This window comes from Vicugna pacos, unplaced genomic scaffold, assembly GCF_048564905.1.
Source record: "Vicugna pacos unplaced genomic scaffold, VicPac4 scaffold_127, whole genome shotgun sequence".
Taxonomy (NCBI): domain Eukaryota; kingdom Metazoa; phylum Chordata; class Mammalia; order Artiodactyla; family Camelidae; genus Vicugna; species Vicugna pacos.
The window spans coordinates 382171-670528 of NW_027328807.1; the positions used below are offsets into that span (position 1 = coordinate 382171).

The 288358-nt window shown below is 44.2% G+C and overlaps 1 protein-coding gene, 5 long non-coding RNA genes and 1 pseudogene across 6 annotated transcripts; 1 reads left to right on the forward strand and 6 right to left on the reverse strand.

The window, feature by feature from the left end:
- Positions 1-67302: 67302 nt before the first annotated feature.
- LOC140695046 (trafficking protein particle complex subunit 9-like) lies at positions 67303-181448 on the reverse strand (annotated as a pseudogene).
- A 3310-nt stretch (positions 181449-184758) lies between these two features.
- LOC140695056 (uncharacterized) lies at positions 184759-196078 on the reverse strand. The gene is made up of 3 exons (XR_012070743.1): positions 195832-196078; positions 194068-194215; positions 184759-184938 (listed from the first exon to the last, which is right to left on the reverse strand). It is a non-coding gene; the product is annotated as an uncharacterized lncRNA (long non-coding RNA).
- Positions 196079-217703: 21625 nt separating this feature from the next.
- On the reverse strand, positions 217704-243759 carry LOC140695047 (uncharacterized). Its single transcript, XM_072957993.1, has 8 exons — positions 243463-243759; positions 242708-242988; positions 242103-242181; positions 221116-221142; positions 219248-219306; positions 218898-219015; positions 218238-218361; positions 217704-217977 (listed from the first exon to the last, which is right to left on the reverse strand). The coding sequence occupies exons 1-6, from the start codon at positions 243653-243655 to the stop codon at positions 219010-219012; spliced, it is 645 nt and encodes a 214-aa protein (XP_072814094.1). The 5' UTR covers positions 243656-243759; the 3' UTR covers positions 217704-217977; positions 218238-218361; positions 218898-219009.
- Positions 243760-253763: 10004 nt separating this feature from the next.
- Positions 253764-257506, reverse strand: LOC140695051 (uncharacterized). The gene is made up of 3 exons (XR_012070738.1): positions 257312-257506; positions 255434-255543; positions 253764-254038 (listed from the first exon to the last, which is right to left on the reverse strand). It is a non-coding gene; the product is annotated as an uncharacterized lncRNA (long non-coding RNA).
- A 276-nt stretch (positions 257507-257782) lies between these two features.
- On the reverse strand, positions 257783-261850 carry LOC140695055 (uncharacterized). Its single transcript, XR_012070742.1, has 4 exons — positions 261740-261850; positions 258700-258828; positions 258224-258356; positions 257783-257836 (listed from the first exon to the last, which is right to left on the reverse strand). It is a non-coding gene; the product is annotated as an uncharacterized lncRNA (long non-coding RNA).
- A 449-nt stretch (positions 261851-262299) lies between these two features.
- LOC140695052 (uncharacterized) lies at positions 262300-269196 on the reverse strand. The gene is made up of 7 exons (XR_012070739.1): positions 268946-269196; positions 268521-268641; positions 268057-268255; positions 266348-266464; positions 265743-265929; positions 265555-265636; positions 262300-262320 (listed from the first exon to the last, which is right to left on the reverse strand). It is a non-coding gene; the product is annotated as an uncharacterized lncRNA (long non-coding RNA).
- Positions 269197-272558: 3362 nt separating this feature from the next.
- On the forward strand, positions 272559-276153 carry LOC140695045 (uncharacterized). Its single transcript, XR_012070736.1, has 3 exons — positions 272559-272809; positions 272957-273164; positions 275931-276153. It is a non-coding gene; the product is annotated as an uncharacterized lncRNA (long non-coding RNA).
- The last annotated feature ends 12205 nt before the right edge of the window (positions 276154-288358 follow it).

The following is a 288358-nucleotide window of genomic DNA, read 5'->3' on the forward strand; positions in this document are numbered from 1 at the left end:
GTCCTTCACTTAGCTTGAAGGGAACACAAAGTTTCTTTTCAGTTGCCAACTCCAATCCATACATATATATGGGGAGGTACAAGCTCCAACACGGTTTGACAGTGAAAACGGTAGGCACTTCAAACCGGCACTAGGAAACAGACTGAGAATCCAGAGTATGGGTCTCTCCTGCAAACCGTTCCCTTTGTGCTGGATGAACGAACGTCTCTCCACATGCTCAGTTCTGACAGATAAGTGTGTGTGAAAGCCGTCCTTCACATAGCTTGAAGGGAACACAAAATTTCTTTTCAGTTGCCAACTCCACTCCATACATATATATGGGGAGGTACAAGCTCCAACTCGGTTTTACAGTGAAAACGGCAGGCACTTCAAACCGGCACTAGGAAACCGACTGAGAAACCAGAGTAAGGGTTTCTCCTGCAACCCGTTCCCTTTGTGCTGGATGAACGAACGTCTCTCCACATGCTCAGTTCTGAGAGATAACTGTGTGTGAAAGCCGTCCTTCACCTAGCTTGAAGGGAACACAAAGTTTCTTTTCAGTTGCCAACTCCACTCCATACAAATATATGGGGAGGTACAAGCTCCAACTCGGTTTTACAGTGAAAACGGCAGGCACTTCAAACCGGCACTAGGAAACAGACTGAGAAACCAGAGTAAGGGTTTCTAATGCACCCCGTTCCCTTTGTGCTGGATGAACGATCGTCTCTCCACATGCTCAGTTCTGAGAGATAAGTGTGTGTGAAAGCCGTCCTTCACCTAGCTTGAAGGGAACACAAAGTTTCTTTTCAGTTGCCAACTCCACTCCATACATATATATGGGGAGGTACAAGCTCCAACTCGGTTTTACAGTGAAAACGGCAGGCACTTCAAACCGGCACTAGGAAACAGACTGAGAAACCAGAGTAAGGGTTTCTCCTGCAACCCGTTCCCTTTGTGCTGGATGAACGAACGTCTCTCCACATGCTCAGTTCTGAGAGATAAGTGTGTGTGAAAGCCGTCCTTCACCTAGCTTGAAGGGAACACAAAGTTTCTTTTCAGTTGCCAACTCCACTCCATACATATATATGGGGAGGTACAAACTCCAACTCGGTTTTACAGTGAAAACGGCAGGCACTTCAAACCGGCACTAGGAAACCGACTGAGAAACCAGAGTAAGGGTTTCTCCTGCAACCCGTTCCCTTTGTGCTGGATGAACGAACGTCTCTCCACATGCTCAGTTCTGAGAGATAAGTGTGTGTGAAAGCCGTCCTTCACCTAGCTTGAAGGGAACACAAAGTTTCTTTTCAGTTGCCAACTCCACTCCATACATATATATGGGGAGGTACAAGCTCCAACTCGGTTTTACAGTGAAAACGGCAGGCACTTCAAACCGGCACTAGGAAACAGACTGAGAAACCAGAGTAAGGGTTTCTCCTGCAACCCCTTCCCTTTGTGCTGGATGAACGAACGTCTCTCCACATGCTCAGTTCTGAGAGATAAGTGTGTGTGAAAGCCGTCCTTCACCTAGCTTGAAGGGAACACAAAGTTTCTTTTCAGTTGCCAACTCCACTCCATACATATATATGGGGAGGTACAAGCTCCAACTCGGTTTTACAGTGAAAACGGCAGGCACTTCAAACCGGCACTAGGAAACAGACTGAGAAACCAGAGTAAGGGTTTCTCCTGCAACCCCTTCCCTTTGTGCTGGATGAACGAACGTCTCTCCACATGCTCAGTTCTGAGAGATAAGTGAGTGTGAAAGCCGTCCTTCACCTATCTTGAAGGGAACACAAAGTTTCTTTTCAGTTGCCAACTCCACTCCATACATATATATGGGGAGGTACAAGCTCCAACTCGGTTTTACAGTGAAAACGGCAGGCACTTCAAACCGGCACTAGGAAACAGACTGAGAAACCAGAGTAAGGGTTTCTCCTGCAACACGTTCCCTTTGTGCTGGATGAACGAACGTCTCTCCACATGCTCAGTTCTGAGAGATAAGTGTGTGTGAAAGCCGTCCTTCACCTAGCTTGAAGGGAACACAAAGTTTCTTTTCAGTTGCCAACTCCACTCCATACATATATATGGGGAGGTACAAGCTCCAACTCGGTTTTACAGTGAAAACGGCAGGCACTTCAAAACGGCACAAGGAAACAGACTGAGAATCCAGAGTAAGGGTTTCTCCTGCAACCCGTTCCCTTTGTGCTGGATGAACGAACGTCTCTCCACATGCTCAGTTCTGAGAGATACGTGTGTGTGAAAGCCGTCCTTCACCTAGCTTGAAGGGAACACAAAGTTTCTTTTCAGTTGCCAACTCCACTCCATACATATATATGGGGAGGTACAAGCTCCAACTCGGTTTTACAGTGAAAACGGCAGGTACTTCAAACCGGCACTAGGAAACAGACTGAGAAACCAGAGTAAGGGTTTCTCCTGCAACCAATTCCCTTTGTGCTGGATGAAAGAACGTCTCTCCACATACTCAGTTCTGAGAGATAAGTGTGTGTGAAAGCCGTCCTTCACCTAGCTTGAAGGGAACACAAAGTTTCTTTTCAGTTGCAAACTCCACTCCATACATATATAAGGGGATGTGCAAACTCCAACTCGGTTTTACAGTGAAAACGGCAGGCAGTTCAAACCGGCACTAGGAAACCGACTGAGAATCCAGAGTAAGGGTTTCTCCTGCAACCCCTTCCCTTTGTGCTGGATGAACGAACGTCTCTCCACATGCTCAGTTCTGAGAGATAAGTGTGTGTGAAAGCCGTCCTTCACCTAGCTTGAAGGGAACACAAAGTTTCTTTTCAGTTGCCAACTCCACTCCATACATATATATGGGGAGGTACAAGCTCCAACTCGGTTTTACAGTGAAAACGGCAGGCACTTCAAACCGGCACTAGGAAACAGACTGAGAAACCAGAGTAAGGGTTTCTCCTGCAACCCCTTCCCTTTGTGCTGGATGAACGAACGTCTCTCCACATGCTCATTTCTGAGAGATAAGTGAGTGTGAAAGCCGTCCTTCACCTAGGTTGAAGGGAACACAAAGTTTCTTTTCAGTTGCCAACTCCACTCCATACATATATATGGGGAGGTACAAGCTCCAACTCGGTTTTACAGTGAAAACGGCAGGCACTTCAAACCGGCACTAGGAAACAGACTGAGAAACCAGAGTAAGGGTTTCTCCTGCAACCCGTTCCCTTTGTGCTGGATGAACGAACGTCTCTCCACATGCTCAGTTCTGAGAGATAAGTGTGTGTGAAAGCCGTCCTTCACCTAGCTTGAAGGGAACACAAAGTTTCTTTTCAGTTGCCAACTCCACTCCATACATATATATGGGGAGGTACAAGCTCCAACTCGGTTTTACAGTGAAAACGGCAGGCACTTCAAACCGGCACAAGGAAACAGACTGAGAATCCAGAGTAAGGGTTTCTCCTGCAAACCGTTCCCTTTGTGCTGGATGAACGAACGTCTCTCCACATGCTCAGTTCTGAGAGATAAGTGTGTGTGAAAGCCGTCCTTCACCTAGCTTGAAGGGAACACAAAGTTTCTTTTCAGTTGCCAACTCCACTCCATACATATATATGGGGAGGTACAAGCTCCAACTCGGTTTTACAGTGAAAACGGCAGGCACTTCAAACCGGCACTAGGAAACAGACTGAGAAACCAGAGTAAGGGTTTCTCCTGCAACCACTTCCCTTTGTGCTGGATGAAAGAACGTCTCTCCACATACTCAGTTCTGAGAGATAAGTGTGTGTGAAAGCCGTCCTTCACCTAGCTTGAAGGGAACACAAAGTTTCTTTTCAGTTGCAAACTCCACTCCATATATATATATGGGGATGTGCAAACTCCAACTCGGTTTTACAGTGAAAACGGCAGGCACTTCAAACCGGCACTAGGAAACCGACTGAGAATCCAGAGTAAGGGTTTCTCCTGCAACCCGTTCCCTTTGTGCTGGATAAACGAACGTCTCTCCACATGCTCAGTTCTGAGAGATAAGTGTGTGTGAAAGCCGTCCTTCACTTAGCTTGAAGGGAACACAAAGTTTCTTTTCAGTTGCCAACTCCAATCCATACATATATATGGGGAGGTACAAGCTCCAACACGGTTTGACAGTGAAAAAGGCAGGCACTTCAAACCGGCACTAGGAAACAGACTGAGAAACCAGAGTAAGGGTTTCTCCTGCAACCCGTTCCCTTTGTGCTGGATGAACGAACGTCTCTCCACATGCTGAGTTCTGAGAGATAAGTGTGTGTGAAAGCCGTCCTTCACCTAGCTTGAAGGGAACACAAAGTTTCTTTTCAGTTGCCAACTCCACTCCATACATATATATGGGGAGGTACAAGCTCCAACTCGGTTTTACAGTGAAAACGGCAGGCACTTCAAACCGGCACTAGGAAACAGACTGAGAAACCAGAGTAAGGGTTTCTCCTGCAACCCGTTCCCTTTGTGCTGGATGAACGAACGTCTCTCCACATGCTCAGTTCTGAGAGATAAGTGTGTGTGAAAGCCGTCCTTCACCTAGCTTGAAGGGAACACAAAGTTTCTTTTCAGTTGCCAACTCCACTCCATACATATATATGGGGAGGTACAAGCTCCAACTCGGTTTTACAGTGAAAACGGCAGGCACTTCAAACCGGCACTAGGAAACAGACTGAGAAACCAGAGTAAGGGTTTCTCCTGCAACCCGTTCCCTTTGTGCTGGATGAACGAACGTCTCTCCACATGCTCAGTTCTGAGAGATATGTGTGTGTGAAAGCCGTCCTTCACTTAGCTTGAAGGGAACACAAAGTTTCTTTTCAGTTGCCAACTCCAATCCATACATATATATGGGGAGGTACAAGCTCCAACACGGTTTGACAGTGAAAACGGCAGGCACTTCAAACCGGCACTAGGAAACAGACTGAGGAACCAGAGTAAGGGTTTCTCCTGCAAACCGTTCCCTTTGTGCTGGATGAACGAACGTCTCTCCACATGCTCAGTTCTGACAGATAAGTGTGTGTGAAAGCCGTCCTTCACATAGCTTGAAGGGAACACAAAATTTCTTTTCAGTTGCCAACTCCACTCCATACATATATATGGGGAGGTACAAGCTCCAACTCGGTTTTACAGTGAAAACGGCAGGCACTTCAAACCGGCACTAGGAAACAGACTGAGAAACCAGAGTAAGGGTTTCTCCTGCAACCCGTTCCCTTTGTGCTGGATGTACGAACGTCTCTCCACATGCTCAGTTCTGAGAGATAAGTGTGTGTGAAAGCCGTCCTTCACCTAGCTTGAAGGGAACACAAAGTTTCTTTTCAGTTGCCAACACCACTCCATACATATATATGGGGAGGTACAAGCTCCAACTCGGTTTTACAGTGAAAACGGCAGGCACTTCAAACCGGCACTAGGAAACCGACTGAGAAACCAGAGTAAGGGTTTCTCCTGCAACCCGTTCCCTTTGTGCTGGATGAACGAACGTCTCTCCACATGCTCAGTTCTGAGAGATAAGTGTGTGTGAAAGCCGTCCTTCACCTAGCTTGAAGGGAACACAAAGTTTCTTTTCAGTTGCTAACTCCACTCCACACATATATATGGGGAGGTACAAGCTCCAACTCGGTTTTACAGTGAAAACGGTAGGCACTTCAAACCGGCACTAGGAAAAAGACTGAGAAACCAGAGTAAGGGTTTCTCCTGCAACCCGTTCCCTTTGTGCTAGATGAACGAACGTCTCTCCACATGCTCAGTTCTGAGAGATAATGTGTGTGAAAGCCGTCCTTCACCTAGCTTGAAGGGAACACAAAGTTTCTTTTCAGTTGCCAACTCCACTCCATACATATATATGGGGAGGTACAAGCTCCAACTCGGTTTTACAGAGAAAACGGCAGGCACTTCAAACCGGCACTAGGAAACCGACTGAGAAACCAGAGTAAGGGTTTCCCTGCAACCCCTTCCCTTTGTGCTGGATGTACGAACGTCTCTCCACATGCTCACTTCTGAGAGATAAGTGTGTGTGAAAGCCGTCCTTCACCTAGCTTGAAGGGAACACAAAGTTTCTTTTCAGTTGCCAACTCCACTCCATACAAATATATGGGGAGGTACAAGCTTCAACTCGGTTTTACAGTGAAAACGGCAGGCACTTCAAACCGGCACTAGGAAACCGACTGAGAAACCAGAGTAAGGGTTTCTCCTGCAACCCGTTCCCTTTGTGCTGGATGAAAGAACGTCTCTCCACATGCTCAGTTCTGAGAGATAAGTGTGTGTGAAAGCCGTCCTTCACCTAGCTTGAAGGGAACACAAAGTTTCTTTTCAGTTGCCAACTCCACTCCATACATATATATGGGGAGGTACAAGCTCCAACTCGGTTTTACAGTGAAAACGGCAGGCACTTCAAACCGGCACTAGGAAACAGACTGAGAAACCAAAGTAAGGGTTTCTCCTGCAACCCGTTCCCTTTGTGCTGGATGAACGAACGTCTCTCCACATGCTCAGTTCTGAGAGATATGTGTGTGTGAAAGCCGTCCTTCACCTAGCTTGAAGGGAACACAAAGTTTCTTTTCAGTTGCCAACTCCACTCCATACATATATATGGGGAGGGACAAGCTCCAACTCGGTTTTACAGTGAAAACGGCAAGCACGTCAAACCGGCACTAGGAAACAGACTGAGAAACCAGAGTAAGGGTTTCTCCTGCAACCCGTTCCTTTTGGGCTGGATGAACGAACGTCTCTCCACATGCTCAGTTCTGAGAGATAAGTGTGTGTGAAAGCCGTCCTTCACCTAGCTTGAAGGGAACACAAAGTTTCTTTTCAGTTGCCAAATCCACTCCATACATATATATGGGGAGGTACAAGCTCCAACTCGGTTTTACAGTGAAAACGGCAGGCACTTCAAACCGGCACTAGGAAACAGACTGAGAAACCAGAGTAAGGGTTTCTCCTGCAACCCGTTCCCTTTGTGCTGGATGAACGAACGTCTCTCCACATGCTCAGTTCTGAGAGATAAGTGTGTGTGAAAGCCGTCCTTCACCTAGCTTGAAGGGAACACAAAGTTTCTTTTCAGTTGCCAACTCCACTCCATACATATATATGGGGAGGTACAAGCTCCAACTCGGTTTTACAGTGAAAACGGCAGGCACTTCAAACCGGCACTAGGAAACAGACTGAGAAACCAGAGTAAGGGTTTCTCCTGCAACCCGTTCCCTTTGTGCTGGATGAACGAACGTCTCTCCACATGCTCAGTTCTGAGAGACAAGTGTGTGTGAAAGCCGTCCTTCACCTAGCTTGAAGGGAACACAAAGTTTCTTTTCAGTTGCCAACTCCACTCCTTACATATATATGGGGAGGTACAAGCTCCAACTCGGTTTTACAGTGAAAACGGCAGGCACTTCAAACCGGCACTAGGAAACAGACTGAGAAACCAGAGTAAGGGTTTCTCCTGCAACCCGTTCCCTTTGTGCTGGATGAACGAACGTCTCTCCACATGCTCAATTCTGAGAGATAAGTGTGTGTGAAAGCCGTCCTTCAACTAGCTTGAAGGGAACACATAGTTCCTTTTCAGTTGCCAACTCCACTCCATACATATATAGGGGAGGTACAAGCTCCAACTCGGTTTTACAGTGAAAACGGCAGGCACTTCAAACCGGCACTAGGAAACAGACTGAGAAACCAGAGTAAGGGTTTCTCCTGCAACCCCTTCCCTTTGTGCTGGATGAACGAACGTCTCTCCACATGCTCAGTTCTGAGAGATAAGTGTGTGTGAAAGCCGTCCTTCACCTAGCTTGAAGGGAACACAAAGTTTCTTTTCAGTTGCCAACTCCATTCCATACATATATATGGGGAGGTACAAGCTCCAACTCGGTTTTACAGTGAAAACGGCAGGCACTTCAAACCGGCACTAGGAAACAGACTGAGAAACCAGAGTAAGGGTTTCTCCTGCAACCCGTTCCCTTTGTGCTGGATGAACGAACGTCTCTCCACATGCTCAGTTCTGAGAGATAAGTGTGTGTGAAAGCCGTCCTTCACCTAGCTTGAAGGGAACACAAAGTATCTTTTCAGTTGCCAACTCCACTCCATAAATATATATGGGGAGGTACAAGCTCCAACTCGGTTTTAAGGTGAAAACGGCAGGCACTTCAACCCGGCACTAGGAAACAGACTGAAAAACCAGAGTAAGGGTATCTCCTGCAACCCGTTCCCTTTGTGCTGGATGAACGAACGTCTCTCCACATGCTCAATTCTGAGAGATAAGTGTGTGTGAAAGCCGTCCTTCACCTAGCTTGAAGGGAACACAAAGTTCCTTTTCAGTTGCCAACTCCACTCCATACATATATATGGGGAGGTACAAGCTCCAACTCGGTTTTACAGTGAAAACGGCAGGCACTTCATACCGGCACTAGGAAACAGACTGAGAAACCAGCGTAAGGGTTTCTCCTGCAACCCGTTCCCTTTGTGCTGGATGAACGAACGTCTCTCCACAGGCTCAGTTCTAAGAGATAAGTGTGTGTGAAAGCCGTCCTTCACCTAGCTTGAAGGGAACACAAAGTTTCTTTTCAGTTGCCAACTCCATTCCATACATATATATGGGGAGGTACAAGCTCCAACTCGGTTTTACAGTGAAAACGGCAGGCACTTCAAACCGGCACTAGGAAACAGACTGAGAAACCAGAGTAAGGGTTTCTCCTGCAACCCGTTCCATTTGTGTTGGATGAAAGAACGTCTCTCCACATGCTCAGTTCTGAGAGATAAGTGTGTGTGAAAGCCGTCCTTCACCTAGCTTGAAGGGAACACAAAGTTTCTTTTAAGTTGCAAACTCCACTCCATACATATATATGGGGATGTGCAAACTCCAACTCGGTTTTACAGTGAAAACGGCAGGCACTTCAAACCGGCACTAGGAATCCGACTGAGAAACCAGAGTAAGGGTTTCTCCTGCAACCCGTTCCATTTGTGCTGGATGAACGAACGTCTCTCCACATGCTCAGTTCTGAGAGATAAGTGTGTGTGAAAGCCGTTCTTCACTTAGCTTGAAGGGAACACAAAGTTTCTTTTCAGTTGCCAACTCCAATCCATACATATATATGGGGAGGTACAAGCTCCAACACGGTTTGACAGTGAAAACGGCAGGCACATCAAACCGGCACTAGGAAACAGACTGAGAAACCAGAGTAAGGGTTTCTCCTGCAAACCGTTCCCTTTGTGCTGGATGAACGAACGTCTCTCCACATGCTCAGTTCTGAGAGATAAGTGTGTGTGAAAGCCGTCCTTCACCTAGCTTGTAGGGAACACAAAGTTTCTTTTCAGTTGCCAACTCCACTCCATACATATATATGGGGAGGTACAAGCTCCAACTCGGTTTTACAGTGAAAACGGCAGGCACTTCAAACCGGCACTAGGAAACCGACTGAGAAATCAGAGTAATGGTTTCTCCTGCAACCCGTTCCCTTTGTGCTGGATGAACGAACGTCTCTCCACATGCTCAGTTCTGAGAGATAAGTGTGTGTGAAAGCCGTCCTTCACCTAGCTTGAAAGGAACACAAAGTTTCTTTTCATTTGCCAACTCCACTCCATACATATATATGAGGAGGTACAAGCTCCAACTCGGTTTTACAGTGAAAACGGCAGGCACTTCATACCGGCACTAGGAAACCGACTGAGAACCCAGAGTAAGGGTTTCTCCTGCAACCCGTTCCCTTTGTGCTGGATGAACGAAAGTCTCTACACATGCTCAGTTCTGGGAGATAAGTGTGTGTGAAAGCCGTCCTTCACCTAGCTTGAAGGGAACACAAATTTTCTTTTCAGTTGCCAACTCCACTCCATACATATATATGGGGAGGTACAAGCTCCAACTCGGTTTTACAGTGAAAACGGCAGGCACTTCAAACCGGCACTAGGAAACAGACTGAGAAACCAGAGTAAGGGTTTCTCCTGCAACCCGTTCCCTTTGTGCTGGATGAACGAACGTCTCTCCACATCTTCAGTTCTGAGAGATAAGTGTGTGTGAAAGCCGTCCTTCACCTAGCTTGAAGGGAACACAAAGTTTCTTTTCAGTTGCCAACTCCACTCCATACATATATATGGGGAGGTACAAGCTCCAACACGGTTTTACAGTGAAAACGGCAGGCACTTCAAACCGGCACTAGGAAACAGACTGAGAAACCAGAGTAAGGGTTTCTCCTGCAACCCCTTTCCTTTGTGCTGGATGAACGAACGTCTCTCCACATGCTCAGTTCTGAGAGATAAGTGTGTGTGAAAGCCGTCCTTCACCTAGCTTGAAGGGAACACAAAGTTTCTTTTCAGTTGCCAACTCCACTCCATACATATATATGGGGAGGTACAAGCTCCAACTCGGTTTTACAGTGAAAACGGCAGGCACTTCAAACCGGCACTAGGAAACAGACTGAGAAACCAGAGTAAGGGTTTCTCCTGCAACCCGTTCCCTTTGTGCTGGATGAACGAACGTCTCTCCACATGCTCAGTTCTGAGAGATAAGTGTGTGTGAAAGCTGTCCTTCACCTAGCTTGAAGGGAACACAAATTTTCTTTTCAGTTGCCAACTCCACTCCATAAATATATATGGGGAGGTACAAGCTCCAACTCGGTTTTACAGGGAAAACGGCAGGCAGTTCAAACCGGCACTAGGAAACCGACTGAGAAACCAGAGTAAGGGTTTGTCCTGCAACCCCTTCCCTTTGTGCTGGATGTACGAACGTCTCTCCACATGCTCAGTTCTGAGAGATAAGTGTGTGTGAAAGCCGTCCTTCACCTAGCTTGAAGGGAACACAAAGTTTCTTTTCAGTTGCCAACTCCACTCCATACATATATATGGGGAGGTACAAGCTCCAACTCGGTTTTACAGTGAAAACGGCAGGCACTTCAAACCGGCACTAGGAAACAGACTGAGAAACCAGAGTAAGGGTTTCTCCTGCAACCCGTTCCCTTTGTGCTGGATGAACGAACGTCTCTCCACATGCTCAGTTCTGAGAGATAAGTGTGTGTGAAAGCCGCCCTTCACCTAGCTTGAAGGGAACACAAAGTTTCTTTTCAGTTGCCAACTCCACTCCATACATATATATGGGGAGGTACAAGCTCCAACTCGGTTTTACAGTGAAAACGGCAGGCACTTCAAACCGGCACTAGGAAACAGACTGAGAAACCAGAGTAAAGGTTTCTCCTGCAAACCGTTCCCTTTGTGCTGGATGAACGAACGTCTCTCCACATGCTCAGTTCTGAGAGATAAGTGTGTGTGAAAGCCGTCCTTCACCTAGCTTGAAGGGAACACAAAGTTTCTTTTCAGTTGCCAACTCCACTCCATACATATATATGGGGAGGTACAAGCTCCAACTCGGTTTTACAGTGAAAACGGCAGGCACTTCATACCGGCACTAGGAAACAGACTGAGAAACCAGAGTAAGGGTTTCTCCTGCAACCCGTTCCCTTTGTGCTGGATGAACGAACGTCTCTCCACAGGCTCAGTTCTGAGAGATAAGTGTGTGTGAAACCGTCTTTCACCTAGCTTGAAGGGAACACAAAGTTTCTTTTCAGTTGCCAACTCCATTCCATACATATATATGGGGAGGTACAAGCTCCAACTCGGTTTTACAGTGAAAACGGCAGGCACTTCAAACCGGCACTAGGAAACCGACTGAGAAACCAGAGTAAGGGTTTCTCCTGCAACCCGTTCCATTTGTGCTGGATGAAAGAACGTCTCTCCACATGCTCAGTTCTGAGAGATAAGTGTGTGTGAAAGCCGTCCTTCACCTAGCTTGATGGGAACACAGAGTTTCTTTTAAGTTGCAAACTCCACTCCATACATATATATGGGGATGTGCAACTCCAACTCGGTTTTACAGTGAAAACGGCAGGCACTTCAAACCGGCACTAGGAAACCGACTGAGAAACCAGAGTAAGGGTTTCTCCTGCAACCCGTTCCCTTTGTGCTGGATGAACGAACGTCTCTCCACATGCTCAGTTCTGAGAGATAAGTGTGTGTGAAAGCCGTCCTTCACTTAGCTTGAAGGGAACACAAAGTTTCTTTTCATTTGCCAACTCCACTCCATACATATATATGAGGAGGTACAAGCTCCAACTCGGTTTTACAGTGAAAACGGCAGGCACTTCATACCGGCACTAGGAAACCGACTGAGAACCCAGAGTAAGGGTTTCTCCTGCAAACCGTTCCCTTTGTGCTGGATGAACGAACGTCTCTCCACATGCTCAGTTCTGGGAGATAAGTGTGTGTGAAAGCCGTCCTTCACCTAGCTTGAAGGGAACACAAAGTTTCTTTTCAGTTGCCAACTCCACTCCATACATATATATGGGGAGGTACAAGCTCCAACTCGGTTTTACAGTGAAAACGGCAGGCACTTCAAACCGGCACTAGGAAACAGACTGAGAAACCAGAGTAAGGGTTTCTCCTGCAACCCGTTCCCTTTGTGCTGGATGAACGAACGTCTCTCCACATCTTCAGTTCTGAGAGATAATTGTGTGTGAAAGCCGTCCTTCACCTAGCTTGAAGGGAACACAAAGTTTCTTTTCAGTTGCCAAATCCACTCCATACATATATATGGGGAGGTACAAGCTCCAACACGGTTTTACAGTGAAAACGGCAGGCACTTCAAACCGGCACTAGGAAACAGACTGAGAAACCAGAGTAAGGGTTTCTCCTGCAACCCCTTTCCTTTGTGCTGGATGAACGAACGTCTCTCCACATGCTCAGTTCTGAGAGATAAGTGTGTGTGAAAGCCGTCCTTCACCTAGCTTGAAGGGAACACAAAGTTTCTTTTCAGTTGCCAACTCCACTCCATAAATATATATGGGGAGGTACAAGCTCCAACTCGGTTTTACAGTGAAAACGGCAGGCACTTCAAACCGGCACTAGGAAACAGACTGAGAAACCAGAGTAAGGGTTTCCCCTGCAACCCGTTCCCTTTGTGCTGGATGAACGAACGTCTCTCCACATGCTCAGTTCTGAGAGATAAGTGTGTGTGAAAGCCGTCCTTCACCTAGCTTGAAGGGAACACAAATTTTCTTTTCAGTTGCCAACTCCACTCCATAAATATATATGGGGAGGTACAAGCTCCAACTCGGTTTTACAGGGAAAACGGCAGGCACTTCAAACCGGCACTAGGAAACCGACTGAGAAACCAGAGTAAGGGTTTCTCCTGCAACCCCTTCCATTTGTGCTGGATGTACGAACGTCTCTCCACATGCTCAGTTCTGAGAGATAATTGTGTGTGAAAGCCGTCCTTCACCTAGCTTGAAGGGAACACAAAGTTTCTTTTCAGTTGCCAACTCCACTCCATACAAATATATGGGGAGGTACAAGCTCCAACTCGGTTTTACAGTGAAAACGGCAGGCACTTCAAACCGGCACTAGGAAACAGACTGAGAAACCAGAGTAAGGGTTTCTCCTGCAACCCGTTCCCTTTGTGCTGGATGAACGAACGTCTCTCCACATGCTCAGTTCTGAGAGATAAGTGTGTGTGAAAGCCGTCCTTCACCTAGCTTGAAGGGAACACAAAGTTTCTTTTCAGTTGCCAACTCCACTCCATACATATATATGGGGAGGTACAAGCTCCAACTCGGTTTTACAGTGAAAACGGCAGGCACTTCAAACCGGCACTAGGAAACAGACTGAGAAACCAGAGTAAGGGTTTCTCCTGCAACCCGTTCCATTTGTGCTGGATGAAAGAACGTCTCTCCACATGCTCAGTTCTGAGAGATAAGTGTGTGTGAAAGCCGTCCTTCACCTAGCTTGAAGGGAACACAAAGTTTCTTTTCAGTTGCCAACTCCACTCCATACATATATATGGGGAGGTACAAGCTCCAAATCGGTTTTACAGGGAAAACGGCAGGCACTTCAAACCGGCACTAGGAAACCGAATGAGAATCCAGAGTAAGGGTTTATCCTGCAACCCGTTCCCTTTGTGCTGGATGAACGATCGTCTCTCCACATGCTCAGTTCTGAGAGATAAGTGTGTGTGAAAACCGTCCTTCACTTAGCTTGAAGGGAACACAAAGTTTCTTTTCAGTTGCCAACTCCAATCCATACATATATATGGGGAGGTACAAGCTCCAACACGGTTTGACAGTGAAAACCGCAGGCACTTCAAACCGGCACTAGGAAACAGACTGAGAAACCAGAGTAAGGGTTTCTCCTGCAAACCGTTCCCTTTGTGCTGGATGAACGAACGTCTCTCCACATCTTCAGTTCTGAGAGATAAGTGTGTGTGAAAGCCGTCCTTCACCTAGCTTGAAGGGAACACAAAGTTTCTTTTCAGTTGCCAACTCCACTCCATACATATATATGGGGAGGTACAAGCTCCAACACGGTTTTACAGTGAAAACGGCATGCACTTCAAACCGGCACTAGGAAACAGACTGAGAAACCAGAGTAAGGGTTTCTCCTGCAACCCCGTTCCCTTTGTGCTGGATGAACGAACGTCTCTCCACATGCTCAGTTCTGAGAGATAAGTGTGTGTGAAAGCCGTCCTTCACCTAGCTTGAAGGGAACACAAAGTTTCTTTTCAGTTGCCAACTCCACTCCATACATATATATGGGGAGGTACAAGCTCCAACTCGGTTTTACAGTGAAAACGGCAGGCACTTCAAACCGGCACTAGGAAACAGACTGAGAAACCAGAGTAAGGGTTGCTCCTGCAACCCGTTCCCTTTGTGCTGGATGAACGAACGTCTCTCCACATGCTCAGTTCTGAGAGATAAGTGTGTGTGAAAGCCGTCCTTCACCTAGCTTGAAGGGAACACAAATTTTCTTTTCAGTTGCCAACTACACTCCATACATATATATGGGGAGGTACAAGCTCCATCTCGGTTTGACAGTGAAAACGGCAGGCACTTCAAACCGGCACTAGGAAACCGACTGAGAAACCAGAGTAAGGGTTTCTCCTGCAACCCCTTCCCTTTGTGCTGGATGTACGAACGTCTCTCCACATGCTCAGCTCTGAGAGATAAGTGTGTGTGAAAGCCGTCCTTCACCTAGCTTGAAGGGAACACAAAGTTTCTTTTCAGTTGCCAACTCCACTCCATACAAATATATGGGGAGGTACAAGCTCCAACTCGGTTTTACAGTGAAAACGGCAGGCACTTCAAACCGGCACTAGGAAACAGACTGAGAAACCAGAGTAAGGGTTTCTCCTGCAACCCGTTCCCTTTGTGCTGGATGAACGAACGTCTCTCCACATGTTCAGTTCTGAGAGATAAGTGTGTGTGAAAGCCGTCCTTCACCTAGCTTGAAGGGAACACAAAGTTTCTTTTCAGTTGCCAACTCCACTCCATACATATATATGGGGAGGTACAAGCTCCAACTCGGTTTTACAGTGAAAACGGCAGGCACTTCAAACCGGCACTAGGAAACAGACTGAGAAACCAGAGTAAGGGATTCTCCTGCAACCCGTTCCCTTTGTGCTGGATGAACGAACGTCTCTCCACATGCTCAGTTCTGAGAGATAAGTGTGTGTGAAAGCCGTCCTTCACCTAGCTTGAAGGGAACACAAAGTTTCTTTTCAGTTGCCAACTCCACTCCATACATATATATGGGGAGGTACAAGCTCCAACTCGGTTTTACAGGGAAAACGGCAGGCACTTCAAACCGGCACTAGGAAACAGACTGAGAAACCAGAGTAAGGGTTTCTCCTGCAACCCGTTCCCTTTGTGCTGGATGAACGAACGTCTCTCCACATGCTCAGTTCTGAGAGATAAGTGTGTGTGAAAGCCGTCCTTCACCTAGCTTGAAGGGAACACAAAGTTTCTTTTCAGTTGCCAACTCCACTCCATACATATATATGGGGAGGTACAAGCTCCAACTCGGTTTTACAGTGAAAACGGCAGGCACTTCAAACCGGCACTAGGAAACAGACTGAGAAACCAGAGTAAGGGTTTCTCCTGCAACCCGTTCCCTTTGTGCTGGATGAACGAACGTCTCTCCACATGCCCAGTTCTGAGAGATAAGTGTGTGTGAAAGCCGTCCTTCACCTAGCTTGAAGGGAACACAAAGTTTCTTTTCAGTTGCCAACTCCACTCCATACATATATATGGGGAGGTACAAGCTCCAACTCGGTTTTACAGTGAAAACGGCAGGCACTTCAAACCGGCACTAGGAAACAGACTGAGAAACCAGAGTAAGGGTTTCTCCTGCAACCCGTTCCCTTTGTGCTGGATGAACGAACGTCTCTCCACATGCTCAGTTCTGAGAGATAAGTGTGTGTGAAAGCCGTCCTTCACCTAGCTTGAAGGGAACACAAAGTTTCTTTCCAGTTGCCAACTCCACTCCATACATATATATGGGGAGGTACAAGCTCCAACTCGGTTTTACAGTGAAAACGGCAGGCACTTCAAACCGGCACTAGGAAACAGACTGAGAAACCAGAGTAAGGGTTTCTCCTGCAACCCCTTCCCTTTGTGCTGGATGTACGAACGTCTCTCCACATGCTCAGTTCTGAGAGATAAGTGTGTGTGAAAGCCGTCCTTCACCTAGCTTGAAGGGAACACAAAGTTTCTTTTCAGTTGCCAACTCCACTCCATACAAATATATGGGGAGGTACAAGCTCCAACTCGGTTTTACAGTGAAAACGGCAGGCACTTCAAACCGGCACTAGGAAACCGACTGAGAAACCAGAGTAAGGGTTTCTCCTGCAACCCGTTACCTTTGTGCTGGATGAACGAACGTCTCTCCACATGCTCAGTTCTGAGAGATAAGTGTGTGTGAAAGCCGTCCTTCACCTAGCTTGAAGGGAACACAAAGTTTCTTTTCAGTTGCCAACTCCACTCCATACATATATTTGGGGAGGTAAAAGCTCCAACTCGGTTTTACAGTGAAAACGGCAGGCACTTCAAACCGGCACTAGGAAACAGACTGAGAAACCAGAGTAAGGGTTTCTCCTGCAACCCGTTCCGTTTGTGCTGGATGAACGAACGTCTCTCCACATGCTCAGTTCTGAGAGATAAGTGTGTGTCAAAGCCGTCCTTCACCTAGCTTGAAGGGAACACAAAGTTTCTTTTCAGTTGCCAACTCCACTCCATACATATATATGGGGAGGTACAAGCTCCAACTCGGTTTTACAGTGAAAACGGCAGGCACTTCAAACCGGCACTAGGAAACAGACTGAGAAACCAGAGTAAGGGTTTCTCCTGCAACCCGTTCCCTTTGTGCTGGATGAACGAACGTCTCTCCACATGCTCAGTTCTGAGAGATAAGTGTGTGTGAAAGCCGTCCTTCACCTAGATTGAAGGGAACACAAAGTTTCTTTTCAGTTGCCAACTCCACTCCATACATATATATGGGGAGGTACAAGCTCCAACTCGGTTTGACAGTGAAAACGGCAGGCACTTCAAACCGGCACTAGGAAACAGACTGAGAAACCAGAGTAAGGGTTTCTCCTGCAACCCGTTCCCTTTGTGCCGGATGAACGAACGTCTCTCCACATGCTCAGTTCTGAGAGATAAGTGTGTGTGAAAGCCGTCCTTCACCCAGCTTGAAGGGAACACAAAGTTTCTTTTCAGTTGCCAACTCCACTCCATACATATATATGGGGAGGTACAAGCTCCAACTCGGTTTTACAGTGAAAACGGCAGGCACTTCAAACCGGCACTAGGAAACAGACTGAGAAACCAGAGTAAGGGTTTCTCCTGCAACCCGTTCCCTTTGTGCTGGATGAACGAACGTCTCTCCACATGCTCAGTTCTGAGAGATAAGTGTGTGTGAAAGCCGTCCTTCACCTAGCTTGAAGGGAACACAAAGTTTCTTTTCAGTTGCCAACTCCACTCCATACATATATATGGGGAGGTACAAGCTCCAACTCGGTTTTACAGTGAAAACGGCAGGCACTTCAAACCGGCACTAGGAAACAGACTGAGAAACCAGAGTAAGGGTTTCTCCTGCAACCCGTTCCCTTTGTGCTGGATGAACGAACGTCTCTCCACATGCTCAATTCTGAGAGATAAGTGTGTGTGAAAGCCGTCCTTCACCTAGCTTGAAGGGAACACAAAGTTTCTTTTCAGTTGCCAACCCCACTCCATACATATATATGGGGAGGTACAAGCTCCAACTCGGTTTTACAGTGAAAAAGGCAGGCACTTCAAACCGGCACTAGGAAACCAAATGAGAAACCAGAGTAAGGGTTTCTCCTGCAACCCGTTCCCTTTGTGCTGGATGAACGAACGTCTCTCCACATGCTCAGTTCTGAGAGATAAGTGTGTGTGAAAGCCGTCCTTCACCTAGCTTGAAGGGAACACAAAGTTTCTTTTCAGTTGCCAACTCCACTCCATACATATATATGGGGAGGTACAAGCTCCAACTCGGTTTTACAGTGAAAACGGCAGGCACTTCAAACCGGCACTAGGAAACCGACAGAGAAACCAGAGTAAGGGTTTCTCCTGCAACCCCGTTCCCTTTGTGCTGGATGAACGAACGTCTCTCCACATGCTCAGTTCTGAGAGATAAGGGTGTGTGAAAGCCGTCCTTCACCTAGCTTGAATGGAACACAAATTTTCTTTACAGTTGCCAACTCCACTCCATACATATATATGGGGAGGTACAAGCTCCAACTTGGTTTTACAGTGAAAACGGCAGGCACTTCAAACCGGCACTAGGAACCCGACTGAGAAACCAGAGTAAGGGTTTCTCCTGCAACCCGTTCCCTTTGTGCTGGATGAACGAACGTCTCTCCACATGCTCAGTTCTGAGAGATAAGTGTGTGTGAAAGCCGTCCTTCACCTAGCTTGAAGGGAACACAAAGTTTCTTTTCAGTTGCCAACTCCACTCCATACATATATAAGGGGAGGTACAAGCTCCAACTCGGTTTTTCAGTGAAAACGGCAGGCACTTCAAACCGGCACTAGGAAACAGACTGAGAAACCAGAGTAAGGGTTTCTCCTGCAACCCGTTCCCTTTGTGCTGGATGAACGAACGTCTCTCCACATGCTCAGTTCTGAGAGATAAGTGTGTGTGAAAGCCGTCCTTCACCTAGCTTGAAGGGAACACAAAGTTTCTTTTCAGTTGCCAACTCCACTCCATACATATATATGGGGAGGTACAAGCTCCTACTCGATTTTACAGTGAAAACGGCAGGTACTTCAAACCGGCACTAGGAAACAGACTGAGAAACCAGAGTAAGGGTTTCTCCTGCAACCCGTTCCCTTTGTGCTGGATGAAAGAAAGTCTCTCCACATGCTCAGTTCTGAGAGATAAGTGTGTGTGAAAGCCGTCCTTCACCTAGCTTGAAGGGAACACAAAGTTTCTTTTCAGTTGCCAACTCCACTCCATACATACATATGGGGAGGTACAAGCTCCAACTCGGTTTTACAGTGAAAACGGCAGGCACTTCAAACCGGCACTAGGAAACAGACTGAGAAACCAGAGTAAGGGTTTCTCCTGCAACCCCTTCCCTTTGTGCTGGATGAACGAACGTCTCTCCACATGCTCAGTTCTGAGAGATAAGTGTGTGTGAAAGCCGTCCTTCACCTAGCTTGAAGGGAACACAAAGTTTCTTTTCAGTTGCCAACTCCACTCCATACATATATATGGGGAGGTACAAGCTCCAAATCGGTTTTATAGTGAAAACGGCAGGCATTTCAAACGGGCACTAGGAAACCAACTGAGAATCCAGAGTAAGGGTTTCACCTGCAACCCGTTCCCTTTGTGCTGGATGAACGAACGTCTCTCCACATGCTCAGTTCTGAGAGATAAGTGTGTGTGAAAGCCGTCCTTCACCTAGCTTGAAGAGAACACAAAGTTTCTTTTAGGTTGCCAACCCCACTCCATACATATATATGGGGAGGTACAAGCTCCAACTCGGTTTTACAGTGAAAACGGCAGGCACTTCAAACCGGCACTAGGAAACAGACTGAGAAACCAGAGTAAGGGTTTCTCCTACAACCCGTTCCCTTTGTGCTGGATGAACGAACGTCTCTCCACATGCTCAGTTCTGAGAGATAAGTGTGTGTGAAAGCCGTCCTTCACCTAGCTTGAAGGGAACACAAAGTTTATTTTCAGTTGCCAACTCCACTCCATACATATATATGGGGAGGTACAAGCTCCAACTCGGTTTTACAGTGAAAACGGCAGGCACTTCAAACCGGCACTAGGAAACAGACTGAGAAACCAGAGTAAGGGTTTCCCCTGCAACCCGTTCCCTTTGTGCTGGATGAACGAACGTCTCTCCACATGCTCAGTTCTGAGAGATAAGTGTGTGTGAAAGCCGTCCTTCACCTAGCTTGAAGGGAACACAAAGTTTCTTTTCAGTTGCCAACTCCACTCCATACATATATATGGGGAGGTACAAGCTCCAACTCGGTTTGACAGTGAAAACGGCAGGCACTTCAAACCGGCACTAGGAAACAGACTGAGAAACCAGAGTAAGGGTTTCTCCTGCAACCCCTTCCCTTTGTGCTGGATGAACGAACGTCTCTCCACATGCTCAGTTCTGAGAGATAAGTGTGTGTGAAAGCCGTCCTTCACCTAGCTTGAAGGGAACACAAAGTTTCTTTTCAGTTGCCAACTCCACTCCATACAAATATATGGGGAGGTACAAGCTCCAACTCGGTTTTACAGTGAAAAAGGCAGGCACTTCAAACCGGCACTAGGAAACCGACTGAGAAACCAGAGTAAGGGTTTCTCCTGCAACCCGTTCCCTTTGTGCTGGATGAACGAACGTCTCTCCACATGCTCAGTTCTGAGAGATAAGTGTGTGTGAAAGCCGTCCTTCACCTAGCTTGAAGGGAACACAAAGTTTCTTTTCAGTTGCCAACTCCACTCCATACATATATATGGGAAGGTACAAGCTCCAACTCGGTTTTACAGTGAAAAAGGCAGGCACTTCAAACCGGCACTAGGAAACAGACTGAGAAACCAGAGTAAGGTTTTCTCCTGCAACCCCTTCCCTCTGTGCTGGATGAACGAACATCTCTCCACATGCTCAGTTCTGAGAGATAAGTGTGTGTGAAAGCCGTCCTTCACCTAGCTTGAAGGGAACACAAAGTTTCTTTTCAGTTGCCAACTCCACTCCATACAAATATATGGGGAGGTACAAGCTCCAACTCGGTTTTACAGTGAAAACGGCAGGCACTTCAAACCGGCACTAGGAAACAGACTGAGAAACCAGAGTAAGGGTTTCTCCTGCAACCCGTTCCCTTTGTGCTGGATGAACGAACGTCTCTCCACATGCTCAGTTCTGAGAGATAAGTGTGTGTGAAAGCCGTCCTTCACCTAGCTTGAAGGGAACACAAAGTTTCTTTTCAGTTGCCAACTCCACTCCATACATATATATGGGGAGGTACAATCTCCAACTCGGTTTTACAGTGAAAACGGCAGGCACTTCAAACCGGCACTAGGAAACAGACTGAGAAACCAGAGTAAGGGTTTCTCCTGCAACCCGATCCCTTTGTGCTGGATGAACGAACGTCTCTCCACATGCTCAGTTCTGAGAGATAAGTGTGTGTGAAAGCCGTCCTTCACCTAGCTTGAAGGGAACACAAAGTTTCTTTTCAGTTGCCAACTCCACTCCATACATATATATGGGGAGGTACAAGCTCCAACTCGGTTTTACAGTGAAAACGGCAGGCACTTCAAACCGGCACTAGGAAACAGACTGAGAAACCAGAGTAAGGGTTTCTCCTGCAACCCGTTCCCTTTGTGCTGGATGAACGAACGTCTCTCCACATGCTCAGTTCTGAGAGATAAGTGTGTGTGAAAGCCGTCCTTCACCTAGCTTGAAGGGAACACAAAGTTTCTTTTCAGTTGCCAACTCCACTCCATACATATATATGGGGAGGTACAAGCTCCAACTCGGTTTTACAGTGAAAACGGCACGCACTTCAAACCGGCCCTAGGAAACAGACTGAGAAACCAGAGTAAGGGTTTCTCCTGCAACCCGTTCCCTTTGTGCTGGATGAACGAACGTCTCTCCACATGCTCAGTTCTGAGAGATAAGTGTGTGTGAAAGCCGTCCTTCACCTAGCTTGAAGGGAACACAAAGTTTCTTTTCAGTTGCCAACTCCACTCCATACATATATATGGGGAGGTACAAGCTCCAACTCGGTTTTACAGTGAAAACGGCAGGCACTTCAAACCGGCCCTAGGAAACAGACTGAGAAACCAGAGTAAGGGTTTCTCCTGCAACCCGTTCCCTTTGTGCTGGATGAACGAACGTCTCTCCACATGCTCAGTTCTGAGAGATAAGTGTGTGTGAAAGCCGTCCTTCACCTAGCTTGAAGGGAACACAAAGTTTCTTTTCAGTTGCCAACTCCACTCCATACATATATATGGGGAGGTACAAGCTCCAACTCGGTTTTACAGTGAAAACGGCAGGCACTTCAAACCGGCACTAGGAAACAGACTGAGAAACCAGAGTAAGGGTTTCTCCTGCAACCCGTTCCCTTTGTGCTGGATGAACGAACGTCTCTCCACATGCTCAGTTCTGAGAGATAAGTGTGTGTGAAAGCCGTCCTTCACCTAGCTTGAAGGGAACACAAAGTTTCTTTTCAGTTGCCAACTCCACTCCATACATATATATGGGGAGGTACAAGCTCCAACTCGGTTTTACAGTGAAAACGGCAGGCACTTTAAACCGGCACTAGGAAACAGACTGAGAAACCAGAGTAAGGGTTTCTCCTACAACCCGTTCCCTTTGTGCTGGATGAACGAACGTCTCTCCACATGCTCAGTTCTGAGAGATAAGTGTGTGTGAAAGCCGTCCTTCACGTAGCTTGAAGGGAACACAAAGTTTCTTTTCAGTTGCCAACTCCACTCCATACATATATATGGGGAGGTACAAGCTCCAACTCGGTTTTACAGTGAAAACGGCAGGCACTTCAAACCGGCACTAGGAAACAGACTGAGAAACCAGAGTAAGGGTTTCTCCTGCAACCCCGTTCCCTTTGTGCTGGATGAACGAACGTCTCTCCACATGCTCAGTTCTGAGAGATAAGTGTGTGTGAAAGCCGTCCTTCACCTAGCTTGAAGGGAACACAAAGTTTCTTTTCAGTTGCCAACTCCACTCCATACATATATATGGGGAGGTACAAGCTCCAACTCGGTTTTACAGTGAAAACGGCAGGCACATCAAACCGGCACTAGGAAACAGACTGAGAAACCAGAGTAAGGGTTTCTCCTGCAACCCGTTCCCTTTGTGCTGGATGAACGAACGTCTCTCCACATGCTCAGTTCTGAGAGATAAGTGTGTGTGAAAGCCGTCCTTCACCTAGCTTGAAGGGAACACAAAGTTTCTTTTCAGTTGCCAACTCCACTCCATACATATATATGGGGAGGTACAAGCTCCAACTCGGTTTTACAGTGAAAACGGCAGGCACTTCAAACCGGCACTAGGAAACCGAATGAGAATTCAGAGTAAGGGTTTCTCCTGCAACCCGTTCCCTTTGTGCTGGATGAACGAACGTCTCTCCACATGCTCAGTTCTGAGAGATAAGTGTGTGTGAAAGCCGTCCTTCACCTAGCTTGAAGGGAACACAAAGTATCTTTTCAGTTGCCATCACCACTCCATACATATATATGGGGAGGTACAAGCGCCAACTCGGTTTTACAGTGAAAACGGCAGGCACTTCAAACCGGCACTAGGAAACAGACTGAGAAACCAGAGTAAGGGTTTCTCCTGCAACCCGTTCCCTTTGTGCTGGATGAACGAACGTCTCTCTATACATGCTCAGTTCTGAGAGATAAGTGTGTGTGAAAGCCGTCCTTCACCTAGCTTGAAGGGAACACAAAGTTTCTTTTCAGTTGCCAACTCCACTCCATACATATATATGGGGAGGTACAAGCTCCAACTCGGTTTTACAGTGAAATCGGCAGGGACTTCAAACCGGCACTAGGAAACAGACTGAGAAACCAGAGTAAGGGTTTCTCCTGCAACCCGTTCCCTTTGTGCTGGATGAACGAACGTCTCTCCACATGCTCAGTTCTGAGAGATAAGTGTGTGTTAAAGCCGTCCTTCACCTAGCTTGAAGGGAACACAAAGTTTCTTTTCAGTTGCCAACTCCACTCCATACATATATATGGGCAGGTACAAGCTCCAACTCGGTTTTACAGTGAAAACGGCAGGCACTTCAAACCGGCACTAGGAAACAGACTGAGAAACCAGAGTAAGGGTTTCTCCTGCAACCCCTTCCCTTTGTGCTGGATGAACGAACGTCTCTCCACATGCTCAGTTCTGAGAGATAAGTGTGTGTGAAAGCCGTCCTTCACCTAGCTTGAAGGGAACACAAAGTTTCTTTTCAGTTGCCAACTCCACTCCATACATATATATGGGGAGGTTCAAGCTCCAACTCGGTTTTACAGTGAAAACGGCAGGCACTTCAAACCGGCACTAGGAAACAGACTGAGAAACCAGAGTAAGGGTTTCTCCTGCATCCCGTTCCCTTTGTGCTGGATGAACGAACGTCTCTCCACATGCTCAGTTCTGAGAGATAAGTGTGTGTGAAAGCCGTCCTTCACCTAGCTTGAAGGGAACACAAAGTTTCTTTTCAGTTGCCAACTCCACTCCATACATATATATGGGGAGGTACAAGCTCCAACTTGGTTTTACACTGAAAACGGCAGGCACTTTAAACCGGCACTAGGAAACAGACTGAGAAACCAGAGTAAGGGTTTCTCCTACAACCCGTTCCCTTTGTGCTGGATGAACGAACGTCTCTCCACATGCTCAGTTCTGAGAGATAAGTGTGTGTGAAAGCCGTCCTTCACGTAGCTTGAAGGGAACACAAAGTTTCTTTTCAGTTGCCAACTCCACTCCATACATATATATGGGGAGGTACAAGCTCCAACTCGGTTTTACAGTGAAAACGGCAGGCACTTCAAACCGGCACTAGGAAACAGACTGAGAAACCAGAGTAAGGGTTTCTCCTGCAACCCCGTTCCCTTTGTGCTGGATGAACGAACGTCTCTCCACATGCTCAGTTCTGAGAGATAAGTGTGTGTGAAAGCCGTCCTTCACCTAGCTTGAAGGGAACACAAAGTTTCTTTTCAGTTGCCAACTCCACTCCATACATATATATGTGGAGGTACAAGCTCCAACTCGGTTTTACAGTGAAAACGGCAGGCACATCAAATCGGCACTAGGAAACAGACTGAGAAACCAGAGTAAGGGTTTCACCTGCAACCCGTTCCCTTTGTGCTTGATGAACGAACGTCTCTCCACATGCTCAGTTCTGAGAGATAAGTGTGTGTGAAAGCCGTCCTTCACCTAGCTTGAAGGGAACACAAAGTTTCTTTTCAGTTGCCAACTCCACTGAATACATATATATGGGGAGGTACAAGCTCCAACTCGGTTTTACAGTGAAAACGGCAGGCACTTCAAACCGGCACTAGGAAAAAGACTGAGAAACCAGAGTAAGGGTTTCTCCTGCAACCCCTTCCCTTTGTGCTGGATGAACGAACGTCTCTCCACATGCTCAGTTCTGAGAGATAAGTGTGTGTGAAAGCCGTCCTTCACCTAGCTTGAAGGGAACACAAAGTTTCTTTTCAGTTGCCAACTCCACTCCATACATATATATGGGGAGGTACAAGCTCCAACTCGGTTTTACAGTGAAAACGGCAGGCACTTCAAACGGGCACTAGGAAACCAACTGAGAATCCAGAGTAAGGGTTTCTCCTGCAACCCGTTCCCTTTGTGCTGGATGAACGAACGTCTCTCCACATGCTCAGTTCTGAGAGATATTTGTGTGTGAAAGCCGTCCTTCACCTAGCTTGAAGGGAACACAAAGTTTCTTTTCAGTTGCCAACTCCGCTCCATACATATAAATGGGGAGGTACAAGCTCCAACTCGGTTTTACAGTGAAAACGGCAGGCACTTCAAACCGGCACTATGAAACAGACTGAGAAACCAGAGTAAGGGTTTCTCCTGCAACCCCGTTCCCTTTGTGCTGGATGAACGAACGTCTCTCCACATGCTCAGTTCTGAGAGATAAGTGTGTGTGAAAACCGTCCTTCACCTAGCTTGAAGAGAACACAAAGTTTCTTTTCAGTTGCCAACTCCACTCCATACATATATATGGGGAGGTACAAGCTCCAACTCTGTTTTACAGTGAAAACGGCAGGCACTTCAAACCGGCACTAGGAAACAGACTGAGAAACCAGAGTAAGGGTTTCTCCTGCAACCCGTTCCCTTTGTGCTGGATGAACGAACGTCTCTCCACATGCTCAGTTCTGAGAGATAAGTGTGTGTGAAAGCCGTCCTTCACCTAGCTTGAAGGGAACACAAAGTTTATTTTCAGTTGCCAACTCCACTCCATACATATATATGGGGAGGTACAAGCTCTAACTCGGTTTTACAGTGAAAACGGCAGGCACTTCAAACCGGCACTAGGAAACAGACTGAGAAACCAGAGTAAGGGTTTCCCCTGCAACCCGTTCCCTTTGTGCTGGATGAACGAACGTCTCTCCACATGCTCAGTTCTGAGAGATAAGTGTGTGTGAAAGCCGTCCTTCACCTAGCTTGAAGGGAACACAAAGTTTCTTTTCAGTTGCCAACTCCACTGAATACATATATATGGGGAAGTACAAGCTCCAACTCGGTTTTACAGTGAAAACGGCAGGCACTTCAAACCGGCACTAGGAAACAGACTGAGAAACCAGAGTAAGGGTTTCTCATGCAACCCCTTCCCTTTGTGCTGGATGAACGAACGTCTCTCCACATGCTCAGTTCTGAGAGATAAGTGTGTGTGAAAGCCGTCCTTCACCTAGCTTGAAGGGAACACAAAGTTTCTTTTCAGTTGCCAACTCCACTCCATACATATATATGGGAAGGTACAAGCTCCAACTCGGTTTTACAGTGAAAAAGGCAGGCACTTCAAACCGGCACTAGGAAACAGACTGAGAAACCAGAGTAAGGTTTTCTCCTGCAACCCCTTCCCTTTGTGCTGGATGAAAGAACGTCTCTCCACATGCTCAGTTCTGAGAGATAAGTGTGTGTGAAAGCCGTCCTTCACCTAGCTTGAAGGGAACACAAAGTTTCTTTTCAGTTGCCAACTCCACTCCATACAAATATATGGGGAGGTACAAGCTCCAACTCGGTTTTACAGTGAAAACGGCAGGCACTTCAAACCGGCACTAGGAAACAGACTGAGAAACCAGAGTAAGGGTTTCTCCTGCAACCCGTTCCCTTTGTGCTGGATGAACGAACGTCTCTCCACATGCTCAGTTCTGAGAGATAAGTGTGTGTGAAAGCCGTCCTTCACCTAGCTTGAAGGGAACACAAAGTTTATTTTCAGTTGCCAACTCCACTCCATACATATATATGGGGAGGTACAATCTCCAACTCGGTTTTACAGTGAAAACGGCAGGCACTTCAAACCGGCACTAGGAAACAGACTGAGAAACCAGAGTAAGGGTTTCTCCTGCAACCCGTTCCCTTTGTGCTGGATGAACGAACGTCTCTCCACATGCTCAGTTCTGAGAGATAAGTGTGTGTGAAAGCCGTCCTTCACCTAGCTTGAAGGGAACACAAAGTTTCTTTTCAGTTGCCAACTCCACTCCATACATATATATGTGGAGGTACAAGCTCCAACTCGGTTTTACAGTGAAAACGGCAGGCACTTCAAACCGGCACTAGGAAACAGACTGAGAAACCAGAGTAAGGGTTTCTCCTGCAACCCGTTCCCTTTGTGCTGGATGAACGAACGTCTCTCCACATGCTCAGTTCTGAGAGATAAGTGTGTGTGAAAGCCGTCCTTCACCTAGCTTGAAGGGAACACAAAGTTTCTTTTCAGTTGCCAACTCCACTCCATACATATATATGGGGAGGTACAAGCTCCAACTCGGTTTTACAGTGAAAACGGCAGGCACTTCAAACCGGCCCTAGGAAACAGACTGAGAAACCAGAGTAAGGGTTTCTCCTGCAACCCGTTCCCTTTGTGCTGGATGAACGAACGTCTCTCCACATGCTCAGTTCTGAGAGATAAGTGTGTGTGAAAGCCGTCCTTCACCTAGCTTGAAGGGAACACAAAGTTTCTTTTCAGTTGCCAACTCCACTCCATACATATATATGGGGAGGTACAAGCTCCAACTCGGTTTTACAGTGAAAACGGCAGGCACTTCAAACCGGCCCTAGGAAACAGACTGAGAAACCAGAGTAAGGGTTTCTCCTGCAACCCGTTCCCTTTGTGCTGGATGAACGAACGTCTCTCCACATGCTCAGTTCTGAGAGATAAGTGTGTGTGAAAGCCGTCCTTCACCTAGCTTGAAGGGAACACAAAGTTTCTTTTCAGTTGCCAACTCCACTCCATACATATATATGGGGAGGTACAAGCTCCAACTCGGTTTTACAGTGAAAACGGCAGGCACTTCAAACCGGCACTAGGAAACAGACTGAGAAACCAGAGTAAGGGTTTCTCCTGCAACCCGTTCCCTTTGTGCTGGATGAACGAACGTCTCTCCACATGCTCAGTTCTGAGAGATAAGTGTGTGTGAAAGCCGTCCTTCACCTAGCTTGAAGGGAACACAAAGTTTCTTTTCAGTTGCCAACTCCACTCCATACATATATATGGGGAGGTACAAGCTCCAACTCGGTTTTACAGTGAAAACGGCAGGCACTTCAAACCGGCACTAGGAAACAGACTGAGAAACCAGAGTAAGGGTTTCTCCTGCAACCCCGTTCCTTTTGTGCTGGATGAACGAACGTCTCTCCACATGCTCAGTTCTGAGAGATAAGTGTGTGTGAAAGCCGTCCTTCACCTAGCTTGAAGGGAACACCAAGTTTCTTTTAAGTTGCCAAATCCACTCCATACATATATATGGGGAGGTACAAGCTCCAACTCGGTTTTACAGTGAAAACGGCAGGCACATCAAACCGGCACTAGGAAACAGACTGAGAAACCAGAGTAAGGGTTTCTCCTGCAACCCGTTCCCTTTGTGCTTGATGAACGAACGTCTCTCCACATGCTCAGTTCTGAGAGATAAGTGTGTGTGAAAGCCGTCCTTCACCTAGCTTGAAGGGAACACAAAGTTTCTTTTCAGTTGCCAACTCCACTCCATACATATAAATGGGGAGGTACAAGCTCCAACTCGGTTTTACAGTGAAAACGGCAGGCACTTCAAACCGGCACTAGGAAACCGACTGAGAATTCAGAGTAAGGGTTTCTCCTGCAACCCGTTCCCTTTGTGCTGGATGAACGAACGTCTCTCCACATGCTCAGTTCTGAGAGATAAGTGTGTGTGAAAGCCGTCCTTCACCTAGCTTGAAGGGAACACAAAGTTTCTTTTCAGTTGCCATCTCCACTCCATACATATATATGGGGAGGTACAAGCGCCAACTCGGTTTTACAGTGAAAACGGCAGGCACTTCAAACCGGCACTAGGAAACAGACTGAGAAACCAGAGTAAGGGTTTCTCCTGCAACCCGTTCCCTTTGTGCTGGATGAACGAACGTCTCTCCACATGCTCAGTTCTGAGAGATAAGTGTGTGTGAAAGCCGTCCTTCACCTAGCTTGAAGGGAACACAAAGTTTCTTTTCAGTTGCCAACTCCACTCCATACATATATATGGGGAGGTACAAGCTCCAACTCGGTTTTACAGTGAAATCGGCAGGCACTTCAAACCGGCACTAGGAAACAGACTGAGAAACCAGAGTAAGGGTTTCTCCTGCAACCCGTTCCCTTTGTGCTTGATGAACGAACGTCTCTCCACATGCTCAGTTCTGAGAGATAAGTGTGTGTGAAAGCCGTCCTTCACCTAGCTTGAAGGGAACACAAAGTTTCTTTCCAGTTGCCAACTCCACTCCATACATATATATGGGGAGGTACAAGCTCCAACTCGGTTTTACAGTGAAAACGGCAGGCACTTCAAACCGGCAATAGGAAACCGACTGAGAATTCAGAGTAAGGGTTTCTCCTGCAACCCGTTCCCTTTGTGCTGGATGAACGAACGTCTCTCCACATGCTCAGTTCTGAGGGATAAGTGTGTGTGAAAGCCGTCCTTCACCTAGCTTGAAGGGAACACAAAGTTTCTTTTCAGTTGCCATCTCCACTCCATACATATATATGGGGAGGTACAAGCGCCAACTCGGTTTTACAGTGAAAACGGCAGGCACTTCAAACCGGCACTAGGAAACAGACTGAGAAACCAGAGTAAGGGTTTCTCCTGCAACCCGTTCCCTTTGTGCTGGATGAACGAACGTCTCTCCACATGCTCAGTTCTGAGAGATAAGTGTGTGTGAAAGCCGTCCTTCACCTAGCTTGAAGGGAACACAAAGTTTCTTTTCAGTTGCCAACTCCAATCCATACATATATATGGGGAGGTACAAGCTCCAACTCGGTTTTACAGTGAAATCGGCAGGCACTTCAAACCGGCACTAGGAAACAGACTGAGAAACCAGAGTAAGGGTTTCTCCTGCAACCCGTTCCCTTTGTGCTGGATGAACGAACGTCTCTCTATACATGCTCAGTTCTGAGAGATAAGTGTGTGTGAAAGCCGTCCTTCACCTAGCTTGAAGGGAACACAAAGTTTCTTTTCAGTTGCCAACTCCACTCCATACATATATATGGGCAGGTACAAGCTCCAACTCGGTTTTACAGTGAAAACGGCAGGCACTTCAAACCGGCACTAGGAAACAGACTGAGAAACCAGAGTAAGGGTTTCTCCTGCAACCCGTTCCCTTTGTGCTGGATGAACGAACGTCTCTCCACATGCTCAGTTCTGAGAGATAAGTGTGTGTGAAAGCCGTCCTTCACCTAGCTTGAAGGGAACACAAAGTTTCTTTTCAGTTGCCAACTCCACTCCATACATATATATGGGGAGGTACAAGCTCCAACTCGGTTTTACAGTGAAAACGGCAGGCACTTCAAACCGGCACTAGGAAACAGACTGAGAAACCAGAGTAAGGGTTTCTCCTGCAACCCGTTCCCTTTGTGCTGGATGAACGAACGTCTCTCCACATGCTCAGTTCTGAGAGATAAGTGTGTGTGAAAGCCGTCCTTCACCTAGCTTGAAGGGAACACAAAGTTTCTTTTCAGTTGCCAACTCCACTCCATACATATATATGGGGAGGTACAAGCTCCAACTCGGTTTTGCAGTGAAAACGGCAGGCACTTCAAACCGGCACTAAGAAACCGACTGAGAATCCAGAGTAAGGGTTTCTCCTGCAACACGTTCCCTTTGTGCTGGATGAACGAACGTCTCTCCACATGCTCAGTTCTGAGAGATAAGTGTGTGTGAAAGCCGTCCTTCACCTAGCTTGAAGGGAACACAAAGTTTCTTTTCAGTTGCCAACTCCACTCCATACATATATATGGGGAGGTACAAGCTCCAACTTGGTTTTACAGTGAAAACGGGAGGCACTTTAAACCGGCACTAGGAAACAGACTGAGAAACCAGAGTAAGGGTTTCTCCTACAACCCGTTCCCTTTGTGCTGGATGAACGAACGTCTCTCCACATGCTCAGTTCTGAGAGATAAGTGTGTGTGAAAGCCGTCCTTCACGTAGCTTGAAGGGAACACAAAGTTTCTTTTCAGTTGCCAACTCCACTCCATACATATATATGGGGAGGTACAAGCTCCAACTCGGTTTTACAGTGAAAACGGCAGGCACTTCAAACCGGCACTAGGAAACAGACTGAGAAACCAGAGTAAGAGTTTCTCCTGCAACCCCGTTCCCTTTGTGCTGGATGAACGAACGTCTCTCCACATGCTCAGTTCTGAGAGATAAGTGTGTGTGAAAGCCGTCCTTCACCTAGCTTGAAGGGAACACAAAGTTTCTTTTCAGTTGCCAACTCCACTCCATACATATATATGTGGAGGTACAAGCTCCAACTCGGTTTTACAGTGAAAACGGCAGGCACATCAAACCGGCACTAGGAAACAGACTGAGAAACCAGAGTAAGGGTTTCACCTGCAACCCGTTCCCTTTGTGCTTGATGAACGAACGTCTCTCCACATGCTCAGTTCTGAGAGATAAGTGTGTGTGAAAGCCGTCCTTCACCTAGCTTGAAGGGAACACAAAGTTTCTTTTCAGTTGCCAACTCCACTCCATACATATATATGGGCAGGTACAAGCTCCAACTCGGTTTTACAGTGAAAACGGCAGGCACTTCAAACCGGCACTAGGAAACCGACTGAGAATTCAGAGTAAGGGTTTCTCCTGCAACCCGTTCCCTTTGTGCTGGATGAACGAACGTCTCTCCACATGCTCAGTTCTGAGAGATAAGTGTGTGTGAAAGCCGTCCTTCACCTAGCTTGAAGGGAACACAAAGTTTCTTTTCAGTTGCCATCTCCACTCCATACATATATATGGGGAGGTACAAGCGCCAACTCGGTTTTACAGTGAAAACGGCAGGCACTTCAAACCGGCACTAGGAAACAGACTGAGAAACCAGAGTAAGGGTTTCTCCTGCAACCCCTTCCCTTTGTGCTGGATGAACGAACGTCTCTCCACATGCTCAGTTCTGAGAGATAAGTGTGTGTGAAAGCCGTCCTTCACCTAGCTTGAAGGGAACACAAAGTTTCTTTTCAGTTGCCAACTCCACTCCATACATATATATGGGGAGGTACAAGCTCCAACTCGGTTTTACAGTGAAATCGGCAGGCACTTCAAACCGGCACTAGGAAACCGACTGAGAATCCAGAGTAAGGGTTTCTCCTGCAACCCGTTCCCTTTGTGCTGGATGAACGAACGTCTCTCCACATGCTCAGTTCTGAGAGATAAGTGTGTGTTAAAGCCGTCCTTCACCTAGCTTGAAGGGAACACAAAGTTTCTTTTCAGTTGCCAACTCCACTCCATACATATATATGGGCAGGTACAAGCTCCAACTCGGCTTTACAGTGAAAACGGCAGGCACTTCAAACCGGCACTAGGAAACAGACTGAGAAACCAGAGTAAGGGTTTCTCCTGCAACCCGTTCCCTTTGTGCTGGATGAACGAACGTCTCTCCACATGCTCAGTTCTGAGAGATAAGTGTGTGTGAAAGCCGTCCTTCACCTAGCTTGAAGGGAACACAAATTTTCTTTTCAGTTGCCAACTCCACTCCATACATATATATGGGGAGGTACAAGCTCCAACTCGGTTTTACAGTGAAAACGGCAGGCACTTCAAACCGGCACTAGGAAACAGACTGAGAAACCAGAGTAAGGGTTTCTCCTGCAACCCGTTCCCTTTGTGCTGGATGAACGAACGTCTCTCCACATGCTCAGTTCTGAGAGATAAGTGTGTGTGAAAGCCGTCCTTCACCTAGCTTGAAGGGAACACAAAGTTTCTTTTCAGTTGCCAACTCCACTCCATACATATATATGGGGAGGTACAAGCTCCAACTCGGTTTTACAGTGAAAACGGCAGGCACTTCAAACCGGCACTAGGAAACAGACTGAGAAACCAGAGTAAGGGTTTCTCCTGCAACCCGTTCCCTTTGTGCTGGATGAACGAACGTCTCTCCACATGCTCAGTTCTGAGAGATAAGTGTGTGTGAAAGCCGTTCTTCACCTAGCTTGAAGGGAACACAAAGTTTCTTTTCAGTTGCCAAATCCACTCCATATATATATATGGGGAGGTACAAGCTCCAACTCGGTTTTACAGTGAAAACGGCAGGCACTTCAAACCGGCACTAGGAAACAGACTGAGAAACCAGAGTAAGGGTTTCTCCTGCAACCCGTTCCCTTTGTGCTGGATGAACGAACGTCTCTCCACATGCTCAGTTCTGAGAGATAAGTGTGTGTGAAAGCCGTCCTTCACCTAGCTTGAAGGGAACACAAAGTTTCTTTTCAGTTGCCAACTCCACTCCATACATATATATGGGGAGGTACAAGCTCCAACTCGGTTTTACAGTGAAAACGGCAGGCACTTCAAACCGGCACTAGGAAACAGACTGAGAAACCAGAGTAAGGGTTTCTCCTGCAACCCGTTCCCTTTGTGCTGGATGAACGAACGTCTCTCCACATGCTCAGTTCTGAGAGATATGTGTGTGTGAAAGCCGTCCTTCACCTAGCTTGAAGGGAACACAAAGTTTCTTTTCAGTTGCCAACTCCACTCCATACATATATATGGGGAGGTACAAGCTCCAACTCGGTTTTACAGTGAAAACGGCAGGCACTTCAAACCGGCACTAGGAAACAGACTGAGAAACCAGAGTAAGGGTTTCTCCTGCAAACCGTTCCCTTTGTGCTGGATGAACGAACGTCTCTCCACATGCTCAGTTCTGAGAGATAAGTGTGTGTGAAAGCCGTCCTTCACCTAGCTTGAAGGGAACACAAAGTTTCTTTTCAGTTGCCAACTCCACTCCATTCATATATATGGGGAGGTACAAGCTCCAACTCGGTTTTACAGTGAAAACGGCAGGCACTTCAAACCGGCACTAGGAAACAGACTGAGAAACCACAGTAAGGGTTTCTCCTGCAACCCGTTCCCTTTGTGCTGGATGAACGAACGTCTCTCCACATGCTCAGTTCTGAGAGATAAGTGTGTGTGAAAGCCGTCCTTCACCTAGCTTGAAGGGAACACAAAGTTTCTTTTCAGTTGCCAACTCCACTCCATACATATATATGGGGAGGTACAAGCTCCAACTCGGTTTTACAGTGAAAACGGCAGGCACTTCAAACCGGCACTAGGAAACAGACTGAGAAACCAGAGTAAGGGTTTCTCCTGCAACCCGTTCCGTTTGTGCTGGATGAACGAACGTCTCTCCACATGCTCAGTTCTGAGAGATAAGTGTGTGTGAAAGCCGTCCTTCACCTAGCTTGAAGGGAACACAAAGTTTCTTTTCAGTTGCCAACTCCACTCCATACATATATATGGGGAGGTACAAGCTCCAACTCGGTTTTACAGTGAAAACGGCAGGCACTTCAAACCGGCACTAGGAAACAGACTGAGAAACCAGAGTAAGGGTTTCTCCTGCAACCCGTTCCCTTTGTGCTGGATGAACGAACGTCTCTCCACATGCTCAGTTCTGAGAGATAAGTGTGTGTGAAAGCCGTCCTTCACGTAGCTTGAAGGGAACACAAAGTTTCTTTTCAGTTGCCAACTCCACTCCATACATATATATGGGGAGGTACAAGCTCCAACTCGGTTTTACAGTGAAAACGGCAGGCACTTCAAACCGGCCCTAGGAAACAGACTGAGAAACCAGAGTAAGGGTTTCTCCTGCAACCCGTTCCCTTTGTGCTGGATGAACGAACGTCTCTCCACATGCTGAGTTCTGAGAGATAAGTGTGTGTGAAAGCCGTCCTTCACCTAGCTTGAAGGGAACACAAAGTTTCTTTTCAGTTGCCAACTCCACTCCATACATATATATGGGGAGGTACAAGCTCCAACTCGGTTTTACAGTGAAAACGGCAGGCACTTCAAACCAGCACTAGGAAACCGACTGAGAATCCAGAGTAAGGGTTTCTTCTGCAACCCGTTCCCTTTGTGCTGGATGAACGAACGTCTCTCCACATGCTCAGTTCTGAGAGATAAGTGTGTGTGAAAGCCGTCCTTCACCTAGCTTGAAGGGAACACAAAGTTTCTTTTCAGTTGCCAACTCCACTCCATACATATATATGGGGAGGTACAAGCTCCAACTCGGTTTTACAGTGAAAACGGCAGGCACTTCAAACCGGCACTAGGAAACAGACTGAGAAACCAGAGTAAGGGTTTCTCCTGCAACCCGTTCCCTTTGTGCTGGATGAACGAACGTCTCTCCACATGCTCAGTTCTGAGAGATAAGTGTGTGTGAAAGCCGTCCTTCACCTAGCTTGAAGGGAACACAAAGTTTCTTTTCAGTTGCCAACTCCACTCCATACATATATATGGGGAGGTACAAGCTCCAACTCGGTTTTACAGTGAAAACGGCAGGCACTTCAAACCGGCACTAGGAAACAGACTGAGAAACCAGAGTAAGGGTTTCTCCTGCATCCCGTTCCCTTTGTGCTGGATGAACGAACGTCTCTCCACATGCTGAGTTCTGAGAGATAAGTGTGTGTGAAAGCCGTCCTTCACCTAGCTTGAAGGGAACACAAAGTTTCTTTTCAGTTGCCAACTCCACTCCATACATATATATGGGGAGGTACAAGCTCCAACTCGGTTTTACAGTGAAAACGGCAGGCACTTCAAACCGGCACTAGGAAACCGACTGAGAATCCAGAGTAAGGGTTTCTCCTGCAACCCGTTCCCTTTGTGCTGGATGAACGAACGTCTCTCCACATGCTCAGTTCTGAGAGATAAGTGTGTGTGAAAGCCGTCCTTCACCTAGCTTGAAGGGAACACAAAGTTTCTTTTCAGTTGCCAACTCCACTCCATACATATATATGGGGAGGTACAAGCTCCAACTCGGTTTTACAGTGAAAACGGCAGGCACTTCAAACCGGCACTAGGAAACAGACTGAGAAACCAGAGTAAGGGTTTCTCCTGCAACCCGTTCCCTTTGTGCTGGATGAACGAACGTCTCTCCACATGCTCAGTTCTGAGAGATAAGTGTGTGTGAAAGCCGTCCTTCACCTAGCTTGAAGGGAACACAAAGTTTCTTTTCAGTTGCCAACTCCACTCCATACATATATATGGGGAGGTACAAGCTCCAACTCGGTTTTACAGTGAAAACGGCAGGCACTTCAAACCGGCACTAGGAAACAGACTGAGAAACCAGAGTAAGGGTTTCTCCTGCAACCCCGTTCCCTTTGTGCTGGATGAACGAACGTCTCTCCACATGCTCAGTTCTGAGAGATAAGTGTGTGTGAAAGCCGTCCTTCACCTAGCTTGAAGGGAACACAAAGTTTCTTTTCAGTTGCCAACTCCAATCCATACATATATATGGGGAGGTACAAGCTCCAACTCGGTTTTACAGTGAAAACGGCAGGCACTTCAAACCGGCACTAGGAAACAGACTGAGAAACCAGAGTAAGGGTTTCTCCTGCAACCCGTTCCCTTTGTGCTGGATGAACGAACGTCTCTCCACATGCTCAGTTCTGAGAGATAAGTGTGTGTGAAAGCCGTCCTTCACCTAGCTTGAAGGGAACACAAAGTTTCTTTTCAGTTGCCAACTCCACTCCATACATATATATGGGGAGGTACAAGCTCCAACTCGGTTTTACAGTGAAAACGGCAGGCACTTCAAACCGGCACTAGGAAACCGACTGAGAATCCAGAGTAAAGGTTTCTCCTGCAACCCGTTCCCTTTGTGCTGGATGAACGAACGTCTCTCCACATGCTCAGTTCTGAGAGATAAGTGTGTGTGAAAGCCGTCCTTCACCTAGCTTGAAGGGAACACAAAGTTTCTTTTCAGTTGCCAACTCCACTCCATACATATATATGGGGAGGTACAAGCTCCAACTCGGTTTTACAGTGAAAACGGCAGGCACTTCAAACCGGCACTAGGAAACAGACTGAGAAACCAGAGTAAGGGTTTCTCCTGCAAACCGTTCCCTTTGTGCTGGATGAACGAACGTCTCTCCACATGCTCAGTTCTGAGAGATAAGTGTGTGTGAAAGCCGTCCTTCACCTAGCTTGAAGGGAACACAAAGTTTCTTTTCAGTTGCCAACTCCACTCCATACATATATATGGGGAGGTACAAGCTCCAACTCGGTTTTACAGTGAAAACGGCAGGCACTTCAAACCGGCACTAGGAAACCGACTGAGAATCCAGAGTAAGGGTTTCTCCTGCAACCCGTTCCCTTTGTGCTGGATGAACGAACGTCTCTCCACATGCTCAGTTCTGAGAGATAAGTGTGTGTGAAAGCCGTCCTTCACCTAGCTTGAAGGGAACACAAAGTTTCTTTTCAGTTGCCAACTCCACTCCATACATATATATGGGGAGGTACAAGCTCCAACTCGGTTTTACAGTGAAAACGGCAGGCACTTCAAACCGGCACTAGGAAACAGACTGAGAAACCAGAGTAAGGGTTTCTCCTGCAACCCGTTCTCTTTGTGCTGGATGAACGAACGTCTCTCCACATGCTCAGTTCTGAGAGATAAGTGTGTGTGAAAGCCGTCCTTCACCTAGCTTGAAGGGAACACAAAGTTTCTTTTCAGTTGCCAACTCCACTCCATACATATATATGGGGAGGTACAAGCTCCAACTCGGTTTTACAGTGAAAACGGCAGGCACTTCAAACCGGCACTAGGAAACAGACTGAGAAACCAGAGTAAGGGTTTCTCCTGCAACCCGTTCCCTTTGTGCTGGATGAACGAACGTCTCTCCACATGCTCAGTTCTGAGAGATAAGTGTGTGTGAAAGCCGTCCTTCACCTAGCTTGAAGGGAACACAAAGTTTCTTTTCAGTTGCCAACTCCACTCCATACATATATATGGGGAGGTACAAGCTCCAACTCGGTTTTACAGTGAAAACGGCAGGCACTTCAAACCGGCACTAGGAAACCGACTGAGAATCCAGAGTAAGGGTTTTTCCTGCATCCCGTTCCCTTTGTGCTGGATGAACGAACGTCTCTCCACATGCTCAGTTCTGAGAGATAAGTGTGTGTGAAAGCCGTCCTTCACCTAGCTTGAAGGGAACACAAAGTTTCTTTTCAGTTGCCAACTCCACTCCATACATATATATGGGGAGGTACAAGCTCCAACTCGGTTTTACAGTGAAAACGGCAGGCACTTCAAACCGGCACTAGGAAACAGACTGAGAAACCAGAGTAAGGGTTTCTCCTGCAACCCGTTCCCTTTGTGCTGGATGAACGAACGTCTCTCCACATGCTCAGTTCTGAGAGATAAGTGTGTGTGAAAGCCGTCCTTCACCTAGCTTGAAGGGAACACAAAGTTTCTTTTCAGTTGCCAACTCCACTCCATACATATATATGGGGAGGTACAAGCTCCAACTCGGTTTTACAGTGAAAACGGCAGGCACTTCAAACCGGCACTAGGAAACAGACTGAGAATCCAGAGTAAGGGTTTCTCCTGCAACCCGTTCCCTTTGTGCTGGATGAACGAACGTCTCTCCACATGCTCAGTTCTGAGAGATAAGTGTGTGTGAAAGCCGTCCTTCACCTAGCTTGAAGGGAACACAAAGTTTCTTTTCAGTTGCCAACTCCACTCCATACATATATATGGGGAGGTACAAGCTCCAACTCGGTTTTACAGTGAAAACGGCAGGCACTTCAAACCGGCACTAGGAAACAGACTGAGAAACCAGAGTAAGGGTTTCTCCTGCAACCCGTTCCCTTTGTGCTGGATGAACGAACGTCTCTCCACATGCTCAGTTCTGAGAGATAAGTGTGTGTGAAAGCCGTCCTTCACCTAGCTTGAAGGGAACACAAAGTTTCTTTTCAGTTGCCAACTCCACTCCATACATATATATGGGGAGGTACAAGCTCCAACTCGGTTTTACAGTGAAAACGGCAGGCACTTCAAACCGGCACTAGGAAACAGACTGAGAAACCAGAGTAAGGGTTTCTCCTGCAACCCGTTCCCTTTGTGCTGGATGAACGAACGTCTCTCCACATGCTCAGTTCTGAGAGATAAGTGTGTGTGAAAGCCGTCCTTCACCTAGCTTGAAGGGAACACAAAGTTTCTTTTCAGTTGCCAACTCCACTCCATACATATATATGGGGAGGTACAAGCTCCAACTCGGTTTTACAGTGAAAACGGCAGGCACTTCAAACCGGCACTAGGAAACCGACTGAGAATCCAGAGTAAAGGTTTCTCCTGCAACCCGTTCCCTTTGTGCTGGATGAACGAACGTCTCTCCACATGCTCAGTTCTGAGAGATAAGTGTGTGTGAAAGCCGTCCTTCACCTAGCTTGAAGGGAACACAAAGTTTCTTTTCAGTTGCCAACTCCACTCCATACATATATATGGGGAGGTACAAGCTCCAACTCGGTTTTACAGTGAAAACGGCAGGCACTTCAAACCGGCACTAGGAAACAGACTGAGAAACCAGAGTAAGGGTTTCTCCTGCAAACCGTTCCCTTTGTGCTGGATGAACGAACGTCTCTCCACATGCTCAGTTCTGAGAGATAAGTGTGTGTGAAAGCCGTCCTTCACCTAGCTTGAAGGGAACACAAAGTTTCTTTTCAGTTGCCAACTCCACTCCATACATATATATGGGGAGGTACAAGCTCCAACTCGGTTTTACAGTGAAAACGGCAGGCACTTCAAACCGGCACTAGGAAACCGACTGAGAATCCAGAGTAAGGGTTTCTCCTGCAACCCGTTCCCTTTGTGCTGGATGAACGAACGTCTCTCCACATGCTCAGTTCTGAGAGATAAGTGTGTGTGAAAGCCGTCCTTCACCTAGCTTGAAGGGAACACAAAGTTTCTTTTCAGTTGCCAACTCCACTCCATACATATATATGGGGAGGTACAAGCTCCAACTCGGTTTTACAGTGAAAACGGCAGGCACTTCAAACCGGCACTAGGAAACAGACTGAGAAACCAGAGTAAGGGTTTCTCCTGCAACCCGTTCTCTTTGTGCTGGATGAACGAACGTCTCTCCACATGCTCAGTTCTGAGAGATAAGTGTGTGTGAAAGCCGTCCTTCACCTAGCTTGAAGGGAACACAAAGTTTCTTTTCAGTTGCCAACTCCACTCCATACATATATATGGGGAGGTACAAGCTCCAACTCGGTTTTACAGTGAAAACGGCAGGCACTTCAAACCGGCACTAGGAAACAGACTGAGAAACCAGAGTAAGGGTTTCTCCTGCAACCCGTTCCCTTTGTGCTGGATGAACGAACGTCTCTCCACATGCTCAGTTCTGAGAGATAAGTGTGTGTGAAAGCCGTCCTTCACCTAGCTTGAAGGGAACACAAAGTTTCTTTTCAGTTGCCAACTCCACTCCATACATATATATGGGGAGGTACAAGCTCCAACTCGGTTTTACAGTGAAAACGGCAGGCACTTCAACCCGGCACTAGGAAACCGACTGAGAATCCAGAGTAAGGGTTTTTCCTGCATCCCGTTCCCTTTGTGCTGGATGAACGAACGTCTCTCCACATGCTCAGTTCTGAGAGATAAGTGTGTGTGAAAGCCGTCCTTCACCTAGCTTGAAGGGAACACAAAGTTTCTTTTCAGTTGCCAACTCCACTCCATACATATATATGGGGAGGTACAAGCTCCAACTCGGTTTTACAGTGAAAACGGCAGGCACTTCAAACCGGCACTAGGAAACAGACTGAGAAACCAGAGTAAGGGTTTCTCCTGCAACCCGTTCCCTTTGTGCTGGATGAACGAACGTCTCTCCACATGCTCAGTTCTGAGAGATAAGTGTGTGTGAAAGCCGTCCTTCACCTAGCTTGAAGGGAACACAAAGTTTCTTTTCAGTTGCCAACTCCACTCCATACATATATATGGGGAGGTACAAGCTCCAACTCGGTTTTACAGTGAAAACGGCAGGCACTTCAAACCGGCACTAGGAAACAGACTGAGAATCCAGAGAAAGGGTTTCTCCTGCAACCCGTTCCCTTTGTGCTGGATGAACGAACGTCTCTCCACATGCTCAGTTCTGAGAGATAAGTGTGTGTGAAAGCCGTCCTTCACCTAGCTTGAAGGGAACACAAAGTTTCTTTTCAGTTGCCAACTCCACTCCATACATATATATGGGGAGGTACAAGCTCCAACTCGGTTTTACAATGAAAACGGCAGGCACTTCAAACCGGCACTAGGAAACAGACTGAGAAACCAGAGTAAGGGTTTCTCCTGCAACCCGTTCCCTTTGTGCTGGATGAACGAACGTCTCTCCACATGCTCAGTTCTGAGAGATAAGTGTGTGTGAAAGCCGTCCTTCACCTAGCTTGAAGGGAACACAAAGTTTCTTTTCAGTTGCCAACTCCACTCCATACATATATATGGGGAGGTACAAGCTCCAACTCGGTTTTACAGTGAAAACGGCAGGCACTTCAAACCGGCACTAGGAAACAGACTGAGAAACCAGAGTAAGGGTTTCTCCTGCAACCCGTTCCCTTTGTGCTGGATGAACGAACGTCTCTCCACATGCTCAGTTCTGAGAGATAAGTGTGTGTGAAAGCCGTCCTTCACCTAGCTTGAAGGGAACACAAAGTTTCTTTTCAGTTGCCAACTCCACTCCATACATATATATGGGGAGGTACAAGCTCCAACTCGGTTTTACAGTGAAAACGGCAGGCACTTCAAACCGGCACTAGGAAACCGACTGAGAATCCAGAGTAAAGGTTTCTCCTGCAACCCGTTCCCTTTGTGCTGGATGAACGAACGTCTCTCCACATGCTCAGTTCTGAGAGATAAGTGTGTGTGAAAGCCGTCCTTCACCTAGCTTGAAGGGAACACAAAGTTTCTTTTCAGTTGCCAACTCCACTCCATACATATATATGGGGAGGTACAAGCTCCAACTCGGTTTTACAGTGAAAACGGCAGGCACTTCAAACCGGCACTAGGAAACAGACTGAGAAACCAGAGTAAGGGTTTCTCCTGCAACCCGTTCCCTTTGTGCTGGATGAACGAACGTCTCTCCACATGCTCAGTTCTGAGAGATAAGTGTGTGTGAAAGCCGTCCTTCACCTAGCTTGAAGGGAACACAAAGTTTCTTTTCAGTTGCCAACTCCACTCCATACATATATATGGGGAGGTACAAGCTCCAACTCGGTTTTACAGTGAAAACGGCAGGCACTTCAAACCGGCACTAGGAAACCGACTGAGAATCCAGAGTAAGGGTTTCTCCTGCAACCCGTTCCCTTTGTGCTGGATGAACGAACGTCTCTCCACATGCTCAGTTCTGAGAGATAAGTGTGTGTGAAAGCCGTCCTTCACCTAGCTTGAAGGGAACACAAAGTTTCTTTTCAGTTGCCAACTCCACTCCATACATATATATGGGGAGGTACAAGCTCCAACTCGGTTTTACAGTGAAAACGGCAGGCACTTCAAACCGGCACTAGGAAACCGACTGAGAAACCAGAGTAAGGGTTTCTCCTGCAAACCGTTCCCTTTGTGCTGGATGAACGAACGTCTCTCCACATGCTCAGTTCTGAGAGATAAGTGTGTGTGAAAGCCGTCCTTCACCTAGCTTGAAGGGAACACAAAGTTTCTTTTCAGTTGCCAACTCCACTCCATACATATATATGGGGAGGTACAAGCTCCAACTCGGTTTTACAGTGAAAACGGCAGGCACTTCAAACCGGCACTAGGAAACAGACTGAGAAACCAGAGTAAGGGTTTCTCCTGCAACCCGTTCCCTTTGTGCTGGATGAACGAACGTCTCTCCACATGCTCAGTTCTGAGAGATAAGTGTGTGTGAAAGCCGTCCTTCACCTAGCTTGAAGGGAACACAAAGTTTCTTTTCAGTTGCCAACTCCACTCCATACATATATATGGGGAGGTACAAGCTCCAACTCGGTTTTACAGTGAAAACGGCAGGCACTTCAAACCGGCACTAGGAAACCGACTGAGAATCCAGAGTAAGGGTTTCTTCTGCAACCCGTTCCCTTTGTGCTGGATGAAAGAACGTCTCTCCACATGCTCAGTTCTGAGAGATAAGTGTGTGTGAAAGCCGTCCTTCACCTAGCTTGAAGGGAACACAAAGTTTCTTTTCAGTTGCCAACTCCACTCCATACATATATATGGGGAGGTACAAGCTCCAACTCGGTTTTACAGTGAAAACGGCAGGCACTTCAAACCGGCACTAGGAAACAGACTGAGAAACCAGAGTAAGGGTTTCTCCTGCAACCCGTTCCCTTTGTGCTGGATGAACGAACGTCTCTCCACATGCTCAGTTCTGAGAGATAAGTGTGTGTGAAAGCCGTCCTTCACCTAGCTTGAAGGGAACACAAAGTTTCTTTTCAGTTGCCAACTCCACTCCATACATATATATGGGGAGGTACAAGCTCCAACTCGGTTTTACAGTGAAAACGGCAGGCACTTCAAACCGGCACTAGGAAACAGACTGAGAAACCAGAGTAAGGGTTTCTCCTGCAACCCGTTCCCTTTGTGCTGGATGAACGAACGTCTCTCCACATGCTCAGTTCTGAGAGATAAGTGTGTGTGAAAGCCGTCCTTCACCTAGCTTGAAGGGAACACAAAGTTTCTTTTCAGTTGCCAACTCCACTCCATACATATATATGGGGAGGTACAAGCTCCAACTCGGTTTTACAGTGAAAACGGCAGGCACTTCAAACCGGCACTAGGAAACCGACTGAGAATCCAGAGTAAGGGTTTCTCCTGCAACCCGTTCCCTTTGTGCTGGATGAACGAACGTCTCTCCACATGCTCAGTTCTGAGAGATAAGTGTGTGTGAAAGCCGTCCTTCACCTAGCTTGAAGGGAACACAAAGTTTCTTTTCAGTTGCCAACTCCACTCCATACATATATATGGGGAGGTACAAGCTCCAACTCGGTTTTACAGTGAAAACGGCAGGCACTTCAAACCGGCACTAGGAAACAGACTGAGAAACCAGAGTAAGGGTTTCTCCTGCAACCCGTTCCCTTTGTGCTGGATGAACGAACGTCTCTCCACATGCTCAGTTCTGAGAGATAAGTGTGTGTGAAAGCCGTCCTTCACCTAGCTTGAAGGGAACACAAAGTTTCTTTTCAGTTGCCAACTCCACTCCATACATATATATGGGGAGGTACAAGCTCCAACTCGGTTTTACAGTGAAAAAGTCAGGCACTTCAAACCGGCACTAGGAAACCGACTGAGAATCCAGAGTAAGGGTTTCTCCTGCAACCCGTTCCCTTTGTGCTGGATGAACGAACGTCTCTCCACATGCTCAGTTCTGAGAGATAAGTGTGTGTGAAAGCCGTCCTTCACCTAGCTTGAAGGGAACCCAAAGTTTCTTTTCAGTTGCCAACTCCACTCCATACATATATATGGGGAGGTACAAGCTCCAACTCGGTTTTACAGTGAAAACGGCAGGCACTTCAAACCGGCACTAGGAAACAGACTGAGAAACCAGAGTAAGGGTTTCTCCTGCAACCCGTTCCCTTTGTGCTGGATGAACGAACGTCTCTCCACATGCTCAGTTCTGAGAGATAAGTGTGTGTGAAAGCCGTCCTTCACCTAGCTTGAAGGGAACACAAAGTTTCTTTTCAGTTGCCAACTCCACTCCATACATATATATGGGGAGGTACAAGCTCCAACTCGGTTTTACAGTGAAAACGGCAGGCACTTCAAACCGGCACTAGGAAACAGACTGAGAAACCAGAGTAAGGGTTTCTCCTGCAACCCGTTCCCTTTGTGCTGGATGAACGAACGTCTCTCCACATGCTCAGTTCTGAGAGATAAGTGTGTGTGAAAGCCGTCCTTCACCTAGCTTGAAGGGAACACAAAGTTTCTTTTCAGTTGCCAACTCCACTCCATACATATATATGGGGAGGTACAAGCTCCAACTCGGTTTTACAGTGAAAACGGCAGGCACTTCAAACCGGCACTAGGAAACAGACTGAGAAACCAGAGTAAGGGTTTCTCCTGCAACCCGTTCCCTTTGTGCTGGATGAACGAACGTCTCTCCACATGCTCAGTTCTGAGAGATAAGTGTGTGTGAAAGCCGTCCTTCACCTAGCTTGAAGGGAACACAAAGTTTCTTTTCAGTTGCCAACTCCACTCCATACATATATATGGGGAGGTACAAGCTCCAACTCGGTTTTACAGTGAAAACGGCAGGCACTTCAAACCGGCACTAGGAAACAGACTGAGAAACCAGAGTAAGGGTTTCTCCTGCAACCCGTTCCCTTTGTGCTGGATGAACGAACGTCTCTCCACATGCTCAGTTCTGAGAGATAAGTGTGTGTGAAAGCCGTCCTTCACCTAGCTTGAAGGGAACACAAAGTTTCTTTTCAGTTGCCAACTCCACTCCATACATATATATGGGGAGGTACAAGCTCCAACTCGGTTTTACAGTGAAAACGGCAGGCACTTCAAACCGGCACTAGGAAACAGACTGAGAAACCAGAGTAAGGGTTTCTCCTGCAACCCGTTCCCTTTGTGCTGGATGAACGAACGTCTCTCCACATGCTCAGTTCTGAGAGATAAGTGTGTGTGAAAGCCGTCCTTCACCTAGCTTGAAGGGAACACAAAGTTTCTTTTCAGTTGCCAACTCCACTCCATACATATATATGGGGAGGTACAAGCTCCAACTCGGTTTTACAGTGAAAACGGCAGGCACTTCAAACCGGCACTAGGAAACAGACTGAGAAACCAGAGTAAGGGTTTCTCCTGCAACCCGTTCCCTTTGTGCTGGATGAACGAACGTCTCTCCACATGCTCAGTTCTGAGAGATAAGTGTGTGTGAAAGCCGTCCTTCACCTAGCTTGAAGGGAACACAAAGTTTCTTTTCAGTTGCCAACTCCACTCCATACATATATATGGGGAGGTACAAGCTCCAACTCGGTTTTACAGTGAAAACGGCAGGCACTTCAAACCGGCACTAGGAAACAGACTGAGAAACCAGAGTAAGGGTTTCTCCTGCAACCCGTTCCCTTTGTGCTGGATGAACGAACGTCTCTCCACATGCTCAGTTCTGAGAGATAAGTGTGTGTGAAAGCCGTCCTTCACCTAGCTTGAAGGGAACACAAAGTTTCTTTTCAGTTGCCAACTCCACTCCATACATATATATGGGGAGGTACAAGCTCCAACTCGGTTTTACAGTGAAAACGGCAGGCACTTCAAACCGGCACTAGGAAACAGACTGAGAAACCAGAGTAAGGGTTTCTCCTGCAACCCGTTCCCTTTGTGCTGGATGAACGAACGTCTCTCCACATGCTCAGTTCTGAGAGATAAGTGTGTGTGAAAGCCGTCCTTCACCTAGCTTGAAGGGAACACAAAGTTTCTTTTCAGTTGCCAACTCCACTCCATACATATATATGGGGAGGTACAAGCTCCAACTCGGTTTTACAGTGAAAACGGCAGGCACTTCAAACCGGCACTAGGAAACAGACTGAGAAACCAGAGTAAGGGTTTCTCCTGCAACCCGTTCCCTTTGTGCTGGATGAACGAACGTCTCTCCACATGCTCAGTTCTGAGAGATAAGTGTGTGTGAAAGCCGTCCTTCACCTAGCTTGAAGGGAACACAAAGTTTCTTTTCAGTTGCCAACTCCACTCCATACATATATATGGGGAGGTACAAGCTCCAACTCGGTTTTACAGTGAAAACGGCAGGCACTTCAAACCGGCACTAGGAAACAGACTGAGAAACCAGAGTAAGGGTTTCTCCTGCAACCCGTTCCCTTTGTGCTGGATGAACGAACGTCTCTCCACATGCTCAGTTCTGAGAGATAAGTGTGTGTGAAAGCCGTCCTTCACCTAGCTTGAAGGGAACACAAAGTTTCTTTTCAGTTGCCAACTCCACTCCATACATATATATGGGGAGGTACAAGCTCCAACTCGGTTTTACAGTGAAAACGGCAGGCACTTCAAACCGGCACTAGGAAACCGACTGAGAATCCAGAGTAAGGGTTTCTCCTGCAACCCGTTCCCTTTGTGCTGGATGAACGAACGTCTCTCCACATGCTCAGTTCTGAGAGATAAGTGTGTGTGAAAGCCGTCCTTCACCTAGCTTGAAGGGAACACAAAGTTTCTTTTCAGTTGCCAACTCCACTCCATACATATATATGGGGAGGTACAAGCTCCAACTCGGTTTTACAGTGAAAACGGCAGGCATTTCAAACCGGCACTAGGAAACAGACTGAGAAACCAGAGTAAGGGTTTCTCCTGCAACCCGTTCCCTTTGTGCTGGATGAACGAACGTCTCTCCACATGCTCAGTTCTGAGAGATAAGTGTGTGTGAAAGCCGTCCTTCACCTAGCTTGAAGGGAACACAAAGTTTCTTTTCAGTTGCCAACTCCACTCCATACATATATATGGGGAGGTACAAGCTCCAACTCGGTTTTACAGTGAAAACGGCAGGCACTTCAAACCGGCACTAGGAAACAGACTGAGAAACCAGAGTAAGGGTTTCTCCTGCAACCCGTTCCCTTTGTGCTGGATGAACGAACGTCTCTCCACATGCTCAGTTCTGAGAGATAAGTGTGTGTGAAAGCCGTCCTTCACCTAGCTTGAAGGGAACACAAAGTTTCTTTTCAGTTGCCAACTCCACTCCATACATATATATGGGGAGGTACAAGCTCCAACTCGGTTTTACAGTGAAAACGGCAGGCACTTCAAACCGGCACTAGGAAACCGACTGAGAATCCAGAGTAAGGGTTTCTCCTGCAACCCGTTCCCTTTGTGCTGGATGAACGAACGTCTCTCCACATGCTCAGTTCTGAGAGATAAGTGTGTGTGAAAGCCGTCCTTCACCTAGCTTGAAGGGAACACAAAGTTTCTTTTCAGTTGCCAACTCCACTCCATACATATATATGGGGAGGTACAAGCTCCAACTCGGTTTTACAGTGAAAACGGCAGGCACTTCAAACCGGCACTAGGAAACAGACTGAGAAACCAGAGTAAGGGTTTCTCCTGCAACCCGTTCCCTTTGTGCTGGATGAACGAACGTCTCTCCACATGCTCAGTTCTGAGAGATAAGTGTGTGTGAAAGCCGTCCTTCACCTAGCTTGAAGGGAACACAAAGTTTCTTTTCAGTTGCCAACTCCACTCCATACATATATATGGGGAGGTACAAGCTCCAACTCGGTTTTACAGTGAAAACGGCAGGCACTTCAAACCGGCACTAGGAAACAGACTGAGAAACCAGAGTAAGGGTTTCTCCTGCAACCCGTTCCCTTTGTGCTGGATGAACGAACGTCTCTCCACATGCTCAGTTCTGAGAGATAAGTGTGTGTGAAAGCCGTCCTTCACCTAGCTTGAAGGGAACACAAAGTTTCTTTTCAGTTGCCAACTCCACTCCATACATATATATGGGGAGGTACAAGCTCCAACTCGGTTTTACAGTGAAAACGGCAGGCACTTCAAACCGGCACTAGGAAACAGACTGAGAAACCAGAGTAAGGGTTTCTCCTGCAACCCGTTCCCTTTGTGCTGGATGAACGAACGTCTCTCCACATGCTCAGTTCTGAGAGATAAGTGTGTGTGAAAGCCGTCCTTCACCTAGCTTGAAGGGAACACAAAGTTTCTTTTCAGTTGCCAACTCCACTCCATACATATATATGGGGAGGTACAAGCTCCAACTCGGTTTTACAGTGAAAACGGCAGGCACTTCAAACCGGCACTAGGAAACAGACTGAGAAACCAGAGTAAGGGTTTCTCCTGCAACCCGTTCCCTTTGTGCTGGATGAACGAACGTCTCTCCACATGCTCAGTTCTGAGAGATAAGTGTGTGTGAAAGCCGTCCTTCACCTAGCTTGAAGGGAACACAAAGTTTCTTTTCAGTTGCCAACTCCACTCCATACATATATATGGGGAGGTACAAGCTCCAACTCGGTTTTACAGTGAAAACGGCAGGCACTTCAAACCGGCACTAGGAAACAGACTGAGAAACCAGAGTAAGGGTTTCTCCTGCAACCCGTTCCCTTTGTGCTGGATGAACGAACGTCTCTCCACATGCTCAGTTCTGAGAGATAAGTGTGTGTGAAAGCCGTCCTTCACCTAGCTTGAAGGGAACACAAAGTTTCTTTTCAGTTGCCAACTCCACTCCATACATATATATGGGGAGGTACAAGCTCCAACTCGGTTTTACAGTGAAAACGGCAGGCACTTCAAACCGGCACTAGGAAACAGACTGAGAAACCAGAGTAAGGGTTTCTCCTGCAACCCGTTCCCTTTGTGCTGGATGAACGAACGTCTCTCCACATGCTCAGTTCTGAGAGATAAGTGTGTGTGAAAGCCGTCCTTCACCTAGCTTGAAGGGAACACAAAGTTTCTTTTCAGTTGCCAACTCCACTCCATACATATATATGGGGAGGTACAAGCTCCAACTCGGTTTTACAGTGAAAACGGCAGGCACTTCAACCCGGCACTAGGAAACCGACTGAGAATCCAGAGTAAGGGTTTCTCCTGCATCCCGTTCCCTTTGTGCTGGATGAACGAACGTCTCTCCACATGCTCAGTTCTGAGAGATAAGTGTGTGTGAAAGCCGTCCTTCACCTAGCTTGAAGGGAACACAAAGTTTCTTTTCAGTTGCCAACTCCACTCCATACATATATATGGGGAGGTACAAGCTCCAACTCGGTTTTACAGTGAAAACGGCAGGCACTTCAAACCGGCACTAGGAAACAGACTGAGAAACCAGAGTAAGGGTTTCTCCTGCAACCCGTTCCCTTTGTGCTGGATGAACGAACGTCTCTCCACATGCTCAGTTCTGAGAGATAAGTGTGTGTGAAAGCCGTCCTTCACCTAGCTTGAAGGGAACACAAAGTTTCTTTTCAGTTGCCAACTCCACTCCATACATATATATGGGGAGGTACAAGCTCCAACTCGGTTTTACAGTGAAAACGGCAGGCATTTCAAACCGGCACTAGGAAACAGACTGAGAAACCAGAGTAAGGGTTTCTCCTGCAACCCGTTCCCTTTGTGCTGGATGAACGAACGTCTCTCCACATGCTCAGTTCTGAGAGATAAGTGTGTGTGAAAGCCGTCCTTCACCTAGCTTGAAGGGAACACAAAGTTTCTTTTCAGTTGCCAACTCCACTCCATACATATATATGGGGAGGTACAAGCTCCAACTCGGTTTTACAGTGAAAACGGCAGGCACTTCAAACCGGCACTAGGAAACAGACTGAGAAACCAGAGTAAGGGTTTCTCCTGCAACCCGTTCCCTTTGTGCTGGATGAACGAACGTCTCTCCACATGCTCAGTTCTGAGAGATAAGTGTGTGTGAAAGCCGTCCTTCACCTAGCTTGAAGGGAACACAAAGTTTCTTTTCAGTTGCCAACTCCACTCCATACATATATATGGGGAGGTACAAGCTCCAACTCGGTTTTACAGTGAAAACGGCAGGCACTTCAAACCGGCACTAGGAAACCGACTGAGAAACCAGAGTAAGGGTTTCTCCTGCAACCCGTTCCCTTTGTGCTGGATGAACGAACGTCTCTCCACATGCTCAGTTCTGAGAGATAAGTGTGTGTGAAAGCCGTCCTTCACCTAGCTTGAAGGGAACACAAAGTTTCTTTTCAGTTGCCAACTCCACTCCATACATATATATGGGGAGGTACAAGCTCCAACTCGGTTTTACAGTGAAAACGGCAGGCACTTCAAACCGGCACTAGGAAACCGACTGAGAATCCAGAGTAAGGGTTTCTCCTGCAACCCGTTCCCTTTGTGCTGGATGAACGAACGTCTCTCCACATGCTCAGTTCTGAGAGATAAGTGTGTGTGAAAGCCGTCCTTCACCTAGCTTGAAGGGAACACAAAGTTTCTTTTCAGTTGCCAACTCCACTCCATACATATATATGGGGAGGTACAAGCTCCAACTCGGTTTTACAGTGAAAACGGCAGGCACTTCAAACCGGCACTAGGAAACAGACTGAGAAACCAGAGTAAGGGTTTCTCCTGCAACCCGTTCCCTTTGTGCTGGATGAACGAACGTCTCTCCACATGCTCAGTTCTGAGAGATAAGTGTGTGTGAAAGCCGTCCTTCACCTAGCTTGAAGGGAACACAAAGTTTCTTTTCAGTTGCCAACTCCACTCCATACATATATATGGGGAGGTACAAGCTCCAACTCGGTTTTACAGTGAAAACGGCAGGCACTTCAAACCGGCACTAGGAAACAGACTGAGAAACCAGAGTAAGGGTTTCTCCTGCAACCCGTTCCCTTTGTGCTGGATGAACGAACGTCTCTCCACATGCTCAGTTCTGAGAGATAAGTGTGTGTGAAAGCCGTCCTTCACCTAGCTTGAAGGGAACACAAAGTTTCTTTTCAGTTGCCAACTCCACTCCATACATATATATGGGGAGGTACAAGCTCCAACTCGGTTTTACAGTGAAAACGGCAGGCACTTCAAACCGGCACTAGGAAACAGACTGAGAAACCAGAGTAAGGGTTTCTCCTGCAACCCGTTCCCTTTGTGCTGGATGAACGAACGTCTCTCCACATGCTCAGTTATGAGAGATAAGTGTGTGTGAAAGCCGTCCTTCACCTAGCTTGAAGGGAACACAAAGTTTCTTTTCAGTTGCCAACTCCACTCCATACATATATATGGGGAGGTACAAGCTCCAACTCGGTTTTACAGTGAAAACGGCAGGCACTTCAAACCGGCACTAGGAAACCGACTGAGAATCCAGAGTAAGGGTTTCTCCTGCAACCCGTTCCCTTTGTGCTGGATGAACGAACGTCTCTCCACATGCTCAGTTCTGAGAGATAAGTGTGTGTGAAAGCCGTCCTTCACCTAGCTTGAAGGGAACACAAAGTTTCTTTTCAGTTGCCAACTCCACTCCATACATATATATGGGGAGGTACAGGCTCCAACTCGGTTTTACAGTGAAAACGGCAGGCACTTCAAACCGGCACTAGGAAACCGACTGAGAATCCAGAGTAAGGGTTTCTCCTGCAACCCGTTCCCTTTGTGCTGGATGAACGAACGTCTCTCCACATGCTCAGTTCTGAGAGATAAGTGTGTGTGAAAGCCGTCCTTCACCTAGCTTGAAGGGAACACAAAGTTTCTTTTCAGTTGCCAACTCCACTCCATACATATATATGGGGAGGTACAAGCTCCAACTCGGTTTTACAGTGAAAACGGCAGGCACTTCAAACCGGCACTAGGAAACCGACTGAGAATCCAGAGTAAGGGTTTCTCCTGCAACCCGTTCCCTTTGTGCTGGATGAACGAACGTCTCTCCACATGCTCAGTTCTGAGAGATAAGTGTGTGTGAAAGCCGTCCTTCACCTAGCTTGAAGGGAACACAAAGTTTCTTTTCAGTTGCCAACTCCACTCCATACATATATATGGGGAGGTACAAGCTCCAACTCGGTTTTACAGTGAAAACGGCAGGCACTTCAAACCGGCACTAGGAAACAGACTGAGAAACCAGAGTAAGGGTTTCTCCTGCAACCCGTTCCCTTTGTGCTGGATGAACGAACGTCTCTCCACATGCTCAGTTCTGAGAGATAAGTGTGTGTGAAAGCCGTCCTTCACCTAGCTTGAAGGGAACACAAAGTTTCTTTTCAGTTGCCAACTCCACTCCATACATATATATGGGGAGGTACAAGCTCCAACTCGGTTTTACAGTGAAAACGGCAGGCACTTCAAACCGGCACTAGGAAACAGACTGAGAAACCAGAGTAAGGGTTTCTCCTGCAACCCGTTCCCTTTGTGCTGGATGAACGAACGTCTCTCCACATGCTCAGTTCTGAGAGATAAGTGTGTGTGAAAGCCGTCCTTCACCTAGCTTGAAGGGAACACAAAGTTTCTTTTCAGTTGCCAACTCCACTCCATACATATATATGGGGAGGTACAAGCTCCAACTCGGTTTTACAGTGAAAACGGCAGGCACTTCAAACCGGCACTAGGAAACAGACTGAGAAACCAGAGTAAGGGTTTCTCCTGCAACCCGTTCCCTTTGTGCTGGATGAACGAACGTCTCTCCACATGCTCAGTTCTGAGAGATAAGTGTGTGTGAAAGCCGTCCTTCACCTAGCTTGAAGGGAACACAAAGTTTCTTTTCAGTTGCCAACTCCACTCCATACATATATATGGGGAGGTACAAGCTCCAACTCGGTTTTACAGTGAAAACGGCAGGCACTTCAAACCGGCACTAGGAAACAGACTGAGAAACCAGAGTAAGGGTTTCTCCTGCAACCCGTTCCCTTTGTGCTGGATGAACGAACGTCTCTCCACATGCTCAGTTCTGAGAGATAAGTGTGTGTGAAAGCCGTCCTTCACCTAGCTTGAAGGGAACACAAAGTTTCTTTTCAGTTGCCAACTCCACTCCATACATATATATGGGGAGGTACAAGCTCCAACTCGGTTTTACAGTGAAAACGGATGGCACTTCAAACCGGCACTAGGAAACCGACTGAGAATCCAGAGTAAGGGTTTCTCCTGCAACCCGTTCCCTTTGTGCTGGATGAACGAACGTCTCTCCACATGCTCAGTTCTGAGAGATAAGTGTGTGTGAAAGCCGTCCTTCACCTAGCTTGAAGGGAACACAAAGTTTCTTTTCAGTTGCCAACTCCACTCCATACATATATATGGGGAGGTACAAGCTCCAACTCGGTTTTACAGTGAAAACGGCAGGCACTTCAAACCGGCACTAGGAAACAGACTGAGAAACCAGAGTAAGGGTTTCTCCTGCAACCCGTTCCCTTTGTGCTGGATGAACGAACGTCTCTCCACATGCTCAGTTCTGAGAGATAAGTGTGTGTGAAAGCCGTCCTTCACCTAGCTTGAAGGGAACACAAAGTTTCTTTTCAGTTGCCAACTCCACTCCATACATATATATGGGGAGGTACAAGCTCCAACTCGGTTTTACAGTGAAAACGGCAGGCACTTCAAACCGGCACTAGGAAACAGACTGAGAAACCAGAGTAAGGGTTTCTCCTGCAACCCGTTCCCTTTGTGCTGGATGAACGAACGTCTCTCCACATGCTCAGTTCTGAGAGATAAGTGTGTGTGAAAGCCGTCCTTCACCTAGCTTGAAGGGAACACAAAGTTTCTTTTCAGTTGCCAACTCCACTCCATACATATATATGGGGAGGTACAAGCTCCAACTCGGTTTTACAGTGAAAACGGCAGGCACTTCAAACCGGCACTAGGAAACAGACTGAGAAACCAGAGTAAGGGTTTCTCCTGCAACCCGTTCCCTTTGTGCTGGATGAACGAACGTCTCTCCACATGCTCAGTTCTGAGAGATAAGTGTGTGTGAAAGCCGTCCTTCACCTAGCTTGAAGGGAACACAAAGTTTCTTTTCAGTTGCCAACTCCACTCCATACATATATATGGGGAGGTACAAGCTCCAACTCGGTTTTACAGTGAAAACGGCAGGCACTTCAAACCGGCACTAGGAAACCGACTGAGAAACCAGAGTAAGGGTTTCTCCTGCAACCCGTTCCCTTTGTGCTGGATGAACGAACGTCTCTCCACATGCTCAGTTCTGAGAGATAAGTGTGTGTGAAAGCCGTCCTTCACCTAGCTTGAAGGGAACACAAAGTTTCTTTTCAGTTGCCAACTCCACTCCATACATATATATGGGGAGGTACAAGCTCCAACTCGGTTTTACAGTGAAAACGGCAGGCACTTCAAACCGGCACTAGGAAACAGACTGAGAAACCAGAGTAAGGGTTTCTCCTGCAACCCGTTCCCTTTGTGCTGGATGAACGAACGTCTCTCCACATGCTCAGTTCTGAGAGATAAGTGTGTGTGAAAGCCGTCCTTCACCTAGCTTGAAGGGAACACAAAGTTTCTTTTCAGTTGCCAACTCCACTCCATACATATATATGGGGAGGTACAAGCTCCAACTCGGTTTTACAGTGAAAACGGCAGGCACTTCAAACCGGCACTAGGAAACAGACTGAGAAACCAGAGTAAGGGTTTCTCCTGCAACCCGTTCCCTTTGTGCTGGATGAACGAACGTCTCTCCACATGCTCAGTTCTGAGAGATAAGTGTGTGTGAAAGCCGTCCTTCACCTAGCTTGAAGGGAACACAAAGTTTCTTTTCAGTTGCCAACTCCACTCCATACATATATATGGGGAGGTACAAGCTCCAACTCGGTTTTACAGTGAAAACGGCAGGCACTTCAAACCGGCACTAGGAAACAGACTGAGAAACCAGAGTAAGGGTTTCTCCTGCAACCCGTTCCCTTTGTGCTGGATGAACGAACGTCTCTCCACATGCTCAGTTCTGAGAGATAAGTGTGTGTGAAAGCCGTCCTTCACCTAGCTTGAAGGGAACACAAAGTTTCTTTTGAGTTGCCAACTCCACTCCATACATATATATGGGGAGGTACAAGCTCCAACTCGGTTTTACAGTGAAAACGGCAGGCACTTCAAACCGGCACTAGGAAACTGACTGAGAAACCAGAGTAAGGGTTTCTCCTGCAACCCGTTCCCTTTGTGCTGGATGAACGAACGTCTCTCCACATGCTCAGTTCTGAGAGATAAGTGTGTGTGAAAGCCGTCCTTCACCTAGCTTGAAGGGAACACAAAGTTTCTTTTCAGTTGCCAACTCCACTCCATACATATATATGGGGAGGTACAAGCTCCAACTCGGTTTTACAGTGAAAACGGCAGGCACTTCAAACCGGCACTAGGAAACCGACTGAGAATCCAGAGTAAGGGTTTCTCCTGCAACCCGTTCCCTTTGTGCTGGATGAACGAACGTCTCTCCACATGCTCAGTTCTGAGAGATAAGTGTGTGTGAAAGCCGTCCTTCACCTAGCTTGAAGGGAACACAAAGTTTCTTTTCAGTTGCCAACTCCACTCCATACATATATATGGGGAGGTACAAGCTCCAACTCGGTTTTACAGTGAAAACGGCAGGCACTTCAAACCGGCACTAGGAAACAGACTGAGAAACCAGAGTAAGGGTTTCTCCTGCAACCCGTTCCCTTTGTGCTGGATGAACGAACGTCTCTCCACATGCTCAGTTCTGAGAGATAAGTGTGTGTGAAAGCCGTCCTTCACCTAGCTTGAAGGGAACACAAAGTTTCTTTTCAGTTGCCAACTCCACTCCATACATATATATGGGGAGGTACAAGCTCCAACTCGGTTTTACAGTGAAAACGGCAGGCACTTCAAACCGGCACTAGGAAACCGACTGAGAAACCAGAGTAAGGGTTTCTCCTGCAACCCGTTCCCTTTGTGCTGGATGAACGAACGTCTCTCCACATGCTCAGTTCTGAGAGATAAGTGTGTGTGAAAGCCGTCCTTCACCTAGCTTGAAGGGAACACAAAGTTTCTTTTCAGTTGCCAACTCCACTCCATACATATATATGGGGAGGTACAAGCTCCAACTCGGTTTTACAGTGAAAACGGCAGGCACTTCAAACCGGCACTAGGAAACAGACTGAGAAACCAGAGTAATGGTTTCTCCTGCAACCCGTTCCCTTTGTGCTGGATGAACGAACGTCTCTCCACATGCTCAGTTCTGAGAGATAAGTGTGTGTGAAAGCCGTCCTTCACCTAGCTTGAAGGGAACACAAAGTTTCTTTTCAGTTGCCAACTCCACTCCATACATATATATGGGGAGGTACAAGCTCCAACTCGGTTTTACAGTGAAAACGGCAGGCACTTCAAACCGGCACTAGGAAACAGACTGAGAAACCAGAGTAAGGGTTTCTCCTGCAACCCGTTCCCTTTGTGCTGGATGAACGAACGTCTCTCCACATGCTCAGTTCTGAGAGATAAGTGTGTGTGAAAGCCGTCCTTCACCTAGCTTGAAGGGAACACAAAGTTTCTTTTCAGTTGCCAACTCCACTCCATACATATATATGGGGAGGTACAAGCTCCAACTCGGTTTTACAGTGAAAACGGCAGGCACTTCAAACCGGCACTAGGAAACAGACTGAGAAACCAGAGTAAGGGTTTCTCCTGCAACCCGTTCCCTTTGTGCTGGATGAACGAACGTCTCTCCACATGCTCAGTTCTGAGAGATAATTGTGTGTGAAAGCCGTCCTTCACCTAGCTTGAAGGGAACACAAAGTTTCTTTTCAGTTGCCAACTCCACTCCATACATATATATGGGGAGGTACAAGCTCCAACTCGGTTTTACAGTGAAAACGGCAGGCACTTCAAACCGGCACTAGGAAACAGACTGAGAAACCAGAGTAATGGTTTCTCCTGCAACCCGTTCCCTTTGTGCTGGATGAACGAACGTCTCTCCACATGCTCAGTTCTGAGAGATAAGTGTGTGTGAAAGCCGTCCTTCACCTAGCTTGAAGGGAACACAAAGTTTCTTTTCAGTTGCCAACTCCACTCCATACATATATATGGGGAGGTACAAGCTCCAACTCGGTTTTACAGTGAAAACGGCAGGCACTTCAAACCGGCACTAGGAAACCGACTGAGAATCCAGAGTAAGGGTTTCTCCTGCAACCCTTTCCCTTTGTGCTGGATGAACGAACGTCTCTCCACATGCTCAGTTCTGAGAGATAAGTGTGTGTGAAAGCCGTCCTTCACCTAGCTTGAAGGGAACACAAAGTTTCTTTTCAGTTGCCAACTCCACTCCATACATATATATGGGGAGGTACAAGCTCCAACTCGGTTTTACAGTGAAAACGGCAGGCACTTCAAACCGGCACTAGGAAACCGACTGAGAAACCAGAGTAAGGGTTTCTCCTGCAACCCGTTCCCTTTGTGCTGGATGAACGAACGTCTCTCCACATGCTCAGTTCTGAGAGATAAGTGTGTGTGAAAGCCGTCCTTCACCTAGCTTGAAGGGAACACAAAGTTTCTTTTCAGTTGCCAACTCCACTCCATACATATATATGGGGAGGTACAAGCTCCAACTCGGTTTTACAGTGAAAACGGCAGGCACTTCAAACCGGCACTAGGAAACAGACTGAGAAACCAGAGTAAGGGTTTCTCCTGCAACCCGTTCCCTTTGTGCTGGATGAACGAACGTCTCTCCACATGCTCAGTTCTGAGAGATAAGTGTGTGTGAAAGCCGTCCTTCACCTAGCTTGAAGGGAACACAAAGTTTCTTTTCAGTTGCCAACTCCACTCCATACATATATATGGGGAGGTACAAGCTCCAACTCGGTTTTACAGTGAAAACGGATGGCACTTCAAACCGGCACTAGGAAACCGACTGAGAATCCAGAGTAAGGGTTTCTCCTGCAACCCGTTCCCTTTGTGCTGGATGAACGAACGTCTCTCCACATGCTCAGTTCTGAGAGATAAGTGTGTGTGAAAGCCGTCCTTCACCTAGCTTGAAGGGAACACAAAGTTTCTTTTCAGTTGCCAACTCCACTCCATACATATATATGGGGAGGTACAAGCTCCAACTCGGTTTTACAGTGAAAACGCCAGGCACTTCAAACCGGCACTAGGAAACAGACTGAGAAACCAGAGTAAGGGTTTCTCCTGCAACCCGTTCCCTTTGTGCTGGATGAACGAACGTCTCTCCACATGCTCAGTTCTGAGAGATAAGTGTGTGTGAAAGCCGTCCTTCAACTAGCTTGAAGGGAACACAAAGTTTCTTTTCAGTTGCCAACTCCACTCCATACATATATATGGGGAGGTACAAGCTCCAACTCGGTTTTACAGTGAAAACGGCAGGCACTTCAAACCGGCACTAGGAAACAGACTGAGAAACCAGAGTAAGGGTTTCTCCTGCAACCCGTTCCCTTTGTGCTGGATGAACGAACGTCTCTCCACATGCTCAGTTCTGAGAGATAAGTGTGTGTGAAAGCCGTCCTTCACCTAGCTTGAAGGGAACACAAAGTTTCTTTTCAGTTGCCAACTCCACTCCATACATATATATGGGGAGGTACAAGCTCCAACTCGGTTTTACAGTGAAAACGGCAGGCACTTCAAACCGGCACTAGGAAACAGACTGAGAAACCAGAGTAAGGGTTTCTCCTGCAACCCGTTCCCTTTGTGCTGGATGAACGAACGTCTCTCCACATGCTCAGTTCTGAGAGATAAGTGTGTGTGAAAGCCGTCCTTCACCTAGCTTGAAGGGAACACAAAGTTTCTTTTCAGTTGCCAACTCCACTCCATACATATATATGGGGAGGTACAAGCTCCAACTCGGTTTTACAGTGAAAACGGCAGGCACTTCAAACCGGCACTAGGAAACCGACTGAGAATCCAGAGTAAGGGTTTCTCCTGCAACCCGTTCCCTTTGTGCTGGATGAACGAACGTCTCTCCACATGCTCAGTTATGAGAGATAAGTGTGTGTGAAAGCCGTCCTTCACCTAGCTTGAAGGGAACACAAAGTTTCTTTTCAGTTGCCAACTCCACTCCATACATATATATGGGCAGGTACAAGCTCCAACTCGGTTTTACAGTGAAAACGGCAGGCACTTCAAACCGGCACTAGGAAACAGACTGAGAAACCAGAGTAAGGGTTTCTCCTGCAACCCGTTCCCTTTGTGCTGGATGAACGAACGTCTCTCCACATGCTCAGTTCTGAGAGATAAGTGTGTGTGAAAGCCGTCCTTCACCTAGCTTGAAGGGAACACAAAGTTTCTTTTCAGTTGCCAACTCCACTCCATACATATATATGGGGAGGTACAAGCTCCAACTCGGTTTTACAGTGAAAACGGCAGGCACTTCAAACCGGCACTAGGAAACAGACTGAGAAACCAGAGTAAGGGTTTCTCCTGCAACCCGTTCCCTTTGTGCTGGATGAACGAACGTCTCTCCACATGCTCAGTTCTGAGAGATAAGTGTGTGTGAAAGCCGTCCTTCACCTAGCTTGAAGGGAACACAAAGTTTCTTTTCAGTTGCCAACTCCACTCCATACATATATATGGGGAGGTACAAGCTCCAACTCGGTTTTACAGTGAAAACGGCAGGCACTTCAAACCGGCACTAGGAAACAGACTGAGAAACCAGAGTAAGGGTTTCTCCTGCAACCCGTTCCCTTTGTGCTGGATGAACGAACGTCTCTCCACATGCTCAGTTCTGAGAGATAATTGTGTGTGAAAGCCGTCCTTCACCTAGCTTGAAGGGAACACAAAGTTTCTTTTCAGTTGCCAACTCCACTCCATACATATATATGGGGAGGTACAAGCTCCAACTCGGTTTTACAGTGAAAACGGCAGGCACTTCAAACCGGCACTAGGAAACAGACTGAGAAACCAGAGTAAGGGTTTCTCCTGCAACCCGTTCCCTTTGTGCTGGATGAACGAACGTCTCTCCACATGCTCAGTTCTGAGAGATAAGTGTGTGTGAAAGCCGTCCTTCACCTAGCTTGAAGGGAACACAAAGTTTCTTTTCAGTTGCCAACTCCACTCCATACATATATATGGGGAGGTACAAGCTCCAACTCGGTTTTACAGTGAAAACGGCAGGCACTTCAAACCGGCACTAGGAAACCGACTGAGAAACCAGAGTAAGGGTTTCTCCTGCAACCCGTTCCCTTTGTGCTGGATGAACGAACGTCTCTCCACATGCTCAGTTCTGAGAGATAAGTGTGTGTGAAAGCCGTCCTTCACCTAGCTTGAAGGGAACACAAAGTTTCTTTTCAGTTGCCAACTCCACTCCATACATATATATGGGGAGGTACAAGCTCCAACTCGGTTTTACAGTGAAAACGGCAGGCACTTCAAACCGGCACTAGGAAACAGACTGAGAAACCAGAGTAAGGGTTTCTCCTGCAACCCGTTCCCTTTGTGCTGGATGAACGAACGTCTCTCCACATGCTCAGTTCTGAGAGATAAGTGTGTGTGAAAGCCGTCCTTCACCTAGCTTGAAGGGAACACAAAGTTTCTTTTCAGTTGCCAACTCCACTCCATACATATATATGGGGAGGTACAAGCTCCAACTCGGTTTTACAGTGAAAACGGATGGCACTTCAAACCGGCACTAGGAAACCGACTGAGAATCCAGAGTAAGGGTTTCTCCTGCAACCCGTTCCCTTTGTGCTGGATGAACGAACGTCTCTCCACATGCTCAGTTCTGAGAGATAAGTGTGTGTGAAAGCCGTCCTTCACCTAGCTTGAAGGGAACACAAAGTTTCTTTTCAGTTGCCAACTCCACTCCATACATATATATGGGGAGGTACAAGCTCCAACTCGGTTTTACAGTGAAAACGCCAGGCACTTCAAACCGGCACTAGGAAACAGACTGAGAAACCAGAGTAAGGGTTTCTCCTGCAACCCGTTCCCTTTGTGCTGGATGAACGAACGTCTCTCCACATGCTCAGTTCTGAGAGATAAGTGTGTGTGAAAGCCGTCCTTCAACTAGCTTGAAGGGAACACAAAGTTTCTTTTCAGTTGCCAACTCCACTCCATACATATATATGGGGAGGTACAAGCTCCAACTCGGTTTTACAGTGAAAACGGCAGGCACTTCAAACCGGCACTAGGAAACAGACTGAGAAACCAGAGTAAGGGTTTCTCCTGCAACCCGTTCCCTTTGTGCTGGATGAACGAACGTCTCTCCACATGCTCAGTTCTGAGAGATAAGTGTGTGTGAAAGCCGTCCTTCACCTAGCTTGAAGGGAACACAAAGTTTCTTTTCAGTTGCCAACTCCACTCCATACATATATATGGGGAGGTACAAGCTCCAACTCGGTTTTACAGTGAAAACGGCAGGCACTTCAAACCGGCACTAGGAAACAGACTGAGAAACCAGAGTAAGGGTTTCTCCTGCAACCCGTTCCCTTTGTGCTGGATGAACGAACGTCTCTCCACATGCTCAGTTCTGAGAGATAAGTGTGTGTGAAAGCCGTCCTTCACCTAGCTTGAAGGGAACACAAAGTTTCTTTTCAGTTGCCAACTCCACTCCATACATATATATGGGGAGGTACAAGCTCCAACTCGGTTTTACAGTGAAAACGGCAGGCACTTCAAACCGGCACTAGGAAACCGACTGAGAATCCAGAGTAAGGGTTTCTCCTGCAACCCGTTCCCTTTGTGCTGGATGAACGAACGTCTCTCCACATGCTCAGTTATGAGAGATAAGTGTGTGTGAAAGCCGTCCTTCACCTAGCTTGAAGGGAACACAAAGTTTCTTTTCAGTTGCCAACTCCACTCCATACATATATATGGGGAGGTACAAGCTCCAACTCGGTTTTACAGTGAAAACGGCAGGCACTTCAAACCGGCACTAGGAAACAGACTGAGAAACCAGAGTAAGGGTTTCTCCTGCAACCCGTTCCCTTTGTGCTGGATGAACGAACGTCTCTCCACATGCTCAGTTCTGAGAGATAAGTGTGTGTGAAAGCCGTCCTTCACCTAGCTTGAAGGGAACACAAAGTTTCTTTTCAGTTGCCAACTCCACTCCATACATATATATGGGGAGGTACAAGCTCCAACTCGGTTTTACAGTGAAAACGGCAGGCACTTCAAACCGGCACTAGGAAACAGACTGAGAAACCAGAGTAAGGGTTTCTCCTGCAACCCGTTCCCTTTGTGCTGGATGAACGAACGTCTCTCCACATGCTCAGTTCTGAGAGATAAGTGTGTGTGAAAGCCGTCCTTCACCTAGCTTGAAGGGAACACAAAGTTTCTTTTCAGTTGCCAACTCCACTCCATACATATATATGGGGAGGTACAAGCTCCAACTCGGTTTTACAGTGAAAACGGCAGGCACTTCAAACCGGCACTAGGAAACAGACTGAGAAACCAGAGTAAGGGTTTCTCCTGCAACCCGTTCCCTTTGTGCTGGATGAACGAACGTCTCTCCACATGCTCAGTTCTGAGAGATAATTGTGTGTGAAAGCCGTCCTTCACCTAGCTTGAAGGGAACACAAAGTTTCTTTTCAGTTGCCAACTCCACTCCATACATATATATGGGGAGGTACAAGCTCCAACTCGGTTTTACAGTGAAAACGGCAGGCACTTCAAACCGGCACTAGGAAACAGACTGAGAAACCAGAGTAAGGGTTTCTCCTGCAACCCGTTCCCTTTGTGCTGGATGAACGAACGTCTCTCCACATGCTCAGTTCTGAGAGATAAGTGTGTGTTAAAGCCGTCCTTCACCTAGCTTGAAGGGAACACAAAGTTTCTTTTCAGTTGCCAACTCCACTCCATACATATATATGGGGAGGTACAAGCTCCAACTCGGTTTTACAGTGAAAACGGCAGGCACTTCAAACCGGCACTAGGAAACAGACTGAGAACCACACACAAAGGGAACGGGTTGCAGGAGAATCCCTTACTCTGGATTCTCAGTCGGTTTCCTAGTGCCGGTTTGAAGTGCCTGCCGTTTTCACTGTAAAACCGAGTTGGAGCTTGTACCTCCCCATATATATGTATGGAGTGGAGTTGGCAACTGAAAAGAAACTTTGTGTTCCCTTCAAGCTAGGTGAAGGACGGCTTTCACACACACTTATCTCTCAGAACTGAGCATGTGGAGAGACGTTCGTTCATCCAGCACAAAGGGAACGGGTTGCAGGAGAAACCCTTACTCTGGTTTGTCAGTCTGTTTCCTAGTGCCGGTTTGAAGTGCCTGCCGTTTTCACTGTAAAACCGAGTTGGAGCTTGTACCTCCCCATATATATGTATGGAGTGGAGTTGGCAACTGAAAAGAAACTTTGTGTTCCCTTCAAGCTAGGTGAAGGACGGCTTTCACACACACTTATCTCTCAGAACTGAGCATGTGGAGAGACTTTCGTTCATCCAGCACAAAGGGAACGGGTTGCAGGAGAAACCCTTACTCTGGTTTCTCAGTCTGTTTCCTAGTGCCGGTTTGAAGTGCCTGCCGTTTTCACTGTAAAACCGAGTTGGAGCTTGTACCTCCCCTTATATATGTATGGAGTGGATTTGGCAACTGAAAAGAAACTTTGTGTTCCCTTCAAGCTAGGTGAAGGACGGCTTTCACACACACTTATCTCTCAGAACTGAGCATGTGGAGAGACGTTCGTTCATCCAGCACAAAGGGAACGGGTTGCAGGAGAAACCCTTACTCTGGTTTCTCAGTCTGTTTCTTAGTGCCGGTTTGAAGAGCCTGCCGTTTTCACTGTAAAACCGAGTTGGAGCTTGTACCTCCCCATATATATGTATGGAGTGGATTTGGCAACTGAAAAGAAACTTTGTGTTCCATTCAAGCTAGGTGAAGGACGGCTTTCACACACACTTATCTCTCAGAACTGAGCATGTGGAGAGACGTTCGTTCATCCAGCACAAAGGGAACGGTTTGCAGGGGAAACCCTTACTGTGGTTTCTCAGTCTGTTTCCTAGTGCCGGTTTGAAGTGCCTGCCGTTTTCACTGTAAAACCGAGTTGGAGCTTGTACCTCCCCATATATATGTATGGAGTGGAGTTGGCAACTGAAAAGAAACTTTGTGTTCCCTTCAAGCTAGGTGAAGGACGGCTTTCACACACACTTATCTCTCAGAACTGAGCATGTGGAGAGACGTTCGTTCATCCAGCACAAAGGGAACGGGTTGCAGGAAAAACCCTTACTGTGGTTTCTCAGTTTATTTCCTAGTGCCGGTTTGAATTTCCTTCGGTTTGCACTGTAAAACCGAGTTGGAGGTTGTTCCTCCCCATATTTATGTATGGACCATATGCCGACACAAAAGAAGAGATTGTAGTTAATATAAAGTGTCTGAAATCAATGTCCGGAAGACCTAGCTAAGTTTCCTAAATGTCCCATCTTAACTAACCACAGGAATGCCGCATCAAGAATGGGCCAAATAGCACCTTGTGAATTTTTTTTAATAAATAAATAATGATCCACTTCCTACCACCGGCAATTATGATAAGACTGAGTATAAGTTCTTACAACAAATAGTGTAGAAATCATAATTTCTACTTGATTCAAACCACTTCTTCTATAAAATTTGAATCTTTTTACTTCAGACGGATTTGTGCCATTTGACCTAGTGATAAAATTTTCAACTTGCTTTTATTAAAAATATTCACCATAGTGAGAGTTTATTATATCAACTATTCCTTTATGGGAAACCCTTGTGCCTTGTCACTCTGTTTCATAATATTTCCTGTGGAAAATTCAATCCTTCATTCAGGAAAATTCTGAGCAATATTTCTCATGGAAATCCGTCCTAAACTGCAACCCAAGAAATGAAATTGACTCTGAGCAGCCCGTGAAGCCGGCAGACACATGCAGTGCACTGTTGTGTTCCCGCCTCGTATTTCTGTAACCAGCAGGGAAATTTGTATCTCAAGAAATAGACATAAACAATTTTCAGGACCTGAGCACACAGTTTCCCTTTCAGGGTTTAGTGGGCTTCCATTTAATTCTATGAGAAATGTTTAAAACAACAGGACAACAGCTGAGATAGGGTTTAAAATAACTTTTATTTCAGTGAAAATAAAGCCAACTGACTGTTATCATTTTTACTTTATTTGATCTCACTCTCTTACTTTACCTTCCCAACCTCCTCCACAAAATGATGGTGAACATCCCCTCCTGGGTCAGAAATCTAAGTAGAAATTACCAATCACATTGAGGTGTGCTTTGTTGTTTTATTTTTCAAAACAACCAAGTTTCATTCATATGATTTAATAATTAAGATCAGAAACAAAGTCTACTCAATAAATGGTAGACAACACATGTCGTCATAGCTGCTCATCAGGTTTGGCCCCACGTTACACACTTTTACATGGACATGTGCCATGTGCTGTCATGGGAAACGTTGAGTGGGGACAGGGCCTCTGCTCTCACAGGGCACACAGCCTGGTGGGGCAGGCGGTGTTCAATCATTGCCCTTTTGTCTTTAATATACTTACAAATTATGGGAAATGCTATTTAAAAAGAACAAAATGAGTCACTGAAAGTGAAAAATACAAGGACATTATTTAGGCTGAGGGAAGACAGGGAATCTCTTTGAAGATCTGACACTCCACTGAGACCCAAAGGACAACTCTGGCACTGAAGGTGAAGGGCAGGGACACACTGATAAAGGGCTGAAATCCAGAATATAACAAAATTTCTTTACACTCAACAAGAAGGATGAATAACCTGATTAAAAAATGAGCAAAATGCCTGAACACACACCTCATCAAAGAAGAAATCTGGATGCCAAAGAAGCCTTTGGAAAGATGCTCCACAGCACCTGTCATCAAGGGGATGCAGACTGAAACAGCGAGATACCACTGCACACCTGTCAGAACTGCCAAAATGCAGAACACTGACAGCACCGAATGCTGGTGAGGATGTGGAGCACCAGAAATTATAATGCATTGTTGGTGGGAATGAAAAATGGCCCAGGTACTTTGGAAGACGGTCTGGCAATTTTTTACAGAGCTAGACGTAATTCTAACATATGATCCGGCAACTGTGCTCCTTGGTGTTTACTCGATGAAATGGAAACTTATGTTCACACACAAATCTGCATACAGATGTTAATAGCAGCTTTATTCATACTCAACAGGATTCAGAAGCAACTAAGCTCTTCTTCAGTAGGTGAATGGATAAATAAACTGTGGTCCCGCCAGAAAATGGACTATTATTTGGTGCTAAAATGAAATGAGTTATCAAGGAATGAAAAGACATGGAGGAACCTTAAATGCATATTACCAAGTGAAAGAAGCCAATCTGGGAAGTTTCAGCAACTGTCTGATTCCAACTGTATGGTGTTCTGGGAAAGGGAAAAACACAGAGACTGAAATATCAGTGGCTGCCAGAGGCTAGAGGGGAAAGAGCAATGAATGAGGTGCAGCACGGAGCATTTTAAGGTCACTAAGACACACGACTCTGTATGATGCTGTGATGGTGGATACATGTCATTGTACATCTGTCCAAACCCACAGAGTGCACAACACAATGTGTAAATCCTAGTGTCAACTATGGGCTATGGGTGATGATGACATGTCAGTGTAGGTTCACCCATTGTCACAAATGTACACTCTGGTGCAGGTGTCAATATTGAGGAGGCTGTGGGGGCAAACTGCAGTTCATACACCCAATCCAGCCCCAGCCACCGCTGTTAATAAAGCTCTATGGGTGTGTGGACTATCTGGCTGTTCTGGCATCTAAACAGTAGAGCTGAGCAGCTGCACCAGAGATCAGGAGGTTTTCAGACCCTGAAATATTTACCCCCAAGCCCTTGAAAGGAAAAGTCTGCTGAGCCCTGTTCTAAATGAATCAAGATTCACCCTGATGAGGCAGGACAGCAGGGCCCAAACCAGGCATGGTTAATGGGGCTGAAGCAATGTTTTAGTTCCAACACATTTGCTGAAGTCCTGCAAGTCCAGTGACAGACTGTAGCCAGGAAGCGTCTGCAGGAGGAGTCGGGAGCAGGCCTTCCCGCCAGGCTCCGGGATGCCGGGGGCCGCGTGCCGCACGGGGGCCACCCGCTTGAAGAAGGTGGACTTGCAGTGGAAGCCGATCAACTCGTAGAGCTCGGAGAGGATGCTGCACGGCTGAATTTTCTCCTCGGAACGCTGAAGCACAGGGAGAAAAGCAACAAGCATCTGAATGAAACACGTAAGTGAAAAAAGACCCATAAAAATGGTTTTCCCTTAAAACAGAGACCCGATGACACAGGAAGGAAGAGGAAGGCTGACTTAGTGCACTGATGGGACCGGATGCAGAAACGCAGGGAAGCAGCACTGTGCAGACACTCCAGACCCCCTCTGGGCCCCACCTCTCCGCATTCCACCTGTCCCTTTACTAGAAAAGCCCGTATTCCCTGAAATAGAGGAATCTGCTACCTAAACATGGGACACAGAGAAGGGAAAGAGGAAAAGGAAGGGAAAGTAAAGGAACAACAGTTCATCTAGACCCTAGGGTCTGGGCGGGACTTTCACCAAACACACAACTTCTCAAAGCACAGAGCGCACAGGGAGAGGCTGACAGAGTGATTGCGACTTCTGCTCCTAAAGCACCCAGCTACCTGTCAGCACACGCTGCGCCCATTACTGAATCATTACAATCATCTCAGAAACAACTACTACCCCGGCTCACAGGCAAGGAAATCTGAAACTCAGGGAGGAATTATTATCATCCTGGACAAAGTCCCACAGCCCAGTAGTCTCAGAGCCTCCGGCAGACCCTGGGCTAAAATGCTCCTCATCACCACGGGCCCTGAGACTCAGGCTGAGGCCACGTCAGGTCTGCACGGGCCCAGAGCACAGTCTGTGGGACAGGGAATGCTCCCACTCGAAGTGCCAGGTCAAGGCCCTCAGGAACTTGTGTAATGAAACCAAATCCCCAAACTCATTTCCAAACCACTGCCCTGTCCGGGAGGACTGCTCGGCACAACTGCGCTGTCACCTGTGCACAGGCTGAGCAAGGGGCCCAGACAGTGATGTGACATCCCAGTGGAAGTGGCTCGGAGACCACTTCATCACAGGACAGATTCTCCCGGCTTCCAACGTTAACTCTCCATTCCATTTCCAACTGGAAAGTAAGTTTAGACTTGTTTTCCTCTCTTAGAAACAAAGAGAGCGGTAACATCAGAGGGAAACTCAAGACAGAGGAAGAGTCTCCTGGTCATTTGCAAGGATAGGCCGGGGAGGGAACAGAGACAGGGATCAGAAAGACCCGTGTTCCAGTCCAAAGTCTGCACGTCACTCGCTTTGACAGTTTCCTTTTTAATACAGGTGATAAAATCTAATTATGATTTTTGGGAAAACTAAATGAAATAACGTATTCCACTAGCATAGGTGTAAAATCCTCCATGAGTGTTCCAGAAATGGACGTGATCGTGGTTAGTTACTGTCTGCCAATTCTTGTGTTCTCAGCTCACATCACCCAACCAGAGATGTGCGAGAGATTGCCTCACCAGCCAGCAGCCTTCTCCAACTTGGAAACTTACAGTGTCCGAAGAGCAGGCAGTGTTGGATGCTTTGCGGCACTCTGGAGGTAGCACTCCAGTGATGACTTTAAAAAGCTGGGGAGAATTTAGGGGACCATACAGTTCAAATACAGAGTACTCATTCCATGTCTACAAATATTCATCTCTAGCCATGATGAGTAAGAGAGGAAATACATATTCAAACATACATCATTTTCCCACATAAGTGCATCAAAACAATTTGGAAAGAGTGTAACTTTCTTCTCTAGATCACACAGCGGGGATTACAAGGTTTGTACTGACAGCCCTACTTGTAAATCATCTGCAAACGTAACTGGGTCCACTATCAGTCATCATAATTTGAAGGGAATGTTAGAAAAGAAAAAAGCCAAGCTAATACTCTCCAATCTTTTGTTTGGTTACGATGTCACAGAGGAGATGGACAGCTCAATAAGGAACCACTCTGCCGTGATCACGGAGCCGGGGAGCGGGATGTGCGGCAAGATGTATGACGCAGCCGCAACTGTGCCCATGATTCTAGGCAGGTACCCAAAGTCACCTTGACAAGGTGTGAAACGTTTATGCCCACGTCCTCATAACCTGACATGTATTAAGGAGAAATGGAAACTTATAAACGGCCAATACCCTTGGTGGATACACCGTCCAAAGAGCAAAGTCACAGTTTGACAACTGGCCATCCCGGTACCTTGGGATTCATTCTTGAAGAACCTTAAAAACCACTCCTCTGTCCTCAAGAAGTGCTGCCTACTAGTCCTATCTTTGGCTCATGGATACCACATGTTGAAGTGAACTTCAATGTCTGCACAGATTTGACTGTCTTTCTCCAGGTTCACTTGTCCATTCTGAAGAGGCCTGAGCTAAGTCCAAATTCCTTAAGATTAATTCCCTCCAGTGACAACTCAACGAGCCTGTAATTACAAGCCAACTGAACAGGACTGTCCTCAGCGAAAAATGTCACCAACCCTTCACTGCTTTCTTAAACTCCTCTCCTGGTTAATTGCAACATACTAACACCACCCTCCACCAAGTTCCCCAACTATGTCAAATAGAAAGTAAGGTCCATAAAAGAGGAGACAACTCCATAGTCACCTTTGAATTCCTAGCATAAAGTAATGTCAATAAATAGAACTATGATTATGGCTTCTTTCCTTTAAAACCTTTCTGGTTATTTAAATGAGACCATGGAAGGGAGGTGTTTGAGTCCAGTATCTTGATCCAGAAGACTCTGGAGGCCTTTTTCAGAATGGCTGTCCACTGATTCATTCAAAACACACCTTCTCTTTCCGGGAGGAGCTGTGATTTTCTGCCATGGGTTTGTGGTCACTCTCATGCCAGAACAGCTTTAAACTAAATCCTTATTTTGGATATGTTATTTTTCCCGCTTCCAAAAAATTTTACTTTCCTTACTTCCTTGCCTTGAGGAATGCTTTTATTCTTTTCTTTCTAATTCAACCTTTTATAAAGCAGGATTCTCAGGATGTGTTTGGCCTTATATAAGAACAGCCATCCAACTCCCAGTGTGAGAGGCCACAGGCTCACCTCCTGCCCTCCTGCCAGGGCAACTGAAACTCAGTTCAGGAGCCAACCGGCACCCCAGGGCTTCTAAGGCTCACGTATCTCCCAGAATCCCTGCTTTCTGGTTTGTCTTGGCTTCTGAGAATTTCCCCTCACTTTCTTGACAATTAGCTGTGCAGCTTGAAAGATGAGGAAGGAAGGTTTTATTTCTTAATCAGAATTTAAAGGAACTTATGTAATGAAGCTTTTCACGAGTTTCTAGAACCCTCCATTGCTGAGACAGAAAACACACAAGATATTTTCTAAATTTAGCTATCATGTGCATTTTTTCTTTGCTTTTGTTTTGTTAACTGCTAATAGACATTTTTTAATTAAAAAATAAAATAAGGTCCCAAATAAGATAGAAAATTGAAGGGGCAAACAAAATTAAAGAGCAAAGACAGAAAAATGATTAGTACTCTACAAAGTTAATAGAATAAATACACTATGGATCAGACCAGCAATTCTCAGTAACAGCTAATTGAAACCTGACCATGAGGTAAAACGTCTCTCCTGTCAGGAGATGACCAACAGAAAATAGAATTAAATCAACAACCTAAAATTCTAAGTCTGGCGAGGTATAGATGTCTACCAGCTAAGTGTGTCTTCTTCTGGAAAAGAGGGAGACTCACCAGCTCTTTTCTGTGGAGCCTGAGCCCAGGGGAGGACAGTGAAGTGTGTTCTGTAAGTACCCAATTAGCAAAGTGAGTGATGAATAAAGAGATGTGAGCTTTGATGAGAGATGATACTACTATTCACTTGTCCTGTAAAGTATGTCTTCGCGTTCAGAGATCAATATCTCAGCAGGAAAATGCACAGCCCGGGACCAGACCACTTCTGTGATTGTGACACTGCACTTAGATGTCTCAAGGGCACCTCCAACTCCACCTGCAAAGAGCTAACTTCACGGTGTTCCTCCCATAGCCATCCTGCCCAGGGCCCTTGGTCGGGGGCAAGGTCTCCCTGCCTCTCCCAGCTCAGGCCAATCACTCACAGATGTGACAAGACCCCTCCTTCAGGGGCAAATTTCCTCAGTCAACGAGATCCACCACCCACACCTGTCCTACCAGGTACTCACTGGCACTCCCTCAGCACTGACTCTGTGCTGGGGACCATGCTGCACACTGTGCACACGTTATCTCACTGGATCTACACAGCAGTCCTGGGAGTTCGGTACATCACTGCTTCTATTGATTAGATAAATTGTTTCACTTCCTTGGGTGTGTCATCCAAAGTGACACGGCTACTGAGCCACAAACCTGGGACTGAAAATCACTTGAAAATTGAACACTGCTACACCTCGCAGCCACCCTACTCTGACTCATCACATCACCTCCTGCCGAGCCTTCTAAATGTTTCTAAGCATTCTACAAGACAAAAGTGATCTACGAGAGCATCGCACTAGCCTACTTAAAATCTGTCAATGACGGTCCACTGCTCTTAGGAGAAAGCCCCACCGGGCCTGAGCACAGCCCAACGGCCCGGCATCCGCTTTCCCTGCGCGGCCGCGCCGCCTCACCCACCATGCAGCTCTACACGTGCAGCGTCCAGGACAGGGATGCTGACTCCGTACAACCCGGGGCTCGTCTCACTCAAACAATGATCACCCTCTTCAGTGGTTACCTTCTTCAATACTGAATCTCAGAAAAATATTTTCTCTGGATGAATCAATATCTTTTTCCTTACAACTTCCCATCATTGATAATGAGCTCCCCCCAAAAGAGAGAAGACCTAATCCTCAGTCTCCTTATCTGTAAAGTGCAAATAGCAGGGAAATATGAGAGGTTTTATTAGAAGTAATATTCATGTGAGGCTGAGGGACAATTCCCAACATACAGTAAGTACTCAATATGTGCTTACTTAATATTAATAAGAATAGATTACATTCCAGCAACCTTAAATCAATGCTTTATGGCTTTGTCTAAAAGACTACCGACAAACTGTTGGACGAACTGTTTTGAGCAGATCAGCACAAGTGTACTGGGCGAGGTAAGCGCTGACTCCAGTTACAGCTGCAACCAACCAGCACTACGGGGCGGGAGCAGTTTGCTCAAACTCTTACATGTTGCTTGAGCATTTAGTTGTAGTTATTGAATAAAGACAGGTATTATTTACTCAAAGCTCCTGAAACATAAATCTTCAAAGATTGATGCAAATTATGTTTCAAGTACAACACTCTCACTAGAAATTACTTGAAAATTATAGTCTTAGCTCCTCCGCACATCAAAACAGCATTTTCCTAATGTATCTGACTATGTACTCTGAAAGGATTGTTTAAAAGAAATTAAGATGAAGCCATCCTGAATAAGATCTCAGTATCATCTACACAAACCCCACCCAAAGGTCTCATTTCTCACTTCCACATAGGTGTTCAGATGGCTTAAGCTGGGTCTTGGTTTCTTATGACACGGGGGTGGGAAGAATTGTGGATAGATCAATGTAGCAAATATAAACCTAGTGTATTTGCTATGTAGGAATCCTAGAAATAAATAAATTGATATATATAGTCCCACCCTTATGAAGCTAAGCCGTTCCATTTACAACTGCATAAAAAATAAAATGAGAGATACATTTAACAAAAGTTTACAAGATTTGTACATTGAATATTTTGAAGTATCACCAAAAAAATTTTAAAATATCTTCATATATGGAAGGCATCCCATGATCATGCAATGGTAGAAAATATTGTTAAAAATGTTAAGACTTCCCAAAGTAATCTACATATTTAATGGAATCCCTATCAAAATTCCAGCTGACTTCTTTGCAAAAATTGAAAAACTGATCCCAAAATTCATATTGAAAGCAAGGGACCCAGGTCAGCCAAAACAATCTTGAAAAAGAAGAGCAAATTTGGAGGACTCACTCAAAGGTTACAGCAAATCTATAGCACTCAAGTCATTATGCTTCTGTCATAAGTTTGGATGCAGAAATCTATGAGACACAATAAAAAATCCTGGGGGGAAACTTACATTTACAGTCAGTTTTCCAGAAATGTGCCAACAACACTCCATTGAAAGTATAGTCTATCCAACAAATGGAGCAGAGACACCTGGGTATCTGAAGGCAAAAGAATGAATCTGGAATCTGGACCCCGTATTTTATATAACAAATATTAATTCAAAATGGATCACAGACAGAAACGTAAAAACTAAATATATGAACTTTCTTAAAGAAGACATAGTATGAATCTTTGTGGTCATAGGATAGGCTATGGCTTCCTAGATACAATACCAAGAGCACAAGTGATAAAACAAAATAGATAAAATGGACTTCATCAAATTAAAATCATTTGTTACAAAGGACAACATCAAGAGTGTGAAATGAAAGGGGAAAGGGGTAGCTCAAATGATAGAGTGCGTGCTAAGGAAGAAAAACAAAATGAATAAATCTAATTACCTCCCCTATAAAGAAATTGTTTTAATGTTTAAAAAAATTAAAGTGAAATGACAATCTGCAGAATAGGAGAAAAATCTTGCAAAGCATATATCTAATAAGAGACTAGTATCCAGGATATAAAACAAATGCTTACAACTGAACAATACAAAGAAAATCGACCCAATTTTTTAATTTGCCAAGGATTTAAATAGATACACAATTGGCCAATAAGCATCTGAAAAGATGGTCAGCATCACTAGCGAAATCAAAATCAAAATGAGATCTCATTTTAAACTCACTAGGATGGTTATAATCAAAACATGGACAATAACAAGTGTCAATCAGGAGGCAGAGAAATGGATACCCTCAATATGCAGCCGTTGGAAAGGGGCAATGGTGCAGCTTCTTTGGAAGAGCCCGATGTTTCCTCAAAAGGTTAGAGTTATGTGGCTGAGCAATTCCACTCCTACATGTAGAGTCATCCTTCAGTGTCCTCGGGGGGTTGGTTTCAGGAACCCCCACCCTGGATACCATAATCCAAGGATGATCAAGTCCCTTTGCAATCAGCCATCTGGATCCATGAAGTGGAAACTACAGATATGGTGGGCCAACTGTACAGCCAACAGAATGGAAATGTATTCTCACAAAAACTTGCACATCAATATTCATAGCAGTATCATTCAGAGTAGCTAAAAGTCACTAAAAATATCCATCCATCAATGAATGGATAAACAAAATTACCAAGAATAGTCCCACAAACTTTTGGTAATTGAATCTTTGACAAAGGAGGTGAGAACATACAATTGAGCAAAGACAGCCTCTTCAGCAAATGGTGCAGGGAAAACTGCACAGCTGCATGTAAATCAATGAAGTTAGACTACCCCCTCACAACATACAAAAAAATGAATTCAAAATGGCTTAAAGACTAAAAATTGTAGACAAGACACTATAAACCTCTTAGAAGAAGACATAGGCAAAACATCTGACATATATCTCAACAATATTTTCCAAGAGCAGTCTACTATAGCAATAGAAATACAAGCAAAAATATACAAGTGGGTTCTAATTAAACTTACAAGCTTTTGCACAGAAAAGAAAACAAAAATTAAAGCAAAAAGACAACCTATGGAGTGGGAGAAAATAGTTGCATTAAATGAAAGTGACAAGGGCTTAATTCCCAGAATATGTAAACAGCTTTTACACTTGATAAAAAAGAAAAACAAACAATTCAATCCAAAAATGGGCAGAAGACCTAAAGAAACATTTCTCCAATGAAGACATACAAATGGCCAATAGGCACATGAAAAAATGCTCAATATCATTATCAGAGAAATGCAAATCAAAACTGCAAACAAGTATCACCTTTCACCAGTCAGAATAGCCATCATTCAGAAGTTCATAGACACTAAATGCTGGAGAGGCTGTGGAGAATTGGGAACACTCCTACACTGTGGTGGGAATGCAGTTTGGTGGAGCCATTGTGGAAAACTGTATAGAGGTTCCTCAAAAGACAAAACCTTGGGGGCCCAGATGACACAGCAATCCCACTCCAGGGCATATATCCGAAAGGAAACGTAATTCAAAAAGACAGTTTCACCCCAATGTTCACAGCAGCATTATTTACAATATCAAGACATGGAAACAACCTAAATGTCCACTGACAGACGACTGGATAAAGAGGTTGTAGTATATATGTCCAATAGACTACTATTCAGCAATAAAATAATAATAAAATAATGCCATTTGCAGCAATATGAATGGACCAGGAGAATGACATTCTAAGTGAAATAAGCCAGAAAGAGAAAGAAAAATACCATATGAGATCGCTCACATGTGGAATCTAAAACAAAAAAAAAAAAAAAAACAAAGGAACAAAAAGATAAACTTATCTACAGAACAGAAACAGACACAGAGACATAGAAACCAAACTATGGTTACCAGAGGGGAGAGGGTGTGGAATGAATAAATTGGGAGTTCAAGATTTGCAGATGCTGAGTATGTATACAATAAACAGCAAGTATATACTGTATAGCACAGGAGAATATATTTAATAACTTATAGTAACTTATGTTTAAAAAGAATATGAAAATGAATGCAGGTATGTTCCTATTTAACTGAAGTTTTGTGCTGTACACAAGAAACTGATGCAACACTATAAACTGACTAGACTTCAATGAAAATATTTTTAAATAGACCAAAAACGAAAAAAAAGGAAAAGGATATTATCAAACAAAAAGAATAATGTACTGATTCAGGCTACAATATGAATGAACTTTGAAAATTTATGCTAAAATAAGCCCGTCACAAAAGGGCAAATAGTGCCCTTTAAGGTGAACTGTATCTAAGCATTTATTGTACTACTCCTGTAAATTTTCCGGAGTTTTGAAGTCTATCAATACCAAAATAAAATGTATTATTCATTAAAAACTTAAAACCCTTCCTCACAGGAGGGCTTTAATTATTAAATGCAGAAAAGCATGTAAAACTCTTGGAACAACAATTTTCACGTCCACACACAGTCACTGCTGTCACTGCCACTCAGAGTGTGGTGCCAGCGCTGATGAGATCTGCCTCCACTCGCTCCCCTGCAGAAAGGAGTGAAGGCCTGAGCTCTGACAGGCAGGGTGAGCGTGAACCTGAGTCATACACAGCCAAGTTCCAGACTCTGCGTTACCCAACTTTCTTATACAAACTGCAACATGTAATGTAAACACTCTAGAGGGATGTATCTTACAACACAGGGAATACAGACAATGTTTTACAGTAACTATAAATGGAGCATCTATTGTACACCTGAAACATATATTTTAAATCAGCTATGTCTTTATAAAAAATTAAAAAATAATTTAAAAATGTTATCCCTTTAATATTCAATTTGGTTTTTAATTAACTACTAAACAGCTTAGAATATATAAAAGCATTTAAGTGTGATGTTTGTTTACATATTTATTTACTTCAGCCTCCTGCTAAAAGAGAAATTAAACAATTTTTTAAACACAGCTTAACAACCATAACAACAAAAAGGCAAAACTGAGAGTGAAGAGAAAATGGAGATTCAATACTTAAATGAAACCAGGGGGAGGTAAACTCATAAAAATGGATTCCATGAAGTCAGGGCAAGTGTTAAAGGCCGACTAGAAATTCAGCTGTAAGATTCTTGGCAGCTAAAGCAAAAAGAAAAAGATGATGGGGCAGGTGGTAGAGCATGTGCTTAGTGTGAACAGGGTCCTGGGTTCAAGCCCCAGGGCCTCCACTAACAGATAAATATACCTAATTACCTACCCCCCAAAAGAGCCCCAAAGAAAAGAAAAAGAGAAATTTCTTTCCAAAAAAATCCTGATATTAAATTTGGATTAAATACTTTAAAAATAAAAGGAAAATAGAAAAGATGAGTGACACTGTGAACAAAAACCCCAGCTGGGCTAACAAGCTAAGTCACAAATCTAAGTGTGATAAGTGTCGGTTTACTGATCTAAGTTTTGCTGGGCTAACTCGTAAATCTGAAGTTCAGTGTCAGTTTACTGGGCTAACAAGCTAACTCGTAAATCCAAGGTCAACAATTGTCAGTAACGTGATCTGTTCCAAATTGATAAGCTTCAGTGTACTGATTCCTTGCTTTTTGTTGTTCGAGCCTTATTGGCTAAAAGCCCCATACTTGTAATTAACCCTATAAAACCTCATGTGCACGTCTTGGATGTGCTCAGGGCTTGGGAACAGAAGCCCCTCTGAGCCCGCTGGCATAATAAATCTCAGTACTCCCACCCTCTGAGTGCTGCTTATTTCTTGGCTGGCCTGTTGTTTCCGTAACAACACAAGCGATAATGCCCGTGAGATAAATCTGCAATGGCTGCTGGCAGGTCCCCATGTCTCATGTGGGAAAATCTGAAACATATTTCTCACCACTCAGAGTCATCCTCAGCCCACCCCACATCTCCCGCTGTTAAATGCAGGAACACACGCAGGGCCCGGCCTTTGCTCTCTCTGTGTCATCACAGTGAGACAGGATGGAAGGGGGCAGAGCAAGCCATTCAAGAAAGACCACAGCAATTAACATCAAAATGGTGGAGAATTCAACCCCCAATAGGTCTTGAGGCTCAGGATGAAGAGATTTAACTTCTAGTAGATCCTGAGCTTCATTATACACCCATTGTAATAGTAACATGGTGAATAACACGGCCCCAGGCACCATGGCCGTCACAAGGCTAGCCACAAAAGGTCAAAGGGTGGAAAATGGCCAACTCCCTGGAATCCCAGCCCCTTGCCCTAAGGCTGGTCCTTCTACTTATTAGCATATGAAACCACGAAGCCCAAGAAAAGGAGCAACACAGAGCCACATCCCAGGAACCCCTCTCTCTACCTCTTCGGAGAAGGCCCACACTATTTCTGTGGAGTGTGTGCCTACTTTTAATCTGAGCATCAAACCCCCATACTTCGTGACGTTTCTCATGCCTGTCAATGTATCTCTCTGAATAAATCTACCTTTACTCAACACTGGCTTGTTCTTGAATTCTTTACTGCATGAAGCCAAGGAACAAAATCTGGTGGGGCACATCCCAGGGGCTCAACGGAAGCCTGGGACACAGCCCTTCTCATGACCCACATATTTTTTCTTGTATCAACAGGACTGGGATGTGAAGTGAGGTCTGAGGCCCCAGCTAAGGGACAGAAGCAGCCTCCAGGTCTCCAATTGGTGGGCAGCCTCTCCCCCATCAGGGGCCATGGGGTCTGCCTGGTTCTCTGTGTTTTTTTGTTGTGCTGACTCCCCAGTCAGAGAGATTTCTCCTTAGGCCTGGCTCCACAAAACCCTTCTCTCCAAAATACAAGCACATCATGTCACAATCCTCTTGTTCAACCATGAATTGTTCAGCCAACTGTTTCCTTCCCCAGTTAAGTACCTAAATGTCCTCCCTGCCATCCCACCACTTCTTTCTTTTTGAGAACTCTGCACTCCCCACACACCATCCTGAACGCAGGTGCCTTGCTGGCTGGGACCGAGATGTTTCAGTCTCAAACATCCTGAGTCCTTTCTCTTTCCACTTGCTAACTTAAAAAGGCCTTCCTGTGTCTCCCACCGCTCTGATTCTGAACGTCAAAAAATGCTCAGGTTACATTCACTCTGTGAATACCTCCCAGGTTTTGGCTAGGTTTCCTTCCCAAGATCTTCATTAAGGAGCTGCATCAAGAAGTTTAAAGGGGCTATTCTTACATTTGAGTGGAGGAGCCTGCAAGAAATTTAAATGGCTTTGAAGAGAGAGTTAACCAGGGACAGAGAGGTCGCAGGTCCTAGTCAACAGTGTCATGAGGCAAAATGTTCTTCAAAGGCTCAGAGTGGCTTCTGAACACGGAGTCGGCAGGGAGGAGGTGACAGGCAGTGAGTGGGGTGAGAGACACAGGGTACGGTCCCCCAGCAGGGGAAGAATTGGTTATTTTCTAGTTTTCCAATTTCTTACTACCTTTTTCTCTTATTGCCACATACCATTTCCTACGAATTAAGCATATCAATGTCAGTCATTTGGGCCACTTGGGAGAAGCTGCACGATGCCATTCACAGGGCTGGGACATGACAGCCACACCAGTCTAGGTTGAAAGACCAGTGGGGGTATTTCCATGGTAATCACGGGCATGCAGCAAACTCCCCAGCTTCAATGACCTCCTCTCAAAGTTGGCGCCAATAAAACTACCAAGCAAAATGCGTGATGATTCTGGCCAACATCTGTTTATTAGTTAAGTGCCTGTGACACCTGCCACTTAATAGGGAATGAGTACGATCAACGAGGCCCTGTCTACCTGGCCACACGCGCCCTGCCTTCCTGCCTTGGTGCAGCAGCACAGCTTGTTTAGCTGAGATGAGCGCCCCCAGAGCAGCCCCGATGGGAAAGCTCCCAGCTCTGCACGGCCAGATGTGTTCCTTTCCTTCTCAGAGCTGATCACAATTTGCTGTCGTCTGTTTTTATGTTTATCCCTTTTGTAACTGCCTCTCCTCCGGAGATTTTGCTCAAGCAGCACAGGACCAGGTGTGTCTTGTGGCCTGCCGGATATTCTGGGCTGGGAAACAGCCGAGCCCACATCTGGCTCTGGTGCTGAACGGAGAGAGCAGAAGGCCCAGGAGCCCATGCTGAACCGAGGCCCCTGCACACAAAATTATGGTCTGACTTTGGGCAAATTACACAGTCTTTTTTACCCTGAGATTCCTCATCTGTCCATAAAAATAACTGCCCATGGCACACAGAGTTACAAGTATTAAAGGAAATCACCAAATTCACAAAGTAGCCAAGGGGCTACCAGTGCATCCTAAACAGACACATGCTGCCTTTAAGGCTCTGACACACACCAAGCGTGGTGGTCGAACAAAGTGTACACTGCTAAGTGTCAGTGTGTTAAGTGCTTCATGTGTGCTATAATAATCTTCAGAACTTACAACAAGCCCAGGAAGTAACGAATATTATCATGCCCATTTCACAGACTCACCATCAGTTTAAGAGAGGTTACATTCAAGTCCAAGGCGCTATGGTGAGTAAATGGCGATTTCAACCTGAATATGGGCCCAGGCCTGGGCTCCATCTCTGTCCCATCCACCTGACCACTGCCTATGAATTCCACCTGTCCAATACCCAAGTTGAAGCCAGCCAGCTCTTAAATGCAATGTGTGTCACCGTTTGTCAATGTTGGTTCATTACCATAAACAGTTCTCAGAAAGCACTTCAGAAAGGAAAGTTGGACTCACATACCTGCCCACAAAGAAGAAGAATTCTGCCTTGCCTTCTCCTGTAACGTGCAGAAACCCTTCCCATTCACCACCGAATCCTTTTGTATGCTTCCTCCGTGTTCATGTTTACACATGGCTTATTAAAGTAGAAGTTACCTGCAGTAATTCCATCTCGGTTCCATTCCAAGCTTCCAGATTATCCATAATCAGGGTAATACCATAATTTTCTGTGAATGAAAACACTACAAATTGAATGAAAATATTGCAACCATGTCACTAAACAAAGAATGCTGAAAACAAGTCATCAGCGGCTGCCGCCACCCCCCAGTGAAGACAGGCCTGCAGCCATTCACAACGGTGCCCTCTGAGCAGACTCAGAATAAGAAAGGACAGATTACTGGCCCTAGATAGCTAGGTGCTTGTCTAAAGTATATATTCAGTCAGCCCAAATGTTGGCTTCCTCCCATATATTGAAAAGCATTAAATTCATGAACTTGAGATACCTGGCTTTCTTTAGATAACAAGCAATGTTTTATTGTCCTGACTACCTGGTCTTTGTTGTAAAGCTCCTATATAATCCTAGCTTCTCCCCTACTCTTGCGAGCAGTCCCTCAGAGTGTTCTGAGAGGCGGTCATCCTGGCTCGAGTCCTTCTGACAAATAAAACATAACTCTTAATATTCAGGCTGCACGTTTATTTCAATCAAGTCCCAGAATAGACACAACTCATCAATTGTGTAATGGGACACACTGGATCAGGAACCAAAAGAGTGTAGTAGTCCCTAAGAACTACGGCTCCCTCTTTCTTCCTGTCATTATACAATCCCACCAGAACTCATTACTTTGCTGTCTGCTCCTCTGGCAACCAAACTCAGAGAAGAGTCAACTCAGCAGAGCGTCCTGCTGGGGAGAACCCCTGCAGCAGCACTGCAGGCTGCCTGCCCTCCCGCACGCTCTGACGACTGCTAGTGTCCTCCGTGGAAACCAGGCCAACAGAGCTGTTCCCTACAGCTACAAAGTCCCAAATATTAAATAAAACCTTTCATTTTATACTATATGTTACATATATACCCATCTGTGAAAACAGCTTTGCCAGAAGCCCAAATCTTCAACATTAATCTGCAAAGGCAAATCAGGTCCCCAAGGGAAAACAAGTCTTAAGACGATGCTAAGACCTCCAAAGTCCTCTCCACGACCATAAACCAAACTGCCTGTAGGTCTGCAGCTGCAGGAGGCTACATGTCTGCTTTTAAAGCAACCCCTTCCTGCCCTCGGGTGCTACAATGCCCTTCTACGCCCTCCCATCTCAGGGTAAGAGCACCCACTGCAGAAACTTGCAGGGCAGCACTGACAGGACTGGACAATGAGGATCAGAGCTAAACTAAGCCTTCTGATGACACGAGTTGTCACTCTGTCACTTTACAGATGAAGATATATATAGAGAGAGGTGGGGTGTTATTGTTCAAAGTCACACAGATAAAAAGTGACAAAGTCTATAACTCTGCTCCTCCCTCTGGTGTGACGCCCCAACTGGGACAACCACAGGGTTCTTTCGTGCCTGCCTGACCAGTTCTTTCCTATCACTCATGACCCACCACAGGGTCTGAAATTAGCCTGCATTTGCAGCATCTTTTCCCTCCAGTTTCTCAGGAACAAGGCTGTTCGGGCCACTTTATGACTTCCAGGTCCCCGAAATCTCCGTGCTCAGGCTGCTCTTGCCTGTGCATCCGGCCCGCTGCTCAGAGGCTCTTCCTCCCCTGCAGGAGGACGTTTCTACTCTTCACAGGGACACCCCCTTAGGGGATCCCTCCTCTCGCCCTCAGCATGGCAGGTGTCCCAGGCCACATCGCGAGATGCCCCAATAGGACTGCATCTGCCCAGGTCTGCTAGTCAGACCAGCAGCCTCAGAGCCAGGGATTATGCCCAGGTCACACTGCAAACCTACTGCCCGCCTCACAGACCCCAGCCAGCAGGTCACCTGGAAGTCACAGCAAGTGCCCCACCCAATCCAGAAGCCTCTTCATTTCCCAGCACCACTGATGACTGGTTTCCAAACTTTGGTCAGTTTCGCACAAAACAACACCTTCTACTGTGTAGCGGGTGGTTTTTGCTTCTGCACCCCATTCTTACTGAAAACGTTAAGGGAAACCAAAAAGCCTCTTCTCAACCCTTTTCTGATGATACCCTCCCACCCAGAATATACATATGCTCAAGAGATTTGGATCCACGTGATTTTGTTTCCCTTACGATAAGTGGCTCAAAACACTGCGGGATTATTTTTCCTTTGAGGGTATTAGGACTCAGTTTCTCGGCTTTAATCTGTTTTTGTCTTTGTCTTCTTTGTTCCTAGCAGTTGCCACCTCTTACTCCCTTCAGCAGCCTCCCTCCCAACTTCTAGTCTAGGAAATCAGCTGTGATGAGGGGCACGGGGGCATTCACAGAAGATGCAACAAAGGCAAAAAGAGGCTATATAATTTGCCAAAGATATCACCTTCAACCCCCAACAGAGTGTGTCATGTCCCTGTGTTTAACTCTTATTCTAAGCAAGTTAACTTTTTGTAGATTATGTTTATAAAGATGAGAAATCAAAATACATACAAGGACACACATCAACTCTAAGATATTCATTAACTCCACTATTTTGTTTCTATTTATTTTATTTGTATTAAAAAATTAAGAACCCCTGCAACCAATATAGCAAAATGTTACTGGGGTTTAAATACAGAATATAGAGGGGTTAAGTGTGTCATTACTCATCCTTATATGTATGTTCACAAGATAAAATTATTTGAAAGTCTCTCTCCCCTCTCCCTACTCACTACTGGCTCTCACCTGAGATCCCAGACCACACATCTAACAACCTTTCACTTTACCCACAGCTGAACTCATCAGTTTTCCCCCAGAAATCCCTCTGCAGCTTTCCCTCCTCAGAACACAGCAGGACCATCATTTAACTCATTAATCCACCCAGAAACCTGGGCCTTACTCCATCCTACCTTCACAGACAGCTTTAAATCTTTCTTTTTACCATCTAAACATGCCTTCAATCTGTTCGCTTTTACCCACTATCCTACCGCTCAAGTGGAAGCCACCAACACTGCCCACCTGGACTCACGAGTCTCCCAAGTGGCCCCACAGCCACTCTCCCCTACTTGAGACAAATGGGATTGTGTCACTCCCATGCTTTTTGGGATCTTTTCAGACCCACTGTTCATAGAAGAAACCCCAATTTCTTCACCTTGTGAAGGTGTTTGCCATGAAACTGTCAGCTCATGGAGGGCAGGGCACGCCCTCTCCCCTCAACCCCACTCTCTGGCAGAGCATCAGCTTGGGAGGACCCGCTGAGCTACATCAGCCTGTATCCTAAACCTGGTCTTGGGTTCTTAGCAAACTGCTTCACTTATCCATACATATCCAAGGTAGATAAGAAAGATTTTAGATGTTGAGCTAGACTATTCATTTGGGGATTTTGCACTGGCAACCTGCAAGTATATGTTCTAATGTTTGTGTCTTGTTAAAACCACACCCAGATTAAAGGAGTATTTGTGGAATGTCTTCGGAGTAAAAGGGTTCTGTACTTTTACAGATTTTATGTTTTATAACATGAATAACCCAGACAGGGTCACAAATGGAACCGCCTCACAAGTGACAGAAGACAGGTGAGATGCATATAGCAACAGGTCACAAAGATGGTAAGAGCAAAGTTGTTTCTCCAAACCCCAAAAAAATTCCTCCAAGAACAGAAAACTCAGAATTTTGAAAGTAAAATACTATCATATAAGGAAAGAAAATAAATAATCCTCTTCATCAGGGTTTCAAGATCTGACTGCAGAGTTATTAGCAGGCTATACTGAATCCTAGCACAGAAAATTCAGATGGACTAGTGGTGAGTAAGTTCCAGGAAAACGGCAGTAATTCCTCCACTTGAAAGAGGACACACACTCACTTGTTCAAGGTGATTGCAAACAACATTCTGCAGAAATTCAGAATATTCAGGCACCGCTTCTAGATGGTGATGACACGGAAGGATGTCTTGGATGCATGCTTCTAACTGAGTCACCGGCATTCTTACACTGCAGGGGGAAACGGAGGCCCTCAGCCAAGAGCAGAGATGTTCCTGTCATGTATCCCAGGTCGTGCCTCGGGGACTCAGTGTCCTGTAGCAGTCCGGCCCCAGGCGAGGACCAGCAGCGTGGCCCACCCAAGCAGGAAGGGCACTGTGCTTGAGAAAGCCCACACCAGATGGGAGCAAGAGTGGCTGGTGGGGTTTTGTGAACCTATGAATGCTCATAGAAAAACACCTGCATACATTCAAGTGATACAATTAACAGTAGCATTCTTTTTAACAAAATTTCAAATGTCAGTGGTAATTTTACCATTCCTTTTCTCTTGTCCCCTGCACTCTGAGACAGGCTTAGGTTCTCTCACACTTGCAGCTCTGATGCAATAGTTGTGAAGTTATTTTACTTTACTGCAAGTGTCTTCGCTCCACGTGTCACTGTGACTGTCGTCTCTTAACACAGTCAGATATCTTCCTGGATCTCTCCATGAGTTCCTTGCTCCTGCTTCTCAGATCCTGAGATAAAGAACAGGTGAAGGCACATGACTGGAAAAGTCAATGTGGACTTTAGCAAAGTCCTCAGTGACCCCCTAGGTGAGTGTTGACCACCCCTTAGCTTCGATTCTCAAAGTTCTGCCCAGGGTGACATCCAGACAGGAGGGAGTCCTGGGCCCAATTAAAAGCTGTGTGGCTTGGGTGCGGGGAAAGGTGCAGGAGCTAGTTCCGTAGCCGGGACCCTCCACACCTCTGCTCCTCTCTCTCCCGAGGCCCCGCTGCCAAGCCCCCACGTTCCCTGATATTCTGTCCTTCTCTTCTACTCTACTTCAAGCCCTTTTCCTCTTCCTTTATTCCCTGATTATCTGCAGCTGGAGAGATTTTTCCATCACAAAATCTGAAAAAATTTCCTGCAGCTGAAAAAGAGGTCTCCAGAGGTCAATGCCCATATGGTGGTTCCTGAATAGAGCCCCTGGTTAGGGGGACCCTCACCAACACTCACGGGACATCCGGTATGTTACAGGGTCGACCACCCCCAACAAGAGTTTGCTGTGACCCCAAGGCACGCACAGCATCCCTGCTCACTAAAGTGTAGTTGTAATCCGTTATTAAGAAGCAAAAATAAAAAAAAATTCTCATGTTTCTTACTAAAATTATTTATGAGTTAGAAAAAGAAATTGTAAAAGAAAAGAACAAATCTGACTCCATGTTAGATGTGTTCGTTTGGCTTTAAACCTGTACCTTGTTTTCTAGGCTCCGACTTGCTATCTCTGCACCTTTTGTAAAAAAAATGTTGCCTTTAGCCTGAAATATCCAGGACAGCCTATTCTCCGGGCTCTGAACTTTAAGGATATTAGCTCTTCTACACTTATGTACAGATGGCAAGTTGCAAAATAGATAATAACCTTTCTTTCATTTGGAGGTTTTACGGGGGCACCTTAATTTGACCCACCATGGACAGCTGCAGGAACAAAGGATTCCAAGGACAAACAATTCGTACAGCGAGAAGTTTGCAACAACCAACCACATCCCCGCCGCTTTTTAGTATAAAACGAGACTGAATTCTGCTTTGGGGAAGAGAGTTCTACTGGATATCAATATGCCATTTTCTGGGTCTGCCAGATTTTCAAATGAAGTCACTATTCCTTACTCCAACATCTCATCTCCCCATTTATTGGCCTGTCATGCAGCAAGCAGAACGAGTTTGGACTTGGTAACAAAATGACTGCATTAGAGGTAGTATGTCTCCACTGTTTCCTCATTTCCAGTATGTCACAACCTATCAATTTTATATGCTGTTTAACAACATGACAAAGACCTATTATACGGAATTGATTCCACAGAAATAAAATTATTTCTACTCCCTCAAGACTTTTTTCTTTTCTATTTTATTTTGTTTTGCTTATTGAAAAGAAAATAAAAGTCAAATCATTTTATTTCATGTATTTTTATAGCTACATAATGTAAATACTACAAAAATATTTAAATTGCAATAAAACTTGTTAATATATTTGTATAAAGATATATAAACAATCAATGCAGATTAGGAAAGGAGTAGATATTTACTAAAAATCTACTGCACATCCAGTCTTTTACAAGCATATCCTGGAATATAAGCTCTATTATCCAGGGGTCCGCCACCCCCATTCTCACTGCCGATTCCCTTAGTAATCAACTACCAAGGCACCAGCATAGAACCATGCGATCGCTATTTTAGGTATAAATGAATGAATTAGCTCATTCAATTCTAAAACAGAAACCTTAAAATAAATACTGAACTTATTTACAGATAAACAAATTTGGACACAAAAAAGTACAGTTTCTCCCCCAAGACACAAAGATAATAATTGGTAAAGGCAAGATTTGAACTAATCTGCCTGATTATAAAGCTAAGGTGGAAATCCCCTTCGACTGTGTAGGTCCAGCAGCACAGCCCATCACCCTATCTTTGTTCAGATCTGGCTTTAGACAGCCTGAGACAGCACCCCATTCCTATGGAACTCGAGGGGAAACGATAACAATAAGGACTTTATATTCAGTAGTTTCTTAGGTCTCAATTATATAAAGTGTCAGCAGGTCAGCAGAAAACTCTGGGAAATATGAGTGGGTCCAGAGCTTTTCGCTGATAAGAAACTCAATCTATCAGGACAGAGTGACCTTCCCATGAGTGGCCTCATGAACATAAACTAAAGGCAGCTGAAATGAAAACTAGCAAGAACATGGAAGTGAAGCAGGAAGGATCCCTACTATCCCCTGCCCAGTTGCCTCTTCACCCGCGTGGACAAGATGGCAGAAGACCCAGGTTCTTGTCTAAGTTACAACATCATGGATTCTCACCCATAAAATGTTGCGACTCTATGCTGTCTTAAGTCCTTTCCAACTAAAATATGATGACACCAATATCTCAGCGGAATGTCTATGTCTCCACTTTCTCTCTTCTATTAGGAGACTATATCTATGGCCACAAAGCCGAAATTCAATTAAAAACACCATGCACGAAGCCTGGTGAAAGTCTGTGTAAGAGACATTGTTCTCACTCTCTGTGAATGAAAACTCAGAAAAAGTGGACCTTCTCCCTCTGTAAGTGGGAGGTAGACTGATTTTGTGTGTGTGTGTGTTTGCACGCACATGTGTGTGTGTAAATCATATAAAATATATTCTGGGATTTGCAAAATTTTTTTTTATGATACTATCATTTCATGAGGATGAGCCAACCTTTAAAGTAATTTGAATCTATTTTTCTGAGAGGCTCTTTTGGTGGAGGATGGGAAAGGGGAAAGGAAAGGAGGAAAGAAGTAAATGAAGCAAAGCTGTAAGAATACTGCTAGGGAAAGGCAAGACATTAATTTTGTTCCTACTTGCATCACACACAAATTAGGGACTGGCTTTCCCCCATGTCTTGTCAAGCACTGAGCTGCAGAAGAACAGGCGACAGCCCATTTCTCACTGAGCTTGTGACTGTATGTGACATCTTATAGACACAAATTATTTAACCTGATCAAACACTCTAGCAGCAGGATGTAATTCTCCTAATTTGAGAGACAAGAAAACAGGAAGTGAAAGACGGTATATAGCTTGACAAAAGTCAGAGGACAAGTAAACTAAAGAGGATGAATTCAAACTCAGATCTGAATGCAGAGTCTGATATTCCCACTCCCAGGGCTGGAAAATCCTTAACACAAGGTTCCCCAGCTCCTCTGCATTGTTCCTGGCACCAAGCATTTCCCATGGCGATGGTCTCCAATTCTCAGACACAGTGCTCTGTGCAGCCAATAACCTCCATTCGACCTTGATCATCTACCTGCCACGCCTACCAGGCTTCACCATACAGGCAGGAAAGCTGGATTTCAAGTGCATACAAAGCCACCCTGGTTTAAGCTGGACTGTTTATCAGCTTTTCCAGCATAAAGGCAGCCATGAAAGTGCTCACAGTTTGTACATGAGCCACACTACCTCTCTCCATCTGTCTCCCCACCTATACTACTTAGCTATGACCATTTTGAGAATCTTGGAAACAAATTTTTAAAAACAGAAAAGAAAGGATTCTGTAACAAGTACTTAATACTTACAATTTTAAATGAGAAGTTACAAAGTGAGTATTTACAAACCGAATCTGCCTTCCTAGGTGTCAGTTTTAACAGTTAAAAAATATAATAGCAAAAATTTCTCACTTAAAAATTAACAAAAACATCAACAATAATCTGGAATAAACTCAAAAACAATGCCCATGTTGTACATGGAGAAAGTACAGGACTGTACTGAGGGGTAAAGTAAAAGTGTGAAAGTAGAGACATCAACCTTTTGTATGGAGGAAAGCAGTTTTAAAGATGTACGTTCTCCTAAAGATAATTCAAAATTACTAAAAAATCCCATGACAACACTTATCTTTTTTTTTTAACTTGAAAAAATTATATTAGAATTCTTCAGGAATAATAAAGTCATAATACAAGCCAAGAAATTTAGGGATCGAAAAAAGAATCAAAAAATTCACACTGTAATATATTAAATAAATTTTTACAATATGTAAGATATAGTGCTAGAGTAAGAAAGTAAGATTGACAGAAATAAATCATGAGCTCAAAAAGAGACTCTAGTATACATAAGTATTTTTTACAGGTGGGATTTCAAATTAAAAAGCAAAGTATGAATTTAATAATTGTCTTGTTACAATCAGAGAATACCCGGAAAAAACAAATTCTATTCCCGTCAAAATGACCACAAGAAAAATTACAGAAAATGATGTAAATATTAGAAAGTACTAATAAGAGCAAATACAACTCTTTGCTCATATCAATTCAGCTTCTCCTCACTGTAACAAGTACCATTATCATCTCCATTTTAGAGATTAAAAAAACCTACAGAAGAAATTTATACCATTATAAGAAAGCATTTCTAAGAATAAAACCCAAAAAGAAGACATTTACTATCTTAAGATTATTTTGGGCCACAACAATAATGAACCTACTGAACAAAATGAAAGGCAAGAAATGACAAGTAAAAGCTCTCTGATACATGTTGATGAAGACAAGGGGTTAATGTTCATAATACACATTGAGCTGTCACAAAGCAGCAAGAAGCTCCCCCACTTAAATGTTTGCAAAGGACAAAAGGGATCATTCACTTTTTAAAAGTCAGATGGCTAATGAGTGAAAAATGCTCAAAACCTCACTGGTCATCAAGTGCAAACTAAAATAATGAAAATCATTTTGCTCGTCATATTGGCAAATATGTTTAAAAGATATTATAGCTAGTGTCCATCTTTGAGACAACAAACTGTGAGCGATGTTTTGGAGGATGACATGTCAATGGATATGTAAACTCTGAAAAACGTGTGTGCACACAGGCTGAACTCCACTTTTAGGAATCGTTACATTTAGAAAAAATCAGTTCAAAAAGATGTACTCATCAGAACATTTGCACAGCACTGTTTACAATGGTGGGAAGAAATGCTGAAGTGAAATCATATCCAGCGATAGAGAATTGGTTACATAAGTTATTCTACATCTTTTCATTCCCCACAGGAGAAGGAATTTCAAGATTCACTTGAAAGCATCCTGTGATGTATGAAGTTGTCACATCCAAGGACTAAATTTCCAGAAACCTTAGCTAAAGGAATACTCATACAAGATCACAGGAATGTTTGTACAAGAAGGATGCCAGTCAAACACCCTTTCTGACAGTGGAAAATGGAGAAAACTTAAGTGTTCACCATCAAGACAATGATGCGGTAAATCACGGAGAGCTGTGGGCACTAAAGTTGCAGCGTTTCAGCGTGGTCCAAGGCCTTGTCCACAGTACTCTCCCACGAAAGGTGTCGTTACACAAGAGACCAAACCTGCACATCAGGAGACCCCTTTACTCTATCTGAAAGGACCGGGTGAGTCTGGAGTGGGAGGAGGTCTATGATATATACGTTAGTGAATAAACCGAGCTACAGAAAACATATAGTATGGCCTTATTTTTCAATAAAGCATATATACACACACATATACATAGATTTCTCATATACGTGTATGTATGTGTGTATATATATATGACAAAGGCATAAAGGTCATGAAATATATACTCCACATTGTCAGCAGCTTTTACTCTCAGGAAAAAAGGGGAAGGGAAGTAGGGGACTTTCGGTACCACCACAGTTCTCTTTTCAGAATTTCAATTAAGTATACTTGGAATTTAAAAGTTTACTTAAGTACAAAGTAAAATGGACGATGCCTCCACAAAACAGAATGCTATACTGGTCATTAAAAATCATGTCAGGGGAGATAGAATATTGTAGAAAAATGTGTAATAAGCCGAATGGAAAATGGAGGTCTCCACACAGTAAACAGGCACACAGTGCTCGCTGGTTTTTATGACAGAGCTGATACACACTGATGAAAAGAACAGAAAATAGATGTTAAAGTGTTAATTATTATCTTTGAGTACTGGGACCAGGATAGACACTTTTGACTCTTTTTTCAGACTTTTATATTAAATACACATTATTTTTCATCTGAAAAATGCATTTTTAGATGTCTAGTACCACACAGTGGAAAAAATACATGAGTAGTTACAGAAACAAATAACTAGGAGACACCGCAGCACCGTCAAACAGTGTAGAAAGGGCGATCCTGAATAACACCACGCAGTTACATAAGGACCCACAAAATGAGAGCACCCGCTGTAACAGGACGCGGCTCCCTTCCATTTGTCAGTTGTGTCTTCAGGGCTGAGGCATTTCTGAGCACGGCCAGTGTCAGTGCTGGTGTCTGGATGGATGCCACTGGAGGTGAGGGCACCTGCAAGCCGAGAGGAAGAACAGAAGTAATCCTCTGCTTTTTCTGTCTTGTTTCTTTGTTACTTTTAAAGAGAGGCGTAAATAAGATAAACTGAACCTTCCTTACTGAAATTTCACTAATGAAGCCATTTTTAAAGTGTTCACAACTTATATTCTGCCTATAACTGTCTTTTCAAAAAAGCCTCATATTTATTAAATGTTAATTAACTCAGTTAATTAACTACATGTTGAAACCTTTTAAAAAACATGAAATGCACTACGTGAAAGCACCACACATGCAGTGACTAGCTCAGCTGTCTTTACGGCAGTGCAGTCAGCCCCCACCATCCCGAGACCCTGAACTCCTGATGCTGGGAAGAGAGCACGCTGCTTCCTCAGATGGAGAGAAACGGTAAAAGCATTTTCTGAAATCTACAGCACTGACAATACATAACTGCTTAATCCCAGTCTCCTTGGAGGCTGTCATTTTCCGTTTCTGGCCAACACCCGTCAATGAGCAGAACCACCCCATTCCCGAGTCATGGGACTCACGTGGGCAGCAGTTTTGGAGAAATTTCCAGTTATAGAATGTTAACCAACTATACATAAAACTCTGAAAAAGAAAAGATGCAATACTCAGATTTTGGAAGACACTCAAAATATTCTCCTAAGTCTTAGTATTTGGAAAGGCTGGGCTTCTCCTAAGCCACTTATTTACTTCACAGCCAGTGAGCATCTCCCACAAACCCTGCTTCCCTGTGTGTGCTGGGAGCCTCAGGAACATTGATGCTGTCTATCTTATAAGTCACAAGGCAGAGGCGTGTGTCTCACGCCTGCAACTCTCACACAGGCTCAACTCCGAGCCTCAATTTGTGAACTTGGCCCCATTTTCTCACCTGTTTATTTGGTATCTGTTCTTCTGTAAGCTGCCTGAAGTGCTTCTTGGAACAAGTCAGAAGAATGAGTGGGTAGAGAAATGGACAGATGGACAGGTGAGAGATGGGCAGACAAACAGGGAGACTCCAAGAGAATGGGAGCAAACAAAATTTCCTATGCAAAACCCTCTTCTAGTCAAGGAAGAAAACCATCACGAAGAAGTGTGAAGAGGCAGGTGGCTTAGGACTGTTTCCTGGATTCCATCAAAAGTCACACCACGTGATGAGAGGGTAGAAGTATAAATAATAAAAGAAAAAAAGCATGCATGTTTGAAAAATATATCTACATTATGTACTTTCTAAAGAATAGATTTATATCAGCAAGGCTCAATAACACAATCTTTGGGTATTTACAGAAGTGAGAATCCCATCTCCAATCCGCAAGACATCCCTTCGGAGCACTGAGGGTCTACACGGTGCGATCATAAAGCCGTAACCGCAAAAGCTGTGCTATCCTGCACTTACGAGGAACGAGCAGCTGTGCTTGGCCTGCCCAAGCGCGTCGTTTACAACCCACAGCACCTCTACGGGGGAGGGATGACTAGCGAGCCCTGTCTCTGCAGGAAAGAAAAAAGTCCGGGAGAGGCTAAGCCGACCTACAAGTTCTCCATTTCACAGGACTTGTCACTCCAGAGCAGGACTCGAACTCGGCCCACGTTTGTAACCACAGTACTACCGTAATTTATGTGCTTTTTGTGTGTATAATACATTTGTTTCTGGCATGAAAGTGTATTTAATAAATGATCGGTTGTCTTGTATATTTCATTAGCTCACAATCTTTATATTTTTGAATTGTACTCTTCCCCTGGAGAAATGAACGGAAAGAGCAGTGGTCAGAATGAGGTGGGGCTTCATTCTTTATCTGTTACCTCATCTCATCCAAGTCCCCAAGCAGGGAGAAGGAGCAAATGTTCTCTTCATCTTTTAAAGAGAGGGCTCCAGTGATGGTGATTTACTCAACTCCAAAACTAAGTCTGGGGGAAGGGCACATGCAGCAACGAAAGCAGTATCACCTGTAGGAAGGCAAAAAGAGCTCAGGGGATGGCTCAATGGGTCAGCCTGATTTAATTTCAATTGATAATTCAATAACACACTCTAAAAATACTAGCATGCAATGGATTTGCTCTTTCTTGACATCTAGCAAGTTTCCACAGCCGACATGTAACATTATCATGAACTAGTGAAAAGAAGAGTCCACAGACAAGGAAAATCAATGCCACAGGCAGGCTGAAACCCAGGCTGGAGGAAAGGAAGAGAAAGGGCATATTTAAGAAGAGGGGAAAGTCTGGCAAAAAGACATCATCACAAGGACTCTCAAGCGTCATCCAGCAATCATATAATCATTCTTTCAAGAGAGAGTTACTTAGGTCCTATTTTGTGCGAGATTTTACAAAGGGCAAAGAGAGACCACAGCGTCCATGGTGGCAGCAAGTTGCGGGGCTATAATACAATTCTAATCTTGGTACCTTGCACAATTGTCCTCAGTATAAAGGCAAAAATTAAAGTAAAATAATACTATGTAAACCATACACATTGCTGAAATAAATTAAAGAAGACCTAAATACCTGGAAAGACAAACCACGCAAATTCCTGGATCACATGACAATATTCTTGGGATGGCAGTGCTCCCCAGAGTGAAGCACACATACAACGTGGTCTTGATCACATTCCCAGCGGGCTCCTCAGCAATAACTGACTAGCTTCTGCTACAATTCATATGGGAATTCGAGGGTCTCAGTAACCAAAACGTACCTGAAAGAGTAGAACAAAGTGAGAGGACTTGTAATTCTCAATTTCAAACATTACAACTGTATCTACAAGTGAGATTAGAGGCCATTTTTAAGGTATTATTGTGTTTATCCTTATTTTCTAAATTCTGTACAACGAATATACCTGTTAGAATAAGAAAAATAAAAACTAAAGTATCTTTTAAAACATGCACACCGATTCATTCATTGGGGAAAATTATTTTAACTATAAAGAGGTAAACAAATATCTAGTGAAAAAGGACCACTTAAAAACAAGTCTGCATTTACAATTTTCATAAATTGAAAACTGAAAAGCACAAACACATCAAATTTCTAGGAAGACTGGTGAAACATATTAATAATTATTTTCAAAAATTCTAATTGCACAATGAAAACACAAGAAAGAGAAAATCGTGATTGACAGGAAACTGCGAACACGTGGAGAGCAAAGGCCTTGAAATCACTGTTCCTTTAACTCTGCTACTAGCTCAATAGGAGAGGAAATTCCTCACTGAGGGGACAGTGGAATCCCATGCATAAGATAGGATACACAGTACAAACTGCAGTAGTATCGGGAGTGAATATGTTAGAAGAATTCTGAAGTTACAACATTGCTGAAAAACTATAAAAACACTGACAGACAGATTAAAACACACAGTCATACATATTATATAGAAACATGAACTCTGCTCCCATGTTGCATAGAAATACAAACATATTTGTTCATTTATGGGCACTGATTACTTTATCCCAGGTAGAATATTTCAACTAAAACAAATAATCAATATTACACTCCTATTGTCAAATGTACTTGATAACTTACTCTGCTATGTAACCATATGTGTCTAAGATAGATCTAAAATTATTGAAAAAGAGCTTTGTATGGTTTCTTGAATTCTTCTCAAAATTCCAAGCTTAATTTTAAAATAGATCTGAGCAGTATTTCTATATTATCTTTTCCCTTGTGAAATGAACAACACAGTCTGTTGTCAAAATTCTGTCCTTACAATGATTCACGAGCACCATATCCTCACAAAACTGCTGGACAGCAAGTCACTATCCAGACACTGTGACCAAATAAATGAAACAGAAGGAAGACAGTGATCCTCTTCTGGAGGGCTTATAGTCTGTGTCAACACTGGGGTTTTTACTTGATTGGTTTGATTGGGTAGCAAAATAAAATCAATCAAGTACTTTCTTTGAGCATTCTATAAGTCATGACTGTTTTTAGTGTCATTAGCAGGAAAGACTTAAGCATGACTTGGTTAGGTCAACTAGCAACAATCATCACTGGAGAGTGAGTAATAAAGAAGTTAACTGATAGCAATGCTTCTGCCTACATGAGACCTAAAATAAATCTACACTGATATCCGAAAGGAAAATAAGGAGATGAGGTCCCCAATGAGAAAACAAACTAACAAGAAATCAAAAAATGAAAGTCATTTTCATTAACGATTCCAGGCAGTAGTGGAGCATGGTGGTGAAGATCACAAATGCTGGGGACAAACATGAGGGTCTGAAATCCCACAGCACTAGGTAGATGTGACACTGATATTTCAGTGAAATTTTCTGCATCTCAGTCTCCTATCCATAGACTGGGGACAACAACTGCACCCATCTCCTATAACGGTCCTAAGAATTAAGTTATTTTATATATAAAAGCTTAAATAAAATACCTCAGAGTTTAAATAATACCCCAAAAGCACAAGAAACAAAGAAAACAGAGACAAATTGCAGTTCATCAAAATTTAAAACTTTGCTTCAAAGGGCACCATCCAGAAAGTGAAACAACAACACAGAGGAGAAAATTTTTTCAAATCACTTATCTGGCAAGGAATTTGTATCTCAAAATGAAGAAAAAAAAACCCTACAACTCAACAATAAAAAGGCAACTCAATTAAAAGGTTAATAAAGTATCTGAAAAGGTATTTTTCAAGGAAAATATACAAATGTCCATAAAACACAATGTAATGATGTTCAATAGCATTAGCTGTAAGGGAAATCAAGTCAAAACCACTAGGAGAAACCGCTTCACACTCACTACAATAGGGTATAATAAAAAAAAAAGCGTAACAAGCACTAAAGAGGACACAGAGGAAGCGGAGCACGCAGCCCTTGCTGGTGAGGATGTAACACAGCGTGGCCACTTTGGAAAACAGCCTGGCAGGGCCTCAGAGAGTTGAACATTTCGTTTCTGACTTACCCAGCAATTCTGCTCTCTGGGCACACACGTAAGAGAACTGAAAACAAATATCCACATAAATAATACCACATGAGTGTTCACGGCGACATTACTCATCACAGCCAAAAACAGAAACAACCCAAATGCATATCACCTGATGAATGGGTAAACAGTGGGGCCCAGCCATAGAGTGGAATGTTATTCAGCAATAGCATAGCATAGAATAGTGACTAAGGCCACAACATGAGCAAATATTGAAAACGTTACTCAGTGTGAAAGAAGTCAGTCACAATAGACGTTTCCACTTATATGAAGTGACTCGATTTACATGAAATGTCCAGCACAGGCAAATCCACAGAGAGAAAAGTGGCTCCTTGGGGCTGGGGGAGGATGGGGAAGATGGGAATGTCTGTTTATGCATACAGGGCTTCCTGTTGGGGGGATGAAAATATTCTAAGATTGAATGGGATGCACAATTCTGGGCATAGAGTAAAAACCGATGTACATTTTAATGGGTGAATTGTATTAAAACTCTTAAGAACAAAAGGACCTTGGGCCAGTATCTTCCATAGTAAATGCAAATTGCTAACTTTTATTAGAGGAAAAAGAAACTGCTCTCAGCATGAAAGCAGGAGATCAGCAAATGTGAGTTAACCGAAATTGGACAAGAGCATTTCACTTGAAACAGTTGCTGAGTGTACACGAAATATTCAGAAATAGGAAAATCACCTTGACATCACGAGGAAGCATTCTGTTTCAAATACAGATCAAGGATTCGGCAAGCCCAGCTGCCAGAAATGACCAGAGAAGAAACCTGGTTTATAAAACTAGCACCAGAGACAACAAGGAATGGTGATGAGGAAAGCAGGCGGCAAATATCTGGAACAGTTCACTACAAATAATTTCTCCACCAAAAATTGAAAAATAAAATGAAAGTGATGAAATGCTCTGTTGACATCTCGAGAATGGGCTTCCTTCTGTGCTCGACTGTTCTGTAACCCCGATTGAGAGACTAAGGAGAATCAGCATGGCTCCTGGGGGTCCCCAAAGGACTGCCCACCAGCACGCTGACCACCATCACATCTGCCAGGTTTGAATTGCAGAGAAGAGACCAAGTTCTGAAAGGCACAGGAAATATTGACAAGGGAAGAAAACGCTGAGGTCAGTCCTGGGACAGAGGCCCTCTGAGCAGAGGCCAGAAGGCTGCAGGTGAACTGCAGTAGACCTGGGGCAGGAAGGGATCACGGGGGAGCATATCTCAATTCTCTTCTGTCTCTGCCTCCGGTAGGAGAGATAAAGCCTGCATCCTTCTCACCTGGAACTGTGGGTTCTGGCTGGAAGAAGTCTTACTGACAAGGAATGATTATTCAAGACTCTGTGGAAAAAGTCAAGAAATCGAGAGGGATTAGGGAGCCATCTCCATAAGCCTCTCAAATGCTCCCATATTTATAGGGTATAATCAAAGGAAAACTTCGTTAACAGTTGTGAGATAGTAAGGAGGAAATTCGGGAAAGACAGGATGAGGCAGAGATTGTAGAATACACAATGAGTACAAAGGATTAGTGTATCTTTAGGGAAGTCATGGGGTGAGGGGAACAAGATACATTTTTAGATATGTTCATTAAAAAGCAGACCACCAGACCAGCCAGGTCCTTATTTTGGGGATAATACATTATCTAACAACACACAAGCCCAGCGTTTATAGCTGAGGGTCTCGGTCCTTGCTTTACAACCAGCAGAGTGCTATCTAAAACCTCAACTACACAAGCAAAGCATTGTCTCTGCTTTTTAAGGCAAGGCGTCTGGAGTGAGGATGCACAGGAACTTGCTTGTAAAGCAGTATCAAAGCATATTTTTTCTTCTTAAAATTCAGAGGCGACTGGGGTGTGTTACAATTTGTTAACCCAATCATCTGCTTCCACATGGAACCATTATGGAGGACACCCTAGGATGAAAATCCTGGATGTGGGTCTCTTCCTGCCATCTTCAGCCACTCTATCAGGGTCTAGGCACATCCGTGAATAACGATCCTACAGTACCACTCACTCTCTTAACTCCTGGTGATTGAAACTTAATTTTAGCTCTACACAACTTAACGTAGAAAAGTTTCAGCAATAAAAGATATAATATTCCATTTATATCTCATCATATTACTGATTTTCTGATTGCTCTAAGCTGCTTCTACTTGGTAAAGCACCTCATTCTGAAGCTGAATTCAGTAATTTCCATTGTGCATTTCTAGCCAGTTTGGGCTCGCTAACTGCTTTTGGTCAAATATCGATATACTTAATTGATTTCTTTGTTTATCAATTTCAACCAGGAGGAGAGGGAGTGTCACTCTTTTCCTCAGACCACCCTCAACTCTTTTCCCATCAACTCAGGCCTCCTGAAAACAAAACAAAGTATTTTTTTCCCTTCTACTCTTTCCACAAACCCAACAGGAAACATCAGCCTGGAGAAAGAATTCAACACAAATGTTAAAACAAAAATCTATAAACCTGAAACAATACCATCTCCGAATCATGATACACAATGACATGAGATTAAGTGTGTCAGGCACAAAGCATGAGGGAGCCTGACTACCTGATTTCTATTCTTCAAAGGAAGGAAGGTTTTCGTATTTTTTATTATCATTCTTGGTCATTGTTTCTGATTATGCCAAAAAATAATTTATGAAATATTTATGCACTGCAATAACTGATTTTTATTGTATCAATTTTAGAAGGCATTCAGAGGGGATAGGAAAACCCACCTCTGTAAAAAATGCAAAATTTCTTCCCCTGTAAAGAACACGTATACAAAATGCAACAGAGAATTCAAATTCTTGTGGAGAGGAGCAAAAGACACAGAATCAAATCAAAGTCATTACAATGAGTCAATTTAAAATTCACTGGACAAACATGCTCAATGCATACAAATAATTTTAAAGGCACACTGCAAACCATTCACTTAATGATCTGCAGGCTAGAGGAAGAATTTCACTCTTTAACAGACAACAGAAATCAATAGGGTGCCCCACCAAACAAAGAGCAGTGAACAATCAGGTTTTTAACAGTTCTGAGAAATCAGCATGTTCTAAAGATCAAAATCCAGAAATTTTAAACATTCATTCAAACCACAATGAAAAAAGCACTTAAAGAAAAAAAAAAAAAAGAAAGTAAGCACATAGATCATTGCAACAGAACAATGAGAATTTCTTGTACCGCTAGAAGAAAGAACAGGCTATAGCCTTTTACTTGAAAAGAGACTACTTTTAAAAATAACTGCTAAAACACATTTCATCATTCATGTTGCATTTAAAAATCTGAGGTACATGTATCTGATCAGAAAAGCAATTCTGAGTAATAGTATGTTACAATTCAGTGCCAGTTTGCTTTAGAAGAAAAGAGAAAAGTTACTGTTTCTAATTCTGCACAAAGTTTAAAGAACCTCCCTGCCTCTATCTCCTCCCATTTCCTAAGCTCATGCTCCCTAATCTTTCTGAAACAAGTATGAGAAAGTCTTATTCCCAATATGCCAAATGACAACTGAATATCACTTTATTAGTGTAAATATATGCCAACACCTTGAAATGGAGGAGAAAGGTATCAGAAGTCTATATGGAATTTCTTTCTACCTTCCTGAAATCACACACACCAACGTTCACACAGACACAGACACAGACACAGACACATACCCCCTGGATTACTGGGCACTTCACAAGCTTAGTACTTACAACTTGTAGAAGGTAACTTTGTAGTTACTTTAAAATACAAAACTGTCAGCTTTTGAAAGCCTTCATCATCTGCTAAACCATCTAAATATCAAAGAGACCCAATTAGGCTTCTCTGTAGAATGTAATTTCCCTTGATGGCAAAACAGTCTCTAAGAAGTACTGGATCAAAGATTCGTGTTTATCACTACCTATGATCGTTTTTAAGCACATTAACAGATTCAGAAATGTATGTCTCAAAAACATTTATTCCTATTGAAATAGTATACGTGTTCAATTGTCTATACAGTGACTAGGTCCCATGATGGTGTTTAAGAGCTATTTTGTGTATAGCAATATTTACCTTCAAGTGCAGAAAAGGAGGGTGTGTATTACTCAGTTGTAGAGCACCTGCTTAGCATGCACAATGTCCTGGCTTCAGTCCCCAGTACCTCCAAAAAAAATAAATAAAAATAAGTGCATATTTAAAAATAAGAATAAAGTTATAAAAAATGCAGACTAAAAACCACTGCAATCTAGGTGCTACAATTATACTAAAAAAACAAGTGTTTCTATCAAATATTAACTATATGCCAATCACAGAGACAACCAAAAGTCACACCTGAAGCATCACGTGTGATTCTCAGCAACCCTACTAAGTAGACACGGATGAGAAACCCGGCTCTGCGGATGAGGAGACGGAGCTCGGAGGAGCCGGGGACGCTGACTGTCCTGCTCCCCGTGACACCGCGTCAGCCCAGGGCAAGCGCTGACAGAGCTGCACTGAGGGGACACCCAGCTGCATGGAACCTTGGGGCACTGGGGAGTCCCAGAAAACACTAAATACTTTTCAGTGAAAAACCAGCTAAAATATATTACACTGTGCTGCATCCTTTAAACAGGGAAAGTGACTGAGACCTTTTTGATGCCTCCGTGTCCTTTCTGCCATTATCAGTTACTTGCCCTCACAGTGCGACCAGTGATGATCTGGACCCCATATGAAGTGCACTCAGATGGAAGAGCTTTTAAAGCTGGTTTATGAAGTTTGTAAGACTGTCTATGACTCACAAAGGCGGTCATTCATCACTTCTCACCGGTGTGGACGTACCACCTGAAATCACTCCTTTCTGCTTTTTAAAATCCCTTCATCTACTCCAGACTTTTCAACAGCAAAGAAGTAGCTCAACCACAGACAGTGGACAGCTTTTCACCAAATGGACTCGAACAGCCCATCTGACAACCTGGAAGCCCTTGTTTTCTATTAAACCCACTTCCAGGTACTTCATCATTTTCTGATTGGTGGACTCGGCCTCTGACTGGCCTACTCAGAGAGCTCCCAACCTCACATCCAGGGGTGGGAGAGGACCATGCTGTTGGGGGAAATCAGTGAGGAAGCTGGACATCCTCCAGCCACGTCTGCACGGGTAGAAGTGCCTCAACGTGCTCAGAAATTATACCGTCATCATCCCTGGGCTCCCATGGACTGGTTTCACATTAACCAAGCTCATGAGACACTGATGCAAGGAAACCAGAAACTTAAATTTTTAATGTAACAGAAGACGTGAATCTATGAACCAGACTGAAATATCAGAGTTCAACCATGAGTACATTTTCTCCTCCACGGCCCAATCACGGGCAGGCAGTCACATGGCAAGCATGGACAGAAACGGAGCAGGAAGGGTTTCTAGATTAATTCAATGGACTATATTTCTATTATACGAACAGATCTACTGCCCAGAAGTCAATTAACGCCAATCACGGTGCACTCTCCGTGGACAGCGGCCAAGAAATGACTATGAGCTCCTGTGTAACACTCCTTTCCCTGTCCTTTCTAGGCTAACTGATGCACAGAGGTATAAAGATTCAGGGATGTCGATAATGCTAAACACCCAAAGCCCATCTCTGGGAACCTCAAAACCAGACAGCCAGGGTTTAAATACCAGCTCTGCCAATTACTAGTTCTGTGATTTTGCCAACTTAATTACCCTCTGTGTGCCTCAATTTCCACACTGTAAAACTGGGATAACAATCAAACCTTCCTTACTCGCTTGTTGAGAAGATTGAAGGATTCATTTCTGTAAAATGCTCAGAAAAGAATGTAGCACATTTTGGGTGTTCAACAAATGTCAACTTAATATCAAATTGTTTTACAAGTCTCCCCTCTAATCATCTTATCTGTTTCCTGGCTAGCCTAAGTCCCAAATAAAATCCTTATTTCTCCTTTTACACACTCTTGGGGAGCACCCTTATGTTCCATCCAACCACCTGTTTAAACTGAGGGAGTGGATGTCTCCTAACCACTCCTCTGGGCCATGGAGGGTGCTTCTCCCTTCACACCCCTGGCCCCTGGCCCACAGCTAGCACTCATTACACTAACAGAGTGAGGTGTGAGTCCGGGGAGACAAGCAGGGCATGTGAAACCCTTCCTTTCACTCCAGTGTTGGTCACCATTGGGAAGCACGTGGGATGCTCAGCTCCATGTCAGGAAAGCCCTGTGCATGAAAGGGCAGGTCTTCTCAAGGGAAGGCTCGCTGTGGCCCAGAGCTACATGGGACAGGGTGAGTCTGTATTTCTGGGACACAGTATCATGACACGCATTTTCCCACAGCCTTGAAGTTCATGGAGAACGTGGCTTCATCAGTAACAAAGAAGACATTTATTGCCTGTCTACTCTTTTGTGTCATCTCTCAGTAGGCTGCTGGAGACAACATATGTATAAGTATTGGATCTCCTTAAACCCCAAAATATATGAAGTAACAAATAATTCTGTGGCTTAACGTTGGTTTAGGGCGACTGTGTAACAGTTCTGACTCTGCTGATGCTAAATTATGGGTATAGGAACTATGGAACCTCCTCAAATATCTTTCATCATAAAACCACCTCTTCTTATTTTCCTGTTTCTTAGTAATTGCCAAAGACTCTCAAATGATGGCTTCACACAAAACAGCAGCTAAAGTTTAAGAGCCCTCTTGACATACACACTGTGGTAAACACTGCACATATTTTCTAATTCTCACAATTCTACAAATCAGATACGAATGTCCCCATCTCACAGACGAGGGAAAAACTCAAAACGAACTGACTCAGGCTCAAGTGGCTCAGTGGCAGCGCGTGCAGGCAAACCATATCAAAAACTACACCCCTTCGTATATGTACCAAATCTCCTACCACCAATTAACACACAGCGGCGGGGTCAAAACTCAGGGAACTCAATAAACTTTTCACCTTTAAGGTCCTCCAGATGCCGCTTCTAGCTGTTTTATAAAATCCCGGCTCACTGGTTTCTAACACTAGAAGAAAAGCCCGATTTTGCTATTGTTTGCACAGCAAGTCTGAAATGTTCACAGTGAGATGACAGAATAAATCTAAGATATAAGCAGAATAACTTTTCCAGTTAGACAGACATAATGGACATTGGGCTATTCTGAAGCATTAAGTAAAGTAATCAAAATAAAATAACGTTGTTTAAGCCTCCTTTTACAAACAGGAAAGTTAAGACTGTAAGTAGGTGCAACAGTGCCACCTATGGGTAAAATGACCTTCCAGGTTACCAGGAAAGATGCAACACAAAAATTGCCTGTAGGATCAGTAACGAGAATCAGATAAATAAAACTTATATAGCACATGCTGCACTTTGATTCGGGGGAAAGGAGGGATATTCAGTATTTAATCTGATATTGCTAATACTCCTGAATATAAACAGAAGATATAGGCTCATGGAAACTCATCTTAGAAGAGGAAAGAATCCAGTTCAGCCACTTCATTTTACAGGAGGGGAAACTGAGACATGGGATCTGTCCTCCTGGCAATCAGCAGCAAAGTTCTCCTATGCCTCATGTCTTGCACTGTAGCAAAAACCAACAGATCTGTACTAGGCCTATATTCATAAAATTCACGTTTGTATTTTTCCAACAGTAGGTTATCTAAGTATCTTGCAAAATACTAAAAGAGCCAGGATATCATACAATTTTGTTGCCATACAAAAACATTTATTTACATAATAAAACAGCATGAGCTTTATTCTCTCTATTAAAAAAGTGACATGTCAAATCAATGTTTTGATATTTTAAACCTGTTAAGAATGTAGAAAAAAATCAAAATTTTCTTTAATCACAAAATAGAGGAGTTTATTCCCTGAAAATGATCAATATGGATTTTACTAAACTTAACGGATCTGGTCAGAATCCCACGAATTTAAATGTCTGAGTGGATGGTTACACGGCAACATAAATTCTGATTTGTAACAATACATATTCTGTGTAAATAATCTTCAAGGTCATCTGATTAAGGCAATTTAACTAGTCCCTGTCTCACTAGAATGATACAGATTTCATTAAAACTTCATACTACACCAAAAAAAAAATGAATCCTTGTTACTTTAAACCATATTCAAATATATCATACAAATACATATTGAATATGTATCAGAAATAAGCGACACTCTTTAGTATTCAGAGTTGATCCTTCTAAAATATCTGTCATTGTGACAGCACACTTTTATTAAGCACCTCTTGGGTTCTTTGTATACAAGGCATCTACCTCTCACAGTCAGACAAATTAAACGATATTACTCAAATTTCACAAATGAGGAAATGTACTTAAGCCATGAAAATAAAGTACATATTCATCAACAGGAAAGAAAAGAGTAAAGACTTTTCTTACAATATTCACTGACAATCTTTTCTTCCATATTAAAACTACATAAAACCAATTCAGTCTTTGTAAGTATTTCTGTCAAAAAGGGCCACAAGAGAAAAACAAGCAACATCATTAGCAGTGGTTGGACTTTAAGAGCTCACTTCTCTTTTGCACTATAATTATTTTTAATGTTTTGTTTTTAGTGCTTACAGAGCACTAAAATAAAAAAAATAACTTTTTATGTAATTACTTGAGAATTAAAAATTTGTGAAAATGAACAATTTTAATTTCTGCCACTCTGTCTCAACTTCTCAATGGTGTCTCTCCTTTCAAGGCCTCATCAGTCTGAGGTCACTAAACTCGGCCGTTTATGGAGTCACAGGTGTTCGGGTAACCACTTAACGGGAGGCTGATAAGAGGAGCAATTAAGAATGCATTCTGTGCAGCCTGGGTTCCAGCACCGAGCTAGCCACAGCCTGCTGCGTGTAATTGGGACAAGCTGCTCCATCTCTCAATCCCTCAGCTGCAAAAAAGGAGACACTGATACCTACAATCAAACACCTGCTATGAATTAAAACATGAGGAAAACATTTTAGCCTTAGGTAGGTGTCCACTCACAGTGAGTTTGGTCATTATGATGATGAGGATGGCTGTTAACAAATTAAGCTAGACCAAACAGGAGAAATCCCCTTAAAGGAGAAACATTTTAAGTCAATGAGCATTTCTTTTTGGATGAATTGCAGAATATTCTAATGATTTTTTAATAAACCAAATTTTGTCCATTAATTATAGATTTACAGGTTCATGGACAAGTCTCCAGAAAAAGAATTAGAGGCCTCTTACCTCTGTAAACTAAGAAAGTAAATTTTAACAAAAATCACGGAGGAGATTATACCTCATTTGGGAGAGTAAGTGCTTAACATGCATGAGGCACTCAGTTCAGTCCCCATTAACTCCATTTAAAAACATGGTTTTTTAGGAAATGGAAAATTAAAGCAAAAAGATGGAGGAATACAGAATTTTTTAGAGACTCATCTCAGATTTAAGATGGGGAAGAAACCATCCATTTCTCAGAAGAAATCTTGAGGACTATGTAAACTGGATCTGAGATGTCTAGTCCTTTAACATTATTCAAGAATTCATATTACCAAGTCTTAAAATTACCTGATAACGCACAGTGGTGATACTGATCATAACAGCTTCCATCACGGATCGAGCTCCGGCTAGGACTGCTCTGTTCTGACATCTCTGCCCCTCAGGCCTCACCAGGCTGAGAGCACTAAATTCGGTCATTCAAGAGCATCTTTTGTAAGTCCTCCATTTGTGCTTCTGACTCTCCCCTCACCAGCTCCTCTGAGGGAAGCACTGTTATCATCTTTCCCACTCACAGATAAGGCCACTGAGGCACAGAGACTAAACTCGTTCCAGGTCACATTGGCATTAAAGGAATTCTGTATTTCTGCTGTTTGCTTTTGACAAAGGAATCTGAGATATCAATTCAAGGCAGACTGTTAAATAATCAAGTCTGTCAGGTCTTCACCTCAAAGAGCAGATAGTATAAATTCCTGATGTAGGATGAGGCTGCCGCCACAAACTGACTCAGCTTGAAATTAATATCCAAGATGAAGCAGCGGATACACGTAAATATTCACGATTGTCAAGTCTGCTCACGGGTCTGGGCCCTTCACTGCCTGAACGGGGGTGAAATCCCCACCCGTGTCTGGGAGAGATGCATGGTGCTTCCCAGGCTCAAACAGGCTTCACGGGCTATTTCCTCCCACAGACTGGCCTCAACGATTAAAAGCTCTCAAGGTTTTTACACCATGCAAAACAAAAAGACATTTCTGCAGATGGAGCACTTTCTTAGGCTTAAATATTTTTTTGCCTACACTCACCCAGGGGGAAAAAAGAAACATGACTCTGCAAAGTCTCTGACCCTCACCACTCACAGGAGTAGAACAGCCACAGCAGAAGATGGCTCTTCACATTGCAGGATGAGAACAAAATAAAGATGCCCCAACAACAGGCACTCCCAGACACAGCGCTCAGCAGTCTTCTGCAAACTCACGGTTGTGTAGCACCCATCACCTTCTATTTCCAGAACACTTCATCACCCCTAAAGAATCCGCCTATCACTAGCAGTCACTCCCTAATCCCCCTCCAACCAGCCCCTTCCAGCCATCACCTGCTCTCTGCCTCTGCATGTGCCTTTTCTGGGCATTTCAGATCACTGAAATCAACAATATTTGACCGTTTGTGTCTGCTTCTTTTCAATTAACAAGCTGTTATCAAGGCTTGTATATTTTGAAGTGGTATCAGCATCTCTTTCTTTTTTTTTTTTTGAAAACGTTAAAGATTATTAGAAGGTGGTAAGCACTATCAAAAAGAGTAGAGTGGAGCATAAGTGATTGGGTTTCAAAGGGAAAAGTGTGGGTTGAACAGTCAGGGTGGACTTCCAATAACAGGTGGCCTTTTTCATTTTCCTCTTTTTTTTTTCTTTTTTATTCACTCTTACGTGTGAATAATCTTCCACTACATGGAGATACTACATTCTGTTCATCCATTCAGCAGCTATTTATGGACGAGTTCCAGAAAACTGAGTGTAAGAGTTGACTAGCATGGATGGCATTTAAGCAAAGGGCAAAATGTGCTTTCAAAAAAAAAGCCAACAAACAGAGGCACAAGGAAATTCAGTGCGTTTCTGAGCAAAGTGCTTGCTTGCTTCGGCAGGACTACCGTGCAGGACTGTGGCGGATATTGGCAGGAGTCACGGTGTGGGAGAAACATGAGAAGACTCCCCACTGCAAGTAGCTCAGACAATTCTCCTCCCTCATCCTGTATTGTTAGAGCAATGTTTCTAGGTTACTCTTATTTCAAGTAATAGCACTTTAACTGCAGATCTGATCATCTCCATCAGACCACCTTTCCTCCAAGCAACAGAAAACATTCAATGACCTGAGCAGCTCCAGGACATAATGGTGATGGATTAGGGAGTCCTGCAGCATTCCAGCCTGCAGGCACAAACCCCACATGTGCCCTGGTGATGTCCAGAAAATAAAATGCATGGAAATATCTCACTGTTTTTACACGACATCTGCCCTCAATTTGCCCCTAAATCATGCTCGCAAAGCACTAATCAACCCTCTCAATACAAAAATAAAAAAGCTAAGAAGGCAAATTTAGGCTCTTTCATTGAAAACCAGCAACCATCACTGCCAGTATCTGAGCTGGAATGCTCCTGACTTTGAAAACCACTGCGCAGTTACTTTTCAAGCGTAAAACTCATATATGTATTCCATGTAGATGATATTGCAGTAGGATTTTTCTTTTCAAAATTTCCACTTGCAACATTAGCACAAGAAAGTTTATGTATAGGCTTTAAAAAATCAATTATCCTCCACTTTCTTAATTTTGAACTAATTATTATTTTATAAATGTGGCTATGCTGCGTATTATAAACCGTTTGATTTCTGAAAACAAGACCTTTATGACCTCACTATTTCAGAGAAAACTTTAACGATTCTTTGAGAGGTGGGGCCTGGGGCGCCCACTATCAGCTCTTTAAATACTGACAAGGATGTGCTATGAAGTAATGCAAAGGCTCTAACTCCACATTAGCTCAGAAAGCAAAGAAACTACACCAAAGACTTCCTTAAATATTTTATATATTTCTATTCTTTTGAATATTAAAGTTCTTAAATGATATGATTTTTTTGAAAAAGACAACAGCTGTATTAAATTTCCTCTCACCAAGAAAGCAATCTTTATGAAGTAAAAAACCCCTATGGAAATCGAAATTACAGGACGTTTCTAGCTAAGTGAACATCCAGATCTGAACACAAACCTAAATCCGATCAGATCTCACTCGAAGGAGCTCTACAAAGTCCTGGGCAACCCTGGAAATTAGCTCTTTTGTTCCAAATGTTGGCTGAGCTAAGATCATCACACTAGGCAGGGAAGGAGAGAAGAGGAAAATCCACCTGGCGGCCTCCATCAGTTTTCTTCCAGCCACAAAATGCCTCTAGGTCGGCCCGCTAACAAGTCCCCCAATAAGGAAAGCCGGCATCCACACTGCCCCTGCCATCCCCAAGTAGCCCCGATGCCCATATCCCAGCCTGTGAATGGTCTTCTAATGATCCCCCAGTTGGTGGCACCCACCCCCTCTTCCCCGCTATACAAACACAGAGAGCCACGGCAGCCTTCCCAAAGCACAAATTTGATTACATCAACCCCCACTTCAAACCCTTTAGAGGCTCCCTGTTAGAGTTCTAGCCCCACCCCAGACCCTGCTCGCCCATCCTCACCTAAGTACACAGGTCCCCAGTGACCACAGGGGCCCCTGACCTGCTCCTACTTCCCACTTGCTCCAGTCTCATTTTGACTGTTTCCCAAGGAAGCCTTCCCTCCCTCCAACCTCCACAATTTGTTCCTCTCTTCCTAGAACATTCTAGGCTAAGTCAACTTCTGACAATGCTAAGCTCTCAAGAATCAAATACATTTTGCTTACTAAAGTGGCTACACGCTCTCTCCCCTAGACTCACAGAAGTGCACGTGTAATGTATAAATGAATGACCGGTTGGGTCTCAAAGGGACAGACATACCTGCTCTCGCCCGTCCCGATCCTTCGGTCTGTAGAATATCAGAAGCAAAACCAGAAGTACCTTTCCTGAGGGTCACTTCTGTTGACACCCTTCACTGCCTACTGTGTCAGTTCTAGTAAAACTCAACTTCTTCCAAAGCCCTACATCCCGGACTCTCTCCAGTGTCCTCCCCAGCAGGGGCTCCCTCCACCCTGGACTGCACAGGGCACTCTCCCCGGGTGCCCACGCCAAAAGCCTCCAGGCCTCTGCCCGGGCTGCACCTGCGATCTGAGACACATACTTGACTCCTTCTCCTGGCTGACACTTACTCTGTCCTCACAACTGAATGTAGAGCCCATTTCTTCCAGGAATTCCTCTCCGATAATGTCCTTTAGGTCTTGTCTGGTCTCTATCTATAGCAGCAGTACATGGTGACCAACTGGGTGTTTGCCCGCTCCTTTGAGACCACGAACACTTGGGAACCACGTGGGAAGGAGTGAGAGATTACAAGACGGTTGAGGGAAGCAAAAAGCAGAAATCACAGTCCAAGTCCCAAATTCAAGGATACTTTCTCAGAAAAAAGTATAAACTATTTCACACGTGTGCAATTTGGCTACTATTTTTGTGGCTTGGGGACAGCAAGAACTTGGTGTTCTAGTCCAAAACCTAGGTTACATGCAAAGAAATGTATATATTCATATCCAAAGGAAACAAGAGCTGCTCAACAACAGTTTGCAGTTAGAACTGAAAGGAACTTTGATAAAGGCAATCTCTCTCTCTCTCTCTCTTCTTTCTTTTCTGGCATCATATAATTTTAGAAGTATTTGCGTGACTAACAGACGTCTACAGCCCGTGATTCTGCACTGAAGTGTTTGGGGCTGAGGAAGCCCAGATTACATTCACTCTGTAAATGCAATCACACCAACACACTGATAGGTGCCGTGTGGTGAAACTGATGTTCCAAAGCAGGCAACCTTATTCGGTAAGAGAACTCTGAATAGAAAGGAAGAAACGCAATGTCCTATACTGAATTTCATTTGCTATATGGGCCATTAACTGATAGTATACCTTGACTAATGAAACCCAAAAATAAATTGTCAATGTCGGTTTTCTTCATCTGACCATTTTATGCTAACATCGGATATTAAATCCTCACTCCATACGGAAGCTCAGGCCTATGCTGCAGCACAGTTACACCCCGTGGAAGAAAGCCGACCAAGGGAGAATTGGAGAGTTTCCCTTTAGAAGCTGCGAAGTGTGGTTTTACACCTGTATATCATTTGCAACCACATCATCGACAATGGAGTTAGACGTTACCTCTGTGGGGCGAAAAGCACTGCATGCTTCAGAACCATCAAAGAACGCTGAGCTTTGTGAAACAGTCCTGAGGCACTTAAATCATACTTTTTCTGAAAGGCTCCAAATCTGACCCACTTCACCATTCCAGGTATAACAGGGAAGTACTGGAAACAGTAGAGAGAACATGCCCTTGAAGTCTGACAAGGCTCTGCTTGAATCCTGCTACAGCATTTATCAACCGCTAAACAAACCAATTCCTTAACCCCTCTGAGAAGGCTTCCCAATCCCCAAAAGGGGGCTGTCAGCGCCCACCTGGGAGTCATGGATGTGAATGAAACACGCAAGTAGGGCGGCCGACTGCTACCTGACACGGGGCCTGGCTAGTTTCGCTCCGCTGCCCTTCTGCCCCTTTAAACTTGCACTGATCCCCCTGGTAAGGATCAAGTCCCCGGAACAGACTGCCCGTATCTTCTGTGTATCCCTGGATACATGACTTACACTTAGGAGGCCAGAAAAACAACTGCCTCCTCCCAAGTCAGTAACAATATTCTTAAGAGTCTGGGTATTTTTAACTCTATTTTTCAGGGAGACTATTCCAGAACTTTCCAAGCACCATTCTCCAGGTTGGCTCCCCTCCCAGTGCCCATCCTTCTTACCTCAGATCCTCTGTCTGACTGCCTCCTGTTCATGGGAAAGCGAGTCCGGTAGGGTGGGGACTCCCTAGGCCTCCCTCCCTCCCTCACAGGTGACTGTGAATACCTTCTCCCCACTCCAACTCCAGATTCTGAGGATTCTAACCTTCCGTATCCTGCAGCCTCTGCACCTTCCTAAGACGCACACGTGGCCAAGACTCTCCCTTTGGATTTCTTTCTGGCTGGCCCTGCTGACCCCCAGGCCCCTTAAGGATAAATGGGATTGCTCTGAAAATGATAAACGCCGCTGGCTGACACACCAAAGCTGCATGGTCTGGGCTTATCTCCAACCGAGGCACAGCCCTCCCCTCCCTCAGCCTCAGTCTGCAGCTCTCGAGATGATCTAATTCACATGCAAGGCTGTGAACACCAGCTAAGAATGACGACTCCCAACTTGTATCTCTAGTCCAGCTCCTTCACCTGAGCCCCAGTCTCATAGAGCCGAGTGCCTCTTTGAAGTCCTAACTTGGATGAAAAATGGCATCTTAAAAATGCCTCATGTCCACCATTTACTCTGGAATTCGATTCCTGGCAGGTACCTCCCAGACTCCCCATTTTAGTAACAGCCTCAGCACCCACCTAGTTGTCTCAGCTCACATTCAATTTCCACTGTTCCCTCCCCCCGGCCCTGCCCTGGAATCAGTCCTGTTATTTTCGCCAATAAGCTGATCTCAAGTGTGGTTTTGCAGGGACCATGGCCGGAAACACACAAGCTCACAGCATGGTTCACTAACAGTCCGCCGTAGGGTGCTCCCTGGAGGGGGAGGCATCTCCTGCCGCTGGTCACCTCAGAAGGCACTGGATTCTCACACAGGAGGCCCAGGAGAAGGGACTCAAGATTTTCCCGTGGTCTGAGCTTTGAAGGGCCCGAGGTCTGGGGGAGCTCCTAATTAGCAGACACACTTGCCAGTGAGCAGATGAGGATGGGGGAACCCACGCAAGGCTGTTATCACTCCAACTCCTGGGCTCTCGGGAGCCACGGGAAAGGCCTGTGTCCAGTGTACAGCCCAGCCATCACAGATCCCAGCCTGCATTTGCCAACCCGGACAGCCTAGACTCCATCTACTTGCGACACTTACTTCTGTTCTGTTCCCCACCCAGAATGTGATGGACTCATTCAGATATTCTGGCTTGTCTCAAGCGAGACAGATTCAGTGAAAAATGAAGTGTCCACATTTGGACCAGAGCATGAAAGGAGAAACAAGGCCTCATGTTCAGCATGATGGTGGTGGCCAAACCCTTCCACCGGGTGAGATGAACCATGGTGAGGGTGAGAATCCAGGGTCCTAGGTTGGCCAAATCATCTTCCTTCACGGTTGTCTGGGGTGTTGGAGACTGACTACCACAAACTAACGACACGGCTGTCAGTGGTGGATGTCAGCTGCAACAGAAACGGATTCAACTCTTTACTGCCAACATGGGTTAAAAGTAAAGGCCGGGGCAGGGAGGTCTGCACGGCTGCTGAGGCAAACCACAGACCCAGCTCTGAATGCCCACTGGCTGGAGCAGAGAGGAAGCTACGGCCCTTTTAGCTGTCCCTGTGTCCAACAGATCCAGGTGAGCCAGCTACTTAGGAGAAGGTCATGTTGTCCTGATACCCAGAAAAACCAGCCTCGTAAAGGGAACAAATAGTGTCATGGATTTTAGACCCAATTCTGCCCCTTTATGAAGGCAAAGTAAAGTAAATGGCACGGGGAAGTTGAATGCAAAAAAAAAAAATTAAAGAACCAAACGGTGACCGCTTCCTCCAACAGCGTCCCCTGCAGCTGTCACCCCCAAGCCGGCCACTTCCTCACCAGTGACCGCCGGCCAGGAAGCGCCGTCACGCACGTCACACAGCGACAGCCAGGAACCGCGTGCCGAGCACGTTTGTGTAAAAGCAGGAATCGAGCAAAATGCTGCAGAGTTTGACCTTACAAGTTTAAATACTCCATGAAAAGAATCCCTGAGCAGCCGACTAAATCAATTCGCATCTTACTTCTTCAAAACAATCAAACAAATTTAATAAGGGCGCATTTGTCACCAAATAAAAGGAGGACCAAACAGGTCCCTCAAAGCAAGGATTTTAACAGGTATCTAACACCAGTGGGTAATGTGCTAACAAAGCAAATATTCCAAAACATTAGAAAATACAAAATGACTAGGATAATACATGGATCAAGACAGATATTAAGATTTTGCTTTTTAAAGCGATGGAGACAGTATGGAGGGCAATCTGGCTATTTCCAATGCAGGGTGTGCACAGCCCACATTTTCAGATGCAACAACATGCTCACTGGGCAGTACAAATGAAAAAGGAATAAAGAAAAAGGAAAAGAGGAACAAGAGAAAATTAGAAACACACAAGAACAAAAATGATTTTGACAGCATGTACAAGAATTTACGTGAGTGTGTGAGGCCAGGGACGAGGGGATGGTGAGACCCACCCTCACCCCCTGCTCCAGGGAAAGCAGGGACCTAAGGGGAGTGGCGCTGCCGGGGGACCCCAACGTGGTCAGCGCCCCTAACCAAAATTCCACCTACAAGCTTCAAGGCAGCTTTTGAGCTACAAATTGTGGTCGCATTTCAGTCTGGACCGTTTTACTCACTTCCACCAAGAGTAGCAGGAGAGAATTAGGCTCTGCTCCTGTACCAAAGAATTGTTTAAATAATTAATGACTGTGGAATACTAAAAGCAACAATGGGGTAAAAGTGACTGGAGGAGAATATGCTTGACCCGAGCTCACTGGCCGCGTTATCTCACTGACGTTCAGAAGCTGGCTGAGCCCTTATGGTACCAGAACAGACAGACCCAAAAGGAGGGAGGTTTAATGCGCTGCTGTATTTCGATACTGGGAGCCATGCCTGGTACACGAGGTTCTGGGTAAACAATGGGGACAGTGTCAACCACTGTGGGCTAATTACACATCCGGATACTCCGCCAAGTCCCAAGGGCAGACTTCAAAAGACAAAAACAATCTGGCATTCTCTGGTGGGGCTGCAGACTCAGAGACAAGCATTTGTTGAGCAAAAATATCACCAGTGCCTCCTATGACAAAAGAGGAGGCACTGGCGTGGGGGCTGGGGCAGGGATCCAGGCTTCCACTGCTCACTCACCAGTCTGTCCAGGGGGAGAAGTGGTCCCTGCTTATGTTGCACTGATGCACCTACCTTGACTAATGCCTGGGGCCTCAGCAGGTGTTGACAGGAGAGGTGAACGGAGCCAAACTTGGTGTAGCAAGGTGCTGGCAGCTATGCCCTCAGCAGTGCCCAGGCTCCTATACATGCCAGCTCATCTTAAGAAGCAGATGGGGAGTGCGGGCATGTAGATCACAGGGCCCTGAGAGGACAAGTACAGATCATGGCTACAGCATGCCTCTCCCCTTCCTTAAGTCATAGAGGTATGTCTGGGAGGAACAGAAAATTCATCCAGAGCCCGCTACATTATCTCTCGCAGGTGGGACTCGTGTCCCCTGTGCTTCTCACTCACAGGGCTGGTCTAGACATTCTTTTTATCAATTCTCTAGCATCTTCTCCTCCAACTTACCAACAACCAGAGAGTAGGATCTGATCTTAGCTAAGTTCAAGAGTCACAGAGCACTTCCTTCACAGCGGGCCCAGAAACATGTGCCAGGTTCTCCGACCGTCACCTGTGGGACCACCATGAGCCCTCTCCAGACTCAAGGACAGAGGCCGTAGGCCGGGGGAACACAGCTTCCCTCACTCTCCCCAGCAAAGTTTTCCACGTCTCGGAAAAGGCATCTCACCCTCTTCTGCCTGAGGGAGAGCACAACAGATACACCGGGAAACAGAGCTGAAGTTGGGGGGGTAGGCAGCCCAGAAGAGCTCGTCTGTACTTCCGAGGCAATGTGGGGCCGTTGACTTAATCATAGGGAAAAAGTGAGAATGAACATTTCCCTGCTCTGTCCCATACACCGTGATACGCCTTTCCCTGCATAAGGAGTTCATTCGGAAGTCCCCGGCGGTGTTTCTGATGTCCTAACTTGGCATGGAGGCTGTCGGGCAAGAAGAGAGGGCCTGAGCAGAATAGGTGCTGGGCCTGGGAGGCAGGAGACACCGGCTCCAGCCCCAGCTCAACCAGCTCCTCGTTCCGCCTCTCGGGGTTCAGCATCTCATCTATAAGCAAAGGGATGAGACTGTCCCAGGACAGGCTGCCCAACAGAAATGAAATGAGAGCCATGTAAATAACGTTTCCCATTTGCCACGTTTAAAATGGTAAACAAAGAAACAAACCAACAAACAAAAAACAAATACTAGAAACTGATTTTAAGAACAGATCTTACTTAATCTACTGTATGTAAAATACTATCATTTTGACATGTAATCAATATAGGAAGTAAAGAGATAGTTTATATACTTTTACTAGACAAGCCTCAGTGTCTGATGTGCATTTGACCTAGAGCACATCTCAGCTCAGTCCAGCCTCCTCCCCAGTGCTCCTAGCATCAGTGGCTTTGGCTACTTTATTGGACAGCAACCCCAGGGGTCCCACCATGGTCATGGCTGTAAAGCGGGAGTAAGTGTCCACACTAACCCTAAAAGGATCTCTCTGAAACAAAGGCGGATTCACTTTGAAATGTCTGTAAACCGGCGGGCTGCATCTCCATTCCCCCTTGGCTACAAGACAGACTTCTTCCTTGCTGATCCCTTTCTGGATGTAGGGAAGCAATCCGGCACAAAGCCAGGGTGGACTGGCCTCCAGGTAAACTTACCTGCTGTCTGTGTCCAGTCCCATGAAGTCCTCCTTCTCAAACGGGATGCAGGGGAGGGGGATCTTGTCCCCAGAATTCTTGGGGCCACCATCCAGCCACTTGGAATTGAGCAAGATGAAGAGTGACTCAGTGAAGTCCTCGATCCTCTTCTCCACCACCCTGCAGTCCTCTAAATTTGAAGGCAACGTCGGTGCGCGGCTGCTCGACTTCCTCCACATGCAGTACAAAGACAAAGAGCTGAGAGTCATTATCGAGGTGCCATACAGCTCCTCTGCACGTGGAGCTTCTCCAAGGCCTTGGCAGAGAGACAGTCGGTAATGGTGACAAGGCCCACGACCTTGCAGTGTTTCTGGAAGACGCTCCACCCATTCTCGGGCACATAGCGGTGCCTGTAGTGGATACAGAGTGTCCACTGGGAGCCACATGGGCTGATATGGCTCACCGAGGTGAGTAGCTGATAGATGCAAAAGAAATTCTCCTCTGAGATGATCTCCATGGTTTGGACTACAACGGGAAGAGTCTGGTGGTCCTCAGCACACTGCACGTAGTCAGGGATGCTCATGTTGCAGGCCCTGCCGAGACAGGAGAGGAGATCGAGGTACATACTCTGCTGTGTGCTATGGGCCCATCTGGGTTGCGGTGACCTGGTGTGTACCAGACAGAAGGCAAGGGAAGCCAAAGCAAATCCGGGGGTACAGTTTGTCCTCATAGTCTGCACATGGCTACTGTAGCTCGGATCACATTACCCAGCTTTTGGTCTAGGCTTCCTGCCTCTGCAGAGAAAGGTCATTTCTTATTTTCTATTTCCAAGCACCTAGCAAGGCCCTGATGCAAAGTCACTGCTCAAAAATGCTGAATAAAGAAATGAACAAAGGAAATGCTTCCCCAACCCCCTTCAGCAGAATATAAAGAGAAGGACCACAGTAGGATCAAAAGATCTGGATTCCTATTCAATTTATTTGAACCCCTTAGCTTCATAGTAATGGATAAGAAAACTTGCCTTGGGGTAGAGGGTACTGTTCATTGGTGGAGCACATGCTTAGCATGTACGAGGTCCTGGGTTCAAACCCCAGTACCTCATTTTAAAAAATCAAACAAATAAATACACCTAATTTCCCTCCTGAAAAAGTATTTTTTAATTCAAAAGTCAAAAAACACCTTGCAATTGACACAACATTGTAAACTTGACTATACATCAATTAAAAAAATTCCTTGCCTTGCAAGAATATATCTGGATTACGGATGTTTGCAAATGTAAAATGCCTAGGGTACCACCTGCATAAAAAGTGGTGACTGTACAATTGTACTATCCCCCATTTATGAGCTATTCTTCCTTTGGGGGAGTTATAACCTCTCAGAGCTAATTTTCTCAGTTTAAAAAATATAAATATTTCCTGGTTCTCAGTACTGCTGAAGAATCAGATAACCCTAAGAAAGCATCTGACCCACAGAATTTACTCAATAAATGTTTCTTGAATGAATGAATAAACAAGCAAAGTGAATGCTGCTCCCTGCCAAAGACCATCATAATGATACTTCCTGGGAATCCCAAGCCCACGTTCACCAGACTCTGCACTAACAATGTGGGTGACCTGGGCAGGCCTGTGTGCTTCTCTAAGCCCCAATTTAATCGTGGATAGAAATGAGGGCAATAACACAAACCTCAAATTGTTAGTGAGTCAGTAATGAATTGTACCCCAATATTGCAAGATGGAACCATTAAGGAAAACTGGGCAAAGAGTCCATAGGCTCTCTCCATATTATCTCTTACTACCACATGGGAATCTACATTACATCTCAAAATAAAAAGTCTAATTTTTTAAAGAGGTTTTCGAGGTTAGGTGAGCTCACTGTCTCAAATAAGGAACACACAGTACAAATAGGACAATGCCCAGCCCATGAGATACACTCAGTTAACATTCCCACTGAGCCCACTAGTCCCTCCAACTTCTAATGGTGTCCACTTCCAAGAGCCCATGTGACCATCCTTGTTCTAATTTTCTATTTGTAATTTTTTTCTTTTCATTAAATAGAAACACCCAATTCCATAGAATTCTTACCAGATATCATGATGGCAGCCCTTCAAAACCTGACCACAGAGATCATGATGGCAGCCCTTCTTGGTGAAACAATAAAATGAATAGCCATTTTCACAAGACCTCTGAGTAAATCTACTAGGGAACTTCATCCTGGACTGAGGAAGAGGACTGGGGAGGAGGGGGCATTCAGGGGCACAGAGAATCATGGGCCACCTGTCCCACGATGGACTTTAGACTCACCCTCACCCTTCAGGAACTACTAAATACACACAGACAGAGTGCTATGGACAAGATTTTTTTTTTTTAAACAAATCCCTGAATCCCTAGCAGGTCTTGTTTCTACCCATACACAAATGGCTTATTTGCATAATGTTTCACAAAAGCCTTAAAATAATATCACCCCAACTTGACACATCAAGAAACTGAGGTAGAGTAGTTTATCACATTCTACAAGATTAGAGAGAGGCCACGTCAGACACCGTATTTAAATCCAAGCCCCTGCTCCAGTGCTCACACTAGAAAGTGTGACATACTGCCCCTTTCCTGCCCTCTCCCTGCAATCAATCTCTGAAGAGTCTTTTCTGTGTCACCTGGAATCACAATCACATTCATTTTCCACAAAGAGCTATGTCACTCCTTGGAGGACTTTTCAAAATCTAAAGGGTTGGTTTGAGAGGAGAGATTTGCATTTTCTGTTTCTCAAAGGAAACATGGCTTTAAAAGAAACTGAAAAGTAGTTATCTAGTCTAAGCCCTCATTGTGCAGAGAAAGAACCGGAGGCTCAGAAGAGATGAGGAAAGGGCCTTATTAACAAATATTGCCTCAGCGCAGCACCAAGCCAGACCTGGCACTTCTAGGGGAGGATCTGGAAGGCCCAGGAGAATGAGTGTTAGAAAACAGAAAGAGAAGAAGCATACAAGGCCCCGTCTCTTCACCACCATAACATGAATTTCCACCAAATTACCCAGAATGGGTGCAGCCAATATTAAGTTTGTCAAAAGAGGTTATAGAATTCTCAACCATAGTGGAAATTCCAACATTTACTGTGCTTTTTTCCCAGTTCAAGCATCAATTCAGTGGGCACTCTGTACCAGGGACTACACGAGGCCTGGGGTTCTCCCAAATACAGATCTCTATTACCACGTGTGCAAACCACATTAAGGCCACCAGAAGAAAAGCGCCCACAGATAAGATGGAATTACTGAAGCTGAAAGCAGCAAAAGAGCATATATTACTAGGAAAAACGGTGCTCCTAGTAATGGACTCATGGACATAGAAAGCAAACTGTGTTTAGCAGGCAGGAAAGGGGGGGTTAACAGATACAAATTAGTAAATATAAAATAAATGACAAGGACCTGCTACATAACACAGGGAACTATATTCAATTTCTTGTAGTGATTTATACTAAAAACAATCTAAAACATATATATATACATATGCATATGTTTATAACTGAATCTCTGCTGTACACTTGAAACTAACATTGTAAATTGAATACACTTAAATAAAAAATAATTTTAAAAAATAAGTAAAAATAAATGCAATGCCATTAAGAAAAAATAAAAGAACTCTCTAATCCCCTTAACTGTAGGTGGTCGAGAAATCTAGCTGCAAACACCAAGTCCACTGGATCACTCCAGCACTGGCTGTCACTCTTTCTGACCATCAGAGAGTCACTTGCTTCACTGAGGTTACTTTTCTCTTCTGTGAAAGGCTACAGTTGCAACTAACGATGTATAGAATCTCATCATTCACAAGCCCAAAAAGTAGTGAGGACTTCACATGGGCCAGGCTCTGGTCAGATGAAAAGATAGGGTCCCAGATATATTCATGGGTAGAAGAAGTTTATGCCATAAAGGTATAAATTCTTCCTGTTTTGATAGACAGATTCATTTCAATTCTGGTTAGAATTCCTACCAGATTTTTCTTGGAATAAAACAGTTAATTTATGGTCAGGAATAGCCAAGAAATTTCTTTAGAACCACCACTTGGGAGGGGTGGATAGGTCATTCATTTCCACTGCTCTTTCTGAAGTGATGAAAACGTTCTGGAATAATAATGCATGCACCACTGTGAATATGCAAAAAGCTGCTGAATTGTACCATTTAAATGGATGGAATTCATGGTGTGTGAACTATATCACAATAAAACTGTCCTATGAAAATTATTTCTTGACAATTATTTTTCAGTTTATACACTAGTCTGTCCCACAATTTAAGAAAAACAAAAAACCTAAACAAGCCAAACTATGCCAGGAGCACTTTAGGGCTGCAATATGCCTGGGTCTCCAAGGCCTCTGGTGGTGCTGTTCCTGTTAACACACACTAGCTGGGCTGGGCTAGTTAGGGACTGTAACTATCTTTTGAAAATCGAGGATCACTCCTTTCACCCTGGGAGAGGGAAGGAAGGAGGATGTCACAGCCTCATGCCTTCAGCACATTTTTAACAGAACCAAGCCCTGCTTTCACCACTGCAATCCCTCTCACTATAAAAACACGTGACATCAACAAGCACCTCCATCATAACACCTGAAAGTGTTCAAGGTACTTACCTGAGGCAGAAACATGGAAGGGGGAGACAGAACCTCGCTTAGCAGTGACGCTCCCTTTTCCCGACTCCAGCAGGAGAAGCTGGGCGTTAGAGCCGGAGGCTTTCAGCCCAGGTAGCAGCGCCCACGCCACAGAGCTGGTCCTCAGGGAGCGGGAAAGGGAGAGCAGGGCAGCCCCGGGGTCGCGGGGCAGGGAAAGCGGGGAGGGGGACGCGGGCTGCAGCCTCGCTCGGAGGACAGCCCCAGCCACAGTCCCAGGCGCCCGCCCCCGTCCGGGTCCGCAGACCCCGCCCGCCCGGGACACAGCCCGCCCAGGGGCGGGGACGGGCCGGCGGACGAGGAGAGGAAGCCCGGGAGGAGAGGACTAGCGGGAGGGAGAGGGGAAGGGGACGCCAGCCGCGGACTGAGGGGATCCCGGCTGGGTGAGAGATGGCAGGTGCACACCAGGCCCTGGACACTGTGGCCAGGACGCCGGGGCAGGTGGCGCTGGCAGAGGGGTCTGGCCTGAGCAATTCATCTGAACACGGGCTGACTAGCGCCCTTGGGGTCTGTGACAGGCAGACCGCCCTCCCGCAGCCGCCTGACCCCTTTCCCAGGAGCCCCCCACCTTGCACTTCCACAGTCAGAGGCCCCGACCCCAGGCAGGAACCAAAGGCCTACCGGGCGACGTAGTTGAGAAGCCTTTGGGCCCGATCCCCGGCTCGGATATGGAGCTCCCAACCAGCGGACCACTTGGCACTGACTGCGCATGCGCAGGAGGGCCAGCGATCCTCTCTGGGTTCTGTGAGAGAAGGTGGGACAGCGAGGGAGGGAGAAGATGGGAGCGGGTGGAGAGGACGGGAAAATTGGAGGGATACAGATGGACAGGATGAGCAGAGAGAAGGAAGGGATCTGGAGAAGGGAGGGTCTTAGAGGAGTTGGAGAAAAAAAGCTTTACCTCTGGGGCACCCCTAGGCGGCAGACCTGCCTCTGTACCCTTCTGTTACCCTTCAAGCCCCGCAGCTCAATTTTACCACCGTGATCCAACCCTCCGTCCGATGCTTCTGCAGAAACCCTAGGGAGATCACACCCGTTGCCCCCACGCGGAGCTGGGTTTTCTGTTGCTCTGAGAACCAAGCACCCGCAGGTGTTGTCGCTCAGAACTTCCTTGGGAAGAGCACATATTCCCCTTTTACACGCTGGGAAACAGGCAGGCAGGATCTCTGCCTTAGCTCCACTGTCCCAGGTGTTGGGCTGGCGGGGAGCGGGATGGTACAAGATCAGAGCCCCAGACAGAGCAGACTGCCTGAGTGTTGGTGCATAGTCCCCATCCCTCCTGGGTAAACCATACCCCACCCTAGTGGAAACATCAAGGGCTCACAGTAGTTCCCTGGGTGTGGGAGAGCTGTCCTCATGTGAAGGAAAAGTCCAGCTGGGCTAACAAGCTAAGTCACAAATCTAAGTGTGATAAGTGTCAGTTTACTGATCTAAATTATGCTGGGCTATCTCGTAAATATGAAGTTTAGTGTCAGTTTATTGGCCTAACAACCTAACTCGTAATTCCAAGCTCAACAAGTGTCAGTAATGTGATCTGTTACAAATTGATAAGCTCCAGTGTACTTATTCCTTGCTTTTTGTTCTTTGAGCCTTATTGGCTAATCCCCCCTTACTTGTAACTAAGCCTTTAAAACCTCATGTGCACGTCTTGGAGGTACTCAAAACTTCGGAGCCGAAGCCCCTCTGAGCCCACCGGCATAATAATTCTGAGTACTCCAACACTCCGATTGGTGCTTTTGTCTTGGCTGGCCTGTTTCCATAACACTCAGCTCCAGTGCCCAGCTTTCTAGGTAGATAGGAGTGTTACCAAGTCGAAATTAATTCTCCTCAGTGCAGGACAGGCCAATAAGTTGGGAGACCAGATGTTGGGGCATGGAATAGCAAGTTTCTGTAGACCTAGATGGCAAACTAATGTCCTGGAAAACCATCTCCCCAAGTCACAATTCAGGCTCCTTTCCTATGTGCTTGGTTAGTGCAAACTTCTTAGTGTAGGAATTCCTTCTTGTTAGAATCCTTTCTTCTTGCAGCTATCTGCGTGGGTCAGATCCCTGTAAACCTCCAACAAAAGAAACGTTATTTTCTATTCTGCAATTTGCTATCTTTTAATGAATGAAAAAGTGTTAAATATCCTTAAAGGTCAGAGCCTTCAGAATAGGGTCTCCTGTTTATTTCAGGCTCTAGGCAACATTGTTTTACAAGCAAGATGAAGCCTAGGTGACAGAGCATAGGGTTAAATTCAAAGGAACAAATCTAATATGGAGTCAGATTTGTTCTGTTCTATTACCCGGCCAGATGCCACTTGAGGATTTAAACCCCTTTAAGTTAAAAATAACTAAAATTTTAAAGGAATTTACATACATAGGTGGGAATGTGCAAAGCATATCTGGAAAAGCACCCAAAGGATAGTAAACAGAGGCATCTCCAGAGAGGGCTGAAAGAACAGAGGATGAGGGAAAACTTCTTTCACTTGTGTATTTTTGTTCTCTGAGTTTTTTTTAAACCATTTCCTTGTATTTCTTTTTCAGATAAAAGAAATGTGTAATGGAGCAAAGGAGTAATTAGCTTAGCAAATACAGCAGCCATGGAATCACTAGTCATCACTTTTGATTTAAGCCAGAAACATTTTTTGACTCTCTCCAATGTGCTCTGTCCTGTTTTAAGACATCTATTAATATTATTATTATTATTATTATTATTATTATTATTATTATTATTATTACTATTACTACAAGTACTACTACTATGACTATTACTATTATTACTATTATTTTATGAAATAATAACACGGTTTACCTCACCCCTGCCCATGGCTGGTGGAAAACCAACTGAGTTTTTCTTGAGTTGTTTTCCAAGGAGTAGAGATGAGTTTATAAACAGAACACATCTTCAGGGCAAAACAGGCAGTGTGCATTACCAGCAGGCCAGACAGCAATGAAGGGTTTTCAATAGAGGCACCCAGAAGCTGAGAGAGAAAGCCTCCAGGACACTACAAAAAGCTGCCCAAACTGCCATCTCCATGGTACTACTGAAATAGGAAAGAACAAATCTGACTCCATATTTGATCTGTTTCTTTGACTTTAACAAAGCCAAGTTAATATGCTCCGGTCTTTTCATGGGTTATGATGTCACAGAGGAAACGGACAGGTCAACAAGGAACCACTCTGCCGTGATCACGGAGCCGGGGAAAGGGATGGGCTGCAAGATGTATGAAGCAGCCACAACTGTGCCCGTGCTTCTAGGCAGGTATCCAAAATCGCCTCGACAAGGTGTCAAACATTTGTGCCCATGTCCTCATCAACAGACATGTATTAAAGACAAATGGAACCATATAAAAGGCCAATACCCTTGCTGGGTACACCGTCCAAAGAACAAAGTCTCAGTTTGACAACTGGCCATCTCGGTTCCATGGGATTCATTCTTGGAGAACCTTAAAAACCACTCTTCTGTCCTCAAGAATTGCTGCATATTTGTCCTATCTTTGGCTAAGGGATGCAGCACGTTCAAGTGAACTTTAATGTCTGCACAGATTTGACTGTCTTTTTCCAGGTTCACTTGTCCTTTCAAAAGAGGCCTGAGCTAACTCCATCCTCCGTAAGATCTAGTCCCTCCAGTGACAGCTCATTGAGCCTGCAATTAAAAGCCAAGTGAACAAGACTGTCCTCAGCTAAAAAGTTCACCCACCCTTCACTGTTTTCTTAATCTCCTCTCCTGGCTAATTGCAACAGACTAACACCTCCCTCCACCAAGATTACCAACTATGTCATTTTGTCTCCCCAAAGAGAAAGTAAGGTCCATAATAGAGGAGACAACTACATAGTCACCTCTGAATTCGTAGCATATAGAAATGTTAATAAATAGAACTATGATCATGGCTTCTTTCCTTTAAAACCTTTCTGGTTATTTGAATGAGACCTTGGAAGAGAGGTGTTTGCTGTCCAGTATCTTGATCCACAAGACTCTGGAGGCCTTTTTCGGAATAGCTGTTCACTGATTCATTCAAAACACAACTTATCAATCAAGGAGTAGCTGTGCTTTTCTGCTAGGAGTTTGTGGTCACTCTCATGCCAGAACAGCTTTAAACTATATCCTTACTTTGGATTTGTTATTTTTCCCCTCTTCCAACAAAATTGACTTTTCTTACTTTCTTGTCTTGAGGAATTTTTTTTTTCCTATTCCACCCTTTAGTAAAGCAAGATTCTCAGGAGGGGCTTGGCCCATTATATGATCACCCATCCAACTCCTAGTGTGAGAGGCCTGGGGCTCACATCCTTCCCTCCTGTCAAGGCAACTGAAAATCAGTTCAGGAGCCAACCAGCACACCACGGCTTCTAACGCTCACGTATCTCTCAGAAACCCTGCTTTCTCGTTTGTCTTGGCTTCTGAGAATTTTCCCTCACTTTCTTGACAATGAGTTGTGCAGCTTGAAAGATGAGGAAGGAAGGTTTTATTTCTCAATCAGCATTTTAAGGAACTTGTGTAATGAAGGTTTTCAGGAGTTTTAGTACCCTCCATTGCCGAGACAGAAAACACACTAGACATTTTCTAAATTTAGTTCTCATGTGCATTTTTTCTTTCCTATTTTTTTCTTAACTGCTAACAGACATTTTTTAATTTAAAAAAAATAAGGCCCCAAAAAGAATAGAACACTGAAGGGGCAAACAAAATTAAAGGGCAAAGACAGAAAAATGATAACTACTCTACAAAGTTAATGTAATACATACACTATGTATCAGATCAGCAATTCTCAGTAACAGCTAATTGAAACATGACCATGAGGTAAAATTTCTCTCCTGTCAGGACATGGCCAACAGAAAATACAATTAAACCAACAAACTAATTTCCTAAGTCTGGCGAGGTACAGAAGTCTACAAGCTAAATGTGTCTTATTCTAGAAAAGAGGAAGACACACCAGCACTTTTCTGTGGAGCCTGAGCCCACGGGAGGACGGTGAAGTGAGCTCTGTAAGTACCCAATTAGCAAAGTGAGTGATGAATAAATAGACGTGAGCTTTGATGACAGAGATAATACTACTATTCGTTTGTCCTTTAAAGTATGACTTCACTTTCAGTGATCAATACTTCGGCGTCCTTAGGAGTTGAGATTTTAGGAAAATGCACAACCTGGGCCCAGATCTCCTCTTTAAGCTCGTGACACTGCAGTTAGTTGTCTCAAAGGCAGCTCCAACTCCACATGCAAAGAGCTGACTTCACGGTGTTCCTCCCATAGCCGTCCTTACCAGGGCCCCTGGTCGGAGGGTAAGGTCTCCCTGCGTCTCCCAACTCAGGCCCATCACTCACAGATGTGAATGGACCCCTCCTTCAGGGCCCAGATATCCTCAGACACCGAGTCCCACCACCCTCAACTGACCTACCAGATACTCACTGGCACTCACTCAGCACTGACTCTCTGCTGGAGACCACGCTGCACACTGCACAGTGTATCTCACCGGATCTCCACAACAGTCCTGGGAATTGGGTACATCACTGCTTCAATTGATTAGATAAATTGTTTCACTTCCTTGCGTGTGTCCTTCAAACTGACACGGCTACTAAGCCACAAGCCTGGGCCTGAAAACCACTTGAAAATTGGACACTGCTACACCTCGCAGCCACCCTACTCTGACTCATCACATCATCTCCTGCCAAGCCTTCTAAATGTTTCCAAACATTCTAGAAGACAAATATGAACTATGAGAGCACCCCACTCTCCTACTTAAAATCTGTCAATGATGGTTCACTCCCCTTAGGAGAAAGCCCAACCAGGCCTGAGCACAGCCTAAGGCCCCAGCATCCGCTTTCCCTGCACGGCCGCGCCGCCTCACCCACCACGCAGCTCTACACGTGCCGTGTCTAGGACAGGGATGCTGACTCCGCACAACCCAGGGCTTGTCTCACTCGAACAATGATCACCTTCTTCAGTGTTCATCTTCTTCATTGCTGACTCTCACAAAAATGTTTTCTCATGATGAATCAATATCTTTTTCCTTACAACTGCCCATCATTAATAATGAGCTCCCCCCAAAGAGAGAAGACCTAATTCTCAGTCTCCTTATCTGTAAAGTGAGAATAACAAGGAAATATGTGAGGTTTCAAGAGAAATAATATTCATGTGAGGCTGAGGGACAATTCCATCATACAGTAAGCATTCAATATGTGCTTACTTAATATTAATAAGAATATATTGCATTCTAGCAACCTTCAATCAATGTTTTATGACTTTGTCCAACAGACTACTGACAAACTGTTGGACGAACCACTTTGAGCAGATCAGCACAAGCATACTGGGAGAGGTAAGTGCTGACTCCAGTTACAGCTGCAGCCACCCAGCACTACGGGGCGGGGGCAGTTTGCTCAAACTCTTACATGTTGCTTGAGCATTTAGTTCTCATTATAGAATAAAGACAGTTGTTCTTCAGTCAAAGCTCCTGAAACATAAATCTTCAAAGATTGATGCAAATTAGGTTTCAAGTACAACACTCTCACTAGAATTTATTTGAAAATTATAGTCTTAGCTACTCCGCACATCAAAAGGGCATAATCTTAATGTATCTGACTAAATACACTGAAAGGGTTGTTTAAAAGTAATTAAGAAGAAGCCATTCAGAATAAGCTCTCAGTATCATCTGCACAAAGACCCACCCAAGGGTCTCATTTCTCACTTCCACATAGGTGTTTTCAAGTAGCTTACCTTGGGTCTTGGTTTCTTATAACACGGGGCGGGGAATAGTTGTGGATAGATTTATGTAGCAAATATATACCAAGGGTATTTGTTGTGAAGGAATTCTACAAATAAGAAGATTCATACATAGTCCCACCCATAAGAAATTCAGCCTTTCCATTTACAACAGCATTAAAAATAAAGTGAGAGATACATTTAACAAAAATTTACAAGATTTGTACATTGAAATTTTTGAAGTATCACCAGAATAAATTTTAAAAGATCTACATATATGGAAGACATCCCATTTTCATGGAATGATTGACAATATTATTAAAAATTTTAAGAATCCTCAAAGTGAACTATATATTCAGTGGAATCCCTATCAAAATTCCAGCTGACTTCTATGCAAAATTGAAAAACTGATCCCAAAATTCACATGGACGTGCAAGGGGCCCAGGACAGCAAAAACAACCTTGAAAAAGAAGAGTAAAGTTGGAGGACTCACTTTAAAGTGTACTAAAATGCTATAGTACTAAGTCAGTATGATACTGGCATAAGTTTGGATAAATAAGTCTAAGAGACACAATAAAAACCCACGGGGAAAAACTTACATTTACAGACACTTTTCCACTAGGGGGCCAAAAACACTCCATTGAAAGATTAGTCTATTCAACTAATGGTTCAGGGACAGCTGGGTATCTGCAGGCAAAAGAATCAATCTGGAATCTGAACACCCATATTTTATATAACAAATAAAATTAATTGAAAATAGATCACAGACAGAAATGTAAAAATTAAACCTATAAACTTTCTAAAAGAAGACACAGTATAAATCTTTGTGGGCCTAGGATAGGCTTTGGTTTCCTAGATACAAAACCAAGAGCACAAGTGATAGAAGGAAAAAGCAGATAAACTGGACTTCATCAAAACTAAAACCTTTTTCTTACAAAGGACATCATCAAGAAAGTGAAATGACAGGGGAAAAGGGTATCTCAAGTCAGAGAGTGCGTGCTTTGCAAAAAAATAAAATAAATCTTTACATCAAACTACCTCCCTTGTAAAGAAATTGTTTTAATGTTTAAAAAAATATAGTTAAAGGACAATGTGCAGAATAGAAGAAAAATTTTGCAAAGCATGTATCTAATAAGAGAGTAGTATCCAGGATATATAACAAATGCTTACAACTGAACAATACAAAAAAATACACCCAATTTTTAAATTTACCACGAATTTAAATAGATATACAAATGGCCAATAATCATATGAAAAGATGCTCAGCATCACTAGGGAAGTCAAAAACAAAATGAGATCTCATTTTACACCCACTAGGATGGTTATAACCAAAACATGGACAATAACAAATGTCGTTCAGGAGGCAGAGAAACCTCATATGCGGCCAGGGGAAAGGAACAATGTTGCAGCTTCTTTGGAGAAGTCTGGTATTTCCTCAAAAGCTTAGAGTTATATGTCTCAGCAATTCCACTCCTACATACAGAGTCATCTCTCAATATCCTTGGGGGGTTGGTTTCAGGAACCCCACACCCTGGATACCATAATCCAAGGATGTTCAAGTCCCTTTACAATCAACCATCTGGATTCATGTAGTGGAAACTACAGATATGGCGGGGCAAATGTACAGCCAACAGAATGAAAACATATTCTCATAAAAAATTTCACATCAATATTCATAGCAGTATCATTCAGAGTAGCCAAAAGTTACTAACAATATCCATCCATCAATGAACGGATAAACAAAATTACCAAGAATAGGCCCACAAACTTTTGGTCATTGAAACTTTGACAAAGGAGGTGAGAACATACAATGGAGTAAAGACAGCCTCTTCAGCAAATGGTGTAGGGAAAACTTAACAGCTGCATGTAAATCATTGAAGTTAGACTACTCCCTCACAGAATATACAAAAATGAATACAAAATGTGTTAAAGACTTAAACATGTAGACAAGACACTATAAACCTCTTAGAAGCAACCATAGGCAAAACATCTGACATACATCTCAGCAATGTTTTCCTAGAGCAGTCTACTCAAGCAATAGAAAAACAACCAAAAATATACAAGAGGGATCTAATTAAACTTACAAGCTTTTGCACAGCTATGGAAACAGTAAGCAAAACAAAAAGACAACCAACCTATGGAATGGGAGAAAATATTTACAATAAATGAAACTGCTAGGGGCTTAATTCCCAGAATATGTACACAGCTTTTACACTTAATAAGAAAGAAAAACAAACAATTCAATTCAAAAATTGGCAGAAGTCCTAAAGAAACATTTCTCCAATGAAGACGTACAAATGGCCAGTAGACACATAAAAAAATATTCAATATCATTATCAGAGAAATGCAAATCAAAACTGCAATCAAGTATCACCTCTCACCAGTCAGAATAGCCATCATTCAGAAGTTCACTGACAATAAATACTGGAAAGTCTGCGGAGAATTGGGAACACACCTACACTGTGGTGGGGATACAGTTTGGTGGAGCCATTGTGGAAAAGTGTATAGATGTTCCTCTAAAGACATAAAATTGACCTCCCAGATGACCCAGCAATCCCACTCCTGGGCATATATCCAGAAGGAACCCTAATTGAAAAAGTCACCTACACCCCAATGTACACAGCAGCACTATTTACAATATCAAGACATGGAAGCAACCGAAATGTCCACTGAAAGATGACTGGATAAAGAGGTTGTAGCATATTTGTCCAATAGACTACTATTCAGCCATAAAATAATAATAAAATAATGACATTGGCAGCAACATCAATGGACCTGGAGAATGTCATTCTAAGTGAAGTAAGCCAGAAAGAGAAAGGAAAATACCATATGAGATTGCTCACATGTGGACTCTAAAAAAAAAAAATAGAAAGAAACAAAAAAATAAACTTATCTACAGAACAGAAACAGACACAGAGACATAGAAACCAAACTATGGTTACCAGTGGGGAGAGGGTGTGGGAAGGAATAAACTGGGAGTTCAAGATTTGCAGATACTGAGTATGTAAAGAATAAACAGCAAGTTTATACTGTATAGCACAGGAGAATATATTTAATATCTTATAGTAACTTATGTTTAAAAACAGTATGAAAATGAATGCAGGTATGTTGTTTTTTAACTGAAGTCTTTTGCTGTAGACAAGAAACTGACACAACATTATAAACTGACTAGACTTCAATGAAAATATTTTTAAATAGACTAAAACCAAAAAAAAAGGAAAAGGATATTATCAAACAAAAAGAATAAAGTACTGATTCAGGCTACAATATGGATGAACCTTGAAATTTTATGCTAAAATAAGCCAGACACAGAAAGCCAAATAGTGCCCTTTAAAGTGAACTGTATCTAAGCGTTTATTGTACTACTCCTGTAAATTTTCCAGAGGTTTGAAATCTATCAATATCAAAATAAAATGTATTATGCATTAAAAACTTAAAACGCTTCCTCACAGGAGGGCTTTAATTATTAAATGCAGAAACGCATATAAAGCTCTTGGAAAAACAATTTGCACGTCCACACACAGTCACTGCTGTCACTGCCACTCAGAGGGTGGTGACAGCGCTGATGAGAGCTGCCTCCACTCGCTCCCCTGCAGAAAGGAGTGAAGGCCTGAGCTCTGACAGGCAGGGTGAGCGTGAACCTGAGTCATACACAGCCACGTTCCAGACTCTGCGTTACCCAACTTTCTTATACAAACTGCAACATGTAATGTAAACACGCTAGAGGGATGTATCTTACAACACAGGGAATACAGACAATGTTTTACAGTAACTATAAATGGAGCATCTATTGTACACCTGAAACTAATATCATATTTTAAATCAGCTATATTTTTATGAAAAATTAAAAAATATTTTTAAAATGCTATCACTTTAATATTCAATTCGGTTTTTAAGTTACTACTAAACAGCTCAGAATGTATAAAAGCATTTAATTGTGCTGTTTGCTTACATATTTATTTACATTCAGCCTCTTGCTAAAAGAGAATTTAAACAATTCTGTTAAACACAGCTTAACAACCATAACAACAAAAGGCAAAACGGAGAGTGAAGAGAAAATGGAGATTCAATACTTAAATGAAACCAGGGGGAAGTAAACTCATAAAAATGGATTCCATGAAGTCAGGGCAAGTGTTAAGGCTGACTAGAAATTCAGCTGTAGGATTCTTGGCAGCGAAACCAAAAAGAAAAGATGATGGGGCGGGTGATAGAGCGTGTGCTTAGCGTGCACGGGGTCCTGGGTTGAAGCCCCAGGGCTTCCACTAACAGGTAAATACATCTAATTAACTGCCCCCCTAAAAGATCACCAAAGAAAAGAAAAAGAGAAATTTCTTTCCCAAAGAACCGTGATATTAAATTTGGATTAAATATTGAAAAAAAGAAAAAAAGAAAAATTAAAAAGATAAGTGACACTGAAGGAAAACCACAGCTGGGCTAACAAGCTAAGTCACAAATCAAAGTGTGATAAGTGTCGGTTTCCTGATCTAAGTTTTGCTGGGCTACCTGGTAAATCTGAAGTTTAGTGTCAGTTTACTGGGCTAATAAGCTAACCCGAAAATCCAAGGTCAACAGTTGTCAGTAACGTGATCTGTTCCAAATTGATAAGCTTCAGTGTACTGATTCCTTGCTTTTTGTTGTTTGAGCCTTATTGGGTATTAGCCCCATACTTGTAATTAACCCTATAAAACCTCATGTGCATGTCTTGGAGGTGCTCAGAGCTTTGGAAAAGAAACCCCTCTGAGCCCGCCAGCGTAATAAATCTCAGTACTCCAACCCTCTGTGTGATTCTTATTTCTTGGCTGGCCTTTTGTTTCCATAACAACACAAGCGATAATGCCCGTGAGATAAATCTGGGGAGGCTGCTGGTAAGTCGCCATGTCTCACGTGGGAAAATCTGAAACATCCTTCTCACCACTCAGAGTCATCATAAGCCCACACCACACCTCCTGCCGTTAAATGCAGGAGCACGGTTAGGGCCCGGCCTTTGCTGTCTTTGTGTCATCACAGTGATACAGGATGGAAGGGGGAAGAGCACAGCCATTCAAGGAAGGCCGCAGCAATTGACATCAAAATGGTGAAGGATTCAACCCCCAATAGGCCTTGAGGCTCAGGATGAAGAGATTTAACTTCTAGCAGATCTTGAGCTTCAGTAAACATCCATTGTAAGAGTAACCTGGTGAATAACATGCCCCAGGCACCATGGCAGTCCCAATGATAGCCACAAAAGGTCAAAGGGTGGGAAATGGCCAACTCCCTGGGGATCCTAGCCCCTTGCCCTAAGGCTGGTCCTTCTACTTATTAGCATATGAAACCACCAAGCCCAAGAAAACAAGCAACACAGCACCACCTCGCGGTCACCACTCTCTGTCCCTCTTTGGAGAAGACAGACCTTCTGTCTGTGGGGTGTGTACCTACTTCTAATCTGTGCATGAAACCCCCACACCTCGTGACGTTTCTCTTGCATTTCAATGTATCTGTCTGAATATATATACATTTACTCAACACTGGCTTGCTCTTGAATTCTTTACTGCATGAAGTCAAAGAACAAAATCTGGTGGGGCACATCCCAGGGGCTCAACGAAAGCCTGGGACACAGCCCTTCTCATGCCCAACGTTTTTTATTCTTGTATCAACAGGACTGGGCTGTGAAGTGACGTCTGAGGCCCCAGCTAAGGGACAGAACCAGCTTCCAGGGTTCCAATTTGCGGGCAGCCTCTCCCCCAGCTTGGGCCTTGGGGTCTGCCCGGTTCTCTGTGTTTCTCTGTTGTGCTGACTCCCCAGCCATACAGCGTACTCCTAGGCCTGTCCCCACAAAACCCTTCTCTCCAAAATACAAGCACGTCATGTCACAATCCTCTTGTTCAACCAGGAAATGTTCAGCCCACTTTTTTCCTCCCCAATAAATTACCCAACTGTCCTCCCTCCCATCACATCACTTCTTTCTTTGTGAGAACTCTGCACTCGCCACACCCCATCATGAACACAGGTGTCTTGCTGGCTGTGACCGAGATGTTTCTTTCTCACACAGCAAGCGTCCTTTCACTTTCCCCTTGTTACCTTAAAAAAGCCTTTCCTGAGTCACCCACCCCTCTGATTATGAACTCACAATGTGCTGAAGTTGCAGTCACTATGTACATACATCCCAGTTTTGGCTAGGTTTCCATCACAAGATCTTCATTAAGGAGCTGCATCAAGAAGTTATACAGGGTATTCTTACATCAGAGTGGAGGAACCTGCAAAAAATTTAAACGGCTTTGAAGAGAGTGTTAACAAGGGACAGAGATGTCGCGGGTCCTAGTCAAAAGTGTCATGAGGAAAAATGTTCTCCCAAGGCTCAGAGTGGCTTCTGAACACAGAATCCTCAGGGAGGAGGTGACAGGCAGTGATTAGGGTGGGTGATACAGGTTACGCTCCCCCAGCTTGGGAAGAATAGGTTTTTTTCTTGTTTTCCAAACAATTTCTTACTATCTTTTTCTCTTATTGCCACATACCATTTCCTACGAATTAAGCATATCAATGTCAGTCATTTGTGCCACTTGGGAGAAGCTACACGATGCCATTCACAGGGATGGGGCATGACAGCCACACCAGTCTAGGTTGAAAGACCAGTGGGGGTATTTGCAAGGTAATCACGGGCATGCAACAAACTCCCCAGCTTCAATGACCTCATCTCAAAGCTGGGGTCAATAAAACTACCAAGCAAATTGCGTGAAGATTATGGCCAATGTTTACTAGGTAAGTGCCCGTGAAAGCTGCCGCTTAATGGGGAATGAGTACGATCAATGAGGCCCTGTCTACCTGCCCACATGCGCCCTGCCTTCCTGCCTTCCTGCAACAGCAGAACTTGTTTAGCTGAGATGAACACCCCCAGAGCAGCCCAGACGGGAAAGCTCCCAGCTCTGCACGGCGAGACGTGTTCCTTTCCTTCTCAGAGCTGATCACAGTTTGCTGTCGTCTGTTTTTATGTTTATCCCTTTTGTAACTCCCTCTCCTCCGGAGTTTTTGCTCAAGAAGCACAGGGCCAGGTGTGTCTTGGGTCCTGCCGGATATTCTGGGCAGGGAAACAGCCAACTCCATATCTGGCTCTGGTGCTGAACGGAGAGAGCAGAAGGCCTAGGGGCCCATGCTGTACTGAGGCCCCTGCACCCAAAATTATGGTCTGACCTTGGGCAAATTACACAGTCTTCTTTACCCTGAGATTCCTCATCTGTCCATGAAAATAACTGCCCATGTCACACAGAGTTACAAGTATTAAAGGAAATCAACAAATTCACAACCTAGCCAAGGGGCTACAAGTGCATCCTCAACAGACAAATGCTGCCTTTACGGCTCTGACGCACGCTAAGCGGGGCGGCCCCACACAGTGAACACTGCTAAGTGCCAGGGTGTTAAATGCTTCATGTGTGCTATAATACTCTTTAGATCTTACAACAATCCCAGGAAGAAATGAATATTATCATGCCCATTTCACAGATTCACCAACAGGTTGAGAGTATGCATTCTATTCCAAGGCCCTATGGTGAAGAAATGGCAATTTAAACCGGAATCTGGGCCCAGGCCTTGGCTCCATCTCTCTCCCATCCACCTGACCACTTGCCTATGAATTCCACCTGTCCAATATAAAAGTTTGCAGCCGGCCATCTCTTAAAAGCAATGTGTGCCACCGTTTGTCAATGTTGTTTAATTACCATAAACTGTTCTCAGAAACCACTACAGTAAAGAAAGTTGGACTTAAGGAATTCTGCATTGCGTTCTCCTGCAATGTGCAGGATCCCTTTCCTACACCTCCAAATCCAAGTGTATGCTTCCTCCGTGTTTATGTTTGCACACGGCTTATTAAAGCAGAAGGTATCTGCAGTAATTCCATCTCGGTTGCTTTCCAAGTTTGCAGATTATCCATATTCGGTCTGTGAACGAAAATACTACAATGTGAATGAGAATACTGCAACCATGTCAGTAAACAAAGAATACTGATACCAAGTCATTAAAGGCTTCCGCCACTCCCCGGCGAGGACAGGCCTGCAGCCCAGCCACTGCAGCAACTCACAATGGTGCCCTCTGAGCAGACTCAGAATAAGAAAGGACGGGCTACTGGCCCGAGATAGCTAGGTGCTTGTCTAAAAAATGAATTCAGTGAGTCCTAATATTTGCTTCCTCCCATTCATACAAAATCACTAAATTCTTGAACTTGAGATACCTGGCTTTCTTTAGATAACAAGTAATCTTTTATTGTTCCAACAACCTGGTCTTTGTTGTAAAGCTCCTATATATCCTAGCTCTTCCTCAACCTCTTGGGAGCAGTCCCTCAGAGAGTTCTGAGAGACGGTCATCCTGGCTCGAGTCCTCCCGCCAAATGAAACATAACTCTTAACTTTTAGGCTGCACGTTTATTTCAGTCAACAGTTTTGGACACCATGAAGCACCACAGCAGATTTCTCTCCACCTGAACTCTCCAAGTAACCAGAGCCTTGGTACCAGCAGTGGCCCTTTGTGCTCATCCGCCTCCTCGGGGGGTCCAGATGAATTTGGCTGAGTCTCTCCTGGTTCTCAGATCTCACATATTGGTTGATGATCCTAAGTTTTATCTGGCGGTGTATCCAGGTACGTGGCCCTCCAGTTGAAAGAAACTGAGGTGAATTACCCACCCAGTGGAGACATCCCAAGTGGGTCCATGTTGAAAGACACTGGGTTCAGGACTGAGTGGTTAGGTAAGAGGCTGGTCTAATGTTTTCCTCAATTTGGTTACCTCCATTGAATTTTTCAGGATAAAAGTAAAACTCTTATGAGGAAACTTTCAACTCCAAATTTTGGACCATCCTCCTGGCTGGTAACAGCATTCTCGGGTGACAGAGAATCTTCCAGGAGTGGTAGACACAAAGACTTCATGCCACAGAGTTGTCCCTCTGGGAAATCTTACTAGCAAATTTATTCTGAGAACCCGACCTTACAATGGGGAATAGAACTTTCAAAAAAAAATAAAGAACAGAAAAGAAAAGAAAAAGAAATGACAGATTGCCAGTCTCCAAGTAAAACCCCAGCCAGATTTATGTACATACAAAACTTACAACATTAATCGGGAATAAGAAAAAAAAAAAACTCACTCTGGAAATAACCAGGCCTGATAAAAACATTTTTTGGCATTCTGAACTTATAAAAACAAAATCCCCTTTAGTGGTAACTTGGATTTCTCTTCCTGTGTCCTTGAAATGTAAACGTTTTATCTTTCTCTGGATGTTTTAAGTGTGTGCATGTAAGTATATATATGTTTAGTTTAGTTTTTAAAGGAAACCTTGGACTCTGCCATACAAAAGTTCAAGTATTGTGTACATACGGTGGCCACGCAAATAAATTGGGATTCTAAGCAATTCTTTGATTTTACCAATTTTCAGATATTTTGCCATCTTAAACTTTGTTGCATCAGCCTGGACCACGAAGGCTTTAAGCTTTTGGAGAGTAAACCTTTGAATTTTATTTAGGCAACACCCCGACTCTCATGTGGAAGGGCCTCTTCATCTTATTGGTTTAAAATCACTATATATATATATATATATATTTATTTATATATATATAAATTGATGGCCATATGATGGATTTTTTAATTTGGAAAAACTTTTTAATTGGTGAAAGTTTAAAGAGATCTCATTATAAACGGCTGTTTTATTGGTACCTATTAAAATAAAGTTTAAATGCAGAAAAATATATCTAATGGTTAACCTAAGAACTCAGATATAAAAATATAACTGGTTTGAAAAGCTACATTTTTGTTTTTCCTTTCTGATAAATGTTTCTAGAGATGCTAATAAAAACTTAGTATAATTAATGTTAATTAGGTTGAATAACTGGAAAAAGGATTGTAAAAATGTCTAAAAAACAGATAAGTGGCTTATCCGAAAAGGATAAATATTTTTATATGGTTATTTTGAATGAGATAAATAAAATGGACATTTTTGGATTTACATACAGGGTTTTGATACTACACTACGTAAAGTTAAAAAAAAAGGGCCAATGAGTTCACCTACTCCCCCCCAACATTAAAGTTCAAACAAGTCCGTTTTATTTACCACAGTTTAAAATATATTTATATGTAGACTGAAATACTTGATCAAGGATTGGGACAACAGACCAATTAATGAAATTAAAAATCGAGAAGGGCCTAAGCTCTTTGGCTGAAACTTGGGCATCCTAGAGACTTCTATAAAATTATATACAATGTACACCCACAAAAAAAAGGTTTCTGTCACTCCTTCTAGAAATAAGAATTATTGATTAAACTTAATAAATATAAAAATTAAAGGTATAAGATTTAATAAAATTGAGATAAAAGTTTGTGAAATTGGTATATTTAGATGGTCTTTATATAAACCTTTTGCTTATGTTGTGGGATAGATATGTTTCAGTGGAAAAACGCTTCCCCTTCTTGGTATTATAAGGCTGGGCACATGTCTATCCCTCTGAAAATATTAATTGAACAAATTAAAGGAAACCAATATAGTTACTTGAGACGTCCAATATAACGTAAATCTAAAAAGTAATTTGAGTAGCTAAAAAAAAAAAATAGGTTTACCCTGGGTTTAACTTATAACTCAAGGAAAAGAGACCTTAATAAATGTCTTATGCAAGCTTTGGAAGACAAAATAAAGAAAACCTTAGTTTTAAAACATGGAATTCTTTGTTTACAGCTCTTCTCACTGATACAAAAATGCCAATTAAGGAGATAAAATTGGGTCTGGGTGACAGAGCATTTATCTGGGGACCTGGAAGAGAGTGTCTTTGTCTTGCAGATCAGAAATATAAATACAACAAACAGTGACCTAGGACTGAGCCTAATTAGCTCAACGAAATAAAACTTGAGGCCATGAAATTTTTGGCATTTTAGAACTCAGAACTCTGACGGGTCCTTCAGACTTTGTGAGGAAATCTTAATTATCTGTTTCATAAATAGTAAGCCTTAGTGATTTGAGCAAGCAAATTCAGCTTACTCCAACTATTATTATAAATATAAGTAAGTTTTAAAGTGAAGCTATGAGATCTCTAGCTTTTGTCTGTTTATAAGATTGCATACAGATTATAGAAGTGAGATATTTCTACTGCTAAAAAAAAAAATTTCGAAGTCAAAGAGCTCTGCTTAATTGATGTAAAAATATAAGAGCTTAAAAATAAAGTATTTTTAAAATAAAAACTTAACAAATTGACTTTCAGTGTCATGTGAATTGGAAAATATTCAATATTAAGGTAATATTTGATATTGTTTAGTTTAAGTATGTTCTAATAAATGTAGACATATTTAAAATCATCCATCTTAACTATAATACCTTTACTGTACCTAGGTTTAATGAAAGTCAAATAAGATCCTGTTATATCTGTTGCAGATTTGTCAAAAAAAAAATAACAGTAATGTGCTGTGGTAAAATTTTAAGTAAATTAAATGCAAATGAGATGAGAGCTTTGGGTAAATATTTAAAATATATTTTTAAAATGTATGCTTAAAATAATCTCTAAATGTTTGATATCTTTAAATTCTAGAGTTGTGCTAAATTAAGTTAAATGACAAGATTTTATTAAATATCTATGCCATTTTCAGATAAAATAAGATTGAAATATGAATTACTTAACATTTAACTTCCTCTTACAGTGAAACTAAAGGTGTTTAGAAATATTAATAAATGGTTGGTGTCACACAGAAATAGTCTCTATTAGTAAGGGAATGATCTCAGTATCCTAGGAAAGTAATATAAATGCGTAAAGGAAGATGTAAGAATGGAATAATACTTTGTTAATGAAAAATAGTGACTTTCTCCTGAAGCTGGTTACCTCTGAATGGAAGACAAAATAAGGGACACACTAATATAAGTATAGAAAGCTGTGGAAGGCTTGTGGAAAAGGAACCCTGAGGAAAGTTTTGTACGTGGTCAGAATTGGCTAAGTTTAGAATCAAATTGGGCAACGTAAATGAATCTTAGAAGTTAGCTGGAACAAGATTAGATTTGGTTTTCTCTCTGTTAAGAGGAAAAAATTTTCTTAAAATATTAATCCACCTTCAGTAACAGATTGTAAAACTTCTTATACCACTTAGCTGATCTGTTCTGCCTTTACATTTGACATACTTTCTTGTTAATGAATTAGTACTACATTACAGTGATCTATATGTTTATCTGATCAAGTGTTCTGAAATCTTTCAAAAAGCTCCCCAAATATAAAATTCTAATTAATTAAATAAAAATTAATTTAATTAATTAAAATTCTTTTAATCTCCAGTTAAGTTTGGGATGCTACAGAAGGCCCCTGAAACATCCCAAAGAGAGATTTTTAACCATAAAGTTTCATTTGGCATTTTAAATAACATGGAATTGTCAAATGAATCATAAAACTTCTAAGGTTATATTGAATGAGAAATATTATTAATATAGGTATTGTAGAAATTATATGGACTCCCTAAAATTCTGGTTTATCTGAAATGTTACCAGTGATAATTATGGGTATAGTGAACAGGTTTCTTTATTGATTATAGTGTAACGGTGTTTAACCATGCTTTTAAATCTTTTGTCATTTATAGACAGTTAATTGTTTTCTTCTGATGGTTTTGCAAAATGCTTTCTCTTCAAGGAGATTTACTGATTTCTAATAAATTTCAAACTACAGCACTGAACTAAACTGGGTAAGACATTTTAAAGTTCTAATGAAAACTCTCATTAAAAGAATTAGTTACATCGGACTGATTAACCAGCTGAATATGGTTATAATTTTTGATATTGTTTGAAATACTACTGCCTTTTAACCTGTTTCCCAGACATAAAGAATCTCTTCTCCTTAAGCTAGTTATGGTTCACAGCAATTTGATAAATTATAACTATGTATACAGACTTGGAACAGTTATCTTTTCTCTCTATCTGATCCCTCAAAAGACTAAAAATACTTAGGTCCCCAGTGGCTCTATCAGACAAATTAGGGAGATCATCTCCTAAGAGATATAGGAGTATAAAGGTATTTTAAGGATTTTAAAGAGAAAAGAATTTACCTAAATCTGTAAGGCAAAAATCCATGAAAAGCCTTGACGTGGCTTTCTTGGCCTTAGAAAACCTTATTAACATTCTACCCTGAGACTCCGTATTAAAACTTCCAACACAGTCAATTTAAAAAGCCTATATGATCAAATAATCAGATTTAATTTGTAAAGAAATTAATCTTGATTTGGCTATATTTGAGAAAACTGAGGGTAACTTTAGAGAGAAAAAAATTATATTTTAGTCGATATTAAATTCTAGTTTTGTTAATTGAGGTCCATATTTACTAAGACACTTCCCAGATCATTCCTTGCTGTTATGTCACACTGCTCTACAGTTTAATTGAATTATGAAAAGAATACTCTAGGTTTGATTCTGAAGCTCAGTAATCTATCCTTGGGTAAAATTCCAATGCCCCATGACCTGCAGCCAGGGGATTATACATACTGCAACAGGCATGACTTAAAGAACTGTCTCCAACCTGAATGGAAAGACCCTTTTTCAGATACTCTTAACTAGACCATACACACCAAAGCTGTAGGAAACGGAGTCTCGGATTCATTTCCTATCTGAAACAGCCCCTGCAGTGCACTGGCCTATAGAGCGCTGCTCACCTTAAAACAATGCCCAAATGGAGAAAAAGCTTCCATACCAGGATGAGAAGAAGACGACATCTGAGCTAGACTGCTGACCCAAGACACCGGACCAGGACTGTATACCAATTACTTTGATAATTTCTCCAACCTTTGATTATGAACTACTCCAATTGTTAAGTTTATGATAAATTACCTATGTCTAGTACTTCTGTGTTACCTTGGTGGGTTTCCCTACTCCAAGGCTCTAACTAGATAGCCCTCAGAAACGTTATTCTAAAAAGAATTTATAGTTCTGTTTAGGCCACTGTTGATCTTACAAGGTGGGAGATTTCAACTGGCCAATTAATACCTGCTCTGACCCTGACCATAAATATGAACTTTCTCATAGGATCAAACTCAGAAACACAAGCAAAATTTTAACCCAAAAATACAACTTCTCGACTATTAAATTCTTACTCGTGACTTTATTAACGTTACTAGCTGTATTACTTATATCCTGTCTATTTTATAAAATTGTTGTCTGTTACATTTCCCAAAGTGTAACTAGGCCCACAAGATTGATGATGGCTAAACATCTTGAAGAAACAGATAAAATTTATAACCCTGAATAAAATAAATATAATAGTGTGATTCTAGGTATGGGAATGAGCAAAGATGGGTAAACACTTCCTGGATCATAATAGAGTAGTAAGACAGGTGATCCAGAGAACTTTTAGTATGAACAGGGCCTGATAAAAAAAACTAACACCTTGAATGGCAACTCAGAAGATTCTTCACCTGAACTAGGAATGAGCCATCCTAGCACCGTGGGACAAAATTGGTCATGAAATGTCTCTCAAAATATTGGTCGAATTTAGGACCAAGTGGGAGCACTGTGAATGAAAATACTACAATGTGCATGAAAATACTGCAACCATGTCAGTAAACAAAGAATGCTGAATCCAAATCATCAGCGGCTGCTGCCAACCCCCAGCGAGTTCATGCCTACAGCCCGGCCTCTCAGCCACTCACAGTGGTGCCCTCTGAGCAGACTCAGTGCAAGAAAGGACAGGATACTGGCCCTAGATAGCCAGGTGCTTGCCAAAGGAATGAATTCAATGACCCAAATGTTTGCTTCCCACCATACATAGAAAACCACTAAATACTTGAACTTGAGATATCTGGTTTTCTTTAGATAACAAGCAATATTTTATTGTTCCAATTACCTGATCTTTGTTGTAAAGATTCTATTTATCCTAGCTCCTCCACTACCTCTTGGGAGCAGTCCCTCAGAGTGATCTGAGAGGCTGTCATCCCGGCTCGAGTCCTCCAGCCAAATAAATCAAAGCCCTTAACATTTAGGCTGAACGTTTATTTCAATGACGTTCCAGAATAGACACAACTCATCAATTCTGTAATGGAACACACTGAATCAGGAACCAAAAGCGTGTTTTAGTCCAGAAAATCTCCAGGTTCCTATTTCTTCCTGTCATTATACAATCCCTCCAGAACTCATTACTTTGCTGTCTGCTCCTCTGGCAACCAAACTCAGAGAAGAGACAACTCAGCAGAGCGCCCTGCTGGGGAGAACACCCCGCAGAAGCACTGCAGGCTGCCTTCCCTCCCGCACGCTCTGCTGACCCTTGGTGTCCCCCGTGGAGACCAGGCCAACACAGCTCTTCCCAACAGCTGCAAAGTCGCACACGTTAAATAAATCATTTTATTTTATATGATATTTTACGTATATACCCATCTCTGAAAACAGCTTTGCCAGAAGCCCAAATCTTCAACATTAATCTGCAAAGGCAAATCAGGTCCCCAAGGGAAAACAAGTCTTAAGACGACGCTAAGGCCTCCAAAGTCCTCTCCACGACCATGAACCAAACTGCCTGCAGGTCTGCAGCTGCAGGAGGCTACATGTCTGCTTTTAAAGCAACCCCTTTCTGCCCTCGGGTGCTACAATGCCCTTTTATGCCCTCCCATCACAGGGCAAGAGCAGCCGCTGCAGAACCTTGCAGGGCAGCACTGACAGGACTGGACAAAGGGGATCAGAGTTAAACAAAGCATTCTGATGACACGAGCTTGTCACTGTGTCTCTTTACAGATGTAGATATATATAGAGAGAAGTGGGGTGATATTGCTCAAAGTCACACAGCTAATAAGTGGCAAAGTATATAACTCTGCTCCTCCCTCCTGTGTGACGCCCAACTGGGACAACCACAGGGTTCTCTCGTGGCTGCCTGAACAGTCTTTTCCTATCACTCATGACACACAATAGTGTCTGAACTTAGCCTGCATTTGCAGCATCTTTTCCCTCCAGTTTCTCAGGAACAAGGCTGTTCGGGCCTGTATGAATTCCGGCTTCCTGAAATCTCCGTGCTCAGGCTGGTCTTGCCTGTGCATCCGGCCCGCTGCTCAGAGGCTCTTCCTCCCCTGCAGGAGGACGTTTCTTATCTTCACAGGGACACAACCTCAGGGGAGCTCTCCTCTTGCCCTCAGCATGGCAGGTGTCCCAGGCCTCATCCCGAGCAGCCCCGTTAGGACGGTGTCTGCCCAGCTCTGCTAGTCAGATCAGCAGCCTCAATGCCAGGGATTATACCCAGGTCACACTGCAAACCTACTGCCCGCCTCACAGCCCCCAGCCAGCAGGTCACCTGGAAGTCACAGCAAGTGCCCCACCCAATCCAGAAGTCTCTTCTTTTGCCAGCACCACTGATGAATGGTTTCCAACCTTCGGACAGTTTCGCACAAAACAGCACCTTCTACTGTGAAATGGGTGGTTTTTCTTCTGCGCCTCATCCTTACTGGAAACGTAAAAGGAAACCAAAAGGCCTTTTCTCAACCCTTTTCTGATGAAACCCTCCCACCCACAATACTCATATGCTCAAGAGCTTTGGATCCACATGATTTTCGTTCTCTTAGGCTAAGTGGCTCAAAAAACTAAGGGATTCTTTCTCCTTTGAGGGTATTAGCACTCAGTTTCTCGGCTTTAATCTGTTTTTGTCTCTCTCTTCAGTGACCCTAGCAGTTGCCACCTCTTACTCCCTTCAGCAGCCTCCCTCCCAACTTCAAGTCTAGGAAATCAGCTGTGATGAGGGGCATGGGGGCAGTCACAGAAGATGCACTAAGGCACAGAGAGGCTACATAATTTGCCCAAGAAATCACCTTGAACCACCAACAGAGTGTGTCACGTCCCTCTGTTTAACTCTAATGCTAAGCAAGTTAACTTTTTGTAGATTATGTTTATAAACAGATGAGGTATGAAAATACATACAAGGACACACATCAACTCTAAGATATTCATTAACTCCACTATTTTGTTTCTATTTATTTTATTTCTATTAAAAAATTAAGAACCCCTGCAGTCAATATAGCAAAATGTTACTGGGTTTTAAATCCAGAATATACAGGGGTTGTGTCATTACTCATTCTTGTATGTATTTTCACAAGACAAAATGATTTGAAAGTCTCTCTCCCCGCCCCCTACTCACTACTGGCTCTCACCAGAGCTCCCAGACCACACATCTAACAGCCTTTCACTTTACCCACAGCTGAACTCATCAGTTTTCCCCCAGAACTCCCTCTGCTGCTTTCCCTCCTCAGAACACAGCAGGACCATTATTTAACTCATTAATCCACCCAGAAACCTGGGCCTTACTCCATCCTGCATTCACAGACAGCATTGATCCTTTCCTCTTTACCATCTAAACATGCCTTCAATCTGTTCGCTTTTACCCACTGACCATCCCACCGCTCAATTGGAAGCCAACAACACTGCCCACCTGGACTCATGAGTCTCCCAGGTGGCCCCACAGCCACTCTCCCCTACTTGAGACAAATGTGATTGTGTCTCTCCCACGCTTTTGGACTCATTTCAGACCCACTGTTCTTAGAAGAAACTTCAATTTCTTCACCTGGTGAAGGTCCTTGCCATGAAACTGTCAGCTCAGTAAGGGCAGGACACACCCTCGTTCCTCGGCTCCACCATCTGGCAGAGCATCAGCTTGGGAGGATTGAGTTCTTAGCAAACTACTTCACTTATCCATACAAATCCATGGTAGATTAGAAAGATTTTAGATGTTGAGCTCGACTATTAATTTGGGGATTTTGCACTGGCAACCTGCAAGTATATATTCTAATTATTGTGTCTTCTTAAAACCATACCCAGATTAAAGGAGTATTTGTGGAATGTCTTCAGAGTAAAAGGGACTGTACTTTTACAGATTTTATGTTTTAAAATATGAACAACCCGGACAGGGTCAAAAATAGAACCGCCTCACAAGTGACAGAAGACAGGTGAGACGCATATAGCAACAGGTCACAAAGATGGTAAGAGCAAAATTGTTTCTCCAACCCCCAAAACATTCCTCCAAGAACTGAAAACTCAGAAATTTGAAAGTAAAATACTATCATATAAAGAAAGAAAATAAATAATCCTCTTCATCAGGGTTTCTAGATCTGACTGCAGAGTTATAAGCAGGCCATACTGAATCCTAGCACAGAAAAATCAGATGGACTAGTGGTGAGTAAGTTCCAGGAAAATGGCAGTAACTCCTCCACTTGAAAGAGGACACACACTCACTTGTTCAAGGTGATTGTAAACCACATTCTGCAGCAATTCAGAAGATTCAGGCACCGCTTCTAGATGGTGATGACACGGAAGGACGGTTTGGATGCATGCTTCTAACTGAGTCACCGGCATTCTTACACTGCAGGGGGAAATGGAGGCCCTCAGCCAAGAGCACAGTTGTTCCTGTCATGTATCCCAGGCCGTGCCTCGGGGACTCAGTGTACTGTAGCAGTCCGGCCCCAGGTGAGGACCCGCAGCGTGGCCCAAGCAAGCAGGAGGGGCACTGTGCTTGAGAAATCCCATCCCCCATGGGGGCAAGAGGGGCTGGTGGGGTTGTGTGAACCTATAAATGCTCATAGAAATACACCTGCATACATTGAAGTGATAAAATTAAAAGTAGCAGGCTATTTAACAAAATTTCAATTGTCAGTGTTAATTTTACCATTCCATTCCGCTTGTCCCCTGCACTCTGAGACAGGCTTAGGCTCTCTCACACATGCAGCTCTGATGCAATAGTTGTGAAGTTATTTTACTTTGCTGCAAGTGTCTTCGCTCCCAGTGTCACTGTGACTGTCATCTCTTAACACAGTCAGATATCTTCCTGCATCTCTCCCTGAGTTCCTTGCTCCTGCTTCTCAGATCCTGAGATAAAGAACAGGTGAAGGCACATGACTGGAAAAGTCAATGTGGACTTGACCAAAGTCCTCAGTGACCCCCTAGGTGAGTGCTGCCCACCCCTTACCTTCGATTCTCAAGGTTCTGCCCAGGGTGACATCCAGCCAGGAGAGAGTCCTGGGCCCTATTAAAAGCTGTGTGGCTTGGGTGCAGGGAAAGCTGCAGGAGCTGGTTCTGTAGCCGGTCCCATCCACACCTCTGCTCCTCTCTCTCCCGAGGCAGCGCTGCCAAGCCCCCAGGCTCCCTGAGCTTCTGTCTTTCTCTTCTACTCTACTTCAAGCCCTTTTCCTCTTCCTTTACTCCCTGATTATCCCTAGCAGGTGTGATTTTTCTGTCATAGAATCTGAAAAAATTTCCTGCAGCTGAAAAAGAGGTGCCAGAGGTCAACGCGCATATGGTGGTTCCTGAATAGAGCCCCTGGTTAGGGGGACCCTCACCAACACTCACGGGGCATCAGGCATGTTGCAGGGTCGACCACCACCAACAAGAGTTTGCTGTGACACCAAGGCACGCACAGCATCCCTGCTCACTAAATTGTAGTTGTAGTCCTTTATTAAGAAGCAAAAATAAAAAAATTGCTCATGTTTCTTACTAAAATTATTTATGAGGGAGAAAAAGAAATTGTAATAGAAAGAACAAATTTCACTCCATGTTAGATGTGTTCATTTGGCTTTAATCCTGTACCTTGTTTTCTAGGCTCAGACTTGCTATCTCTGCACCTTTTGTAAAAGAAAGTTGCCTTTAGCCTGAAATATCCAGGAGGGCCTATTCTCCGGGCTCTGATCTTTAAGGATATTTGCTCTTCTACACTTATGTATAGATGGCAAGTTGTAAAATAGTGAATAACCTTTCTTTTTTTTTGGAGGTTTTACAGGGGCACCATAATTTGACCCACATGGACAGCTGCAGGAACAAAGGATTTCAAGGACAAACAATTCATACAGCAAGAAGTTTGCAACAACCAGCCACATCCCCGCCGCTTTTTAGTATAAAAGGAGACTGAATTCTGCCCTGGGGAAGAGAGTTCTACTGGATAACAATATGCCATTTTCTGGGTCTGCTAGCTTTACAAATAAAGTCTCTTTTCCTTACTCCAACATCTCATCTCCCGATTAATCGGCCTGTCATGCAGCAAGCAGAACGAGTTTGGACTTGGTAACAAATTGACTAACTTAGAGGTAGTATGTCTCCACTGTTTCCTCATTTCCAGTATTTCACCACCTATCAATTTTATATGCTTTTTAACAACATGAACAAAAAACCTATTACAAGGAATTGATTCCACAGAAATAAAATTATTTCTACTCCTTCAAAACTTTTTTATTTTCTATTTTATTTTGTTTTGCTTATTGAAAAGAAAATAAATTCAAATCTTTTTATTTCACGTATTTTTATAACTAGATATTGTAAATACTACAAAGATATTTAAATTGCAATAAAAATTGTTCATATATTAGTATAAAGATATATACACAATCAATGCAGATTAGGAAAGGAGTAGATATTTACTAAAAATCCACTGCACATCCAGTCTTTTACAAGCATATCCTGGAATATAAGCTCTATTATCCAGGGTCCCCCACCCCCAATCTCACTGCGGAGTCCCTTAGTAATCAACTACCAAGGCACCAGCATAGAACCATGAGATCACTATTTTAGGTATAAATGAGAGTATTAGCTCATTCAATTCTAAAACAGAAACCTTAAAATAAATACTGAACTTACTTACAGATAAACAAATTTGGACACAAAAAAGTACAGTTTCTCCCCAAATTCACAAAGATAATAACTGATAAAGGCAAGATTTGAACTCATCTGCCTTGAATATAAAGCTAAGTTGGAAATCCCCTTCAACTGTGGAGGACCAGCAGCACAGCCTGTCACCCTATCTTTGTTCAGATCTGGCTTTAGACAGCCTGAGACAGCACCCCTTCCTATGGAACTCGAGGGCAAACAATAACAATAAGGATTTTATATTCTGTAGTTTCTTAGGTCTCAATTATATAAAGTGTCAGCAGGTCAGCAGAAAACTCTGGGAAATATGAGTGGGTCCAGAGCTTTTTGCTGATAAGAAACTCAATCTATCAGGACAGAGTGACCTTCCCATGAGAGGCCTCATGGACATAAACTAAAGGCAACTGAGCAATGAAAACTAGCAAGAACATGGAACTCAAGCAAGAAGGATCCCTACCATCCCCTGCCCAGTTGCCTCTTCACCTTTGTGGACAAGACGGCAGAAGGTCCATGTTCTTGTCCAAGTTACAACATCATGGATTCTCACCCATATAATATTACGACTCTATGCTGTCTTAAGTCCTTTCCAACTAAAATATGATGACACCAATATCTCAGCGGAATGTCTATGTCTCCACTTTCTCTCTTCTATTAGGAGACTATATCTATGGCCACAAAGCCGAAATTCAATTAAAAACACCATGCACGAAGCCTGGTGAAAGTCTGTGTAAGAGACATTGTTCTCAAGCTCAGTGAGTGAAAACTCAGAAAAAGTGGTCCTTATCCCTCTGCAAGTGGAAGGTAGCCTGATTGTGTGTGTGTATGTGTGCACACGTGTGTGTGTAAATCAAATACAATGTATTCTGGGATGTGCACAGATTTTTTTTATGTTACTATCATTTCATGAGGATGAGCCAACCTTTAAAGTAATTTGAATCTACTATTCTGAGAGAGTCTCAGGATCTTTTGGTGGAGGATGGGAAAGGGGAAAGGAAAGGAGGAAAGAAGTAAATGAAGCAAAGCTGTAAGTATACTGCTAGGGAAAGGCAAGACATTAATTTTGTTCCTACTTGCATCACACACAAATTAGGGACTGGCTTTCCCACATGTCTTGTCAAGCACTGAGTTGCAGAAGAACAGGTGACAGCCCATTTCTCACTGAGCTTGTGACTGTACGTGGCATCTTATAGACACTAATTATTTAACCTGATCAAACAATCTGGCAGCAGGCTGTAATTCTCCTATTTTGAGAGATAAGAAAACAGGAAGTGAAATAGGGTATATAGCTTGACCAAAGTCAGAGGACAAGTAACCTAAAGAGGATGAATTCAAACTCAGATCTGAATGCAGAGTCTGATCTTCCCACTCCGAGGGCTGGAAATTCCTTAACACACAGGGTCCCCAGCTCCTCTGCTTTGTTCCTGGCACCAAGCATTTCCCATGGCGATATTCTCCAGTTCTCAGACACAGCGCTCTGTGCAGCCAATAACCTCCATTCGACCTTGATCATCTACCTGTCACGCCCACCAGGCTTCACCAGGCAAGAAAGCTGGCTTTCAACTGCATACAAAGCCACCCCTGTTTTATCCTGGACTCTTCAGCGGCTTTTCCAGCGTAAACACAGCCATGAAAGTGCTCACAGTTTGTACATGAGCCACACTACCTCTCTCCATCTCTGTCCCCACCTATACTACTTTGCTATGACCATTTTGAGAATCTTGGAAACAAATTTTTAAAAACAGAAAAGAAAGGATTCTGTAACAAGTACTTAATACTTACAATTTTAAATGAGAAGTTACAAAGTGAGTATTTACAAACCGAATCTGCCTTCCTAGGTGTCAGTTTTAACAGTTAAAATATACAATAGCAAAAAATTCTGACTTAAATAATTAACAAAAACATCAACAATAATCTGGAATAAACTCAAAAACAATGCCCATGTTGTACATGGAGGAAGTACAGGACTGTACTGTGGGGTAAAGTAAGAGGTGTGAAAGTTGAGACATCAACATTTTGTATGCAGGAAAGCAGTTTTGTAAAAATGTACGTTCTCCTAAAGATAATTCAAAAGTACTAAAAAATCCCACGAGAGCACTTCTTTTTTTTTTTTAACTTGAAAAATTATATTAGAATTCTTCAGGAATAATAAAGTCATAATACTAACCAAGAAAATTTGGGATCGAAAAGAGAATCAAAAAATCGCACTGTCAGATATTAAATAAATGTTTACAATATGTAAGATATAGTGCTAGTGTAAGAAAGTAAGATTGATAAAAATAAACCATGAGCTCAAAAAGAGACTCTAGTGTACATAAGTATTCTTTACAGGTGGGATTTCAAGTTAAAAAGCAAAGTAGGAATTCAATAATTGTCTTGGGACAATCAGAGAATCCCCTGGAAAAAACAAATTCTATTCCAGTCATAATGACCGCAAGAAAAATTACAGAATGTGATGTGAATATTAGAAAGTACTAATAACAGCGAATATAATTCTTTGCTCATATTAATTCAACTTCTCTTCACTATAACAAGTACCATCATCATCTCCATCTTAGAGATTAAAAAAACCTACAGAAGAAATTTATACCATTATAAGAAAGTATTTCTAAGAATAATATCAGGAATAAAACCCAAAAAGAAGACATTTACAATCTTAAGATTATTTTGGGCCACAACAAAAATGAACCTACTGAACAAAATGAAAGGCAAAAAATGACAAGGAAAAGCTCTCTGATACATGTTGATGAAGACAAGGGGTTAATGTTCATAATATACATAGAGCTGTCACAAAGCAACAAGAAGCTGCCTCACTTAAATGTGTGCAAAGGACAAAAGAGATCATTCACTTTTTAAAAGTCAGATGGCTAATGAGTGAAAAATGCTCAATACCTCACTGGTCATCAAGTGCAAATTAAAACAATGAAAAAGTACTTTTGCTCATCATATTGGCACATATTTTTAAAAGATATTCTAGCTAGTGTCCATCTTTGAGAGAACAAACTGTGAGCGATCTTTTGGAGGATGACATGTCAATGGATATGTAAACTCTGAAAAACGTGTGTACACACAGGCTGAACTCCACATTTTGGAATCGTTTCATTTAGAAAAATTCAGTTCAAAAAGATGTACTTATCAGAGCATTTACACAGCACTGTTTACAATGGTGAGAAGAAAAGCTGAAGTGAAATCATATCCAGCGATAGAGAATTGGTTACATAAGTTATTCTACATCTTTTCATGCCCCACAGGAGAAGGAATTTCTTGATTCACTTGAAAGGAGCCTGTGATTTATGTAGTTGTCACATCCAAGGACTAAATTTCCAGAAAACTTAACGAAAATAATACTCATACAAGATCACAGGAATGTTTGTATAAGAAGTATGCCAGTCAAACACCCTTTCTGACAGTGGAAAATGGAGAAAACTTAAGTGTCCACCATCAAGACAATGATGCAGTAAATCACGGTGAGCTGTGGGCACTAAAGTTCCGGTGTTTCGGCGTGGTCCAAGGCCTTGTCCACAGTACGCTCCCACGAAAGGTGTCCTTACACAAGAGACCAAACCTGCATATCAGGAAAACCCTCTACTCTATCTGAAAGGACCGGGTGAGTCTGGAGAGAGAGGACGTCTGTGATATATACCTGAGTGAATAAACCGAGCTGCAGAAAACATATAGTATGGCCTTATTTTTCAATAAAGCATATATACACACACATAGACATAGATTTCTCATATACGTGTATGTATGTGTTTATTTATATGACATAGGCATAAAGGTCATGAAATATATACTCCACATTGTCAGCAGTTTTTACTCTCAGGAAAAAAGGGGAAGGGATGTAGGGGACTTTCGGTACCACAACAGATCTCTTTTCAGAATTTCAGTTAAGTATACTTGGAATTTAAAAGTTTATTTAAGTCCAAAGTAAAATGGACGAGGACTCCACAAGACAGAATGCTATACTAGTCATTAAAAATCATGCCAGGGGAGATAGAATATTGTAGAAAAATGTGTAATAAGCCGAATGGAAAATGGAGGTCTCCACACAGTATACAGGCACACATTGCTCGCTGGTTTTTATGACAGAGGTAATACACACTGATGAAAAGAACAGAAAATAGATGTTAATGTGTTAATTATTATCTCTGAGTACTGGCACCAGGATAGATCCATTTGACCCTTTTTTCATACATTTATATTAAATACACACTATTTTTCATCTGAAAAATGCATTTTTAGATGTCTAGTACCACACATTGGAAAATTACACGAGTACTTACAGAAACAAATAACTAGGAGACACCGCAGCAGCGTCACAAAGTGTAGAAAGGGCGATCCTGAATAACACCGCGCAGTTACATAAGGACCCACAAAGTGAGAGCACCTGCTGTAACAGGGCGCGGCCCCCTTCCATTTGTCAGATGTGTCTTCAGGGCTGAGGCAGTTCTGAGCACGGCCAGTGTCAGTGCTGGTGTCTGGATGGATGCCACTGGAGGTGAGGGCACCTGCAAGCCGAGAGGAAGAACAGAAATCATCCTCTGCTTTTTCTGTCTTGTTTCTTTGTTACTTTTAAAGAGAGGCGGAAATAAGATAAACTGGATCTTTCCTACTGAAATTTCAGTAATGAAACCATTTTTAAAGTGATCACAACTTATATTCTGCCTATGACTGTCTTTTCAACAAAGCATCATATTTATAAAATGTTAATTAACTCAGTTAATTAACTCCCTGTTGAAACATTCTAGTAAAGAGCATGAACTGCAGTATGTAAAAGAACCACACCTGCAGTGACTAGCTCAGCTGTCTTGACAGCAGTGCAGTCAGCCCCCACCATCCCGTGGCCCTGAGCTCCTGATGCTGGTAAGAGAGCGCGCTGCTGCCTCAGATGGAAAGAAAAGGTGAAAGCATTTTCTGAAATCTACAGCACTGACAAAACATAACTGATAAATCCCAGGCTCCTTTGAGGCTGTCATTTTCCGTTTCTGGCCAACACCCGTCAATGAGCAGAACCACCCCATTCCCGAGTCATGGGACGCACGTGGGCAGAAGTTTTGGAGAAATTTCCAGGTATAGAATGTAAACCAACTATACATAAAACTCTGAAAAAGAAAAGATGCAATAATCTGATTTTGGAAGACACTAAAATATTCTCCTAAGCCTTAGTACTTGGAAAGGCTGGGCTTCTACTAAGCCACTTATTTATTTCACAGCCAATGAGCATCTCCCACAAACCCTGTTTCCCTGTGTCTGCTGGGAGCTTCAGGCACATTGATGTTGTCTATCTTATAAGTCACAAGGCAGAGGCGTGTGTCTCACGCTGGCAACTCTCACACAGGCTCAACTCCTAGCCTCACTGTATGAACTTGGCCCCATTTTCTCACCTGTTTATTTGGTACCTGTTCTTCTGTAAGCTGCCTGAAATGCTTATTGAAACAAGTCAGAAGAATGAGTGGGTAGAGAAATGGACAGATGGACAGGTGAGAGATGGGCAGAAAAACAGAGAGTCTCCAAGAGAAGGGGAGCAATCAAAATTACCTATGCAAAACCCTCTTCTAGTCAGGGAAGGAAACCACCACGGAGAAGTGTGAAGAGGCAGGTTGCTTAGGACTGTTTCCTGGATTCCATGAAAAGTCACACCAAGAGATGAGAGGGTAGAACTATAAATAATAAAAGAAAAAATCATGCATGTTTGAAAAATATATTTACATTATGTACTTTCTAAAGAATAGAGTCAAATTAGCAAGGCCCAATAACACAATCCTTGGGTATATACAGAAGTGAGAATCCCATCTCCAATCTGCAAGGCATCCCTTTGGAGCACTGAGAGTCTACACGGTGCAGTCATAAAGCCATCACCGCAAAAGCGATGCTATCCTGCACTTACGAGGAAAGAGCAGCTGTGCTCGGTCTCCCTACACGTGTCTTTTACACCCCTCAGCACCTCTACGGGGGAGGGACGCCTAGCGAGCCCCATCTCTGCAGGACAGAAAACAAGTCCAAGAGAGGCTAAGCCGACCTACCAATTCTCCATCTCACAGGACTTGTCACTCCAGACCAGGACTCGAACTCGGACCCACGTTTGTAACCACAGTACTACCGTATTTTATGTGCTTTTTGTGTGTATAATACATTTGTTTCTGGCATGAAAGGGTATTTAATAAATGATCGGTTGTCTTGTCTATCTCATTAGTTCACAATCTTTATATTTTTGAATTGTACTCTTCCCCTGGAGAAAGGAACGGAAAGAGCGGGGGTCAGAATGAGGTGGGGCTCCATTCTTTATCTGTTGCCTCATCTCATCCAAGTCCCCAAACAGGGAGAAAGAGCAAATGTTCTCTTCATCATTTAAAGAGAGGGCTCCAGTGACGGTGACTTACTCAACCCCAAAACCAAGTCTGGGGGAAGGGCACATGCAGCAACGAGAGCAGTATCACCTGTAGGAAGGCAAAAAGAGCTCAGGGGATGGCTCAATGGGTCAGCCTGATTTCATTTCAATCGATAATACAATAGCACACTCTAAAAAAACTAGAATGCAATGGATTTCCTCTTTCTTGACATCTAGCAAGTTTCCACATCTCACATGTAACATTATCACGAACTACTGAAAGGAAGAGTCCACAGACAAGGAAAATCAATGCCACAGGCAGGCTGAAACACAGGCTGGAGGAAAGGAAGGGAAAGGGCATAGTTAAGAAGAGGGGAAATTCTGGGAAAAAGACATCATCACAAGGACTCTCAAGCATCATCCAGCAATCATATAATCATTCTTTCAAGAGAGAGTTACTTAGGTCCTATTTTGTGCAACATTGTACAGTGGGCGAAGCAAGAGCACAGCGTCCATGGTGGCAGCAAGCTGCGGAGCTCCAATACACTTCTGATCCCGGTACCTTGCACACTTGTCCTCAGTATAAAGGCAAAATATATAGTAAAATAATCCAATGTAAACTCTATGCAATGCTGAAAAAAATTAAAGAATACCTAAATACCTGGACAGACACACCACGCACATTCCTGAATCAAATGACAGCATTCTTGGGATGGCAGTGCTCCCCAGAGCGATCCATATATTCAACGTGGACTCGATCACAATCCCAGTGGGTTCCTCTGCAGAAACTGACTATCTGCTGCTACAATTCATATGGGAATTCGAGGATCTCAGTAACCAAACCGTACTTGAAATAGAAAAAGAGTTTGAGAGGACTTGTAATTCTCAATTTCAAACCTTACAACTGTATCTCCAGGTGAGATTAGAGGCCATTTTTAAGTTATAATTGTGTTTATCCTTATTTTCTAAATTCTGTACAACGAATATACCTGTTAGAATAAGAAATTTAAAAAGTAAGGTATCTTTTAAAACATGCAAACCTATTCATTCATTGGGAAAAAAATATTTTGACTATAAAGAAGTAAACAAATATCTAGTGAAAAAGGACTATTTAAAAACAAGAGTGCACTTACATTTTTTGTAAATTGGAAACTGAAAAGCACAAACACATCAAGTTTCTAGGGAGAGTGTTGCAACATATTAATTGTTATTTCCAAAATTCTAATTGAACAATGAAAACTCAAGAAAGAGAAAATCTTGATTGACAGCCAACTGCAAACACATGGAGAGCAAAGGCCTAGAAATCACAGTTCCTTTAACTCTGCTACTAACTCAATAGGAGAGGAAATTCCTCAGTGAGGGGACAGTGGAATCCCATGCATAAGACAGGATACACAGTACAAACTGCACTAGAATTGGGGGTGATTTCCATAGAAGAATTCTAAAGTTACAACATTGATGAAAAACTATAAAAACACTGACAGACAGATTAAAACACACAGTCATATATATTATATAAAAACATATGAAGTCTGCCCCCATGTTGCATAGAAATACAAACATATTTGTTCATTTATGGGCACTGATTACTTTATCCCAGGTAGAATATTTCAACTAAAATAGATAATCAATAATACACTCCTCTTGTCAAAACTAGTTGATAAGTTACTCTGCTATGTATGCATAATGTGTCTAAGATAGATTTAAAATTAGTGAAAAAGATTTTTGTATGGTTTCTTGAACCCTTCTCAAAACACCAAGCTTAATTTTAAAATAAATCTGAGCAGTATTTCTATATGATCTTTTCCCTTGTGAAATGAACAACACAGTCTGTTGTCAAAATTCTTTCCTTACAATGATTCACGAGCACCGTATACTCACACAACTGCTGGACAGCAAGGCACTATCCAGACACTGTGACAAATCAAATGAAACACAAGGAAGACAGTGACCCTATTCTGCAGGACTTATAATCTGTTCCAACACCGGGTTTTTATTTGATTTGTTTGATTGGTTAGAAAAATAAAATCACTCAAGTACATTCTTCTTTGAGCATTATGTAAATCATGACTCTCTTTTTAGTGTCATGAGCAGGAAAGACTTGAGTATGAATTGATTAGATCAACTAGGCACAATCATCGCTGGAGCCTGTGTAATAAATAAGTACATGAGATCTAAAATAAACCTACACAGATCTCTGCAAGGAAAATGAAGAGGTGAGTTCCCCAATGAGAAAACAAACAATCAAGAAATCAAAAAAGGAAAACTTTTTCATTAATGATTCCAGGCAGTAGTGGAGCATGGTGGTGAAGATCACAAATGCTGGGGACAAACATGAGGGTCTGAAATCCCACAGCACTGGGTAGCTGTGACACTGATATTTCAGTGAAATTTTCTGCACCTCAGTCTCCTATCAATAGACTGGGGACAGCCACAGCACCCATCTCCTAGAACAGTCTTAAGAATTAAGTTATTTTTTATATAAAAGTTTAAATAAAATACCTCAGATTTTAAATATTACCCCAAAAGCTCAAGGAACAAAGAAAACAGTGATAAATTGGAGTTCATCAAATGTTAAAAATTTGCTTCAAAGGACACCATCCAGAAGGTGAAAAAACATCAGAGAGGAGAAAATTTTTTCAAATTATTTATCTGATTAAGTATTTGTATCTTCAAATAAAAGAAAAAACTCCTACAACTCAACAAGAAAAAGAGAACTCAATTAAAATGTGTATAAAGTATCTGAAAATGTATTTTTCAAAGAAAATATACAAATGGCCAATAAGCACAATCAAACGATGTTCAATATCATTAGCTGTAAAAGAAATCAAGTCAAAACCACTAGGAGAAACCGCTTCACACTTACTACAATAGGTTATAATAAAAAAAAGGTGTAACAAGCACTAATGAAGACACAGAGGAAGCGGAGCGCGCAGCCCTTGCTTTTGAGGATGTAACACAGGGTGGCCACTTTAGAAAACAGCCTGGCAGGTCCTCAGAGAGTTGAACATTTGGTTTATGAATGACCCAGCATTTCTGCTCTCTGGTCACACAAGTAAGAGAACTGAAAACAAATGTCCACATAAAAATTCCTACAGGAGTATTCACGGCGCCATTACTCTTCACAAACAAAAAGCAGACACAACACAAACGACTATCACCTGATGAATGGGTAAACAGTAGGGCCCAGATATACAGTAGAATATAATTCAGCAATAGCAAAGCATAGAGTACTGACCCAGGCCACAACCTGGAAATACATTGAAAAAGTTACTCAGTGTGAAAGAAGTCAGTCACAATAGACAGTTCCATTTACATGAAATAACTTGTTTTATATGAAATGTCCAGCACAGGCAAATCCATAGAGAGAGAACAGTGGCTGCCTGGGGCTGGGGGACGATGAGGAAGATGGGAATGACTGCTTGTGCATACAGGGCTTCCTGTTGGGGGATGAAAATATTCTAAGATTGACTGCGATGCACAATTCTGGGCTTTGAGTAAAAACCGCTGCACATTTTAATGGGTGAATTGTATTAAAACTGCTAAGGACAAAAGCACCTAGGGCCAGAACCTTCAAATAGTAAATGCAAATTGCTAACTTTTATTACAGGAAGAAGAAACTGCCCTCAGCATGAAAGCAGGAGATCGGCAAATATGGGTTAACAGAATTGGACAAGAGCATTTCACTTGAAAGAGTTGCTGAGTGTACACGAAATATTCAGAAATAGGAAAATAAGCTTGACATCACGAAGAAGCATTCTGCTTCAAATGCAGATCAAGGATTCGGCAAGCCCAGCTGCTAGAAATAACCAGAGAAGAAACCTGGTTCTTACAACAAGCACCAGAGCCAACAAGGAAATGGTGGTGAGGAAAGCAGGCAGCCAAAAATCTGGAACAGTTTGCTACAAATAATTTCTCCACTGAAAATTCAAAAATAAAATGAAAGTGATGCAATGCTGAGCTGGCCTCACGTTAAAGGGCTTCCTCTGCTGCTCGACAGTTCTGTAACCCCGAATGAGAGACTCAGGAGAATCAGCATGGCTCCTGGCAGTCCCCAAGTGACTGCCCTCCAGCACGTTTACCACCATCACATCTGCCAGGGTTGTATTGCAGAGAAGAGACCAACTTCTAAAAGGCACAGGAAATGTTTACCAGGGAAGAAAAGGCTGCTGTCAGTCCTGGGACAGAGGCAGTGTGAGCAGAGGCCAGAAGGCTGCAGGTGAACTGGAGCAGACCTGGGGCAGGAAGGGACCACGGAAGAGCAGATCTCAATTTTCTACTCTCTCTCCCTCGGGTAGGAGAGATAAAGCCTGCATCCTTCTCACCTGGAACTGTGGGTTCTGGCTGGCAGAAGTCTTACGTACAGGGAATGAATACTCAAGACTCTGTGGAAAAAGTCACGAAAGAGAGAGGGCGTAGGGACCCAACTCCACGAGCCTCTCAAATGATCCCATATTTATTGTGTATAATCAAAGGAAAACGTCATTAACAGTTGTGTGATAGTAAGCAGGAACTTGGGGAAAGAAGGATGAGACAGAGATTGTAGAATCCACCATGAGTACAAAGGCTTAGTGTATCTTTAGGTAAGTCATGGGGTGAGGGGAATAAGATACATTCTTTAGACATGTGAATTACAAAGCAGACCACCAGACCAGCTAGGTCCTTGCTTGGGGGATAATAGAGTATCTAACTGCACACAAGCCCAGCCTTTATAGCTGTGGGCCTGGGTCATTGCTTTGCGATGAGCAGAGTGCTATCTAAAACATCATCTACGCAAGCAAAGCATTATCTCTGCTTTTTAAGGCAAGGAGACAGGAGTGAGGATGCACAGGCACTTGCTTGCAAAGCAGTTACTAAGCATACGTTTTCTTCTTAAATTTGACAGGCGGCTGGGGTCTGTTACAATTTGTTAACCCAATCATGGGCTCCCACATGGAACCATTATGGAGGACACCCTAAGGTGACAAATCCTGGCTCTGGGTCTTTTCCTGCCAGCTTCAGCCACTCTAGCAGAGTCTAGGCACATTCCTGAATAATGATCATACAGAACCACCCACACTGTTAACTCCTGGTGCTTGAAACTTAATTTTAGCTCTACACAACTTAACGTAGAAAAGTTTCAGAAATAAAAGATATCATATTTACTTTATATCTCATCATAGGACTGATTTTTCTGATTGCTCTAAGCTGCTTCTTCTTGGTAAAGCACCTAATTCTGCAGGTGAATTCAGTACTTTCTTTGGGCATAACTAGCCAGTTTGGGCTCGCTAACTTCTATTGGTCAAATACCGATACACTTAATTGATTTCATTGTTCATCAATTTCAGCTGGGAGCAGAGGGAGTGTCACTCTGTTCCTCAGCCCACCCTCAACCCTTATCATCAGCAACTCAGGCCTCCGGAAACCAAAAAAAGCTTTTGTTTCCCTTCTACAGTTTCAACAAACCCAACAGGATACATAAGCCTGGAGAAAGAATTCAACACAAATGTTAAAACAAAAATCAATAAACCTGAAGCAACTCCATCTCCGAATCATGATACACAATGACATGAGATTAAGTGTGTCAGGCCCAAAGCATGGGTGAGCCTGACCACCTGATTTCTATTCTTCAAAGGAAGGAAAGTTTTCCTATTTTTTATTATCACTCTGTCATTGTTTCTGATTAAGCCAAAAACTAGTTTATGAAATAATTAAGCATTGAAATAACAGATTTTTGTTGTATCAATTACAGAAGGCATTCAGAGGTGTTAGGAAAAACCACCTCTGTAAAAAATGCAAAATTTCTTCCACTGTGAAGAACACGTATACAAAATGCAACAGAGAATTCAAGCTCTTGTGGAGAGGAGCAAAAGCCACAGAATCAAAGCAAAGTCATTACTATGAGTCAACTCAAAATTCACTGGACAATCATGTTCAATGCATTCAATGAAATTTAAAGGCATACTGCAAACCATACACTTAATGATCTGCAGGCTAGAGGAAGAATTTCTCTCTTTAACAGACAAGAGTAATCAATAGGGTGCCCCACCAAACAAGGACCAAAGAACAATCAGGTTTTTAACAGTTCTGATATATCAGCATTTTCTAAAGATCAAAATCCAGAAATTTTAAACATTGATTCACACCACAATGAAACAAGCACTTAAAAAAAAAGAAAAGAAAAGAAGCACATAGAACATGTACATAGATCAATGAGAATTTCTTGTGCCGCTGGAAGAAACAGGCTATAGTCTTTTACTTGAGAAATAAAACTACTTTTAAAGATAAATGCTAAAACACATTTCATCATTCATGTTGCCTTGAAAAATCTGAGGCACTTGTATCTGATTAGAAAAGCAATTCTGAGTAATAGTGTGTTACAATTCAGAGCCAGTTTGCTTTAGAAGAAAAGAGAAAAGAAAAGCTACCGTTTCTCATATACTGCACAAAGTGTGAAGTGTCTCCCTGCCTCTTTCTCCTCCCGTTTTCTAAGCTCATGCTTCCCAACCCTTCTGAAACAAGTATGAGAACCTCTTATTCCCGCCAATATGCCAAATGACAAAAGAAAATCAATTTATTTGTGTAAGTATATGCTTAAACCTTGAACTGGAAGAGAAAGATATCAGAAGTCTATATGGAACTTATTTCTACATTCCTGAAATCACACACACAAACGTTCACACAGACACAGACACAGACACATACCCCCTGGATTACTGGGAAATTCACAAACTTAGGATTTCCATCTTCTAGAAGATAACTTTGTAGTTAGTTTAAAATACAAAACTGTCAGCTTTGGAAAGCCTTGATCACCTGCTAAACCATCCAAATATCAAAGAGACCCAATTAGCCTTCTCGGTAGAATGTAATTTCCCATGATGGCAAAACATACCCTAAAAAGTCCTTGATCTAAGTCTCGTGTTTATCACTAGCTATGATCGTTTTTAAGCACATTAACAGATTCAGAAACTTATGTCTCAACAGCATTTATTCTTATTGAAATAGTATACGTGTTCATTTGCCTATACAGAGACCAGGTCCCATGATGGAGTTTAAGAGCTATTTTGTGTATTGCAATATTTATTTTTAAGTGCAGAAAAGGAGGGTGGGTATTACTCAGTTGTAGAGCACCTGCATAGCATGCACAATGTCCTGGCTTCAGTCCCCAGTACCTCAAAAAAAAAATAAATAAAATAAGGGCATATTTAAAAATGAGTAAAGTTATAAAAAATGCAGACTAAAAACCACTGCAATCTAGGAGACACAATTACAATAAAAAAAAACAAGAGTTTCTATCAATTATTGGCTATTTGCCAATTGCAGAGACAACCAGAAATCACACCTGATAACCATCACGTGTGATTCTCAGCAACCCTACTAAGTAGACACGGATGGGAAACCAGGCTCTGCAGATGAGGAGACGGAGCTCAGAGGAGCCGGGGACGCTGACCGTCCTGCTTCCCGTGACACCACATCAGCCCAGGGCAAGCGCTGACGGAGCTGCAATGAGGGGACACCCAGCTGCATGGAACCTTGGGGCACTGGGGAGTCCCAGAAAACACTAAAAACTGTTCAGTGAAAAACCAGCTCAAATATAATACACTGTGCCACATTCTTTAAACAGGGAACATGAGTGAGACCTTTTTGATGCCTCCGTGTCCTTTCTGCCATCGTCAGTTACTTGCCCTCACAGCGTGACCAGTGATGAACTGGACCCCATATGAAGTGCACTCAGATGGCAGAGCATTTGAAGCTGTTTTATGAAGTTTGTAAGACTCTGTCTGTGCCTCACACAGGCGGTCATCCATCACTTCTCACCGGTGTGGATGTACCACCTGAAATCACTCCTTTCTGCTTTTTAAAATCCCTTCATCTACTCCAGACTTTTCAATAGCAAAGAAGCAGCTAAACCACAGACAGTGGACAGCTTTTCACCAAATTTCTTGAACAGCCCATCGGACTACCTGGAAGCCCTTTACTTTTATTAAACCCACTTCCAGGTCCTTCATCATTTTCGGATTGGTGGACTTGGCCTCTGACTGAGCTACTCAGAGAGCTCCCAGCCTCACATCCGTGAGAGGACCCTGCTGTTGGGAGAAATCAGTGAGAAAGGCGTACATCCCCCAGTCATGTCTGCATGGCTAGAAGTGCCACAACGTGCTAAAAATTTATACCATCATAACCCCTGGGCTCCCATGGACTGGTTTCACATTAACCAAACTCATGAGACACTGATGCAAGAAAACCAGAAATTTAACTTATTAATGTAACAGAAGATGTGAAACTATGAACCAGACTGCAATATCAGAGTTCAACCATGAGTATATGTTCTCCTCCACGGCCCAAACACGGGCAGGCAGTCACATGGCAAGTGTGGACAGAAGCAGAGCAGGAAGGATTTCTAGATGAATTCAAGGGACTAAATTTCTGTTATACCAACAGATCTGCTGCCTGGAAAACAATTAATTCTAATCACGGTGCACTCTTCGTGGACAGTTGCCGAGACACGACTGTGAGCACCTGTGTAACTCTCCTTTCCCTGTCCTTTCTGGGCTAATTGATGCACAGACGTACAGAAATCGAGGGATGCAGATACATCTAAACACCCAAAGCCCATTCTGGGAGCCACAATACCATACAGCCAGGGTTAAAATACTTGCTCTGCCACTTACTAGTTCTGTGACCTTGGTCAACTTACCCTCTGTGTGCCTCAATTTCCACACTGTAAAACTGGGATAACAATCAAACCTTCCTTACTCGCTTGTTGAGAAGATTGAAGGATTCATTTCTGTAAAACGCTCAGAAAAGAATGTAGCACATTTTGGGTGCTCAACAAATGTCAAATTAATATTACAGTGGTTTACAAGTCTCCTTCCTAACCATCTTCTGTGTTTCCTGGCTAGACTAATACCCAAAGGATATTCTTATTTCTCCTTTTATAAACTCATGGGATGCACCCTTCTGTTCCATCCCACCACCTGTTTAAACTGATGGAAGGGATACCTCCTCCCCACTCCTCTGGGCCATGCAGTGTGCTACTCCCTTCACAGCCCTGACGCCTGGCCCACAGCTAGCCCTCCTCACATTAACAGATTGAGTTGTGATTCCAGGGAGACAAGCAGGGCATGTGAAACCCTTCCTTTCCCTCCAGTGTTGACTACCCTAGGGAAGCACCCTGGATGCTCAGCTGCATTGCAGAACAGCCCTGTGCATGATGGGGCACATTCTCTCAAGGGAAGGCTTGCTGTGGCCCAGAGATACCTGGGACAGGGTGAGTCTCTACTTCTGGGACACAGTATCATGACACTCATTTATCCACAGCCCTGAAGTTCATGGAGAACGTGGCTTCATCAGTAACAAAGAAGACATTTATCACCTGCCTACTCTTGTGTCATCTCTCAGTTGGCTGCTGGAGACAACATGTGTATAAGTATTGGTTCCCCTTAGGCCCCAACATATATGAAGTAACAAAAATTTCTGTGGCTTAACGTTGGTCCAGGGCGACTGTGTAACAGTTCTGACTCTGCTGATGCTAAATTATGGGTGTAGGAATTATGGAACCTCCTCAAATATCTTTCATCATAAAATCAGCTTTTCTTATTTTCTTGTTTCTTTGTAATTACCAAAGACTATAAAATGATGGCTGCACACAAAACAGCAGCTAAAGTTTATGAGCTCTCTTGACATACCCACTGTGGTAAACATGTTACATAATTACTAATTCTCACAATTCTACAAAGCAGATATGAGTGTCCCCTTCTCACAGACGAGGGGAAAACTCAGAACGAGCTGACTCAGGATCACGTGGTTCAGTGTCAGCACGTGCAGGCAAACCCAAGTCAAGAAACTACACCCCATCATATATGTACCAAATCAACTCCCACCAATTAACACACAGCGGCGGGGTCAATACTCAGGGAACTCAACACACTTTTCAGCTTTATGGTGCTCCAGAGGCAGCTTCTAGCTGTTTTAAAATATCCCGGCTCACTGGTTTCTAACACTAGAAGAAAAGCCCGATTTTGCCATTGTTTGCACAGCAAGTCTGAAATGTTCACAGCGAGATAAAAGAATAAAACTATGATATAAGCAGAAAAAATTTTCCAGGTAGAAAGACATAATGGACGTTGTGCTATTCTGAAGCATTAAGCAAAGGAATCAAAATAAAATCACATTGTTTAAGCCTTATTTTACAAACAGAAAAATTAAGACTGTAAAAAGTTGCAACAGCGCCACCTATGGCTAAAAAGATCTTCCAGGTTGCCGGGAAACATGCAACACAAAAATTGACTGTAAGATGAGAAACGCGAATCAGATAACTAGAAGCTTATGTAGCATATACTGCACTTTGCTTCGGGGGGATGGAGGGGTATTCAGTATTTAATCTGATATTGCTACTACTCCTAAATATAAACAAAAGACATAGGCTCATGGAAGCTCATCTTAGAAGAGGAAAGAATCCAGTCCAGCCACTTCATTTTACACCAGGGGAGACTGAGACCTGAGATCTGTCCTCCTGGCAATCAGCAGCAAAGCTCTCCTAGGTCTCATGTCTTGCACTGTAGTAAAAACCAACAGAACTGTACTACGCCTATATTCATAAAAGTCACGTCTGTATTTTTCCAACAGTAGGTAATCTAAGTATCTTGCAAAATACTTCTCAAAGAGCCAGGAAATCATAGAAGGGTATTGAAATACAAAAACATTTATTTACATATTAAAACAGCATGAGCTTTATTCTCTCTATTAAAAAAGTGACATGCCAAATCAAAATTTTGAAATTTTAAAACCTGAAAAGAGTGCAGAAAAAAATCAAAATTTTCTTTAGTCACAAAAGAGAGGAGCTTATTCCCTGATAATAATCAATGTGGATTTTTCTAAACTTAATGGTTCTGGTCAGAATCCCGAGAAATTAAATGTCTGATGGATGGTTACACGGCAACATGAATTCTGAGCTGTAACAATACACATTCTGTGTAAATAATCTTCAAGGTCGTCTGCTTAAGGCAATTTAAGTAGTCCCTGTCTCACTAGAATGACACAGATTTCATTAAAGCTTCATACTGCACTTAAAAAAAAAACAATCCTAGTTACTTTAAGCCATAATAATGTATATCATATATATACATATTGAATATGCATCAGAAATAAGCTACCCTTTTTAGTATTCAGAGTTGATACTTCTAAACTATCAGTCACTGTGACAGCACATTTTTATTAAGCACCTCTACGGTGCTTTGTATACAAGGCGTCAAGCTCTCACAGTCAGACAAGGTAAACCATATTACTCAAATTTCACAAATGACGAAATATACTTAAGCCATGTAAACAACTAAGATATTCATCATCAGGAAAGAAAAGAGTAAGGATTTTACTTACAATACTCACTGACAAAGTTTTCTTTCATACTAAGACTACATAAAACAAATTCAGTGTTTGGAAATTTTTCAGTAAATAAGCACCACTAGAAAAAACAATTAACATCATTAGCAACAGTTGGACTTTCAAAGACCACTTCTCTCTTGCACAATAATTATTTTAAATGTTTTGTTTTTAGTTCTCACAAAGCACTAAATTAAAAAAATATTACCTTTAAAGTCATTACCTGAGAATAAAACATTTGTGAAAATGTACAATTTTAATTTATGCCACTCTGCCTCTCATTCTCACTGGTGTCTCTCCTTTGAAGACCTCATCAGGCTGAGATAGCTAAAATCGGTCATTTATGGACTCACAGGAGTTCGGGAAAACACTCAACGGGAAGCTGATTAGAGGAGCAATTGAGAATTCATCCTGTGCAGCCTGGATTCCAGCATCGAGCTAGCCACCGCCAGCTGCGTGTGATTTGGGGCAAGCTGACCCATCTCTCAATCCCTCAGCTACAAAAAAGGAGACACTGATACCTACAATCAAACACTTGCTATGAAGTAAAACATGAGCAAAGCATTTTAGCCTCAGTTAGGCGTCCACTCACAGCGAGTTTGGTCATTATGATGATGAGGATGGCTGTTAACAAATTAAGCTCGACCAAACAGGAGAAATCACCTTAAAGGAGAAACATTCTAAGTCCATGAGCATTTCCTTTTGGATGGACTGCAGAATATTCTATAGATTTTTTTTAATAAACCAAATTTTGTCCATTAATTGTAGATTTACAGGTTCATGGACAAGTCTCCAGAAAAATAATTAGAGGCCTCTAACCTCTGAAAATTAAGATGTAAATTTTAAAAAAAATCAGGGAAGAGATTATACCTCATTTGGGAGAGTATGTACTTAGCATGCATGAGGCCCTCAGTTCAGTCCCCAGTAACTCCATCTAAAAACTTTGTTTTTTAAGAAATAGAGAATTAAAGCAAAAGGATGGAGGAATACGGAAATTTTTAGAGACTCATCTCAGATTTAAGATGGGGAAGAAACCATCCAATTCTCAGAAGAAATCTTGAGGACTATGTAAACTGGATCTGAGATGTCTAGTCTTTTAACATTATTCATGAAATCATATTACCAAGTCTTAAAACTACCTGATAACCCACAGTGGTGATACTGATCATAACAGCTACCATCACGTATCGAGCTCCGGCTAGGACTGCTCTGTTCTGACATCTCTGCCCCTAAGGCCTCACCAGGCGGAAAGCACTAAATTCGGTCATTTATGAGCATCTCGTGTAAGTCCTCCATTTGTGCTTCTCACACTCCCCTCACCAGCTCCTCTGAGGGAAGCACTGTTATCATCTTCCCCACCCGCAGATAAGGCCACTGAGGCACAGACACTAAACCCGTTCCAGGCCACATTGGAATTAAAGGACGTCTGTATTTCTGCTGTTTTGCTTTTGACAAAGGAATCTGAGATATCAATTCAAAGCAGACTGTTAAATAATCAAGTCTGTCAGGTCTTCACCTCAAAGAGCAGATACTATAAATTCCTGTTGTAGGATGAGGCTGCCGCCACAAACTGACTCAGCTTGAAATTAATATCCAAGATGAAGCAGCGGATACACGTAAATATTCACGATTGTCAAGTCTGCCCACGGGTCTGGGCCCTTCACTGCCTGAAAGGGGGTGAAATCCCCACCCGTGTCTGGGAGGGAAGCGCGGCTCTTCCCGGGCTCACCCAGGCTTCATAGGCTATTTACCCCCACAGACTAGCCTCAACGGTTAAAAGCTCTCAAGATTTTTACACCAGGCAAAACTGAAAGACATTTCTGCAGATGGAGCAATTTCTCAGGCTTAAATTTATTTGCCTACACTCAGCCAGAGGGAGAAAAGAAACAGGACTCTATAAAGTCTCTGACCCTCACCACTCACAGGAGTAGAATGACCACAGCAGAAGATGGCCCTTCACATTGCAGGATGTGAACAAAATAAAGATGCCCCAACAACAGGCACTCCCAGACACAGCGCTCAGCAGTCTTCTGCACAATCACGGTTGTGCAGCCCTCAACACCTTCTATTTCCAGAACACTTCATCAGCCCAAAAGAATCCCCCTATCACTAGCATTCACCCCGTAATCCCCCTCCACCCAGCCCCTTCCAACCATCACCTGCTCTCTGCCTCTGCATGTGCCTTTTCTGGGTTTTTCAGATCACTGAAATCAACAATATGTGGCCGTTTGTGTCTGCTTCCTTTCAATTAACATGCTGTTAGCAAGGCTTGTATATTTTGAAGTGGCATCAGCATCTCTTTATTTATTTATTTTTTTTGGAAACGTTAAAGATTATTAGAAGGTGGTAAGTAATATCAGAAAGAGTAGAATGGAGCATAAGTGATTGGGTTTCAAAGGGAAAAGTGTGGGTTGAACAGTCAGGGTGGACTTCCCAAAACAGGTGGCATTTTTCATTTTCCTCTTTTTTTTTTCTTTTTTATTCACTCTTACGTGTGAATAATGTTCCACTGCATGGAGATACTACATTCTGTTCATCCATTCAGCAGCTATGTATGGACGAGGTCCAGAAGAATGAGTGTAAGGGATGACTAGCATGGATGGCATTTAAGCAAAGGGCAAAATGTGCTTTCAAAAAAAAGCCAACAAACAGAGGCACAAGGAAATTCAGTGCGTTTCTGAGCAAAGTGCTTGCTTGCTTCGGCAGGACTACCGTGCAGGGCTGGGGTGGATATTGGCAGGAATCACGGTGAGGGAGTCACCTGAGAAGACACCCCACTGCAAGCAGCTCAGCCAATCCTCCTCCCTCATCCTGTATTGTTAGAGCAATGTTTCTAGGTTACTCTTATTTCAATTAATAGCATTTAACTGCACGTCTGATCATCACCATCAGACCACATTACCTCCAAGTCACAGAAAATCATTCACTGACCGGAGCAGCACCAGGACATAATGGTGATGGATTAGGGAGTCCTGCAGCATTCCAGCCTGCAGGCACAAACCCCACATGTGCCCTGGTGATGTCCAGAAAATAAAATGCATGGAAATATCTCACTGCTGGAACACGACATCTGCCCTCAAATTGCCCGAAAATCATCCTGGCAAAGCACTACTCAACCTTCTCAGTACAAAAAAAAAAAAGCTAAGAAGGCAAATTTAGGCTCTTCCATTGAAAACCAGCAACCATCACTGCCAGTATCTGAGCTGGAATGCTCCTGACTTTGAAAACCACTGCGCAGTTACTTTTCAAACGTGAAACATATATATATACCACGTAGATGATATTGCAGTAGGATTTTTCTTTTCAAAATTTCCAGTTGCAACATTAGCACAAGAAAGTTTATGTTTAGGCTTTAAAAAAAATCAATTATCCTCCATTTTCTTAATTTTGAACTTATTATTATTTTATAAATGGAGCTATGGTGCGTATTTAAAACCTTTTGATTTCTGAAAACAAGACCTTTATGACCTCACTATTTCAGAGCAAACTTTAACGATTCTTTGAGAGGTGGGGCCTGGGGTGCTCACTAACAGCTCTTTAAATACTGACAAGGATGTGCTATTAAGTAATGCAAAGGCTCTAACTCCACATTAGCTCAGAAAGCAAAGAAACTACACCAAAGACTTCCTTAAATATTTTATATATTCCTATTCTTTTGAATATTAAAGCTCTTAAAACATATGATTTTTTTTGAAAAAGACAACAGCTGTAATAATTTTCCTCTCACCAAGAAAGCAATCTTTATCAGGAATAAAAACCCCTATGGAAATTGAAATGACAGGGAGTTTCTAACTAAGTGAACATCCAGATCTGAACACAAACCTAAATCCTATCAGATCTCACTCGAAGGAGCTCTACAAAGGCCTGGGCAACCCTGGAGATTAGCTCTTTTGTTCCAAATGTTGGCTGAGCTAAGATCATCACACTAGGCAGGGAAGGAGAGAAGAGGAATGTCCACCTGGCAGCCACCATCAGTTTTCTTCCAGGCACAAGGTGCCTCTAGGGCAGCCCCGCTAACAAGTCCCCCATAAGGAAAGCCGGCATCCACACTGCCCCTGCCATCCCCAAGTAGCCCCGAAGCCCATATCCCAGCCTGTGAATGGTCTTCAAATGATCCCCCAGTTGGTGGCACCCTCCACCTCTTTCCCGCTACACACACACACAAAGCCACGACAGCCTTCCCAAAGCACAAATTTGATTACATCCACCCCACTTCAAACAGTTCAGAGGCTCCCTGGTAGAGTTCTAGCCCCACCCCAGACCCTGCTCGCCCAGGCTCATCTCAGTACATAGGTCCCCAGTGACCTCAGGAGCCCCCTGACCTGCTCCTACTTCCCACTTGCCTCCAGGTTCATTTTGACTGTTTCCCAAGGAAGCCTTCCCTCCCTCCAACCTCCACAATTTGTTCCTCTCTTCCTAGAACATTCTAGGCTAAGTCAACTTCTGACAATGCTAAGCTCTCAAGAAGCAAATACATTTTGCTTATTTATGTGGCTACACTCTCTCTCCCCTAGACTCACTGAAGTGCACGTGTTATGAATAAATGAATGACGGGTTGGATCTCAAAGGGACAGACATACCTGCTCTCGCCCGTCCCGGCCCTTTTGTCTGTAGTATATCAGAAGCAAAACCAGAAGTACCTTTCCTGAGAGTCACTTCTGTTGACACCCTTCACTGCCTACTGTGTCAGTTCTAGTAAAACTCAACTTCTTCCAAAGCCCTACACCCCGGACTCTCTCCAGTGTCCTCCCCAGCAGGGGCTCCCTCAACCCTGGAACACACAGGGCACTCTCCCCGGGTCCCCACGCCAAAAGCCTCCAGGCCTCTGCCCGGGCTGCACCTGCGACCTGAGCCACATTCTTGACTCCTTCTCCTGGCTGACTCTTACTCTGTCCTCACAAATGAATGTACAGCCCATTTCTTCCAGGAAGTCCTCTCTGATAATGTCCTTTAGGTCTTGACTGGGCTCTATCTATAGCAGCAGTACATGGTGACCAACTGGGTGTTTGCCCGCTCCTTTGAGACCACGAACACTTGGGAACCACGTGGGAAGGAGTGAGAGATTACAAGACAGGTGGGGGAAGCAAAAAGCAGAAATCACAGCCCAAGTCCCAAATTCAAGGATACTTTCTCAGAAAAAAGTATAAACTATTTCACACGTGTGCAATTTGGCTACTATTTTTGTGGCTTGGGGACAGCAAGAACTTGGTGTTCTAGCCCAAAACCCAGGTTACATGCAAAGAAATGTATATATTCTTATCCAAAGGAAACCAGAGCTGCTCAACAACAGTTTTCAGTTAGAACTGAAAGGAAATTTGATAAAGGCAATCTCTCTCTCTCTCTTCTTTCTTTTCTGGAATCATATAATTTTAGAAGTATTTGCGTGACTAACAGACGGCTACAGCCCGTGATTCTGCACTGAAGTGTTTGGGGCTGAGGAAGCCCAGATTACATTCACTCTGTAAATGCAATCACACCAACACACTGATAGGTGCCGTGAGTGGTGGAGCTGATGTTCCAAAGCAGGCAACCTTATTCTGTAAGAGAACTCTAAATAGAAAGTAAGAAATGCAATGTCCTGTACTCAATTTCATTTGCTATATGGGCCATTAACTGATAGTATATTTTGACTAATGAAACCCAAAAATAAATTGTCAACGTCGATTTTTTTCATCTGACCGTTTTATGCTAACATCGGATATTAAACTCTCACTCCATATGGAAAGCTCAGGCCTATGCTGCAGCACAGATACATCCCGAGGAAGAAAGCCGACCAAGGGAGAACTGGAGAGTTTCCCTTCAGAAGCTGCAAAGTCTGGTTTTGCACCTGTACACCATTTGCAACCACGTCATCATCAAAGGAGTTAGACGTTACCTCTCTGGGGCGAAAATCACTGCGTGCTTCAGAACCATCAAAGAATGCTGAGCTTTGTGAAAAAGTCCAGAGGCGCTTAAATCATACTTTTTCTGAAAGGCTCCAAAACTGACCCACTTCACCATTCCAGGTATAACAGGGAAGTACTGGAAACAGTAGAGAGAACATGCCCTTGAATTCTGACAAGGCCCTGCTTGAATCCTGCTACATCATTTACTAGTCACTAAATGGACCAATTCTTTAACCCCTCTGAGAAGGCTTCCCAATCCCCAAAAGGGGGCTGTCAGCGCCCACCTGGGAGGCATGGATGTGAATGCAACACGCAAGTAGGGCGGCCGACTGCTACCTGACACGGGGCCTGGCTAGTTTCCCTCGGCTGCCCTTTTCCCCCTTTAAACTTGCACTGTTCCCCTGGTAACGATCAAGCCCCCGGAACAGACTGCCCGTATCTTCTGTGTATCCCTGGATACATGCCTTACCCTTAGGAGGCCAGAAAAACAACTGCCTCCTCCCAAGTCACTAACAATGTTCTTAAGAGTCTGGGTATTTTTAACTCTATTTTTCAGGGAGACTATTCCAGAATTTTGCAAGCACCATTCTCCAGGTTGGCTCCCCTCCCAGTGCCCATCCCTTCTCACCTCAGATCCTCTGTCTGACTGCCTTCTGTTCATGGGAAAGCGAGTCCGGTAAGGTGGGGCTCCCTAGACCTCCCTCCCTCCCTCACAGGTGATTGTGACTAACTTCTCCCCATTCCTCACTGCAACTCTAGCATCTGAGGAGTCTACCCTCCCGTACCCTGCAGACTCTGCACCTTCCCAAGACGCACACGTGGCCACGACCCTCCCTTCAGATTTCTTCCTGGCTGGCCCTGCCCAGCCCCTGGCCCCTTAAGGATAACTGGCATTGCTTTGAAAATGGCAAACGCCACTGACTGACACACCAAAGCTGTATGGTCTGGGCTTTCCTCCAACCAAGACACAGCCCTGCCCCCCCTCAGCCTCAGTCTGCAGCTCTCGAGATGATCTAATTCACATGCAAGGCTGTGAACACCAGCTAAGAATGACGACTCCCAACGTGTATCTCTAGTCCGGCTCCTTCACCTGAGCCCCAGGCTCATCGACCCGAGTGCCTCTTTGAAGTCCTAATTTGGATGACAAATGGCATCTTAAAAATGCCTCATGTCCACCATTTACTCTAGAATTCCATTCCTGGCAGGTATCTCCCAGACTCCCCATTTTAGTAACAGCCCCAGCACCCACCGAGGTGTCTGAGGTCACATTCAATTTCCACTGTTCCCTCCCCCAGGCCCTGCCCTGGAATCAGTCCTGTTATTTCCATCAATAAGCCCATCTCAACTGTAGTTCTGTAGGGACCATGGCCGGAAACACACAAGCTCACAGCATGGTGCACTAACAGTCCTCCGTAGGGTGCTCCCTGGAGGGGGAGGCATCTCCTGCCGCTGTTCACCTCAGAAGGCAGTGGATTCTCACACAGGATGTCCAGGAGAAGGGACTCAAGGTTCTCCCATGGTCTGAGCTTTGAAGGGCCCGAGGTCTGGGGGAGCTCCTAATTAGCAGACACACTTGCCAATGAGCAGATGAGGATGGGGGAACCCACGCAAGGCTGTTATCACTTCAACTCATGGGCTCTCAGGAGCCACGGGAAAGGCCTGTGTCCAGTGTACAGCCCAGCCATCACAGATCCCAGCCTGCATTTGCCAACCCGGACAGCCTAGACTCCATCTACTTGCGACACTTACTTCTGTTCTGTTCCCCACCCAGAATGTGATGGACTCATTCAGATATTCTGGCCTGTCTCAAGCGAGACAAATTCAGTGAAAAATGAAGTGTCCACATTTGGACCAGAGCATGAAAGGAGAAACAAGGCCTCATGTTCAGCATGATGGTGGTGGCCAAACCCTTCCACCGGGTGAGATGAACCATGGTGAGGGTGAGAATCCAGGGTCCTAGGTCGGCCAAATCATCTTCCTTCACGGTTGTCTGGGGTGTTGGAGACTGACTACCACAAACTAACGACACGGCTGTCAGTGGTGGATGTCAGCTGCAACAGAAACGGATTCAACTCTTTACTGCCAACATGGGTTAAAAGTAAAGGCCGGGGCAGGGAGGTCTGCACGGCTGCTGAGGCAAACCACAGACCCAGCTCTGAATGCCCACAGGCTGAAGCAGAGAGGAAGCTATGGCCCTTTTAGCTGTCCCTGTGTCCAACAGATCCAGGTGAGCCAGCTACTTAGGAGAAGGTCATGTTGTCCTGATACCCAGAAAAACCAGCCTCGTAAAGGGAACAAATAGTGTCATGGATTTTAGACCCAATTCTGCCCCTTTATGAAGGCAAAGTAAAGTAAATGGCACGGGGAAGTTGAATGCAAAAAAAAAAAAATTAAAGAACCAAACGGTGACCGCTTCCTCCAACAGCATCCCCTGCAGCTGTCACCTCCGTGGCGGCCACTTCCTCACCAGTGACCGCCGGCCAGGAAGCGCCGTCATGCACGTCACACAGCGACAGCCAGGAACCGCGTGCCGAGCACGTTTGTGTAAAAGCAGGAATCGAGCAAAATGCTGTAGAGTTTGACCTTACAAGTTTAAATACTCCATGAAAAGAATCCCTGAGCACCCGACAAAATCAATTCGCATCTTACTTCTTCAAAACAATCAAACAAATTTAATAAGGGCGCATTTGTCACCAAATAAAAGGAGGACCAAACATGTTCCTCAAAAGCAAGGATTTCAACAGGTATCAAACACCAGTGGGTGATGAGCTAACAAAGCAAATATTCCAAAAAATTAGAAAATAAAAAATGACTTAGATAATAGATGGATCAAAACAGCTGTTAAGTTGTTGCTTTTTAAAGTGATGGAGACTGTACAGAGGGCAATCTGGCTATTTCCAATGCAGGGTGTGCACAGCCCACATTTTCAGAAGCAACAACATGCTCACTGGGCAGTACAAGTGAAAAAGGAGTAAAGAAAAAGGAAAAGAGGAACAAGAGAAAATTAGAATCACACAAGAACAAAAATGATTTTGACTGCATGTACAAGAATTTATGTGAGTGTGTGAGGCCAGGGACAAGGGGATGGTGAGGCCCAACCTCACCTCCTGCTCAAGGGAAAGCAGGGGCCTGAGGGGAGCGGCGCTGCCGGGGGACCACAACGTGTTCAGCTCCCCTAACCAAAATTCGACCTACAAGCGTCTAGGCAGCTTTTGAGCTACAAATTGTTGTCGCATTTCAGTCTGGACCGTTTTACTCACTTCCACCAAGAGTAGCAGGAGAGAATGAGGCTCTGCTCCTGCACCAAAGCATTGTTTAAAAAATTAATGACTGTGGAATAGTAAAAGAAACAATGGAGTAAAAGTGACTGGAGGAGAATGTGCTTGACCCTAGCTCACTGGCCGCGTTATCTCAATGACGTTCAGATGCTGGCTGAGCCCACAATAGACAGACCCACAAGGAGGCAGGTTTAATGTGCTGAACCACTGTGGGCTAAGTACACATCCGGCTACTCCGCCAAGTCCCAAGGGCAGACTTCAAAAGGCAAAAACAAGCTGGCATTCTCTGGTGGGTCTGCAGACTCAGAGACAAGCATTTGTTGAGCAAAAATGTCACCAGTGCCTCCTATGACAAAAGAAGTGGCACTGGCGTGGGGGCTGGGGCAGGGCTCCAGGCTTCCACTGCTCACTCACCACTCTGTCCAGGGGGAGAAGTTGGTCCCTGCTTAGGTTTCGCTGATGCACCTACCTTGACTAATGTCTGGGGCCTCAGCAGGAGTTGACAGGTGAGGTGAACAGAGCCAGACTCTGTGTAGCACGGTGCTGGGAGCTATGCCCTCAGCAGTGCCCAGGCTCCTAAACATGTCAACTCATCTCCAAGAAGCAGATGGGGAGTGCGAGCATGTAGATCACAGGGCCCTGTGAGGACAAGTACAGATCATGGCCACGACATGCCTCTCCTCTTCCTTAAGCCATAGAGGTATTTCCGGGGAGGAACAGAAAATTCATCCAGAGCCTGCTAGGTGGGCTCTCGCAGGTGGGACTAGTGTCCCCTGTGCTTCTCACTCACAGGGCTGGTCTAGACATTCTTTTTATTAATTCTCTAGCATCTTCTCCTCCAACTTACCAACAACCAGAAAGTAGGATCTGATCTTAGGTAAGTTCAAGAATCACAGAGCACCACCTCCAAAGCGGGCCCGGTAGCACATGCCAGGTCTTCTGACCGCCACCTGTGGGACCACCATGAGCCCTCTCCAGACTCAAGGACCGAGGCCGTAGGCTGGGGGGACACAGCTTCCCTCACTCACCCCAGCAAAGGGGGACCACGTCTCGGCAAAGGCATCTCACCCTCTTCAGCCCGAGGGACAACACGATAGATATATGGGGAAACAGAGCAGAAGGTGGGGGGTAGGCAGCCCAGAAGAGCTCATCTGTACTTCCGAGGCAAAGTGGGGCCATTGACTTAATCACAGGGACAAAGTGGGAATGAACATTTCCCTGCTCTGTCCCATACACCGTGATACGCCTTTCCCTGCATAAGGAGTTCATTAGGAAGTCCCTGGCGGTGTTTCTGATGTCCTAACTTGGCATGGTGGCTGTCGGGCAGGAAGAGACGGCCTGAGCTGAAAAGGTGCTGGGCCTGGGAGGCAGGAGACAGCGGCTCCAGCCGCAGCTCAACCAGCGCCTCGTTCTGCCTCTCGGGGCTCAGCATCTCATCTATAAGCAAAGGGATGAGACTGTCCCAGGACAGGCTGCCCAACAGAAATGAAATGAGAGCCATGTAAATAACGTTTCCCAGTTGCCACGTTTAAAATTTGAAACAAAGAAACAAACCAACAAACAAAAAACAAATACTAGAATGTGATTTTAAGAACAGATCTTACTTAATCTACTGTATGTAAAATACTATTATTTTGACATGTAATCAATATAGGAAGTAAAGAGATAGTTTATGTACTTTTACTAGACAAGCCTCAGCGTCTGATGTGCATTTGACCTACAGCACATCTCAGCTGAGTCCAGCCTCCTCCCCAGTGCTCCTAGCATCAGTGGCTTTGGCTACTTTATTGGACAGCAACTCCAGGGGTCCCACCATGTTCCTGGCTGTAAAGCGGGAGTAAGTGTCCACACTAACCCTAAAAGGATCTCTCTGAAATAAAGGCGGATTCACTTTGAAATGTCTGGAAACCGGCGGGCTGCACCTCCCTCCCCCCTTGGCTACAAGATTGACTTCTTCCTTGCTGATCCCTTTCTGGATGTAGGGAAGCAATCCAGCACACAGCCAAGGTGGACTGGCTTCCAGGTAAACTTACCTGCTGTCTGTGTCCAGTCCCATGAAGTCCTCCTTCTCAAACGGGATGCAGGGGAGGGGGATCTTGTCCCCAGAATTCTTGGGGCCACCATCCAGCCACTTGGACTTGAGCAAGATGAAGAGTGACTCAGTGAAGTCCTCGATCCTCTTCTCCACCACCCTGCAGTACTCTTAGATTGAAGGCAACGTCGGTGTGCGTCTGCTCGGCTACCTCCCCATGCTGCACAAAGACAAAAAGCTGAGAGTCATTAAGCGATGTGCCATACAGCTCCTCTGCATGTGGAGCTTCTCGAAGGCCTTGGCAGAGAGACATTCGGTAATGGTGACAAGGCCCACGACCTTGGGGTGTTTCTGGAAGACGCTCCACCGATTCTCGGGCACATAGCGGTGCCTGTAGTGGATACAGAGTGTCCACTGGGAGCCACAAGGGCTGATATGGCTAACCGAGGTGAGTAGCTGATAGATGCAAAAGAAATTCTCCTCTGAGATGATCTCTATGGATTGGACCACAACGGGACGAGTCTGGTGGTCCTCAGCACACTGCACGTAGTCAGGGATGCTCATGTTGCAGGCCCTGCCGAGAGGGGAGAGGAGATCGAGGTACATACTCTGCTGTGTGCTATGGGCCCATCTGGGTTGCGGTGACCTGGTGTGTACCAGCCAGAAGACAAGGGAAGCCAAAGCAATTCCAAGGGTACAGTTTGTCCTCAGAGTCTGCATATGGCTACTGTAGCTCGATCACATTACCCAGCTTTTGGTCTAGGCTTCCTGCCTCTGCAGAGAAAGGTCATTTCTTATTTTCTATTTCCAAGCACCTAGCAAGGCCCTGATGCAAAGTCACTGCTCAAAAATGCTGAATAAAGAAATGAACAAAGAAATGCTTCCCCAACCCCCTTCAGCAGAATATAAAGAAAAGGACCACAGTAGGATCAAAAGATCTGGATTCCTATTCAATGTATTTGAACTCCTAAGCTTCATAATAATGGATATGAAAACTTGCCTTGGGGTAGAGGGTACTGTTCATTGGTGGAGCACATGCTTAGCATGTACGAGGTCCTGGGTTAAAACCCCAGTACCTCATTTTAAAAATGAAACAAGTAAATACACCTAATTACCCAGCTGAAAAAGTATTTTTTAATTCAAAAGTCAAAAAACACCTTGCAATTGACACAACATTGTAAACTTGACTATACTTCAATTAAAAAAAAAGCCTTGCCTTACAAGAATATATCTGGATTACGGATGTTTGAAAATGTAAAATGCATAGGGTACCACCTGCATAAAAGGAGGTGACTGTACACATGTTCTATCCCTCCTTTATGAGCTATTCTTCCTTTGGGGGAGTTATAACCTCTCAGAGCTAATTTTCTCAGATTAAAAAATATAAACATTACCTGATTCTCAGTACTGCTGAAGAATCAGATAACTCTATGAAAGCATCTGACCCACAGAGTTTACTCAATAAATGTTTGTTGAATGAATGAATAAACAAGCAAAGTGAATGCTGCTCCCTGCCACAAACCATCATAATGGTACTGCCTGGAAATCCCAAGCCCACGTTCACCCGACTCTGCATTAACAATGTGTGTGACCTGGACAGGCCTGTGTGCTTCTCGAAGCCCCAGTTTAATCGTGAATAGAAATAAGGGCAATAACACAAACCTCAAATTGTTAGTGAGTCAGTAATGAATTGTACCCCAACACTGCAAGATGGAACCATTAAGAAAACTGGGCAAAGGGCCCATAGGCCCTCTCCATATAATCTCTTACTACCACATGGGAATCTACATTACATCTCAAAATTAAAAGTCTAATATTTTAAAGAGGTTATCGAGGTTAGGTGAGCTCACTGTCTCAAATAAGGAACACACAGTACAAATAGGACAATGCCCAGCCCATGAGATACACTCAGTTAACATTCCCACTGAGCCCACTAGTCCCTCCAACTTCAGAGCAAGAGGATGGGTCCTCGTGGCAACAGGCCACAGCACCTGAAGCTAACAAAGCTAATGGTGTCCACTTAAAAGAGCCCCTGTCACCACCCTTGTTCTAATTTTCTATTTGTAATTTTTTTCTTTTCATTAAATTGGAACTCCAAATTGCATAGAATTCTTACCAGATATCATGATGGCAGCCCTTCAAAACCTGACCACAGAGATCATGATGGCAGCCCTTCTTGGTGAAACAATAAAATGAAAAGCCATTTCCACAAGACCTCTGTGTAAATCTACTAGGGAACTTCATCCTGGACTGAGGAAGAGGACTGGGGAGTAGGGGGTAAACTGGGACATGGAGAAATATGGGCCACCTGTCCCACAATGGACTTTAAACTCACCCTCACCCTCCAGGAACGTCTAAATACACACAGACAGAGTGCTATGGACAAGAATTTTTTTTAAACAAATCACTGAATCCCTAGCAGATCTTGTTTCTACCGAGACACAAATGTCTTATTTGTATAATGTTTCACAGAAGCCTTAAAATATTATCACCCCAACTTGACACATCAAGAAACTGAGGTAGAGAAGTTTATCACATTCTACAAGATTAGAGAGAGGCCACGTCAGACACCGTATTTAAATCCAAGTCCCTGCTCCGTTGCTCACACTAGAAAGTGTCACATACTGCCTCTTTCCTGCCCTCTCCCTGCAATAAATCTCTGAAGAGTCTTTTCTGTGTCATCTGCAATCAAAATCACATCAATTTTTCACAAAGAGCTATGTCACTCCTTGGAGGACATACCAAAATCTAAAGGGTTGGGTTGAGAGGAGATATTTGCATTTTCTGTTTCTCAAAGGAAACATGGCTTTAAAAGAAACTGAAAAGTATTTATCTAGTCTAAGCGCTCATTGTGCACAGAAAGAAACGGAGGCTCAGAGGAGAAGAGGAAAGGGCGTTATTAACAAATATTGCCTCAGTGCAGCACCAAGCCAGCCCTGGGCACTTCTGGGGGAGGATCTGGAAGGCCCAGGAGAATGAGTGTTAGAAAATAGAAAGAGAAGAAGAATATAAGGCCCCGTCTCCACACCACCATACCATGAATTTCCACCAAATTACCCAGTATGTGTGCAGCCAATATTAAGGTTTTCTAAACAGGTTATTGAAACCTGGAATTCTCAACCATATTGGAAATTCCAGCATTTACTGTGCTTTTTTCCCAGTTCAATCATCAATTCAGTGGGCATTCTGTACCAGGGACTACACGAGACCTGGAGTTCTCCCAAATAAAGATCTCTATTACCACGTGTGCAAACCACATAAAGGCCACCAGAAGAAAAGCGCCCACAGATAAGATGGAATTACTGAAACTGAAAGCAGCCAAAGAGCATATATTACTAGGAAAAATGGTGCTCCTATAAATGGACTCATGGACATAGAAAGCAAACTGTATTTAGCAGGCAGGAAAGGAGGGATTAACAGATACAAATTAGTAAATATAAAATAAATGACAAGGACCTGCTATATAACACAGGGAACTATATTCAATTTCTTGTAATGAGTTATACTAAAAACAATCTAAAACATATGTATATACATATGCATATGTTTATAACTGAATCTCTGCTGTACACCTGAAACTAACATTGTAAATTGACTACACTTAAATAAAAAATAATTTAAAAAATAAGTAAAAATAAAAGCAACGCCATTAAGAAAAAATAAAAGAACACTCTAATCCCCTTAGCTGTAGGTGGTGGAGAATTCTGGTTGCAAACACCAAGTCCACTGGATCACTCCAGCAATGGCTGTCACTCTTTCTGACCATCAGAGAGTCACTTGTTTCACTGAGGTTTCTTTTCTCTTCTGTGAAAGGCTACAGCTGCAACTAACGATGTATAGAATCTCATCATTCACAAGCCCAACAAGTAGTGAGGACTTCCCATGGGCCAGGCTCTGGACAGAGGAAAATATAGGGTCCGAAACATATTCATGGGTAGAAGAAGTTTGTGCCATAAAGACGTTAATTCTTCCTGTTTTGATAGACAGATTCATTGCAATTCTGATTAGAATTCCTACCAGATTTTTCTTGGAATGTAACAAGTGAATTTATGGTCAAGATTAGCCAAGAAATTTCTTTAGAACCACCACTGGGGAGGGGTGGATAGGTCATTAATTTCCACTGCTCTTTCTGAAGTGATAAAAACGTTCTGGAATAATAATGGTTGCACAACTGTGAATATGCTAAAAGCTGCTGAATTTTACCATTTAAATGGATGGAATTCATGGTGTGTGAACTATATCACAATAACGCTGTTATATGAAAAAATATTTCTTGACAAATATTTTTCTTTTTATACCACTAGTCTGTCCCACAATTTAAGAAAAACAAAAAACCAATACAAACCAAACTGTGCCAGGAGTTCTTTAGGACTGCAATATCCCTGGGTCTCCAAGGCCTCTGGTGATGCTGTTCCTGTTAACACACACTAGCTGGGCTGGGCTAGTTAGGGACTGTAACTGTCTTTTTAAAATCGACGGTCACACGTTTCACCCTTGGAGAGGGAAGGAAGGAGGATATCACAGCTTCATGCCTTCAGCTCATTTTTAACAGAACCAAGCCCTGCTTTCACCACTGTTAATCCCTCTCACTATAAAAACACGTGACATCAACAAGCACCGCCATCATAACACCTGAAAGTGTTCAAGGTACTTACCTGCGGCAGAAACACTGAGGGAGGAGACAGAAGCTTGCTCAGCACTGATGCTCTTTTCCCGACTCCACCAGGTGAAGCTGGGCGCTACAGCCAGAGGCTCTCAGCCCGGGGAGCAGCACACACGCCACTGAGCTGGTCCTGAGGGAGGGTGAAAGGGAAAGGAGGGCAGCCCTAGGGGGGAGGGAAAGGGGGGGTGCGGGCTGCAGCCCCGCTCGGAGGCCAGCCCCAGCACCAGCATAAGCCGCCCGCTCCCGTCCAGGTCCGCAGACCACGCCCGCCCGGGAAACAGCCCGCCCATTGGTGGGGACGGGCAGGCGGCCGAGGAGAGGAAGCCCGGGAGGAGAGGACTCGCGGGCGGGAGAGGGGAAGGGGACGCCAGCCGTGGACTGAGGGGATCCCGGCTGCGTGAGAGGTGGCAGGCGCACACCTGGACCTGGACAGCTGTGGCCGGGGCGCCGGGGCAGGTGGTGCTGTCAGAAGGGTCTGGCCAGAGAAATTCAGCTGAACACGGGCTGACTGGCGCCCTTGGGGGCTGTGAAAGGCGGATCACCCTCCCGAAGCCGCCTGAACCCTTTCCCGGGAGCACCCCACCTTGCACTTCCACAGCCAGAAGCCCCGGCCCCAGGCAGGAACCAAAGGCCTAACGGGCGACAGAGTTGAGAAGCATTTGGGGCCAATCCCCGGCTTGGACATGGAGCTTCGAACCAGCGGACCACCAGGCACCGACAGCGCATGCGCAGGAGGGACATGGATCCTCTGGATTCTGCGAGAGAAGGTGGGACAGCGAGGGAGGGAGAAGATGGGAGCGGGTGGAGAAGAGGGGAAAAGTGGAGGGATACAGATGGACAGGAAGAGCAGAGAAGGGATGGGTCTGGATAGGGGAGTGTCGTAGTGGAGTTGGAGAGAAAAAGCTTTACCTCTAGGGCACCCTGAGATGGCAGACCTACCTCTGTACCCTTCTGTAACCGTTCAAGTCCCGCAGCTCATGTTTTACCTCCCTGATCCAGCCCTCCATCAGATGCTTCTGCAGAAACACTACGGGGATCACACCCGTTGCCCCCATGCGGAGCTGGGTTTTCTGTTGCTCTGAGAACCAAGCACCCGCAGGTGTTGTCGCTCAGAACTTCCTTGGGAAGAGCACATATTCCCCTTTTACACGCTGGGAAACAGGCAGGAAGGATCACTGCCTTAGCTCCACTGTCCCAGGTGTTGGGCTGGGGGGAGTGATGTGGTACAAGATCAGAGCCCCAGACAGAGCAGACTGCCTGAGTGTTGGTGCATAGTCCCCATTCCTCCTGGGTAAACCATACCCCACCCTAGTGGAAACATCAAGGGCTCACAGTGGTTTCCTGGGGGTGGGAGAGCTGTCCTCATGTGAAGGAAAAGTCCAGCTGGGCTAACAAGCTAAGTCACAAATCTAAGTGTGATAAGTGTCGGTTTACTGATCTAAGTTCTGCTGGGCTATCTCGTAAATCTGAAGTTTAGTGTCAGTTTATTGGGCTAACAACCTAACTCGTAATTCCAAGCTCAACAAGTGTCAGTAACGTGATCTATTACAAATTGATAAGCTCCAGTGTACTGATTCCTTGCTTTTTGTTCTTTAAGTCTTATTGGCTAATATCCACTTACTTGTATTGAAGTATTTAAAACCTCATGTGCACGTCTTGGAGGTGCTCAGAACTTCGGAGCAGAAGCCCCTCTGAGCCCGCCGGCATAATAATTCTGAGTACTCCAGCACTCCGATTGGTGCTTGTTTCTTGGCTGGCCTGTTTCCATAACACTCAGCTCCAGTGCCCAGCTTTCTAGGTAGATAGGAGTGTTACCAAGTCCAAATTCATTCTCCTCAGTGCAGGACAGGCCAATAAGTTTGGAAACCAGATGTTGGGGCTTGGAATAGCAAGTTTCTGTAGACCTAGTTGGCAAACTAATGTTCTGGAAAACCATCTCCCCAAGTCACAATTCAGGCTCCTTTCCTACGCGCTTGGTTGTTGCAAACTTCTTAGTGTAGGAATTCCTTCTTGTTAGAATCCTTTGTTCTTACAGCTATCTGCGTGGGTCAGATCCCTGTAAATCTCCAACAAAACAAACGTTATTTTCTATTCTGCAATTTGCTATCTTTTAATGAATGAAAAAGTGTTAAATATCCTTAAAGGTCAGAGCTTCAGAATAAGCTCTCCTGTGTATTTCAGGCTCTAGGCAACAATTTTTTACAAGCAAGATGAAGCCTAGGAGACAGAGCATAGGGTTAAATTCAAAGGAACAGATCTAATATGGAGTCAGATTTGTTCTGTTCTATTACCCGGCCAGAAGCCACTTGAGGATTTAAATCTCTTTAAGTTAAAAATAACTAAAATTTTAAAGGAATTTACATACATAGGTGGGAATGTGCAAAGCATATCTGGAAAAGCACCCAAAAGATAGTAAACAGTGGCATCTCCAGACAGGGCTGAAAGAACAGAGGATGAGGGAAAACTTCTTTCACTTGTGTATTTTTGTGCTCTGTTTGAGTTTTTTTTTTAACCATTTGCTTGCATTTCTTTTTCAGTTAAAATAATGTGTAATGGAGCAAAGGAGTAACTAGCTTAGCAAATACAGCAGCCATGGAATCACTAAGTCATCACTTTTGATTTAAGCCAGAAAGCATTTATTGACTCTCTCCAATGTGCTCAGTCCTGCTTTAAGACTCCTTTTATATTATTATTATTATAATAATACTATTATTATTTCTAGTACTATTACTATTACTATTATTGCTATTATTTTATGAAATAATAACATGGTATACCTCACCCCTGCCCATGGCTGGTGGAAAACCAACTGAGTTATTCTTGAGTTGTTTTCCAAGGAGTAGAGATGAGTTTATAAACAGAACACATCTCAAGGGCAAAACAGGCAGTGTGCATTACCAGCAGGCCAGACAGCAATGAAGGGTTTTCAATAGAGGCGCCCAGAAGCTGAGAGAGAAAGCCTCCAGGACACTACAAAAAGCTGCCCAAACTGCCATCTCCATGGTACTACTGAAATAGGAAAGAACAAATCTGACTCCATATTTGATCTGTTTCTTTGACTTTAACAAAGCCAAGTTAATATGCTCCGGTCTTTTCATGGGTTATGATGTCACAGAGGAAACGGAGAGGTCAACAAGGAACCACTCTGCCGTGATCACAGAGCTGGGGAAAGGGATGGGCTGCAAGATGTATGAAGCAGCCACAACTGTGCCCGTGCTTCTAGGCAGGTATCCAAAATCGCCTCGACAAGGTGTCAAACATTTATGCCCATGTCCTCATCAACAGACATGTATTAAAGACAAATGGAAACATATAAAAGGCCAATACCCTTGCTGGGTACACCGTCCAAAGAACAAAGTCTCAGTTTGACAACTGGCCATCTCGGTTCCATGGGATTCATTCTTGGAGAACCTTAAAAACCACTCTTCTGTCCTCAAGAATTGCTGCATATTTGTCCTATCTTTGGCTCAGGGATGCAGCACGTTCAAGTGAACTTTAATGTCTGCACAGATTTGACTGTCTTTCTCCAGGTTCATTTGTCCATTCCAATGAGGCCTGAGCTAAGTCCATCCTCTGTAAGATCTAGTCCCTCCAGTGACAGCTCATTGAGCCTGCAATTAAAAGCCAAGTGAACAAGACTCTCCTCAGCTAAAAATTTCACCCACCCTTCACTGTTTTCTTAATCTCCTCTCCTGGCTAAGTGCAACAGACTAACACCTCCCTCCACCAAGATTACCAACTATGTCATTTTGTCTCCCCAAAGAGAAAGTAAGGTCCATAATAGAGGAGACAACTACATAGTCACCTCTGAATTCGTAGCATATAGAAATGTTAATAAATAGAACTATGATCATGGCTTCTTTCCTTTAAAACCTTTCTGGTTATTTGAATGAGACCTTGGAAGGGAGGTGTTCGCTGTCCAGTATCTTGATCCACAAGACTCTGGAGGCCTTTTTCAGAATGGCTGTTCACTGATTCATTCAAAACACAACTTATCAATCAAGGAGTAGCTGTGCTTTTCTGCCAGGTGTTTGTGGTCACTCTAATGCCAGAACAACTTTAAACTATATCCTTACTTTGGATTTGTTATTTTTCCCCTCTTCCAACAAAATTGACTTTCCTTATTTTCTTGCCTTGAGGAATTCTTTTTTTTCCTATTTCACCCTTTAGTAAACCAAGATCCTCAGGATGGGCTTGGCCCATAATATGATCCCCCATCCAACTCCTAGTGTCAGAGGCCTGGGGCTCACATCCTGCCCTCCTGTCAAGGCAACTGAAAATCAGTTCAGGATCGAACCAGCACCCCAGGGATTCTAAGGCTCGCATATCTCCCAGAAACCCTGCTTTCTCATTTGTCTTGGCTTCTGAGAATTTCCCCTCACTTTCTTGACAATTAGTTGTGCAGCTTGAAAGATGAGGAAGGAAGGTTTTATTTCTTAATCAGCATTTTAAGGAACTTATGTAATGAAAGTTTTCACGAGTTTCTAGAACCCTCCATTGCCGAGATAGAAAACACACTAGACATTTTCTAAATTTAGCTCCCATGTGCATTTTTTCTTTGTTTTTGTTTTCTTAACTGTTAACAGACATTTTTTAATTAAAAAAAAATAAGGCCCCAAAAAGGATAGAACACTGAAGGGGCAATCAAAATTAAAGGGCAAAGACAGAAAAATGATAACTACTCTACAAAGTTAATATAATACATACACTATGTATCAGATCAGCAATTCTCAGTAACAGCTAATTGAAACATGACCATGAGGTAAAATTTCTCTCCTGTCAGGACATGGCCAACAGAAAATACAATTAAACCAACAAACTAATATCCTAAGTCTGGCGAGGTACAGAAGGCTACAAGCTAAATGTGTCTTCTTCTGGAAAAGAGGAAGACACACCAGCTCTTTTCTGTGGAGCCTGAGCCCACGGGAGGACGGTGAAGTGAGCTCTGTAAGTACCCAATTAGCAAACTGAGTGATGAATTAATAGACGTGAGCTTTGATGACAGAGGTGATACTACTATTCTTTTGTCCTGTAAAGTATGACTTCCGTTCAGTGATCAATACTTCGGTGTCCTCAGGAGTTGACATTATTCGAAAATGCACAGCCTGGGCCCAGACCTCCTCTTTCAGTTCGTGACACTGCAGTTAGATGTCACAAGGGCACCTCCAACTCCACCTGCAAAGAGCTGACTTCACGGTGCTCCTCCAATAGCCGTCCTGCCCAGGGCCTCTGGTCCGGGGCTAAGTTCTCCGTGCCTCTCCCAACTCAGACCCATCACTCACAGATGTGAATGGACCCCTCCTTCAGGGCCCAGATATCCTCAGACACCGAGTCCCACCACCCACACCTGACCTACCAGATACTCACTGTCACTCACTCAGCACTGACTCTGTGCTGGGACCATGCTGCACACTGCAAACGTTATCTCACTGGATCTCCACAACAGTCCTGGGAATTGGGTACATCACTGCTTCAATTGATTAGATAAATTGTTTCACTTCCTTGAGTGCGTCATTCAAACTGACACGGCTACTGAGCCACAAGCCTGGGCCTGAAAACAACTTGAAAATTGAACACTGCTACACCTCGCAGCCACCCTACTCTGACTCATCACATCACCTCCTGCCAAGCCTTCTAAATGTTTCCAAGCATTCTACAAGACAAAAGTGAACTACGAGAGCACCCCACTCTCCAACATAAAATCTGTCAATGATGGTCCACTGCCCTTAGGAGAAAGCCCCACCGGGCCTGAGCACAGCCCAACGGCCCAGCATCCGCGTTCCCTGCGCGGCCGCGCCGCCTCACCCAGTACGCAGCTCTACACGTGCCTTCTCTAGGACAGGGATGCTGACTCCGCACAACCCAGGGCTTGTCTCACTTGAACAATGATCACCTTCTTCAGTGTTCATCTTCTTCTTTGCTGACCCTCAGAAAAATGTTTTCTCATGATGAATCAATATCTTTTTCCTTATAACTTCCCATCATTGATAATGAGCTCCCCCAAAAGAGAGAAGACCTAATTGTCTGTCTCCTTATCTGTAAAGTGAGATTAACAAGGAAATATGTGAGGTTTTATGAGAAATAATATTCATGTGAGGCTGAGGGACAATTCCATCATACAATAAGCACTCAATATGTGCTTAATTAATATTAATAAGATTATATTGCATTCCAGCAATCTTCAATCAATTTTTAATGACTTTGTCCAACAGACTACTGACAAACTGTTGGACGAACCACTTTGAGCAGATCAGCACAAGCGTACTGGGATAGGTAAGCGCTGACTCCAGTTGCAGCTGCAGCCACCCAGCACTATGGGGTAGGGGCAGTTTGCTCAAGCTCTTACATGTTGCTTGAGCATTTAGTTGTCGTTATTGATTAAAGACAGGTGTTCTTTAGTCAAAGCCCCTGAAACATAAATCTTCAAAGATTGATGCAAATTAGGTTTCAAGAACAACACTCTCATTAGAAATTATTTGAAAATCATAGTCTTAGCTACTCCGCACATCAAAAGGGCATGTTCTTAATGTATCTGACTAAATACACCGAAAGGGTTGTTTAAAAGAAATTACGATGAAGCCATCCTGAATAAGCTCCAGTATCATCTGCACAAAGCCCCACCCAAGGGTCTCATTTCACATTTCCACATAGGTGTTCAGGTAGCTTAACTTGGGTCTTGGTTTCTTATAACACGGGGTGGGGAATTGTTGTGGATAGATTTAAGTAGCAAATATATAACTAGGGTAATTGCTGTTAAGGAATTCTAGAAATAAGAAGATTGATATATAGTCCCACCCATAAGAAACTCAGCATTTCCAATTACAGCAGCATTAAAAATAAAATGAGAGATACATTTAACAAAAATTTACAAGATTTGTACATTGAACTTTTTGAAGTATCACCAAAATAAATTTTAAAAGATCTACATATATGGAAGACATCCCATTTCCATGGAATGATAGACAGTATTATTAAAAATATTAAGACTCCTCAAAATGATCTACATATACAGTGGAATCCCTATCAAAATTCCAGCTGACTTCTTTGCAAAAATTGAAAAACTGATCCCAAAATTAATATGGACGTGCAAGGGGCCCAGGATAGCCAAAACAACCTTGCAAAAGAAGAGTAAAGTTGGAGGACTCACTTTAAAAGGTACTAAAATGCTATAGTAATAAGTCAGTATGTTGCTGGCATAAGTTTGGATAAATAAATCTATGAGACACAATAAAAACCCACAGGGAAAAACTTACATTTACAGACAGTTTTCCACTAGGGGGCCAAAAACACCCCATTGAAAGAATAGTCTATTCAACAAATTGTGCAGGGACAGCTGGGTGTCTGCAGGCAAAAGAATCAATCTGGAATCTGAACACCCATATTTTATATAACAAATAAAAATTAAAACAAAGTAGATCACAGACAGAAATGTAAAAATTAAACCTATAAACTTTCTAAAAGAAGACACAGTATAAATCTTTGTGGTCCTAGGATAGGCTTTGGTTTCCTGGATACAATACCAAGAGCACAAGTGATAGAAGAAAAAAGCAGATAAACTGGACTTCATCAAAATTAAAATCCTTTTCTTACAAAGGACATCATCAAGAAAGTGAAATGACAGGGGAAATGGGTATCTCAAGTCAGAGAGTGCTTGCTTAGCAAGAAAAATAAAATAAATCATTACATCTAACTACCTCCCCTGTAAAGAAATTGTTTTAATGTTTAAAAAAATATAGTGAAAGACAATGTGTAGAATAGGAGAACAATTTTGCAAAACATGTATCTAATAAGAGAGTAGCATCCAGGATATATAACGAATTCTTACAACTGAACAATACAATAAAACAGACCCAATTTTTAAATTTACCACGAATTTAGATACATATACAAATGGCCATTAAGCATATGAAAAGATGCTCAACATCACTAGACAAATCAAAATCAAAATGAGATCTCATTTTACACCCACTAGGATGGTTATTACCAAATCACGGACAATAACAAATGTCGTTCAGGAGGCAGAGAAACCTCATATGTGGCCAGGGGAAAGGGACAATTGTGCAACTTCTTTGGAGAAGCCTGGTATTTCCTCAAAAGCTTAGAGTTATATGGCTCAGCAATTCCACTCCTATATGTAGAGTCATCCCTCAATACCCTTGGGGGGTTGGTTTCAGGAACCCCACACCCTGGATACCATAATCCAAGGATGTTCGAGTCCCTTTACAATCAGCCATCTGGATCCATGTAGTGGAAACTACAGATATGGAGGGCCAACTGTACAGCCAACAGAATGAAAACATATTCTCATAAAAATTTCACATCAATATTCATAGCAGTATCATTCAGAGTAGCCAAAAGTTACTAACAATATCCATCCATCAATGAACGGATAAACACATTTACCAAGAATAGGCCCACAAACTTTTGGTCATTGAAACTTTGACAAAGGAGGTGAGAACATACAATGGAGTAAAGACAGCCTCTTCAGCAAATGGTGTAGGGAAAACTGCACAGCTGCATGTAAATCAATGAAGTTAGACTACTCCCTCACAGCATACACAAAAATGAATTCAAAATGTGTTAAAGAATTAAACATAAAGACAAGACACTATAAACCTCTTAGAAGCAACCATAGGCAAAACATGTGACATACATCTCAGCAATGTTTTCCTAGAGCAGTCTACTCAAGCAATAGAAAAACAACCAAAAATATACAAGAGGGATCTAATTAAACTTACAAACTTTTGCACAGCTAAGGAAACAGTAAGCAAAACAAAAAGACTACCAACCTATGGAATGGGAGAAAATATTTGCAATAAATGAAACTGCTAGGGGCTTAATTCCCAGAATATGTAAACAGCTTTTACATTTAATAAGAAAGAAAAACAAACAATTCAATTCAAAAAATGGCAGAAGTCCTAAAGAAACATTTCTCCAATGAAGACGCACAAATGGCCAGTAGGCACATGAAAAAATGTTCAATATCATTATCAGAGAAATGCAAATCAAAACTGCAATCAAATATCACCTCTCACCAGTCAGAATAGCCATCATTGAGAAGTTCACAGACAATAAATACTGGAGAGGCTGCGGAGAATTGGGAACCCTCCTACACTGTGGTGGGAATGCAGTTTGGTGGAGCCATTGTGGAAAAATGTATAGAGGTTCATCAAAAGACAAAACCTTGACCTCCCAGATGACCCAGGAATCCCACTCCTGGGCATATATCCGGAAGGAACCCTAATTAAAAAAGACACCTACACCCCAATGATCACAGCAGCACTATTTACAATAGCAAGACATGGAAACAACCGAAATGTCCACTGACAGATGGCTGGATAAAGAGGTTGTAGCATATTTGTCCAATAGACTACTATTCAGCCATAAAATAATAATAAAATAATGCCATTTGCAGCAACATCAATGGACATGGAGAATGTCATTCTAAGTGAAGTAAGCCAGAAAGAGAAAGGAAAATACCATATGAGATTGCTGACATGTGGAATCTAAAAAAAAAAAAAGAAAGAAACAAAAAAATAAACTTATCTACAGAACAGAAACAGACACAGAGTCACAGAAAACAAACTGTGGTTACCAGAGGGGGGAGGGTGTGGGAAGGAATAAATTGGGAGTTCAAGATTTGCAGTTACTGAGTATGTAAAGAATAAACAGCAAGTTTATACTGTATAGCACAGGAGAATATATTTAATATCTTATAGTAACTTATGTTTAAAAACAGTATGAAAATGAATGCAGGTATGTTGTTTTTTAACTGAAGTCTTTTGCTGTAGACAAGAAACTGACACAACATTATAAACTGACTAGACTTCAATGAAAATATTTTTAAATAGACTAAAACCAAAAAAAAAGGAAAAGGATATTATCAAACAAAAAGAATAAAGTACTGATTCAGGCTACAATATGGATGAACCTTGAAATTTTATGCTAAAATAAGCCAGACACAGAAAGCCAAATAGTGCCCTTTAAAGTGAACTGTATCTAAGCGTTTATTGTACTACTCCTGTAAATTTTCCAGAGGTTTGAAATCTATCAATATCAAAATAAAATGTATTATGCATTAAAAACTTAAAACGCTTCCTCACAGGAGGGCTTTAATTATTAAATGCAGAAACGCATATAAAGCTCTTGGAAAAACAATTTGCACGTCCACACACAGTCACTGCTGTCACTGCCACTCAGAGGGTGGTGACAGCGCTGATGAGAGCTGCCTCCACTCGCTCCCCTGCAGAAAGGAGTGAAGGCCTGAGCTCTGACAGGCAGGGTGAGCGTGAACCTGAGTCATACACAGCCACGTTCCAGACTCTGCGTTACCCAACTTTCTTATACAAACTGCAACATGTAATGTAAACACGCTAGAGGGATGTATCTTACAACACAGGGAATACAGACAATGTTTTACAGTAACTATAAATGGAGCATCTATTGTACACCTGAAACTAATATCATATTTTAAATCAGCTATATTTTTATGAAAAATTAAAAAATATTTTTAAAATGCTATCACTTTAATATTCAATTCGGTTTTTAAGTTACTACTAAACAGCTCAGAATGTATAAAAGCATTTAATTGTGCTGTTTGCTTACATATTTATTTACATTCAGCCTCTTGCTAAAAGAGAATTTAAACAATTCTGTTAAACACAGCTTAACAACCATAACAACAAAAATGCAAAACGGAGAGTGAAGAGAAAATGGAGATTCAATACTTAAATGAAACCAGGGGGAGATAAACTCATAAAAATGGATTCCATGAAGTCAGGGCAAGTGTTAAAGGCCGACTACAAATTCAGCTGTAAGATTCTTGGCAGCTAAAGCAAAAAGAAAATGATGAAGGGGCGGGTGGTAGAGCATGTGCTTAGCGTGCACGGGGTCCTGGGTTCAAGCCCCAGGGCCTCCACTAACAGATAAATACATCTAATTACCTCCCCCGCAAAAGAACCCCAAAGAAAAGATAAAGAGAAATTTCTTTCCCAAAAAACCCTGATATTAAATTTGGGTTAAATACTTAAAAAAAGATAAAAAGAAAAATAAAAAATATAAGTGACACTGTGAAGGAAAACCCCAGCTGGGCTAACAAGCTAAGTCACAAATCTAAGTGTGATAAGTGTCGGTTTACTGATCTAAGTTTTGCTGAGCTACCTGGTAAACCTGAAGTTTAGTGTCAGTTTAATGGGCTAATAAGCTAACACGTAAATCCAAGGACAACAATTGTCAGTAACGGGATCTGTTCCAAATTGATAAGCTTCAGTGTACTGATTCCTTGCTTTTTGTTGTTTGAGCCTTATTGGCTAATAGCCCCATACTTGTAATTAACCCTATAAAACCTCATGTGCACGTCTTGGAGGTGCTCAGAGCTTTGGAAATGAAGCCCCTCTGAGCGTGCCAGCGAAATAAATCTCAGTACTACAACCTTGTGAGTTATACTTGTTTCTTGGCTTGCCTGTTGTTTCTATAACAACACAAGCGATAATGCCCGTGAGATAAATCTGCGGAGGTTGCTGTCAGGTCCCCATGTCTCACGTAGGAAAATCTGAAACATTTTTCTTACCATTCAGGGTCATCATAAGCCCAACTCACACCTCCCACTTTTAAATGCAGGAGCACAGGTAGGGCCCGAACTTTGCTGTCTCTGTGTCATCACAGTGAGACAGGATGGAAGGGGGAAGAGCACAGCCATTCAAGGAAGGCCACAGCAATTAACATCAAAATGTTAAAGGATTCAAACCCCAATAGGCCTTGAGGCTCAGGATGAAGAGATTTAACTTCTAGCAGATCTTGAGCTTCAGTAAACATCCATTGTAATAGTAACTTGGTGAATAACATGCCCCAGGCAACATGGCAGTCCCAATGCTAGCCACAAAAGGTCAAAGGGTGGGAAATGGCCAACTCCCTGGGAATCCTAGCCCCTTGCCCTAAGGCTGGTCCTTCTACTTATTAGCATATGAAACCACCAAGCCCAAGAAAACAAGCAACACAGCGCCACCTCGCGGTCACCACTCTCTCTCCCTCTTTGGGGAAGGCCCACAATGTGTGGAGTGTGTACCTACTTCTAATATGAGCATCAAACCCCCACACCTCGTGAAGTTTCTCTTGCCTATCAATGTATCTCTCTGAATAAATCTACCTTTACTCAACACTGGCTTGCTCTTGAATACTTTACTGCATGAAGTTAAGGAACAAAATCTGGTGGGGCACATCCCAGGGGCTCAATGAAAGCCTGGGACACAGCCCTTCTCATGCCCAACGTTTTTTATTCTTGTATCAACAGGACTGGGCTGTGAAGGGAGGTCTGAGGCCACAGCTAAGGGACAGAAGCAGCCTCCAGGGCTCCAATTAGTGGGCAGTCTCTCCCCCAGCATGGGTCTTGGGGTCTGCCCGGTTCTCTGTGTTTCTCTGTTGTGCTGACTCCCCAGACATACAGCGTACTCCTAGGCTTGTCCCCACAAAACCCTTCTCTCCAAAATACAAGCACGTAATGTCACAATCCTCTTGTTCAACAAGGAAATGTTCAGCCCACTTTTTTTCCTCCCCAATAAAGTACCCAACTGTCCTCGCTCCCATCACACCACTATTTTCTTTGTGAGAACTCTGCACTCGCCACACCCCATCCTGAACACAGGTGCCTTACTGGCTGTGATTGAGATGTTTCTTTCTTACACAGCAAGCGTCCTTTCACTTTCCCCTTGTTACCTTAAAAAAGCATTTCCTGAGTCACTCACCCCTCTGATTCTGAACTAACAAAGTGCTGAGTTTGCAGTCACTATATGCATACATCCCAGTTTTGGCTAGGTTTCCATCACAAGATCTTCATTAAGGAGCTGCATCAAGAAGTTTAAAGAGGCTATTCTTACATCTGAGTGGAGGAGCCTGCAAAAAAGCTGAATGGCTTTGAAGAGAGAGTTAACCAGGGACAAAGAAGTTGCAGGTCCTAGTCAAAAGTGTCATGAGGCAAAATGTTCTCCCAAGACTCAGTGTGGCTTATGAACACGGAGTCGGCGGGGAGGAGGTGACAGGCAGTGAGTAGGGTGAGTGATACAGGTTACGCTCCCCCAGCTGGGGAAGAAAAGGTTTTTTCCAGTTTTCCAAACAATTTCTTACTACCTTTTTCTATTATTGTCACATACTATTTCCAACGAATTAAGCATATCAATGTCAGTCATTTGGGCCACTTGGGAGAAGCTACACGATGCCATTCACAGGGCTGGGACATGACAGCCCCACCAGTCTAGATTGAAAGAATAGTCAGGGTATTTGCAAGGTAATCACGGGCATGCAGCAAACTCCCCAGCTTCAATGACCTCATCTCAATGCTGGGGCCAATAAAACTACCAAGCAAAGTGCGTGATGATTATGGCCAACATCTGTTTATTAGTTAAGTGCCCGAGACAACTGTCGCTTAATGGGGAATGAGTAAGATCAACGAGGCCCTGTCTACCTGGCCACACGCGCCCTGCCTTCCTGCCTTGGTGCAGCAGCAGAACTTGTTTAGCTGAGATGAACACCCCCAGAGCAGCCCAGACGGGAAAGCTCCCAGCTCTGCACGGCGAGACAAGTTCCTTTCCTTCTCAGAGCTGATCACAATTTGCTGTCGTCTGTTTTTATGTTTATCCCTTTTGTAACTGTCTCTCCTTCAGAGTTTTTGCTCAAGCAGGACAGGGCCAGATGTGTCTTGCGGCCTGCCGGATATTCTGGGCAGGGAAACAGCCGACTCCATATCTGGCTCTGGTGCTGAACAGAGAGGGCAGAAGGCCCAGGGGTCCATGCTGAACCGAGGCCTCTGCACCCAAAATTATGGTCTGATTTTGGGCAAATTATACAGTCTTTTTACCATGAGATTCCTCATCTGTCCATGAAAATAACTGTCCATGGCACATAGAATTACAAGGATTATAGGAAATCACCAAATTCATAACCTAGCCAAGGGGCTGCAAGTGCATCCTCAACAGACAAATGCTGCCTTTACGGCTCTGACACATGCTAAGCGGGGCGGCCCCACACAGTGAACACTGCTAAGTGCCAGTGGGTTAAGTGCTTCATGTGTGCTATAATACTCTTTAGATCTTACAACAATCCCAGGGTGAAACGAATATTATGCCCATTTCACAGATTCACCAACAGGTTAAGAGATTTTGAATTCTATTCCAAGGCCCTATGGTGAAGAAATGGCAATTTAAACCGGAATCTGGGCCCAGGCCTTGGCTCCATCTCTCTCCAATCCACCTGACCACTTGCCTTTGACTTCCACCTCTCCAATACACAAGTTTCAGCCGGCCAGCTCTTAAATGCAATTTGTGCAGTTTGTCAATGTTGGTTAATTACCATAAACTGTTCTCAGAAACCACTACAGTAAAGAAAGGTGGACGTAAGGAATTCTGCATTGCGTTCTCCTGCAATGTGCAGGATCCCTTTCCTACACCTCCAAATCCAAGTGTATGCTTCCTCCCTGTTTATGTTTGCACACGGCTTATTAAAGCAGAAGGTACCTGCAGTAATTCCATCTCGGTTGCTTTCCAAGGTTGCAGATTATCCATAATCAGTCTGTGAACGAAAATACTACAATGTGAATGAGAATACTGCAACCATGACAGTAAACAAAGAATACTGAAACCAAGTCATTAAAGGCTGCCGCCACCCCCCAGCTAGGACAGGCCTGCAGCTCAGCTGCTACAGCAACTCACAATGGTGTCATCTGAGCAGACTCAGAATAAGAAAGGACAGGCTACTGGCCCGAGATAGCTAGGTGCTTGTCTAAAAAATGAATTCAGTGAGTCCAAATATTTGCTTCCTCTCACACATACAAAAGTACTAAATTCTTGAACTTGAGATACCTGGCTTTCTTTAGATAACAAGCAATCTTTTATTGTTCCAACAACCTGGTCTTTGTTGTAAAGCTCCTATATATCCTAGCTCTGCCTCAACCTCTTGGGAGCAGTCCCTCAGAGAGTTCTGACAGGCTGTCATCCTGGCTCGAGTCCTCCCGCCAAATGAAACATAACTCTTAACTTTTAGGCTGCACATGTATTTCAGTCAACAGTTTTGGACACCATGAAGCACCACAGCAGATTTCTCTCCACCTGAACTCTCCAAGTAACCGGAGCCTTGGTACCAGCAGTGGCCCTTTGTGCCCATCCACCTCCTCGGGGAGTCCAGATGAATTTGGGTGAGTCTCTCTAGGTTCTCGGATCTCACATATTGGTTGATGATCCTAAGTTTTATCTGGCGGTGTATCTAGGTACGTGGCCCTCCAGTTGAAAGAAACTGAGGTGAATTACCCACCCAGTGGGACATATTGAGTGGGGCCTGGTTGAAAGATAACAGGAAATATCCACCTTGAGGATATGTCCAAAGTGGGGCTGGTGGAAACATATGAGGAAAATACTCACCCAGTGGAGACATCCTGAGTGAGTCCAAGTTGAAAGACACTGGGTTCAGGACTGAGTGGTTAGGTAAGAGTCTGGTCTAATATTTTCCTCAATTTGGTTACCTCCATTGAATTTTTCAGGATAAAAGTAAAACTCTTATGAGGAAACTTTCAACTCCAAAATTCGGACCATCCTCCTGGCTGGTAACAGCTTTCTCGGGTGACAGAGAATCTTCCAGGAGTGGTAGACACAAAGACTTCATGACACAGAGTTGTCCCTGTGGGAAATCTTACTAGCAAATTTATTCTGAGAACCCGACCTTACAATGGGGAATAGAACTTTCAAAAAAAAAAAATAAAGAACAGAAAGAAAAGAAAAAGAAATGACAGATTGCCAGTCTCCAACTATTACCCCAGCCAGGTTTATGTACATACAAAATTTACAACATTAATTGGGAATAAGAAAAAAAAAAACTCACTCTGAAAATAACTAACCAGGCCTGATAAAAACATTTTTTGGAATTCTGAACTTATAAAAACAAAATCCCCTTTAGGGGTAACTTGGATTTCTCTTCCTGTGTCCTTGAAATGTAAATGTTTTATCTTTCTCTGGGTGTTTTAAGTGTGTGTATGTATGTATATGTATGTTTAGTTTATTTTTTAAAGGAAACCTTGGACTCCACCATACAAAAGTTTCAAGTATTGTGTACATATGGTGGCCACGCAAATAAATTGGGATTCTAAGCAATTCTTTGATTGTACCAATTTTCAGATATTTTGCCATCTTAAACTTGGCTGCATCAGCCTGGACCACAAAGGCTTTTAGCTTTTGGAGACTAAACCTTTGAATTTTATTTAGGCAACACCCCGACTCTCATGTGGAAGTGCCTCTTCATCATATTGGTTTAAAATCACTATATATATATTATATTTGTATATAAATTGACGGCCATATGATGGATTTTTTAATTTGGAAAAACTTTTTAATTGGTGAAAGTTTAAAGAGATCTCATTATAAACAGTTGTTTTATGGTTTCTATTAAAATCAAGTTTAAATGTAGAAAAATATATCTAATGGTTAACCTAAGAACTTAGTTAAAAAAATAAAACTGGTTTGAAAAGCTACGTTTGTGTTTTCCTTTCTGATAAATGTTTCTAGATATGCTAATAAAAACTTAGAATAATTAATGTTAATTAGGTTGAATAACTGGAAAAATGATTGTAAAAATGTCGAAAAAAAAAATAAGTGGCTTATCCCAAAAGGATAAATATTTTTATATGGTTATTTTGAATCAAATAAATAAAATGGACATTTTTGGATTTACATACAGGGTTTTGATACTACACAACGTAAAGTTAAAAAAAAAAGGGCCAAAGAGTTCACCTACTCCCCCCCAAGATTAAAGTTCAAACAAGCCCATTTTACTTACCACAGTTTGAAATATATGTATATATAGACTGAAATACTTGATCAATAATTGGGATAACAGACCAATTAATGAAATTAAAAACTGAGAAGTGCCTAAGCTCTTTGGCTGAATCTTGGGCATCCTAGAGACTTCTATAAAATTATATACAATGCACACACACACAAAAAAAGGTTTCTGGCACTCCTTCTAGAAATAAGAATTATTGATTAAACTTAATAAATATAAAAATTAAAGGTATAAGATTTAATAAAATTGAGATAAAAGTTTGTGAAATTGGTATATTTAAATGGTCTTTATACAAAACTTTTGCTTGTGTTGTGGGATACATATGTTTAAGAGGAAAAACACTTCCCCTTCTTGGTATTATAAGGCTAGGCACATATCTGTCCCTCTGAAAATATTAATTGAACAAATTAAAATAAACCAATATAGTTACATAAGCCGTCCAATATAATGTAAAACTAAAAACTAATTTGAGTGGCTAATAAAAAAAATACAGGTTTACCCTGGGTTTAACTTATAACACAAGGAAAAGAGATCTTACTAAATGCCTTATGCAAGTTTTGGAAGACATATTTAAGTAAGCCTTAAAGTTTTAAAACATGGAATTCTTTGTTTACAGCTCTTCTCACTGATACAAAAATGCCATTTAAGGAGATAAAATACGGCCTGGGTGAGAGAGCAGTTCTCTGGGGACCTGGAAGACAGTGTCTTTGTCTTGCACATCAGAAATATAAATACAACAAACAGTGACCTAGGACTGAGTCTAATTAGCTCAACGAAATAAACCTTAAGGCCAAGAAATTTTTGGCATATTAGAACTCAGAACTCTGAAGGGTCCTTCAGATATTGTGAAGAAATTTTAACTGTCTGTTTCATAAATAGTAAGCCTTAATGATTTGAGCAAGCAAATTCAGCTTACTCCAACTATTATTATACCTATCTTATAAGTAAGTTTTAAAGTGAAGCTATGAGATCTCTAGCTTTTTTCTGATTATAAGCCTGTGTACACATTATAGAAGTGAGATATTTCTACTGCTAAAGAAAAAAAATTCAAAGTCATAGAGCTCTGCTTAATTGACGTAAAAATATAAGAGCTTACACATTAAGTATTTTTAAAATAACAACTGAACAAATTGACTTTCAGCGTCATGTGAAATGGAAAATATTCAATATTAAGATAATATTTGATATTGTTTAGTTTAAGTATGTTCTAATTAATATAGACATCTTTAAAGTCATCAATATTATGTATAATACCTTTACTGTACCTAGGTTTAATGAAAGTCAAATAAGATCCTGTTATATCTGTTGCAGATTTGTCAAAAAAAAAATAAAAGTAATGTGCTGTGGTAAAATTTTAAGTAAATTAAATGCAAATGAGATGAGAGCTTTGGGTAAATATTTAAAATATATTTTTAAAATGTATGTTTAAGATAATCTCTAAGTGTTTGGTATCTTTAAATTCTAGTGTTGTGCTAAATTAAGTTAAATGACAAGATTTTATTAAATAGCTATGCCATTTTCAGATAAAATAACATTGAAATACGAATTACTTAATATTTAACTTCCTCTTACAGTGAAACTAAAGGTATATAGAAATATTAATAAATGGTTGGTGCCACACTGAAAGAGTTTCTATTAGTAAGGGAATGATCTCAGTATCCTAGGAAAGTAATATAAATGCGTAAAGGAAGATATAAGAATGGAATTATATTTTGTTAATGAAAAATAGTGACTTTCTCCTGAACCTGGTTACTTCTGAATAGAAGAAAAATAAGGGACACACTAATATAAGTATAGAAAGCTGTGGAAGGCTTGTGGAAAAGGAACCCTGAGGGAAGAGTTTTGTACATGGTCAGAATTGGCTAAGTTTAGAAACAAATTGGGCAACGTAAATGAATCTTAGAAGTAAGCTGGTACAAGATTAGAATTGTTTTTCTCTCTGTTAAGAGGAAAAAATTTTCTTAAAATGTTAATCCTCCTTCAGTAACAGATTGTAAAACTTCTTATACCACTTAGCTGATCTGTTCTGCCTTTACCTTTGACGTATTTTCTTGTTAATGAATTAGTACTACTTTAGAGTGATCTATATGTTTATCTGATCAAGTGTTCTGAAATCTTTCAAAAAGCTCCCCAAATATAAAATTCTAATTAATTAAATAAAAATTAATTTAATTAATTAAAATTCTTTTAATCTCCAGTTAAGTTTGGGATGCTACAGAAGGCCCCTGAAACATCCCAAAGGGAGATTTTTAACTATAAAGTTTCATTTGGCATTTTAAATAACATGGAATTGTCAAATGAATCATAAAACTTCTAAGGTTATATTGAATGAGACAATATTATTAATATAGATATTGTAGAAATTATATGGACTCCCTAAAATTCTGGTATATCTGAAATGTTACCAGTGATAATTATGGGTATAGTGAACAGATTTCTTTATTGATTATAGTGTAACGGTGTTTAACCATGCTTTTTAATCTTTTGTCATTTATAGACAGTTAATTGTTTTCTTCTGATGGTTTTGCAAAATGCTTTCTCTTCAAGGAGATTTACTGATTCCTAATAAATTTCACACTATAGCACTGAACTAAACTGGGTAAGACATTTTAAAGTTCTAATGAAAACTCTCATTAAAAGAATTAGTTACATGGGACTGATTAACCTGCTGAATATGGTTATAATTTTTGATATTGTTTGAAATACTACTGGCTTTTAACCTGTTTCCCAGACGTAAAGAATCTCTTCTCCTTAAGCTAGTTATGGTTCACAGCAATTTGATAAATTATACCTATGTAATCACACTTGGAACACTTATCTTTTCTCTCTATCTGATCCCTCAAGAGACTAAAAACACTTAGGTCCCCAGTGGCTCTATCAAACAAATTTGAGATCATCTCCTAACAGATATAGGAGTATAAAGATATTTTAAGGATTTTAAAGAGAAAAGAATTTACCTAAATCTGTAAAGCAGAAACCCATGAAAAGCCTTGATGTGTCTTTCTTGGCCTTAGCAAACCTTAACATTCTACCCTGAGACTCCGTATTAAAACTTCCAACACAGCCAATTTAAAAAAGCCTATATGATCAAATAATCAGACTTAACTTGTAAAAAATTAATCTTGATTTGGCTATATTTGAGAAAACTGAGGGTAACTTAAGAGAGAAAATAAATTATATTTTAGTCGATATTAAATTCTAGTTTTGTTAATTGAGGTCCATATTTACTAAGACACTTCCCAGATCATTCCTTGCTGTTATGTCGCATTACTGTACGGTTTAATTGAATTATGAAAAGGATACTCTAGGTTTGTTTCTGAAGCTCAGAAATCTATCCTTGGGTAAAGTTCCAATGCCCCATGACCTGCAGCCAGGGGATTATACATACTGCAACAGGCATGACTTAAAGAACTGTCTCCAACCTGAATGGAAGGACCCTTTTTCAGGTACTCTTTACCAGACCATACACACCAAAGCTGAAGGAAACGGAGTCTCGGATTCATTTCCTATCTGAAACATCCCCTGCAGTGCACTGGCCTATCGAGTGCTTCTCACCTTAAAACAATGCCCAAATGGAGAAAAAGCTACCAGACCAGGATGAGAAGAAGATGACATCTGAGCTAGACAGCTGACCCAAGACACCGGACCAGGACTGTATACCAATTACTTTGATAATTTCTCCAACCTTTGATTATGATCTACTCCACTTGTTAAGTTTATGATAAATTACCTATGTCTAGTACTTCTGTGTTACCTTGGTGGGTTTCCCTACTCCAAGGCTCTAATTAGATAGCCCTCAGAAACATTATTCTAAAAAGAAATTATAGTTCTGTTTAGGCCACTGTTGATCTTACAAGGTGGGAGATTTCAACTGGCCAATTAATACCTGCTCTGACCCTGACCATAAATATGAACTTTCTCATAGGATCAAACTCAGAAACACAAGCAAAATTTTAACCCAAAAATACAACTTCTCGACTATTAAATTCTTACTCGTGACTTTATTAATGTTACTAGCTGTATTACTTATATCCTGTCTATTTTATAAAATTGTTGTCTGTTACATTTCCCAAAGTGTAACTAGGCCCACAAGATTGATGATGGCTAAACATCTTGAAGAAACAGATAAAATTTATAACCCTGAATAAAATAAATATAATAGTGTGATTCTAGGTATGGGAATGAGCAAAGATGGGTAAACACTTTCTGTATCATAATAGACTAGTAAGACAGGTGATCCAGAGAACTTTTAGTATCAACAGGGCCTGATAAAAAAAACTAACACCTTGAATGGCAACTCAGAAGATTCTTCACCTGAACTAGGAATGAGCCATCCTAGCACCGTGGGACAAAATTGGTCATGAAATGTCTCTCAAAATATTGGTCAAATTTAGGACCAAGTGGGAGCACTGTGAATGAAAATACTACAATGTGCATGAAAATACTGCAACCATGACAGTAAACAAAGAATGCTGAATCCGAGTCATCAGCGGCTGCTGCCAACCCCCAGCGAGTACATGCCTACAGCCCGGCCTCTCAGCCACTCACAGTGGTGCCCTCTGAGCAGACTCAGAGTAAGAAAGGACAGGATACTGGCCCTAGATAGCCAGGGGCTTGCCAAAGGAATGAATTCAATGACTCAAATGTTTGCTTCTCACCATACATAGAAAAGCAGTAAATACTTGAACTTGAGATATCTGGTTTTCTTTAGATAACAAGCAATATTTTATTGTTCCAATTACCTGGTCTTTGTTGTAAGCTTCTATATATCCTAGCTCCTCCCCTACCTCTTGGGAGCAGTCCCTCAGAGTGATCTGAGAGGCTGTCATCCCGGCTCGAGTCCTCCAGCCAAATAAAACAAAGCCCTTAACATATAGGCTGAACGTTTATTTCAATGACGTTCCAGAATAGACACAACTCATCAATTCTGTAATGGAACACACTGAATCAGGAACCAAAGCGTGTTTTAGTCCGGAAAATCTCCGGGTTCCTATTTCTTCCTGTCATTATACAATCCCTCTAGAACTCATTAATTTGCTGTCTGCTCCTCTGGCAACAAAACTCGTAGAAGACTCAACTCAGCAGAGCGCCCTGCTGGGGAGAACACCCCGCAGAAGCACTGCAGGCTGCCTGCCCTCCTGCACGCTCTGCTGACCCTTGGTGTCCTCCGTGGAGACCAGGCCAACAGAGATGTTCCTAACAGCTACAAATACGCACACGTTAAATAAATCATTTTATTTTATATGATATTTTACGTATATACACATCTCTGAAAACAGCTTTGCAGAAGATCAAATCTTCAACATCAATCCCCAAAGGCAAATCCGGTCCCCAAGGGGAAACAAGACTTAAGACGACACTAAGGCCTCCAAAGTCCTCTCAAGGACCGTCAACCAAACTGCCTGCAGGTCTGCAGCTGCAGGCTGTTACATGTCTGCTTTTAAAGCAACCCCTTCCTGCCCTCGGGTATTACAGTGTCCCTCTATGCCCTCCCGTCTCAGGGTAAAAGCAGCCGTTGCAGAACCTTGCAGGGAAGCACTGACAGGAGTCGACAAAGAGGATCAGAGCTAAGCTAATACTTCTGATGACACGACCTTGTCACTGTGTCACTTTACAGATGAAGATATATATAGAGAGAGGTGGGGTGATATTGCTCAAAGTCACACAGCTAATAAGTGGCAAAGTCTATAACTCTGCTCTTCCCTTCGGCGTGACGCCCCAGCTGGGACGCCCACAGGGTTGTCTCATGCCTGCCTGAACAATCCTCTCCTGTCACTCATAACCCACCACAGGGTCTGACCCTAGCCTGCCTTTTCAGCATCTATTCCCTCCAGTCTCTCAGGAACAAGGCCGTTTGGGCCACTGTATGACTTCCGGCTCCCGGAAACATCAGTGCTCATGCTGGTCTTGCCTGTGCATCCGGCCCGCTGCTCAGAGGCTCTTCCTCCCCTGCAGGAGTACGTTTCCACTCTCCGCAGGGACACCTCCTCAGGGGAGCCCTCTTCTCGCTCTCAGCACGGCAGGGCCACATCCCGAGCTGCCCCATTAGGACAGTGTGCGCCCAGGTCTGTTAATCAGACCAGCAGCATCAGAGCTAGGGATTATGCCCGGGCTACCCTGCAAAACTACTGCCCGCCACACAGCCCCCAGCCAGCAGGTCACCTGGAAGTCACAGCAAGTGCCCCACCCAATCCAGAAGCCTCTTCATTTGCCAGCATCGCTGATGACTGGTTTCCAAACTTTGGTCAGTTTCGCACAAAACAGCACCTTCAACTGTGAAGCAGAGGGTTTCGCTTCTGCTCCCCATCCTTACTGGTAATGTCAAGGAAAACAAAGAGGCCTTTTCTCAACACTTTTATAATGACACCCTCCCACCCACAATACTCATATGCTCAAGAGTTTGGATCCACGTGATTTTCTTTCCCTTATGATAAGCGGCTCAAAACACTGCGGGATTCCTTCTATTTAGAGGGTATTTGTACTCAGTTTATCGGCTTTAATCTGTTTTTGTCTCTCTTCAATATCCCTAGCAGTTGCCACCTCTTACTCCCTTCAGCAGCCTCCCTCCCAACATCTACTCTAGGAAATCAGCTGTGATGAGGGGCCCTGGGGCAATCACAGACGATGCAACTAAGGCAAAGAGAAGGTCCATAATTTGCCCGAGAAGATCAGCTTCAACCCCCAACAATGTGTGTCACGTCCCTGTGTTTAACTCTTATGCTAAGCAAGATAACTTTTTGTAGATTATGGTTATAAACAGATGAGGTATAAAAATACATACAAGGACACACATCTACTCTAAGATGCTCACTAACTCCACTATTTTGTTTCTACTTATTTCTATTAAAAAATATTAAGAACCTCTGCAGTCAGTATAGCAAAATGTTACTGGACTTTAAATCCAGAATATAGAGGTGTTAAATGTGTCATTACTCATACTTATTTGTATGTTCACAATACAAAATTATTTGAAAGTCCCTCTCACCTCCCCCTACTCACTACTGGCTCTCACCTGAGCTCCCAGACCACACATCTAACAACCTTTCACTTTACCCACAGCTGAACTCATCAGTTTTCCGCAGAACTCCCTCTGCAGCTTTCCCTCCTCAGAGCACAGAAGGACCATCATTTACCTCATTAATCCACCCAGAAACCTGGGCCTTACTCCATCCTGCATTCACAGCCAGCCTTCATCCTTTCCTTTTTACCATCTAAACATGCCTTCAATATGTTCGCTTTTAAACACTGACCGTCCCACCGCTCAAGTGGAAGCCACCAACACTGCCCACCTGGACTCACGAGTCTCCTAAGTGGCCCCACAGCCGCTCTCCCCTACTTGAGACAAATGGGACTGTGCCACTCCCGCGCTTTTTGGACTCTTTTAAGACCCACTCTTCTTAGAAGAAACTCCAAGTTCTTCACCAGGTGAAAGTCTTTGCCATGAAATTGTCACCTCAGGGAGGGCAGGACCCGCCCTCTCCCCTCGGCCCCGCCCTCTGGCAGAGCATCAGCTTGGGAGGACCTGCTGAGCTACACCAACCTGTATTCTAAACCTGGTCTGAGTTCTTAGCAAACTGCTTCACTTATCCATACAATTCCAAGGTAAATTAGAAAGATTTTAGATGTTGAGCTAGACTATTGATTTTGGGATTTTGCACTAGCAACCTGCAAGGACATGTTCTAAAGATTCTGTCTTCTTAAAACCACACCCAGGTTAAAGGAGTATTTGTGGAATGTCTTCGGAGGAAAAGGGACTGTACTTTTACAGGCTTTATGTTTTATAACATGAACAACCCGGACAGGGTCACAAATGGAACCGCCTCACAAGTGACAGAAGACAGGTGAGAGGCACAAAGCAACAGGTTGCAAAGATGGTAAGAGTAAACATGATTCTCCAACCCCCCCAAAAAATTTTTGAAACAACCAAAAATTCTGAATTTTAAAAGTAAAAGAGTATCATATAGAGAAATGAAATAAATAATGCTCTTCATCAGGGTTTCAAGATCTCACTCCAGAGTTTTTAGCAGGCCATACTGAATCCTAGCACAGAAAAATCAAATGGACTTGTAGTGAGAAAGTTCCAGGAAAACTGCAGTAATTCCTCCACTTGTGTAAGGACATACACTCACCTGCTGAAGGTGAATGTAAACCGCATTCTGGATAAATTCGAAAGCTTCCAGGCTCCGCTTCTGGATGCCAAGGACATGGACAGCTTGGAAGCATGCTTCTAACTCAGTCACCGGCATTTTTACACTGCAGGGGAAACGGAGGCACCCAGTCAAGAGCAGAGATGTTCCTGTCGTGTCTCACAGGCCGTGCCTCGGGGATTCAGTGCCCTGCAGCAGCCCGGCCCCAGGCAAGGACCAGCAGCGTTTTCCACCCAAGCAGGAGGGGCACTGTGCTTGAGAAAGCCCATCTCCGATGGGGGCAAGAGGGGCTGGTGGGGTTCAGTGAACCTATAAATGCCCACAGAAATATGCCTGCATTCATTCAAGTGATGCAAACAACTGTAGCAGGCTATTTAACAAAATTTCAATTGTCAGTGGAAATTTTGCCATTCCTTTCCGCTTGTCCCCTGCACTCTGAGACAGGCTTAGGCTCTCTTACACCTGCAGCTCTGTGCAATAGTTGTGAAGTCATTTTACTTTACAGATACCACGGTTCTGCCCAGGGTGATATCCAGCCCAGAGAGGTGGCCCAGGCCAATTTAAAGCTATGTGGCTTGCGTGCAGGGACAATTACAGGAGCTGGTTCCGGAGCCAGGCCCCTCCCCACCTCTGCTCCCCTCTCTCCCGAGGCCCCGCTGCCAAGCACTCAGGCTCCGTGATCTTAAGTCCTACTCTTCTACTCTACTCCAAACCCTTTTCCTTTTCTTTTTTTCCCCTAATTATTCCCAGCTGGAGTGATTTTTCAATCTCAATATCTGAAAAAAATTCCTGCAGCCGAAAAAGAGGTCTCCAGAGGTCAATGCCCATATGCTGGTTCCTGAAGAGAGCCCCTGGCTACGGGGACCCTCACCAACACTCACGGGGCATCAGAGATGTTGCAGGGTCGGCCACCCCCTACAAGAGTTTGCTGTCACCCCAATGCCTGCACAGCATCCCTGCTCACAAAATATAGTTGGTACACTTATCGGTTATTAAGAAGCAAAAATACAAAATTGCTCATATTTCTTACTAATATTATCTATGAAGCTGGAAACGGAATTGTAATAAAATGTAACAGTTTTTACCCTATGTTAAATCTGTTCCTTTGAGTTTAAACCTGTGCCCTGTTTCCTAGGCTCAGACTTGGTAGCTCTGCACCATTTGAAAAAGAAAGTTACCTTTAGCCTGAAATCTGCAGGAAAGCCTATTCTCCTGGCCCTGATCTTTAAAAATGTTAGCTCATCTGCACTTCTGTAGAGATGGCAAGTTGCATAATAGAGAATAGCCTTTGTTTTTTTGGAGGTTTTACAGGGGTACCATGATTTGATCCACATGGACAGCTGCAAGAACAGCGGATTCAAAGGACAAACAATTCATAAAGCAAGAAGTATGCAACAACCAACCACAACCCCCCCCTTTTTAGTATAAAAGGAGACTGAATTCATTCTTGGGGAAGATAGTTCTCCAGGACATCAGTCTGCCGTCTTCTGGGTCTGCCAGCATTGCAAGTGAAGTCACTATTCCTTGCTCCAACACCTCATCTCCCGGTTTATTGGCCTGTCATGCGGCGAGCAGAACGAGTTTGGACTCGGTAACAAAATGACTGCATTGGAGGTAGTATGTCTCCAATGTTTCCTCGTTTCCAATATGTAACATGCACATCATTTATGATCTAGTGCAAATAATTCATCAAAGACAACCACAAAAAGAAACTATACTCACCTAGCTATCAACACTGAAGTCACAACCTGTCAATTTTATATGATGTTGAACAACACAATGGAAAAACCTAACATAGGGAGTTGATTCCACGGAAATAAAATTATTTCTACTCCTTCAATACTTTTTCTTTTCTTTTCTATTTTATTTTGTTTTGCTTATTGAAAGGAAAATAAAAGTCAAGTCATTTTATTTCACGTATTTTTGTTATAGCTACATTCTTTAAATACTACAAAGAGATTTAAACTGCAAAAAAATTGTTCATATATTAGTATAAAGATATATACACAATCAATGGGGATTAGGAAAGGAATGGACATTTACTAAAAATCCACTGCAATCTTGTCTTTTACAAGCATATCCTGGAATATAAGCTGTATGTTTCAGGGGGCCCCACCCCCATTCTCACTGTTGAGTCCCTTAGCAATCAACTACTAAGGCACCAGCATAGAACCATGTGATCAGTATTTGAGGAATAAATTAGGGAATTAGCACATTCAATTCTAAAACAAAAACCCTAAAATAAATACTGAACTTATTTACAGATAAAGAAAATTGGAACCAAAAAAGTAGTTATTTCCCCAAGGTCACAAAGCTAATAACTGGTAAAGACAAGATTTGAACTCATCTGCCTGATTCTAAAAACTAAGGTGGAAATCCCATTCGACTGGGGAGGGTCCAGCAGCAGAGCCTATCACCCTATCTTTGTTCAGATCTAGCCTTAGACAGCCTGAGACAGCACCCCATTCCTATGGAACTCGAGGGAAAATGATAACAATAAGGATTTTATATCCAGTAGTTTGTTAGGTCTCATTTATATAAAGTGTCAGCAGGTCAGCGGAAAAACTCTGGAAAATATGAGTGGGTCCAGAGCTTTCTGCTGATTAGTAACTCAGTCTCTCAGGACATAGTGACCTTCCCATGAGAGGCCTCATGGACATAAACTAAAGGCAGCTGAGCAATGAAAACTAACAAGAACCTGGAACTCAAGCAAGAAGGTTCCCTGCCATCCCCCACCCAGTTGCCTCTTCACCCGCATGGACACGATGGCAGGAGACCCAGATTCTTGTCCAAGTTACATCATCATGGATTCTCATCCATAATAATGTATGACTCTATGCCGCCTTATGTCCATTAAAACTCAAATATGATAACACCAATATCTCAGCAGAATATCTATGTCTCCACTTCCTGTCTTCTAATAGGAGAATATTTTTATGGACAAAAAGCAGAAATCCAATTTAAAAAACCATGCACGAAGCCAGGTGAAATTCTGCTTAAGAGACTGCTCTCACGCTGAGTAAATGAAAACTCAGAAAAAGTGGCCCTTCTCCCTCAGTAAATGGGAGGTAGCCTGATGTGTGTGTGTGTGTGTGTGTGCACGTGTGTGTGTGTGTAAATCAAATACAATGAATTCTGGGATGTGTACAGTTTTTTTAAGTCACTGTCATTTCATGGGAATGAGCCAACATTTAAATAATTTGAATCTAGTGTTCTGAGAGAGTCTCGGGCTCTTGGTGGAGGAGGTGAAAGGGGAGAGTGAAGGAGGAAAGAGGTACATGAAGCAAAGAAGTAAGAATACTGCCAGGGAAAGGCAAGACGTTAGTTTTGTTCTTCCTTGCACCACATACAAATTAGGGACTCGCTTTCTGCTGATGACTTATCGAGCACTGAGTTGCAGGAGAAGAGGGGACAGCTCATTGCTCACTGAGCTTGTGACTGTACGTGGCATCTTATAGGCACAAATCATTTACCCTGATCAAACACTCTAGCAGCAGGCTGTAATTCTTCTGTTTTGAGAGACAACAAAGCAGGAGTTCAAACAGGATGCATAACTTGACAAAAGTCAGAGGTCCAGTAAACTAAAGAGGATTAATTCAAACTCAGATCTGAATGCAGAGTCTTATCTTCCCACTCCCAGGGCTGGAAAATCCTTAACACAGGCTCCCCAGCTCCCCTGCATTGTTCCTGGCACCAAGCATTTGCCATGGCAATGGTCACCATTTCTCACAGACACAGCGCTCTGTGCAGCAAATGACCTTGATCAGACCTTGATCATCTACCTGCCACGCCCACCAGGCTTCACCATACAGGCAGGAAAGCTGGCTTTCAAGTGCATACAAAGCCATTCCTTGTCTAACCTGGGCTCTTCTGTGGTTTCTCCAGCCTAAAGGCAGCCATGAAACTGCTTACAGTTTGTACATGAGCCACACTACCTCTCTCCATCTGTCTCCCCACCTATACTACTTAGCTATGAACATTTTGAGAATCTTCGACACAAATTTTTAAAAACAAAAAAGAAAGGATTCTGGAACAACTACTTAATACTTACAATTTTAAATGACAAATTACAAAGTGAGTATTTACAAACCGAATCTTCCTTTCTAAATTTCAGTTTTAAGCGTTTAAAAATATAATAGCAAAAAATTTTCACTTACAAAATTGACAAAAACATAAACAATAATCTGGAATAAGTTAAAAAATAATGCCCATGTTCTAAATGGAGAAACTTCAGGGCTGTACTGAGGGGTAAAGTAAGAGGTGAGAATGTAGAGACATCAACAAATTGCATGGAGGAAAGCAGTTTTGTAAAGATGTAAGTTCTCATCAGAATAATTCAAAACTTACTGAAAACTCCCATGACAACTCCAATCTGATTTTTTTTTAACTTGAACAAAATATTTTGGAATTCTTCAGGAATAATAAAATCATAATACTAGACAAGAAAATTTGGGATGGAAGAAAAGAATGAAAAAAAATTCAGACTGCCAATTATTAAATAAATTTTTACAATATGTAAGTTATGGTGCTGGAGTAAGAAAGGCAGATTGACAGAAGGGAACCATGAGCTCAAAAAGAGACTCTAGTGTACATAAGTATTTTGTAAAGGTGGGATTTCAAATCAAAGAGAAAAGTATGACTTCAGTAATTGTCCTGAGACAATCAGACAATCACCTAGAAAGAATAAATACTATTCCTCTCATAAGGACCACAAGATAATTTACAGACAGTGATGTAAATATAAAAAAGTACTAATAACAGCAAATACAACACTTTGTTCTTATTAACTCAACTTACCCTTACATTAACAAGTACTATTATCATCTCCATCTTAGAGATTAAAAAAAACCTACAGAGGAGATTTATTCCAGTATAAGAAATTATTTTTAAGAATAATTTCAAAGATAAAACACATAAGGAATACATTTATTATCATAAGAATATTTTGAGACACTACCAAAATTAAAATCCTCCTAAACAAAATGAAAGGCAAGAAATGACAAGAAAAAGCTCTGTGATACATGTTGTTGAAGACAAGAAGTTAATGTTCATAACATACAAAGAGCTGTCACAAAGCAACAAGAAGCTCCCCCACTTAAATGTGTGCAAAGGATAAAAGGAATCATTCATTTTAAAAAAGTCAAATGGCTAATGAGTGAAAAATGCTCAATACCTCACTGGTCATCAAATGCAAACTAAAACAATGAAAAAGCACTTTTGCTCATCATATTGGCAAATATTTTTAAAAGATATTCTGTCTAGTGTCCATCTGTGGGAGAAGAAACCATGAGCGACATTTTCAGAGGACGACATGTCAATGGATATGTAAACTCTGAAAAACGTACGTACACACTGACTCAACACCACTTCTACGAATCGTTTCCTCTAGGAAAAAACAAATTTAGTCCAAAAAGATGTACCCATCAGGGCATTTACACAGCACTGTTTACAATGGTGGGAAGAAAAACTGAAGTGAAATCATATCCAGCAATAGAGAATTGGTTACATAAGTAATTGTGCATCTTTTCATTCCCCTATGGAAGGAATTTCTAGAGTTACTTGAATGGAGTCTGTGATGAATGTAAATGTCACATCCAGGGACTAAATTTCCAGAAGCCTTAACTAAAGGAATATTCATAAAAGATCACAGGAATGTCTGTACAAGAAGGATGCCAGTCAAATATCCTTTCTGACAGTGGAAAATGGAGAAAACTTAACTGTCCACCATCAAGACAATGATGCGTTAAATCACGACGAGCTGCGAGCAATGAGGGAGCCGGCGTTTCGCCGTGGTCCAGGGCCTTGTCCACAGCATTCTCTCACCAAAGGTGTGCGTGGGAAAGAGACCACACCCGCAAATCAGGAGACCCCTCCACTCTATCTGAAAGGACCGTGTGAGTCTGGAGTGGGAGGACGTCTATGATATACACCTGAGTGATTAAAGCGAGCTGCAGAAAAACATATAGTATGGTCTCACTTTTAAATAAAGCATATATACACACACGTATACATGGAATTCTCATATGTGTGTATATATGTATGTCATAGGCATAAAGGTCATGAAACATATATATCAAATTTTCAACAGTTTTTACTCTTCGGAAATAAGGGGAAGGGAGGTAGGGCCTTCCTCTACCACCACAGTTCTCTTTTCAGTATTTCAGTTAAGTATACTTGGAATTTAAAAGTTTATTTAAGTCCGAAGTAAAATGGACAATGCCTCCACAAGACAGAATGCTATACTGGTCATCAAAAATCATGCCAGAGGAGATAGAATATTGTAGAAAAACATATAAAAAGCCGAATGGAAAATGGAGGTGTCCACACAGTAAACAGTCACAGAGTGCTCTCTGGTTTTTTATGACAGAGGTGATCCACACTGATGAAAATATACGTTAACGTGTTAATTATTATCTTTGAATAGCGGGACAAGGATAGCCTTTTTTGCCCCCTTTTTCAGAGTTATTATTTTAAATGCACATTATTTTTCATCTGAAAAAAAGCATTTTTAGGTGTGTAGTACTATGCATTGGAGAATAATACAAGAATACTTAGAGAAACAAGTAACTAGGAGACAAAGCAGCAGCATCACACAATGTAGGACGGGCGATCCTGATTAACACCACGCAGTTACATAAGGACCCACAAAGTGAGAGCACCTGCTGTAACAGGGCGTGGCCCCCTTCTATTTGTCAGCGGTGTCTTCAGGGCTGAGGCAGTTCTGAGCACGGCCAGTGTCAGTGCTGGTGTCTGGATGGATGCTACTGGGGGTGAGGGCACCTGCAAGCCGAGAGGAAGAACAGAAATCATCCTCTGCCTTTTCTGTCTTGTTTCTTTGTTACTTTAAAAGAGAGCCATATATAAGATAAACCGTGTATCTCCCCAAATGAAATTTCAGTAATGAAACCGTTTTTAAAGACTTCACAGCTTATATTCTGCCTATAACTGTCTTTTCAACAAAGATCATATTTATTAAATGTTAATTAACTCAGTTAATTAACTCCCTGTTGAAACATTCTAGTAAAGAACATGAAATGCAGTATGTAAAAGAACCACACCTGCAGTGACTAGCTCAGCTGTCTTGACGGCAGTGCAGTCAGCCCCCACCATCCCGTGGCCCTGAGCTCCTGATGCTGGTAAGAGATTATGCTGCCGCCTCAGATGGAGAGAAACGGTGAAAGCATTTCTTGAACCCTACAGCACTGACAAAACATAACTGACAAATCCCAGGCCCCTTTGAGGCTCTCATTTTCTGTTTCTGGCCAACCCCCATCAATGAGCAGAACCACCCAATCCCCGAGCCATGGGACTCACGTGGGAAGCAGTTTTGGAGAAATTTCCAGGTATAGAATGTAACCAACTATACATAGAACTCTGAAAAAGGAAAAGATGCCATACTCTGATTTTGGAAGACACTCAAAATATTCTCCTAAGCCTTAGTAGCTGGAAAGGCTGGGCTTCTCCTAAGTCACTTATTTATTTCACAGCCAGTAAGCATCTCCCTCAAATCCTGCTTCCCTGTGTCTGCTGGGAGCTTGAAGCACACTGCTGCTGTCGATCTTATAAGTCACATGGCAGAGGCATGTGTCTCACGCCTGCAACCCTCACACAGGCTCGCCTCCTAGCCTCACTGTCTGAACTGGGCCCCATTTTCTCACCTGTTTATTTGGTATCTGTTCTTTTGTAAGCTACCTGAAATGCATTTTGGAACATGTCAGAAGAAGCAGTGGGTTGAGAAATGGACAGATTGAGAGGTGAGAGATGGGCAGACAGAGAGAGAGACTCCAAGAAAAGGGGAACAAATAAAATTTCCTATGCAAAACCCTCTTCTAATCAGGGAAGGAAACCACCACGGAAAAGTGTGAAGAGGCAGGTAGCTTAGGACTGTTTCCTGGATTCCATGAAAAGTAACACCAAGAGATGAGAGGGTAGAACTTTAAATAGTAAAAGAAAAAAAGCACGCATGCTTGAAAAATATATCTACAATATGTACTTTCTAAAGAATAGACTGAAATCAGCAGGACCCAATAACACTATACTTGGGTATTTACAGAAGTGAGAATCCCATCTCCAAACCACAAGGCATCCCTTCAGAGCACTGACAGTCTACATGGGGCGGTCATAAAGCCATCACCGCAAAAGCTATGCTACCCTGCACTTACGAGGAATGAGCAGCTGTGCTCAGGCTGCCCACGCGCGTCATTTACACCCCACAGCACCTCTACGGGGGGGGACGCCTAGCGAGCCCCGTCTCTGCAGGACAGAAAACCAGTTCTGGAGAGGCTAAGCCGACTTACCAGTTCTCCATCTCACAGGACTGGTCTCTCCAGAGCAGGACACGAACTCGGACCCACGATTGTAACCATGGTACTACAGTGCTTTGTGTGCTGTTTGTGTGTATAATACATTTGTTTCTATCATGAAAGGTTATTTAATAAATGATCGGTTGTCTTGTCTATCTCATTAGCTCACAATCAATCTTTATACTGTTGAATTGTACTCTTTTCCCCTGAAGAAAGGAACGGAAACAGCGGGGGTCAGAAAGAGGTGGGGCTCCATTCTTTATCTGGGATCTCATCTCATTGAAGTCCCCAAACAGGGAAAAGGAGCAAATGTTCTCTTTATCTTTTAAAGAGAGGGCTCCAGTGATGGTGACTTATTCAATTACAAAATCAAGGCTGGGGAAAGGGCACATGCAGCAACTAGAGCAGTATCAGCTGTAGGAAGGTCAAAAGTGCTCACGGGAGGGCTCAGGGGGCAGCCTCATTTAATTTCAATCAATAAAACAATAACAAACTCTAAAAATACTGGCCTACAATGGATTAGCTCTTTCTTGACATCTAGCAAGTTTCCACAGCCCACATGTAACATTATCGGGAACCAGTGAAAGGAAGAGTCCACAGACAAGGAAAATCAATGCCACAGGCAGGCTGAAACCCAGGCTGGAGTTTAGGAAGAGAAAGGGCATAGTTAAGAACTGGGGAAAGGCTGGGGAAAAAAATCATCACAAGGACTCTCAAGCATCATCCAACAATCATATAATCATTCATTCAAGAGAGAGTTACTGAGGTCGTATTCTGTGCAAGATTGTACAGCGGGTGAAGCAAGAGCGCAGCGTCCATGGTGGCAGCAAGTTGCGGGGCTCAAATACACTTCTGATCCCAGTACCTTGCACACTTGTCCTCAATATAAAGGCAAAGATAATTAAAGTAAAATAATACTCTGTAAACTCAAAGCATTGTTGAAAAAAAAAGTTAAAGAAGACCTAAATACCAGGACAGACACTCCACACACATTCCCCTATCAAAAGAAAGTGCTCTTGGAATGGCAGTGCTCCCCAGAGCGATCCGTATATTCAACGTGGTCTCGATCACAATCCCAGCGGGCTCCTCTGCAGAAACTGACTATCTGCTGCTACAATTCATATGGGAATTCGAGGATCTCAGTAACCAATACGTACTTGAAAAAGAAAAATTTGAGAGGACTTATAATTCTCAATTTCAAACCTTACAACTGTATCTCCAGGTGAGATTAGAGGCCATTGTGAAGTTATTACTGTGTTAATCCTTATTTACTAAATTCTCTACAATGAATATTACTGTTACAATAAGAAAAATAAAAAGTAAGTTATCCTTTAAAACATGCACACCAATTCATTCATTGGGAAAAATTATTCTATCAATTAAGAGATAAATATCTATTGAAAAAGGACAACTTAAAAACAAGAGTGCATTTGCATTTTTCATAAATTGAAAACTGAAAAGCACAAAGACGTCAAGTTTCTAGGGAGACCAATGCAACATATTAATAGTTATTTTCAGAAATTCTAATTTAACAATGAAAACTCTGGAAAGGGAAAATCGTGACTGAGAGCCAACTGCAAACACATGGAGAGCAAAGGCCTAGAAATCACAGTTCCTTTAACTCTGCTCCTAACACAATAGGAGAGGAAATTCCTCACTGAGGGGACAGTGGAATCCCATGCATAAGACAGGATACACAGTACAAACTGCACTAGAATTGGGGGTGAATTTTTTAGAAGAATTCTAAAGTTACAAAATTGCTGAAAAACTATTAAAACACTGACAGAAAGATTAAAACACACAGTCATATATATTATATAGAAACATATGTAGTCTGCTCCCATGTTGCATTTAAATACAAATATATTTGTTCATTTATGGGCACTTATGACTTTATCCCTGGTAGAATATTTCAACTAAAACAAATAATCAATATAACACTCCTTTGTCAAATCTACTTGATAAGTTACTCTGCTATGTAAACATAATGTGTCTAAGATAGATCTAAAATTAGTGAAAAAGAGCTTTGTATGGCTTCTTGAACTATTCTCAAAATTCAAAGCTTAATTTTAAAACAGATCTGAACAGTAATTCTATATTACCTTTCCCGTCGTGAAATGAACAACACAGTCTGTTGTCAAAATTCTGTCCTTACAATGATTCACGAGCACCGTATCCTCACAAAACTGCTGGACAGCAAGGCACTATCCAGACACTGTGACCCAACAAATGAAACACAATGAAGACAGTGACCCTATTTTGGAGGGCTTATAGTCTGTGTCAACACCAGGGTTTTATTTGATTGGTTTGATTGGTTGGCAAAATAAAATCAATCAAGTACTTTCTTCTTTGAGCATTCTATAAGTCATGACTCTGCTGTTAGTGTCATGAGCAGGAAAGACTTAAGCATGACTTGATTAGATCAACTAGCAACAATCATCACTGGAGAGTGAGTAATAAAGAAGTTAACTGATAGCAATGCTTCTCCCTACATGAGACCTAAAATAAATCGACACTGATATCCGAAAAGAAAATGAGAATTTGAGGTCCCCAATAAGAAAAAAATCTAACAAGAAATCAAAAAAGTAAAGATTTTTTCATTAACGTTTCCTGGAAAGATTGGAGCATGGTGATGTTGAGCTCAGATGCTAGGGAAAAACATGAGGGTCTGAATTCCCACAGCACTGGGTAGCTTTGACACTAATATGTCAGTCAAATTCTCTGCACCTCAGTCTCCGATGCATAGACTGGGGACAACAACCGCACCCATCTCCTAGAACGGTCCTAAGAATTAAGTTATTTTATATATACAAGTTTTAATAAAATACATCAGATATTAAATATTACCCCAAAAGCACAAGGAAAAATGAAAACAGAGATAAATTGGAGTTCATTAAACTTTAAAACTTTGCTTCAAAAAACACCATCCAGAAAGTGAAAAAACAACACTCAGGAGAAAATTTTTTCAAATCATTTATCTGATAAGGAATTTGTGTATCAAAAAAAAAATTCCACAGCTCAACAATAAAAAGGCAACTCAATTAAAAAATGAAAAAATAATCTGAAAAGATATTTTTCAAGGAAAATATACAAATGGCCAATAAGCACAATAAAACGGTGTTCAATAACATTAGCTCTAAAGGAAATCAAGTCAAAACAACTAGGAGAAACCGCTTCACATTCACTACAATAGGTTAAAATCAAAAAAAGATTAACAAGCACTAATGAGGGCACAGAGGAAGCGGAGCCCGCAGCCATTGCTGGTGAGGATGTAACACAGCGTGACCACTTTGGAAAACATCCTGGCACGTCCTCAGAGAGTTGAACATTTGGCTTCTGAATGATCCAGCAATTCTGCTTCCTGGGCACACAAGTAAGAGAACTGAAAACAAATGTTAACATAAAAACTCCTATAGGAATATTCACCATTACTTTTCGCCATTAATTTTCAGAGCCAAAAAACAGAAACAACCCAAATGTCTATCACGTGATGAATGGGTAAACAAAGGGGCCCAGCCATACAGTGAAATATTATTCAGCAATAGCAAAGCATAGAGTACTGACCCAGGCCACAACGTGGACAAACATTGAAAACGTTACTCAGTGTGAAAGAAGTCAGTCAAAATAGACGGTTCCACTTACATGAAGTGACTCGATTTGCATGAAATGTTCAGCACAGGCAAATTCACAGAGACAGAAGAGTGGCTCCCTGGGGCTTGGGGAGGATGGGGAAGTTGATAATGTCTGCTTATGCGTACTGGGTTTCCTGTTGGGGGGAAGAAAATATTCTAAGATTGACTGGGATGCACATTTCTGGGCATAGAGTAAAATCCGCTGTACATTTTAATGGGTGATTTGTATTAAAACTGTTAAGAACAAAAGCACCTCGGATTAGTACCTTCCATAGTAAATGCAAATTGCTAACATTTATTACAGGAAGAAGAAACTGCCCTCAGCATGAAAGCAGGAGATCAGCAAATATTAGTTAACCGAAATTGGACAAGAGCATTTCACTTGAAACTGTTGCTGAGTGTACAAGAAATATTCAGACATGACAAGGAAAATCAGTTTGACATCACGAAGAAGCATTCTGCTTCAAATGCAAATCAAGGATTCGGCAAGCCCAGCTGCTACAAATGACCAGAGAAGAAACCTGGTTCTTAAAACAAGCACCAGAGCCAACAAGGAAGTGGTGGTGAGGAAAGCAGGCGGCCTAAAATCTGGAACAGTGTGCTACAAATAATTTCTCCACTGAAAATTCAAAAATAAAATGAAAGTGATGTAATGCTGTGTTGAACTCACGTGAATGGGCTTCCTGCAGTGCTTGACAGTTCTGTAACCCCGAATGACTCAGGAGAATCAGCATGGCTCCTGGGAGTCCCCAAGTAACTGCCCATCAGCACGCTGACCACCATCACATCTGCCAGGGTTGAATTGCAGAGAAGAGAGCAACCTCTGAAAGGCACAGGGAATGTTGACAAGGGAATAAAAGGCTGCGGTCAATCCTGGGACAGAGGCCCTGTGAGCAGAGGCCAGAAGGCTGCAGGTGAACTGGAGTGGCCCTGGGGCAGGAAGGGACCACAGGGGAGCATATCTCAATTATCTCCTCTCTCTCCCTCGGGTAGAAGGGATAAAGCCTGCATCCTTCTCACCTGGAACTGTGGGTTCTGGCTGGCGGAAGTCTTACCGACACGGAATGAATTTCTCAAGACTGCGGAAAAAGGAAAGAAAGCGAGAGGGATTAGGGAGCCAAATCCACGAGTCTCTCAAATGCTCCCATATTTATTGTGTATAATCAAAGTAAAAAGTCAATAACAGTTGTGAGATAGTAGGCAGGAACTTGGGGAAAGAAGGGATGAGACAGAGATTGTAGACTCCACCATGAGTACTAAGGCTTAGTTTACCTTTAGGGAAGTCATGGGCTGAGGGGAACAAGATACATTTTTTAGACATGTTCATTACAAAGCAGACCACCAGACCAGCCTGGTCCCTGTTTTGGGTATAATAGACTATCTAACACCACGCAGGCCTGGCGTTTATAGCTGAGGGCCTGGGTCATTGCTGTGCAATAAGCAGTGTGCTATCTATAACCTCAAACATGCAAGCAAGGCATTGTCTCTGCTTTTTATGGCAAGGAGACAGGAGTGAGGATGCACAGGTGTTTGCTTTAAAGCAGTTAATAAGCACAATTTTTTTCTTAAAGTTGACAGGCGGCTGGGATGTGTTACAACTTGTTAACTCAATCATGGGCTCCCACATGGAACCATTATGGAGGACATCCTAGGATGAAAAATCCTGGCTCTGGGTCTTTTCCTGCCAGCTTCGGCCACTCCAGCAGGGTCTAGACACATCCCTGAATAACGATCCCACAGAACCACCTAAACTCTTAACTCCTGGTGCTTGAAACTTAATTTTAGCTCTACACAACTTAATGTAGAAAAGTTTCAGAAATAAAAGATATTATATTCTTTTTATATCTCATCATAAGACTGATTTTTCTGATTGCTCTAAGCTGCTTCTACATGGTAAAGCACCTAATTCTGCAGGTGAATCCAGTACTTTCCTTTGGGCATAACTAGACAGTCTGGGCTGTCTGACTTCTATTAGTCAAATACCAATACACTTAATTGATTTCTTTGTTCATCAATTTCAGCCTGGAGGTGAGGGTCTATCACTATTTTCCTCAGCCCACCCTCTACTCTTTTCTCATCAGCATCTCAGGCCTCCTGAAAACAAAACAAAGCATTTGTTTCCCTTCATCTACACTTTCCACAAAGGCAACAGGAATCATCATGCCTAGAGAATGAATTCAACACAAATGTTAAAACAAAAATCTATAAACCTGAAGCAACTCCATCTCCGACTCATGATACACAATGACATGAGAGTAAGTGTGTCAGGTACAAAGCATGCGTGAGCCTGACCACCTCATTTCTATTCTTCAAAGGAAGGAAGGTTTTCGTATATTTTATTATCATTCTTTGTCATTGTTTCTGATTAAGCCAAAAAATTTTTTATGAAATAATTAAGCACTGCAATAACAGATTTTCGCTGTATCAATTACAGAAGGAATTCAGAGGGGATAGGAAAACCCACCTCTGTAAAAAATGCAAAATTCCTTCCCCTGTTAAGAACACGAATACAAAATGCAACAGAGAATTCAAATTCTTGTGGAGAGGACAAAAGCCACAGAATCAAAGCAAAGTCATTATTATGACTCAATCCAAAATTCACTGGACAAACATGCTCAATGCATTCAAATAATTTTTAAGGCACACTGCAAACCATTCACTTAATTATCTACAGGCTAGAGGAAGAATTTCCCTCTATAACAGACAACATAAATCAATAGGTTGCCCCACCAAACAAGGAACAAACATCAGGTTTTTTGCAGTTCTGATAAATCAGCAAGTTTTAAAGATCAAAATCCAGAAATTTTAAACATTCATTCACACCAGAATGAATCAAGCACTTAAAAAAAATAAATAACCCAAAGAAACTAAACACATTGATCACGTACCTGGATCAATGAGAAATTCTTGTACAGCTGGAAAAAAAGAACAGTCTATAGACTTATACTTGAAAAATAAAACTACTTTTAAAGATAACTGCTAAAACACATTTCATCATTCATGTTGCCTTGAAAAATCTGAGGCACTTGTCTCTGATCAGAAAAGCAATTCTGAGTATTAGTATGTTACAATTCAGTGCCAGTTTGCTTTAGAAGAAAAAAGAAAAGCTACTGTTTCTCATCTTGCACAAAGTTTAAAGAACCTCCCTGCCTCTATCTCCTCCCATTTTCTAAGCTCATGCTCCCCAACCCTTCTGAAACAATTATGAGAACCTCTTATTCCCACCAATATGCCAAATCACAAAAGAGTATCAATTTATTTGTGTAAATATATACCTACACCTTGAACTGGAGGAGAAAGATTTCAGAAGGCTATATGGAACTTATTGCTACATTCCTGAAATCACACACATACACGTTCACAGAGACACAGACATATACAAACTGAATTACTGGGCACTTCACAAGCTAAGGACTTACAACTTCTAGAAGATAACTTTGTAGTTAGTTTAAAATACAAAACGGTCAGCTTTTGAAAGCCTTGAACATTGCAAAATCATCCAAATATCAATGAGATCCAATTAGCCTTCTCTGTAGAATGTAATTCCCCATGATGGCAAAGCAGACCCTAAGAAGTAGTGGATCCAAGACTCGTGTTTTTCACTAGCTATGATCGTTTTAAAACACGTAAACAGATTTAGAAAGGTATGTCCCTATGACATTTATTCTTATTGAGATGGCATATGTATTCAATTGTCTATGCAGAAAATAGGACCCATGATGGTGTTTAAGAAATATTTTGTGTATTGAAATATTTATTTTTAAGTGCAGACAAGGAGGGTGGGTATTACTCCATTGTAGAGCACCTGTTGTGCACGCACATGTTCCTGGCTTCAATCCCCTGTACCTTCATGAAAATAAATAAATACAAGTGCTTACTTAAAAATAAGAATAAATTTATATAAAAAAATAAATGCAGACTAAAAACCACTGCAATCTAGGAGCCACAATTATAATAAAAAACAAGTGTTTCTATCAAATATTGACTATACACCAATCACAGAGACAACCAAAAGTCACACCTGACAACCATCACGTGTGATTCTCAGCAATCCTACTAAGTAGACACGGATGAGAAACCCGGCTCTGCGGATGAGGAGACGGAGCTCGGAGGAGCCGGGGACACTGACCGTCCTGCTCCCCGTGACACCGCGTCAGCCCAGGGCAAGCGCTGACAGAGCTGCACTGAGGGGACACCTAGCTGCATGGAACCATGGGGGATTGGGGAGTCCTAGAAAATACTCAAAAGTGTTCAATGAAAAACCAGCTCAAATATGTTACTCTGTGCCCCATCCTCTAAACACAGAACATGTCTGGGACCTTTTTGATGCCTCCGTGTCCTTTCTGCCATCATCAGTTACGTGCCCTCTCAGCGCGACCAGTCATGAACTGGACCCCATACGAAGTGCACTCAGATGGAAGAGCTTTAAAAGCTGTTTTATGAAGTTTGTAAGACTCTGTCTATTCCTCACACAGGCGGTCATCCAGCACTACTCACCGGTGCGGATGTACCACCTGAAATCACACCTTTCTGCTTTTTAAAATCCCTTCATGTAATACAGACTTTTAAACAGCAAAGAAGCAGCTCAACCACAGACAGTGGACATCTTTCCACCAAACGGACTCAAACAGCCCATCGGACTACCTGGAAGCCCCTTTCTTCTATTAAACCCACTTCCAGGTACTTCATCTGATTGGTGGACTCGGCCTCTGAATGGCCTACTCAGAGAGATCCCATCCTCACATCCGGGGGTGGGAGAGGACCCTGCTGCTGGGAGAAATCAGTGAGGAAGGTGGACATCCTCCAGCCATTTCTGCACGGGTAGAAATGCCACATGCTCAGAAATTATACCGTCAGCACCCCTCGGCTCCCATGGACTGGTTTCACATTAAGCAAACTTATGACACACTGATGCAAGAAAACCAGAAATTCAATTTATTAATGTAACAGGAGATGTGAAACTACAAACCAGATTGAAATATCAGAGTTCAACCATGAGTACAGATTCTCCTCCACGGCCCAATCTCGGGCAGGCAGTCACATGGCAAGCGTGGACAGAAGCAGAGCAGGAAGGGTTTCTAGATTAACTCAATGGACTAAATTTCTGTTATAAGAACAGATCTACTGCCTGGAAAACAATTAATGCCAATCACGGGGCACACTCCATGGACAGTGGCTGAGACACGACTGTGAGCACCTGTATAACTCCACTTTCCCTGTCCTTTCTGGTCTAACTGATGCAGAGGTACAGAGATCCAGGGATGCAGATACCTGTAAACACCCAAAGCCCATCCCTGGGAGCCTGGAAACCAGATAGCCAGGATTTAAATCCCAGCTCTGCCACTTACTAGCTCTGTTACCTTGGCCAAATTACTTACCCTCTGTGTGCCTCAATTTCCACACTGTAAACATGGGATAACAATCAAATCTTTCTTACTCACTTGTTGTGAAAATTGGAGGATTCATTTCTGTAAAACTCTCAGAAAAGAATGTAGCACATTTTTGGTGCCCAACAAATTTCAATTTAATAAGAAAGTGATTTACAAGTCTCCCATCTAATCATCTTCTGTGTTTCATGACTATTCTGAGTCCCAAAGGAAATCCTTATTTCCCCTCTTATAAACTCTTGAGGAGCACCCTTCTGTTTCAAGCCACCACCTGTTTAATCTGAGGGGGGATTCCCTCCTCCCCACTCCTCTGGTCCATGGGAGACTGCTTCTCCCTTCACACCCCTGACCACTGGCCCACGGCTAGCCCTCCTCACACTAACAGATTGAGGTGTGAGTCCGGGGAGACAAGCAGGGCATATGAAAGCTTTCCTTCCCCTCCAGTGTTGGCCACCCTTAGGAAGCAGCCGGGATGCTCAGTTCCATGGCAAGACAGTCCTGTGCATTATGGGTCAGAATCTCTCAAGGGAATGCTCGCTGTGGACCAGAGTTACCTGGGACTGCGTAAGTCTCTAATTCTGGGACATAGTGTCATGACACTCACTCTCCCACAGCCCTGAATTTCATGGAGAACGTGGCTTCATCAGTAATAAAGGAGACATTTATCGCCTGCCTGTTCTTCTTTGTCATCTCTCAGTTGGCTGCTGGACACAACATGTGTATAAGTATTGGGTCCCCTTAAGCCCCAACATATATGAAGTAACAAAAATTCTGTGGCTTAACATTGGTTCAGGGCGACTGTGTAACTGTCCTGACTCTGCTGATGCTAAATTATGTGTATAGGAACTATGGAACCTCCTCAAATATCTTTCATCATAAAACCAGCTTTTCTTATTTTCCTGTTTCTCAGTAATTGCCAAAGACTATCAAATGATGGCTTCACACCAAACAGCAGTTAAGATTATGAGCCCTCTTGTCATACACACTGTGCTAAACACTTTACATAATTTCTAATTCTCACAATTCTACAAAGCAGAAATGAGTGTCCCCATCTCACAGACGAGGGAAAAACTCAGAAAGAACTGACTCAGGATCACGTAGCTCAGTGGCAGCGCGTGCACGCAAACCCAAGTCAAAACACCACACCCCTTTGTATATGTACCAAATCTCCTACCACCCATTGACACACAGCGGTGGGGATAATACTTAGGGAACTCAGTACACTTTTCAGCTTTAAGGTGCTCCAGAGGCCGCTTCTAGCTCTTTTATAAAATCCCGGCTCACTGGTTTCTAACACTGCAAGAAAAGTCCGATGTTGCAACTGTTTGCACAGGAAGTCTGAAATGTTCACAGCGAGATGATAGAATAAAACTAAGACATAAGCAGAATAATAGTTCCAGGTAGTCAGACATAATGGACATTGTGCTACCCTGAAGCACTAAGCAAAGGAATCAAAAAAAAAAAAAAAAACGTTGTTTAAGACTTCCTTTACAAACAGGAAAGTTAAGACTGTAAGAAGGTGTAACAGCGCCACCTATGGCTTAAAAGGCCTTCCTGGTTGCCTGGAAAGGTGCAACACAAAAATTGCCTGTGGATCAGAAACAAGAATCAGATAACTAAAAGCTTATGTAGCACATACTGCTCTCCTAGTCCTCATGTCTTGCACTGTAGCAAAAACCAACAGACCTGTACTAGGCCTATATTCATAAAAGTCATGTCTGTATTTTTCCAACAGGAGGTAATCTAAGTATCTTGCAAAATACTTCTCAAAGAGCCAGGAAATCATAGAAGTGTATTGAAATACAAAAACATTTATTTACATATTAAAACAGCATGAGCTTTTTTCTATTAAAAAAGCTGACATGTCAAATCAATGTTTTGATATTTTAAAACCTATTAAGAGTGCAGAAAAATAAATCAAAATTTTCTTTAATCACAAAAGAGAGAAGCTTATTCCCTGAAAATGATCAATGTGGATTTTTCTAAACTTAATGCTTCTGGTCAGAGTCCTACGAATTTAAATGTCTGAGTGTATAGTTACACGGCAGCATGAACACTGAGTTGTAACAATACACATTCTGTGTAAATAATCTTCAAGGTCGTCTGCTTAAGTCAATTTAACTAGTCCCTGTCTCAATAGAATGATACAGATTTCATTAAAACTTCATACTGCACGCACACACACACACAAAACCCTGAATCCTTGTTACTTTAAGCCATATTCATATATATCCATATTGAATATGCATCAGAAACAAGCCACCCTCTTTAGTATTCACAGTTGATCCTTCTAAACTATCTGTCATTGTGACAGCACATTTTTACTAAGCAGCTCTTGGATGCTTTGTATACAAGGCGTCTACCTCTCACAGTCAGACATGGTAAACGGCATCACTCAAATTTCACAAATGAGGAAATATACTTAAGCCATGGAAACAACGTACATATTTATCATCAGGAAAGAAAAGAGTAAAGATTTTACTTTCAATATGCACTGACAAACTTTTCCTCCATACTAAGACTACATACATAAAACAAATTCAGTCATTGTAAATTATTCTGTCAATAAGCACCACTAGAGAAAAACAAGCAACATCATTAGCAATGATTGGACTTTCAAAGCCCACTCCTATTTTGCACTATAATCATTTTTAATGTTTTGTTTTTAGTGCTTACATAGCACTAATATAAAGAAAACATAAACTATTTAAGTCATTACCTGAGAATGCAACATTTGTGAAAATGTACAATTTTAATTTATGCCACTCTGTCTCACATTCTCACTGGTGTCTCTCCTTTGAAGGCCTCATCAGGCTGAGATCGCCAAAATCGGTCATTTATGGACTCACAGGAGTTCGGGAAACCACTCAACAGGAGGCTGATCAGAGGAGAAATTGAGAATGCATCCTGTGCAGCCTGGGTTCCAGCACCGAGCTAGGCACCGCCAGCTGCGTTTGATTTGGGACAAGCTGCCCACCTCTCAATCCCTCAGCTGCAAAAAGGAGACATTGATACCTACCGTCAAACACCTGCTTTGAAGTAAAACATGAGAAAAACAGTTTAGCCTTTGGTAGGTGTCCACTCACAGCAAGCTTGGTCATTATGATGATGAGGATTACTTTTAATAAGTTAAGCTAGACCAAAAATTAGAAATCACCATAAAGGAGAAACATTTTAACTCAATAAGCATTTCCTTTTGAATGGATTGATAAAAGTTCTAATGATTTTTTTAATAAACCAAATTTTGTCCATTAATTTTAGATTTACCGGTTTATGGACAAGTCTCCAAAAAAAGAATTAGAGGCCTCTAACCTCTGAATACTAAGAAAGTAAAGTTTAAAAAAATTATGGGGGAGAGTATACCTCAGTTGAGAGAGTATGTGCTCAGCACGCATGAGGCCCTCAGTTCAGTCCCCAGTAACTCCATTTAAAAATTTTTATTTAAAAAAAAGGAGAATTAAAGGAAAAAGATGGAGGACTACAGAATTTTTTTAGAGAATCCACTCAGATTTAAGATGGGGAAAAAATATCCATTTCTCACAGGAAATCTTGAGAACTATGTAAACCGGATCTGAGTTGTCTAGTCTTTAACATTATTCATGAATTCATATTACCAAGTCTTAAAACTACCTGATAACCCACAGTGGTGATAGTGATCATAAAACCTGCCAATGCGGATCGAACTCCGGCTAGGACTGCTCTGTTCTGACATCTCTGCCCCTGAGGCCTCACCAGGCTGAGAGCACTAAATTTTGTCATTCATGAGCATCTCGTGTAAGTCTTCCATTTGTGCTTCTCAGTCTCCTCTCACCAGCCCCTCTGAGGGAAGCACTGTTATCATCTTCCCCACACGCAGATAAGGTCACTGAGGTACAGAACTAAACCTGCTCCAGGTCACATCGGCATTAAAGGACGTCTGTATTTCTGCTGTTTTGCGATTGACAAAGGAATCTGAGATATCAATACAAGATAGACTGTTAAATAATCAAGTCTGTCAGCTCTTCACCTCAAAGAGCAGATACTATAAATTCCTGATGTAGGATGAGGCTGCCGCCACAAAATGACTCAGCTAGAAATTAATATCCAAGATGAAGCAGCGGATACACATAAATATTCATGACTGTCAACTCCTCTCACGGGTCTTGGCCCTTCACTGCCTGAATGGGGGTGAAATCCCCACCCGTGTCTGGGAGGGTAGCGCGGCTCTTCCAAGTCTCACCCAGGCTTCACAGGCTGTTTCCCCCTACAGACTGTCCTAAATGATTAAAAAGCTCACAAGATTTTTACACCGGCCAAAACTGAAAGACATTTCTGCATATGGAGCACTTTCTCAGGCTTAAACCATTTTTGCCTACACTCAGCAAGGGGGAAAAAAGAAACATGACTCTGCAAAGTCTCTTAGCCTTACCACTCACAGGAGTTGAATGGTCTCAGCACAAGATGACCCTTCACATTACAGGATGAGAACAAAATAAAGCCGCCCCAACAACAAGCACTCCCAGAGACAGCGCTCAGCAGTCTTCTGCACACTCACGGTTGTGCAGCCCTCACCACCATCTATTTCCAGAACACTTCATCACCCCAATAGAACACCCCTGTCACTAGCAGTCACTCCACAACCCCCCTCCACCCAGCCCCTTGCAACCATCATCTGCTCTCTGCCACTGCATGAGCCAATTCTGGGCATTTCTAAGATCACTGAAATCAACAATATGTGGCCGTTTGTGTCTGGTTCCTTTCAGTTAACGTGCTGTTATCAAGGCTTTCCCATGTTGAAGTGGTATCAGCATGTCTCTTTTTTTTTGAAAATGTTAAACTTTATTAGAAGGTGGTAAATACTATCAAAAATAGTTAGAGTGGGGTATAAGGGGTGGGGTTTCAAAGGGAAAAGGCCGGGTTGAGCAGTCAGGGTGGACTACCCAGAGCAGATGGCTTTTTTCATATTCCGCTTTATTTATTTTTTCTTTTTTATTCACTCTTATGTCTGAATAATATTCCACTAAATGGAGATACTACATTTTGTTCTTTCATTCAGCAGCTATATATGGACGAGGTCCAGAAGAATGAGTGTAAGTGGTGGCTAGCAGGGATGGCATTTAAGCAAAGGGCAAGATGTGCTTTCAAAAAAAAAAGTGAACAATCAGAGGCACAAGGAAATTCAGCGCGTTTCTGAGAAAGTGCATGGTTGCTTCAGTAGGACTGCCATGCAGGGCTGTGGGGGATAGTGACAGGAGACACAGTGAGGGAGTCACCTGAGAATATTCCCCACTGTAAGCAGCTCAGCCAATTCTCCTCCCTCATCCTGTATTTTAGAGACATTTTTGCTAGCTTTTCTCTTATTTCAAGTAACAGTACTTTAGTTACACATCTGATCATCTGCATCAGACCACATTAGCTCCAAGCCACAGAAAATCATTCACTGACCGGAGCAGCTCCAAGACATAACATTGATGGACCAGGGAGTCCTGCAGCATCCCATCCTGCAGGCACAAACCACACATGTTCCCTGGTGATGTCCGGAAAGTAAAATGCATGGAAATATCTCACTGCTGCTGCACGACATCTGCCCACAAATTGCCCCCAAATCATGCTGGCACAGCACTACTCAACCCTCGCACTACCCAAAAAAAAAAAAAAAAAAAAGAGAGAGAGAAAAGAAAAGAAAAGAGAAGAAAAGAAAAGAAAAGAAAATATAAGAAAAGAAAAGAATAAAGCTAAGAAAGCAAATTTAGGCTCTTCCATTGAAAACCAGCAACCATCACTGCCAGTATCTGAGCTGGAATGATCCTGACTTCAAAAACCACTGTGCAGTTACTATTCAAATGTGACAGACATATATGTATTTCACTTAGATGATATTACAATAGGATTTTTCTTTTCAAAATTTCCAGTTGCAACAATAGCACAAGAAAGTTTATGTTTCATTTTTTTAAAAAAATCAATTATTTTCCACTTTGTTAATTTTGAATCTATTATTATTTTATAAAGGGAGCTATGCTGCAGATTATAAACCAAATATCTGGCTTCTGCAAACAAGACCTATATGACTTCACTATTTCAGAGCAAGCTTTAATGATGCTTTCAAATTGGGGGCGCTCACTAACAGCTCTTTAAATACTGTCAAAGATGTGCTATTATGTAATGCAAAGGGTCTACCTACACATCAACTCAGAAACCAAAGAAACTACACGAAAGCCTTAGTTTATCATTTTAAAATATTCCTATTATTTTGAATATTAAATTTCTTAAAAGATAAGATATTTTTTGAGAAAGACATCAGTTGTATTAAAATTCCTCTCACCAAGAAAGCAATCTTTATCAAGAATTACTACCCCTATGAAAATCCAAAAGACAGGACGTTTCTAGCTAAGTTAACTTACAGATCTCAACACAAGCCTAAATCCTATCTGCTCTCACTTGAACGAGCCCAGCAAAGTCCTGGGCTACTCTGGAACTTAGCTCTTCTGTTCCATATGTTGGCAGAGCTAAGATCATCACACAAGGCAGGGAAGGAGAGAAGAGGTAAGTCCACCTGGCGGCCTCCATCTGTTTACTTCCAGCCACAAGGTGTCGCTAGAGCGACCCCGCTAACAAGCCCTCCACACAAGGAAACCCGGCATCCACTCTGCCCCTGCAGTCCCCAAGCAGCCCCGACGCCCCTCTCCCACTGGTGGCCTCCGAGCCTGTGAATGGTCTTCTAATGACCCTCCCAGTTGGTGACACTCTCCCCCTCTTCCCCGCTACACACACACACACACACACACACACACACACACACACACACAGCCAAGGCAGCCTTCCCAAAGCACAAATTTGATTACATCTCCCCCACTTCAAACCCATCAAAGGCTCCCTGGTAGAGTTCTAGCCCCACCCCCGACCCTGCTTGTCCATCCTCACCTCAGTACCAGGTCCCCAGTGACCTCAGGGGCCCCGTGACCTGCTGCTACTTCCCACTAGCCTCCAGGCTCATTTTAACTGTTTGTCAAGGAAGTCTTCCTTCCCTCCAACCTCCGCACTTTGGATTAGGTGCCCTGCTGTGTTAATAAAACATTTTAATCTAAGTCAACTTCTGACACTGCTAAGCTCTCAAGAAGCAAGTACATTTTGCTTACTACTGTGGGTCCACCCCCTCTCCCCTAGACACTCAGAATTGCGTGTGTTGTGAATAAAAGAATGAAGGGGTGGGACTCAAAAGGACAGGCAGAGCTGCTCTCCTAAGGGTCACTTCCTGCTGACATCCTTCACTGCCTCTTCTGTGTCAGTTCTAGTAAAAACCAAGCTCCTCCAAAGCCCTCCACCCCTAGGCCCTCTCCAGTGTCCTTCAAAGCAGGGTCACCCACCACCCTGGACCACACAGGGCAGTCTCCCCGAGTCCCCACCCCACAAGCCTCCAGGCCTCTACCCGGGCTGCTCCTGCCACCTGAGTCACCCTCTTGATTCCTTCCCCTGGCTGACTCTTACTCTGTCCTCAGAACTGAATGTAGAGCCAATTTCTTCCAGGAAGTCCTCCCTGATGATGTCCTTTAGCTCTTGGCTGGGCTCCATCTACAGCAGCACTGCTTGGCGACCAACTGGTATTTGTCCACCTGCTCCTATGAGACCATGACCTCTTGGAGGCCACGTGGGAAAAAGGACTGAGGTGACAAGAGGGGTGGGAAGAGCAAACAGGAAAGTCACAGCTCAAGTCCCAAATTCAAGGATTCTGTCTCAGATAAAAAGAATAAACTGTTTCATACGTGTGTCATTTGGCTATGATTTTTGTGGCTCATGGAAAACAAGAGCTTGGTGTTCAAGCCTGAAATCCAAGTTACATGCAAAGAAATGTATATATTCATATCCAAAGGAAACCAGAGCTGCTCAACAACACTTTGCAGTTAAAATCCAAAGGAACTTTGATAAAGGCAATCTCCCTCTCTCTCTTTATTTTTATTTATTTATTTTTTTTGGTATCATATAGTTTTAGAAGTATTTGTATAACTAAGTGATGGCTACAGCCTATGATTCTGCACTGGAGTGTTTGGGGCTAAGGAAGCCCAGATTACATGCACTGTGTAAATGCAATCACACCAACACAATGACAGGCGCCCTAGTGGTTGAGCTGAAGTTCCAAAGCAGAGAACCTTATGTTGGAAGACAGCTCTCAGTAGAAAGTAAGAAATGCAATGTTCTGTACTCAATTTCATTAGCTTTATGAGCCATTAACAGATAGTATGTCTTGTCTAATGAAACCCCAAAATATATTGTCATCTTCGATTTTCTCCATCTGACTGTTTTATGCTAAATTTGGATATCAAACCCTCACTCCATACAGAAAGCTCAGGCCTTAGCTGCAGCACAGTTACATCCCGTGGAAGAAAGCCGATCAAGGGAGAACAGGAGAGTTTCCCTTCAGAAGCTGCTAAGTGTGGTTTTGCACCTGTATGTCATTTACAACCACGCCATCGTCAAAGGAGTAAGACCTTACATCTGTGGGGCAAAAAGCACTGCGGTGGTTCCGAACTATGAAAGAACACTGAGCTTTGTGCAACAGTCCTAAGGCACTTAAAGCGTACTTTCTCTGAAAGGCTCCGAAACTGACTCACTTCACCATTTCAGGTACAACCGGAATTAGTAGAGAGAACATGCCCTTGAAGTCTGACAAGGCCCTGCTGGAATCCTGCTACAGCATTTACTAGCTGCTAAATGAACCAATTCCTTAAACCTCTGAGGAGGCTTCCCAATCTTCAAAACGGGGCTGCCACCGCCCACTTGGGAGGCATGGATGTGAATGCAACACGCAAGTAGGGCGGCCGACTGGTACGTGACACGGGACCTGGCTAGTTTCCCTCCGCTGCCCTTCTGCCCCTTTAAACTTGCACTGTTCCCCCTGGTAAGGGTGAAGCCCCAGGAACAGACTGCCCGATTCTTCTGTATATCCCCGGATACATACCTTACCCTTAGGAGGTCAGAAAAACAACTGCCTCCTCCCCAGTCACTATCAATATTCTTAAGAGTCTGGGTTTTTTTAACTCTATGTTTCAGGGAGACTATTCAAGAATTGTTCAACCACCGTTCTCCAGGTTGGCTCCTCTCCCAAAGCCCATCCCTTCTTACCTCAAATCTTCTGTCTGATTGCCTTCTGTTCGTGGGAAAGAGAGTCCCCTAGGGTGCGGACTCCCTAGGCCTCCCTCCCTTCATCACAGGAGAGTGTGACTACATTCTCCCAACTCCCCACTCTGACTCCAGCTTCTGAGGAGTTTCCCCTTCTGGACCCTGCAGCCTCTGGATCGTCCCAAGACGCGCACACGTGGCCAAAACCCTCTCTTCAGATTTCTTCCTGTGTGGCCCTGCCCACCCCCCAGAACCTTAAGGATAAATGCCATTGCTCTGAAAATCACAAACGCCGCTGACTGACACACCAAAGCTGCATGGTCCGGGCTTTCCTCCAAACCAGGCACAGCCCTGCCCCCACTCAGACACAGTCTGCACCTCTTGAGATGAGCTGATCCACTTGCACGGCTGTGAACACCAGCTAAGAATGACGAATCCCAATGTGTATCTCTAGTCCGGCTCCTTCACCTGAGCCCCAGGCTCATAGACACGAGTGCCTCTTGGAAGTCCTAACTTGGATGACAAATGGCATCTTAAAAATGCCATATGTCAAAAAAAAGGCCTTATGTCCACCATTTACTCTAGACTTCGATTCCTGGCAGGTACCTCCCAGGCTCCCCATTTGAGTAACAGCCCCAGCACCCACCTAGGTGTTTGAGGTCACATTCAATTTCCACTGTTCCCTCCACCTGGCCCTGCCCTGGAATCAGTCTTGTTATTTCTGTCGCTAAGCCAGTCTCAAGTCTGGTTCTGCAGGGAGCACGATGGAAACCCACAAGCTCACAGCAAGGTGCACTGAGTCACAGTCCTCCGAAGGGAGTTCCCTGGAGGGGGAGGCATCTCCTGCTGCCAGTCACCTCAGAAGGCACTGGATTCTCACAAAGAAGGACCAGAAGAAGGGACTCAAGGATCGCCCGTGATCTGAGGTTTGAAGGGCCCGAGGTCTGGGGGAGCTCCTAGTTAGCTGACACTCCTGTCAGTGAGCAGATGAGGATGGTAGGAACCCAGGCAAGTCTGTTCTCGCTCCGACCCCTTTTCTCTCGGGAGCCACGGGAAAGGCCAGTTTCCAGGGCACAGACCGGCCATCACAGATCCCAGCCTGCATTTGCCAACCCAGACAGCCTAGACTCCTACTTGCGACTCTTACTTCTGTTCTGTTCCCCCCCAGAATGTGATGGACTCTTTCAGAAAGTCTGGACTGTCTCAAGCGAGACCAAGTCAGTGAAGGATGAAGTGTCCACATTTGGACCAGAGCATGAAAGGAGAAACAAGGCCTCATGTCCAGCATGACGGTGGTGGCCAAGCCCTTTCCCTGGGTGAGATGAACCAGGGTCGGGGTGAGAATGCAAGGTCCCTTCACGGCTGACAGGGGTGTTGGAGACTCACTACCGCAAAATAACCACACGGCCGTCAGTGGTGGACATCAGCTGCAACAGACACAGAGTCAGCTATTTACTGCCAAAAAGGGGTAAAAGTAAAGGCCGGTGCAGGGAGGCCTGCACGGCTGCTGAGGCAAACCACAGACCCGGCTCTGAATGCCCACTGGCTGAAGCAGAGAGGAAGCTACGGTCCCCTTTAGCGGTCCCTGTGTCCACCAGATCCAAGTGAACCAGTTACTTAGGACAAGGCAATGTTTTCCTGATACTTAGAAAAACCAGCCTCATAAAGGGAACAAAAGAGTGGCATGGTTTTAGGCCCGCTCCTGCCCCTCTATGAATGCAAAGTAAAGTAAATGGCACTGGGAAGGTGAATGCAAAAAAAAAAACCAAAAAACAAAAAACCGGTGACTGCTTCCTCCAACAGCGTCCCCTGCAGCTGCTCACCCCCGAGCCGGCCACTTCCTCACCAGTGACCGCCGGCCAGGAAGCGCCGTCACGCACGTCACACAGCGACAGCCAGGAACCATGTGCCGAGCACGTTTGTGTAAAAGCCAGAATCAAGGAAGGTGCTGCAGAATTTGACTTTCCAAGTTTAAATACTCCATGAAAAAATCCCTCAGCAGCCGCCTAAATCAATTCGCATCTCACTTCTTCAAAACAAATAAACAAAATTAGTAAGAGAGCATTTGTTACCAAATATAAGGACGAACTAACAGGTTCCTCAAAGCAAGGACTTTAACAGATATCAAACTCCAGTGGGTGATGTGCTAACATAGCAAAAATTCCAAAAAAGTAGAAAATAAGATGACTAGGATAATATACGAATCATGGCAACTGTTAAGTTTTTGCTTTTTATAGCGATGGAGACGGCACAGAGGGCGATTTGGCTATTCCAATGCAGGGTGTGCACAGCCCACATTTTCAGACCCAACAACAAGCTCACGGGGTGGTATAAGGGAAAAAGGAAAATAGAAAAAGGAATAGAGGAACAGCCAAAATTAGAAACACACGAGAACAAAAATGACTTTGACAGCATTTACAAGAAATTACGTCAGTGTGATGAGGACAGGGACGCAGGGACGGTGAGACCCACCCTCACCTCCTGATCCAGGGGAGGCAGGGGCCTGAGGGAAGCGATGGTGCCGGGGGACCCCAACGTGGTCAGCGCCCCAAACCAAAACTTCACCTAGATGCGTGTAGACAGCTTTTGAGCTACAAAATGTGGTCGCATTTCAAGCTGGACAACTTTACTCACTCCCACCAAGAGGAACAGGGGAGAATTAGGTTCTGCTCCTGAACCAAAGCATTGTTTAAAAAATTAATGACTGTGTAATAGTAAAAGCAACAATGGAGTAAAAGTCACTGGAGGAGAACGTGCTTGACCCGAGCTCACTGGCCACGTTATCTCACTGACGTTCAGATGCTGGCTGAGCCCTTATGGTACCAGAACAGACAGACCCACCAGGAGGGAGGTTTAATGCGCTGCTGTATTTTGATGCCGGCAGCCATGCCTGGTACACGAGGTTCTGGGTAAACAATGGTGACAGTGTCAACCACTATGGGCTAAGCACACATCCAGCTACTCCGCCAAATCCCAAGGGCAGACTTCAAAAGGCAAAAACAAGCTGGCATTCTCTGTTGGCTCTGCAGAATCAGAGCCAAGCAGTTGCTGAGCAAAAATGTCACCAGTGCCTCCTATGACAAAATAGGAAGCACTGGCGTGGGGCTGGGGCAGGGCTCCAGGCTTCCACTGATCACCCACCAGTCTGTCCAGGGGGTGAAGGAGGTCCCTGCTTTCATTGCACCGATGCACCTACCTTGAATGACGCCTTAGGACTCAACAGGAGGTGACAGGTGAGGTGAACGGAGCCAGCCTTGGTGTAGCACGGTTCTGGCAGCTATGCCCTCAGCAGTGCCCAGTTTCCTAAACCTGACACCTCATCTCCAAGGAGCAGAAGTGTAGTGTGGGCATGTAGATCACAGGGCCCTGTGAGGACAAGTACAGATCATGGCCACAACATGCCTCTCCCCTTCCTTAAGCCATAGAGGAATGTCCGGGGAGGAAGTGAAAATTATTCCAGAGCCCACCAGGCACCACACGCAGGTGGGACACGGATCCCCTGTGTCTGTCATTCACAGGACTGGTGTGGATTTTCTTTTTATCAATTCTCTGGCATCTTCTCCTCCATCTTACCAACAACAAGAAAGTAGAATCTGACCTTAGAATCACAGAGAATCACAGAGCCCCTCCTGCACAGCGGGCCCGGCAGCACGTGCCATGTCCTCCGACCGTCACCTGTGGGACCGCCATGAGCGCTCTCCAGACTCAAGGCCCGAGGCCGTAGGCCGGGGGGACACAGCTCACCTCACTCTCCCCAGTAAAGGGGGACCACCTCTCGGCAAAGACGTCTCACCCTCTTCTGCCCGAGGGACAGCTTGAAAGATACACAGGGAAACATAGTAGAGGGTGAGGGGTTAGGCAGCCCAGAAGTGATCGTCTGCACTTCCAAGGCAGAGTGGGGCCTTTGACCTAATCACAGGGACAAAGTGAGGACGAATTTTTCCCTGCTGTGTCCCATACACCGTGACACGCCTTTCCCTGCGTAAGGAGCTAATTCGGAAGCCCCTGGCAGTGTTTCTGATGTCCTAACTTGGCATGGTGGCTGTCAGGCAGGGGAGAGGGCCTGAGCCGTGCTGGTGCTGGGCCTGGGAGGCAGGAGACATTGGCTCCACCCTGAGCTCAACCAGCACCTCGTTCTGCGTCTCGGGATTCAGAGTCTCATTTATAAGCAAAGGGATGAAACTGTCCCAGGACAGGCTGTCCAACAGGAATGAAATGAGAGTCATGTAAATAACGTTTCCCAGTTGCCACGTTTAAAATGTAACAAAAAAAACCAAGTAACTGATTTTAAGAACAGACCTTACTTATTCTACTGTATGTAAAATACTATCATTTTGACGTGTAATCAATATAGAAAGTAACAAGATAGTTTATATTCTTTTTACTAGACAAGTTTCAGCGTCTGATGTGCATTTGACCTACAGCACATCTCAGCTCAGACCGGCCTCCTCCCCAGCACTACTAACAACAGTAGCTGTGGCTACTCTATTGGACAGCAACTCCAGGGGTCCCCCCAAGTGTCCTGGCTGAAAAGGGGGAGTAAGTGTCCACACTAACCCTAAAAGGATCTCTCTGAAACAAAGGCGGATTTAGTTTTAAACGTCTGAAAACCGGCGGGATACACCTCCTTCCCGCCTTGGCTACAAGAAAGCCCTCCTCCTTGATGATCCCATTCTGGATGTAGGGAAGCAATCTGTCACACAGCCAGGGTGGCCCGGCCTTCAGGTTGACTTGCCTGCTGTCTGTGTCCAGTCCCACGAAGTCCTCCTTCTCAAATAGGATGTAGAGGAGGGGGGTCTTCTCCCCAGAATTTTCGGGGTCCCCATCCAGCCACTTGGACTTGGGCAAGATGAAGAGTGACTCAGTGAAGTCGTCGATCCTCTTCTCCACCACCCTGCAGTCCTCGTAGATTGAAGGCCACGTCGGTGTGCGGCTGCTCGGCCACCTCCCCATACAGCACAAAGACAAAGAGCTGAGAGTCGTAGAGCGTGGTGCCATACAGCTCCTCTGTGCGTGGAGCTTCTAGAAGGTCTTGGCCAAGAGGCAGTCAGTAATGGTGACAAGGCCCATGACATTGCGGTGGGTCTGGAAGTCACTCCATCCATTCTCGGGCACATAGAGATACCTATAGTAGATACAGTGTGCCCACTGGGAGCCGCACGGTCTGATCTGGCTCACCAAGGAGATTCCATTATAGATGCAAAAGAAATTCTCTAAGATGATCCCCACGGGTTGGACCACAATCGGGAGAGTCTGGTGGTCCTCAGCGCACTGCCCGTAGTCAGGGGCGTTCATGTTGCAGGCCCTGCCGAGAAGGGAGGGTAAATCGATGTACACACTGCGCTGTGGGCTGCGGGCCTCACTGGGATGAGGCGACCTGGTGTGCACCAGCCAGAAGGCAAGGGAAGTCCAAGCAAATCGGGGATAATTTTGTCCTCAGCGTCTGCACATGGCTACTGAAGCTCAGATCACATTACCCAGCTTTTGGTCTAGGCTTCTATCCCCTGCAGAAAAGGATCATTTCTTGTTTTCTGTTTCCAAGCACCTAGGCAGGCCCTGATGCAAAGTCGGTGCTCAAAACTGCTGAATAAATGAATGAATAAAGGAACTGCTTCCCCACCCCTCAGCAGGATATAATGCAAAGAACCATAGTAGGATCAAAATATCTGGATTTCAACGCCAATTTATTTGAACTCCTAAGGTGCAGAATAATGGGTAAGAAAACTTGCTTTTGGGAGGAGGGTACAGTTCAGTGGTAGAGCACGTGCTTAGCATGTTCAAGGACCTAGGCTCAATCCTCAGTACCTCATTTTAGAAAAATGAAACAAATAAATAGACTTAATTAACCCCCTCAAAAAATATTTTCTCCATTCAAATTTCAAAAAAACCCACCTTGCAATTGACACAACATTGTAAACTTGACTATACTTCAATTAAAAAAAAACTTGCCTTACAAGAATATATCTGGATTATGGAAGTTTGCAAATGTAAAATGCCTAGGGTACCACCTGCATAAGAAGAAGGAACTGTACAAATGTACTATCCCTCATTTATGAGCTATTTTTCCTTTGGGGAGATTATAACCTCTCAGAGAAATTTTTCTCATATTAAAAAAAAAAAAAGAAAAAGAAAACATTACCTGATTCTCCATACTGCTGAAGAATCAGATAACCCTATGAAAGCATCTGACCCACAGAGTTTATTCAATAAATGTTTGTTGAATGAATGAATAAACAAGCAAAGTGAATGCTGCTCCCTGCCACAGACCATCATAATGGTACTGCTTGGAAATGCCAAGCCCACGTTCCACCCAAATCTTCACTAACCACGTGGGTGACCTGGGCAGACCTGTGTGCTTCTCTCAACACCAGTTTATTCATAAATAGAAATGAGGGCAATAACACAAACCTAAAAGGGTTAGTGAGTCACGAATGAATAGTACCCCAACTTTGCAAGATGGAACTATTAAAAAAAATTGGGCAAAGAGTCCATAGGCCCTCTCCATATTATCTCTTACAACTACATGGGAATCTACATTACATCTAAAAATAAAAAGTCTATTATTTTAAAGAGGCTATTGAGTTTAAATCAGCTCACCGTCTCAAATAAGGAACACACAGTACAAATAAGGCAATGCGCAGCCCATGAGATGCACTCAGTAAATATTCCCACTGAACCCACTGGTCCCTCCAAATTCAGAGCATGAGGATGTGTCCTCGTGGCCAGAGGCCACTGCACCTGAAGCTAAAAAAGCTAATGGTCCCCACTTTCAAAAGCCCCTGCCACAAACCTAGGTCTAATTTTGTATTTGTAATTTTTTTTCTTTTTATAAAATAGAAATCCCCAATTGCATAGCCTTCAGGTCACCAAAACCTGACCACAGAGATCATGATGGCAACCCTCCTTGGTGAAACAATAAAATGAAAAGCCATTTCCACAAGACCTGTGTGTAAATCTACTAGGGAACTTCATCCTGGACTGAGAGGAAGAGGACTGGGGAGGAGGGGGCAATCTGAGGCACACAGACCCATGGGCCACCTGTCCCACGATGGACATTACACTCAACCCTCACCCTCCAGGAACTTCAAAATACACACAGACAGAGTGATGTGGACAATATATATGTATTTTTAAAGAAATTCCGACTCTCTAGCAGGTCTTGTATCTACCGAGACACAAATGGCTTATGTGTATAATGTTTCACAAAAGCCTTAAAACATTACCACCCCAACTTGACACATTAAGAAGCTAGGGATAGAGGTTTATCACATTGTGCAAGATTAGAGAGTTGCCACATCAGACACTGTATTTAAACCCAAGCCTTTGCTCCAGTGCTCACACAAGAAAGTGTGACATACTGCCCCTTTCCTGCCCTCTCCCTGCAATAAATCTCTGAAGAGTCTTTTCTGTGCCACGTGGAATCACAATCACGTCAATTTACCACAAAGAGCTATGTGACTCCTTGGAGGACGTGTCAAAATCTAAAGGGTTGTGATGGGTGGAGAGATTTGAATTTTCTGTTTCTCAAAGGAAATATGGCTTTAAAAGAAACTGAAAAGCACTTATCTCGTCTAAGCCCTCATTGTGCAGAGAAGGAAATGGAGGCTCAGAAGAGATGAGGAAAGGGACTTATTAACAAATATTGCCTCAGTGCAACACCAAGCCAGCCCTGGGCCCTTCTGGGGGAGTACCTGGAAGGCCCAGGAAAATGATTGTTAGAAAAAGGAAAGAGAAGAAGCATACAAGGCCCTGTCTCTACACCACCATACCATGAAGTTCCACCAAATTATCCAGTATTGGGTGCAGCCAAAATTTAGGTGGGCTAAAGAGGTTATAGAAACCTGGAAGTCTCAACCATTGTGGAAATTCCAACATTTACTGTTTTTTTCCAAGTTCAAGCATCAGTTCAGTGGGCACTCCATACGAGGGACTACACGAGGCCTGGAGTTCTCCCAAATACAGATCTCTATTATCACGTGTGCAAACCACACACAGGCCCACCAGAAGAAAAACGCCCACACATAAGATGGAACTACTGAAACAGAAAAGAGCCAACCAGCATATATTGCTAGCAAAAACGGTGCTGCTAGAAATAGACTCATGGACATAGAAAGCAAACTGTTGTTAGCAGGCAGGAAAGGGAGGATTAACAGATACACATTAATAAATATAAAATAAATGACAAGGACCTACTATATAGCACAGGGTACTATTTTCAATTTCTTGTAATGAGTTGTACTAAAAACAATCTGAAAAACATTTATATACATATGCATAAGCTTATAACTGAATCTCTGCTGTACATCTGAAGCTAACATGGTAAATTTACAACACTTCAATAAAAAATAATTTTATATAATAAGTAAAAATAAAAGCAACGCCATAAAAAAAAAAGTAAAAGAACACGGTAATCCCCTTAGCTGTAGGTGGTGGAGAACTCTGCAAGCACCAAGTCCACTCGAATACTCCAGCACTGGCGGTCACTCATTCTAACCATCAGAGAATCACTTGGCTTCTACGAGGTTACTTTTCTCTTCAGTGAAAGGCTACAGTTGCATCTAATGATGTATTGAATCTCATCATTCACAAACCCAAGAATTAATGAGGATTTCCCATAGGCCTGGCTCTGGACAGATGAAAAGATAGGGTCCCAGATATATTCATGTGTAGAAGAAGTTTATGCCATAAAGACATTAATTCTTCCTGCTTTGATAGACAGATTCATTGCAATTCTGATTAGAATTCCTCCCAGATATTTCATGGAATGTAACAAGTTAATTTATGGTCAGGAACAGCCAAGAAACTTCTTTAGAACCACCACTGGGAAGGGGTGGATAGGTCATGCATTTCAACTGGTCTTTCTGATGTGATGAAAACGTTCTGGAATAATAATGGTTGCACAAATGTGAATATGCTAAAAGCTGCTGAATTGTAACATTCAAGTGGGTGGACTTCATGGTGTGTGAACAATATCACAATAAAGCTGTTATATGAAAAAATCCTTCTTGCCAATTATTTTTCCCTCTATACTACTAGTCTGTCCCACAATTTAAGTAAAACAAACAAACAAAAAAAACAAAACAAACCAGATTTTGCCAGGAGCTCTTTAGGAGTGCAATGTCCCTGGGTCTCCAACGCCTCAGGTTGTGCTGTTCCTGTTAACACACAATAGCTGGGCTGGACTAGTTAGGGACTATAAGTATCTTTTTAAGATCGAGGGTCTCACGTTTCACCCTGGGAGAGTGAATGATGGAGGATGAGACAGCCTCATGCCTTCAGCTCATTTTTAACAGAACCAAGCCCTGCTTTCACCACTGTAATCCCTCTCAGTATAAAAACATGTGACATCAACAAGCACCGCCATCATAACACCTGAAAGTGTTCAAGGTACTTACCTGGGGCAGAAATCCTGATCAAGGAGACAGAAGCTCCCTCAGCACTGCCGCTCCCTTTTCCCGACTCCACCAGGAGAAGCTGGGAGTTACAGCCGCGGGCTCTCAGCCTGGGGAGCAGCGCCCACGCCGCTAATCTGGACCTCAGGGATCGGGAAAGGGAGAGGAAGGCAGCCCCGGGGTCGCGGGGCAGGGAGAGCGGGGTGGGGGACGCGGGCTGCAGCCCCGCTCGGAGGCCAGCCCCAGCCCCAGCCCAAGCCGCCCGCCCCGTCCGGGTGTGCAGACCCCGCCCGCCCGGGACACAGCCCGCCCAGTGGTGGGGACGGGTCGGCGGGCTAGGAGAGGAAGCCCGGGAGGGGAGGACTCGCGGGCGGGAGAGGGGAAGCGGACGCCAGCCGCGGACTGAGGGGAGCCCGGCTGGGCCAAGAGGCGGCAGGGGCACACCTGGCCCTGGACAGCTGTGGCCGGGGCGCCGGGGCAGGTGGCGCGGGCAGAGGGGTCTGGCCCGAGCAATCCAGCTGAACACACGCTGACTGGTGCGCTGGGGGGCTGTGACACGCCGACCGCCCTCCCGCAGCCGCCTCACCCCTTTCCCGATATCCCCTCACCTTGCACTTCCACAGCCAGAGGCCCCGGCCCCAGGCAGTAGCCAAAGGCCTACAGGGCGACAGAGCTGAGAAGCCATTGGGGCCGATCCCCGGCTCGGAGCTGGAGCTTCCAACCCGCGGTCCAGCTGGCAGCAACTGCGCATGCGCAGGAGGGCCAGCGATCCGCTCTGGGTCCTGAGAGAGAAGGGGAACCGAGGGAGGGAGAATAGGGGAGGAGGAGGGGAGGCGGGGAAAAGTGGAGGGAGACACATGGACAGGAGGAGCAGAGGGAAGGCAGTTATCTGGAATTGGGAGGGGAGTAACAGAGATGGGGAGAAAGCGTTTTACCTCTTGTGGCACCCCGAAGGAGGCAGCAGTCCTGCCTATACACCCTTCTCTTACCCGTCATTGCCCACAGCTCATATTTTACGTCCCTGGCCCAGCCCTCCAGCTAAGGTCTCTGCAGAAACCCTACGGGTATCATACCCGTTGCCCCCACAAGGAGCTAGGTTTACTGTTGCTCAGGGAACCAAGCACCCGCAGGTGTTGTTTCTCAGAACTACCTTGGGAAGAGTACATATTCCCCTTTTACACGCTGGGAAACAGGCAGGCACGATCTCTGCCTTAGCTCCACTGTCCCAAATGTTGGGCTGGCAGGGAGCGGGAGGTAAAATGTCAGAGCCCCAGAAGGAGCAGACTGCCTGAGTGTTGGTGTAGAGTCCCCATCCCTCCTGGGTAAACCACACCCCAACCTTGGGGAATAATCAAGGGCTCACCGTAGGCCCCTGTGTGTGGGAGAGCTGCCCTCAGTCCCAGTGTCCAACTTGCTAGGTAGGTAGAAGTGTTATTGAGTCCAAATTCATTCTCCTCAGTGCAGGACAGGCCAGTAAGTTGGGAGACCAAGTGTTGGGGCATGGAATAGCAAGTTTCTGTAGACCTAGATGGCAAACTAATGTCCTGGAAAACCATCTCCCCAAGTCAGAATTCAGGCTGCTTTCCTATGTGCTTGGTTTTTGCAAACTTCTTGGTGTAGGAATTCCTTCTTGTTAGAATCCTTTGTTCTTGCAGCTATCTCCCTGGGTCAGATCCCTGTAAACCTCCAACAAAACAAACGTTATTTTCTATTCTGCAACGTGTTATCTTTATATGATTGGAAAAGTGTTAAATACCCTTAAAGGTCAGAGCCTTCAGAATAGGCTCTCCTGTATATTTTAGGCTCTAGGCAACATTGTTTTACAAGCAAGAAGAAGCCTAGGAGACAGAGCACAGGGTTAAAGTCAAAGGAACAGATTTAATATGGAGTCAGATTTCTTCTTTTCTATTACTGTGGCAGAAGCCACTTGAGGATTTAAATCCCTTAAAGTTAAAAATAAGTAAAACTTTAAAGGAATTTACATACATTGGTGGGAACTTGCATAGCATATCTGGAAAAGCACACAAAGGATTGTAAACATTGGCATCTCCAGGGAGGCGTGTAAGAACAGAGGATGAGGGAAAACTTCTTTCACTTGAGTATTTTTTGCTCTGTTTGAATTTTTTTAACCATATGCATATATTTCTTTTTCAGTTAAAATAAATGTGTAATGGAGCAAAGGAGTAACTAGTTCAGCAAATACAGCAGCCATAGACTCACTGAGTCATCATTTTCGATTTAAGCCAGGAAGCATTGATTGTCTCTCTCCTATGTGCCCAGTGCTGTTTTAAAACTTTTTTATATATTTTTTTATAAAATAATAACATGCTATCCCTCACCCCTGCTCAGGGCTGGTGGGAAACCAACTGAGTTTTTATTGAGTTTTTTTCCAAGGAGTAGAGATGAGTTATAAACAGAACACAACTTCAGGGCAAAACAGGCGGACTGGTTTTCCAGCAGGCCAGATAGCGATGACGGGTTTTCAATAGAGGCGCACAGAGGCTGAGAGAGAAAGCCTCCAGGACCCTACAGAAAGCTGCCCACAGTGCCTTCTCCATGGCACTACTGAAATAGGAAAGAACAAATCTGACTCCATATTAGATCTGTTCCTTTGACTTTAAACCTGTGCCCTGTTTCCTAGGCTTAGTCTTGCTGTTTCTGCACCTTTTGTGAAACAATGTTGCCTAGATCCTGAAATATACAGGAGACCCTATTCTCAAGGCTCTGACTTTGAAGGATATTATCACTTTTCCATTCGTATAAAGATAACAAGATACAGAATAGAAAATAACATTTGCTTGTTGGAGGTTTACACGGATCTGACCCAGGTGAAGAGCTGCAAGAACAAAGGATTCTAAAAACAAAGAATTCATACACCAAGTTTGCATCAACCAAGCATTCCCGCTTCCCCTTTTTAATATAAGAAGAGCCTGAATTCTGACTTGGGATGATGGTTCTCCAGGACATTGGTCTACCATCTTCTCCACTGGCTTTACAAATTAAAGCCGCTATTTCTTGCCCCAAATCCTTGTCTCCTGATGTGTTGGCCTATAATGCACGAGTAGAACAAGCGTGGACTCGGAAACACAAACATACATTGAAAGTACGCATTTGGTATATTAAATGACCTGCTTCCACTCGTATTCCTGAGGTTTTCTTCTCTTGACCACTCCTACATTATTTATGAAAAACCTGTCATGTGGACACATTTCCTTCTCTAGCCACTACCCTTCCATGTAAAAACTGATGCCAAGAAGGCAATGGAAGTTGCTAGAAGGTATTACCTGGCCAAAAAAGAGCAGAAGTGGGTTCTGGCTGATGTTCAGGAGCAGGCCGGGGCACCTGACAAGATGTCATAAGTACGGATAGACAGCTGGGCACCAAAGGAGAAGCTTCTAAACTTCCATGAGGGACTTGGATAGGAAGGAACAGTCCCAGACTATAGCTCTGATCCCACCACGAGCTTCCTGGGCAAGGCTGGGCAAGTCATTTAAATTCTCTAGACCCGTGCTGTCCAACACGGGAGCCACCAGCCACATGCAGGATTATGATGTTATTCTGTAGCCAGACAGAATTATAAATAAACACTTTATTACAAAGGGTCAGCAGGTATAATATTTAAAAACATTATTGGTTATCTTGCCTTAACAAGTTATTTTTGTATGTCTAGCTTTCTGTGGGTTGTAATGCCTGCGACTAATGTTTCCCTTACAGTGAGGTATTTTGAAATTATAAGTTACTGGACACAGTACACTCATATCACAGTTGAAAAAAACTGATTAAATAAGCAAGGTGATCTGACTTAGTAGTTATGAGCAGGGGCTCTGGGGCCAGCCTGCATAAGTATTAATTCTCACTCTCCCTCCAGGGAGTTCTGTGTGAATCTTGGACAAATTATTGTTGCTGTTGTTGTTGTTGTTGTCGTTGTCATTGTTATTATTTGTGCCTCTTTTTCCTTACCTTTTAAATAGCGAGGAAAATGTAGACTCTATCCCCTACAGTGTTGGCAGGATTAAATGAGTAAACGTCTGTGCTGCCCACTTCCCTGGGTTTCAGCATTCTCCAGGCAATCAGTGCAAAACACAGTGGCATTCTCCACTGTCTTCGTCAGTCTGGGATTCTGTAACAAATTACCGTGTGTCGGGTGGCTTAAACAACCAGCATATTCCTTATGGTTTGGAGGCTGAGGCTTTCAAGGTCAATGTATCTGGGAGAGGATTGCCAGCTCGAAGATGGCTGTCTTCCCACTATCTTCATGGCCCAGAGAGGAGAGAGAAGCAAGCACTTTGGGGCCCTGTATAAGAACACTAATACCATTCATGAGGGCAATACTCTCATGACCTCATTTTATCCTACTAATCACCTCCCAAAGGCCCCGCATCCCTATATCATCACCCTGGGAGATGAGGTTTCGACATATGGATTTTGAGGGGATGCATTCAGTCCACACATCGGCTAACTCTCCCAAACATGCAGTCATCAAACCTGTAGCTAATTTCAAAATAATGTTTATATCTCTCTGCCCATTTCCATTCCTACATCTACTAACACTGAAGCCCTGCTACATTTTATTTCTTATTTTCCTTGTGAGGTTTAATTGATTCCTCTAACTCCAAGGATTCGCTCACTCCAGTCTGCTTGACAGCCCTGCCAGGTAGGTCTTCCTTAAAACACCTTCCCCCTTCACCTGGTTGTTTTTTAGGTGTAAATGTCAGAATTCTCTCCACACCCCATCCTAGACCTTTAATCCCTTACACTACCACTCACTATGTTATTTTCCTATTACCACTGTAACAAATTCCCATAAGCTTAATAGCTTAAACCAGCACAGACTTATCAGCTTATGGCTGTGGATGTCAGAGATCCAACACAGTTCTCATTGGGATAAATTCAAGATACCAGCAGGGTTCCTTCCTTCTAGAGGGTCTAGAAGAGAATGTTTCCTTTTTTTTTTCCAGTTTACAGAGGTCACCCACCTTCCTTAGCTTGTGCCCCTCAACTTCCTCCATTTTCATGGTCAGCAGCCTTTCTGAACATTGCTCCATCGCTACACCTCCCTCTGATTTTAAACTCAGCTGGGAAATATCCTCCATTTTAAGGACCCCTGTGATTACATTCAGCCCACCTGGACAATCCAGACTACTCACCCTATTGTCTCATCTCAGGATCCCCTTGTCCCATCCCACTCAGGCAGTATGTATGTGGCTGTGACATTCACCTTGTGTAACATTTCCTCATGAGCAATTTATGGTTCAAGGCACTTATAAGTGACTTTTTGTTTTTCTTCCTTATCCTTTCTACATTCAGTTTGTCTGGTGAGATTATATGAATCCTTTTTATTTGTGCCCCTGCACTAATCTATAATAATGTATCATGGGTTTAAAGGCTAACTAATAGACAATTTAGGAGACAGAAATCCTCTAAGATTTTTAATCCTAAAATATCTGTCATCCCTTTTGCCATGTACAGTAACATGTCACAGGTGGCTACCCTGTGGCCGGGGAGGGACATGATTCTGCCATCACACTCCCCTCATTCTCACCAATGTGCTGATCAACTAACCAAGGATCTATGCTCTCCAATTCACTCACTTCCTCCTCCTTTCCATTGACTATCCTGTTCCCACCGCTTCCTTCATTCACCACATCAGGATTTCATGACCACATTCTCCCCTAAATGAAATGGGTATCTTGCATCTAATGTCTGACAGCTGTTCTTATTGTATATGCACACACTGACCTACACATAATCCCGTCCATCTCTTTATTTTCCTAGAATCTTCCAGAAGAATCAGTTCCATGTTGATGATGATGATACTGACAATGATGACAGGGGCCTCTCAAGGATTCTGATAAAGAGGGAATCGATAAAGGGAGGGAATCATTGCAAAATTGCCCCAGAAACAGGCTTAAAGGTAAATAACTCTTATAGTGTTTAATGAAATTGACTAATATTTAACTATTTTTAAGACTTTATATCACTGAATTTAAAATTTTAACGGGAATTTTCATTCACCACTAACCAAGATTCAACTCTGGGACCAAAATTTAAGGGTTTCTGTCTTCTAAAAAATTGTCCACTAGCCTTTTAAACACGTGATCCTTTTAAAAAGTTTAGTGCTGGGCTGAAAATAAGCAGGATTCATATAATCTCACGAGACACAGTGAATGTGGAAAGACTAAGAAATAAAAACAAAAAGCCATTCATAACGTCTTGAACTTTACGTTGCTCACAGGAGAAAATGTTTGCCAATGTGTGTGTCACATCAACATGACGACTGAGTGGGATGGGGAAGCTGATCTTCCTCATCAGTCATTTATGCTGATTTGTTAGATGCCAAAACAGTTTCCTCATTGAAATTGCTTCTAACAAGTATGGAAGAATTTAGGTTCTACCAAAAGCAGGCTAAATATTTTCCCCTGCTTTCAGGTCTCTGGACTGAATGTCCCCACAAGAAGGACATGGTTATGTTTCATAGGGAAGTCTTCCTGAGAAGCAACAGGCTTTTCTAGGGCAGAACTGCAGGGCCCCCCATGGAGGGCTGGAGGAGGTCTAGAGGGGACACTGGAAAAACAGCAGGAGTGAATTCAGATACTGCTGCTCAGGTCGCCAAAGACAGCATTGCTATCTCTAAGGATATGACATTCTCCCAAATTTTCCATGAGTGAAGGAGCCTGTGAACACTAAGCAGGTTGTTAAGACACAGCAGCACATAATTTGCGTGACAACACAATTAGAGTATGATTTGATATTTGGAAAATAACTAGCCCATTGTTCTTTGAAACTGCAGCAGTAGCAATAGAAATAAAAAAGACTGAGCCGTCTTGGAGACAACAATCAATAAACAATTCTAAATCTGCAGAATTCCTTGACAATATTCAAGCAATGAGCTAGATGTGTGCTGCAGATACCTCTTACTGCAGGGCTCACTCCTGCAAAGCATAGAACTAGTTTCTCAGCACACAGAGGGAACCAAGTCAAGATTCCTAATCTTTTGAGATTTACTAAATGGCTGGAAAGGTCAGACAAGTACATACAGGCAAATATGATTAAATGTAATCAAATAATATCAAATGTGATTTGAGCACAGACGAAAGAGAAATTCCTTTCACCTGGGATCTAGAGAGACTTCTTCAGAAAATGTGGCTTTGGAGACGGCCAAAGACATGGGTGGAATTTTGGCAGAACAGGATGTAAGGAATTTAAAAACTTATTCTATAATTCATATAAAAATTCAAAGGATCCCAAAAATCCAAAACAACTTTGAACAAGAAAAACAAAGTTGGAAGACTTGCACTATCTGATTTTCAAACTTTTTTTATAAAGCTACAGTAATCAGAAATTATGGTGTTGGTGTAAAACAGAAAAATAGAATAATGGAACACAATAGAATGTTCAGAACTAAACCAAGACTTATACAGACAATTGATTCTCAAAAAGGATGCTGTGGAGAAAGGATCTTTTCAGCATGTAGTGCTGGAACAATTAGATCGTGATACGCAAAAAAAAAAAAAAATGAACTTTGATCCACACCTCACAAAATATACAAAATTTACCTCAAAATGGATCATAGATCTTAATAGGAAATCTAAAACTATAAAACAGCTAGGAGAACAAGCATAGGCTTAAGGTTTATGGCCTTGGGTTTGGCAAATTTTTCTTTGCTATGACACCAAAAGTATCATCTATTTTAAAAAGAAACTGATAGAGTGAACTTTATGAACATGAAGACTCTTCAATGCTCTTCTAAACACTGCTAAGCAAATGAAAAGACAAGCCATAGACAGAAGCTATTTGCAGATCATATATCTGATAAAGTTCTCTCATTGTATCTGATCCAGAATAAAGAGGTCTCAAAATTCAATAATAATTCAAACACCTGAATGAATGAGGCCAGAAAACACACTTCAGTAAAGATATCCAGATGGATAATAAGCATATGAAAAGATGCTGATTAAAGGTGTCATTAGTCATTAGAGAAATACTTTTAAAAACCACAGTGAGATACTAGTTCACATACATACTAGAATGAATACAGTTAGAAAGACTGACCTTACAAGGTGCTGGCAAGGAAGTAGAGCAACCAGAACTGATACACACCACGAGGAATTTACAATAGTACAACCATTTTGGAAAAGTCTTTAACAGATTCTTTTAAAAAGGTAAACACCTGTGTACCATATAATCCAGACATTCCTCATCTGGTGCTTTAGAAAGGAAAAGCATATGTCCATACAAAGACTTGTAACCAAATATTCACTGCTATTTTATTTATAATAGCACAAGTTGTAAATAACCCATGCATCCATCAAGAAGTAAATGCAGAAAGAAATGATGGTCTATACAAACACTGCTCACAATAAACTCTTCAGTAAAATCTCAGCACTAAACAATACTCTACTATAAGACAAACAAGCTATTAATACAGCAACACAGATGATTCTCAAAATAATTACACTGAATGAAAGAAGTCAGACAACATAGAGTAGATACTGCATGAATCCATTCATATAAGGATCTTGAAAATGCAAACCAATATGTTGTGATAGAAAGCAGATCAATGGTTCCCAGGAGAAGAGACGGGGAGGGAGGGAGGGACAACAAAAGTCAGGAGAGAAGCTTTGTGGGTGATGGGTATGTTCACTCTCTTGAGTGTGGTCATGGTTCCTTGGGGATATACTTACGTCAAAACGTATTAAGCTGTACACTTTAAACGTGTGAAAATTATTTTGCCAAGTATACCTCAAAGCTGTTTTAAGAAAAAAGGCACTTTAGTCCTGATCCACCTCAGCGCCTGATTGGAGTGACATGATCAGTCCCTCACACTGTCTGCCTAACGGGAAGGTAGAAAAGCTCTCACGGAAGATAACATGGATTTTTCATTTGCAATGTCTGCCATGTAATAAAGAATTTCTAGACATGCAACATGTCCAGACTATATGACAGATAACATGAGAATAAGGAGCATTAGACAAAGGATGCAAACCCCAGGTGATGTAGGCATCAGAGTTACCAATAAAGGCTATAAAATACTTTTAATATATTCAAGAAAATAAGGAAATGATGGGACAATAGATAACAGGGTAGAGACTTTCACCAGAGAAATATACTGGAATGTATTTTTAGGAAAAATCAAACTGATACTCTAGAACTGAAGCTTTCAGCTCTGGAAACAGGTAAACAGAGCTAATTAGGATCCCTTTTAAGTAAAACTTTCAGTAATTCTGGGTAAAATATAACAACAAATTAACACAGAGCTAACTATGGAGAGAGAAGTTCCCTGATGACAATACAAAGAGGACACTTAAAGCCCAGAGTGGTCATCTTGTGAGCTGATGCCACCGCACCCTGGAGGGAAGGGGTTTTCATCTGCACATAAATAGGGATACAATGTCCATGTAGGAAAAAGGGTCCATACCAGATGTAGAAGACTCTTCCTCTATATCTATATAGTCAGAGACAGAGATGTAAAGTGGCAGCAGAGGTCACAGTGACACAGGGCCCTGGGCCAAGGAGTGTGAGCACCTCTGCAAGCTGGGAAAGGTAGGATGACGAATCCCTCCCAAGAGCCTCGGTGTGGAACTTAGCCTTGGCCACTCGTTGGTTTTAGCCCACTGACATTGACTTTGCACTACTGCACCCTAGAACAGTGAGAAGATGAATGTGTATTGCTTTAAGCCACTGAGTCTGTGGTCCTTTGTTACAACAGCAATAGGAAAGGAACTCAGGAACCAATATGAACTTGAACCACAGGCTGCCTGCTGTGCTGGCAGGAAGTCCTTTGTCTCTGATCCTGGGGGAGTGTCCTGTCTTCTGGCAGCATCCACAAACTACCTCATGTTAACTTGGCAGTTTGCAGAGGGTTAAATCTTATCCCTGCACAGTTCTTGATATTTAGTTAATAAAAATGATGGTGTCATCATGGGTATTTTTCCATCTTTTAAATACCCTTCAGTCTTCTAATAAAGCTACTTCTAATTAAGAGACCGTGTAAATAGATTTCAATCTTCATAATAAATAACTGTGGTTTTATCTGGTTACTTAAATTATGAATAATAATGTTCACATTTGTAAAAGTTATTAAAATCAACATTGTTTAATGAAAATATCATTTCTTTTCGCATGAACATGTATTAACTACAAGAAATGTTCCATGCTTTCTTCTACGATTTACTGTTAGAGCCTTAAAGAATAATATTTTCCTCAAAAGATATTACGGCAAAGGGATTTCTTTTGGTGGAACTGTTCCGGCATCAAATCTGGTGCATGTCTCAGGCCACTGGCAACATAGAGATGATAGAAATTAGGAGGCATTATAAACACAGAATCATTTTTAAAGGAATTAAAAAAACTGGATGTGTGTAAACAAAGAATCAGAGAATATTCTGGTGAAATAAATGTATTTTTCAGCTTAAGCAAGACATGGGGTGAATAAATCTGAAATGAAAAAACCACCCAGAGATTAGCAGCGAGTCATGCATGCAGTGTGAATGATCAAAACCAAGTTGTTTCCAAACCAGTGTGCAGGCTTGATGCCTTCATGAATCAAATCTGTGTGGCACCAGGCCACCTCGAATACATGTTGATGAGGTATTTATAAGCCCTTCACCATCCCAAATCAAAGCCCACGCACGAGCCACAAGACCATCACCTACACATTTGGAAAACACACAACATGGTGAATAGCACTTTTCTTGTTCAGTAGCCGGTGGCAGCGAACTGTCAGCAGACAGAGATACAGGGACACAGAGGCACCTCCCCTCACTCAGCTGATAAACTTCCGTGCATCCCTGGGGACAGGATTGTCATAAAATGCACCATGGATTGATTCTCCTCCTAGGAAAGGAACCGTAGTGCTGTCATTAGGTTTGAGCAGGGGTGGGTGGAGGATCTCAGAAGAGTTGTTTCAGCACACCAATAGAATTCTTGGCCACCGTGACCACGAAAGACAAGTCCCCTGCCATCCCGGTAGGCACTTGGGCTCCTGACAAAAGCTGGGCTCAGTAAAGGGTTGAGTAGAAGGCACAGACCTGAGGGATGCCCCAGCAATAGGCAGGAGGTAGGGCCTGGTTTATACTGCTCTGGGTGTATCCCAGACTCATCCGAATACGAAATCAGAAATTTGCAAAACAGCAGAGCTGGGGTGGATCATCTACTCCAGACTCCTCACCTTACAGTTAAAAGGGTGGCAACCCTGACAGGCAAAGCAACGTGCTAAAGGCAGAGCGTGGAAGTGGCAGTGCCAGATGAAACGCAGCGTGCAACCCCCGTTCAAGGCCGCTGACTCTGACGACGGGGCCAAGGTTTCCAATGAGGAGAATAAGACAGTGTAAATAATTTGTTCCCCCTAAAACCCCAAATGTTTTTTAAAGGCACAAAAACTCACCTTAACTAGATCTCTTCTGAGGGGGCTCTCTTCTGCTTCTTCGTCTTTCTGTCTCCATTTCCCTCTCTCAGACACAAACACATTCAGTTTTGTGAAAGGGGACTTCCTTCCATACAAAGACAGACTTCACATCTTCAGAAAGATACCTGAGAAAGCACGTTTCTCAATTCAAGTCTTTGTGTGAGTTCTGGGCAACTGGCTTATTTTCTAGAACAATCGGTAGTTACAAAATCAGGAAATCATCTTCCACAAAGGCAGAGTTCTGGTCCGTGTTGATAAAGTTGGGGATGTCACATTTCATGAGTCTGTTCGGCTCCTCCTCTGGCCACCTGCTGCATCTGATGGCTTCCTGGAGCCGAATAACACTGTAAAGGGCTATGGTAGCGATACCAGCTTTGGCCTTGTCCAAGTGGTCCACTTCATTGATGTAGCAGTGAAAGAGGGACCTAGATTCGTCATTGCACTGCCAGAGAACACCTTGGGCAGCAGCGGTCTTCCAAAGTCTGACACAAAGCTGTTGAGTCTAAATCTCTTCTCGGGAGACTCTGCATTGCTACAAAGAAAACCAAAATAAAATATCGTTCACAGTGTAGCTCGGTGACCTGAAGAATCATAGTTTTTGCCATCTACTGAGAGTAAATCCCTGCACAGAGCATGCTGACATGCACTGGAATTGAAAGACATCACTTCTGAACACATACAATTAAACCCAAGGCAAAAGTCTAAAGTGAGGGCCCATGGACCATCCTAAAAAGACATCGTTCCCTGAGAATCCTCAATATTGGTGCCTCGCACACCAGTGTTTCTCCGTGGGACACTCAGATCTCTTCATCAGGATTCGTTAAAGTGCTTCGTAAAATGCAGAATTCTGGGGTGCACACCCTCAGAGTCTCCAGAGGTAGCGACTGGTAGTCTGTATTTTCATAGCCACCAGGATAACTAAACATGCTCAGGTTTAGCACCGCAGTCTACATCGGGTCACCTGAGCATCAACAATTCTGTCTCACGGGATGGGGGGTGCCATGTGTGTCAGGGTGCTGTCCTACCCATGTGTCTCCCCTGATTCTCAGAACTGACAGTGCTGCCCCATTGGGCACGAAATACCACCGTTTCACAATGCATACGCAGGGCGCCCGACTGAAAAACAATCAGTGATAGGAGAGGGGACAAAACTCAGCTTCCTGTTACCTTGTTTCACTTACTGTGGGACGAGTGATCAATTCAAGGGTAATAAATCAGTGAATGAGTGAATAACATGACTCGCGTTAGTCCCACGAGTGCCTGGAAGAGCAAGCCTGTGCACATTGAGAACCATAACAGCCCATCTACTTAAATGTCATCCTCCACAGATCTATGTAAAGGTTACTTCCACCCAGGCAGTGACTCCAGAAGGGCAAGAATCATGTATGAACACACTCTCAAATCCAGAACAGAACCTGACAACAATTAGGCTCTGGAGTCTGTGTTTAGCGAGTGTGGAATCTCAGTGATTCCAGCTCTTACACCTTGCCTTCCCATCCCACCACACACGATATGGCCCTTATGTCCAGTTCTCCCGGGGCTGGGGCCACGGAACCCATTTATAGGACTGGAAGAATCTGATCATTTAAACCATCCCCCAGATTATCATCAAGAGTCACCTGCATTTCAGGGATCAGTAATCCCAGATGCTTTGCAGTTCAGGCAGCTGAGGGATTTTTATATCAGCTCTGTCTTCTACTGTGACTGCCTGGGTGACATCAGACAAGGAACTCTGAAAAGCCTGAACTTTTCCTTTCAGGAATAATCTAATTAACAAATCTCGTTGACCACTCAACAAATGTGATGTGAAGATCAATAATTTACACAGGAGTACAACATTCACTAGGTCGTGGATTTAGAATCAGAGGAAAATCATTTTAGAAAGATTGACAGAATGTAGCTTTAATGCGAATTTAAGTATTCTTACCTTTCAGTAAATCATCTTCCCCTACTTATCACTTCACCCAAGTTTAAAAGATGTCTGAGAACAGGGATGAGTGTGCCAGCAATCTGAGACCCAATAACCTAAAATGTCACCTAGGAAAAAGAGGGGAGTAACACATTTTTAAAAAGCATGGTGAGGATGGCGGGGCCATCCCCAACCCCAGACTAAGAAGCTCTGAGTAATAGCTTTCCTGCCTGCCTGGGGCATCAGCTGATGTGAAAATCCACCCAGAAACCTCACTGTCCAGCAGCTCTTCCATAACACAGGCTACACTTTCTCAGAATTAAGAATTGCGTCCAGTAACCACTTCGCTGAAGAATAAAGACAAAGGAGAACAAGAGAGTTCTGCCCCTCCCAAGGGAGAGCCCAGACCTCGGGCTGCATGCACTGCGCCCACCTCCCTGGAGAAGAATAAACTGGAGAAGGGCGTTCTGCGAAACTGCGGCAGCAAAGGTTGAGATGGGAACAAATTGACCAGCTGGCCAGGGACAGCCCCCTCCGTCGCTGCCTTGGCGGCTGCCTCAGCCCTCTCAGCCCATCCTGCCCACCTCCGGTGGCTAAGCTGTCAGAGAAATTGCTTTGCGACCTGGAGCAACAGAGGCTGCCCTCAGGCCAATCTGCGGAAAAGATGGGAGCTAAACCCCCAGCTCCCGAGCGGCAGGCTCCATACCCCCGCCAACACCCCGACGCCCCCGCACCCTACCGCAACCCCGGGGAAATATGACCCGAAGAAGTGTGACCTGGGAACGAGGGGCAGCAGAGGCCGCCCCCACGTCAGGCCTGCAGAGAGATGGGAGCTTATCCTCCAGCTCTCCAGGGGCAGCCCCTGTCCTCTCCACCTCCTGATCTCACCGCGCCCACCTTCCAGGAGCAATCAGACCAGGTGTGGGGTGTCAGGCGAATCTTGCGCCAGAGAGGACGTCCCCAGGCCAGGTCAGGGGAGAGGAGAAGAAGTGGCCCCATTAGGCGGGGCAGCCGGCCGTCGCAACTGCCTCTGCCCCTCGACCACATCGGGCCCGTCTCCCAGGAGCAAGCTGACCTGGAGACGGGCATCCGGCTTCTTGGGCAGCAGAGGACGCCCCCAGGATTGGTCACGGGGAAGAGGAGAGCAAATTGACAGGCTCCGCGCTGCAGGTCTTCTACCCCCGCCATCGCCACCCCCGCACCTTAAAGGCACCGCCCAGGGCGCCCCTCCCCCAGCAGGCTGAGTGGGACAGGTGCGTCTGGTGACCTGGGGCAGGAGAGGCCACTCCCACACCAGGCCATCGGGGAGACGGGAGCCAATCCACCAGCTCCCCAAGGCAGCCCCTACCCCCGCAGCAGCCACCACTCTTGCCCATGACCTCACAGTGGCCTTCTCTAGGGAGCAGGCTGACCTGGAGATGGACGTCCGACGAACTTGGGACAACAGGGACCGCCCCCAGGGCAAACCATGGGGGGAAGTGGGAGCAAATGGACAAGTTCCATGGGAAAACCTGCCGCTGCTGCCACCACCCCCAAAGTACCAAGTCCAACTCCCGGGGTCAGGCCGACTAGGATACACGCGTCTCATAACACAGGGCAACAGCGACCGCCCCCAGGACAAGACGCGGGGAAGATGGGAGCAAATGGTCCGCTCCCCCGCTGCAGGCCCCCGACCACCGCCACCCCTGCACCCTGACTACCCTGCCTCCCGCCCCCAGCAGGCAAAGTGGGACAGGGGTGTCCCGGGACCTGGAGCAGCAGAGGCCGCCTTCAGGCCACGCGGTGCAGACATGGAGCTAATCCACAATCTCCTCCGGGGCAGCCTCCCTATGCCTGCAGCCACCACCTTACCAGCCCCCTGACCGCACTGCACCCATCTCCCAGGAGCAAGCTCACCTGGAGTCGGACCTCAGGCAAATCTCCGGCGGCAGACGTCGCCCCCAAGCCAGGCCGTGGGGGAGAGAAGAAATGGAGCAACTCCCTGGAACACATCCCCTGCCCCTGCCGCCTCCGCCGCCGCCTCCCAGGAGCAAGTTCATCTGGAGACCCGCGTCCCGCCTCTAGGGCAGCAGAAGCCGCCCCTGGCTCCGCCTCCGGGGAGAGCGGAGCGAATTGATCGGCTCCCCCGCGGCAGCCTCCCTCCCCCCGTGGGTCCCGCACCTTAACGGCCCCGCCCCCACTCCGCACTCAGCAAGCTGAGTGGGACAGGAGTGTCCGGCGACCTGGGGAAGAAGAGGCCGCTCCCAGGCCCAGCAGCCGGGACCAGGCAGCTATTCCACCCGTTCACCAGGGGTAGACCCGCTCCGCCCCTCTGCCGCTGCCACCGCCCTCTGACCTAACCGCCCCACCTACCAGGAGCAAGCTTACCTGGAGTGCAACATTTGGTGAATCTCCGGCGGCCAAGCCCCACCCCAGGCCAGGCTGCAGGGAAGAGAAGAAATCGATCGGCTTGCCCGGGCAGCCTCCCAACCGCCACCGCCGCCGCCGCCGCCCAAAAGCATTGCAATAGCCTACCGGGGTCAGGCTGACTGCAAGGATGTGCACTTGCCTTCTTATCCTGGCCAGGTCCCTGAGCACCTCCCTGCATCCCTACACTCCCTGCACCTCTGCACCCCTGCTACTCTCTGCAATTCTGCATCCCTCCTCCCCCACATCCCCTGAAATGCCTGCGCCCTCCACAGCCCCTGCACCCCTGTCACCAGTTACACTTTTGCGCTGCTTACACTCCTGCACCCCTGCATGTCCCACACACCACCTCTTGGGCCTTTGGCAGAGCCTCTGCTGTTAGACCAATGCACAGTGACTCACTCTTTGCCAGTATATGATGCATCAGTGGACGTCAGGGGTTGCCTGCAGGAAGGTACATGTTCCCGGTCACTAGCCTGGGCCACTAGGGTGATCTCTGTGAGGTCACCCAGGACGGGTTCAGAGATGCTGTTCTCTGGGAAGAGAGGAGTTGAAACCGGTCTTGAGGGCAGAGCTGTGCTCACCAGGCCGTCCACGCTTCATGTTTTACACAGGGCTTCGGAGAAGTGAAATGGATCCGGCCAAGTAATACCGGCCTGCTGTGAGCCCACCTCAGTCCTGGGCTCTGAGTCAGACCGACTGGCTCCCTCAATCAGGGCCCAGTTTGGGCACCTGAATGGTCCCTTTGAGGCATCCCAACAGTTCTCAGGATGAAGTCTGGCTGCTTCCACCCCATGGCCCTCCCTCCTACTGTGCTGGCCTCAGGAAGGTTCCTTATATGGGGAAGAAGGCAGCCCACACCCTACCCCACCCCTCACCTTTCTCTAACCCAGGCTGGTGCTCTCTCTGCCCCTCAGAGTCTGGGAAGCCATCCCTCTTCAGTTATGTCCCTTCTGAGATGGACTTGCTTCCACTCAATTCTAGGCGAGGATGCACCATGGAATGCACTGGGTAAGAGAACCAAAATAAATAATTTCTTCTGTGAGGTTGTCTGTTTATCTGCTGGGGCTGGGCTGTGTGTAGTTTGCTACAGCTATTGGTGTGAGAGGCTAAAACAGCCTGTGTGTCCTTGTTTTCATCTCCCCGCTGTCTTTGGGTTTTCCCTAGACACTCCTGAGACATTTACTTCTGTTAGTATTATTCCTGTTATTACACACGGGCCCTACTGACATGGAGGTAAGGTGTTGGGGGAGCGGGACAGAGCAGGGCATCTGCAGTCCTGTGATTAGTTCTCATTGAGCCTGTGCCCTGAGCTGTGACCTCCACAAGTGTGTCTCTTTCCCCCCACCCCAATTTGGGTGACACAGAAGGGATTTCCCTTCTCCCAGGTTGGTTAGGCTCTGGTAAAATAATTTCTCATTAAAAAAACAAACAAAAAACAACTTCCCCCAATGAAACAGAATGTTCTGGGTGTATTTCAATACAGTTATTTTCTCCTCTCCAGGCAGGAAGCATGAGGAGTTATCCTCTGACCTTCATTCTGAGAACAGGACACGGTCCTGGATGTAAAATACATGAAAAAGAGCATGGGGCCCCTCTGACTGGCCCCCTGGAGTTGTCACACTCTGATTTCCCCACACTGAGCCTCCTGCTGGCCTCAGGGACCTGTTAAATCTGCCTGCCCCCGGGGTTCTTACAAAAGCAGGTTCTGCCTTGGGAGCTGTGACTCTCCAAGCCTGCCCGCTGTTCCCTTTGCAACCTCTCTGGGTTGGAAGCAGCTTTCCCCCTCAGTCTTCTGGGATCTAAGAAGAGCAGTGGGTTTGCAGCTCCCTCAGATTTGGTGTTATTTTCAGGACAGGAGGAAGAACTTCTGAGCTCCACACGAGCTGGACCAGAGGCTGGAATCCTCCCTTCCTCTGCCACCGTGCAATCAGTGGCTGTGGTTCTAGCCGAGTTTCTGAAGATGTGGACTTAAACACACATATCCCAGCCCTCACAGGAGCACACAGTCCCATAAATCCCCCTAGTTTCCACTGGTAACTATGGAGCCGATGGGGACACGGGTTTCGGGACCACAGAGGCCTGACTGCACGACTTGCTCCGTGGCCTATTTACGTGGTTGCTCCGGGCCTTGTCTGAAGTGGCTTGCTTACCACACCTGGTACGTGGGAAACACAAAATAAGTACTAGAACCTTCACTTTTTCTCCCTCCAGGGCCTTCAAACGTAGAAAGTAATAAGTGAACTCAGACAGCCTAGTCACCACAATGAGGTCCGTCCAGCCTGGCTCTCCTGAGTGATGGGCACTGACTTGCACCTTAACTCAGAACAGTAGGGGAACTGCCTTCCTCTAACTGGGCCTCTCCCCACACCAGGCACGCCCGCAGCTCAGACGGGGCCAGCTCCCCAACTGAGGTGTGTGCTGGTGGCTTCAGTGTGACCTGGCCCTGCCGGGACATGAACCTGCAGTGAGTGAGGTGGAGGGTCGGGTGGAGGGGGGTCCCTTCTGGGGTGGCAGGGGGCCCGGTAGCACCCCTCCCAGCCTGGTGCCTGGGGCTCCCTAACACCTCCTACAGCTCCTGGGTTGGCTCCGGTCCTGGCCACTTCACACACCCTCCCAGTATCTTTTCATTATGTCCCTTTTCTGCTTTTATCAGCGAGAAGTGGCTTCTGTTGCTTGTTCAGTGAAACAGTACATCGGGAAACCAGACTACTTCTAACATCAGTAAAATACCAACCTCGGTCAGCTCGCCGGGCAGACCGTGCAGCACAAAGGCCTGAACAGGGCTGTGCGAACGGCTTACATGAAGGGTCCTCAGCATCTGTCTTCAGAGATACAGAAGCTGATGGTTCAGGTAAAACCTCAGGGTGGGATTGAGGAATCAAAGGTGGTTGGTTTCAAAGGCTAATTGGTCAGACCAGACCCCTGAGCTGTGGTCAGAAGCCTGGCTCACCGTCACGCAGACTCAGCGCCCTAAGTGCCGGGTGGGGCCGGTGCTGTTCCCTTTGTAGGCTCTCGTTGGGGATTCAGTGTAGCCCCTTAAATACAGCAGAAATTCCAGCCCCATTAGCCCCCAACCTGAGTGTTCCATGACACAAATCCCGGGAGTGTTTAATTTTCATCTTTGTTTAGGAGGATGAAGGTGGTTCAAGAGAAGACATAAATTCACACTTAGTGACACAAGGTCACAGCCAGTACTTCCTCCACGGAGAGCTATGTGCTCCCACAGTGGTGGCTGGGGGCTCGGCAGAGACCCTCTGCTGGTCCCAGAAGGACTCGCTCCTCTGGCCACAACTCATGGGTTGGACAGCAGATCCAGAGGGTGACAGAGCATCTTTCCTGGGAATTTGGAACTGACACATAGAAATCAAGTTCACTCATCTGGAGTTTGGCGGAGGGGAGGGGCGGTGGTTGGAAATCAAATGAAACCAGAGCATGAGAGACACTTAGAAGTGAAAGAGCGAGAGACAGAGAGACTGAGCTTGTGAGAGCAAATAGTCAGAAAGAAGGCAAACAATCAGGGGACAGAGGAATTCCAGCTCCTGACTGTCTAGTCTGTCCCAACCCATCAATGACCCCGTGAGATGTTTAATAACATTCCAGTTTTGCAGATTAGGAAACAGGCTGAAAGAGGTGGGGGCTGAGTTTGGGTGCACAGTTAATTCAATTGCCACTGGACCCCACACTTCCCATTGCCTGAAGGCACCCTAATCCTCACTGGGACCCCTGTGGTCCCCTGACAGCCCAGCACCCTGATCAAAGGGACCCTGCGGGAGTGGGAACCCCTCTTGAGTGTGGAGAGTTCCCTGCCCCGAGATGCCATGCATCAGCAAGCTCCCGCTCACCCCAGGTTAACATCAGCCCAGCTGTACAGTCTCCCAACCCGCTTCCCTCCCTGCCAGGCACCCCCAACCTTACCACCGAGTGTACTGCAGGAATTCAGGCACAGGGATGCCCAAATCAACACGAGCCCACCGGCTATAGAAACAGCAGACTCCCAGCCCCACCTGGGTTGCGAGGGGACAGAAGGTGTCCTCAACTTTCATGTGTCTAAAACAATCTTCTTCAGCTGGAAGTTCTAGAGAAAAATAAAAGGTCCAAAACATAGTTCGGTGAGGAATTCCTCCAAGGACCTGACTCCAGTGTCTACAACCATGTGTACCTACCCCCGGAATTGGGGTGAAGGTGGATTATTGATCAGCACAACCCCTGGTGGCCCAGCTCCTTGGCTTGGCTGCCCAGAGGGGGCTGGGGGAATGGGTAAGGCCAGGGCACTCAGGAAAAGCACAGAGGACCTGACCTCTCCCTTCTGCACTCGTAAACCCTTCTCCAAATCTCAAGGCATTGGACAGAGATCCGCCACAATAATGAGATGCTCCCATCTCTTCACTCACTCCTGTCGGTTCACTTACATGCTGAGCATCCACTGGGTCCCAGGACAAGACACATAGAATGGCTGATGGGACAGGCTTGGTCCTTCCCCCTGGAACCTGTTCAATCTGATCAAAGAATGATCACTCATAAAGAGTTTCTCAAAATTATACAGAGACCAAAGACCAACTGCAGAGTGAACCAAATTTAAAAATATATATGAAGATCCCCCAGTCTCCCCGCCTAAGGTTAACAGCATAAAGCAAAAAATTCTTGCCTTTAATCACCAGGGAAGTTGTCACCCCCTCTCAGGTGGAAAGGAGAGTTATTCTTTGAGCACGTCACAGAAGTGCTCCATCGGATTGGACCAGGGCATCTACATTCATTCAGCAAATGTGTATAAGCTCCTACTACATACGGGAATCTCCTAACTAGACCGTTCCCAAGGCTCTCGGGCTTTATCAGTCAACAAAATAGACATGACTCCCCATCACTGGGGGCTCAGAATTTTAGCAGAGGAAACAGGCATCATGTTGGGGTAGCAAGAGTTTGGATAAATTTTTAAAAAAGAGTGATATGAGCAAACTCGGGTGATGGCGGTGGGGTGGGAGGCAGGCAGGAGAGAATAAGGCAATCCTGGCAGATCTCACGGAGTAATGAACTTGAAGCAGAATAGATCCGGAGGAAGAAGGAAGAGCCGGAGCCAGAGGCCCCCAGAGTGAAGGGGAGAGTGTGGGCAGAGAGGCAGAGCACGCCGGGTCCTGAGGCCTTTGTGACGACTTTGGCTCCTAATGACATGGTGACCCGTTTAGTGAGTTTTGAGGGGAGGGGTGATGTAGTCCAACTTATGCTTTTGTGTTTGTGTTTTTTGGGGGGAAGTAATTTATTTATTTTAATGAATGTGCTGGTGATTGAACCCAGGATCTCAAGCATGCTAAGCATGCGCCCTACCACTGAGCAACACCCACCACCCCCAATGTATGTTTTTACAGGCTCCCTCTGACTCTGTGTGGATGAGAGATTCTAGGAAAGCAAAGATGGAAACAGAAGGCTATTGGTATCCAGGAAAGGCTGAAGGTGGCTCTTAGGAGGGCGGGGAACAGAGAGCAGGTATTTAATTAAGACAGAATATCCAGAATTTTCTAACAAGCTGGATTTGCTGTCTGTGAGTGTAAAAGAAAGAGAGAGAAAGGACATGGTTCCAACATCTGGGCCTGGACAATGGGAGGGATGTCCTCTCCGGATGGGAAAGGGGATGGGAAAAGGTGGGGCTGAGCAGGTGGAAAGGGGCTGGTATCAGCTCAGTTCTTCAATGTCATGGTTAAGGGGTGTGTTACATATTGCCACAGAAGTGCCTAATAGGTAGAGGAATCTGTTTTCTTTTTCTTTTTAACATTTAAAAAATATAATTAAACATATTAATTGTATTATGTGAATGATTTGGGAATTTTGTTTCATGCCAAGTTATATGTTATATATAGCCAAATGGAGCATATATCAAAAAGGGGAGAAATGAGGGCTTTCACATAAACTGACTGTCCGTAACGTAGGTAAAATTTCAATAAAACCAGTCTTCAGGGCAAAAACCTCATCTCGGTGTTACATAAAAATAAATGAAAAACGACTATGTTGATGTACCATTATTTCATGTTACATAATAGCCCCAAACTAACAGTGTTTAACTATGAGGCTTGTAGAAATACTATTCGCTTTATTCACATAAATACAGAAGTGCAGAAATGTTCTAAGGTAGAATTAGCATCTTAGTGGAAATAATACATATTTGAGCATTTTACATGATATATATGTACTGATTCAAAATTTGGAAAAGTAATTTCATAGTAGAACATATGTATGAATGTGAAAGCAAGATGAATGAAAGGAAAAGAATGTGATGTGAGTCTCAGGGATAAAGGCTCAGATGGAAAGGGGAAATCAGGGAATTTTGGAGAAATCGAGAAATTGATGGCATGCCAATTTCCAAGGCTGGGTTGCTTCCACCAAAGGAATAGCAGAGAGAGAGAGGAGAGGCCCAGGAACCCACCCTGGGGAACACCCACAGTATATGTTTGGAAAAAACAGGAGACATTGGCAAAGGACCAGCCAGCAGGCCAAAAGCAGAAACAGACAGAGAGATGGGCTGGAGGTTGAGTGAAGCAGGAACACGGGGTAGGAGGGATGGAAGAGCTGGGTCAAATGCTGCCGAGGGGCCAAGCATGATGAGGAGTCAAAATTGACCACTATATTTAGCAACATGGGGTCACTGAAGGCCTTGACAAGGCAGTTTCCATAGAGCGAGGGATCAGGCGAAAAGCCAGAATGGGTGTAAAAGGGGATGGCTCAAGAGAAGATGCAGACAGTGAGTTTAAACAACTCCTTAAAGATTTGCTGCAAAGAGACAGGGTGGCAATTGGTGGGGGTGAATAAGGGTCAAGGAGTGCTGTTGGTTTAAGAGGATGGACGTTTATATACTGATGGTGCCAACTAGCAGGAGAACAAAATAGATGAGGCAGTGAAAGAGAGGATGGTTTTGGGAGTGACAACCCAGAGAAGATGGGAGGGATGGGGCCTCGGGGACTTTTGGAGGAACTGGCTTTCGATGCCACTTTTAATAAGCGGTAGGGCACCGAGAGTGAGGTCACAGACATCAGAAGGCGAGCGGATGCGCTGGGAGTTGCTTGTGAAATTTCTCTTCTGTTGGCTTGTTTGCTTGTTCAAAGTAGAAAACTAACCTTACCAGCTGAGGAACAAGGAGGAAGAAAGAGTTACTGGAGCCATGAGCAGAAGATAAGAAAGAGCCTTCCAGGGAGAATGGGACAGTAAAAAGGGCAGGGGGAGGCGGGGGAGTGCGCTCCCAGAAAGTTACATTTTCCCTTTGACGTCCCCAAATGTGTGACGTGTTATTACCCTTCCTGCTGTCTACAAAATAAAAATTAATTATGGTTCAGAGGAAATGCTATTTCATTCTAAGAGGCTGCCTGTTTCTCAGGAATGGTCATCTTAAACTGCAAATATTACAAACAATGTTGAAAAGATGAACCTGTGTACCTAAAATCCCCTATTTTCTATTAATCTGTTTACTACTTAGTTCCCCTATCAATAACACATAACAAATACTGCCATGATGGAGGTACATCGATGCTTAAAAGGAAATGAGATCTGTATCCTTTTGCTAAATTCCATGGCTTCCTTAATATGCAGTTCCACTTGGAATTTAGGAATGTCTGGTATAAGAAGTGAGAAACAGTTTGAGAAAATCCCGACTCAGAATTATACATCACAACCACATCTCACAAGTATATACAGCCGTAAAAAAGTTTAAAAGCAAAACTCCGTAACTACTCTTAAAGACCTTTGCAAACCTGGGCCTGCCAAGATGTTTCCAAACTGGAAAGGAACTCCAATCTCTTGCCTGGTACCGGACCAGGGGCTGGCCAGCCTTTTCTGTAAAAGCGAGAGAGTAAATATTTTCAGTTTTGCAGATCATTTTGTTGTAACCATGCAGGTAGGCAATAAGAAAGCTAAGAGCACTGGGAGATAGGAAACAAACGGGCATGCCCACACTCTCCCTTCCACTCAGGGCAGCTTCTCTGTGGTGGGGAGCTTTGCCACAATCACTTGCTTCTTTTTTCCATTGGTTTCTTTGTTTCCACCTTACTGCTCGAGCTCAGAACTTCAGGTGGGCCTGGTCCTTCAGCATCCATGCAGAGAAGGCTGAGCGGGGTTGGGAACCCCACCTGATGGAGAAGAGAGATTACTGGGAGGGACATTGTGGAAGCCACCATGACACGAGACAATCACACCTTCCGGGGTGAAAGGGAACAAAGACAAGGGAAGGACACAGTAGTGGGACCCCTAGGTCGCCTGCCAGGCTTGTTCTCCCTCCACGGCAACCATGGGGGCCTGGGGGTTGTTGGGCTTCAGCTACGGTGATTAGGATGAAGGGACTCAATATAAAGGACCCTCCAACTCCTCACTAGGTTCCAAACGCAGCCCCTCTAATTCCACCCTCTGAGTTTCTGGAACTCTGCTGGAAGAATACATGAGCAGGCCAGAACCAGAGCCCAAGCCAAACATGACAGGGGCTCGTGGGGCTGTAACCCCATGCTCAGTGGTCGGGGACTCCTTGCAAATCTGCAGAAATCCCTGTTCCACCTCATTCCTGGGAGAAACCCCAGATCTCCTCCTGCTCTGTCTGTTCTTCTCTTGAGGCTATTGTCCTGGAGGGATGCTGAGTCCTTGAACCTGGTCCTCCAAACGTACATAAGCAGCCTGTTCAATAAAACAAATTATGCACTTTTTCACATTTGCCAGTTTTTTGATTCCAGAAAGGCTGTGGGACTCATTCTCACAGTCTCCTGTGCCCCCACCACATGGTGGCCCTCTGCTCATGTAAACACGATTTCCCACAACTGCACCCTGCCTCCCAGCTTGTCAGAGGGGAGTGTCCCACAAAGACACAGGTGTTTGTGAGGATCCTGTCCCCCAGCAGAAAGCCTGCTCCTGGAGCCACGGACAGGGATCTGGCCTCCTAAGCCGCTCAGCTCTAATTCAAAGCCTAAAGTGGAGGCCCCGAACATTGCTGAATGACTTTCTGAATCACCTGGACTGGAGGGGACTGATTTTCTTTCCAGGAATGGAGGTAGCGCAGCCTCCATTTTCAGGGCTGACCTTGACGATGGATCTAGTTCCCCCGACTGCACCGCAGGAAGGAGTGGCCCTTCGATCCCACAGGTTGGAGACCCAACCCAAGGGAGTACTGAAGCAGTGCATTGCTGCCAGGTCCAGCATCCCTGCAGAGTGGCCTCTGCCCTTGAATGACCACCTTCCCAGGGCCTTTCTTGCCCGGACACCACCACACCCCAGGCTGTGCCAGAGCTCTGGGGCTCTGCGTGTCCAGGGCACACAGGTGGCACCTGAGCCAGGTGTCCCCTGGGCCTCAAGGGAGAGAGGTCTGCTTCTGCATCAGGGGAAGGTGACCCCACAAGGCTGGCAGGACACTCTCAATATGGACCTCCAGGAGCCCTGGGAGCAGTTTCCCTGCAGGTGTTAAGAGCCATCATCAGGAGGGCAGGGCCCTCTTTGTGCAGACCATCCAGCAGTGCTGGGCCCACGTGCTGACCTCAGAAATCTACATGCCCCCAGGATACCCCAGGCAACCTCACAACTTCGTCACTTGGTGACCTGGGTACCACGAGCTCCTTGGCCATCCCATGAGGGTGGTCCTTGCAGGCATGGTCTCCAGGTTCTCCCGTTGAGAAATCCCCCTGGGTTTCTGTGGTCACAGAGCAGACACCAGAAGATTCTAGTCCTGCAGTGACCCCCACAGCAGTCAGCTCCCCTGTGCATGTCCAGGGACAAATGACAGCAATTTATTGCCTGGTACCATGATGAACAAGGGGGTGGGATTCCATACTAAGTTCAGGATCCTGGTAACTCACTCTGCACCCCAAAAAGCTTCCATGAGAAATGTGTGTATTGGGATGTCTGTGCCCCTAGAAGAGCTGTTCCTGAGGGTTCCTGGGACCCTCCAGCCCCTCTCAAGGTTCTCAGATCCTGGGTCTAAATTTCTATCTGCCTCTTTTGGTGTACGGCCACCTGTGTCTCGTGGTCATGGGTCACTTTATTGCATGACTTGGCATGTTCTTAGTGCTCGTCCTCCACCCCTGCACTAGACTCCCAAGATGTTCCCACTGACCCTTGGCTCCCTGGGTGGCTCAGGGGGCCCTAATTCTGCACCCTTCACTCTCCTCCTCTACCCCCACCTCTGGGGCCACCCCTAGGTGGACTTGGAGGTGTTTGTAAATGAGTCTTACACAAGGACATGTCTGGACAAAGCAGGACCCCACCCCCGGAAAACTCACCTGCTCCCTTCTCAGAAGAGGACCCCACAGCCCCACATTGCCTCCCAGGGGTCTACTCAGGACACAGTCCCCCAGTTCTGGGCAAGGTGTCTCCCTGGAATCCTTGCTTCCAGGAAGAGTCTCTCTGTCCTTCTTCAGAGTTTAGAGGTGTTCCCATGTCCCTGACCACCAAGATGCCCAGCACAGTCCCTTCAGTGACCTGGAGAGACAAGTAACTTATGTGGCCACAGGTCTCACAGGACACACCTGCTGGGACCCCAGGCTAAAGGGCTGTCCTTCTGCCTTCTCAGGTGTGGCTCCCGTGGTAACTTTTTGCAGGGGGCCCAAACGGGGAGTGTGGCCCAAAGCAGTTCATGGGGCTCTCTGGGCAGGGAAGACTTGGGCCAGGTGGCCTTGCCTGGTTTCCCTGCTGGGCCACTCTGAAAACCCCCGCTCCTCTGGCTGTGGCTGGAGGCCCCTTAAACCTCAGGGCGGGGCTCTTTCTCTCAGCCTCCACTGACTCCAAAGCCACGCTGGTGCTGGCGAGGGGAAAGAGCTTTCTTGCCTTCTTTTGGCCAAGTTGCCACAGGTGGATGCTGCGGGGAGCTGGAGAGAGAGGTAGCACTTGCTCAGATGTGAGTGGTTAAGCAATTTGACACCCTGTCAACTAGCCTTAAACATTGGAATGAGGTCTTTCCCGGTAAAGCTGGAAGTTACTTTCAGTAACTTGTCTAAAGATTTCTTTTTTTTTTCCACTTAAAGACTCATAAAACCTCTCCCAGGTCATTCCTGGTATGGACCATTATCCAGGGATCAATCAGGAAATGCAGGAGGAGAGGGGTGGGGGTGGGGGAGAGGGGAGGTTAGATCAGAGCCCACGGAGAGGAGATGCCCCTCCCAGGAGCCTCACACTGGGCAGTGGCTTCTGGCATCCAGCTCTCCTGTTCTCAGGCCCATTCCATCTGCGGGGTTTTCCAAAAACATAATGGTGGAAGGGCCATGGAGGACACCTAGAACTTCCAGAATAGACAGGGGGAGCAGAGTTACCATGCTGGCCCTGGGTTTGGAGACAGACCTGCAGTGGAGACCACAGGCTTCTGAGAAGCCAGTTTCAAAATAAAGGCAGTATGCACTGGAATACCCGGCTCGAGAGAGTGCTTCATCATAGACATGTAATTTACATAGTTCTCACCACTAAATTCTGTGTTCCCAACACGCTACATGAATGACGGCTTCAACACACATTCATCTCTGAGATGTGAAAAAGTGTAGAGCCGCTCTTTCATCCTGCATAATGGGCATGGCTACACTTAAGAACACTTACCAAGATTTCTCAGCAAGAGCCAATTTCGAAATAAAGGCAGTTTGTGCAGGAAAACCCTGTTGGAGTGAGGGCTTCCCCATACACATGTAAGTTATAGAGTTCCCCTCACCATGAAACGCTGTTCCCAACATGCTACATGCATGAAGGCTTCGACACACATTCAGTTCTAAGCTGTTAGCATGTGGAGAGCCGCTCTTTCATTCAGCACAAAAGGCATGGTTACACCCAGGAAGATTTACCCAGATTTCTCAGCTGCTTCCTTCAGCCAGATTCAAAATAAAGGCAGTTTGTGCTGGGAAAGCCTGTTGGAGCGTGTTCAGAGCTGTTTCGGGCTCTGTCCCAGCTGGAGGGTGCAAAGCCCAACCTCCAGAAAGAGGGACCAGGACCCCACCCGCCAGGTGGTGTTGCCTTTGTAGGGGAACAGTGATCTTTGGGTAAGATATATTGCGGCTCTCTCTAAAAACTGCTTTGACTTAAGTTTGCATCCTAGTCACCAGTTCCAGGACAACAGAAAAGGCATACCCTACATCCCTTTGCACTCAACTCTTCCCAAAAGAGCAAATATTTGTCCATGAAAATACCAGCTGCTCTTCTAAGGCCCACTAAATACCCAGCAGTGTGGGCGGTGCACTCTTGATCAGGGACAGGTGGAGAGGGAACAGCGGTCCTCCAGCAGGCTTGGCCTGGTGTGGCAGCTGCGCTGTGGGTGCGTGGTGGGGAGGGAATGCAGGGAATCCTGTTTGAGGGGCCTCTGTGCACGCCTGCATTATAGTCTGAGGTTTCATACAAAGGCTCCAGGCATCCTAACTGGTCAGATACAGCCCCCACCCTTGGGCTGGAACCACCAGGAGATAAGTACCTGTAACAGGGACGGTGCCTGGTGTGGGGAGAGGTCATGGGACCCTCCGGGGGCAGGGGCGGTGGTGCTGGGGAAGGCAGGGGATGCAGTGAAGGGTGGAGGGAGCAGGGTCCTTTGCTTGGGGGTGCGAGTTCTTTGGGAGACCACAGGGAATGGCACACATCATCCCCACCCTATACCCCAAATTCCTAGCCCCGCCAACACAGGGGCTGCTCTGCACCCTCTCAACGTGGCTCTCCTGTAAGACCGCACCCAACCAGGCATCTGGCACCCTGCCCTACCTCCCCTCTTGGGACAGATCCCGTCTTCTTGGAAACTGCCTAGCAGCGCGTATTCAAGGCCGGCAGCCGGCCTGGCGGATCTGCACTTCAGGTGCCCTACCTGGCCAGCCGTGCCTGCCTGGGCTCAGTCCTCTATCTTGCCCACCGGTAGCCTGGGTCCACTTCCGGTGCAAGCGGAGGCCGCGGAGCCCAGGCTGAGCCCCGCACACAGACAGGTGAGGGTGCCCCCGCCCCGCTGCCCCGCCGCCCCGCCCACTGTTGGCAGCATTGCCCCAGCCTCCGGCCGGTGCCACCTGCAGCTGAGGACCTCCGCGCGGCCCCGCCCGCCCCGGCCCCACCCAGCTGCCCCATAAGCCTCCCCCCACCCCCGTCCTGGCCGCGCCCTTGCTCCCATTGGCTCCGAAAGTTCTGCTCTCGCACGTCTAGCCTCGGGAGGACGCAGACGCAAGCGCTAGGGGAGGGCCCCGCGGCGTTGCCATGGATAAAGACGCCGCGCTCCTCGCGGGCTGGCGTGCGCTTCTGGGGCAGGCAGCGGGCTCCGGAAGTGTGCAGCTGCCCGGGACCATGGCGGTGTTTGCTGCTGGGGATGGCGGCTTGCTTGGCCGGGCCACTAGTTCTGGCCGCGTCAGTCGGCGGCCGACATCCTTTCTGGGGCGGCGTCTCACAGACGGTAAACGTACGGCAGCGCCGTTGGCGGGGCCAGTGGACATGGACCGGGGTGGGATCCGGGTTGGTGTGGCGGCCGGGGAGGGCTGTGGTGCCGGGGAGCGGGTTGGGGCGGGGGGGACAGGGCTGGGGCACAGCCTCCGGCTTTCCTCCCCCTCGGGCTCTGGGGCTTGGACCGCGACTCCGGGTAGCCCTGCGTGGCCGCGGCCTCCCAGAACCCCTGGGAAGGGCAGGTGGAGGACCCGTCTTTTATGAAGCGGGGCCTTACCCGCGTTTTGAAGAGCCCCAGAATCAGATGTTGGAATAGGGTGGTTTATCAGCCTTGTATATCAGCAGGGAAATTTCAGTTCCATCCAGATGTTGGCTCCTTCGCTAAAACTCAGGAATAAGACAAGGGTCAGTGTCAATTAGCAGTTATCTAGGGCTTGACTCAAAATAGACTATGCGGGGTGTAGAGATGGTAGATGGGCCCTCCCTTTCAAGGTTGGTAGTCTTCTGGGATTAGAGGCCTCAGTTGAGGATTACATCCTCATCTGCAGTAATGGAGGTTGTGGGAAACATTAACACAGAGAAGGGAGGGGTGTTGCTGCGGTAACTCATTAAAGAAGCCAGGACACTTGCCTGGCTCTTGTGTAGGAGAGTCTCGCCTAGGGTAGGGCAGCAGTTATCAAAGTGAGTCCGAGGCCCCTGAGATGCAAGACTATTTTCGTAGGAACGCCGGGAAGTCACCTGCCTTTTGCACACTCTTGCACTCCCGAGTTTCCTGTGGGGTTTTCCAGGGAAAACCTAGTCTGTGATATCACAAAACAGGTAATGTAGAGGCAGATAGAATTAAGCTCTCACCAGTCCAAAAGAGATTCTCAGAAATTAAAATCACTGCTATTCCTCTCATTAATGATTTTGTTTAGAAAAATATACTTATTTTTTGCTTAAGAGTATTAATGGTATCATGTAGTAGGTTGTTATTATTTTTAAGTGAACTCATAAGCATTTTTTAAAGTTCTTATTTAACTTCTAACACAGGAACTATTGATAGATTTAACCCACATAAACAGCAGCCTTTTGAAGTCCTCAGTATTTAAGAGTGTACAGGGGTCTTTAGGCCAAGAAGTTTGAGATTCCCTGGAGAACGGGTGCTCAGGTACTAGTCAGGTGCTTAGCGTTGATAGACAGATGCCAAGATGTCTTCTACATGTGCTCCCGGACACGAAATAATTGGCCACACAGAGATCGGTGGGCAGTGCCTCCACTATACAAACCAGAAGCTGCTGAACGTGTCTTGAGTCTAGGCCATGTGCTGTGCAGAGATTCCCATTGTATCTGTTCTATCTAAGCCGGGATTCCTGTGCAGAGACCTGGCTCTGAAGACCCGCTCTCCTTTGCTCCCTGCCAGGTACCTTCTGTGTTATGTCAACCCTCCGGAGGGCTTCAGCCTCCGTAGGGGCGTCTGTATCCACATCGCCTTCCTCCTGAAGACCCTGCTGAAAATGGAAGAGTCGGTGCTGGTGATACCCCCTTGGGGCCGCCTCTACCATTAGCAGAGCCTGGACATCCACCAGGTCCGGATTCCCTGGTCTGACTTTTTTGATCTCTCAAGTCTCAACAGAAACATCCCTGACAATGAGTACGAACAGTTCATTGCAGGTGAGATGGTGATCGTTTAACTGGGGCCAGACGGTTTTTGTTCTGGTTCCGATGTGAACATCGGGCCGTCTTGCTTCGGGTTTGTCAGTCTGCTTAGGGGCCGTGCTCATGTTTCCTGCACTGCAGGTGAATTTGGTCTTTCCACAGTTTTTCTCAGGAAATATATCTGAAGTGTATGAGCTCTGTGTTCCCTCCCCTCTGAAAACCCTGGCCTTCTGGTGAGATGGAGCGGTGACAAGGAGGCCACTGCCACAGAGGCCTTGTCCCAGCAGGACTCGCTCCCTGGGCAGTAAGGGCCATTCTTACCTGAAGGAAAACACGATGTATGTGTACCATGGGCCACGTGCTGGAGAAGGTATGTAACCTCTCATTCAGTATAATTTGGTCCTGCTCAAGCTTCCCATTTTACTTTTTGTAGGAGGTAAGATTTGAAGATTTTCTTTGAATACAGCTATTTAGAGCTTATCTTTTTTTTTAATTGAAATGTGGTTGATTTACAATGTTTAGTTAGTTTCAGATATACAGCTGTTTTGTTAGTTTCAGGTATACAGCATAGTGATTCAGTTGTACATATACATAGTCTATTCTTTTTCAGGTTCTTTTCCATTATAGGTTGCAAGATACTGAACATTTTCCCCTGTGTTCTACAGTGAATCCTTGCTGTTTGTCTGTTTTACATATAGTAGTTTGTAATTGTTAATCCCAAACTCCTAAGTTTGTTTCCTAAGTCTGTGAGTCTGTTTTTGTTTTGTAAATAAGTTTATTTGTATCTTTTTTAAAAATTCCACATATAAGTGGTATCATATGTTACTTGTCTTTCTCTGTCTGAGTTATTTCACTTTAGTGTGATAATCTCCAAGTCCATCCATGTTGCTGTAAATGGCATTATTTCCTTCTTTGTTACAACTGTGTAATATTCTTTTATATCTAAATACTACATCTTTATCCAGTCATTTGTCAGTGGGCGTTTAGGTTGCTTCTATGTCTTGGTCATTGAAAACAATGCTGCTGTGAACATTGGGGTGCAGGTATATTTTGAAATTAAGGTGCCCTCTGGATATATGCCCAGGAGTGGGATTGCTGGATCAAATGATGTCTTTTTTTAATCTTTTGAGGTATCTCCATATTGTTTTCCACATTGGCTTCACCAAACTACATTCCCAGCAATAATGTAGGAGGGTTCCCTTTTCTCCAAGCCTCTCCAGCATCTATGGTGAGTGGATGTTTGAATGGTGGCCATTCTGAGTAGTGTGAGATGATAACTTATTGTAGTTTTGATTTGCATTTCTAAGATAATTAGCGATATTGTGCCTTTTTTTCATATGCCTATTGGCCATTTGTATATCTTCATTGGAGAATTGCTTGTTTAGTTGTTCTGCCCATTTTTGGATTGGGTTGTTTATTTTTTTTTCTTATTAAGTTGTATGAACTATTTTTATAGTCTACAAGTTAAGCCATGTTCAGTCTCATCTTTTGCAAATATTTTCTCACATTCCATAGGTTGTCTTTTCATTTTGCTTATGGTTTCTATTGCTTTGAAATAGCTGATAGGTGTAACTAGGTCCCATTTGTTTATTTTGGCTTTTATTTTCTGTTGCTTGGGTGGATTGCCCTAGGAAAACACTGCTGAGATAGATGTCAAATAATGTTTTGCCTATGTTTTCTTCTGAGAGTTTTTTAGCGTCTTGTCTAATGTTTAAGTCTTTAAGCCATTTAGAGTTTGTTTCTTTTTTGGTTTTTTTTTCAACTCTATTATATGCTTTCGATTTGTGGTTACCCTATTTTTCAAGTATATCAACCCATTATCATATCTATTTCCTTTAGACTGATAATCACGTAGGCTCCAACACATCCTAAGAATAATGAGAAAAAGGAAAAAGAAAGAGAAAAAATCTATCTTTTCTTGCTACCCGTCTCCCTTTCCCACCTTTTTGTATTTTGATATACTTTTTCTTTTTTACATCTTCATGTTTATTGTCTTGTAACTCGTTATTTCATTTCCAATGATGGTTTTCCCATTTCTATAGCATCCTGCTTCCTTTCTGTTTAGAGTAGAACCTTTTAATGTCTCTGTTTGGTTCCATAATGCTGAATTATCTCCCTAACCCCCTCCACCCTGAGCCTCTGAATACTCAGTACAGGGAAGCCAAACCATCCTAGCCTTCATCAGTCTTGGGATGCAATCTTCAGAGTGGGAAAGAAGAATCATTGAAAAATAATATTCTGTTTGTTGCTTTCTACCCTTGCCCAGAGAGTGAGAATCACCTCTGAAGGCGGAGGAAGAAAGATGGGGGCATGGGGCACAAAGTCTTTTCTCCTTTTGCTACTGAAAAAATGATTTCTTTTGTAATTAGTGATGATGCCCTTTAAATTGGTAAGATCGAGATTCCACAGCTTCAGCGCCTGTGAATAACCAGCTGGGAGAAAGCTCTCCAGGGCCCCTGCAGTGGGAAAGGCAGCCCCTCTGAGCACCTGTTGTTCTGTATTCTTCCGGCCTCCACACAGTTTCGCTAGGCACTGTGCAGGATGATGCAGTTCCCCAAGGTGGAGGACTGGGAGACCCCTGCTTGGTGGCAAGCCACAGGAGCCCACACTTGAAGGACAAAATGAAGAGTAGTGGGGCGGGCATAGGAACAGAGGATGGTTGAGACCCAGGATAGTTTCCTGGAGGCCAGCAGGTGAGACTGGCGGGGCAGATGGGGCCCTGGTGCATGGGCAGTCCTTGAGGGATCTGAAGCAAAGATATGAACCAAGATACTGGATTCGTGTGGGGGTAAATCGCCCCCTGGAGGCCACGTGGCAGTGCAGCGAGCCCAGGAGGAGAGGGCATTTCCCCAAAGTTGGGTTGACAGATCACAACCAACTCACTGGGAACCGAGAGGTACAGAGATATTGTTAACTTTTTGTCCCTCTTCCTGGAAAAAAAAATTGCTTCCTGTTGAATAGCCTGTGTAGTTAGTGAGAATTAAAGACATGAAGTAACATTTCCTCAAAAGTCATCCATTGTGCAGTTGTTAATAAGGGTCAAATGCAAACTTGAATAGATTAAATCAAACAGTCATCATCGTATTTTAAAATCTTTTAAAATAAAAAATCTTGCTGTCTTTGTTCTTCATTTCAGGGTTCACTTGGTGATAATAGTAACAAAAGCAACAGCAAACCTTTAAAGAATTCTGTCCTGCTGTTCAAGGAACTCTGTGTTCATGACAAACAAATGAGGTGGCACTTTACAGGAAGGACAGTCATTAATCACACAGCTAGTAAATGGCAGGGGTGGGACTTGAACCCAAGCTGTCTGACCCCAGAGCCCCCTCTCAGGCCCTTCAGTGCAGCTCATCACTTGGTATGCCCAACAGAGGCCAGCATTAAAGAGCAGCATGACCTTGGCTGCTTGGCCTCTGTTTCTTCATCTGTAGAATGGGGGTGTGGGCAGTGAACTCTGTGAGCTCAGTGGTCACTTCCTCCAGCTCTGCTATTCTACTGCTTTGAGTTAATTTAAGAAGTATCCGAGCCCCTGAATGGCCCACCCATAGGCTGGCGCTTTGCTAGGCCGTGGGTTACGGAGAAAAATAAGATCAGCCTGCTTCTCCAAGGAGCCTGTGTCCCTCCACGGCAAACGGCTTTGAGGCCCAGGCTCCCTCGCTGGCAGTCGGGGACTGGGCAGGAATGTCTGATAGAAGATGGAGGCAGAGCCCTTCCGGGAACAGTGGTGGCCACAGAGCTATCAGGAGCGGGAGCATCTGTCCAGGCTGCTGAGAGGGGGGCCCTCATGAGGCCAGTAGCCCCCCCAAACTAAGCCCTCAGGACAAAGATCCAGCCATTCCTGCAGTGTCACAACAGAGCCAGTCCATCCTCATCACTGTGCCCCTGTGCTCCTTTGTCCTGGGGCCTCTCTTCCCCCTACACCCAGAAGACTCATCTCTCTCTCTTCTCTGAGTGTCCCCTCACTTCACCCATGGTCCCTGCTTCCTAGGCCACCATCTCTGGAGTTGACGATTTGCCCCCTCACACTCTCCGTTTGATCAGGAGCCTGGGTTGACCTCCTTGTGCTCACTTTCCCCCATGAGGTGATTTCTCCTCCTCTCTTGGGAACACCTGGAAAACCCAGTCCATTCCTAGCAGTGCCTGCCACCCTGGCCTCCCTGCTCATCTGCCTCAGTCAGGAGCAGCTGGACCACCAACTCTGTATTGCCTCACCGCCTACCATCAAGACGTCAATGTTGATTCTCCCTCCACCACCCAGTATGGTCATTGTAGGGTCTTCTTCTCCGTCAGCCTGAGCCAGACACCTCCCATTCACCCTACCCCCGGGCTCATACCCGGGCGTGTCTCCACCCCAGGTCCAGACTCTCTCCTTTATGTGCCCAACTCTAGCCATCCAGCTGCTTCTCCACCAGCCTCGTTGGCCCTCCTTCACCCTCACTGGGGCATCATGCACTGACTCCTCTGCTTTCCTACCTGTCCACGTTCCTCTTACTTCCACTTCCCCACCTTCCAGCTCTGCATCCACAGTCAGCACTCTCTTTATGACAAACAAAACCCCCTTGACCCTTGATCTTTTCATTTCCTCACCAGGATGACTTCCATCTCGGTTCACCCAGCTCTATTTGTTCTGAGCCTGCAGGCAGCAGGCTCTCCCAGCACAGATTTCTAAGACTACAAATCAATGCCCAGCATGTTGCCACTGCCAGGCAATCCTCCAGGATTTCTCTAGTGAGCACATTTCCCCACTTGCCACACAGTGGTGTCAACATTCTATGCTCTCTGCACACCTCTAAGCTTCCCTCTGTCTCTTCCCTGACTCCCAGCAGATGGCCTTGCCTCCTGCTTCAGAGAGAATGACATGTTACTTGAAGGGAACTCGCTCACCTGCAGCAAATCTGCTCACCTCACCTTTTATCTGTCCCTCTCCCACCTGGACTCTAGCTGTAGTTGTTCTTAATTTAGTGAGTTTAGTTGACATATATATACACAGTTAAAAGCTTAGCACACTATAGGCTACCTTCTTGGGCTTACTTTTTCAATTTAACATAGGGTGTATGATGCATCCACTTCGTTGCATGTACCTGCAGTTCATTTGTTTTAACTGATCTTAAATGTTGTGTGTGTGAAAGTAACACAAGGCAAGTGTAAGCCAGGATTCAGGATGCTGGTTGCTTCCTGTGAGAAGAGGCCTAGGGCAGGATAGGACACAGTATGTCACTGTCAATAGTCCTGTTCTGGTGCTGGGTGACAGGTTCACAACTGTTTCTTATAATATTAATTTTAATACATAAATACTTCTGACAGGCACCTAAGGTGAGAATGTGTCATGAGCCAAGATATACAATGGATAATATTACATCATTATTGTTATGTAATCTTGTTATAAAATATAATATTCATAATCCTACATTGTTATGTGTTATATATTATATAGATGCATGAATTATATATTATGTATATAAATAACTACATATGTATTATATACTATCTGATAATAAATAAACAGAACATAACATGCTAGTATATCTACTATTATGTATTATTTAATAAATAATATACTATATCCTGTTATATGACATGGCACCTAATCTTTAATCAAATAAAAATATGTCACTATATGTAATGGTAATTAATAAAATTAAATGAAAATGCCCGCAGCTTTTAACGCCAACACCGCTCCAGCTGTCACTGTCTATCTTCTTCCCTTTCATGGTCGAGGTCCTCACGGTGCTATCTGTTCCCCTTTTCATCTCGTTATCCTGAACCTTCCTCCCCCTCCCATCCCATGCTGCCTTCTTCCCCGTGGTCCCTCTAGTCACCAGCGGCCTCTGGGGCACTGATTTCAGGGCAGTGTCTCAGGCCCAAGCTCACCCGCCTGTCCTCCACCTCTGCCACTGCTGGTGGGGACGGGGCGGGGGGCAGAGTGCACCTGTTGTCCTGGAAGAGAATACAGCACAGACTCCGTGACCAGCAGGAGGTGTGGCCGGAACCTGCAGGACTGGGGGGAGAGCCAGACTGTCTGCATCCAGACCGGGGGCACTTGGAGTGTGAAGAAGCCCAGTCCTCACTGCCCCTGAAGTGAGGAAAACACCCTCAGGTGAGTTAAAGTGCTTATGACCTAGGTCTGTTGGCTGCAAAGGACAAAGGGGTCCCTAAGGGGAGGTTAGTTGATGTTCCAGGCCCCACAAAGGCCCTAAGGGCTGGCGGGGAAGCAGGCTGGACGCTCCACTGGACCCAGTGTCCCCTCGGGGGTGGGGCCTTCCGGAACAAGCAGAAAGCCCTCAGTCTCTGGGGGAACGCGGCAGTGTGGGAGCATCCCTGCAGTGAGTCAAGTGACGTCAGGGCCTGTGGGATCCGTTTTTATGGCCACATTGAGCCACAGCAGAAGCCACAGCAGGAGTGAATTCCTGTCTCTCCAGCTGACATCCTCGTGTCTGAGTGCCAGGCTTCAGACCCGATCCCCTGGGGTGCTAGGACAGTTATACACAGAGGCGGCTCGGGGAGGCCTCAAGAGGGCTGTACTGGCCTTGCTGTCGACATGATTACTCAAAGATCAAACAATCCATCGATGGGAAGAAAATAAGAACCATGGTCACATCTGGACCACAAGCTTAGATGTGGTATATGGGTGATATTTATCGACAATCTGGCGAGGATCTGGTCAAAGCTAGAGGCCAAGGCAGCAAACCGGTAGTGACACTAAGGAACATCGTGGTGCAGAGGCTGGATTGGGGGTCTGAAGTCTCCTCCCAGGAGGAGCCTCAGTGTTTGGGAGGTGGCTAATGTGCCTGCTTCATGTCACTAGCAAGTGATGCCACCTGCGGAAAATCAGCTATAATCCTGAGCCGGGTCAGCCCTGGGTGATGTGATAAAGGCTCCTACAAGAGGAGGCGCCAGACGGATAGTGAACCAACCAACAGGCTGATGAGTTTCTGGCCTGTGTTTATCGTGCTTTCGCAGCCAAGAATGAGGAGAGAGTTGAATGGTTCACCATGAAGATTTTAACAACTTAAGAGAGTTCCGTGTCTCACTGCATTTCAGGGTCACCCGGAGGAATTCAAGAGGTGTTTAGACCCAGAAGGGACTAACAGCCTCTTGGTTCCTCATCAACTTGACAAACCCACCAGCCCTCTATGGCCAGACCTTGGCAAGTGCCTTCCCTTGTTCTAACAAATCCCTTTCCACTCACGCCTGTGGTATGCTTTTATTTTTGTTTAATTAATGGGAATGAAGATACCTTACAGCCTCTTCAGACCTTTCCTTAGGCCTTCTTCTCTTAGACCCCGGCAAGGGGGCCCGCTGCCCTGGGTCCTGCACTGCAGAGGGTCCCTCTGGCCCTGACACTTCCTCTGGCCACGCCCTCCATGGGGTGGAGTCAGCAGGGCCAAGGGGGCAGGGTCATTGGCTCCATCCCATGCTCTAGAAGCCCAGGACCCCAGATGCCCTGTCTCAGCAGCCCCTGACCCATTCCTAGTGCCTGCACCGGCTCTCCCGGAAGCTCAGATTCCCAGGACTCACAGAGAGGCCAAAGGGCAGCTGTATGTATGGAGGGTATGAGCAGATCCCGAATGTGAGTTTTGAGTGTCCCCCTGTGAACATCCAAGGCCACTTGTGGCAAGGGATGGACCCAGCATTGGGAAGAAAAGGATCAGGCTAGTGGTCAGAGACTGGGAATCAGCTCTCCCCACACGCTCACTTTCTTTGCCGGACTCCCCTGTGTCTTGGAATTCTAAATTTGAACCTGGTCTTCCCCCTTATAATGAACGTATATTTGTAAAGGCAGGACTTTAGAACCTACTGCACTTAACATGTTTACATGTACAGGATGTGAGCTCCCAGGTATGCTCTGGCCTGCACTTCCAAAGGTCCAGAGCAGTTATATTGGCTCTACTGAGACTGTAATTGGTAAAGACCATCTCCAGAGAGGAGAGCTCCTGCTTCACGCTCCAAAGTCAGGACCTTCTGAGTGGATAAAACAATGGACACTGTGACCCTCAATTGTAAATTGATTTAGAATAACGCCAAAGTGTGTAAGACGTGTGTGTGTGCACGCGCGCACCTGGGGACGTGTGTTGTACATGACTGTGTGTTTGTGTGTGCTCACGTGCACCTGGGGATGTATGTGGTTCTGTATGTTATGTGTGTGTGTGCGCCTGAGGATGTGTGTGGTTGTGCGTATGTTATGGGTGTGTGGGTGGTACATGACTCCATGTGTGTGTGCCCGTGGGGATGTATGTGGACTAGAGCCAGTGTGTCTGCACGTGTGTTTGTGTGTACGTGCATGCATTACTTTTAATAGTAGAAGCTGTCCTTTAGAAATACGATGTAGTAAAAATTGTATGATGTCCTTTGCTGTATAAATCAAAATTAAAATTATCTTCAATCACCAGAAATTTAGTCCCCCTCAGATTCTGTTTTTTTTCCATATTGATTATGTCCTCATTTTACTGATGAGGAAACTGTAGCTTAGAGATGTTGACTGACTCAACCAAGGGCATGGAGCTCGTGCGCCCAGGGCCAGGACCCAGTCCAAGCCGCACTGCTCCAGAGGCCTGGAGCCCTGCTCATGATCATGCGTGGCCTCTTGGCGGGGGAACAGATTCTGATGGGCTGTGGCCAGCGTGCAGGCTGCCCGTGCCGGGGACTCGGGAAGCCGGGTGGAGAGTACCAGACAGCAGACAAGAGTGAAGGGCTGCTCAGAAGTCAGATAGTTTCCTAGGTCTTGGATGAGGAAGGAGGCTCACTGCTCATCCTTGATCCCTTTGCTGGTGGCCAAAAGGGACCAAGGCCCACGAGAGCACTTCTGGGAGCTGCCTGCCAACACCTGGAAAAGGACTGCTCAGGACTGGCTCTGCAGTAGGAGCAGAGGAAGGAAATGTCGCCTCCTGGTGGACATCCTTTGTGATGGCAGTAGGAGGCCTAGGAGCCTTGGTATCGAGGTGGCAAGGCAAGGTCCTAGTGGATGATCGTTTCCACGTGTCTTAAAAATCATTGCTTCATATATTTTATCCATTTTGTGGTTTATTTTAGGGTGGTAAATATGGTCAGTGTTACTCCATATTACCTAGATTAATTAATTTTTTTATTGTTAATTTTCTCTTCAGTGATTTGGAAGCTATATTGCCTCTTAAAGAAAATTCTCTCTAAATCTTTATAAATCATCTCTAAGTTCATAAATTTTTATGCAATTGGACCAGTATTCCTATAAGAGTCTCAAAAATGAAATAATCTATTAGATCCTGTTCCTCAATAATGATAAATTTAGCATATTTTACCTCTCTGTTGTTCTAAATTGTGTGTGTGTGTGTTTGTGTGCTCCAGTTACTACTTTTTAGACAGTTGCTTTAAGTTTGTTACATTAACAAAGAAAATATAGGTATATACATCTTGGATTTCATTGCTCACTACCACTATTTAATCCCATGTCTTTCCCACTTTTGAGTTATTTACTTATTGGGATTTCCCAATCAACTGGACACATGATTGACTAATTGTTTTTGAGTGGTGGACTTGGAACACTTACATATCTATATGCAGATTTGTGTTCTCCTCGTCAACAATTCTCAGAGTGTTGTTGATGGCCCAAGCCTTGTTTTAAATTAAGGCATTGTTTTTCATCACCAAAAAAAAAAATTATTAATTTAAGGTGTTGTCTTTTTATGGCTGGCTAGTCTTTTATGGTGAATGGATATTAATAGAGATTTCCTTAACCTTCCTCCTTCTTTTTGCCATAACTCGAATTCATTGAGAAACATGTTTTTACCATTTCTCAGATGGGCTTCAACTTTGACTTCTGCTTTAAACCATCACCCCACTCTTTTTCTCCATGCTTATTCCTGAAAAAGTGAGCTCTCTATTGGTTTATAGGTGGTTCCCGTCAAAGATTTGTGACTCCCTGTCCAAAGTTCCAAAGGAAGAGAAAAGGAAAGATTCCTGTTTCTGGTGGTTACATTTTGTCAGGTTAGAGATCTAGTTATCCATGTGGCTGCAGTGGAATCTGCAATATCTTGGCTCAGAGTTTCGTTTTTCTGGCTTACTAGGGGAACCGCATTAGCTGGGGTCACGTCGCTGTGGCCGTTGTCAGGATCCTGGGACTGAGGCAGCCCCTTTGCCTCCTTGTTATTTTGATCTTGCAAACTGGGTCCCAGTTATGTGAACCCTGCACCTGGTGGCCAGGATCGCCCCACACGTGACGTGTACCCAGTTCCTTGGCGTCCCTCACTGCTGTCAGCTAGTTCCAGTAAGAGTACGTGATGGCTTCCACTACTGTCCTTCCTCCATCCTCTCCAGGCAGGCCCTCCTTTCCCACTAGTTGGCCCTAAACCTTCTCTCCTGCTCTACATACGCTGACGGAATTCCTCAGGGTTTCCAGCAGGTAGATGGGTCTCTTCTATGTTTGGACCCCTTCAGTGCTTGCAGTGAAAATATAGGATGTGGGAAGGAGGAGCTTGGGGATTCTCCATATCTAGGGCCTCCCTATCCAGCAGATTCAACTAACGGTGGATTGAAAATATTGTTGAAAAAACAGAAAGTTTCAAAAAGCAACACTTGAATTTGCCATACACTGGCAACTACTTACATAACATTCATGTTGTATTAGATACCATGAGTAATCTAGAGATAACTTAAAGTACACAGGAGGACACAGTGAAAGAGAAAGTGACAACAAATATATGTGTATACTCATGTATAACTGAAAACTTGTGCTGTATGCTGGAATTTGATACAACTTTGCAAAATGACTATAACTCAATAAAAAAAGTTTGTATATATATATAAAAGTAGATGGGGGGATGTACATGAGTCCCATGCAAGTCCTATGTCATTTTATACAAGAGGCGTCAGCATCCATGGATGTTGACTTCAGGGTGAGTCCTGGAACCAGTGCCCCATGGTTACCAAGGGATTACTGGAAGTCCAGGCTCCTTATCCCAGCCTGCCATGTCCCCACATGGTCTGACTCCTACCTGTACCACACTTCCCTTGTCACTCTCCTCCAGCCCTGGCAGACTGCCCTCTGATTCTTGAACAGGCCACACTCACTGCACTTCATGTCTGGCCCTTAGAAATACCCATTACTTTCTGAGCATGGCTCTGCTTTCACAAGATGGGCTGCATTGTCACTAGAGAAGTCAGTGTGGAGGTTCCTTTAAAAACTGAAAATGGACTTAACTCATGATCCAGCCTTCCCATTCCCGGGCATATGTCAGAAGAAAACTCTAATTCAAAAAGTCACATGCACCTCAATGCTCACAGCAGCAGTATTTATAATAGCCAGGACATGGCAACAACCCAAATGTCCATTGACAGGTGACTGGATAAAGAAGTAGTAGTATATTTATACAATGGAATACTACTCAGCCATGAAAAAACAAATAATGTCATTTGCAGCAACATGGATGGACGTAGAGATAGTCATTCTAAGTGAAGTAAACCAGAAAAAGAGAAAAATGCCATATGATATCACTTATATGTGGAATCAAAAAAAGAAACATATGAACTTAAATACAGAAGATAAACAGACCCACAGACATAGAGAAACAAACTTACGGTTCACAGGGAGAGAAGGAGATGGGAAGGGATAAATATGGGGATTCGAAAAGTGCCCCTCTTGGGGAGTGATGGAAATGTTAGCTATCTTGATCGTGGTTATGGTTTTCTGGGTGTAGACATTTATCAAATTCACCAAGTAGTACATGTGAAATATGTGTATTTTATTGTACAGGTATCATACCACAATAAACGTGCCCTTAAAAAAAAAACAGGAAAACACTGGCAGCATTTTGTCCTACGTTTTTATGTGTCTTAAGTGAGTGGGTCTTCAAGATTCTGGTCTGCCATATTTTCTGAACCAGAAGTGCCCTCCTTCCCTTTTCTTTGGTAAACTGTCAGTGGGTGGCATTTATTCCCATGGCTTCAACTGCCCTCTGTCCAATGATTAACTGTCAAATCTTTTCCAGCATGGACATCTCAGTTCAGTCCCAGAAATATATTTCTAATTGACAAGTAGACATTCACATTTGGTTAGCACATAAAAATCTCAAGCTCTGTTTGTCTGGATTTACACTCGCCCAGAACTAGTTTTACTTTTTCAAACAATGGCATCACTGTCTCATCTCTTTTCTGTGCCAAACATCTGGGAGTTTTCCTTTACTTTTCCACTCCCTCACCCCCATCAGTACTACAATTCTATTCCTTAATGTCCCCCAACTAAGTCCCTGCTCCTCGCTCCCCACTGCATTAATTCCCACCCCTTTCTAGTCTCCCCAGTGCTGTACTTTAGAGTGAACAATCCACTTTGCTCACTTTTAATGACTAATCTGTGTCACTCTCCTCCTTAAAACCGCAAAGAATTCCACGCTGCGTGTGTGAGGAAGTCCACGCTCTCTGATTTAACGTCACACCTTCTCATCACCTCATTGCTGCTTTTTTTCAGCCTCAGCTTCCGTTAGTTCCTCACAGCCTCTAGCCTCACTGACGTTCCTTCCCTAAGTGCAAAGTGCTCTTAGACATGACCAGGGGTCTGCACGAGACACGCAAGCTGCTGAGAATCCCGTCCCCACCATGCACTCTCCTGGTCTACAGATTTGCTGGAATCCGTCAGATGTCAGTGCAGAAAGCATTTCCTCTCTGACACCTTCCCTATCTTCTAGAACACAGCCCCAGGCAGTGCAAGAGCCCCTCTGAACATATAGTATATATGATGCAAAGTGACTCTTACCACATTGTTTTGAAAATCTATTTAAATTTGTATCTTCCACGACACACTGTGATCTCCTTGAGGGATGGGGGGCTGTATGGTATTTGTCTAGACAGCTAATGTCTGGCATAGACCCCGGGCCATCGGAAACAGTGTGCTGACTCATCAAGAAGACTTGTCGTCTTTGCGATGTACGAAAGACTACATGCTCTCTGATCTTACACCATCCGGCAAGGGTCAAAATAATTTCACATAGAACTACAGAGGCAAAATATGTGTATTCTTTTCCTCTTTGTGAGCCCGAGATCATAGGCATCCTGGAACGGAGGTGTCACTCAAAGCTGTCTGTCCCCTAGGCTGTTACGCCCAGCTTCAACATATTTTTTGAAGTTGTAGGGATACGTGTACATCACCCCGTCTTAGAGCAAATGGTGCTTCAGCCTGACCAAGTTTAATGTCCATATAAAAATCAGAAATCTTCCAAACTGAAGCCTGAAGAAACATTTCCCTTTTCTCCTTCCAGTCTGTGTGTCATCTGCACCCCACATCCCCACTGCTCATCTGCGTCAGGCCACGTTCTATCTAGAAACATTTCCGGTGGGACACTTGGACAAGAACTAATTACAGCAGTAATGAAACTGGTCCCATGAACGTAGGCTCTGCACAACAAGGATGTTTGACGGGAGGCCTCAGCCGCGGCCTGCAGGGTCTGTTCACGTTTTCTGCCTGGCTTCCCTGCAGATGTTGTGCAGAAAATGAAGCCTGCAGTTAAAGTCATAGAAGGCCCAAGAAATCCAGAAAAATGGAGTGAGATTCATCTCCTTGGGAATATTTTTGAAAACCATCCACTAATAAGAAGAAATTTAAGAGGTTCGTTTCAGAGCAGATGATGTCCAACTGCAGGTGGGTCAGTTTTGTCATTGTTGCTCGCTAGTTGGCTTTCTGCTGCTTCTAACACGCCGCTTTTAAGAGAAGTGGCCTGAGTCGGCCCTCAGAGCAGAAAGGTGAGCTGGGCCTGGAGACAGCCAAGCTCCTCTGCTGTGTAGTGACCCGCTGAGAAGGAAGGGTTGGCCCAGGGCTTCCTCTGACTCTCTCCCTCAGTTATAAACTCTATGAAGGGAAAATGGAACAAAAATCTTAATTCAATATGGTATTGTCAAAGTATAAACATAATTGTCTTTGGAGGGGATGGTATAGTTCAAGGGGTAGAGTACATGCTGGATTCAATTTGCGGAACCTCAATGTAAAAAAATAATAAGAAAAAATCTTTAAAAAAAGAAAAATAATGAAGAAGAAAAGAGATCTCAAACAACCCCAGTTTAAAAAGAAAAAAAATTCCTTTAAAAATAGTAGTCAGCTAGGTCTTTTGCTAGATTAGGAGTTTGGGATTAACAGGTACACACTACTATGTATAAAATAAATAACCAACTCTCAGGTCCTTAATAAATTATTTCAACCTGAATCCTTTTTCTTTTTTCCCCTAAGCAACCCGTGGAAGCCTCTGAAATTCTCATCTTATAAAAGAATTCATTTAAAGGTGGTTTGAAAGTTACTGGTTAAAACAGTTATTTGTGGTTCCATGAATATAGGTCTAGTAAGAAAGACAGACAGTAAACCAGTAAGCAAATAAATATATGATGTACTACCAGGTACTAATAATTGCCACAAAGAAACATAAAGCATTTTAGGAGGGAAAATGTTTGAATAGGAAATATGTGCATGCTATTCTAAATAATCTGGTCAGATAAGTCCTCTCTGAGGGTAAATAATTTGAACAAAGTCCTGAATAAAGCAAAAGAATAAGCCACGTATGTAACAGACAAGAAAAGCCTCCCAGGCCGGAAGAAGTGTAAGTACTAGACATGGAGTTAGAAACGCAGCTGTCCTGGTGGGGACCATCGGGGCGGTGAAGATGGGCTGGAGCAGAACGGTGAGAGCTGAGGCTGCAGAGATCGGTGAGGGCCCGGATCACATAGGGCCTTGGTAGGGACTCTGGATATCCTTCTGAATACAATGGAAAATCACAAAAGTGTTTTGCAATGCGGAACAACTTGATCTGATTCATACTTTAATAAGACCGTTGTGGGTAACGTATGGGGAATAAGCAATGGAAGCAGGGCAAGGTAAGCTGATGGGAAGCCAGTGGGAAGAGTACTGCTGACCTGGAGAGAGACACCGAGGTTGGACTGGGATGATGGCGGGAGACGGGCAGAAAGGGGGACACGAATTAACAGTAACGGTCACAGGCCTTAATGCTCGAGTTGGACACAGACACAGAGTGGTACAGTGTGATGGGTATGTGATATTTGGGGATGAGCCACAGTTTTTGTGCAGAGACCTGACAGGAGAATAAAGTGGGGATGTTGACGTCGGTAAGAAAGGTTGGTGGGTTTTGAATTCCCCCTAGAGTCGCGTCTGTTTCTCTGTACATGACGTCAGCCGAGCAGGGATGGGTGTTCCTACTTCTGCAGAGAATTGCGTGTCCTCCTCATCGACTAATTCGAGAGGCCGACCTGCCCATCCAATTGCAACATCTTGAATCTGCTTCTTTCTATCCAGGAGGAGATTTCCAACTAAGATGCCAATCAAAAATTCCCGTGTCCAGAGTTAGAGATGTGTGCCTTTGGGAGGATCTCAGAGATGCCTCCACAGAGGCTCGGTGTGCTCTCTCTCCCTCAGAGAACACAGTTCCCTTCAGCCCACTGGGTCTCAGCAGAGAAGATTTCACACATAGCCCCTCTCAGGCCCTGGGGACCAACCTCCCGCTTGGCCGAGCTCTGAAAATGAGCACGAGTTCCGGGCAAAGGGCCTTCTCCAGGGGGCCATCTGGCAGATTACATGAGGACAGTGTACAAAAGGGTGGG

Bases quoted from the DNA above. Each gene is read 5' to 3' on its own strand.
- LOC140695047 (XM_072957993.1), bottom strand. From the start codon at position 243,655: ATGGTTTTCCAGGACATTAGTTTGCCATCTAGGTCTACAGAAACTTGC. The intron at 242,182-242,707 runs GTGAGGGGATAT...TGTAACTCCCAG, and splicing joins TCTGGCTGTGGAAGTGCAAG to CTTCTCCTGGTGGAGTCGGG. The intron at 219,307-221,115 runs GTACGTGATCAA...CTTTTTCCGCAG, and splicing joins AGAATTTCTCATTGATCCAG to TCTTGAGAAATTCATTCCGT.